The sequence below is a fragment of the Macrotis lagotis genome, chromosome 4 (assembly GCF_037893015.1).
Source record: "Macrotis lagotis isolate mMagLag1 chromosome 4, bilby.v1.9.chrom.fasta, whole genome shotgun sequence".
Taxonomy (NCBI): Eukaryota; Metazoa; Chordata; class Mammalia; order Peramelemorphia; family Peramelidae; genus Macrotis; species Macrotis lagotis.
This window is the reverse complement of record NC_133661.1, coordinates 271,930,749-272,219,106: the sequence shown is the minus strand read 5'-3', so window position 1 is coordinate 272,219,106 and position 288,358 is coordinate 271,930,749. Positions and strand designations below refer to the sequence as shown.

Sequence of the window (288,358 nt, the reverse complement as noted above, 5' to 3'; positions counted from 1 at the left end):
ACAATGCAGTTTTTGAACTCGAGAAGCTTACAATCTAATGGTTTATTACATTTAATGCTTATGTTTATTATCTTTTATTCCCCATTTCATAAATTCCTTAGCATCAGTGATCTCTTATCTTTCTTTTGATACACCCATGGTGTTGTCCACATAGAAGATAATCAGTGCTTTTCCATTGTTGGATTAGAGTTATTTGTCTTATATTTTTGGTTTTTTAGAAAAGGTCTTTTGTTCCACTTTTTCATTGGAAGATTTGAGAACTTTAGGTCTCTGGACCTGGTGGGTTGAGGGTGAAGAGGATGAAGATTATGAAACTGGAGAAAAATTGGGGCAAAGTAGGAGGAATTAAAGAGGGAAAAAAATCAAATTCCCATTGATTGAGTACTTTTCTTGCCTGAAGCTCAAACTCTTTTCTGCTGTTCTTTAAGAAAAACTCTGGAGATTTAGATAATGCAGTGATTGTGTTATGGCCAGATTTTTTGTTACTTTCTTAGCTTAAATCTTGAATTTTGATAGTTTTTGCTCTGTTTATTCTATTTTAGATTAAAGGTAATAGTCTTTTTTTCAAACTCCACAATTTTTTCTCTGGATACAGATGGTATTCTCCATAGCAGATAGCCCGAAATTGTCCCTGATTGTTGCACTGATAGAATGAGCAAGTCTATCAAGGTTGACCATCACCCCCATGTTGCTGTTAGGGTGTACAGTATTTTTCTGGTTCTGCTCATCTTGCTCAACATCAGTTCATGGAAAAGCCTTCTTTCAGAAAATGGGATTTTTATTTGCAACCTGAAGATAGTCTGTAAACAGAGATACGGAAAGCATTCCAGTCTTGGGAGATAGCTAGAGAAAATGCCCAGAGCCCAGGGGAATATCTGGTTTATGGAACATCAAAGAAGATAGTTTCAGTGTCTTTGGATGGAAGAATATGTGTTGAGGAACATCTCTTGGAGATCCATGGGTGTTATAAATGAATGAAAAGAAAAACCTGCTAGAGTGAGAGAAAATTGTACATGTTATTCACAAACCTTGCAAGATACAACTTGCAAGATATGGGTACTTTACTCCTAGGAGTGAGGCACATCTTAGTCTCAGGAGTCAGGTAATTTAGTCCTCAGTAACTCTTTCCCCTCCCTCTTGGATGTTCATAGGCTCTCAGAGTTTGAGTTACAATCTAAAAGGTCCACCCATTCCATGATATGTCCCTAATATGATCCCCCCCACATCATCCAATGTATGATAAGCTAAAGAACCCCAATCATCACGGGGGGGGGGGGGGGGGGGGCTGTGGGTTAATATTCAATTACCTAATTGCGAAAACTCAGTAGCATTAGGTCAAGATCTCTAGGTCACCCTTGACTGTAGGGGTTTAGTATCCCTGGAATGGGATTGGGAAGACTCTTCCAGTCTTGTGATTGGCTGGGCCATTCCCTCTTTGTAATGGATTCCCTAAGGGCTCCCCTCCATACCCTGTGAAGACCAAAGCTCTACATTTCTCACAATGGACAACAAGTAAGAGCTCTTGGACTAAATCAGTTGTTGTCCAACTTAAATGAAAAAGAGACCATTAAAATATATATGAGTATCCCATTATTACTGCTTATTGACTTAGAAAATCATATATCAATTTTATCTGTTTTATTATTTTTTAATCTGTTTTGTAAAATATTTCCCAATCATATTTCAATCTGGTTGCTTCAAGTCCACTTAGAATTTTACAGGATACAATGAGATCCACTGGTGTTTTGTATTTGATAACTCTGGACTAAATTGATCTCTGAGATCCCTTCCAGTTCTAAATCCTTTGATTTCAAGAGATTGACATTCAATAAAAGTTTTTAAGAGAAGTGAAGGAAAGATAGAAAAAAGAAAGGAGAGGGAAATCAAGAGACCTAGTAAGGTTTTCTTTTCAATCCCCAAATAGGTTTGGTTGAATGGCATTGTTCAAGTTTATACCTCAGTTTTCCTACATATGAAAAAGGTATACTGGGGCCAGCTCAAACCAGATTGGGTGATCCAGAAATTAAATTTTTAGCTTAAAAACTTCCACCTCAGAAATCAGCAAATACTACTGATGAGGGTTTCATTTATTGTTTTGCTGGTTGTTTTGCTAGACTTAAGAAAATATTAATAATGCAGATTAAACTTAAAAAGATATGGTACGGGGCAGCTAGGTGGCACAGTGGATAGAGCACCAGCCCTGGAGTCAGGAGTACCTGGGTTCAAATCTGGTCTCAAACACTTAATAATTACCTAGCTGTGTGGCCTTGGGCAAGCCACATAACCCCATTTGCCTTGCAAAAACCTAAAAAAAAAAAAAAAAGATACTGTGCATACATTACTCCCCTTCTCAGTACATTCCTGACTATGGGAAATAGGGTCTTGCCCTCTGCCTAGGAAACTTAAGGAAGGGAGAATATATTAAGTGTTCTGAACCCCCTCCCTAAATGGCAGATACTAGAGAAATGTGAGTTGGCATGTGACATGTTGACAATTTATTCACCATAATCCAAGGTTTAATTCTTGAGACTTCTCCTTTCCCACTGTAGTTTCTTCACTGCTTCACCCACCAAAGACTGAGCCAGAAAAGGAAAGAAAAGAGTCAACCACTATTGCTGCTTATTTATACATCCTGGCAAAAAGATCAGAGACTGAAATAAAAGTAAATGAGTTTCATGTTCTCTTCCTATATCCCAAAATTTAAGATGATAATGAAGTCCTTTTTTTGGATGAAACCTGTGGTTAACCTTGAAAATAAGGAATTTGGGGTGAGTTAAGCTTCTTTTTTACCAATGCAGGTAAACAACTTTTCTGCCATTGAATCAGCATTAATTGGCTGGAACACTAAGGGTAATGGAACCAGCAAAAGTCAGAAGGATTTGAACTCCTTTCTTCCTGATTCCAAATTCTCTCTCTTCTATTCTACCTGCCTTTCTCTTAATAACAAATGAAGGGGTAGCTAAGTGGCCCAGTGGATAGAGCACAGGCCCTGAAGTCAGGAGTACCTGAGTTCAAATTCGGCCTCAGACACTTAATAATTACCTAGCTGTGTGGCCTTAGGCAAGCCACTTAACCCCATTTGCCTTGCAAAACTCTAAAAAAATGAAAACAAGGTCTACATTCATGTAAAAAACTTTAAGATTTACAAAACACTTTTCTAACAATAACCTATGAGGTAATGAGATCAAGTATTATGTCCATTTCACAGATAAAGAAATTTTCTATGAGGTTAAGAAATTCACCCAAGATTATTTCCATAGACATGACCCCAGATACCCTGAATCTAAAACCAATGTTCTTTCTTTCACATTGGGATAGATGACTATTTTAAGAACTCAAGTCAAAAAATGTTTATTTCCTATTATATGCAGGAAAACAAAGACCAAGAGAAAAAGAACTCAAACAACTCACTAAAACAGTCCTTGCCTTTAAGCATTTATGTATTAATAGAATATTGTTTATAACTAAGCAAATTAAAAACATGGTTTTACTGGCTAGAGAATGACTGAGGAACATTCCTGTATTAATATACACCTGTAGTGTTCTCTGATTCATCCTAGTCTTAAGAGAGTTTCCTAGTAGCCAAAAAAAGTGAAAAGACTTTCCCATAGTCACATGACCATGTGTATATCAAAGACAAAACTTGAGACTGTTAAGAGTCTACTCTATCTCTTACTCCACATTGTCTCTTTACATACTGAACAATACAATATGTTTTCAAAAGGAATGGACAACCAATGACTCAGGATGGAAGGGTAAATCAGTATATTGTCTAGCGCAAAGGTTGCAAACTATGCCCAGTGGGTTAATTCCTGTCACCTGTTTTTGTATGACTCTTGAGCTAAGGATATTTTTTTTACATTTTTAAATACAATATTTTTTTAAATTGTAAAATAAAATTATTGGCACACAAGTACTAGATGAATTTGGCCTTCAGGCGTTTATTTAACCCCTGGTCTAGGAGAACTTTTCAGAAAAAGTGATTGATATTGTGTATATTTGGCCCTTTTTTTTTTTTTTGCAAGGCAAATGGGGTTAAGTGGCTTGCCCAAGGCCACACAGCTAGGTAATTATTAAGTGTATGAGACCGGATTTAAACCCAGGTCCTCCTGACTCCAACGCTGGTACTTTACCACTACGCCACCTAGCCACCCCTGGCCCTTCTTGATACTACATTTATTCTATAATGTGTAGGTGGAAAAGGACATCTAAATGTGAAAAGTAGTTTGAGATAATACTGATAACCTGAGAGAAAACTGCACCAGTGTATCAGCAGATGTACTGAAAGGACCAGTTTGAAAACTGCTCAGGAACTGACTGAAGATGTAAATGAATATAAGACACTGTTATCTCCTCGTTTACATATGATTTGTCTTCAGGGTTTTGAAGGATTTAGCTGAGAAACTATAAATCAGAGAACTGTTTGAGAACTATGGAAAAATTCTTGTCATTTCTCTATATTATCCCTGATTGAACTATGGACTTTGAGTTTTTTCCACCTGAAGTATAGGTTATACTGAGGAAACTCTGATTTAAAGTCTTAAGAGAAGAAACATGAAAAGACAGAAGAAGACATAGCAGCTGCCTAAAGAAAAGAAGTTAATGGCAGAGACTCTTTCTTGCTATTTGAAAGAAGTGAAAAGTGGAAGAAAGCAGCACCTGTCTTAGGAGAAGTCAAATGAAAGGGCCAACTAAAACTAAATAGACCCTGCAGGTTCTGGGAAATTGTTTTGGGTGGGAAACAGAATTTTTTTTTATATGAGGAGCTGGCTGAGCTCATTACCCTATAGCTCCAACTATACCCTAAGAAAGGGGTGACTTCATAGGTGTAAAGACACCTGTTTATTGAAGAAAAGAAATCTCATTTTGCTGAGAGCTAATAAGATAAAATTGAACCCTCTTCTATTTGAACAGCAGGATGAAAAAATGTTGTATATGCCCTATTACTATCTATAGCTTGAGAGAGGGGGAACCTTTCAGGTCTTGTGTGCTCTTTACTGAACACCATAACTTCAGGAGGGAAAACCCTTCACAGCATATATTGATCAGAGCTGATTAGCCTGGTAGGTTCCAGACTTGAGGGAATTACTAGAATATTGAAAAACATATGGGGGTAGCTAGGTGGCACAGTGGATAGAGCACCAGTCCTGGAGTCAGGAGGACCTGAGTTCAAATCCGATCTCAGACACTTAATAATTGCCTAGCTGTGTGATCTTGGGCAAGTCACTTAATCCCATTGCCTTAAATAAATAAAATTAAAAACAAAACAAAAAATAAAGAATGCTTAAATAAGAAAAAAGAAAAACATATGATGTGGTGGCTTTACTTAAACAGCTTAATACTACCTCAGTGACTTGAGATGCAAAGAATTGGCTTTGTCCAGCAAAGAGAATAGAAGAACTCTATATAATATTGCTGAAACAAACAACCAGGGGCAGCTAGTTGGCACAGTGGATAGAGCACTGGCCCTGGAGTCGGGAGGAACAGAGTTCAAATGTGACCTCAGTCACTTAATAATTCCCTAGCTGTGTGACCTTGGGCAAATCACTTAACCCCACTGTCCTAAATAAATAAAATAAAAAAAAATAATAACCCCAACCTCTAAGCTTACAGTCCCGAATCAGGAGTTAACCAAGGCACATGGATTTTCCTGCTCAACTGTCTCTCTGATTGGTTTCTGTGTGATCACTCTCCCCTTCTGATATTCTCTTCTATTGATGGGAGAGTGTGACCTAGATTTATGGGTGAACTCTTGCATTTTAATCATTTCTGCTTTGACCTTCTGTTGAATAAATGTAATGTTTTGGTTCTTATTGCATTTGCTTTCTTGCTTTACATGTTTCATATTTAAGGGTTTAAATATAATTATTCATTCTTTGTGTAAAAGGGAATCACACTGGTGGGTCCTTAGAACTGCACTGTCAAGTAATAAGAGTATATTCCCCTAATAAGAGTGTTACTAAAGAGTAAGTAAAGCATGGTCCCCAATTATGGCTAGCCCACTGTGGGAAAGCCCTCAGAGATCTGGCAGCATAAATGTAGTTTAGTCAAGCTCGAGATATAAAATAGGGTATAGGGGCTACTAAGGTTTAACTCTAGCATAATTCCTGACTCAGTAGATGCTTGATAAATGTTTATAGATTGATTGATTAAGCTCTCATGATTTAAATTCTTTGAGAGCAAGGATTATTTTCATTTTTGTTTTTCTATTTCTGGGGAAAATTTTGGTTATATAAAAGACAAGAAATACCAATTATTTTTTAGTGCGCAGGGGAGGCTAGGTGGTAGTGGATAAAGCACCGGCCCTGGAGTCAGGAGTACCTGGTTTCAAATCTGGTCTCAGACACTTAATAATTACCTAGCTGTGTGACCTTGGGCAAGCCACTTAACCCCATTTGCCTTGCAAAAACCTTAAAAAAAATTATTTTTTAAAAGTCTCAACACTTCTTGGTGCTTAATTTTTTTCATTAATTTAATTTAATGTTCAGTGCTAAGTGCTGGAGATGGGAAGAAAAGTAAAATATAATCTTTGCTCTCAAGGAGCTTATATGCTGATGGGGAACATAACAACATGTATTGCTCACGTAGGTGATGTGGTTAGAATTACACATTAGAAAAATCATTTTGGGAACTAGGGAGAAGAGTAAAGAGAAACTTGAGGCAGGGAAACCAATGAGAAAGGTATTCCAATATCCCAGAGCACTCATGATGAGGACTTGAACTGGAGTGGTATCTATGTGAGTAAAAAGAAGTACACATACATGAGAGATGCTGGATGATTGAGAAAATAAATGGCTGTGTTCTCAATAATAATGAAGTTGGGGGGGAGGGATTTAAAGGAGAGATGAGTTCTGTTTGGATATGCTGAGTTGGATATTCATTTAAAGATGTCAAAGAAAAACTCAAAATCTTACCAAAAATGATTGTTGAAAATTATCTTTGCATGTAGTTGGCAAAATAAGTAAATAAATAGTTTTTTAAAAGACCCTACATATAAAAAAATGTCAAAGAGGAAGCTGGAGATGTGTGACTATGGCTCAGCAAGGATGCAAGATTTGTATATATAGGTCTAGGCGTCATCTTCATAGAGACAGTAACTGAAGCCATGGAAGATGATGAGATCCTCAAGTGGAACAGTACAAAGAAAAGGGGGTTCAGGACAGAGCTTTGAGGGACACCCAGAGTTAATATGCATTACATGGATAAAGAAACATGAAAGGAGTTTGAGGAGAGATCAAACAAAGGAAGAATTAGGAGAAAGCAATGTCATAAAATTTGAAATGAACAGCTTGACTAGAAGGCAATTGATAGTATCAAATGCTGCAGAAAAGATCAAAGAGAATATGAACTCTGAGAAAAGGCTTTCAGACTCTTAAGTGAAATGATCAGTAAGAAAATTTCTAGAGGATACATTTTGTTAAATGATGAAGTCAGAAGCCAGATTGCTGAAAGTTTAGAAGTTAAGAGGAAGTATTACCTGTAAACTGATTTCTCAATTAGTTTTGTCACAAAGGGAAGAAGAGAAAAAGAGTGATAGCTAGGAGAAATGGCCAGATCCAGTTAAATGGTTTTGGTTAGGATTTTTTCCCACATGGATTGGATTTTCTCCACATGGAAATGTGGGCTTTTTTTTTCCATAATAGGGAAGGAGCCAGGAAATAGAGGGAAATTAAATATAAGAAAAAGAATGGGGATGATCATAGAGGTAATTTGCTGAAGAATTTAAGAAGGGATAGTTTCAAGGTTGCATGTTGAACAATTTGCCTTAGAAAGGAGAGCTGACTCTTCATCTAAGATCAGAATGAAAAAGGAGACAGTGAAGTTATATAATGGAGTGAAATGAGGAGGAAAGAACAAGCAGGATTTTATTTTTTTAATTTTACAATTTTTCCCCTAATCTCTCTTCCCTCCCTGCATTGTTTCCATGGTATACATTGATCTAAGTTGAATGTGATGAGAGAATCATATCCTCAAGGGAAGAAAAATAAAGTATAAGAGACAGCAAAATTACATAATAAGATAATGGTTTGTTTGGGGTTTTTTAAGATTAAAGGTAATAGTGTTTGGTCTTTGTTCAAATTCTACAATTCTTTTTCTGGATACAGATGGTATTCATCATCACAGATATCCCAAAATTGTGTCTGATTGTTTCACTGATGGAATGAGCAAGTCCATTAAGGTTGATCATCATGCCCATGTTGCTCTTAGGGTGTACAATGTTCTTCTGGTTCTGTTCATCTTGTTCAGCATCACTTCATGGAAATTCTTCCAGGCATAACAGAGAGTTTTTTTTTATTTTCCCATTTATTTATTTATTTGTTCATTTATTTTTTATTTGTTCTTATTTTGTACAAATAATTTTTTATATATTACTAAAATATTCTTGTTTAAGAGTAAACATAACCCCCCCAAAAAAATAGACCCACATGGGCGATAAAGTAAAAGGGAGAGAGAAAAAAATTAAAATTAAAAGAAAAGAAAAATAATAATAATTGTAGGTATGGCCAGGTTGCGCAGTAGGTGGAGCACTGGCCCTGAAGCCAGACGCACCCAAGCCCAAATCCGGCCTCAGACATAGAACAATCACCCAGCTGTGTAACCCCGTGCAAGCCATCCCAACCCCACTGCCGTGCAAAAACCAAAAAAAAAAAAAGACCCAAAATAAAATATAAAATAGTAGTAGTAATGATGATGATAATAATAATAATAATAATAATAATAATAATAATAATAATAATGGCGTCCGGATGGCAGACAGAGCACTGGCCCTTGGGCCAGGAGCACCTGGGTCCAAATCTGGCCTCAGACACCCAACAATCACCCAGCTGTGCAGCCCCAGGCCTCATTTGCCCTGCAATCCCCCCCCCCCCCAAGACTAATAATAATAAAATTGTGTTTCAGTCTGTATTCCAATACCACCAGCTCTGTCATGGGTGGATCACATTCTTTATGATAAATCCATCACAAAAGTTACTTCCATATTTTTCCACTGTTGCCACTGCTGATCGCAACTCCCTCCATTCGTATTTCTCCACTACCATGTACTATATTTTCTCTTTCTTTTCACTCTGACTCTGCTGTAGGGTATCTGAGTGGCGCAGCAGATAGATCCCTGGTCCTGGGGCCAAGAGGCCCAGAGCCCACATACCACCCCTTAGGCCCAGCATCCACCAGGCCCTATGGTCCCGAACAGGCCATCCAATCCCAGCCCCTTGCAAGAAGTAAAAAAGCAAATGTGTTATATCTGACCACTCTCCCCCCATGGTCTATCCTCTCCTCCATCACTCACATCCCCCACTTCCCCCTGTCCCCCTTCTCTCCTTCTTACTCCAGATGTCTACACCCCATTGAGTATATATGCTGTTTCCTCTCCTAGCCACCTCTGATGAAAGCGAAGATTCCCTCATTCCCCCTTGCCTTTCCCCCTTCCATATCATTGCAATAGCTCATTGTAATAAAGAAAAATCTTATTATATGAAATATCTTATCCTATTCCTCCTCTTCTTTTTCTTTCTCCCATTACATTTTCCTTTTATCTATTGACTCCATTTTTACACCACAATATATCTTCAAATTCAGCTTTCTCCTGTGCTTCATCTATAAAAACTCCTTCTACCTGCTCTATTAAATGAGAAGGTTCATATGAGTATTATCAGTATCATTTTTCTATACAGGAATAGATGTAGTTCATCATCATTGAGTCCCTCCTATTTTCCCCTTCTCCTCCACTCTCTATGCTTCACCTGAGTCCTGTATTTGAAGATCAAACCTTCTGTTCAGCTCTGGCCATTCCAACAGGAACATTTGCAATTCCCCTGGTTCATTGAAAGTCCATCTTTTTCCCTGGAAAAGGACATTCAGTTGTGCTGGGTAGTTTATTTCTCGGTTGCATTCTGAGCTCTTTTGCCTTCTGGAATATCATATTCCAAGCCCTAAGAGGTTTTTTTTAAATTTATTTTTATTAAAGATATTATTTGAGTTTTACAATTTTCCCCCCAATCTTGCTTCCCTCCCCCACCCCACCCCCCATGGAAAGCACTCTGTCAGTCTTTACTTTGTTTCCATGTTGTACCTTGATCCAAATTGGGTGTGATGAGAGAGAAATCATATCCTTAAAGAACAGAAGAGAAATCTAAGAGGTAACAAGATCAGACAATAAGATATCTGTTTTTTTCTAAATTAAAGGGAATAGTCCTTGCACTTTGTTCATATTCCACAGCTCCTTATCTGGATACAGATGGCATTCTCCTTTGCAGACAGCCAAAAATTGTTCCCGATTGTTGCACTGATGGAATGAGCAAGTCCTTCAAGGTTGAACATCACTCCCATGTTGCTGTTAGGGTGTACAGTGTCTTTTTGGCTCTGCTCATCGCACTCAGCATCAGTTCATGCAAATCCCTCCAGGCTTCCCTGAAATCCCATTCCTCCTGGTTTCTAATAGAACAATAGTGTTCCATGACATACATATACCACAGTTTGCTAAGCCATTCCCCAATTGAAGGACATTTACTGGATTTCCAATTCTTTGCCACCACAAACAGGGCTGCTATAAATATTTTTGTACAAGTAATGTTTTTACCCTTTTTCATCGTCTCTTCAGGGTATATACCCAGTAGTGGTATTCTGGGTCAAAGGGTATGCACATGTTTGTTGCCCTTTGGGCACGGTTCCAAATAGCTCTCCAGAAGGGTAGGATGAGTTCACAGCTCCACCAACAGGGTAATAGTGTCCCAGATTTCCCACAACCTTTCCAACAATGATCATTATCCTTCCTGGTCATATTGGCCAATCTGAGAGGTGTGAGGTAGTACCTCAGAGAAACTTTAATTTGCATTTGTCTAATAATTAATGATTTAGAGCATTTTTTCATATGGCTATGGATTGCTTTGATCTGTAAATTGCCTTTGCATATCCTTTGACCATTTGTCAATTGGGGAATGGCTTTTTGTTTTAAAAATATGACTCAGTTCTCTGTATATTTTAGAAATGAGTCCTTTGTCAGAATCATTAGTTGTAAAGATTGTTTCCCAGTTTTTTCTTTTGATCTTGGTTACATTGGTTTAATCTTTAAGCTTTTTAATTTAATGTAATCAAAATCATCTAATTGGTTTTTGGTGATGTTCCCCAACTCTTCCTCAGTCATAAACTGCTCCCCTTTCCATAGATCTGACAGGTAGACTAGTCCTTGATCTTCTAATTTGGTTATAGCATTGTTTTTTTTTTATATCTATGTCCTGTAACCATTTGGATCTTATCTTGGTAAAGGGTGTGAGGTGTTGGTCTAATCTAAATTTTTTCCATACTAACTTCCAATTATCCCAGCAATTTTTATCAAAGAGGGAGTTTTTATCCCAATGGCCAGACTCTTTGGGTTTATCAAACAGCAGATTACTATAATCATCTCCTACTTTTACACCTAGTCTATTCCACTGGCCCACCATTCTATTTCTTAGCCAATACCAAACAGTTTTGATGACTGATGCTTTATAATATAATTTTAGATCAGGTAGGGCTAAGCCACCTTCTTTTGTACTTTTTTTCATTAAGCTCCTGGCAATTCTTGACTTTTTATTTCTCCATATGAATTTACTTACAATTTTTTCTAACTCATTAAAGTAATTTTTTGGAATTTTGATTGGTAGGGCACTAAACAGATAGTTTAGTTTTGGTAGAATTGTCATTTTTATTATATTAGCTCTACCTATCCATGAGCAGTTGATATTTGCCCAGTTATTTAAATCTGATTTAATTTGTGTGAGAAGTGTTTTATAATTGTTTTCAAAAAGATTCTGAGTCTGTCTTGACAAATAGACTCCCAAATATTTTATATTGCCTGAGGTTACTTTGAATGGGATTTCTCTTTCTAGCTCTTCCTGCTGTTTCTTGCTAGACATATATAGAAAAGTTGAGGATTTATGAGGGTTTATTTTATAACCTGCAACTTTGCTAAAATTGCTAATTGTTTCCAGTAGTTTTTTGGATGATTTCTTGGGATTCTCTGGGTAGACCATCATATCATCTGCAAAGAGTAAGAGTTTTGTCTCTTCCTTCCCAATTCTAATTCCTTCAATTTCTTTTTCTTCTCTAATTGCTGCTGCTAACATTTCTAATACAATATTGAATAGTAGTGGTGATAATGGGCACCCTTGTTTCACCTGTGATCTTATTGGGAATGCCTCTAGCCTCTCCCCATTGAACATAATGCTTGTTGATGGTTTCAAATAAATACTGCTAATTATTTTTAAGGAACAGTCCATTTATTCCTACACTCTCTAGTGTTTTTAATAGGAATGGATGCTGTATTTTGTCAAAAGCTTTTTCAGCATCTATTGATATGATCATATAATTTCTGATAGGTTTGTTGTTGATATAATTGAGTATACTAACACTTTTCCTAATATTGAACCAACCCTGTATTCCTGGAATAAATCCTACTTGATCATAATGTATTATCCTAGTGATGACTTGTTGTAATCATTTTGCTAAGATTGTATTTAGGATTTTTGCATCTATATTCATCAGGGAGATAGGTCTATAATTTTCTTTCTCTGTTTTAGCTCTTCCTGGTTTAGGTAACAGTACCATATTGGTTTCATAGAAAGAGTTAGGCAGAGTTCCATCTTTCCCTATTTTTCCAAAGATTTTATATAGGATTGGAACCAATTGCTCCTTAAATGTTTGGTAGAATTCACTTGTGAATCCATCAGGCCTTGGAGATTTTTTTTAGGGAGTTCAGTAATGGCATGTTGAATTTCTTTTTCTGAGATAGGGTTGTTTAGGTATTTAATCTCTTCTTCATTTAACCTGGGCAACTTATATTTTTTGTAAATATTCATCCATTTCACTTAGATTATCAAATTTATTGGCATAGAGTTGGGCAAAATAATTTCAAATTATTACTTTAATTTCCTCCTCATTGGTGGTGAGTTTACCTTTTTCATTTATGATACTAGCAATTTGGTTTTCTTCTTCTTTTTAATCAAATTGACCAGAGGTTTATCAATTTTATTGGTTTTTTCATAATACCAACTTTTGGTTTTATTTATTAATTCAATGGTTTTTTTGCTTTCGATTTTATTAATTTCTCCTTTAATTTTTAGAATTTCTAATTTGGTACTTAATTGGGGATTTTTGATTTGTTCTTTCTCTAATTTTTTTAGTTGCATGTTTAGTTCCTTGATTTCTTCTTTCTCCAATTTATTCATATAAGCATTTAGAGCTATAATATATCCCCTGAGAGTTGCATTGAATGAATCCCACAGGTTTTGGTATGCTGTTTCATTATTATCATTATCTAGGATAAAATGGTTAATTCTTTCTATAATTTGTTTTTTGGTCCACTCATTTTTTTAAAATGAGGTTATTCAGTTTCCAATTTGTTCTGGGTCTATATCTCCTTGGCCCAGTATTGCATATGACTTTTATTGCATTGTGATCTGAGAAAGACATATTCACTATTTCTGCCTTTCTGCAGTTGATCATTAGGTTTTATGTCCTAGTACATGGCCAATTTTTGTGTAAGTTCCATGTAATACAGAGAAAAAGGTATATTCCTTTCTATCCCTATTCAATTTCCTCTATAAGTCTACCATATCTAATTTTTCTAACAATCTATTTACTTCCTTAACTTCTTCCTTGTTTTATGATTCGATTTATCTATATCTGAGAGTGGGAGGTTGAGGTCTCCCACTAGTAGAGTTTTGCTGTCTATGTCTTCCTGTAGTTCTTTCAGCTTCTCTTCTAAGGATTTGGGTGCTGTCCCACTGGGTGCATATATATTCAATATTGAAATGACTTTATTGTCTATGGTACCTTTTAGGAGGATAAAGTTTCCTTCCTTATCTCTTTTAATGCTATCTATTTTTGCTGCTGCTTTGTCTAAGATAAGGATTGCTACCCCTGTTTTTTTTACTTCAGCTGAAGCAAAATATATTTTGCTCCAACCTTTTACCTTTACTCCATATGTATCTCTCTGCTTCAAATGAGTTTCCTGTAAGCAGCATATTGTAGGATTCTGATTTTTAATCCACTCTGCTATTTGTTTACGTTTTAAGGGAGAGTTCATCCCATTCACATTCAAGGTCATGATTACTAATTCTTTATTGCCCTCCATGCTATCTTCCCTCTACTTGTATTTTCCCCCTTCCCCCCCCTTATCCATATTCCCCAGTATTTTGTTTCTGAATACCACCCCCTTCAGTGTGTTTGCCCTCCTATATCACACCCTCCCCTTTCTTTCCCCTTTCCCTTTTCCCCTTCCTTCCTTTTATTATTTTCCATTTTCCCCCCCCCCACTCCCCTTCCCTTTCTCTGTCCTGCCTCTCCCTTTTCCCCCTTTTTAATACTTGAAAGGTTAGATGTTTTATAAGTTAACTGAGTATGTGTAGGTTGACTTTAAGCCAAGTCTGATAAGAAGAAGATTCAGGTGTTTCTCTTCTGCTCCCTTCTCCCCCTCTATTACCATTGGTTTTTTTGTACCTCTTAGTGAAATGCCCTACGAGCTTTTAATGTAGTTGCTGCTAAGTTCTGTGTGATCCTGACTGCAGGTCCATGATATTTGAATTGTGCCCTTCTGGCTGCTTGTAATATTTTCTCTTTGACTTGGGAGTTCTGGAACTTGGCTATAATATTCCCATAACAGGGAGTTCTTAACCAAAAAAAAATTCTGTAAATCATGAAGTGAGGACCCTCATCTGGGAGAATACAGGAAAGAAGTGTCCAAATGCAGTCCAGTTTGCTCTCCACCTTTTATTCAATTCTGGGTCTAGGTCACTGTCTGAAATGTTTGTCTAAGGCAGGAAAGGGGAACATTTTTCTCCCAGGGACTATTTGGATATTTTTAATATCATTCATGGATCATACAAAATTATCAATTTAAAAATTAGCCTGCTGTGTTTCATTAAATAGTTAATTAATTCACTCCTAAAAAGCTCTTAGATGTATTGAATTTTGAGTCTTGCCTGCAGTTGTTTTGGCATTATCAGACCAAAGACATGCCTCTGGTTTAAGTTATATATACTAATATACCAAGTCATTGAACTGTCCCACCCACAGCATGTCATAATCTGCAGCCACTCATGGGTCAAACCCAAAATAAATTGGCATAGAAGCTTCAACCTATTCTGTTTTTCTGATCTCAGTTGATTTATCCCTCCCTAGGTAGCTGTGACTCTCCACTCCTTGGGGCTCGACATATGTGATAGAACTTAGAACAGATATCCCATAATCTCTAGCCCTATTGCATGAGGAACATCTTTATCCAGGTTTTTCCTATATGATTCAAGATTCTTTTGAATGGTCTCAAAAAGCACTGAAGAGATCCAATAGTAATAGATATTTGGATATAGTTGATACAAGGCTATATATAAGCATAAGTATGAGGCAAACTTCATTATCAACAGGAAATCTTTCTTCTGGACTCTGGTGCAGGACAGCTCTCCATAACAGTGAGGCAAACACCTTTGGCGAGCATATCTTCTTGCATTTTTCTCTTCTTGATAGTGATACTGAGGAAATTATGAAATAATATTATCTATGGGTTTGTATCTTTCAATGAGTCAGATGACAAATAATTGCATGGATGTTTCTACCTTGTGGGAGGAGGGACTTTAAGGCTACATTTTTGTCTGTCTAAATCAAATGCCTTTTTGCTGTTATTGAAAATAAGCAGAATGATCTTGTATTATTCATATTTCACAGTTAATTAAATGCCCTTGAAGATATGCTCCACTATAGAAAATTGTTTTGAAAGTCTGGCTGTTTCCTCTCTGCATATTTGTTAAATATACTCTTAATTTGTAAATAATCCCTTCTCATAAAAATGTCATAGAGATGAAAAACCAGGACTATGATTCAATATTTGCTGATGTTTTTCATGTTTTCTTTTTGTTTAATTTAGTAATGCTACCTATGCTCTTTTCCATTATTTTGAAATCTTTGACTCTTTGAAATCTCTTGCAAATGAATCCTAGGTGCCTTTAAAAGTGTCACCTAAACCTTGCTAATTTCTATTCTTTTTCATTCTATTTCAAGAATTGGGGAAGGGCTGAAGGAGGATATATTTGGAAATGAAGATGTAAAAAAGATATCAAAATACAATAAAATTGGCTTTATTAATTTCAAAAAATAAAAATTGTTATACCCACAGTATAGATTTCTTTTGTATAGAATTGGTCAGGTAGAGTCCAATCATCTTTGCCCCATTTCATCTTCTTTAGTGCTATTTTGAATATACATTGGGTACTGAGTTGGTAGAGTTCAAATGTGGTGTTTTCACTATCATTGATAGAAACCCTGGCAAATTTTGCTCCATTTCAGTTCTTTTCATTGTCCTTAAGTTTTATCCGTAAATGTTTTTAGAATGATCTGATCTAGTTAGATCCTTCTGCAAGCTTGCTCTCTTCTTCATTGCTTTTTCAAAATTTGTGAGATTCATAATCTTTAATCATAAAGATATAGTTATGTTAAATTTTATAAATGAACTTGTACTCTAAAATAGTGCTGCCTTTGGCTTCCAAGTGTCTCACTCTTCATCTTTTTTTTTTGTAAGGCAATGGGGTTAAGTGGCTTGCCCAAGGCCACACAGCTAGGTAATTATTAAGTGTCTGAGGTCAGATTTGAACTCCAAAATTCAAAACTCATAATTTTGAATTGTGCTTTATATCCCATCCAATCATCATTTCATCAGTACCTCTTTATTTTTCCCCAATTGAACTCAAAGCACCATGCCTTAGTTTTCCATGCCCTCTACTTCCTGGGAAAGCTAACCTATTCCATTTTGGAACTCCTGTTCTCAGGTTGTAACTGTATTGAGTTAAATTTGCTTGATTCACAATTTCTAGATGACTCCAGGTAAAACCAAACTGGACTTTCTATTCTATCCAATAATGGAAAGACTGATCTATGGATCAAGGTACCATCCTCTGACTCTTACACCAAACCTGCTCCCCTATTGCGGGTTGTAATTGGAATATACTCATTAAGATTACCAAATTTGAGAACTGGAATTGTGCTTCTTTAGGACACTTTTAGGCTTACTATTATCCTTCTTAAACCCAGGTTCCTAGAAATGAATACAGTACTCCAAATGAATTTGGCTGATGGCAGAATTATCAACTCCCTGTTCCTGGAAGTCATTGCCTTCTAACACAGTATAAGATTGCATTAGCTTTTTTGCCTGCTATGTCACACTGTTGACTCATATTCCAAGATTTAAATCCCAATATTAAAAAAAAAATTAACTGCTATCTCTCCATGCTTCCCCTTCTTATATTCGTGGAATCAAGTTTTTGATTACAAGTGCAAAGGCTTTACATTTATCCTTACTGAATTTCATCTTAAATTTTCTACCCAATGTTCTAACCTAAGATTCTTTTGGATCTTGACTCTCATCTAGTATATTAGCTATCTCTCACAGTTTTGGATGAACTGTTAATTTGATAATGTGCATGGGGTGGCTAGGTGGCATACTGGATAAAGCACCGGCCTTGGAGTCAGGAGTACCTGGGTTCAAATCCAGTCTCAGACACTTAATAATTATCTAGCTGTGTGGCCTTGGGCAAGCCATTTAACACCCTGTTTGCCTTACAAAAACCTGAAAAAAAAAGCCCCATTAGATAAGTATGTGTACCTATACATTTATTCAAGTCATTGATAAAATATCTTTTTATATGTTTTATATATATTTTTATATATTTTACTTGTTTTTCCAAATTTATTCAATGGTTTTTACCAATCTTTTTTTTTTTTTGTAAGGTTTTGAGTTTTACCGGTTTTCTCTCTCCTTTCTTTTTCACCTTTCCCCTGACAAGGACTGATAAACATATTTAACATCATAGAACCCAGTACAGATCAGTGGGGTGTTACACTAAAAGCCTCCTTCCACATTGACAGCTATCCAACTAGTTCTCAATATATGTATTATCTTCTCCACAAGAATAGTATAAGATATTTTGCTAAAAGAAAAAGTAAACTATATCAACAGCATTTCCATCACTTACTAGTTTAGTAATCCTGTCAAAAAAAAAAAAGGAAATGAAATTAGTCCGGCATTGCCTGTTTCTGATAAAACTAGACTGATTTTATGATCATTGCTTCCTTCTCTAAATATTTCCCAGCATTTCTTTAATGATTGTTTTGAGAATTTTCCCAGGAATCAAAGTTATGTTGACTGGCCTGTGGTTTGACTTCTCTATTCGCTTCCCTTTTTTGAAAAATTGAGACACTAGTCCTTCGTTAGTCTTATGTTATTTTTCCCATTTCCTATGATCTTTCACTGACAGTGGTTCTCTAATCCTATTTCTTTCAGGTCCCATATTTGTAGTTTGTCTATGCCAGGTAACTTGAATTCACAAGGGAATCTAAGTGCTCTCTTACTATCTCAATACTAATCTTGGGTATCAACTGTTCTGTCCTTTCAGGATTAAAGCTCATTTTCCTTTGCAGAGAAAACAGAAACAAAATAGGAAATGAATAGCTCTGCCTTCCCTATTATCAATAATGATCACCCCTCCTCCCCAAGCAAGGATCTTACTGGTTTTTGTTTGTTTGTTTTAGTTTTTTGCAAGGCAAACAGGGTTCCGTGGCTTGCCGAAGGCCACACAGGTAGGTAATTATTAAGTGTCTGAGGATGGATTTGAACTCTGGTACTCCTGACTCCACGGCAGGTGCCATATCCACTGCGCCACCTAGCCGCCCCACCTTACTTTTAGAATTAGTGTTTGAAAGTCTTAGCACAAAATCTAGCACATATAATAAATACTATATACTTGTATTTTTTAATTGATCCATCCATCCATCATCCATTCATTGATCTACTCATTCCTCCCAAGTTGACTATTATGGAAATGATTTCTGTTTTTAAATCTTGTCATTTCCTTTCTTTTAAAATATAATCAACAGGGACGGCTAGGTGGCACAGTGGATAGAGCACCGGCCCTGGAGTCAGGAATACCTGAGTTCAAATCCGACCTCAGACACTTAATAATTACCTAGCTGTGTGGCCTTGGGCAAGCCACTGAACCCCATTTTGCCTTGCAAAAACCATAAAAAAAATAAAAGAATAAAATATAATCAATAGCCATTATTCTCCAAGGTTAGCACTTTTCAACTATCTTCTTGCAGAAAATATACATTACCTAGAGAAATGTGCCTTCCCTATGGACTTCATCTTCTACAATAGATGTTGGTACAGGGACAGCTAGGTGGTGCAATGAATAGAGCACTGACCCTGCAGTTGAGAGGTTCTGAATTCAAATCCAGCCTCAGTCACTTACTAATTACCTTGCTATGTGACCTTGGGCAAGTCACTTAACCCCATTGCCTTACCAAAAAACCCCTAAAAAAATAGGTGCTGTTACATTAAGTTGTAATTTTTATCTTCATGTTCTTGTTCCCTACAAAGTAAAGTGAGATGACCAAATATTCCATGAAATGATGCTTTTTGTAGCCTTTCCTTACATAATAAAACTGATTGTCATCTTCTTACCATGCATCTTTGAGACAAACATGACTTTTCCTTTCATTTAGCCACAACATCTTTATGTTTTTTGGTCAGAATGAATATGGTTTAGTTCCTCTAGTTTTGAATCAAGTTACTGTCCTTCACTAATGCACTGTTAGTGGAGCTGTGAACTGATGCAACCATTCTGGAGAGCAATTTGGAACTACACCCAAAATGGAATAAAACTACATACCCTTTGATCTTGTAATAACACTACTAGGATTATATCCCAAGGAGATCTTTAAAATGGAGGAAAAATGAACATGTACAAAAATATTTTTAGCAGCTCTTTTTGAAGAGGCAAAGAATTGGAAATTGAGGGAATGCCCATTGTAGAATAAGTGAACAACATATGGTATACAAATATATATATGTGTGTGTGTGTACATATATGTGTATATATGTGTACATATGTGTGTGTGTGTATATATATAGATATATAGATATATATATAAAATACTATTGTTCTGTAAGAAATCATGTGTGGCTGGATTTTAGAAAAGCCTGGAAAGACCTGCAGGAACTGATGCTGAGTGAAGTGAACAGAACCAGGAGAACATTGTGTACACATTAATGGTGAAGTTGTGAAATGGATCAACAATGTTGGACATAGCTCCTCTCAACAATTTAGTGATCAAGAACAATCCAGGGAAACCTGTTATGGGAAATGACATCTGTATCTAGAAAAAAAAATAACAAAACTGAAGTCTGAATGCAGAGCAAAGCATACTATGTTCACTTTTTTAAATTTCTTTTGTTTTTTTCTTTCTTTCTCATGCTTTTTCCCCCCTTAGAGCTAATTCCTCTTTCACAATATGACTAATGTGAAAATATGTTAAACCCATTAAAGCAGACTGTTTGATGCCATGGGGGGAGAAGGGAGGGTGGTAGAAAATGTGGAACTACTAAACTTGCAAATGAATAAATTTTAAAAACTATTTCTGCAGATAATTTGAAATATGAAGATATATAAAATTTATTGATCCTAACTTTCCTTCAGTTTCTAATTCTTATTGATAGTACATCCACACCTCCTGAATTTTTCTGCTTCTCTCTTCACAGGTCCACAATTCTAGTTCAAGGTCCTATCTCTCCATTGGGTTCCTAAGTCCATTCTCTCTCCTCTATGATTCATTTTTCACACAACTATCAAAAAATCTTTCTAATGCACAGGTCTGGCCATGTACTTAATGGGAAGCCTACTGTGGCTTCCCATTACTTATAAAATATGATAAAAACTTCATAGTTTGACATTCAGAATCTTTTTTTTTTTTTAGATTTTTCAGGGCAATGGGGTTAAGTGGCTTGCCCAAGGCTGCACGGCTAGGTAATTATTAAGTGTCTGAGGCCAGATTTGAACTCAGGTACTCCTGACTCCAAGGCCAGTGCTCTTATCCACTGCGTCACCCAGCCACCCCTCTTTTACAATCTAGTTCTAATATATAGCTTATTTTTCTTATCTGTTAATGAAATCAGTAGCAGCAACAACAACAAATAGCATTTATATGGCATTTCTGTTTGCAAAGCATTATATGTATATATTTATATACATATGAATAAATATAAACATACATAAATATATAATATGCATATTATATATGCATATATAGATAATAACTCATTTGATTGTTGTAAGCAACAATTCTGTGAGGTAGGTGGCTGTTACTCTTCCTATGTTGCAGATGAGGAATGTAAGAATGAGAGCTTCCCAGAGTCACAGCTTGTTCATGTATAAGACTATTAAGTCTCTGAGGATCAAAATGAGTTTTTTCTGACTCTCAGTCTAATAGTATATCTATTTTGGGTGCCATATATGCTCTGACCTTGCCATGTAGAACTTTTGTGACCCATTATTTATCCCTGTTAACTGAGCTTTTGAAAAGGAGACAGAACTTCTGCTAGTTTTCTCTTCCTACCTGTCAATTGTGGTAGGATTTGAGAGTCCCAATTTCAGACATCCCTGGGGAGAGGGAGAGTAGAATACATCTCTTTTCCCCAACTCTGACAGATTTCCAATAAGTCTTTTAAGCAAATTTATAAATGGTTCATGTCCAAAGAGGGCTATGTTTAGGATCACCCAAATGGACCCTTTTAGAAAGGTACTGAGTGTACAAAATAGATTAAGTATAGGACAACTATTTATTTTCCCCAAGACTAAGGAAATGCTTAAAACACAAAACCCTTAATTGTTCATTAACATATGTTTGAAACACACAGTTTCCCTCACTCTTATTTTTCTGCATGGAGTGCTGGTAGCTAAACCATTAAAACACAACATACAACTCTTTGCCAGACTGTAAGGCATATAATCTAATGAGCTGACTGGCTTGAATTCTCCTGTCAGTAGTCATTTTCATCTGGAGGAGGATTTGATAGTTGAGGGTGTACCTTCTGAAGGTCTCCAGAACCGAATAAGGAATGTAGGAATTCAAGAATTCCTGATGTGGCCATCAGGTGCCAAAAGTACATCTCTCTAGATAAACCTGTGTTCAATAACAGAAGAGGCAGTAAGGACTTTAAGGTCCAGTCCTAAGGCCTTTCTAGATAAGCTATATGTTCTTCTCTACATCTTTGAGAAACCACCATAGCTGGAAGGAGATGAGGAAGATTTTCTTCAAAGGAAATTCTTTTTTTTTTTTTTAGGTTTTTGCAAGGTAAATGGGGTTAAGTGGCTTGCCCAAGGCCACAAGGCTAGATAATTATTAAGTGTCTGAGACGGGATTTGAACTCAGGTACTCCTGACTCCAGGGACAGTGATTTATCCACTACACCACCTAGCTACCCCCTCTCCAAAGGAAATTCAAGGAAAAGGCTGCAAGGATACCAATATACTCAACAATGGGAAGAGAAAGCCAGAGCAGAAGTTTGTCTCTCCTTTTAACATATTTTGTTGTTTCATTTTTAAGTTATGACCCCATTTGAGGTTTTCTTGGCAAAGACACTGAAGTAGTTTGCCATTTCTTTTCTTTTCTTTTCTTTTTTCATGTTTAAAAAGTTTTATTAGAAAACAACTAATGATTCTGACAAAGGACTCATTTCTAAAATATACAGAGAACTGAGTCATATTTTTAAAACAAAAAGCCATTCCCCAATTGACAAATGGTCAAAGGATATGCAAAGGCAATTTACAGATGAGGAGATCAAAGCAATCCATAGCCATATGAAAAAATGCTCTAAATCATTAATTATTAGACAAATGCAAATTAAAGCTTCCTTGAGGTACCACCTCACACCTCTCAGATTGGCCACTATGACCAGGAAGGATAATGATCATTGTTGGAAGGGATGTGGGAAATCTGGGACACTATTACACTGTTGGTGGAGCTGTGAACTCGTTCAACCCTTCTGGAAAGCTATTTGGAACTATGCCCAAAGGGCAACAAAAATGTGCATACCCTTTGACCCAGCAATACCACTACTGGGTCTGTACCCTGAAGAGATGAGGAAAAAGGGTAAAAACATTACTTGCATAAAAATATTTATAGCAGCCCTGTTTGTGGTGGCAAAGAATTGGAAATCCAGTAAATGTCCTTCAATTGGGGAATGGTTTGGCAAACTGTGGTATATGTATGTCATGGAATACTGTTGTTATATTAGAAACCAGGAGGGACGGGATTTCAGGGAAACCTGGAGGAATTTGCATGAACTGATGCTGAGTGAGATGAGCAGAACCAGAAAAAACACTGTACACCCTAACAGCAACATGGGAGTGATGTTCAACCTTGAAGGACTTGCTCATTCCATCAGCGCAACAATTGGGAACAATTTTTGGCTGTCTGCAAAGGAGAGTACCATCTGTATCCAGATAAGGAGCTGTGCAGTTTGAACAAAGTACAAGGACTATTCCCTTTAATTCGGAAAAAAAAAAAAACCCAGATGTCTTATGGTTTGATCTGGTTACCTCTGAGAATTCTGTTCTCTTTAAGAATATGATTTCTGTCTCATCACACCCAATTTGGATCAAGGTACAACATGGAAACAAAGTAAAGACTGACGGAGTGCTATCTGTGGGGTGGGGGTGGGGGGAGGGAAGCAAGATTGGGGGAAAACTGTAAAACTCAAATAATATCTTTAATAAAAATTTTTAAAAAAAAGTGAAAAGAGGGGCGGCTAGGTGGTGCAGTGGATAAAGCACCGGCCCTGGAGTCAGGAGTACCTGGGTTCAAATCTGGTCTCAGACACTTAATAATGACCTAGCTGTGTGGCCTTGGGCAAGCCACTTAACCCCGTTTGCCTTGCAAAAACCTAAAAAAAAAGTGAAAAGAACATTTAATAAGTCAATTCAAATCCCTCCCATGTCAAAGTAACAAAACCCCTACAACATGTACTACCCACCCCTTTACCCAAAACTTACACAAAATGCAGAAGTTCTAAGCAACTTCTCAAGTACCTGTAAGGATTTAATCCTTGCAATCTATCAGTTCAATAGCTTTCTTAAGAATTATAAAGGTCCCATGTCAGTTTCTATTATCAAACTGTTGCTGCTTTCAATAAGGAATGAAATCTGGAGGCTCTACAATCTTTGAAAAATCTTCATTATGAGGCTGCAGTCTTGTCAAGTTGAATAAGCTTATTCATTTTCAATTACATGAATTTTTAGCAGCTTTCATCAAATTGCCATTTCTTTTCAAGCTTGTTTTACAGATGAGGAAACTGTGCATTGATCACACAGTTAGTAAGTGTCTGAGGCCAGATTTGGACTGAAGAGGGTGACTCTTCTCAACTTTAGGTCCAGCAATCTGCTGTGTAACAAATGGTAGTTCTTTTAGATCAGGGCCCAATTCTTTTTAATATGTAAATCTCTCCTCCCATCTTCAGAAGGACTAAAAAATCAATTTACCAGGAATCATCTTAAGGTACAAATTCTTCCATGCTAAGCCAGGGCACAGCTATCACCAGAAAGAGCATGCTGAGTTTTATCCAGAGGCTTGATGTACAAGAAGGTAAGTGAAATCCTGCTATTATACATATATGCCTTATCTCCCCTATTGAATTATAAATTCCAGGGGTGGCTAGGTGGCACAGTGGATAGAGCACCGGCCCTGGAGTCAGGAGTACCTGAGTTCAAATCTGGCCTCAGATACTTAATAACTACCTAGCTGTGTGGCCTTGGGCAAGCTACTTAACCCCACTGCCTTGCAAAAACCTAAAAAAAAAAAAAGAATTATAAATTCCCTGAGGGTGGGTACTATACCATTTTGAAAATCTTTGCATCTCCAAATATTAGCACACAGTAGCACTTTCCAAATTTTGTTGTTGGATTGTACTACATCGCTCTGGGCTCTTGGAAGCCCATTCTTGTGTGTCAACAAGGATAGAGTATATAGGAGAACTGAGGTGACCTCTCCTTACTCTCATTGTCTCCATACCATACCTTGGTATAATCTGTGATGCTCCACTATGTAGGGGCTGGTGACCTCCTTAGGTATACCCAGGGGCTCAGAAGTGGTGAGATGCATTCCTGATCCCAATTACCAAACCTTAAAGATGTTTCAATCCAGTTCTTTTTTGCTGTTATGCTCAGGGCAACTATCCATTTATCCCGGGGCTGGCTACACTCATTTCACAGAGTTTCTCTGGGTTTCATCCTCTCTAGGATCCCACAGGTTCTGAATCTTATGTCACTTGGGAAAAGTTGAAACTAGCTTTCACCAGCCTGACTTCACTCACATTCATTCAAGTTAAACTCATCTGCCATCTGTTGTTGCCCAGGGCCCCAAGGAGTTTTAACTCCATCTGGAGTTTCTCACAGGCCTACATGCATATGGCCAGCCAAACCAGTTCAAATTATTAACAAACTTCATCAACTCATTTCCTCCTCCAGATCCTTACTAAATGTATTAGCCAACAGAAGACCGAAGATTGACCCCTGGGCCATCCATTGTTGTGGCTGTTGTTAGATACACAAGCATGGTGATGAGGATAATATGTGTTTATTTAATACCTTTCACCAGATATTTCAAAGAACTATATGGACATTACCTCACTGCTTTTCGAAGCAATCTCCCCAGCAGTTCTCAAAATCCTGAAGTATTATCTTTGTTTCTTTCTCTCCTTCAAAATTTTTCTTCATTTGAGAAGCCCTCCTTTTGTCCATCCTAGAACTCTAGTCCTGGTGAAAATATAAAAGATGTCTGATTATAATATCATGAAAATAATTACTAAAAGGTAACTTAATTCAAATTAAATACAATGACTAAACAATGATCAAACTAAGAATACTGTCCTCCTGCTAGAAAGGATCTCTAGTACCACAGATAGAGGATACAGTATAGCCCTGCAGACTATGTAATATCAATTATTATAATAATAACAACAATCAGAGGATTTATATAATAGTTTAAGGTTTGCAAAGTAACTTAACAAATATTACTATGCTGGTTTTTTTCTGATAATGGCCCTGAGAATTATTATGTCAGGAAGTGTTGCTTAATTGTTTTTGTTTTTTCTTTAAAAAAAAAAAGAGGGCTCTACATTGTGCAATTGTAATGATAGAGAAGACTAGTCCTAGAGAGGAGTTACAGAGGGGGATCATTTCATATCTTGTTAGCTGCATTTGATATGTTGATAGGCTTAGTGAATTAAAAAAATTCTTCAGTACAGGGGGTAGATAAGTGGATATGGGGGTGGAAAGGTGAAAAATCAGAATATATTAATAAAAACTTTTTTAAAGGAAAGCTTCTATGTGAAAAGAAGGCATCATCAATTTGGAATTATGCTTTACAAAAAGTGGCTAAAGAGGGGCAGAAGGGGCAGCTAGGTGGCACAAGGGATAGAGCACCAGCCCTGGAATTAGGAAGACCTAAGTTTAAATCTGACCTCAGACACTTAATAATTACCTAGCTGTATGACTTTGGGCAAGTCACTTAACCCCATAGCCTTGCAAAAAACAAAAACAAAATAAAACAAAAATAATCTTGGCAGAGCCAAGATGGCAGAGTGAAGGTAGGAATTCCCAGACCACTGCAAATGCCTTTAAATTATGACTCTAACCAAATTCTAGTATGGTGGAATCCACAGAAAGACTGAGTGAAACAATTTTCTGACCTAAGACAATTTAGAAGATCCACAGGGAAAGGTTGGCAGTATAATCCAGCCACACCACCACTGTAGGCACAAACTGACTCCAGCCATCCAGGAACAGCCCGTGGGGCACCTGGCGGGGGGTGTTTGTGGTTGGTGGCAGCAGGGGCAGTTCCAGAGCTCTCAGCCCAAGGATTGCTAAGGAAAACTTGGAAAGTCAGTGGGAAAACTCTGCCACACCAGAATGAACAAGGAACCTAGGCCAACCCCAGTCCAGGGAATCACAAGCAAGCCTGCAGAGCAACCCAGTAGCTGCTCGCAGGTCACTCAGCTCACCTATAATAAAGGGGTTGGGGGAGACTACAAAGATCTCTCCGCTATCCATGGGACAAGACTCTGTTGCTTTGCTCATACTCAGATCTAGGTCACAATATGGGACCCCAGACTGCAATAACAGAGCAGGGGACCCTCCTTATACTGCAGGGCAGAGGGGAGTGTTTGTGGTCATCCACAGACCAGAACACAGTACAGGAAAGCAGTCAGAGCTTCTCATAAGACCTTGAAAGAATTAAGGTCTTGGGGGGGAATGTCCCTGCAAAAACCCTCAAAAGCTTGTAAGTCCTCCACCCTGGAAGCAGAGCCCCACTTTAACAAAGAGTTAAAATCAAGCCATAGGCTGGGGAAATGAACAAACAAGAGAAGAAAAAGAACCTGACCATAGACAATGACTTTGGTCCCAAGGAGAATCAGAATACACACTTAGAAAATGACAAAGTCAGAGTTTCTATAATCAAAGCTTCAAAGAAAAATAGTAATTGGTTTCAGGCTATGGAAAAGCTCAAAAAAAATTCTGAAAATCAAGTAAAGGAGATAGAGGAAAAATTGGGAAGAGAAATGAGAGCAATGTGGGAAAATCATGAAAACCAAGTCAGCAGTTTGGTGAAGGGAATATAGAAAAAACAGCATCTTATTAATCAGTTTGGTTCAAATGGAAAAAAGCAATTCAAAAGGTCAGTGAGGAGAAGAAAGCCTTAAAAAGCAGAATTGGCAAGATTGAAAAGGAGATTAAAAAAAACTCTCTGAAGAAATAATTCCTTTAAATGTAGAATGGAACTAAGGGAAGTTGATGACTTTGTGAGAAGTTGGGAAACAATAAAACAAATCAAAAGAATGAGACTAGAAGAAAATGTGAAATATCCCATCAGAATAACAACTAACAGGGCGGCTAGGTGGCGCAGCGGATAAAGCACCGGCCCTGGAGTCAGGAGTACCTGGGTTCAAATCCGATCTCAGACACTTAATAGTTACCTAGCTATGTGGCCTTGGGCAAGCCACTTAACCCCATTTGCCTTGCAAAAAAAAAACCTAAAAAAAAAAAAAAAGAATAACAACTAACCTGGAAAACAGATCCAAAAAAGAACATTTAAAAATTACTGGGCTACCTGAAAATCATGACCAGGAAAAGAGTCTAGACTTCTTCTTTTTTTTTTTTTTTTTTAGTTTTTGCAAGGCAAATGGGGTTAAGTGGCTTGCCCAAGGCCACACAGCTAGGTAATTATTAAGTGTCTGAGACTGGATTTGAACCCAGGTACTCCTGACTCCAAGGCCGGTGCTTTATCCGCTGCGCCACCTAGCCACCCCTAGACTTCATTTTTCAAGAAATTCTTCTGGAAAATTTCCCTGATATTCTTGAAGCAGAGGGTAAAATAGAAATCAAGGGAATTCACTGATCACCTCCTGAAAGAGATCCCCCCCAAAAAAAACCCTTCCAGGAACATAGCCAAATTCCAGAACTCCCAAGTCAAAGAGACAATATTACAAGCAGCCAGAAAGAAACAATTCAAATATTATGGAGCTATAGTCAGGATTACAGAGGATTTAGCAGCATCTACATTAAGGGCTCACAAGGTTTAGAATATGATATTCCAGAATTGGAATTACAACTGATAATGTATTACAGCTGAGGATGGACATTCAATGAAATTGGGGAGTTTCAAACTTTTCTGTTGAAATGACCAGAGCTGAACAGAAGGTTTGATCTTAAAATGTAGGACTCAGATATAGCATAGAGAGAGTGGACAGGAGGGACAAATTATAAGGAATTTGATGAAGTTGAACAGTTTATATTCCTGCATGGGTAGTTGATACTGATAACTCATATGAACCTTCTCATTTATTAGGACAAATAGAAGGAGCATATATAGACAAGAAACATGGGGAAGCTGAATATGAAAGGTATAACATATTATAAATATGGAGTAAATAGGTGAGAAAGGACTGGGAGAAAGGGAAAGGAGAGGTAGAATGGTCTATGATATTTTACATAAAAAAGGCAAGAAAAAGCTTTTGCAATGGAATGGTGCAGGGGGGGAAGGTTAAGGGGAATAAATGAGTCTTCATTCTCATTGGAAATGACTCAGAGAAGAAATAACATACACACTCAATAGGGTATAGAAATCTATTTTACCAGGGGTAGCTGGATGCAGTGGTTAGAGCACCACCAGTCCTGGAGTCAGGAGGATCTGAATTCAAATCCAGACTCAGACACTTACTAATTGCCTAGCTATGTGACCTTAGACAAGTCACTTAACCCCATTGCCTTAAATAAATTAAATTTTTTTTAAAAAAGAAATCTGGGTGGCTAGGTGGCACAGCAGACAGAGCACCAGCCCTGAAGTCAGGAGTACCTGAGTTCAAATCCAGCCTCAGACACTAGCTATGTGGCCTTGGGCAAGCCACTTAACCCCACTGCCTTGCCAAAAAAAATCTATCTTATCCTAGCGGAAAAAAGGAGAGGAAAGGAAGGGGAAAGAGGGGACAGGGGGATTGGAGGGGCATATAAGTGATAGGAGAGTGAAGATCATGGAAAAGAGTAGTCAAATACAACACACATTTGAGGAAGGACAGCATGAGAGGAGAGAGAGAATAGAATAAATGGGGGTGGGGAGGATTAGGATAGAGAGAAATATAGCTAGCAATAGCAATTGTGAGAAAAAATATTGAAGCATCTTCTATTTCAAAGACAGAACTGATGGTATCTGAATACAGATAGAAGCACACTTTTTTTCTCTCACTTTATTTTCTTGAAATTTCTCTACTTTTGTGGGAAGAGGGGTATTACAACAAGACTATTGTAATGTGAATATATTTTTTTAAAAAGTGGCTAAAAAGAGTCATATCCTTTGATCCAACAACTCCAACTATTTAACAAAGAAGAGAGTAGGAATTAAAAGGCTCATGTATGCCTTTTCACCTAGAGAGTCCACTGCTAGGCAAATACCCTAAGAAAGTCATAGCTAGAAATAAAGGTTCCTTATATATCAGAGTATTTATAGTAACCCTTTCTGTAGTAGCAAATAATTGGAAATACAGTAAGTATATCAATTAAGGAATGACTAAACAAATGGTGATAGATCAATGAAATATCATTATACCTTCATGGCATATAAATAGAAAGAATTCAGAGAATATTGATCATAAGACCAAAACTTTAGAGATAGAAGGGATTTTAGCCTTCATCTTGTTCCACAAACAGTAGCCCAGAGAGGGTCATATGATATGCCCAAGGTAATATATGAAGTGGCAGAACATGAATTCAAACTCAGATTCTCTAAGTCCAGATCTGGTGCTTTTGACCTTTTACCACCATGCCTCATCTCCTTATTTGAGCTAATTCAGAGCAAAGTAAACAGAGCCATGAAAACCATTTACACAATGGCTACAACCATGGAGAAAAATGGAAAGAACAACAACAACAAAAATCCCTGAACAGAGAACTGTAATAATAACCAAGTTTGGTCTTGGGGAAGAAATGAAAAGAAAAATGCACCTCCCTTCCTCCTTTGCAGAGTTGAGATCAGATGGTGGGTGTGGATTGTTGTATATATATATACTCAGAATCGATGGGTTGACTAGTTTTGCTAAACTACTTTTTTTTCCTTCTTTCCTTTAGAATCTTTATTAAAGGAGATGGCATACTGGGAAAGAGGAGGAAGGAGGGATATAGTCTTAAATAAAGGTGATTTTAAAGTAAAAGATTTCAATAAAAGGGAAGGGATTTCAGTGATTACACTGTTTATATTATATTTATTAGATAATTAGATTTATATATTATTTGAAACTAAATGTAAAAGATGTTGATGATAAATTGAAATTAGACATGAAAAGAAAGGTGCTCCTCTGAGAAAGTTCACATGAAGATTTTTGCTCTGTAAGATGAAGAGGAATCATTTCACAATGATTCTTGTCTACCCACTCCTTTCTATACAGCCTTGGAAAAAAACACTTTCAATAGTCCATTTCCTCATCTACTACATAAGAACAGAATAAGACTTGCTGTCTGTCAATATTGTGAAGTGTCATTGCATCCCAAAGAGGGAAGAGACTATGTCAATAAATAGAATGCTACATTCAGTATACAGTATGACATGGCTATTGGGTTTTTTCTTTTGCAAGGCAATGGGGTTAAGTGACTTGCCCAAGGCCACACAGCTAGGTAATTATTAAGTGTCTAAGATCTGATTTGAACTCAAGTACTCCTGACTCCAGGGCCAGTCCTCTATTCACTGCGCCACCTAGCCACCCGACATGGCTATTGTTGATGAAAAAGGGGGCCAGAGGTCTCAGGCTGTTGTGAGAGAAGTCCAGAATTGCAGAATTTCAAAGTGAGAAAGGAACACAGAGGCCATTAAGTACCATTTCTATCTGAAAAAAAAAGAATTCCTTTTATAACACAGTTGGCAAATGATCAAACAACCTTTGTTTAAAGACCACAATCAAGGTAAATGACAGAATCCACTCTATCTCTAGGGAATTCTAATTGTTGGATATTCAAGATAAGTCTAAATTACTCCTTTACAAGTCTAATCCATTACTACTATTTCTGCTGCTGAGGAAAACTGATCAAGGTTAAATCCTTTTTCAAATGGTAACCCTTCAAAAATGCTTGAAGATCACTATCATATCTCCCTCCAAGATCTCCCATTTTTCAAAACCTGTCTTCACATGGCATGAACTTGATTTCCCTCATCATTTTGGTTGCTTTCCTTGAATACTCTCTAGCTTATCAGTGTCTTTCTAAAATAGGCTACCTACAACTGAACACAATACCTCAGATATAGGTTAGGGTAGAGTAGTGTAGGGTATAGGGTATAGAAAGATATTGTCTCCTTGTCCCTGGACACTGTGTCTCTCAAAGGCAGTTCTAAATTAAATTAAGTTTTTTTTAGCTTCCATCCTATACTATTGAACCATATTGATCTTAAAATATTCTTGGGTCTTTTTCAGATGATTTGTTGCCTTTTCCTTCTTGTACTTGTGAATTTGATTTTTTCATTCTAATACTTTACATTTATGTCTTTTAAATTTCATCTTACTAGATTTAACCCAAGTACAGGGTTAGAGGTCATTTAGTACTAACCATTTATTTAATAGATGAGGAAAATAATATAGTGGAAGGAGTGAGAAATAGGACCCAAGAGTGTAGGTCCATCCTTACTTGTAGCTTGAAGGGAGGTAGAATAGACATCTTTTGGCCTTTTCTCCCCCTACCCTTTTCTGTGAGACTTTCATTATGACCAGGAAACATGAGGTTGGAGCCAGAGGCCACTCTCCTCTCCTCAGAGAGAGGGGGCTCCCTTAAATATTATCTAGAGGTTATGATTGGGTTCTATCAATAGGTAGTGGGAAAGATGGTGTGGGGTGCAGGATTCTGTGACACTCCCCAGATGGGAACCTGGGTTACAGTTCTAGGATGAGGAGGAGCCCTAATACACTAGAGTTCTGCAGGGGATCTGGTCAAAATTCCAAAGCAGAAAATAGAGCATATGGTTGCTTACAAGCCAGAGTACCAGTCAGGGGAGCAGTGCTCAGACCTCTCCCTAGATCATACACCTTGGAAGAACTGAAAATTTGCAGACCATACCCCCCGCAGAACTATCTCTAAAAAAATACAGAACAAAAAACTTGAAACATCAGTAGTGCCCCCTACCTTGAGAGCAGAGCCCAGTTTTAATATAACATTAAAAGTAAAAAAATTAGACTGGAAAAAAAAGAATCTGATCATAAAAAATTACTATGGTGAAAGGGCAGAACAAAATATAAACTCAGAAGAGAACATCAATGTCAAAATGGCTATGTAAAAAAACCCAAAGAAAAATGTGAATTGGCCGCAAGCCCATAAAGTAGCTAGGTGGCACAGTGGAAAGAGCACTGGCCCTGGAATTAGGAAGGCCTGAGTTCAAATCCAGCCTCAGACACTTAATGATTACTTAGCTGTGTGACCTTGGCCAAGTCATATAACCCCAATTGCCTTGCAAAAAATTTTAAAAAAGGACTCATAGAAGCACTCAAAAAGGATTTTAAAAATCAAGTAAAAAAGAGGAAGAGGAAAAATTGGGAAAAGAAACAGGTGCTGCAAGAAAATTATGAAACAAGAATCATTCAGCTTGGGAAAGCAAGCACTCACACTCTGAACTGAAGAAAAATAATATCTTAAAAAAAACAAAATAAGTCTAAGTCACATGGTACAAGAGACCTAAAAGTACACCAAAAAGAAGAATTCTTTAAAAAGCAGCTAGAATGAGATGGGAAAAGAAATACACAATTTACAAAAATTCAAAGAAGAAAATAATTCCTTAAAAAAGTAGAATTGACCAAATTGAAAAAGAAGTACAAAAGCTCACCAAAGAAAATAATTTCTTAAAAATTAGATTAGAGGGGCAGCTAGGTGATGTGATGGGTAGAACATCAAATCTAAAGTCAAGAGGACCCAAGTTCAAATCTAACCTCAGACACTTGGCATTTACTAGCTGTGTGACCTTGGGCAAGTCACCCCAATTGCTTTACCACATCCAAAACTGGGAAAAAATTAGATTGAATTCCATCTAACTTTTAATAACTTTGTCATTTTGGGGGAAAGAGAAAACCCAAGCTTTATATCATCTCCAAAGCTTAACTCCTTTCCCACCTACTGCTAATTTCATAAGAAACACATAGAGAACATCAAAGAGGCTCCTTTGTTCAAAAAGTAGCATAATTAAAATCAGTGAAGGTATACATAAGACAACATATTCCAGAAAATACAGAGCAAAGGAGTTCTCCCATTGAAAGTGAAATAACTCAGTCACCCTAGAGAAAGTCTTGTATTTTGCAGGGGAAGCTTCCTGAATATTTAGAGTAGCAACTTAGAAATTAGGATAATGATAAAGACTACCTATTCTTTCCTTTCTTTTCAGAATCTTTTCCTTTAGTAAGCTGAAGTAGGATTGACTTCTTTCATCTTCTCTCTTAAAGAACCCTGGAGTACCTGAATGATGATTTACCAATTTACCAAGAACTAAAGCTCCCAAATGAGAAATTAAATAACTAATATCAGATTACATAAATAATGTGTATTTGACCCTGACTCTCTGACACAATTCAGATTCAGCTCTGTTGGGACTGCATGATGCTGTGGAATTCTTGCTCTCCACACTTGGGGATGGAGGAATGCTAATTTGGTAGATAGTGGACATGTTGTAGATATAATGATACAATGAATGGAAAGCTGGCCTTGGAGAGCTGGAAGACAATATTACAATAGCCATAATCCTTCCTAAATGACTTAGCTTCTCATGACCTCTCCAAAAAGTGATTCTGGATTGGTTGCTATAAGCATTATAATGGTAGGATAGAATTTGAAGAATGTGGACAAAATGGTCCCTGAGTCCCTATAAATAGAGATCAGGTTGTATCAAAGAGGATTTGTGATTGAGTCAGGCAAATTTCTAACATTATAGATTGAGAAGAGATGGTCATTCTACTTTGCTAAAGGGAGTTTCCTAACTATGACTTCCCCTATGGCAAGAAATCACAGGCTAAGTCTCCTCTCTCCTAACATTTATTAAATTAATTAAATTCTTTATGTAAGACATTGCCTGCCTTTGAGTAGTTCATATGCTACTTAGAAATCACTGACAAAAGTCAGTAAAATGGGAATAATTCAGGGCATCTCCCCTGATCTGCTGAACACTTCCCAAGGAAACAATTTTTTCACCCCTCTTTAAAGAATATATGTGACCATTAGCTCTTCATTGGTCCCTGTGACCAATCAGAGATGATTGGTGACTAAGCCAGGGAAAAGCCATCTTCTTCTTCTACCTTAGAGGCTATAAAGCTGTAGAAAAACTCTTTCTACTGTGTCACTTGGGACTCAGGCAGCTCTCTCTCCCCTTTGGAGTAAGAAAGGACCAGTGGCTATGGCAATTATGATCACTTGAAAACAAGAACATGAATTCACCTAGAAAAACCAGATACTATACCTCAAGTCTCTGGATGCCTCTTCAGCTTCGTATTTCTTTCCCTGAAGCTACCAAATAATGTTACTAAGAAATATATATTGCCAGCTATGGGTTCAAGAAATTGCAATAGCCTTAGTCAGTGCCAGTAGCCCTTCAGGAAGTGTTTCCTACACTTTCTTGGAAGAGAAGATGCACTATCACCATCACTAAGAGGAACCACTAGCAAATACTGAAAGAACTAAGACCTTAGCTTACCAGGATAACTAGATTTGTAAGCTTCTTAGACTTGTACAAATCTGAAGTGGATGAGAAATATATGTTGAGCAACCCTACAAAGTTGTCTTGATTTCCTGGGAGGTGATGTAAGAGGTGATGTGATAGGTCCCTGTTTTAAGTATTTATTAATACACATTTGTGAGTTTTTTGTTAAGCAGATATCTTACACATGAAGAATATATGTTTATATATGTATGTGTATGTGTATGTATGATTAGTGAATACTATTTTTTTTGTGGGGTATTGTCCAAGGTCACATAGCCAGTAAGTATCAAGTGTTTGAGGTTGGATTTGAACTCAGGTCCTCCTGTTTCTAGAGCTGGTGCTCTATCCACTGAACCACCTAGCTGAGTTGTGAATATTTCTTGTTTAAATATCTTTTTTTTTTTAAAAGCAATGGGGTTAAGTGGCTTGCCCAAGGCCACACAGCTAGGTAATTATTATGTGTCTGAGGCCAGATTTGAACTCAGGTACTCCTGACTCCAAGGCTAGTGCTCTATGCACTGTGTCACCTAGCCGCCCCGTCTTGTGAATATTTCTTGAAGACACTCTGTGCATCCATGAGCCATACCAAGATTTTGCTTGAGATTTTTCCTCTGAAAAATAACTTGTGATTGAATCAGGCAATTGAGGGGGGGGAACATAATAAGCCAAAAATTATGAGAATAAGCTTTATCCCTTCTCTTTGTGATCAGATTCCCACAGGAATGAACTCTTTCAGCATGATTCCAGAGTCTCTTCTATGGGAAGAACCCTAAACTTTCACTGTGGCTGACATAAGTCACTATGAAGTATATGCAAAGTAATGCAAGGTATTTCAAAAAGGGATTAAGAGCTTGAAAAATGGGGGGAATGAGGAAATTCCTTATATAGGAAGACCTGCCACTATTGAGAATATTTGTGAGAACATATTGAAGGCTCTGAAGAAGATTCCCAAAGAGACTTCTAGAAATACATAGAATAATGGTTTCATGTGATAACTACTTTAAATGGCCTGATGCTTCTTTAGATGGGTAAGTTCTGTTGTGCTTGTTGAAAAGGATATTCACCCTTATATAAATCCACATTTAAATTGAATTTGAGTCTCAAGTCTCTTCCCTAGATCCTGTCTAAAATGCCTAGAATGAGAGAAAATAATCAGTTTCCTTAAGTCAAGCAAATTATTTATTTTGGAGGAAAAAAGGGAATGGACACAAACTTATGGAGAAAGATAAAGGTCAGGGGAAATGGAGTCATCTGTTTCTCATAAAATAAAGCTCTTAATCCATTTTTATAATCCTTTCAGGAATGGTCAATGATTTTTCCTTGTTAGTCTTCTTTATCAAAGACTCTGCTTAAAAGAGATACTCTCCCCTCCCATCCCCTTGCCCCAGATCAGCACTGGGGCAAAATGGACACCTGGCTACCTGTTTAAAAAGGCTGGTTAAAAGAATGACCAATGTGGCCACACCCAAAGACTAAGTACAATTTTGGAGTAGTTGCTAAAGGTTTTTAAAAGGGCAAAGATTTCTCTTGGCTTCCTGAAATGTTTAGTTGAAAGCATTTGAAGCTGCCTCTAGTAGTCAAATAACAGGAAGGAGGGCTAGATGTGTCCTGTTTTGGTGAGAGTGGCAAAGTTTTATAAATGCTATCACTAGCTCAGGGAAAAGTAGATTCAATCCTAAGATATATATCAAGGACTTATTCTTTTTTTTTTTTCCACACAAAGAGCAACTAATTTCTTAATCTGTTCTCTGTACTATGAAAGTAACCATTGCCACTGAGAATTTTGCTTCAGTTCATATAGGTCTTTTCAGGTTTTTTCTGAAACCATCCTGCTCATCATTTCTTCTAACACAATAGTATCCCATTATACTCATATATTTGTTTAGCCATTACCCTATTGATAGGCATCACCTCAATTTCCAATTCTTTGTCATCACAAGAAGTACCGCTATAAATGTTTTTATATAAATAAGTCCTCTTCCTTAAAAAAAAAATCTCTTTGTGATGCAGACTCAGCAGTGGTATTTTTGCTGGATCAAAAGATATAGTTTTTAGTCCTTTAGGCTTAGTTCCAAGTTATTTGTCAGAATGGTTGGGTCAGTTCACAATTCCACCAACAGTACATTAATACTCTGGGTTTTTCTATGCTCCCCCCAGAAACATTTGTCATTTTCCTTTTCTGTCATGTTAATCAATTGGTTAGGTATGAGGTGGTACCTCAGCATTGTTTTAATTTGCATTCCTCTAATCAATAGAGATTTCAAGAATGTTTTCAAGTGACTATTGATAGTTTTGATTTCTTCTTCTAGAAATTGCTTGTTCACATCCTTTGACCAATTTAGGGAATTGTCAAATTTAACAATTTAGGGAATGGCTCTTATTTTCATAAATTTGACTAAGTTCCCTATATTGTTGAGAAATGAGGCTTGTATTGGAGAAACTTGCTATAACATTCTTTCCTGCTTTCTTTCCAATTTTAGATGCATTGGCTTGTGCAAAAACTGGTTAATTTCATGTAATCAAAATTATTCACACTTCTCATGAATCTCCCAGTCTCTTGTTTAAATCATAAACTCTTCCCATATTCATAGATTTAACAGGCAAAATGGAAACTAAGTTTTAATCCTGGCTCTATCATGGACAGTCTAACTTTGACTCTAATCCTGGCTATGGGACATTAGGCAAGGTCTGGAACAGACTTTAGGGGTCATAGGATCATAGTTCTAGAGTTACAAGGGTCTTAAGAGCCATGCAATCAATTCAGCTTCTTTATTTTTTCCTTTTTTAAACATTTTTATTTATTTATTTAAGGTAATAGGATTAAGTGACTTGCCCAGGTCACACAGCTAGGTAATTATTAAATGTCTGAGGCCTGATTTGAACTCAGATTCTACTGAGGAGGGTGTTCTATCCACTGACAGTTCCAGGGAGGGTTTTCTGTCCACTGTCAGCTAAAGGGGTCTGGAGTCAGGAGGACCTGAGTTCAGATCTGACCTTAGACACTTAATATTTACTTAGCTGTGTGGCCTTAGGCAAGACACTTAACCTCATTGCCTTGCAAAAACCTTAAAAAAAAAAGATATATATAAAAAAAGATATAATTCCTTATAGCTTCTGGATATCAGATCTTTTTTTTTTTAAGGTTTTTGCAAGGCAAATGGGGTTAAGTGGCTTGCCCAAGGCCACACAGCTAGGCAATTATTAAGTGTCTGAGACTGGATTTGAACCCAGGTACTCCTGACTCCAGGGCAGGTGCTTTATCCACTGCACCACCTAGCCACCCCTAGATATCAGGTCTTTATATGAATATGTCTACTGCAATCTTCCCCTATCCCTGCAAGTATCCTTTTGTCTTAGGGAAATTAATTTATATTATGCAAAATCCAGTTATTTTTATAAGTCAATATAAGGGATCTGTAAGAAGAATATTTTTCTTTCTTTTTTTTTAATAGAAGAATACTTTTCAAAGAAGGTTGTTGGTTTCCCTGTTGGGTAATATGCTTTCTTTCCAGTCTGGCTGCTTGCCTTCTGCCTGGAGAAATATTCCACTATCCCTGGCTTCCCTTCCATTTCAGCAATAAACTGGATCAGGTGATCTCTCTGGACTATTCTCATTTCTATGATTCCCAGATTTTGGATGAGTGGTACTTCCTGACTTCAAAGGGCCAGGCCCTTAGTCTACCATATTTTAATGGATTGGGATGCTTTCCTTTTCTCCCTAGAACAGGGAGGGGTTGAGGCAGATTGTCAGAGAACCTAGGGTTGCCACAGTTTGTTCAAAATAGCAAAGGACCTCAGATTACAAGAGCTAGGGATAGATCATTTCTCACCAGCCCCAAATTGTAACCCAGAATTCTGCATGAAAATAACTAAGTGTGGAGAGACATTGCTCATAATATTGCAGCTGAAGTAGAGGTGAGAGGCTGGTTTTTTCAAGGAACCACTGAAATTATTACTGCACCAAAGTAGTCCATGGGAAATCTTGCACATAAGTAAGATGACCATATGTTTCAGATTTTCCAAGCCTATTCCAGGTTCCAGAGGGAAAAGTATACTTTTTTTAAAGTACACTTTAAAAATATGTATCAAACACTTTCTTTTTTCCTGACTTCCTTCAAGTTTTAACCAATATTTCACCCTCTGTAAGAAACCTTTCTTAGTTCCCCTTAATACCTTTCTTCTGTTTATAATCTCCAATTTATTATATAAATATAGTTTGCATCTTGCCTCCCCTGTTAAATTAAGGACTTCTTCAAGTCAGGGACTAAAATTTTGCCTATTTTCTTATCTCCAGTGCTTAGTGCAGTATTTGACCAATTTGCAGATGCTTGGGGCAGCTAGGTGATGCACTAGATAGAGTGCAGGCCCTGGAGTCAGGAGGACCTGAGTTTTTTGCCTCAGACACTTAATAATTACCTAGCTGTCCGACCTTGGGCAAGTCGCTTAACCGAATTGCCTTGTAAAAAAAACCAAAACTTGGGGCGGTTAGGTGGCATAGTGGATAAAGCACCGGCCTTGGAGTCAGGAGTGCCTGGGTTCAAATCCAGTCTCAGATACTTAATAATTACCTAGCTGTGTGGCCTTGGGCAAGCCACTTAACCCCATTTGCCTTGCAAAAAAACCCCCAAAAAAGCTAAAACAAAATTGCAGATGCTTAATAAAAACCTCTTGGCTTTTGAAATATGTACTATCTCATTAAGAATACAAGTTTACATTTTCATTTTTAAATGTTATATACACACCTATATCTGTATTTATACCTATTTCTAGACACATTTATTTCCCAATATATCTTTCCCTTCTTTGCCTGTAAGGATTGTTTCATTCTTTACATTAATATCTCTACTGTAGGGTGGCTAGGTGGTGAAGTGGATAGAGCACCGGCCCCGGAGTCAGGAGTACCTGAGTTCAAATCTGATCTCAGACACTTAATAATTACCTAGCTGTGTGGACTTGGGCAAGCCATTTAACCCTGTTGCCTTGCAAAAACTAAAAATATATATATATTAGCACAATGCTTAGCAAATATTAGATGCTTAATAAAGACTTGATTGATTTCTTGTTATTTTTTCCCTCCAACAAACCTTTAAGATAGGAAGCACCTTTTAAGTTAGACCACCCCATTTGGGTGGTCTATATATATACATATATATGTATATAAAAGAGTCAGGATAGAATAGGATAAAAATCCTAGTCTTTTGATTCCAAATCAAGCTCTTTTTCTAAGACCAATTTGTCATGAAGGGATGGATGTCATACTTATCAAATCTATAAATGACATAAAGCTGGAAGAAATAAATTACACATTGGCAGAGTGAAATCAGGATTCAAAAATATCTGAAAAAGAGAATGCTAAACTGAAGTCAATAGTAATAACAACTATCATTTGTATAGCACTTAAAAATTTGTGAAGCATTTTACATATATTATCTTACATCTCAAGTGATTGTGAGGTGGCTACTATAGGAATCATTATTCCTATTTTATAAGGTACAGGAAATGGACATGTACCCCTAATCACACATCTAGTAAATTCCAGAGACAGGACTGAGCTTCAGGACTTCCTGTTCCCCTGATACATTAACCATTATACAGCAAGATGGCACAATGGGAAGAGTATAGAATCTGAAGTCAGGAAAACATAAGTTCTCAATCTTAACTCAGTCATTTAACTGTGAGATGATGAGGCTCTATTTCTCCTTTTGTAAAATGGGGTTAAAAGCACCCCATTTTATAGATGAGTAAAATATGGTTTAGCCACATATCATAGGTCTAATAAGTGACTTTTTTGAACCCCTAGGCTATTTAACATTTAACAAAAAGGAAATTTATTTAACAGAATCATGGAAAGGATATTCAGCAAGAATACAACATTGGTTCAGATAGACCCAGCCTCATGTATCTCCATACAGACACCCAATGAGGCAGAATTCATCCAACTGCAGCAAACCTTTCAATTAGGAGTGGTACCCTATCCTTAGGGAATAGATTTACTAGTCCTGGGCAAATAGGAAACTTTATCAATGGCTCATCAATGACTGAAGTCATATTTCCTGAATTAAGTTGGTTTTGAAAACGAGACTCAGAGAACTTGGGTCTTGCCTGTTTGTAGGATTCTACCCCGGATCATTTGTCTGGAACTCAGGGTTCCTTCAACTTGTTGCAAAAGGATGATGCAGGAATTATGAACACAGAGAAATAATACAATTATTAATTAATTATTGTAAATAAATTTTTGTAATCTTTTCTGCACTGTTAAAATGTTTCTTCTTGACCTTTTCTTTCACCCTAGCCATGGGATCACCTGTGGGTTAAGCTAGATTAAATCTCCCTTACACCAGGGAGATCCTCCTATAGCCACTCCCCCTACTGCAACCTCTCCAATACAAGACACCTACCACTCCCCAAAATGCTGTTTCTTCCATAGACCCTGGAGTCACATTTAAGTCTGCTGTATGTCTCTCTCTTTATGCCTTACCTCCGTTCCTGGTCAGTCTGTTACAAACCCAATGTGACCTTTAAAGAATTCTTAACTTCCTCTGGCTTTCTCTATTATGTGTTGTAAATGCCTTTTAATAAATCTGTGTTTTTCTTTTTACGCTGGCACTCTAGGATCAAAAGGTTGTGATGTTTTTCACTTAGACCGAACCAATCATGCATCATCAAGAATGCTTTAAAGAAAGGCCTAAGCTTCTTCCTTAAGGATATGAGTTCTCTCTCATCACATTCAACTTAGATAAATGCATACCATGGAAACAATGTAAAGGCTAAATAACTGCCTTCTATGGGGGGTGGGGGGAGGAAAGCAAGATTAAGGGGGAAATTGTAAAATTCAAAATAAATAAACTCTTAAAAAAAAAAAAAAGAAAGGAGTAAGCACCAGGAAGGTGCTAGAGAGAATGGGGCTGGACCTCAAAAATTCAAGTGCAAGATTGAGATAGGAATTGGATCGAGGTAGAAATTTCTGTCTGGGTTTTTTTTTTCTCCAGTAATAACCTCATAAATCACATATCATGCTTTAAAATTTTATAAACACCTTCCCTTTTTTCTTATTTCCATCTCATAGCATGCAGCTAAGTGGACCCAGCGGAGAGACCCTGAGTCTAGCTAGAGTCAAGAAGATTCACTTCATATCTGGCCTTACTGGATGTGTGGTCCTGGGCCACTTAAGACACATAACTTCTGTCTGTCTCAATTTCCTCAACTATAAAATGGGAATAATAAGAATTGTTGTGATGATCAAATAGAAGCTTACAGTGTAGCTCCAGACACATAGTAGGAGCTTAATAATTTATTTTCTTCCTTATTTGATCCCCACATTGACCCACTGAAAATGAGCTAAGTATTATTTTTTTAATTGGGCAGTTAGGAAACTAAGAATTTTTGAAATTTTGACATATTCAAAGCCACAAGTCACCTGTACCTAGCATTTAACTCTTTCTCCCATACCATATGAGCTTTATCTGACCCACCAAGGAGCACAGGTGATTGAGTTATATGTTTTTGTTTTTACTCTAGAGGAATAAGTCAGAACCAGAACTCATATGCACTGACTCCTTCCCTAGTTACCTAGAGTTGGCTCCTTCCTAGATTTTAAGTATAACAGATAGTTTGCCCTGATTCTAAGACCTTTACCCCTCCTTGGCTTCTAAAACAAAGAATAACACAGAAACTAGTAGGAGAAAAAAGAATCAACACTGCCCAGATACTTAATTAAGATGAATTAATTTGAACTCACCAGGACCAGACAATGGAAACATTAAGAGTTTTCCAAAGAAAGACAAACTAACCTCTCTGTGAGGCACAGAGGCACCACTTACCTGTATGGTCTCATTCATAAGCACAGGTATTGCCTATTTGCACACAATGAGGCTGATTTAATATTCTCAAGGATGAAGGAGCCTCTCTTAGCCCCAGGGAAAGGTGTGAGTTGGGAAGATTAGAGCCAAAAGTTGGTAGAAAGGATTTTCATGCCAACTCCAACAGGGACTAGCCTGGAATGTGTCACATGACAAATTTACTTTCCCACTCCACAAGAAGTTGGTATATAGGCTATCCCATTTTAAGGCAACCCCCAATGAGATGTTATTTTAAATTGTTCTACTTTTTTACAGCTGAACCTAGCTTTATCCTCTAAAAGGTTCTCTGAAACACAGTAAATCCATTTGTTTGAATAAATTACTTAGGAGTTATTTTGTTCAATTCAAACCAACATTTAGAGTTGAGCTGCTTAGAAAAAACAAAATGGATGAAAAATACCATTTATTTCAACTATGAGATTACCAGGTCTTAGATTTGGTCCATCAATGCATAAATTTAACTGTGGGAGATTACATGATGATTTTTAATAATTCCAAGATTCTCCCTTAAACAGCCTCTCTACCTTTTTTTTTTTTGTTTTTTTTGGATTTTTCAAGGCAATGGGGTTAAGTGGCTCGCCCGAGGCCACACGGCTAGGTAATTTATTAAGTGTCTGAGGTCAGATTTGAACCCAGGCACTCCTGACTCCAAGGCTGGTGTTCTATCCACTGCACCACCTAGCTGGCCCCAGCCCCTCTACCTTTAAAAGAACTTACATTCTTCTATTGCAAGTCGAGAACTACCAAAGGCTCCAAAGAAATCAAGTTGTAGGACACCCAAGGACCATGGAGAAGGGTTCAGTTGTTTGTGTGTAGGTTGTAATGTATTACCAATGAAGAACTGGTCAGAATTATACCAATAAAGGATATAGTCAGAGAAATATATGCCTGGAAAAGAAGGTGGGCTAGTCATATAAGAGTAACTACATACTCGTTTTTTGTGTCATGAAATATCAAGGTATCTAGAGAAAATCCTTCATTTGGTTTATGGGAGATTGAACAAGATTTACATAGAATGAAAAGAGGTGGTAGTAGGATCTGTAGCATTGGTGTATCCATAAGATTCTTAAATACGTAGAATTATGTGCAAGATTCTTATAAATTTCCTAGGCTACAGAGTAATGATAGTTAATAGAGCATAAATGTAATCCCTGCTTCTCAAGGTGTTTGCATCCCAATTTTTCTTAAGCATGTTGTGACAATGTCTTAGGTACTTTATGCATGGAGATGTGATCCTAGCCTTCAAAGTTACTTGTGAGCTAAACAAAATCTTTCTTATCTGGTAAGATATTGTGATAGAAAATTTATAGATTAAATTAGTCCTCTTCCACAAACACATCTATGAATTTTCTTGATAATAAAAAAACTAAGCTGAAAATGTTGAATATTGGAGTTGGAGCTGGCATTAGTCTGGCTTCTCCCTATTTAAAAGGTAAAGGGCTCAGGTAGTACAGTTGTGTCAAACTCAAGATAGAAAGGACCACTAAACTAATACAGAAAGGTTGTTGTGACCATATATTGTCTCAGATAAACACATGTTAACATTATCTGTTTTATTATATTTGTATTTTATTATATTTTTATTTATTTTGTTAAACATTTACCAAGTACATTTTAATATACATCAGGTCACATTTCAAAGTGTTAAAGCAATGTGTGTGACACCTCTGACCTAGTTCAATCTAGTCCATAGCTACTCTCACCCTGCTTCCATGTAGCAATGAGAGTGAGGATTGAAAAAATTCAGTTAAGGGAGTTTAACTGTGAGCATCTGGTTGCTTCTTCTGCTTTGTGTTTCTTTGCCTTATCTTAAGTGATCAAACATTAATCTTGAAATGACTGTATCCATGTGGAGGCAATCATGTGAGTCCAAATTATGGGTCCTCAGTCTTTACTTGAAGACTTCCAAGGAAAAGAAACTTAACACTTTCAAGACAGTCCATTCCACTTCTGTATAGCTGTAATTGTTATCAAGTTTTTCTTGACATAAAGTCTAAATTGGTTTCCTTGCAAGTTTTACTCTTGATTCCGGATTCTGTACTCTAGGACCAAATAGGAATTAATTCAATCTCTCCTTCACAGGACAGTCCATTGATTACTTGAAGATAGCTAGCAAAAGCTTTATTTTGTGATGGCTTTGTTTCAATCTCTTGGTAGAATTAATCATAGCTAGTCATAAGCCCCTCCCCCATCTGATTGGGGAAAAAGAAAAAGAAAGTCACAGTAAATTTTTGTAGTCAAGCAAAATAAAACTCTGGATTGACCAAAATCCACATATACATATATACACTCACCCGTGTGTTTCAGTTTGAACTCTTGAGTTCATCACCTCTTTAATCATGAATTGGGTAGCATGTTTCACATAATTCCTTTGAATTATTATTGGTCATTGTGTTATTCAGAGTTCTTAAGTATTTCAATGTTGTTTGTTTTTATAATATTATTGTATAAGTTGTGCTCTGCTCATTTTGTTCCATATCAGTTAATACAAGTCTTTGCAAGTTTCTCTGAAATCATTTCTTTATCCTTTCTTATAGCACAATAGTATTTTTTTTTTAGGTTTTTGCAAGGCAAACGGGGTTAAGTGGCTTGCCCAAGGCCGCACAGCTAGGTAATTATTAAGTGTCTGAGAGCAGATTTGAACCCAGGTACTCCTAACTCCAAGGCAGGTGCTTTATCCACTATGCCACCTAGCCGCCCCTTTCCAACAGTTCTTGAAAAATTGAATCTTTACCTTATAAACTAGAATCTTTGGGTTTATAAAATACTAGCCTATTGTGCTCATTTGTGTCTATATATTGTGTACCTGATCTGTATCACTAATTGGTCCCTCTATTTCTTAGCTGGTTTCAAACAGCATTGATGGTTATTGCTTTGTAGAATAGTTTGAGATCTGGTATTACTAGACCCACTGCCTTCAAACATTTATCCTCTCCCCCACTTTTGCTCTAGAGATTCTTGATTTTTTTGTTCCCTATATGAATTGTTTCTTATTTTTATCTAGCTTTGGTATAGTCTGGTTGCTATTGCTCTGATAAGTAAATTAATTTAAGTAGTGTTGTCATTTCAATTATATTGGGGGAGACAACAAGCAAATAAATAAATGTAAATGAACAAGTTCTCTCCCTATCTCTCTATCTAAAAGGGATTGGAAAATGTTTTTTTTCCACCATGGGATTTTAGTTGAGACTTCAATGGCAGTAAACAGAGATGAGGAGGGAGGGCATTTAGAAATGACCAATTAATGGGAATTCCTGAATCCCAAAATTCTAAAGTAATAAGAGGGAATAACTAGGCAGTACCAGCTCTAGGACTCCCCTCTGACAACTCAAAGTTTGGGAGTTCTGGAAAGGGAAATTTCTGGGCAGCATCATTCTCAGGTTTGCCTTTTTAACCACTCTAAATTATTGAACTTGGTCCCAGAATCGAGCTTTCTATGAAGGATACAGTTACTGGGAGTTGTTTATGTACTCTCTGCTTTTCCTCTGAAGTGGAATGAGGGCATTCCTATACCTGATAATGCACTAAAAAACAAAATATATTTTGAGATTTTTAGAGGGAACTCTGAGTGATAGCAAAACCAATCAGTCAAAAAGAATTTATTCCCCTACTGTACTATGTTACACTGGTGATACAAATATAAAAGTGTTACAGTCCTTCCTCCTAACAAGTTTATAATCTACTCATAAGGTGCAACAAATTCAAGTCATATCAAATCATTAAGTAACTATAATGTTCCAAAAACTGTCCTAAGGGTAGGGGACACAGAGAAAGGTGGAAAAATGGTCCCTGTTCTCAAAAAGCTCAAAGTCTAATGAAGCAGGCAATCTGCAAACAACTGTGTACAAATAAGATATACAGAGGACAAATTGAAGCATATCAGAGTTAAGGTACTGGCATTATGTTCACACATAAATAAATACAAAATAAATAAAAACAATTTTTGCTTGGGGTCAATAATCATTTATGGAAACACCTACTCTGTGTCAGGCACCTAACTCAGTATTGGGGATACAAAAAGAGGCAAAAGACACTCCCTGCCCTCAAGGTTCTCATAATCTAATAGAGTGTGTGTATTTAATTTAGTTTAATGGGTGGGTATATCACTAACACCTGGGAGAATCTGGAGAGACCTTTTGTGGGAGGTGATTAATGAGCTGAGCCTTAAAGGAAAAGTGAGATGAGAAGGAATAGCATTCAAGACAAGAGGAATGGCTTGGGCCAAGACAGGAGCTGGAATGTTGTATAAAGGGACCAGCATGTAGGCTGGGATGTGGGTGTGTGAGAAAGAGGTAATGTATTCTTAGCCTGGGCAGATAGGCTGAAACCATATTGTGAGGGATTGTAAATGTCAAAGGACCTAAAAGTAACGAGGAGTCCTTGAAGATTATTGGACAGAGAAGTGAGATGGTCAGATCTATATTTTAGGCATATTAGTTCAGTTCCTTTGAAGAGGAGGACAAATAGAAGAGATAGAATGGATTTGGTGGGACCAATTAGGATGCTGCAATAATCCAGGTGAGAAGAGATAAAAGTTTGGAGTAGGGTGGCTGGGGTATGTATGAGTGAGGAAATGTTGGGGAGATGGAGATAACAAGATTGAGCAACTGATTAGATAAGGGAATAAGGGCATGTAAAGAGTTAAGGTTGACTTCTAGTTGGAGAATGTGGGTGAATGGAAAGATTGTATTCATCCTTATCAGGAAAGTTATATGTTATATCAGGAAGGGTATATGTAGGTGGAAAGACAAAGAGTTCCGTGTTGGATATATTGAGTAGGCATCGAGGTGACATAGTGAATATGATGCTGGACCCAGAGTCACAAAAATCTGAATTCAAATTCACCCCAAGTAGCTTTGTGATCTTGGGCAAGTCATTTAACCTCTTTTTACCTCAGTTTTCTCATCTGTATAGAGGGAATAAATAATACCTACTTCATTGGATTGCATGAGAACTAAATGAAACAATAGTTGTAAAGCACTCTGTCAACCTTAATGTGTTATATAAATGCTAGCTATTATTATTGTTATATACTGAGTTTGAGATACCCCTGGGACATCTAGGGGGAGATTGTGAAACTGAAAGTTAGAAATGTGATTAGGACTAGAATCCAGATGTGAAATGAGAGTCAACATGTAGTATGGGGATTAGTCATCTGTATAGAAATGACAGTTGAATTTTGTGAGGAAAATGTGGGTGTTTGGGTTCCACAAAAATGTGGAGGGAGGATTGTTAGTTTACATTACAAAGACTAGGGTCAGTTTATATTGTTGCCTTACTGGCCCTTACTGAGCTAAAATAAAAGATTTAGCCTCCATTTAATCAAAAACTGCCCCACCTGTTCTGAACTTAATTTACTGTCTTGACCTTCTCCTTTGCACATGCTCAAGGAAATCTAGCTGTTCTTGCTCATTAGTTTAATGTGCAGGGTGGACCAAATGTATGGGAACCAATGAATCACCTAGATTGTGACCCCAGCCTATGGTTACCATGAGGGGACAGGAACAAAGCCTTTCAAAGTGCATAAAAACCTTTTATTTTGGAATTTCTCTGCTCCTTTCTCTCCTACCATGAGAGAGGTGTGCCATTTTGTTAAGATATCTTTTTTTTTTTTTTTTTTTTTTTTAGGTTTTTGAAAGGCAAACGGGGTTAAGTGGCTTGCCCAAGGCCACATAGCTAGGTAATTATTAAGTGTCTGACACCGGATTTGAACCCAGGTACTCCTGACTCCAGGGCCGGTGCTTTATCCACTGCGCCACCTAGCCGCCCCTACTTTAGGGATTTTAATTGCATAAATTTTCAAATGATGAAACTGAGGCCTACAAGACTTATTGTCAATTAGAAGTAGCCAGTGACTTCACAGCAGCATTTTTGTGCTTTATCCACTACACCACCTAGCTGCCCCCCTTGTTAAGATATCTTAATAAAAACCATTTTAATCACTTTGGACACTGAGCCATTTATAAAAAAAATTTACAGATGCTAATAAAGTGAGAGAAAGACAGAGAGAGAGAGGGAAAGAGAAGAGACCCAAAGCAATGGTAAATTCCTAACAAGCAAGCCTTTCTAAAAAGAAAACACTATAATTTAACTTGTAGTTGTGTTTCTGAACAGGAACTGAAATTTTGGATCCTAAAATCTAGAAGAAGGGAAAATGAAAGAACAGGAGACCTTCTATTTTCCCTTCTGAAATACTATGAAGGACTCAAGCTCAATAATATATAGCTAAGTACTGTTAGTTCTGGGAGAAAGATATAATCTAATAACATTCTTCCCTCTTTTCTTTCTCTCTGTACTCTCCACATTAAGAGTGGAATATGAATAATATAGCAGGATTTGAGTGTTGACTTCCCTGCTACTTCATCTGGAGTTCTAAGGTGATCTAGGAATATGTTTGGATAGTTCATTATGAATAATTAACATTTCTCTCTTCAGTGTAAAGAGAGTACCATGAGTATAACCATCTCTGTCTATCTTGTAAAAATTCTTTATCTACCAAGCTTAACCAAATATGTTGATTTATATAATTTATTAACAATATAATGAATAATAATAAGTCATAATTATTTACAATATTATATCTGAGAAAAACCACAAATATAGTTAATTTTGACTTCTCAGTTCTGGAACACACAATCCTATATTCAACTGACAAGATTACTGCCTCTCTAGATTTCTCTTATTTATTTTATTTACTGCAAAGGGTTAAACACTTCTCTCAGGGAATAAGTTTTTCCTGTTAGTCCTAGTAGTCTCTTTCCAACTCTGACAGTTTAACTCTCCAGAATGACAGTTAAAATTCTTTGGTCTCCTTAATAGATTCTTCAAGGAATTCTATTTGAAATGTTTCTTCACAAGATAAAAGTTAAAACAATTCTCAGAAAAAGTTTTTTCCAAACTTTTTCTCTGTCATCTGTTTCTCTCCAGATGCCACTGTGATCAAGTTCTCTAGAATGATCATTAAAGATGATTGTTGGGGCGGCTAGGTGGCATAGTGGATAAAGCACTGGCCCTGGAGTCAGAAGTACCTGGGTTCAAATCCGGTCTCAGACACTTAATAATTACCTAGCTGTGTGGCCTTGGGCAAGCCACTTAACCCCGTTTGCCTTGCAAAAACCTAAAAAAAAAAAAAAAAAAAAAAAAAAATGATTGTTGAAACTTTTAATTTCCTCACAATGTCCCTATGGGTAAAACTTAAAAAACTTAAAATACATATTCACCATTGACTTCTCAAGTAATGGTCATTAAAGTATCACTGTTTAAGACTTCAAAGTGAGTTGTTGATACACACTATCTGTTGTTTCTGTGGGAGAAGCTAATGAAGCAACTGTCACAATACTAATGCTCTCATTTATATTCAACTCTAAAAAGCTTAATCTACTGGGTTAGGAGAAGTATTTTAAAGCTAATAGTTCCTTGAGTAACAGAGCACTTTCCAGATTATGAGCAAGCACAAAGTTCTCTGTTGTTAAAGTAATCCAGATGTGGATTTCGGGGGCATGCACGGTCCAAGTTCAACTCACCAAATGGTGAGGAGGAACCTTTTTTCTTGGTTATGAAATTAGAAATGAGGTACCTGTACTAGGCCTGTCCCTTTATCTGATTTCTTCCCACCTGACTTCATTCTGGTGCTGACCTTACCTTTCCCATTTCAGGCTTACCTTTAACTCAAGAATAGGGACCTTGGCTTGTTTGTTTTCCCTTTTAAGATGAAGGATTCTTCTTGATACTCTCTTTTCTCTAGGTCTTTGGGACAACACTGTGTTCTGGTTTCCTGTTGTTTGTTTATTCTCAATGAAGACAATTGACATGATGGGGGTGAAACCTTGGTACATGAATTGGATTTAAGTGAGGCAGAGTTATACAAAGGAAAAAAAACAGGCATTTTGTCTGACTGTTACTCATGACTGAAATACTTTTCTTTCTCTTCTCTGTCTACTGACCTTCCTTGTTTCCTTTGAATTCCAGCTAAAAATCTCACGTTCTACAGGAAACTTTCCCCAACTCTACTTAATTCTAATGCCTTCTCTCTGTTAATTTTTTCCTATTTATCCTTCATACAGTTTGCTTTGTATATGTTTGTGTATTGTCTCCTCCATTAGACTATAGATTGCTCTAGGGCAGGGATTGTCTTTTGCCTTTTTTTCTTTTTGTATAACAGTGCTAGGCATATAGTAGGTACTTAATAAATATTTATTGATTGAAGGAGATTGGAAATCTCCTTAGTCCTCATGAGAAGATCAGGATAGCTTGTAGAAATGAACTGGGTGGAATCAATGCTAAGTAGAGTTCATAAATTGCATTAAGTTTGAGCACAGCTCATGGCCTCTAGCTTTGGAGTTCCCATCAGATTTGCTGCCTTTTAATCAATAAACCAATAAATCAATAAATGTGGATTAACTGAGAAGGTATGGGAAGAATAATTGTAAAAAAAAATCCCCCTTCCACTCCTAGCCAGAGAGTTTACTCGCTCTTTAAACAACATGGTCCTCAAGGAAAGTAAAACCTCAACTTGAAAAACAGAGGAAATAAGGCCAAGGCATGCCTCTCAACTCGGGAGTTCTTTTCTCCCTTCATGGAATCCCAAGAGGTTCTTCTTAGAAATAGTTTTCTGCTGGTCAACAAGTATCAGAGCAATTCTTGTGTCTATAGCCAGCACCTCTCCAGGGTGAGGAGTCATGCTCCTTGGAACTATTCACCATTCTCCATGATTGACTTCCCATATTTGTCTGCTACTGCCTCCAGTGGACTCTCTTCCAAGCACCTGTTGGAGGTGGAACCTTTACTTATTCTTCTGACCTTTGGTAGATTCCATCCTTGAAACTTTGTTCAAGAAACTAAGATCTGGGAAACAAGAAATAAGCAGAAGCTTCTTTGTGCTTGTGGACACAATGATAGTCACCCTTCCTCCCTCCTGGCAGCTGCAAATGGTTGCTTTACTCACTTCCAGAAAAGAAGAATTTATTCACTTCCAGAAAAGAAGAATTTGAGAGATTTGCTGGTTGTCTTTTTTGAATGGGAACTTAGTTCAAGTTCAGTGACTCCTGAGTTATCAATTCTTCCAAATACAATGCATTAATCATCATATTTTACCAATAATTCATGTTAAAAACTGACTAACCAAAGTTCCACTTATTGGATTAAAACTAGGCAGGGAATACCTACACATGTTCTGTAAAACCCACTTGGATGCATAAATCCAAGCTTATTCTAGAATTTATGTCATGGATCTCTTTGGCAGTTGGTGAAGTCTATGGGTTCCTGTTTAAATGCATATATAGGATATATGTATAAATTCTATTGTCCATGTGGATTTTAGGCATATCCATATGGATCTCTCTAGATGTGGCTCACAGGAAGGTATGAAAAAATACCTCTGCTCACCCTTCTTCAAGAGGGACTTTGCTACTGGGAGTGGAATAAAAATTTAGAAATATGAGATTGGCTCTTCTAGTCTCCTCAGAGAGGAGATATCAAATTAGAATTATATCTATTTCCCCACCCTCAATATTATTAGTTTAAGGGAAATAATTTTTAGGTTTAAACCACTCTCCTGTGTATTATCTCTTAGCAAGGAAGGAATGCTCCAAAGCTAGATCCAAAGATAACAGAAAGCAGTTAATCAAAGAGAAATGTGGATTACAAATAAATCCATTTTTCCAAGTCAATTGCAAATAGAAATCAGAAAAATTATACAGATTAAAATATTCCAGTTGATACATAGAATAAATAAGCTCTCCCTTAAAGTGAGAAATCTTATGAGAGAAATTGCAATCTTATCCAAGTAGAAATTTAGAAAAATCTCTAGTGTAGTAATGTGGGTCTCATTTTTGCAGTATTTTTTCCTTTTTCCATGGACATTTCCCTGAAAAGAATCTGGAAACACATTTAAGTTCATTCCAGAGGATGAGATTAAGAAACACTAGAATCTTTCCCTCTCTCAGGCTCTCATCCAATCTGTTTCTAATACAAAGCACTGAGTAGTTCTCTGCAATAAAGAGAATCCTATGAAAATGTGCTTGAGTTTTGGGTAACCCATAAAATAAAATACTTATAAAGAAAACTAATTATATTGAAATAGTTATGAATATATATTTTAAAAATAATTTACTAACCCTAAGTTAAGAACCCCTTGGAAGACTGGACCCTTGTACTGTCTTTCTTGAAATTCTTTCTTTACAAATATCCTGTGAGTTAGGTAATGTAAATATTATACTCTTTTTTTTTTTCTTTTGACAGGTAGAAAACTGAGGATGAAGGTAACTTAGATGATTGCCCAGGATCATGCAATTTATAAAGAGTCCATTTCTTTTTCCTTTGCCAGAAATGTTGCCTTTTCTCTTGACTAGTTTCTTATAAGCAAACATAACATTCTTTCTATTGATTTAGGGTAAGATTTTAAAATTCAGGTATATGTAAGTATATATGTATGTTTGTGGTCCATATAAGTCATGTGTATTAACATTAGTGTGGTAGAGCACTGGGTTTAAAATCAGGGAGGCTCATCTTCATGAGTTCAAATCCAGTCTCAGATATTTACTAGTTGTGTGAACCTGAATTAGTCACTTAACCCATCTGTCTCAATTCTCCATATGTAAAATGAGCTAGAAAAAGATATGACAACTCACCCCTGTATCTTTGCCAAAAAAAAGTCATATAGGGGTACAAAAAGTCAGAAATGACTAAAAAATGAAGCAATAACAGCAACAAATGAAACTCTAGGAAGCATTAAAATCTCTAGGGTCTTCTCTATCCACCATTCTCCAATAGAGATTTGTGGGAGTGGGAATTAGAGCCAGAGGCTAGTCAGAGGAAAAAAATACCAGATTAGAATTAAAGCACAATAATATTAATAGTCTAGGGAAAATAATTATATATCACTATCCCATCATAGAAAAGAAGTCACCCAAGCTATCCAAGGCTGGATATACTTGTCAACAAATGACAGTTCCACATTGAAGAAGACATGTTATAAATAGCAAACAAAACCATTTATCTAAGCTAATAGCAAATGGAAATCAAAGAAAATATACATATAAGAATAAATACCATATAATACAGAGAGTGAATGAACTCTAGCCATTGGGAGTGAAATATCATAGCTTAGCCAAAAGAAAGTTCTAGATTTCACTCAAGGGAAAATTTCCAAAAGTATAACTGCTACTATTCCTCCTACTCATATTACCTCTTCTAGTTGTTTGGTTCTTAAGGTCCTTTGTTATCGAAGACCAAAATGACATCACAATGTTTAAGACAAATCACAGTGTGTCCAACAGTGGGATCAGACCAATATAAGGACAGAATGCTCGGTCACGAACTGATCACAAATAGTCACTGATCGCAAATAGTCATTTGAACACCTGGGGTGCTTCCTTTAAACTTAAATGTGTCATGTTTCCTTTGAGCTGCTTCAATTCTGCCTTCCTCATGGAGTGTATTGATGAAGGCACACCAAGCTGGATGGTCCTGTGCTGGTGTCTCCCATGAGCTACAATCAATTTTAAAGTTCCAATGAGACTTTCAGGGTGTCTCATTGCTTCTTCTGACCCCCTTGTGAGTGCTTGCCCTGTGTGAGTTCTCCATAAAATAGGGGTTTTTTTTTTTGGCAAGTAAACTTCTAACAATGTGCCCAGGCCATCATAACCATATTCTCTATAGGAAAGTAGGAATGTTAACAGTTTAGCTTGAGAAAGGACCTCAGTGTCTGGTATCTTCTCCTGCCTGATCTTCAGGATCTTTCTAAGACAATTTAAATGGAAGCATTTCAATTTCCTGTATGACAATGATAGATGTCCAGATTTCACAGGCATATAGCAATGAAGTCAGCATAACAACTCTGTAGACCTTCAGTTTGGTAGTCAAATATCTCTTTTCTCCCACCTTTTCTTTCAGAGCCTCCCAAATACTGAGCTAGCTCTGGCAATGTGTCAACTTCACTGTCATTGTGAACTTCCTTGGAAAGAAGACTGCCAAGGTAAATGAATTTGTCCTCAGTAGTCTTCTCCATTGCAATAATCAATGGTTCCACATATGGATGGTGTGGTGCTGGCTGATGGAACACCCGTGTTTTCTAGAGATGTATTGTTAGGCCAAAATGAGCAAAAGCAGCAGAGAAGTGATCCATACTTTATTACATCTCAGCTTCAGAGGCTGCATTAAGTGTACAATCATCTGGAGACAGAAGATCATGCACCAGCACTCCCTCCACTTTGGTCTTGGTTTTTAGTCTTTTCAAGTTGAAGAATTTAGCATCAATGCAATAGCAGGCCCTGATGTTGTGCTCATCCTTAATGAAGTCATTCAATAACATGGCTAAAACACGGGAGCAAGGACACAGTCTTGTTTTATTCCATTGGTGAAAAGGAAAATCTTGAGAGCATTGTCCTCAATCCAGAATCTGGGAAAGCATGCTTCCATGAAACTAATATACAATACTGATGACTAAATTTTGTCATAATTTTCTATAAGCCCTCATGACAAATAGTATCAAAGGCCTTGGTCAGATCTACAAATGTTGTACATAGACTTCTGTTCCTGGCATTTTTCCTGGAGTTGTGGGGCAGCAATCCTTTCTAAAGCCACACTGGTTCTGAGGAAGGTGACCAACTTCCAGGTGAAGGATCAGAATATTGAGGACTCTGGCAAGAATCTTACCAGCAATGACTAAAAAAAGAAATACCCCAATGTCACAGGACAACCTATTCCCTTTACCTTTATAGAGATGGACAATAGAAGCATCCTTGAATTCTCTTCATAACCTATAACAGAAAATTTCATTCAACTTTTGGATGAACAGTGGATCCCTCCCCCACCTTGTAGATCTCAGCTGGAATAAAATGAGCATCAGGTGCTTTGCCACTTGAAAGATACCTAATGGTATTCAAAAACTTCTTTTTCAGTTGGAACTTCAGGTAGTAACAGATTGACTACAATTTGAGGTAAATGGTCAATGGCTTCTACATTAATTGATGATGGTCTGTTAAGAACACTGTGGAAGTGTTAAGCCCATTATCTAGGATCATGTCCCTATCATTAATCAATGTGGCTCCATCAGTACTGAGGAGTTGAGATACACCATAAGTCTTTGGTCCATGGACAACCTTCAGGGCATCATAAAAGCATTTTGGATTGTTACTACCTGCATGAAACTGAATTTTCATCTGCCTTTTTACTGAGCCAAGAGTCCTGTATCTCTCTAAGTTTTACTTGTACTTTACTTTTTATGCAATTAAATGCTGCCTTCTTAGAAATGGATGAAATAATCTGTTGGTAAACTCTGTGGTTCATTTAGAAACTTCTGTATTTCCCATCATTTTCATCAAACCAGTCTTTTTTCCCCCCCTACAAGTCAATGGCATTGTGACTTGCCCAAGGTCACACAGCTAGGTAATCATTAAATGTCTGAGGTCCAATTTGAATTTAGGTTCTCCTGACCCCAGGACGAGTGCTCTATCCACTAGGTCACCTAGCTGCCCCGTCTCAAACTAGTCTTGATGCTTGTGAGTATACTGACCCAGATGAGCAAATGCACTGCTGTACACCAGATCTCTGAAAGCTGCCCACTCCTTTTCTGATTCACTGAAATAGCTATGTGTTGGCTCAGTTTTCCCTCCAAGTTGGCAACAGTGTTCCTGCTCAAAAAGACACTCCAATCTTGTGATGTTAATTCTTCCAGTAGTTATTTTGCTTTTCGGCAGCTGCTTCAGTTGAATGTGAATATTTAGCTTAAAGAGGATGAGTCTGTGATCAGTCCAACACTCCACTTCATATTTTCCTTTCTCACTTTCACATCCTGTCTGTCTCTTTACAATCATTGTCTATTAGATGCCAGTGTATGCTGCAAGAGTGCATTCAAGAAGTTTTATTGCATTTAAGTAAAAGGAAGACAGAGTTTGTGATAAGATCAGGAGATAATACCAGTCTTTAGTAGGTGACCTCTCATAGATAAATTAATCAAACAAAAAATATACTATCTGATCTATGGGGAAAGGGATAAATTTATGACCAAACAAGAATTAGAGCACATTATAAACTGCAAAATGAATGATTTTGACTATATTAAATTAAAAAGTTTTTGCACTAATAAAATCAATGCTGTCAAAATTAGAAGAAAAGCAGAAAGCTGGGAAACAATCTTCACAACTAGGAGTTCTGATAAAGGTCTCTTTTCTAAACTATATAGAGAATTGCATCAAATTTATAAGATCACAAGTCATTCCCCAAATGACAAATGGTCAAAGGATATGAACAGACAGTTTTCAAATGAAGAAATTAAAGCAATATATAATCATAGGAAAAAAAATGCTCCAAATCACTTTTGATTGGAGAAATGCAAATTAAAACAATGAGGTATCATCGTTGGAGAGGTTGTGAGAGGATTGGGACATTGATTCATTGCTGGTGGAGTTGTGAGCAGATTCAACCTTTCTGGAGAACAATATGGAACTATGCCTAAAGAGCAATAAAACTGTTCATACCTTTTGACCCAGCAATTCCAATTCTAGGACCATATCCAGAAGAAACCGTAAAAAAATGTGAAAAGTCCTACATGTTCCAACATTTTCACAGCAGCTCTTTTTATAGTGGTAAAGAATTGGAAATTGAGGGGATGTTCATCAACTGGAGAAGAGCTGAACAAGTTATGGTATATGAATGTTATGGAGTACTATTGTTCTATAAGAAACCACGAATGGTTGGATTCTAGAAAATCTTGGAATGAATTACAGGAACTGAGGCTAAGCAAAAGGAAACAGAACCAAGAGAGCATTGTACACATTAACAACAACATTGTGAGCTGATCAGCCTTGATGGATGCAATTCCTCTCAGCAGTTCAGAGAGCTGGGATAACCCTAGGAGACCTGCTATGGACAATACTATCCATATTCCAAGGATGAAAAAACAAAACAAAACAAAATTCTGTAGAATCTGAATGAACACTACATTCATTTTTTAAAAATTTCTCTTATGTTTTTCTTTCCCATTTCATGGTTTTCTTTCTTTTCCCTTAATCCTAATTCCTCATACAGAAAATGATTAGTCTTAAACACAAATGTGTATGTACAATATTCACTAGATTCTTTGTCACTGGTGGGAGAGGGGGCGACAATGGAGAGTGAAAGGGAAATTATTTAACTTAAAATATACATATGCATGTGGATGAATGTTGAAAAACTTTCATAATGTGATTGGAAAAATAAAATAAAATATCAATTAAAAAAAGGGTTTGGCAGCCCTCACACCAGAGACTAGTCTTCCTTGTACAACACTTCAACCCATGTTACTGCTGCTACTACTACCACATCCACTACTGCCACCACCACCACCACCACCAACCACTACCAACCACTACTGGTATAGAAAGCTAGGGAAAGGATCATGATCAGATACTCAGTTCTCCACATGTTGACCTCTTCCCAAGGTTAATCTCTCCTGGAGAGAATATGAAACCACATTTGTGGTTTTCGCAAGCTGAAAATTAGAATATCAGTATCTTTTCTCTCCCAGGAGCTCATTAATTCTATTCCTCATATAGGTATTAAAGCACTGAGTAACCAATATCTACCAATGAGGAGAGTCCCATGTAAATAAATTGTGAGACATAGGTTACCCAAACATTTGCTGAGCATCTGCTATGTACAAGACAATGTGTTATACAGTAGGAATATATAGATAAAAAAATCACAATCCTCTTTCTTGATTAGTTTACAATCTAATTTGGGAGACATATAATGTTCACAAAAAACTACTATACAAGTAAACTTTAATAGGGATAAGAACTTTTCTAAAATTCCAGGGACTGTTTTCCCAGGTTTTTCCAGACAAAGTATTCTAAGAAAATTTGAAGAGAGACTGATTCTTTCAGCTTATGGGAAGTAGGAGTAAACATTGAGGGAAAATTTCATAGAGAAGGTGACAATTGAGATGGACCTTGAGAGAAGATGAGGAATGTGTTCAGAAATGAGGACTAGTTGTGCAAAAGTAGGAACAGATCAGATGAAATGGGAAAATTTACTTGGAACACAGTACATACAAGGGAGTAGAGTTATTTTGAACCATGACTAAGGTCAATCTAATGATTCAGACTGAGGATAGAAGAGTATTAAAATAAGTAAGGTAACTCAAGGACCATAAAATGTAATAAAAATAACTGATAACCAGGAATTTTAAAATTGCAATTACTAAAATTTAAAAGGATACTAAATCAGATAAAACTATTTCCCTCCTCATTCTTCTCTGCAATCACAACAGCAACTTGCCACACCAGATGGGGAAGATATTTCTCCTCTGGGCAGTAAACTAGTAAAACCTCCAACACCAACTTTCTACTGGCTGGGCTTTTTATGCTTCAGGTGTCATAGAAACCAAATAATTCCACAGTCCCTAAAAGGATTGGTTTAGTGAACTTGAAGTTGTGTGGATGAATGCCTACCCTCCTGTCCTCAGAGGTACACAAGCTAGGTATGGCAGCCTTGTTACTCCTCCTCACTGGTGATGTTTTAAGTGGAAGAAAAATGACTGGCACAGATATTGCTCTTCAAAAATAGTAAAACAGGGCTGATAAGAGAGTTTGGAACAAGATTACAGTGATCCATAGAAGTCAAGCATATCCAATGGGGCTATGTAATATTTTTGAGCAGAAATCTGTGTATTAGGAAGATGACTAGCAATATATGAAGAATAAATTAGGGAGAGTGAATACCAGAAACAGGATGAAATAAGAGGTTATTAGGATAGTCCAGGTGGAGGTAGCAAGGAGCAGTGGAAAGAGAATCAAATTAAGTCAGTGGTTGTTGTTTAGTGATTCTTCAGTCATGTCTTACTCTTTGTAACTCCATTTGAAGTTTTCTTGGAAGAGATACTAAAGTGGTTTGACATTTCCTTCTCCAACTTATTTTACAAATGAAGAAACAGAGGCAAACAGGGCTAAGGAACTTGCCTAAGATCACACACCTATTAAATGTCTGAGGCCAGATTTGAACTCAAGGAGATGAGTCTTCTAGACTCCAAGCTCACTGCAGCACCTAGCTGCCCATAGAGTCATTAGACCTGAATTAAAATACAGGCTGAAGTTCTTGTGAGGTATTCAGACTGGATATCTACTTTTGGGAATCATTTGCATGGGGATGATAGAAGACATAGGAGTAGATGGATTGTTAAATTTAGGAGAAATGAGAGCAGAGAGAAGAACCTTAGGACAACTATATTTGGAAGGTAATGAGCAATACTGTAAATACTACATTGAAGGAAGTCAATGAGTAGCCAGAAAAATAGGAAGGAGACAATATTCTGAAAGAGAAAGAGACAGAGAGACAGACAGAGACAGGGAGGGAGTAGGGAGAGAAAGAGAGGTCAGCAATATCAAATACTATAGAATGGCAAAGGAGAATGAGAATTAAGGAAAAAAAACATTGGATTGTATTAGACAATTGAGACAGATGGCAAAAGATGTGATAGTCAGTTTGGGAGGAACTATGGAAACAAAAAAGATACCAATTCATGGTTGGTGGAATTGTGAATGGGTTCAATGATTCTGGAAGATAATTTGGAATTATACTAAGAAAGTCACTAAAATATTTAGTCTCTTTGACTTAGAGATCTCATTTCTGGATATATACCCCAAGGAGGTCAAAGACAGGAAAAAAAAAGATACCATATACACTAAATTATTCATCATAACATTTTTTGATAGTTGCAATTAACTGGAAACAAAATGATTATCAAATTATTGGGGAATGGCTGAACAAATTGTGATGATTGATTGGAATGGAATGTTATTTGTCATAAAAAAAAATCTAAAAAGTTCAAAGAAGTATGTGAAACTGGAGCGACTAGGTGGCGTAGTGGATAAAGCACCAGCCTTGGAGTCAGGAGTACCTGGGTTCAAATCGGGTCTCAGACACTTAATAATTACCTAGCTGTGTGGCCTTGGGCAAGCCACTTAACCCCAATTTGCCTTGCAAAAAACCTAAAAAAAAAAAAAAAGAAGTATGTAAAACCTATATAACTAATACAGAGTAAAGTAAGCAAAACTAGAAAAATATATACTTTCATAGTAACAACACTGTTGATAGAAAGAACAAAAAAAATGAAATGAGATGTTGAATAAAACTAAATAATCAATCTTGGTCTCAAAAAAATAAAAAATTACATTTCCCTCCCTTCTTTGCAATACTGATTGAGATGGGGGAAGGAAGGAAGATAGACCCATAGATGAGGAATATTGCCTAAACTGTTAGATTTGGTAGTTTAATTTTGCTGGGGCTTTTTCCTCTTTCACCTTTCATTCTTCATGTGGTTTGCTGGATATGAGACAGAGGAGGTAGGTTTTCTGAAGTGAAAGTAAGGGGGAAAATCTAATCAGTTTAAAGTATATGAATTGGGGGCAGCTAAATGGTGCAAAGGATAGAGCACTAGCCCTGGAGTCAGGAGGACCTGAGTTCAAATATGACCTCAGACAGTTAATAATTCCCTAGCTGTGTGACTTTGGGCTAGTCGCTTAACCTTATTTAAAAAAATTTAAGAATGGGGCAGCTAGGTGGCACAGTGGATAGAGCCACCGGCCCTGGAGTCAGGAGTACCTGAGTTCAAATCTGGCCTCAGACACTTAATAATTACCTAGGTGTGTGGCCTTGGGCAAACCACTTAATCCCATTGCCCTGCAAAAAACTAAAAAAAAAAAAAAATTTAAGAATATATCAATTAAAGTTGTAATTTTTTCTAAAAAAGTTTTAGTGACTTTGTCAGAGAGAGAGGTTTACATCATTAAAGTGATGGGTTCATGGGCCGGGTTGCAAGAGGATGGGAAAATAGAAACAGCAAGTATAGGCTAGTTTTTTCTAGAAGTTGGCAGTGAAAGTAAGGGAAAGATAGAGGAAAATAATTGGAGATAATGAGATGAAAGAGTCAGTAAAAGCAGTAGGGTGAGGCAAGGTAGAGAGGGAAATATTAAACATTGAGCAGAATAGGAAAAGATAGATGGAACAATAGCACAAGATCCAAGGCACAGGTGGACTAATTTGCCTCATTAAGGAGAAGGAAGGCCACCATATTCTTTGAGAATAGTACAAAGGAACAGTAGGGACAAAGAAGTTTTTTTTTTTGTTTCTCTGTAGAAGCATCAAATTATCATGGATACAGTGCTATGGTTGCAGTCAGGAAATCTGGGTTCAAATTTTACCTCTGATACTAAAGAGCTTAGAGATTCTGGACAAGTCACTTAAACTCTGTGACCATTACCAAGACTAATCTACTTAGCCCATGTTGTTGTTAAGTCCTTATATCTGACTCTTCTTGACCTCATTTGGGCTTTTCTTGGCAAAGATACTGGAGTGGTTTGCCATTTCCTTCTCCAGTTCATTTTACATACTGGGAAATCGAGATAAATAGGGTTAAACGCCTTGTCTAGAGTCACAGAGATAGTATTTGAGGTCAGATTTGAACTCAGGAAGATGAATCTTCCTAATTCCAGACCTAAATTCACAAAGTACTTAACAAGTATTATCTCATTTGAGCACCCCAACAACCCTGGAAGACAGGTGCCTGGCCAGTGTCACAAAGCTAGTTAGTATCTGAGGTGGGATTTAAACTCAGGTCTTCTTGACTTAGGTCCAGTCTTCTATTCACTGTACCTGCTCCTTAAACTGCTTAAACTAGACTAGGAATCAAGAGAACTCTGGCTTTTAATCCTAGTTCTGCTATTGTCTGCAATTGAGATAACTTCAACGGTCTTTTGTTGGGGGTTTTTTTTATAACACACACTCTTGCCTGGGTTTTCTTTTTTTTTTTAGATTTTTTTTTTCAAGGCAATGGGGTTAAGTGCCTTGCCCAAGGCCACACGGCTAGGTAATTATTAAGTGTCTGAGGTCAGATTTGAACCCAGATACTCCTGACTCCAAGGCCAGTGCTCTATCCACTGTGCCACCTAGATGCCCCGTTGCCTGGGTTTTCTTGAGGAAATAGGCCAGGAATACTGAGTACTTGTGAAAGGGAGACATGACTCCTTATTGACTGAGACAATGCTGAGTTACAACTGTGCATACCCAATGAACAAGAATTTTTTCATGTGGTTAGGGAATTAATTCTGAGAGAGGCAAACCAGACTTTGAAATGATAGGATAGAGACCTCTCCAGAGCTATAGACATTTGGGAAAGACCCCACCATATCCCTAACTTCCTGCTCTTGTAACTGTAGACGCTGCTAAGAGGGTCTTCTCCCCTCTCCTACTCCCCATCCAGATCATTCTCTCCTTGTTTGAGCCACGATGTTTTAATCATGTTCTCAGGCCAAACAGCTCATTACTTTGATGTATTTTAATATCTACCCCCAATCTAACAACTTCTACAATTTCAGTTTATGGTGTACTTTGATAAAGAGGATTGCTAGCTATTTGTGATGACCATTTGTTTAACCAGCATTTGGTGGGAAAGAAATAAGTCAGTGATAATTTATGAAAGATTACTTTCTCCTTGAAAGTGATCAGGAAATGATAGTTAACTTAAGCTCTTAAACTCTCTTGAAGGAACAAGACCCAGCCATGGTCATCTTTTTGTTTCTCACATAGAGAATCATAATCTCTACTTGGAGACTGGGTTGTCCAAGCTGAGCCATATCTTTATGCTTTATGCTTATAACATTCATCCACATCTATACTTTCTAATTCTGGAAACATTTGAGAATCATAAGGTTACCAATATTTTATTTTTTCTACTCTTTCATTTCTGCTTTCTTTTTTCTTATTATTGATAAATATACATCAGCAATAAGTATTTTGTTATTCAAAGAGCAGAAAAAGAATTATACACACATAATAGGGGATGGTCAGTGGTCAATGAGAACCCAGTCCTTAAGAGAATGCACAAGTTATTCTGCCTTATGTAAACTTTGGAACATACATGGATATTCTGTGAATGTTTCCTTTCAATTTATTGTGAGGTGAAGAAAAGGACCTTTAAAATGTTTTTTAATATTTTATTTAAAGTTCCAAATTCTATCCATCTTTCCTTCCCTTCTCTGCCCCTCCCTAAGATGGTAAGCAATCACATATAGATTATACACGTGCAATTAAGTAAAACATTCCCATATTAGTCATTTTGTACAAGAAGACTTAAAAGAAAAAATTGGAAGTGAAACTATCATATTTCAATTAGTATTCAATCAATATCAGTTCTTTCACTGGAGGCATGTAGTATAATTTATCATCAATCCTTTGGTATTATCTTAGATCATTGTATGCATGAGAAAAGTCATTCACAGTTTTTCATCAAACACTATTGCTGTTACTGTGTACAACATTCTTTTGGTTCTGTTCACTTCATTATGCATCAGTTCTTGTAAGTCTTACTAGATTTCTCTGAAATCATACTCCTTGTCATTCTTAGAGCAAAATAACATTCCATTTGAATCATATATCACAGCTTGTTTAGACATTTCACAATTGATGAACATCCCTTCGATTTCTAGTTCTTAGCTATGACAAAAAGATGGCAAAAAATATTTTTGCACAAATAGGTCCTAGAAAAGGATCTTTGATTGGCTTTTAAGCCAGAACTGAACAGTCTTGCAAAAGACTTCCACTGAAGAAATTCAATCTCTCTTCCTTTCTTGACTGAGGTGAGGTCAGTTGGGTTAGTAGCAGTCGTGGCTGTCCTGCTGCCAGCTGTCTCTCTCTACTGAGACCCCCAAACATCTTTACCTCTTTGTAACTGTTCTTTCCTTATTGTAGTTGAATGAGTGGTAAGTTATAATTTTCTAAGATCTTAAAAAATCCAGGAACTAGAGTCCAGACCATAGTTTGCTGGCAGCCAATCACAGAATTGAACCTGGGAGGGCAAATGTTTTATAAGTAAGTTTGAACTCAATCTCCTCAGGAATAGAGATAGTAGAAGAACCATCTGTCTCCAGTTTGGGAAAAGTTTTATCCTTTTTTAGCTCTGTCTTCTCAGTAAATATCCTTTTTTAAGAGGTATTTGATATTAACTAGTTAAATGATATTAGGACACTAATCAATGGAATTAGTAATATTGAAGAGACTGACAGTTTTATCAATTGATTTATTGAAACACACTAGAACAAGGGCTCAGGATGATAGCATGAGAAAGAAACAACAGGGGCAAGAGCAATATGGCAGCATGAAGATAGCATTTCCCAGGAACTCCTTCCCCCCAAAACTCCAAAAACCAACAAATTATGACTCTAGCCAAAATTTAGAGGGGGGAAGAACCCACAGAAAGACTGAGTGATACATTTCCCCAGTCCAAGATAACTTAGAAGTTCCGTGGGAAAGGTGTGCTTCACTAGGACTGGAGGTTGGAAAAAGCCCTGGTCCAAGCACAGCCCTGGAACAGCTTGAAGGGTTGGGGAAAGAATTCTGCTACACCAGAATGAATGTGGAGTGAGGGAGCACTGGCTGCAGAACTTGCAGCGAGAAGCTGGAGAAAGCAGCCTGCACCCGCAGAGCATAGCCCACAGATGGTAAGGGGGTCAGGAAAGAATGCAGAAATTACTCTGCTCTCCCTCAGGGTCGAACTCTGCTGTTTGCTCATACTCAGATCCAGGTTGCAGTTTGGGCTTCCATACTAAGGTGAACAAGCAGGACTCCTCCTTACAGCTCCAGGGCAGAGTGTGGTGGTCATCTACATATCAAAGCACAGACAAGAGAGCTTAAGACCTTGGAGGAATAAAGGTCCCAGTGGGGTATCCCCCCCCCCAAAAAAAAACCCAAAGCCTTGGAAGTGCTGTAAATTAGTCTTAGACTGAGGAAATAAGTAAACAACAGAAAAAGAAGAATCTGACCATAGAGAATTACTTTAGTCCCATGGAAGATCAAAACACATACTCAGATTGACAACAAAATTGAAGCTTCTGTATCCAAAACCTCCAAGAGAAATAGAAAAATGGGCTTAGACTATGGATGAGTTCAAAAAAGAGGGAGGTGAAGGAAAAATTGGGAGGAGAAATGAGAGTGATGCAGAAAAATCTTGAAAACCAAACCAATGGCTTAGTGAAAGAAATACAAAATAATTCTGAAGAAAATAATATGTTAAAAACCAGTTTAGGCTTAATAGAAAAAGCAAAACAAAAGGCAAATGAGGGGAAGAATGCCTTAAAAAGCAGAATTGGCCAGCTGGAAAAGGAGATAAAAAAACTCTCGGAAGAAAATAGCTCCTTAAAATGCAGAATGGAACTAAAGGAAACTAATGACTTTGCAAGAAATCAGGAAGAAATAAAACTCTTCTAAAAAAGCCAAAAATTAGAAGAAAATGTGAAATATCTCATTGGAAAAACAACCAAGCGTGAAAACAGATCCAGAGAAATAATTTAAAAATTATTGGGCTATCTGAAAGCCATGAACAGGAAAAGAGCCTAGATTTCATTTTTTTCTTTTCTTTTTTTAAAAAATATTTTATTTATTTTGAGTTTTACAATTTTCCCCCAATCTTACTTCCCTCCCCCATCCCCCATAGAAGGCAATTTGTCAGTCTTTATATTGTTTCCATGGTATACATTGATCCAAATTGAATGTGAGAGAGAAATCATATCCTTAAGGAAGAAACATAAAGTATAAGAGATAGCAAGATCAGACAATAAGATATCAGTTTTTTTCTAAATTAAAGGTAATAATCCTTGGTCTTAGTTCAACTAGACTTCATTTTTTCAAGAAATAATACAGCAAAATTGCCCTGAGATCCTAGAAGATGAGGGTAAAAATAGAAATTGAGGGAATTCACTGGTCACCTCCTGAAAGAGATCCCCGAAGAAAAACTTCCAGGAATATTATAGCCAAATTCTAAAACTCCCAAATCAAAGAGAAAATTCTAAAAACAGGGGCATCCAGGTGGCATAGTGGATAAAGCACCAGTCCTGGAGTCAGGAGTACCTGGGTTCAAATCCAGTCTCAGACACTTAATAATTACCTAGCTGTGTTGTCTTGGGCAAGCCATTTAACCCCGTTTGCCTTGCAAAAACCTAAAACAAAAAAATTCTAAAAACTTCCAGAAACAAACAATTCAACTACCAAGCCTCTATAGTCAGGATTGCACAGGATCTGGCAGCATCTACATTAAGGGCTCATAGGGATTGGAATATGATATTCCGGAAGGCAAAAGATCTTGGCTTACAACTGAGAATCAACTACCTAGCAAAACTGAACATCTTCTTTCAGGGGAAAAGATGGATTTTCAGTGAAACAGGGGACCTTCAAACTTTCCTACTGAAACAACCAGAGCTGAACAGAAAATTTTATCTCCAAGTACAGGACTCTGGTGAACCATCAAGGGGTGGATGAGAAGGACTAACTATGAGGAACTTAATGATATTGAACTGTTTGTATTCCTGCATGGGAAGAAGACATTGATAACTCATATGAATTTTCTCATTTATAAGAACTGTTAGATGAAGCATATATAGACAGGACACAGGAAGAAGCAGAATATAATTTTATAATATAGCAAAAAGATGGAGTCAATGGGTGAAAAAGGAAAGTACTGGGAGGAAGGGAAAGGAGATGAAGAAGAAGCTAGGAAATTTCACATAAGAGTCAAGAAAAAGCTTTTTCAAGGAAGTGGAAAGGGGGAAGGCAAGGGGGGAATGAGTGAGCCTTCATTTTCATCAAAAATGGCTCAGAGGAAATAACATACACACTTAATAGGATAAGAAAATCTATCTTACCCTAGATAAAAACGAGAAGAAAGGGATGGGATAAGGGGGAATGGGGGGAGGGAAGGAGGGAATAGGTGATAGAAGAGAGGGAAGATTGAGGGAGAAGGTACTCAGATACAACACACTTTTGGACAGGGCCAGGAGGAAAGGAGGGAAAGAATAGAATAAATGAGAGTGGGGAGAAAGAGTGGAGGTGCAGCTAGTAATAGCAACTGTGGGAAACATATTGAAGCAATTTCTCTGGTGGACTTATGATAAAGAAAGCAACTCAGCTCAGAGACAGAGCCATTGGAATCTGAACACAGACTGAAGTACATTCTCTCTCTCTCTCTCTCTCTCTCTCTCTCTCCCTATTCTTGAGGTTTCTCAACTTCTTGGGGAGGGAAGGGGGGTTTATGTTTATTCTTATAAAAAAATTATTGTAATTATAGTAATAATAAATTTAAGTTCACTTGCAAAAAAGTCCAAAACCCACCTTTCTTGATTTCTCACACAGTTGGCATGACTCCTACAATTACCCTCTATATATTTTGCAATTATTTTGATGGTTACCTGTGCCTCCCCCACCACTTCAAGCAGAATGTAAACTACTGGAGGGCAGGGACTGTTTCATTTTGATCTCCCCAATGCTGACACCTTATATATAGGTGCTTAATTAATATTTTAATCAGGGAAAAAAAAGAAAGAAAGAACCAACAGCTCCTTGGGGATTATTTTTAGAACCCCTCTTGAGTATGTAGGAGAATGTAACTAGATTTGCTCTGGGGAACTGATTTGTCAATCTGTAAATTGAAATACACTCTTCCCCAAGTATATAAAGGCACTAGAGCTGACATTTTGAATCTCTATCATGTAAAACTTTTTTTTGTTTTTTTTTTTTGCAAGGCAAATGGGGTTAAGTGGCTTGCCCAAGGCCACACAGCTAGGTAATTATTAAGTGTCTGAGGTCAAATTTGAACTCAGGTACTCCTGACTCCAGGGCCAGCGCTCTATCCACTGCACTATCTAACCTCCCCTATCATGTAAAACTTGACTTTTGTAAGTTAAATTTAAATTGTTACAACACTAACTTGTTTGTCTATGTTCCTTTCTGAATTTCCTTGTGTTCCTTTTGGTGTATTTTAAAAATGTTTCATTAATTTATTTTTTCTTCTTTTTTTTTAGTATCACTAGCACTATTCTTCATAGCTCTTCCCTTTTTATTGCCCCCCAAAAGAATCCTCCCACATAACAAATAAGTATAGTTTAGCAAAACAAAGGCATATTGGCCATGTCTGAAAAATGTATGTGTCATTCTACACCCCTAGTCCAAGACCTCTCTGCCGAGAGGTAGGAAGCCTGATTCATCACTAGACTTCTGAGGTCTTGATTTGTCATCAAATTCATCAGAATCCAGTGGCTTTTCCATGCATACTACCCCCTTAGATATTGAATAATATTTTCTAGTTTTCAGATTTTCTCTCAAAACATGTTAAGTCTAAGCTGATCTTGTTCCATTATTAATGGATGAAAACAAAAGCTAATGGATCAAATAGGTGAAAACTGCTCAAGAACTATGTGTCCTTACAAGCATTTGAGGGATGCCCAGTGATGAGCAGGACAAGCCCTGTGCTGTTTTGACTTGATCATCTGCCTGCTGATGATTCATACCTCGCCCACCTTGATATGATTGGTAACATAAAGCTTTTAGTCAGGAGAAATTCCTCTCAATCTTACATCTACTGCCTACTTTATGGAGTTGTTGTAAAGAAGTTGTTTTACAAAAATCTTTTTTTTTTTTAGGTTTTTGCAAGGCAGTGGGGTTAAGTGGCTTGCCCAACGCCACACAGCTAGGTAATTATTAAGTGTCTGAGACCCGATTTGAACCCAGGTACTCCTGATTCCAAGGCTGGTGCTCTGTCCACTGTGCCACTTAGCTGCCCCTGTTTTGCAAAATCTTTAAGTGCTATATGGATTTGAGCTATTATTTATATATTGTAAAGCATAAAAAGCATGACATTAAAAGTTTTTGACTTAATATCAGATACTTAATCTAGAAAGTATCTGAAAAATAACTATAAATACATTATCTTATTCGAGTCTCATAACAACCTTACATAATAATACTATAGGTATTATCACCCCTATTTTACAGATGAGGAATCTGAAGTTCATTGTGTAATTAGAAAGCTGGAGATGGCATTTGAACCCAAAGCTTCCTTACTCCAAACTCAGTATTTTTAAAAAATCAAGAAACCTGAACTTTAATCCTGGGTCTGCCTCTAGCTTGATGTATGTACCTAGGCATATCATTCAATATCTGGATTTCATTCAATATCTGGATTTTAACATCAAAACTAAGGGTTATTAGGTTTTCAGAATAGAAAATTGGGAACTGACTCAATTGCTATCAGTATATAGACCCAGAGAGCTCTGGTGAGCTTTGTGATTACTTTCATCAGAAAAAAAATTCTTTAGCATCTATTATGTCCTGGGCATTTATGCTGAACCAGCCTTGTTACATCTGGGTTGTTCAAATAGCTATGCTAGGAATTGAGTGATATGTGAAATATATTTTCATTTATTTACTTATTTGTGTGTTTCATGTTTATTTATTCATGCATACTCTTTTATGGAAAAGTTATAATCAATCTCATTTTTTGTGACTTTATTTAGTGTTATCTATACCCAGCACTTATTGGTTCTTTTCTTTTTTGAAAAATTTAAATTATTCTTTTTTCTTTATTTAATATTTATTTATTCTCATTTTGTACAAATAATGTTTTTATACATTAATAAAATATTCTTGTTTAAGAGTAAACAAAATACCCCCTCCCCCAAAAAATATAGACTCGCTTGAGCGATAAAGTAAAGGGGAGAGAAAAAAATTAAAATTAAAATAAATAATTAAAATAAAAAAATAATAATAATTGTAGGTATGGCCAGGTGGCGCAGTGGACAGAGCACCAGCCCCGGAGCCAGGAGCACCCGAGCCCAAATCTGGCCCCATACACCCAACAATCACCCAGCTATATGACATGCAAGCTACCCCAACCCCACTGCCCTGCAAAAACCAAAAAAAAAAGAAAAGACACAAAATAAAATAGTAATAATAGTAGGGGCGGCTGGGTGGCAGACAGAGCATTGGCCCTTGAGCCAGGAGCACCCAGGTCCAAATCCGGCCCAGACACCCAACAATCACCCTGCTATGTGGCCCCAGGCAGGCCACCCAGCCCCATTTGCCCTGCACCCACCCCAAAATAATAATAATAATAAAAAATGTGCTTCAGTCTGTGTTCCAACACCACCAACTCTGTCTGGGGTGGATTACATTCTTTATGATAAGCCCATCACAAAAGTTACTTCCATACTTTTCCACCATTGCCATTGCTGATAGCAATTCCCTCCTTTCGTATTTCTCCACTACCACTTACTATATTTTTTCTCTCTCCTTTCACTCTGACTCTGTTGTAGGGTAGCTGAGTGGCCCAGCAGACAGATCCCTGGCCCTGGGGCCAGCATTTTTTTGGATTTCCTTGACTAAGCTACTGACTTCATTTTCATGTTTTTCCTGCATCTCTCTCATTTCTTTTCCCAGGTTTTTCTTCTATCTCCCTCATTTGATTTTGGAAGTCTTTTTTGAGCTCTGTCATAGCCTGAGCCCCATTTCTAGTTGGTTTTTTTTTTGGAGTCTTTAGATGCAGGAGCTTGTACCTCCTCATTTTCAGACTGAGTGTTTTGATCCTTCTTGGGCTCACAGGCAAAATATTTCTAAATGGCGTTCCTCTTTTTTTCTCTGCTTACTCATTTTCCCAGCCTGAGTCTGGTTTTGGGGTGCTTTCTGAGCTTTTGGGATACTCCCACAAGGATCTCAGTGTGTGAGGCTGTCCTCCCTCCTGGTCTGTGAATGACCATAAGTGCCCCCCTCTGCCACAGGGCTGAGGTGGGGGGGGCCCTGCTGTTCTATGGGGGGCCTAGACTGCAATCAAGATATGAATGTGGTCAGAACCCCAGAGTCCTGTTCCAGAGGCAGAGGACAGAGCTCTGCAGTCTCTCTCTGCTCCCTCCCTAAGCTCTGCACTCATGCCCTGGGGGCTCCTGCTTACCGCTTCTGCTTCCTGTTCCTGGCTCTGGGCTGCAGTGGCCATGCTGCTTGCCCTGTGCCCTGAGGGATGGGCTTCATGTGCTCGCTCTGGCAGAGGTCCCCCCCATTTCCCCAAGTTCTGTCCGGTGCCCCCCGGGGCATAGGTCAGGAAACTACCCACCCCCCCACCCGCACCCCCACCCCCACTGTGAGCCCGGCTCCCAGTGCCCTGGGGCTGCCTCTGGGAGGCTGAAGTTCTTTCGCTCTGCCAGGCCACCCCTCTGGTGGGCCACCCCTCCAACCCTGTGGAGCCGAGCCTTTCTGCTTTTTTCCAGGTTACCTTGAGTAGGAGAACTGCCTCACTGGGTCCCTCTGTGGGTTCTGTCTCTCAAAAATTTAGTTAGAGTCCTTAGTTTATAAGTTTTATGAGATAGTGCCTAAGAGAAGATCCTCTTTTGTTGCCATCTTGGCTCTGCCCCCCCTTAAATTATTCTTGATTCTGAATTCTTTCCTTTCCCTACCCATTGAGAAGGTAAAAAATTCAATAACCATTGGAATAGGAAGTTTAGATAAGAAAATTCCTGTCATCATAGATCTTAGAGTTTAGGACAGGGATAAGAAATACTGAAAATTTGAATGCCCAAGTATTATTTTATAATAAGTATATATTTTTCTAACCAAACTTGTGCTGTTGTTGGTATATAAGACTTCTAATGGGAAAATTCCTTTTACCAGTGAAAATCAGTACATGCTCTGCAACTTAGCATTTTGGGGAGATTTTTAGAGCACTGGAACATTAAACAATTTACTCAAGATCATAAGTCAGTTGGTGTCAGGTTTCCCTTACTCCAAGGTTCTATCCACTATTATCATACTACCTCTCCACAAGCATATTAAGAGGTATAAAACAAAATGATGGAGGCCATTTCTGACTGGAAATGGAGATTTTCTGTAGGTGAATTTGAGTTTATCATTAAAGAGGAAATGCAGATAAGGTCTGAATCCAGTTTCATTGATATAAGGGAACTCCTTAGAAAATGGTCTTTATCAATGGGAGTCAGCACTTGCTCTTCAACTATAGTTAAAAAGACAATGATTAGGGAAGGATTCCAGTATAGGGAACAGTATGTATAAAGAAGTGGGAGATACAAGAATATGTTTAGGTGACAAAGAGTAGTATAGTTTGAAGAGTCTGGTATGTAGAGAAGAATGGTTTGAGGCAAACCTGGACATGTAAACATGTGACAGATCATGAAGGTTCTGCAATGAAAGATCTTCAAATTTCAGGGAGATACTGAATATTTGAGTATCAGGGTAACTGACCAAATGCTTATGAAAGATGATTCTGACAGCAGTTACAAAGAGATAGATAAATAGATAGATAGATAGATAGATAGACCAATTGACAATAAATTTATAAATAACCAAGGAAAAAATAAATGAATAAAATAGAATAGAGTAGAAAGAAAACTGAGGCAGAAAAACCTGTTAGAGTTTACTGGAATTCTGTTATAATCCAGCATGAGTATTTGTAATGAGGTAATAATGTCTGTCCTTCATTTTTGAAGAAGATCACAACATCAGGGAGGTGATGCCGTGACAGCACATAAACTGGATTTGAGTGAGGAGGGGCTGTGCTAAGTCACCAACCTTACATTCTCCTCCAAAGCCAACTAGGTCCAGTGGCCAGATATGAATCAGGAAGACTGGAGATGGCTCTGGATGTGAGCCAATCAGGATTAAGTGACTTGCCAAGGTCACACAACTACTAAGAGTCAAGTATCTGAAGTCAAATTTGAACTCTAGTCCTCCTGATGCCAAGGCCAGTGCTCTATCCACTGAACTACCTAGCTACTCCTGTAATGAGGTAGAAAGAGGATGAATAAATAGAAAAGGGATGAATGTGAGAAATATTATAGTTAGATTCAGTAGAGTTGATAATTAGTTAGAAATATGAAACAAGAAAGAGATGAGGCAAAGTAAGTCCCAGGTTTCAAAATGGTACTTTTTTTTTTAGTTTTTTGCAAGGCAATGGGGTTAAGTCACTTGCCCAAGGCCACACAGCTAGGTAATTATTAAGTGTCTGAGGCTGGATTTAAACTCAGGTACTCCTGACTCCAGGGCTAGTGGTCTATCCACAGCACCACCTAGCCACCCCCAAAATGGTACTTTAAGAGCCATCCCTTTTATTACTAATATGAAGGCTTCAATCCTATATTTTTTTAAAAAAATTTCATTTATTTAAGGTGATGGGGCTAAATGACTTGCCCAAGGTTGCACAGCTAGGCCATTATTAATGTCTGAGGCTGGATTTGAACTCAGGTCCTCATGACTCTAGGGTCAGTGCTCTATCCATTGCACCACCTAGCTGTCCCCATTCCTATGGTTTTTAAGGCACTTGCCAATCTCTCATTCATCCCCACTATTGAGGGTCTTGGCTTAGGTTATCTTCTGGAATCTCCTTTTGAAAGCTCTGATCTTGCAATGCTGGGGAGGGAGAAGGAAAAACATTGTGTTCTCTATTAACTTTCTTTATGTCAGATGTTGGAGGGCAGGAGGGTGACTCACTGACCATAGTGTTCATGTTGGAATTTACACAAGATCTTTTTAACCAGGCCAATATTCCAGAAAGACTTATAAAAACAAAACAAAACAAAACAAAAAGAAGGCACAATTAAATCACTCAGTACTTTACCTCCTGTCATCCAAACACCCACAAATTGTTAAGCCAAGGCTTTAACTGAAATAAGACCTTCGAAGCAAAGAAAATGCCTCATACCCTTTTATGGACAAGTGCTCATGCTAAATCAAATTCACTGTCACTGTTCTCTGTCTCTGAGTGATTTTTAATTTTATCTTTGAGAGCAATAAGGAACTACCTTCTTTCAAGGTCAGCTTTTCCCAACACTTCTATGGGATCAGCATCTGTTAGTCCTAGTTCATTGCCAGGGAAATGATTAAGATCAGCATTGCTAACAGATCCTCAATATGAAGAATCCTGGATGACCCCTTTTATCCTTATAGTTGCAGGTTAGAGAGTTCCAAATAACAAAAAGATCATTACAAAAAACTAGGGATTCCAATACCAGCTCTGTCACTAAACTAGGGGATGAATTTAAGTAAATTGTTTCACTACAATTAGGGGCTCAAAAATACTGATTTTTAGCTTATAATTTTTTTTAATATTTTTTCAAGGCAATGGGGTTAAGTGACTTGCCCAAGGCCACACAGCTAGGTAATTATTAAGTGTCTGAGGTCAGATTTGAACCCAGGTACTCCTGACTCCAAGTTCGGTGCTCTATTCACTGTGCCACCTAGTGGCCCCTAATTTTTGGTTTTACATCACCTTCATTTACAAATTTATCCTTTCCCCTTCCATGATAAGGAAGCTATTCTTTGAAGCAAAGAATAAAATAGAAAGAGAAAATAGGTAATTCAGAAAAGCTAGCCAACAGTATATTCAATGTTTCGTCCAATCTTTTCAAAGAAGGAAAGGAGGTGCATTTTCTTCATGCTTCTTCAGGACCAAGTTAGTCATAATTACATAGCATTCAGTTCTATTATTGTTGTTACATTATTGTGGCTATTGGATACATTCTTTTTCTAGTTTTGCTTATTTTGCTTTGCATCCATTTTTATTTCTTGTTACTCCTTTTGAGGCAGGATAGATGAACAAAAGGTGGATTTTCACCATGGATGATCATCTATCCCTTCTCCCTCAGAGATCCTTTTAAATCACTTTGTTAGAGAATATCTGTTCCAACCCCTACGGAGATGTAGGCCATAAGATTTGGAGCTTTAAAAGGACCTTTGAGGTCATGGAGTCAAAGAAAAGACTTGCCATATTCCAGGGAACAGCTGGTGATGATCAAGTCAAGGAGAATCATAGTGAAAGCCCAGAATGATAAACAGAAAACCAGGACCTTATGAAAGCATAATGGGTGAATGGATGAAAACACTTTCCTCACTGTTTGATGGAAGAGGAGAATCATGAGCAGTGGGGGTAACTGGGAGGGGGAGTAGAGGTGGGGCAACAGTTTAAGAAAATCTATAGAATGGGATTAATAGCCCTGGACAAATATTCAAGGTCAGTGCCTTCCACCAAGGAGACATAAAAGGCCCCTTCTAAATTCTGCACTTCCTCTCCACCCCCATCCAAGTACACCATAAACCTTGTGCAAAGCCAAGTCCACATCCCTCAGATGCTTTGATAAAATCTTGGGGCCTAGACATCAAAAGAAGTTTCTTTTTCCAGTAGACAGATTGTCATCTGAGAACAAGCTGATATAAAACTCTTCTCCATTTGTGGGCCAGAATTCTGTCCACTAATTTTTCCTAGAAATGGTGGTGGTGAGAAGAATAAGTTTTTAGTACTGTCTGGCATAGTATGGGAGACAGAGGAAAGGAGGGAGGCACATTAAGTTCTTAAAATTCAAGATTTTACTTGAGAGTCAGAAGTAATTTTAGAGACTGTCTGGTTCAACTACCTTATTTTATGGAAGAGAAAGCAAATTACTAGAAATTAAATGACTTGTCCAAAGTTGCAGAGTTAGATCTAGAATGCAGTTCACCAGACTTTCAGTTCAATGTTTTTTCCACTCCCTGGAGCTGTTCCTTTTCCTGAATCTATATGGATAAATAGAATTTAATGATTTCCTGGATAAGACTAGCTACTTAGCATCAATCACAGAGGGCTTCTTGTAGGTTAAGCCCTAAGATAACTTGTGACATGGGCAAATTTTGTGATATTACATCCAGGATTGTTGTTGTATTGTTTTAACATACATTTTCTTAAAATTAGATTTAAAGTTGGAAGAGACATATTTAGAATTAGAAGGGACATTAGAGGTCATCATGTTCAAACCCTTCAATTTTCCAATGACTTGCCCAGGGTCACACAAATTGGTCTCTGAGGCAGGATTTGAACATAGGTTTTCCTGATTCCAAATCCAATAGGCTATTTATTACACAAAACTGTCTCTTCATTGAGTTTGTAGATGAGAAAACTGAGCTAAAATGAGTGAAATGAATAAATAAGCTGGGATTTAGAACTAGGTCCTCTGACCCCAGATCTAGACCTCTGGCCACTATGTCATGCTGGTCTTTCCAGGGCTATGACTTGGTTTGTTCTTTTGTATGTTTCCTAAAGATAGCTACTTGGGAACTGATGAGACTCCCTTTCCTCATCCTAATCTAAAATTTTGGTCTGGCAAATATCAAGAACTCTTCAAGTTCCTCTTGCCAAACCGAAAGTGACGTCAAAAGACTGAGCTTTTAGTCTCCTGAGTCAACCAAATCTTAAGAAATATTTCGATACCTTTTAAGGAAAAACTAGCCTAACTTTCATGGGAGGAAGGGATAAGATGTTAAAATATTGTTCTTATCACAGGGAAGGAGAACCAGGAGAGATCAGTGTCATGATAACCCAGAGAGGAAAGCATATCCAGAAGAAGAAGAAGGTGATCAATAATACAAAGTATGGCAGGGAGATCAAGAAGGATGAGGTTTGAAAAAAGGTGGTTAAGAACTCATCAGTAACTTTGGAGAGCAGTTTCAATTCAACAATGAGGATGGAAACCACATTGCTGAGGGTTTGAAAGAGAGTGAAAGGAGAGGGTGTATATAAAGAGTGTAGATCACTTTCTCAAGGAATTGGAAGAGAAAAAGAAATATAGGATTATAACTAGTGAAAATTATTGGATAAAATAAAGATAGTAGAGAAATAGGCTTATTTATAGGCAGCAATAGATAGGAAGAATTGGGCACAATCTGTTGAAAAAGATGGAAAAATATGGAAAGAAGTGTACAGGTAGGGTGGTTGGCCTTGCCCAGGAGAGGGATCATTTTTTCCATCCCGAAGTCAAATAAAGAAGGATAGAATGAAGGGAGATGTCTAAGAGATATGAGATCAAGAGGAGGGGGAAAAAGAGGAACTCTTAGAGTAGCCACAATTTGTTTAATGTTTTTTGAAACCAAGTCCTCAACAGAGAAGTCTAGGGTACAAAGAGCTATTGGAAAATTGAAGAGAAATGAGAAGGTTGGGAATGGCTTCAGTGAAGAGAGGAGTAGTGAATCAATTAAAGCAGAGTATAATAATAATAACCTTGCTGAAATGAAATCCCAAATGAAATCAGACAGCAGAATTTTAAGTGGACACAGTCAGCATGGTTTTGTTACTTCCCCCTGCTCTATTCAGCAGCATGTAAATAAGAGGGAAGGGGAAAAAATAAATTTAGATATCAATATAAATGTAGACACAAATATAGATAAAATGAACATTTATTTAATACTTATTACATTCCTGGTATTGTGGTTATTGCTGAATATACAAGTGAAAACGAAAACATAGTCCCCATCCTTAAGACACATATTCTAAAGTAAAAAGAGATCACATAAAGAATTGGAAAGAGTGATTGAGCTGTCTAGAAAGTGAGGAATAAAGAAAGTGAGGCATAAACTTGGCTTGGGAATTTCAAGGTCTAGACCAGAGAAGATCACAAAAGAGAGGATCAAGGGTAAAAGCATCTCTAGGGAGAAGGTTGGTGGTACAGAGATGAAAAAGTCCAAAGAGTGGCCAAAAGGGGAAGAAGAGACAGAAAGACATAGAAAGAGAGACATAGAGAGATAGAGATAGACAGACAGACAGACAGAAAATAGGAGTGAGAAAGCATTAGAAATGGTCCAGGGTTGGGTGATAGACTCTGATGCAATTTTTCTTTTTTTTAATATGCATCTCTATTTTTCCAGATGATGGAAATCATACTGGGCTGGGGTTTGTCAAGGTATGACTGGCCATAGGACAGGAATTCAAAAGTAGAGAATAATTTGAAGCTGAGTTAGTTCACCAGGGTTTGAAAGAGGGTGGAAATGAGAATATAACTGGTGTGACAGTTAATGTCCTGGAAAATAACTAAAGGGTAGAGAGAATGGTGTTAGTGATAAGAGCAAAGAACTGGACTATGGACAGTAAGTCATAGGGAAAGATGATAAAAGATTATGATCAGATAAAAGAATTTCAGAGTTTGTAATGTAGAAGTGGAACCTTGTGGGTGATGGCAAAATCAAGGGCATGATTCAGTTCAGCTGAGATAGAATGGAGGCATTTAGTTGTGAGATTCAAGTAGATTGAGGGACTGTCATATTATGGTATCTGAGGAAGCATCTACCTATATCTATAACTAGCTAGTTAACTAGCTAGCTATGTGTTGAGGTACCCTACTATTAAAACAGAAATTATGCAGGAGAGAAATATTATGAGCTAAGCATTGAACTCATTGAGGAAGCAAAGAAAATCTTTTAACTACCACCAGGATCTGGATTGAGTGATAGATAGTATGAAACTTAAAGAAAGAGAATGATGGTGGTAGAAGAACTGGAAAGTAGCTATGGGAACAAGGATTATTGTAACTCTAGAACCTTTCTTCCTGACCAAATTTGTTTTTTGTCTAGTGAATTCCTGGGTGACTCAGTATATGGAGTGTAGGGCCTGGAGTCAGGAGAAACTGAAGTTAAATAAGGCTTTAGATACTTCTAGCTGTGTGATCCTGGGCAAGACACCTCTAACCCTGTTTACCTCAGTTTCTCTTCCATAAAATGAGTTGCAGAAGGAAATGGCAAACCACTCCAGGATCTTTGCCAAGAAAGCCCCAAATGGACCATGGAGTGACAGACATGACTGAAATGACTAAACAACAAATCCCTTCTGGTAAGCATTTTTTCTCTCTGTTATACCTTTCCCATAAATACTTGAATGGCCCTATTTTCTCCAACTGATCTATGAGCTTTATTTGTACTTTTCTAAGGCATAGAGCAAGGACAGAGGTGGACAGGCCCTCCTAGAAACCCCACCTCAAGGTCTTTTAACTTTGTGAAACATTTGTCCTACCTATTTTTTTTTTTAGTTTTTTGCAAGTCAAATATGGTTAAGTGGCTTGCCCAAGGCCACACAGCTAGGTAATTATTAAGTGTTTGATACCAGATTTGAACCCAGGTACTCCTGACTCCAGGGTCAGTCGGTACTTTATCTACTATACCACCTAGCTGCCCCCCCCCTGCCTATTTCTCATATGTAAAATAACTATTTCTATATCACCAATGGCCTGTTTTGAACTTTTCTTCTATATTTGATTATTTCATATTGCCTCTAACTTTAATTATGATTTCTTTAAGAGCTGACTAGGTAGGGGATAGATTAGGATGGACCTGGTCCCAGGAGGGAAAAATGAAATCTAGCTCTAATGTTTCTGATGCTATGGGATTTACAGGCTTCTATCTCTGGGGAAGATTTCCTTAGAAACAGAATATCATATCTCCAAGGCAGCCTTGCCCTGAGCAAATGAAACCTAGATAACCAAGAAGAATCTCTACAGGCCCAGATTCTAACCTGCAATGTATGGGTCAAATGTGGCCCACCTGAGAGTCTTAGCAGAAAGAGTTGAGTTTTTTGGTTTGTTTTTTAAACCTAATTAGACTATTTGTTTAACAATGAGAACTACTGTTAGGTCCAGGGGGAATGGAATACTTGTTCTCTCTTACTCCACCAAAGGTGACTCTGAACTCAGGAATGTGTGGACCATCTATCACAGCAGAAGTGGGAACGTGGGCCCAGGAAAATAAGGCCAGTCTTACATACCTCAAAGGATTGAGAATCCTGCGAGGAGAAAGGACTAATTTGTCATCTTTGTTCTAATGGTAGGAAGAGAGAGGCTGTATGCAGGAGACTAGAGTTCAGCAGGGTTTTCTGCAGTTTCCTGGGACTTGTTAGGTTCTCAAATGAGGATGGAACCAGCTTCCAGGTGAGAATCATGTAAATAGAAAAAGAGACCAATTAAGGCCTACTGTAGACCACAAAACTATTGAAATAGAAGCCAAAGTCTGAGGCAAGGGAGGAGGGATTATTAAATACTTAAATAAAAATATTCGATCCAGCATCCACACTGAGGTTTGTCCTTCATTCTTTTTTTTTTTTTTTGCAAGCAGTGGGGTTAAGTGGCTTGCCCAGCCACAGCTAGGTAATTATTAAGTGTCTGAGGCCGGATTTGAACTCAGGTACTCCTGACTCCAGGGCTGGTAGTCTATTCACTGCACCACCTAGCTGCCCTCTGTCCTTCATTCTTGAAGAAGACCATGACATCAGGCAGGTGATGCCATGACAAGCACAAGAATTAGATTTTTGTGAGGGAGAGCTGTGCTAAGTCACCAGCTCACTTTTTCCTCCAGAGCTATCTGGGTCCTGTAGTCAGACATGAATCAGAGCCAAATGGAGATGGCTCTGGATACAATATAATCAGGGTTAAGTGACTTGCCCAAGGTCACACAACTAGGTAAGTGTCAAATGGCTGAGACCAGATTTGAATTCCTGTACTCCATTTTCTTCTTCCTAGTTCTGAGGCTTAGCTCATTGGTAAGTAAATAATCAGTGCCATATTCTAGCCAACTGGGGATATAATTATTATTATTACTATTATTGTTATTATTATTTCATTTTATCTTTCACAATAAGTCTGAGCAGCTGATATACATATGCTTTAATCCATTTCATAAAAGAGCAAATTGAGATTCAGAAATATTAATTAATTTGCCTAAGATTGCTTAGCTGGGAAATGATAAAACCAGAAATGAGATCCAATATCCTTTTGACTTCAATTCTGGTTTTCTTCTTCCTACATAATCTTGCCCCAACTATTCCAGGTTGATCCCTAGGACTCTGCCCATCCTCTCCATGAATAACATAGTGATTAATAGTATAAAATATTTAATCAGAAATATTACCCTCCCCCCCCACAAAATTCTCAAACTTCATTTCTTCCTATGGTTCTTCAAATATTCCAAGACCTCTACTTCCTTCCAAGAGTTCTTATATAAGATAATTTGGAATCCCTTTACTATGCTAGCTAACATGCCTTTTTTTGGATGTTTTCTCACGTGTGGCAATGATCCAAAACAATTCCAAAGACTCATGATGAAAAATGCTATCCACCTCCAAAGATAGAACTGATGGAGTCTGCCTACTGAAGCATGCATTTTTCACTTTTTTTTTTTTGTCGAGTTTGAGTTTTTTTGGTCCATATTTTCTTTCACAATATGACTAATGTGGGAATGTTTTGCATGATTGCACATGTATAATATATATCAAATTGCTTACCATCTTGGGGAAGGGGAAGGGAAAGGGGAAGAAAGAGAATTTGGAACTTAAAATTTCATTTAAAGAATGAATGTTAAAAATTGTTTCTGCATGTAATTGGGGGAAAGTACAATATTATTCAAGGGAAAAAAATGTGGTGGTGTCTCAATTACCCTCCACAATAATGATCTTTCTCTGTGATCCTCCCCCTACCACACACAACATACTTCCAGAAACCTTTGCCAGGACTAGTCAGAATCTTATATTATTAACATAGCCTTAACACTCTTTTTGTCATGAACCCCTCTAGTACTCGGATGAAGCAAGTGGACTCCTCAGAATTACAGTTTAAAGGATTACAAAGGAACAATTATGTTCAAAGAAAGGTATATTCCCCATTCCCCTTACCCAAAAATCTATCCACAGAACCCCAAGGGGTCCATGGACTACACATAAAGAATCCCTGGCCCACAAAAATCTAGGGTTACCTCTTTGTCAATGAAGTATCATAGTGTAAGTTCCTTGAATGTCAACATGAATTATTTTTACTTTTTTCTTTGTTTCACAACAAGTTGTGCTTACTCTGCACTAAGCCTATACTAAGTACTAGGGGTTCAAATACAAGCAAAAGGAAAGACAATGTCTGCTCTCACTCAAGGAGATGGGTGAAAACCCCTTCCATTAGAGGAGGAAGGAAGAGCTAGAGAAAGGGATGACTGATCTGGACTATTCACCAAAATAGAGGTTCTTGGAAGAAGTCACCAATGGAAAAAGAACTCATAGAGTCAGGAGATAGTTGAGACCTGGTGTGTGTGTGTGTGTGTGTGTGTGTGTGTGTGTGTGTGTGTGTGTGTGTGTGTGTGTAAATGTATATATGTATATATACATATAAAATGCCAGCTCTATTAATAGATGTTTATTGACTAGCCTAAGATTGAATTTTTAAAAGTCAGCTTCATTGCATCATTATTTCATATTAATTTTGTGATTTCTACCAGTTTTATTAGGTTTTTTTTTTGGATGTTTTCCCTAACTTTCACAGTCAGCCATTTCTAACCTCATTTTCCTTGGTTGCTTTTAAATTAAATTCTCAGAAAATAAAGTAGTGATATTAAAATCAGGGCAGGGCTGCTAGGAATGAGAATTCCTCCATCACAAAGGAACTTCAAATCCTTACATTGTCCAGGGCTAAATTTAGTCTGTTTTCTTACCCCACCCCCAACTCATAGCATCCCCTAGCTAAATTCAGAAGGGAGTTTCTTGTTGCAGTAAAAAGAAGGTTGCTCATCTTGGGACAAAGGTTGGCATTTATAAGTGCATAATGCCAAATTTCTTCTCTGTCCCTCTTCATTCTTGTGTAAGGGAACAGTCCTCCATTACAGACAGGGTTGATGGGCAGCTTAGTTGTACTTTTTTTTAATTACATGGAAGTATTCTCCTTAGCTAAAAAAATTGCTGTATTGACAACCGGCTGACACAGACAATGAACCACAAACAAGGTTAAAGTAGGTGAATTTCTATATAGAACAAGAAGCATGGAGAGGAAGTGCCAAAGGGGAAACAACTCCCATCATCTTCCTTCAAGTGGGTGAGAGGGTTAAGGAGAGGGGACAATGTGCGAAGCACTTCTGCCTATTTAAAGTTCCCTTTGTGGGGGAAGATGGTGGTTGAGGGAAGAAAAATGGAGATTTAAGCATTTTATGTTTTTTAATTTTTATTAAAGATATTATTTGAGTTTTACAATTTTCCCCCAATCTTGCTTCCCTCCCCCAACCCTCCCCCACAGAAAGCACTCCGTCAGTCTTTACTTTGTTTCCATGTTGTACCTTGATCCAAATTGGGTGTGATGAGAGAGAAATCATATCCTTAAAGAGAACAGAATTCTCAGAGGTAACCAGATCAAACAATAAGGCATCTGGGTTTTTTTTCCCCCCCTAATTAAAGGGAATAGTCCTTGTACTTTGTTCAAACTGCACAGCTCCTTATCTGGATACAGATGGTACTCTCCTTTGCAGACAGCCTAAAATTGTTCCCAATTGTTGCGCTGATGGAATGAGCAAGTCCTTCAAGATTGAACATCACTCCCATGTTGCTGTTAGGGTGTACAGTGTCTTTTTGGCTCTGCTCATCGCACTCAGCATCAGTTCATGCAAATCCCTCCAGGTTTCCCTGAAATCCCATCCCTCCTGGTTTCTAATAGAACAATAGTGTTCCATGACATACATATACCACAGTTTGCTAAACCATTCCCCAATTGAAGGACATTTACTGGATTTCCAATTCTTTGCCACCACAAACAGGGCTGCTATAAATATTTTTGTACAAGTAATGTTAAGCATTTTCTTAACTCTATTAAGGATTGTTCTTTCTTAACATCCCAGTTCTTTTCTCTTTTTGGGGGGTGGGCTTTTGATTTTTGCAAGGCAATGTTTGGGTTAAGTGACTTGCCCAAGGTCACACAGGTAATTACTAAGTGTCTGAGGCTGGTGCTCTGACCACTGTGCCACCTAACTGCTCCTATAGTTTTCAATATTCTGTATCATTTTTTTTCTATATATTTTTGTGAGAGATAGCATGATATAGGAGATAGAAAGTTGATCTTGGAGTCAGGAGGACTTAGGTTCAAGTCCTACCATTGATCTACATTGTCTGGATAATTCCTTTACAAATTGTAAACCTCATAGTTGCAGAAAAGGTGCTGACCTAAACAGAAACCTCTTTACCTACAGATGAAATCACAGGTCTGGTTTGGGGGGGGGGAAGTAATCCTGGGCTTCTCTGCTTATTATCCTAACAGCAATACTCTGGAACCATCTGAGAATAATTTTGGCCCTAGAGTTCACCTGTCTTATGGTGTCTTTGAACTTAATTTGAAGGTTTCTGGAAATAAGAAACTGGAAAATCATCCAACTGGAGCCATGTGGGAAGAAGAGCAATAGGAAAGGTTAAATGGTGCATTTATCATGAGTGCCTATTGCTCCCCACCCTCTCCCCTAAGATTTTGGTGTTTTGTTGTTGCAAGACACAGAGCTGAGTTGTAGGGTACAAGAGAAAATACAGGGACCTGAGAGTGTCACCTGGTGAAAAAAAGCATAACAGCCTGTACAACTTCCTTTCTTTTCCCTCTCAATTTTTGTATGAGGGAGAAGCCCTTCATTAATTTGCCCAACTCATTTCAATTGTCTGTCCTCCCTTCTTAAAAGTGAAGTACAGCTGATCCTGCCTCTAAAGCTAGCAGCATGAACTGGCTACTGGCTTCTTTCCAGTCTTCTCCCATCATAAGCAGCCCTTTCAGTCCCCTTGATAAAATGAAAATTTGGCAGTCAATAAACTTTGTCTGGTGTAATTCACTCTGGCAAGAAGAAAAGGTTTTGATTCTCTCTAAATAGAAAAAAAAGATATTCTTGCTTTAGGGCAAACTGAGGTAGTTGTGGAAGAGTAGACACTGATTCCACATGGAAGTCCCACAAGTAAAAGAGCCAGTATATCATACCTCTAGGTAAGTTTTAGATTTTCATACACAAGAGAGGATAATAGGATGTAGGGAAGTACATTTAGCAATAGTAACTGTGGGAAAAAATATTGAAACAAGTTTCTCTGATAAAGATAGTCAAATTTATAAAAAAAAAATAAGAGCCATTCTCTAATTGATAAATGATGAAAAGATTTCAGATTGCATTTCAGATGCAATTTATTTAAATGATTTTTAAAAAATATCTTAACTCACTATTGATAGGAGAAATATGGGTTGGAGCAATTCTGAGGTACTACTTATACCTATTGGACTGGCTAATAGGATAGAAGGAGAAAATGACAAATATTGGAAGGAATGTGAGGAAATTGAGACATTGATGCACTGTAGAGGAGTTGTGAAATGATTCAACAAATCTGTAGAGCAATTTGGATCTATGCCCAAAGGACTATAAAACAATACCTATCCTTTTGGTTTAGCAGGTCATTGCCAGATCTATATTCCAGAAAAGATGAAATATGAGAAGAAAAGAACCTATGTGAATAAGGATATTTATAGTATATATTTTCTGGTGTCAGAAAGCTGGAGATTGAAGGGATGCCCATCTGTTAGAAAATGGCTGAACAAATTGTGGTATGTGATTGAGATGAAATGATGAACAGGATGGGAAATGATGAACAGGATGTTCTCAGTAAAAACTTGCTTGAGCAAATGCAATGGGAAATGTACTGTATATAACGCAACAGCAATATTGCAGGAAGATTAACTGTGAATGACCTCTTTTTTTCAGCAATGCTGTGACCGGAGAAAACTCTTAAGGACTTATGATAAAAAATAGTATTCATCCCAGAGACATAGCTGATGATGTCTGAAGACAGACTGAAGCATAAAAAAAAAAACCCAAGAGAGGATATAGGCATACATATAAACCTACAAACTTTTGCCTAAATTCTGCTCCTAGGTCTCTGCTTGGTCAGCTTTCTGAGTTTCTGCCTGGTCAGCTCCTGGAGATTCTGCCAGGTCAGCTCTCAGACCATGAAACAGCGGGGGGCTTCTCCGAGGACCTGCATCCAATAAGAACACGCTGCACCATCTCAAGACAATCAGCCAGTAGATGCTTGGAAATTCCCCACTGAACCATATATAAGGTCTCTCCTCACTTTACTCGGGGTTCCAGGATCCTAGCCCTGACCTAGGACGGAACCCTAGCTCGAGCTAGTTTAATAAACCCTTGCTATTGCATCTCCATCGTGTTGAGTGCCTCTGTTCTGTAATTGGGGACTTTTCTCGAACCTTAACAATATACATATATATGTCTACAAATACACATCCATACACATACACATATACATATACATACATACATACATACACATTTTCCCAGATCTAACATAGACAAACCTTCACAGTAAATTAAAGCCTAGTTATAAAGACCAGTCTCTAGTAAAATATTTATACTCCATGGGAAAAATTTGTTACCCCTATAACATTTTAATTAGACACATACTCCATGAGGACAATATCTATTACAGGTGGACCTATTCTCATTTGCTGTATGTTACATATAATTAATTTTTGAAAGGTAAAGTGTAAAGGATAAACACCTTCATATTCTATAATGAAAGTGAATTCCTAATCAGAGATATAGATAAGCATAATAGCATCCACGAAAGCAGTTAAAGCAAGAATGTGAATTAACACAGAGGACTGATACAGAACCCTAAATTGTACCTTCATGTAATAGATCTTAGGTCAGCACTATTGCCACCATAGTTAAGGAACATGTGGAAAAGAAGGGTTTGTGATCAACTGCAATTTGTCCAGGAAAATTTGGTATAAGCCATGGAAGCAAAGGAAGGAAGCCACACTACAGCTCATATATATGAAAAAGCATATACCAAGGACTCACTATGTGAAAAGTACTGTGCAAATGCCTGCCTTCAGGGAGTTTATGTTTTAATGGGGGATGACCACACATTCAGGAGAGCTAGAGTTGGAAAGTGTGGAAGAAAGTAACTGTTGAGGGGGTTCACATGATTTTATGGTTTGAAAATAGATGGGAAATGGCATAGTGTTTCTCAGTCCAAGAAACATTAACAGTTCACCTATAAGAGTCTAGAGTTACAAGGGCAGATTCTGAATTCTGGGGGGGAAGGGGAAGAAGGTCCTTAGTACAAGTGGCATTTTTTTTTTGGTATTTGTTGCCCAACAATTCCAGGAAAATTGCCAGGAGCAGAACAGAGGTCTGTACACATTTGTAGATCTGACCAAGGCCTTTGATGCCATCAGTCATAAGGATTTATGGAAAAATTATATCAAAATTTGGCCTCGAGAAGTTCATAGTATCATACATCAGTTTCATGATGGCATGCTTGCCCAGATACTGGATAATGAATAATATTCTCATGATGTCCAGTCACCAATGGAGTGAAACAAGACTGTATCCTTACTCCCATGCTTTTCAGCATAATGTTTTCAGGTGTGTTGTCAGATGCTTTCAATGAGGATGAAAAGAGCATCAAGGTCAGCTAACTTTCAACATTAAAGGTAAATTCTTCAACTTAAAAAGGCTACAAGCCAAGACCAAAGTGAGGGAATGTTGGTGCTTGATCTTGTGTTAGCAGATGATCGTGTCCTCAGTGCACCCTCTGGGGCTGAGAGGTATCAAAGTATGGATCAATTCTCTGCTGCTTGTGCTAATTTTGATCTAACAATTAATACCAAGAAAACACAGGTGCTCTACACTATTATATGTGGAATCATTGGTTACAGTAAACGAAGTTTTGAATATTGTGGATAAATTCACTTATCTTGGCAGTATAACTATCAGCATTGTGCACACTGATAATGAGGTTGATGCACACAATGCCAGAGTTAGCTCAGTATTTAGGAAGCTCAGAGGGAAAGTATGGGAGAGAAGAAGGATTAGATTTACTACCAAACTGAAGGTCTACAGACTTGTTGTGTTGACCTCATTGCTATATGCCCGTGAAACCGAAAGAAAAAAACCAGCACTGTACCAGGAAACTGAATTGTTTCCATTTTAATTGTCTTAAGAAGATTCTAAAGATTACCTGGTAGGAGAAGCTATCAGTCACTGAGGTTCTTTCTCCAAGAGATTTACTACCAAACTGAAGGTCTACAGACTTGTTGTGCTGACCTCATTGCTATATGCCTGTGAAACCTAAAGAAAAAAACCAGCACTGTACCAGGAAACTGAATTGTTTCCATTTTAATTGTCTTAAGAAGATTCTAAAGATTACCTGGTAGGAGAAGCTATCAGTCACTGAGGTTCTGTCTCCAACTAAACTGATTACCTGGTAAGAGAAGCTATCAGTCACTGAGGTTCTTTCTCCAACTAAACTGCCACGCATTCAAACTCTATTTTTTTGTTTTAGGTTTTTTTTGCAAGGCAAATGGGGTTAAGTGGCTTGCCCAAGGCCAAACAGTTAGGTAATCATTAAGTGTCTGAGGTCGGATTTGAACCCAGGTACTCCTGACTCCAGGGCCAGTGCTTTAGCCACTGCGCCACCTAGCCGCCCCACATTCAAACTCTTTTACAGAGAGTGCAATTCTCATGGACTGGTCATATTGTTCAAGTGCTAAACACAGCCTTGCCTATGTTTGTTTGTTTTTTATGGAGAATTCACACAGGAGAAGTGCTCATAATGGTGGTCAGAAAAAAGTGATACAAGGACTATCTCAAGGTCTCTCTTAAGAATTTTGGATACACTGTTGGTGGAGCTGTGAACTCATCCAACCTTTCTGGAGAGCTATTTGGAACTACGCCCAAAGGGCAACAAAAATGTGCATACCCTTTGACCCAACAATACCACTACTGGGTCTATATCCTGAAGAGATGAAGAAAAAGGGTAAAAACATTACTTGTACAAAAATATTTATAGCAGCCCTGTTTGTGGTGGAAAAGAATTGGAAATCAAGTAAATGTCCTTCAATTGGGGAATGGCTTAGTAAACTGTGGTATATGTATGTCATGGAATACTATTGTTCAATATATTAGAAACCAGGAGGGACAGGATTTCATGGAAGCCTGGAGGGATTTGCATGAGCTGATGCTGAGTGAGATGAGCAGAACCAGAAAAACACTGTACACCCTAACAGCAACATGGGAGTGATGATCAACCTTGAAGGACTTGCTCATTCCATCAGTGCAACAATCGGGAGCCATTTTGGGCTGTCTTCAAAGGAGAGTGCCATCTGTATCCAGTTAAGGAGCTGTGGAGTTTGAACAAAGTTCAAGGACTATTCTCTTTAATTTAGAAAAAAACAGATATCTTATTGTCTGATCTTGTTACCTCTTAGAATTCTTGTCTCTTCTCTAAGGATATGATTTCTCTCTCATCACACCCAATTTGGATCAAGGTACAACATGGAAACAAAGTAAAGACTGACAGATTGCTTTCTGGGGGGGGGGAAGTAAGATGGGGGGGAAATTGTAAAACTCAAATAATATCTTTAATAAAAATTAATTAAAAAAAGAATTTTGGAATTGATTGTGCAACATGAGACATTTGCATAGGATCACCCAACATGGCATGACCTTATCAGAGAAGGTACTATAGCAAAATGAATTGAAGTAGCTCAAATGAAATATGAGATGCACAAGTTTGGAGAATCTATCCTAGGTGTTCACTTGGACTACTTGTGAGAAGACATTCTGAGCTCATATTGGTCTGACCATTCATAGTTGGACATACTGTAGGACCCTTAACATAGTGATGTCATTTTGATCCTCTTCAAGAATGAAGGTCAACAATCAAGGCATTTTTTGGAATTAACTGGGAAGTGATGTGATAGAATGGATTCTGGCAAGATAAGGTCATACATCAGTACCTAAGGTCTCAAGAATGGGATCTAAGTTTTGAAAGGAAGAAATAAAGGAAAATGAAGAGAAAAACTTGAAAAAGATTGAGTTCAAGATGGAGCAATGGACAAAGGCATTTTTCTTGGAAAACTAAACAGAGAAACAGAGGCCATGATGGTCTGCTACACGAATATCATTAGGAGATAATTACAGAAGCAGTCACATCTGTTACAATATGTTGCTTCTACAGAGGCTTCAGGGTAAGAAGGGAAATGCCTGATAGGAAAGAAGGGAATACCCTGGCAGCTAGACATCCTAGACCCTACCATTCCAGATTACTCCCACCCAGAATTCTCTTTGGACTCCTATAATTCCAAATCCATCAGTTGCCTCACCTGTGCCTGCAAGTTAAGGAAGACAACATACTATTCCCTAACTTCCTGAGTTAGCCATCCTATCCCATTCCTTTCTGGAGCCCTCTGTGGACTCCTAGAATTAGGAATGCCTTACCTGAGTCTGCTTCCACATATATAATCCTGCTTTTCACCTTCTTGATTTCCAGTTAAAATCTGACTCCTAGGGATGTTGATGATGATGATAAAGATAATGATGGGATATTTGTCCTTCATTCTCAAGAAAACCTCAGGGAACAGATACCATGACAAGTACATGAATTGGATTCAATTGGGTGGGTGGGGGTGCTGTGCTAAGTCACCAACCTTAGTTTCACCTTCAGAGCCATCTGGATCCAGGGACCAGATATGAATCAAAATGACTGGAAATGGCCCTGAATGCAAGGCAATCAGGTCAAAGCTAGTAAGTGTCAATGGCCAAGTATCTGATGTCAGATTCGAACTCCTATCCTCCTGACTCCAAGGCCAGTGCTCTATTCACTGCACTACTTAACTGCCTCCAAAAGTGTAGTTTTTTAGAAACCTTAATAATGGAAAACCTGAATATAATTGTTTTATATTTATATTAATATTCTTTTTGCCTCAAGGAGTTAGGATTGGATTTGAACTCAGAACAATCATCCTGGTTCCAAAACTATGCTCTATCTGATAACCTACCTGAATATGTCCTGTTCAATGAAGAAGGAGAAAATCATTGTAACTGTTCTGACAGATTCTACTATAAATTTACATTTTGTAATCTCAACTGAGTCTCTACTTGCTAGAAAATTCTCCTATACCTTTCTAATTAATTCACTATTACTCTTATCACAGCAGATCTTCCAAATTTTTTCATTCATTCACCAGCTTTCCAACTGAGAACTTTCTTTATATTTTACAGGAAAAATTGAGACCATTCTCTGAGAAATCCCTTTGTTTCCTTCTCATTTCATATCACTCAAATGCCTCCTACCACTATCTCCTCCTTCACACCATCTCACATGAAAAAGTAGCCCTTCTCCTTACTAAGACTTAATTCCTATACTTGCTCAAGTGATCTCATTCTCTCCAGCAGATTGACCTCTATCATCCCTGTTATTTCTCTAATTTTCAGTCTCTTCCTGCCTACTGGCTACTTTCCTACTGTCTCCAAACATGCCATGTCTCCAATATCCTCAAAAAACTTTCACTTGATCTGAGCATCCCTGAAAGCTATTGACCTATATTTCTCCTCCCTTTTGTAAGTCAATTCCTTGAGGAGGTTGTTTATAATAGTACCTCTATTTCCTTTCCTCCTACTTTCTTCATGATTCTCTGCAATTCTGGCTTCTGACTTCATCCTTCAACTAAATCTAAATCCTCTCCAAAGTTACTTACAAATATCTTAATCCTCAGATCTAATGGCTTTTCTCAGTAATCATGCTTCTTGACCTCTCTGAACCTTTGACACTGTTGATCATCCTCCTCTTGATACTCATGACATTGCTCTTTTCTGCTTCTCTCTCCAGATTCCTATCCAAACATTCTTCAAATCTTTATCTTCTCAGTCTCCGGCTAGATTTTCATCCAGATCATACTCACTAATGGTGGATATCCCTCAAGGCTTTGTCCTGGGTCCTCTTATCTCTATCTACTATTTCATTTGACCTTATTAGTATATATGAATTCAATTATCATCTCTATGCTGATGAATCTCAAATCTACTTATCTAGTACTAACCTCTCAGTTTATTTCCAGTCTCACATCCCCAAATCAAATCTCAAATTGCAAGTAACATAGGTATCTTAAACTCAATTTATACAAAATTGAACCCATTGTCTCTCCTCTATTAATTATTCTAACCCATCCCAACTTTCCTATGACTATTCAGGGAAACACCATTATCTCAGGCACCCAGATTCAAACCCTGGGTATCATCCTTGACTCCTCATTTTTTTTCTTATATTCCATAGCTAATCTACAGCTATGTCCTATTTACTTTGTCAGCATTTCCCAGATATTCTATTAAAAACATTTGAGAAATTTTTAGTCTATGAAAGGACTTGAACTTGGGTGACTTGAGTGATAAACCCATATCAGAATGGGCTTGAAGTTTTCCTAGGAAATGGACAGCATCATCAGGAAGGTGGGGACATCATTGCTCTGGTATGTCCTGACTCATCAACTGTCTCTGAAATGTCAGTACTAATGGAGATGGATTCCAGCTTACTCCAAACATAGCAGTGGTCTGCATTGGCAAGATTAGATCAGAATAAGCCCAATTAAGTGGGGAATGAATGACAAATGGGAAAAGGTGAGCCTTGAGTGATCAGAGACTGGTACAGAGGGCAACAGTGGTTCTGCTGGTACTCCCAGGGTGCTATGATACAACCCCCATTGCTCCAAGGGAATTAGAGAATAAACTGTCTTGGCATTCATCTACTAGAGACAAAGGTAAATATACCCTGAAGATACAAAATGTTTTATAGTTTATTGAATTTGTATATCTTTTGTTGGGGGGAGGAGTTTGATTTCCAGGTCCACTAGCTGTGGAAAATATTGGTCCTCACTAAAGATTAGAATTTTGGAATTGTCTAAGAACTGTTCTTAATGTATTGCCTAGGACTTCCTGTATAGCACTTGGGTCAACTTTGGGAACTGTGTTAAATGGAGCTTTGTTGGGATCTTCTGCTTCAAGGCACTGGGGAAGAACTTGAAAGAATAATGCTTGATCTTCTACAGGGCCCCAGAGACATTTCTGGTATTAGGGCAGTGAAAATATGCCAAATATGTCCTATTCGATTTGCTGAGTGGATGAAGTAACAGTTTAAAGCTTTAGCTCTTGCTACAGAACTTTAAATCTCGTTCTTTCTCTCTGAGACTCCTATCATGGGAGTAAGTGAAGGTCAGTGGCCCTAGTGGTCCCATCCCATGTTAACAAAAGTTGAAGGCTGCTCCCATATGATGGATAGAGCATTTGTACTGACTCAGGTGAGTCTTGGCCCCCATCTTCTGCTCTGTATTGCTCTCCCTGAGCAAAGGTAAACAAAGTGATTCTGAGATGAACATTTTGATTCTGAAAGTTCAGTCAGAGTGGGGACAGAGCAGTGTTGGTAGCAGTATTCTGACTCCAGAACAGACCATTGGTAGCAAGGTCAGCCCTCAGGCCCTACCACAGAGGTAGATCTCAGGTCCTGGCACATGAGACAGTACTGGCTTAGGGGCTCAATGGGCAGAATTAGCACTTCCAGAACTCAGTACAATGGGTGACATTATAGACTCTAGTGGTGGCAGTGACCCAGAAGTATTCATTTTTCTTTTCCTCTCTTAGTACTGCCAAGTTTCTCTCATCCCCAGTATTGTCCTGTGATAGCCCTAAGCAAACAATAAAGCAATAAATGTTTACTAAGTGTCTCCTATGTGCATGACAAAATACAAAATTCTGGGGATACAAAAAGAGGCAAAACATAGACCTTGCCCACGGGGAATTTACAATCTAACAAAGAAAAGTAAACAAATACAAACAAAGCAAGCTACCTATAAGAAATAAGTAAGAAATCATTAAAATAGGGAAAATACTGGAATTAAAAAGGATTAAGGAAAGCTTCCTATAGAAGGTGAGATTTTAGTTGAGGAAGCCAGGGAAGTCAGTAGTCAGAAAGGAGTAGGGAGAACCTGCCAGGAATTGGGGACAGTCAAAGAAAACACCTGGAATGGAGACATGGAATTTCTTGTTTAGGTTACAGTCAGTTCAGTGGTTCAAATAATACATGAAGAAGAAGGGTTAGGTTATGAAGAGTTTTGAATCTTAAATAAAGCATTTTTATATTTGATCCTGGAGGCAATAGGGAACCACTGGAGTTAATTGAGTGGAGAGAGTATTTATGTGTGTGTGTTTGTGTGTGTGTGTGTGTGTGTGTGTGTGTGTGTGTGTGTGTGACTGGACCTACACTTTAGAAAAATCACCTTGGGGTGGCTAGGTGGCGCAGTGAATAGAGCACCGGCCTTGGAGTCAGGAGTACCTAGGTTCAAATACGACCTCAGACACTTGATAATTACCTAGCCAAGTGGCCTTGGGCAAGCCATTTAACCCCATTGCCTTGCAAAATCTAAAAAAAAAAAAATCACCTTAATGGCTGAATGGAGGATGGGTAAGAATGGGGAGATACTTGAGTCAGATAGACCCACCAACAGGTAATTACAATTGTCCAGGCATAGGGTGAAGAGGACCTACCCTAGAGTACTGGTAGTATCAGAAGAGAGAAGGCAGCATTTGTGAGATATGTGATAGGTGAAATCCACAGGTCTTGGTAACAGCTCAAATATAGAAGATAAGAGAGAGTGAAGACTCCAGGATGACTCCTAGGTTTTGGGCCTGAGGGTCTGAGAGGATGGTGTTATCTTCTACAAGTAAAGAGAAGGTTGGGGGTGAGAAGTGGGGAAGGTTTAGGTGGGAAAAAATAAATTCTGTTTTGGATATGTTAAATTTAAGATGGTACTGGACATCTACTTTGAGATATCTGAAAGGCAGTTGGAGATATGAAATTGAAGATAAGCAGTTTGGAACAGGAGAGGTAGAATTGAGAATCTTCGGTAATTAAATCCAGGGGAACTGATGAGGTCACCAAGTGAAGTAGAATAGAAGGAAAAGAGAAGAAGGCCCAGATAGAACAATGATGACATCTTTAGTTTAGAGGGCATGATCCGGAGGACAATCCAGAGATAGCTAAAGAGATAGAGGAATAGGGGTGGCTAGGTGGCATAGTGGATAGAACAGTGGCCCTAGAGTCAGGAGTACCTGAGTTCAAATTTGGCCTCAGACATAATTATCTAGCTTTGTAGCCTTGGGCAAACCACTTAACCCCATTGCCTTGCAAAAAAACTAATAAAAAGAAAAAAGGAAAAGAAAAAAAGAAATAGAGGAATGATCAGAAAGGCCTTTTAAAGCCATTTAAGTAGTAAAAGTCCTTCAGAAGACCTTTAGGATTGTAATTGCTAGTATTGCAAAGTCTGTGACTCTCTTTCCAAATCCCCATTCACAATGGCAGATTGGACCCTCAGAAGGCAGCTGGCAATAGCACTAGAAACCCTCTCCCTATCCCAGGTCTTTTTGACTAACCCTGAGACACTGGGATAGGGAGAGGGTTTCTAGTGCTATTGCTAAAAGGCCTCCAAAGCATGGTCCCCCAAAGATTTATTGATCATTCAACATATCCCCAATATCAAGTAATCAATTCACAGCAGTTATTATACAAAGGAATATTTTATGACCTTGTATAATGACTGAAGTACCAAAAAAAAAAATCCTTCTTCCCTCTCTCTCCTCCCTCCCCAACTGGGAGCACACTCTCCCCTCCTCACACCCAGTCTCTTGGGAGAATGGACCCAAAGCTGAAAGTGATTACCACAAAACTTTTGGGGGTGAGAGCAGTGTAAAGGTATAAACAACAATGGATAGTGCCTAGTAAATTCACTTCTGGGTATGGCATAACCATTAGACTAGTCTCTCTCTCTCTTTCAGAACTTGGTTTCTTATCTGCTGAATTGAATCAAGTAGGTTGCTCTTTGGCCTGCTGAGCTTCATAAGAACTTGAAATGTGAGAAAAAAAACTTAAATCTTTCCTCATCTGAAATGACAAAAGAAAAACACAAAGGCACAAAAGAAACAACAGTGTCATGAATGAATGATAAGTGAATTAAGCATAATAAGTCTTGTCTTTGTGAGTTCAAATCTGACCTCAGATACTACTGTATGACCCTTACCAGGTTATCTCTGGCAAGAAAACTCCAAATGGGTCATGAAGAGTCAAATATAACAAGAAAATGAATGAACAACCAAAAAAGATGCACAAAGCACCATGATAAGTATTGGAGATGAAATAAAAAGTAACAATTCCTACTCTACAGTTGTTTAGAGGAGAGAAAACATACAATCCCCACTCCAGGATGATCGGGGGGGAAAGAACATCTTACATGCTACAAGACAACAAAGAGTCTATTCTTCTGAACCTTTTATGATGGAACCTTACTTTCAGCTCAGTTGCAAATTATATAAGCTTATAGCATCTACTCCAAATCAGGGAAGAAGGGGTCCTTCCTTCATAAATTTCCCAAGTTTCCACATGGATATTACACATGCACTAAGGATTGGGCCTTCATTGACCAGTCCCTGTATTATACCACCAAGGGGTAGAATATTTTAGGGAAAACATTTATTAAATTCCCTCCCATTTTGGTTCAACTAGTTTTTCCTCTAAAAAAGTTTGTGAAACTATCCCTGAAACTTGGTCTTGAAGACTGAGTAGCCCAAGTTTAAAAGCCAGTGTAAGAGGATTCACAGTTTCTTCCCTCAAGGTTGGCATATCCTTTTGATTAGTATCCCAAGATGAATAGCACAGAGGTAGTGAAGCTTCATCCAATTAAATCATGAATATCCTTTCCATGATATGACTAAGTCAACTTCTTATTAAAACTGTTAGCATCTTATTTCATTTCTTATTTCAAACCACAAAATTGTCCTGAGTCTGACCTGGTATTCAAAAATTGGGAGATTTTGAGCAATAATCTGGGATGCAGTACCTATACATTCTGAGCATATAACTAGACTATGCAGAAACCTATGCAGGGTACACCTTAACAGAGCTGACTCTTCACACAGAAGTAGATTGTAAAATATTTGAGTTGTGAACTCTCCAAGACTAGAAGAATTAGGTGAATCACTTAATTCAGAAAACCACAAGGGGAAAAAAGGCATATTCTTATTACATAAGTGGAATATGTAATGTGCCTGAGAAGCAAGCTCATTATCCAACTCATTGATTCCTAACCATTCCAGGAAAATTCCTTTATCTGTGTTGGAAGATCTCAGAAAGCATCTGAAAGAATTGCTGATCAGCAGCATCATCTCTGGGTACAGCTGCTTATATATCATCACTTATAGTATATATGTCAAGGATTCAAGATACCTTGGACTGACTGCTAGACAGACAGTAGTTCTTGGTCTTAAGGCAAATAAAAGAATCATTAAGAAAGTAGTTAGAGATGTGAATCATCTTAAAATGTTGGTATACCTAAAGGAGATGACTAGATAGTACAGGGGATAAAGCCTTGACCTGGAGTTAGGGAAAACTAAATTCAAATCCTGTTTTATATATTTATTAGCTATGTGACCCTAGACAAATCACTTAACCTCCATGCCTTCATTTCCTCATTTGTAAAATGGGGATAAAGCAGCACCTACCTCCCAGGGTTATAGTGATAATAAATATTTGTAGCAGGTTTATAAACCTTGAAGTGCTATCTATCTAAGTGGGATTATTATTATATTATACCTCATTATCTTTGGAAAGACTGTGAGAACATTAATGAAAGTGTTGAATTAGCTAAAGAAGCTGGTCTGAAGTTGTCAATTGATAAGTCTCAGTTTTGCAGAGACTATGTTAAATATGTGGATATCATAGTTATCTCAACAAAGTATAAGCATCAACCTAGTAGAGGGAGAACTGCTCTTTGATACCTAAATAATCTTTAAGATCTAAGCATTTTTCTAGGATACATTGTCCATTATAAATTTGTTAAGAACTGCAGCTGTTGCTAAAACAAAGGATGATTTCACTCATGAATATATGACTGTAGAGTCCCAGAAGCAAAATAGTAAAAAAAAAAAAAAGTCAAATTGCCTTAAAATCCACAGTCATTGGAGATCAGTAAAAGACTAATGAGAACAATCTTCAAAGACTTGGTCAACTGCTTCACACATGCAACCAACAATAATGTACTCTGTTAATCCAAACCAACCTTCTGTCCTGGACACAGATGACAGTTTAGGAGCTGTTCTGTTCTGAGAAAAATGATGGTCTTCAGCCTGCATTTGCCACAGAAGATTGACTGATAGTGTGGTCTGTTACCACATTCATAAACAGGAGCTTTAGACTTTGAAGTGGGTTGACACTGAAATTCAAAGATTATGTCTATAATACCAACTTCAGTCTCACAACAGTGTGCTAACATATTTTGACCCCTGATAAGTTAAATACTGCATCTCAGGGATGGATGAATTCATCTTTTTCTCTTAGCCAAAGAAGACTAATGTAAATGGGCAGGTTTCTCAATCTCTCAACATTTTGGTATTGGGTTAGCATTCTTTTGCTCTGAAAACCCCAGTATATTTGAACACTAAGTTTTCTGAGCAGAATTTGGTCTTGACAATGGATTCATAAGTTTCTCCTAAAATTCTTTTAAGTTAAAATTATGACCAGTTTATAGGCTTCTTTCAATTTCTTTCTCATTTAAAAGATGTGCTGGATTAGCATTTACTTTGTCTCTGAGATGCTGGATCCACACGTTTGTTATTTTAAAGTATTATTGTTTCTTTTGGTGCTTGTGCCATATAATTAGATTCTGAAAATATCTCAGCTGATTTTTTTCAAGGGACTATAAAATTTCAATCCCTGGGGAGACATGTCACATAGGCTATGTCTGATGAACTTTACTAGATAGATCAGACCCTGGATATAAAACGTCTTCTCCAGAGTTCACTAGTTTGGTGAGGTCTCTTTGAATTTGATTTTAGTTACTTCTGGGAAGTAAAAGCTGGAAAATCATCCATCTTTGGCCATGTGGGAGGAAGAATAGTAGTAAACAGGGTTGAGTGATGAATGTGTTACAGAAACTTGCTGCTCTGCCCCTCTATGTGAGATCCTTTGGTGTACTATCCTTGAAGGATAGAGAAATCAGAATTGTGAGACACTGGAGAAAGCAGAGTGCTATCAATTGGCAAGATAGTATATGCATAGATACAATTGTCTAACCCTAACTCTAGAAACCTCCCTTTCCTGGGGGCTTCATTTTGAGTGAAGGAGTAGCAGTCTATTAACTATATGACACATCTGAAATCTGACTCCTCCTGTCAGGGATTTGGATTCAAGAGGACCAAGTCTGGTCTCATACACTTGCCACTTACTAGCTGTGTGATGTTGGGCAATCACTTAACCTTGATTATCTCACATCCAAGGCCATCTCCAGTTGTCTTGATTCATATCTGACCACTGGAGCCAGATTGCTCTGGAGGAGAAAGTGAGACTGGTGACTTGGCACAGCACCCCCTCATTCAAATCCAATTTATGTGCTTGTCAAGACATCACCTCCCTGATGTCATGGTCTTCTTTGAAAATGAAGGACAAATATTAGTGAGTGGGAAGAGCTAAAGTAAGGAGACTAGAACCTAAATCTGTTTCTAGCAAGTAGCATGAGTCACTGATTTCCTATATCCAGATAAACTACACTTTCAAAACTTTTCCCTATGTACAAACAAGTTTCTCACTGTTCTCTCATTAACATTATTTCATTCCATTTGATAGAATGAAAATGTGGCAACTGATAATGCTTGTCTCATTAGCTCATGATGACAAAGGTTGAAGCTTGAAAAGAGATTTTGTTACCTTTAACAAGAGAGATAGTATCCTTACCTCAGCATTGAGGAAGGGATAAAGTAGACAACTATCCTGTTTGAAAAATCTGTGATCAGAGAGACTAACAATATCATCCCAAAGTGAATCCTAATTTTTCATAAAAAAACCTATAATCATGGGTGGCTAGGTGGTGTAGTGGATAAAGCACCGGCCTTGGAGTCAGGAGTACCTGGGTTCAAATCTGGTCTCAGACACTTAATAATTACCTAGCTGCGTGGCCTTGGGCAAGCCACTTAATGCCATTTGCCTTGCAAAAACCTAAAAAAAAACACTAAAAAAAACCCTATAATCAGAGAGCCATGGGATAGGTAGGACCCCCCATGCCAGGTAGGATCAGCCTCCAATGAGTAGATTATATTCACAAGATAATAATTCTAATACCAGTACATATTGGACCACCTCTCTAACAATATGCCCTCCATGGTGACATTGTAAAAATTGGATTTCTATCCATGTGGCTCCTCCCCTAAACATGCTCTATGTTTTTTCTTTCTTTGTTCACACTGTTCTTAGAATAACTGCCCTCATTCTTTGCCTACCAACTTTCAAGGCTCAAATGATACCTCCTTCTTGAAACCTTCTATGTAGTCCTTAAATGGAAATGATCTTTTCCTTCTACACTATTCTATTCATAGAATATTATTTATACCATTCTTGTGCACTTGTTAATTTTGATTCTAAACTATACACATTTGTACATATTGTCTTCCCTATGGTAATGAGACATGATAGAAAGAGTAATGAACTTTAAGTCAAAAGACTAGTCGCCTCATTTCACCTCTCAGAATCTCAGTTTTCTAAGCAGTAAAATGAAGATAAAAATATTTATCTGATCCTCTCTACCAAGATATTATGAGGAAATTGCTTGGTAAACTACAAAATTTGAAAATTTGATTGCAGTAGTTTCTGAAAAGAGTAAACTAGAAAATCACCCATCTTGGGCAATGTGGGAGGGGAAAAAAAGAAGTCAAGATTGAGGAATGAATTTATTACAAATACCTGCTGCTCCACCATCTGAGACTTTGATGAAGGACAAAACAGAGTTGTGAGCACCAGAGCTACTTCTGGGAGCAGAGAGTGGGAGTAATCATGTTTGTAAGCTCCTATTTCTCTTTTCTTTGTAACCCAAGCTATAGGGAAAATGCTGCCCCCATGGGTTTCTTCTAAGGGGAAAAACTCACAGACCATCTGACTGGGGGTATGAGTCTTATATCTGAAGTCACAAGTTACTACAAAGTTCACATGTTATTACAGAAAGTTAACAAGTTACTAATATAAAGTTCACAGGTGACCTCAAATGATTCACTGATGACTTCATATGGTTGACAGGTGAGGCAGCAAGACAACTAGCTACTTAAAGGACAGGCTCAATAAGGCAAGTTAAGGCTAAAGTGCTTGAGGGGAAAAAAAAAAGAAAAGAAGGGAAGCAACCACAGATGTGATGGGGCTTAGACCTACATGGATCCAACATGGAACTGGTGCCATATTGGTAGTTACAAGCTGGGAAAGACATAGTCAAATTAAAAAGGGGGAAAGAGAAGAAAAGCTGGAGAGAGAGAAGAGAGAGAGATTAGATCAATGTAGATCCAACTATATGGAGCTAGGCCATATTACTGAAGAGAGAGAGAGAGAATTAGAGAGAGACAGAGAGACAGAAAGTCAGACAACTTGCATCTAGCAGAGGGAAAGTAAAGAAGGAAAAATAGGAAGGAGCTCAGCGGATGTCCCCTCAAACATCTTTCCAGTGGGTAGGACAAGTGTAGTACTTGAGAAGTGGTTTAGCATCTGACTCCAGGTAATCCCCAATGTGTATGCCACAGGAGCTGTCCCCAAGAAGTGGCTAAGACATTCATTGTACATGGATGACCTTTTAAGTACCTTCTACATACTTTTTGCTATGTGCTAAGCCTTTCCAGCCCCAAAGGGAGTGACCCTAAAGAGTGACCTTGGAGTCCAATGTGGCTTAGGAAATATAGAGAATGGACAGTATTTTCCCTGTGCCCTGCTTCACAAATACCTAGGACTATGCCTTGTTTATTAATAAATACTTTTGAATGAATAATAAGTTACAATTAGGAGGAATTCCATAAAACTTTTTATAAAATTCCCATGAAGGAAAAAGTGCTTGATCAATCAAATGACTGAGAAAATCTTTCCTGGATGGAAATTTTTAAGTTTTTGAGGTGACTTTTTAAGAGTACCAGGTATTTATTCATTCCATTTGTGGTCCTCCAAATGTATCAATTATCTTTTTAAGTGGTAGTATTTTCCTCCTAAAAAATACTTCACTTGGGGTAGCTAGGTGGCGCAGTGGATAAAGCACCGGCCCTGGAGTCAGGAGTACTTGGGTTCAAATCCGGTCTCAGACACTTACTAATTACCTAGCTGTGTGGCCTTGGGCAAGCCACTGAACCCCATTTGCCTTGCAAAAACCTGAAAAAAAATAGTTCATTTGCCCAGAACACTTGTGTTCTTCCTAATACTCAAGATCAGGGGTGTCCAACCTTTTAGCTCTTCTGGGCCACACAGCCCAACAAAACTTGTCAAGAGCTGCATGATACCAGAAGAGCTAAAGATTTGGACACCCATATATCTCATATTTTTAAAATTCTAAATTAGGTAACCATTAGTATGATCAAATAAAGAACAACAAGAAGATTGCACATAAACCCACAAGTTACAAATCATTCACAATTCATTAAAATAAAGTATGTGGTATGCTATATATAACAGATGTTGACTATATAAAGAAACTTACTTTAAATCCTACAAGGAGCTGTGATTTTTCTGATATGGGCACTCCCTACTTTGTCAGAATTTGAAATTCTTTACTCTTACCCAATTACATAATAGTTTGTCTTTGAGAGTTCTGTGGTTACAAAAATTCACTCACCTGTACAGGCCTTCCACATTTAGCTAGGTTGGTCTTTTAATGAACAGATATGTAATTTATTTTCAGACCAATGCTGTCAAACTTTTCTGGTTAGGGAGAATCTATTAGAAAAATACTATGATGGATCAAAGGCTTAATCTTTTTTTTTTTTTTTTTTTTTAGTTTTTGTAAGGCAGATGGGGTTCAGTGGCTTGCCCAAGGCCACACAGCTAAGCGGTCATTATTAAGTGTCTGAGACTGGATTTGAACCCAGGTACTCCTGACTCCAAGGCCGGTGCTTTATCCACTACACCACTACACCACCTAGCTGCCTCTTAACCTTAGTGTCTCAGATATTTTAAAGCATAAATTACTGGGTGAGTTGCTATTTTGCAATTGTGAAAGTCATTTCCACACCCAGACTACTCAATACATGACATTACAGATCCAGACAAAAAATAATTATTAATCCTTTCACCCCCAAGAGACTTTGGACTCACATAGATCAGGTAGATCCAAAGGGGTCATTATCACTCTTTGATCCATTGCCATCACCTGGAGTTAATTGATAATCATCCCTTAAATAAAACTTAGATATGGGTTGTAGCTATAGTTTCTTAAAAAGTGGTCAATATAAGGGGCAGCTAGGTGGCGCAGTGGATAGAGCACTGGCCCTGGAGTCAGGAGTACCTGAATTCAAATCGGACCTCAGACACTTAATCATTACCTAGCTGTGTGGCCTTGGGCAAGCCATTTAAGACAACTAGCTACATTGCCTTGCAAAAAAAAAAAAGAAAAACAAACCTAAAAAAAAAGTGGTCAATATGGTTCCCAGTTCTTGCATAGGTGTATAATATAGGTATTCAGTATGGGGAATCTTTATATCACTAACCATAGAAAATGCTTGATGCAAAGCAGCCCATGAATGAATTCAGAAGCATAAAGCTCTCAGAGTTCACACTATGAGAAATGATTTTATTGAACACCTAATCTATTTCCAACCAATATTAATTAAATATTTTACATCCATCATATAGGGATAATTAGATGATAGATTCTTATAGTAGACCTTTATGAAGGGCCTCAATCCTTATTTTACTATTTGTTTACCAGTTATGAAGCTTATTTGTGCAATCACAAGAATGTCAACACAGACTCCATCCTATTTTACTCAAACTCCATGTCCAAATCCAGCATGAGTGGAATGCCTTGATTCTTTAGACAGTCCCTCTTATTTTTGTACCTCTGAACCACTCTCTAGTCCATCATGAGCAGGTGACCATCTTATGATTGGTGCTTCATCCAACCTGAGACCTCCCCACCTCATGACATACCATTTTTTGCCCTCAAGAACAAGGTCTACCAACCAGGGAGATTCTGTTCTTAACATATCTCTTCCATATTGGAGTATTGGAATCCTATAAAAACAAGACCTGGGGAATCATGGACCTTTAATAAAATACTATCAACTCAGGACTCTGTTTTAGTGGTTTTTTCTGCAGATTGGACAATTTAAAAACCCCATTACACTGCAAGATAAAATACATTTGGGGGAGGGGTTACCAAACAAAATTCCCCTACAGCTTGGATTGGTACTGTCTGAACAATTTAAGCAAAAGCAGAGTTAGCAAAATTCTGAACTCTTGGTTCGCCACGGCAAGGCTTCAAACTTTTAGCAGCAGAGCTATGTTATATTGGTTTTCAAGATGCTGAGGGTATCTTCTTCTTCAAGGGGGCTAATATTCATTTTTAGAACTCTTTTTTTCTTCAAAACTCCAGAATCTAGGAATCCTAGTATTCAGAATTACAAGACTGAGAGGGTTCATTTTCAGGCTCAGCTAGGGCAAGGATAGGCTGCTAGTCACATGTATATTTTGTAAATTGACTTTTTTCAATTCCTGTTTTCATGGTGGGAGGTAGAAAGTCTCTCACTGCCCTTGTTTCACTCCAGTCCAAGTTTAAGATAGAAAAAATGCACAAAAAGAAAAATGCATAGCTTACTTTTAGAGGCCACAGGACAAAAACAGCTCTTTTGACAAGGGTGCATCCCACTTCCTCCTTATTCTTGGTTGCCAGTCATCTTGAAGACAGCCCTATTAACAGATGTAACATATGAGCTCTGAACCCACTCTCCCAGGGTCAGACTAGCCACAGTTTCCTTAAAGGTTTTAGGGCACCTGGATAGGATTTTGTTTGTTTGTTTGTTTGGTTTTTGGTTTTTCAAGGCAAAGAGGTTAAGTGACTTGCCCCAGGGTCACATACTAGTAAGTATCAAATGTTTGAGGTTATATTTGAACTCAGATCTTCCAAACTCCAGATCCAGTGCTCTATCCTCTGTGTCACCTAACTGCCCACCTGGATAAGTTTTTAGGGTATCTCTGTTTTTTACTACTATAGGCTCAAGCTAGGGGCCCACAACTAGTTCCCCAATTCTATTTAACATTGAATAACTTTTACAAAGAATAGATATCACTAGAACAATAGAACAGACATTTGCTTCCCTATCTCCTGAGGAATCCTCTTGTTCTATTACTTCTGTCTCTGGGGGGAATAGGTTCAAAACTCAGCCCAGTTCCTATTTAGCATTGATTTCACCAAGTTTAAATACAGAGGCTTTACTGCTGGATGAGTCTTTGTTTTTCCTAACATGGGTCTAGAAGATTACTCTGAAGATCACTAGTCCTTGTTCTTTGGGGGCTTTAATGATATTTTGGTTGTAATACTAATCCCAGATTCCAACTTCCTGATTCCTGTGGCCTCTCTTGTGCTTGGAGAAAATACTTCCCTCTACCTACAATGGGAAAGAATAAATTAAAAAGGCCAAGGAGTCCCTGATTCTTGGGCACCATAGAGAAGGGAATGGAAAGAAGGCCCTAAAGGTTTTTCCCTTAAGGCCATGCAATAAAGAGTCAACAACCTAACCCAGATGCAATAAAGCAAAAAGTCAGCCAAAGTTGACTCAGGTCCTTTTGAAGATTCCAACAGTTCCAGCCAGAAAAGTCAATTAAAAAAAGCTCCTCCCAACCATGGGATTAGTCAGACAGAATCAGTTACAGAATACTCATACTCCAGAGAGATCTTGATTTTTCTGAAAGCCTTCTTCCTAAATCCTTCTTCTGAAGAGACTGCAGACTGTATCAACTAAGTGACTGATGGGGACTGTGCATCTGATCAATTCCTATTACATTAAGGAGCTTTCCAGACTTCTGGGGCAGAGCCAAGATGGTGGCATGAAACTCCTGGAGTTTTCCCCTACCCAATGTTAAATGAAGTCTCTACATAAATATTAAAGCTAACAGATCCCACCAAAAAAAAAGAGAGTAAAACAAAATCTTAACTCTAGACATCATAGAGGATCTTCAGTGAAGGTCTGTCTCTTCAGGGAGGAAAAAAAAGGGAAATAAAGCTCAACTACTAGGAGAGTGGGAAAGAAAAGAACAGGCTTTTATCCACAGCACAGCTCAGGTTCTGGCAACTAGATAGCAAGCCAGCCAGCAAAGGCTGAGCCCTGGGAATCCTGAAGCAACAGACAGAACTGAGTAGGAAAGAAACCACTCCATAGACAAAGCCTGGCCATAAAGGTGCAAACAAACTTCTGCATAGACAACATCTGGACTGTATAGGCAACACCTTGGCAAACAATAAGCAACAATAAGACTTTAGCCCCAGAACAAAAATCTTGGGACTAAACTCCCTATATCCCAGGAGCAGAGCTCAATTATCAAAATAAGCAAAAAAATAAAAAGAGTCCTATGGTTACATAGAAAGCTACTTATTCAGATAGAGATGATAAAAATGCCATCTCAGAAAAAGAAAATGGTGACAAATTACCTACATGGAAAGTCTCAAAGGAGTTTATGAATTGAACTCTAATCCAAAACTTCATGGAAGAGTTTTAAAAAAGATTTTAAAAACCAAAGAAGAGATAAAGAAAAAATGGAAAAAAGAAACGAAAGCCATGCAAGAAAATTAAGAAAAATTGAATGAAGAAATCAGCTCCTTTAAGAATAAAAATGAGGGGTAGCTAGGTGGTAAAGTGGATAGAGCACTGGCCCTGGAGTCAGGAGGACCTGAGTTCAAAGCCAGCTTCAGACACTTAATAATTGCCCAGCTGTGTGATCTTGGACAAATCACTTAACCCACTGCCTTAAATAAAAATATTTTTAAAAAAGAGTAAAAATGACCAGATGGAAAAAGAATGAAAGTCCTCAAAAATTAAAATTAATCAACTGGAAAAGGAAACACAAAAACAAACTGAAGAAAATAAAATCCTAAAAATTACAATTGGATAAATAGAAACTAATGACTCTAAAAGACACCAAGGTTTCCTCAAACAAAATCAAAAGACTGAAAAAAAATTAAGAAAAAGAACCTTTTAGGAAAAACAAACAACCTGGAAAATAGATCCAGAAGACATAATTTATGAATTATTTGTCTACTTGAAAGCCTAGATCAAAAAAAGAGTCTGGAAAATATCTTTCAGGAAATTATGATGGAAAATTGTCCTAATATACCAGATCAAGAAGACAAATTATCCTTGAAAGAATTCACAGAATCACCTACAGAAAGAGATCCCAGAATAAAAACTCCAAGAAATATCATAACCAAATTCTAGAATTCTCAAATAAAGGAGAAAATACTGCAAGTAGCTGAGAAGAAGCAATTTAAGTATAAAGGAAGCACAATGAGAATTAACCTTTGATTACAATCAAGAATTTACTATCTTGGGGCGGCTAGGTGGCGCAGTCAGGAGTACCTGGGTTCAAATCCGATCTCAAACACTTAATAATTACCTAGCTGTGTGGCCTTGGGCAAGCCGCTTAACCCCATTTGCCTTGCAAAAAAAAAAAAAAAAAGAAGAATTTACTATCTTGCAAAATTCAGCATATTCTGTCAGGAGAAAAGATTGATTTTTCTTTTTTTTATTTAAATTTGTTTTTGATGGAGTTTTTTTGCAAGGGAATGGGGTTAGGTGACTTGCCCAAGGTCACACAGCCAGGTAATTATTAAGTGTCTGAGGCTAGATTTGAGCCCAGGTTCTCCTGGCTCCATTGCTCTATCCACTGAACTACCTGATTGCCCCATAAGATTGGTTTTCAATGAAATAGAGACCTTCCAAAATTTTCTGATAAAAAGGCCAGAACAGATTAATAAAGAACAGAAAATTCAATCTTTTTTGTTGTTATTTTTGCAAGGCAATGGGGTTAAATGACTTGTTCAAGGTCACACAGCTAGGTAATTATTAAGTATCTGAGGTTACATTTGAACTCAGGTCCTCCTGACTCCAGGGCTGGTGTTCTATCAACTGTTCCACCTAGCTGCCTCAAAATTCAGTCTTCAAATACAAGACTTAAGATGCTTAAAAGGGTAAATGGAAAGTGTGGGGGAGGAACACACTAGTCAAGAACACTAAACTTATAAATACCAACAAGGGAGGATAATGCTTGTTATTTTAGAGAATGTTAGTTAAATTGTTTTGGGGTTTTTTAGATTTTTTTTCAAGGCAATGGGGTTAAGTGGCTTGCCCAAGGCCACACAGCTAGGTAATTATTAAGTGTCTGAGGTGGGATTTGAACTCAGGTACTCCTGACTCCAAGGCCGGTGCTCTCTCCACTGCGCCACCTAGCCACCCCAATATTGGTTAAATTGTTAAAGGACTTTTTTATACTTGAAGGGATTGTACTTAAAGGTTATGGGTAAAAATGAGACATGAAGCAATATTGATTATGAGGTGCATTTCCTCTAGAAGTAGAGAAAGGGGGAGCACTTAGAGACTATACAAAATTAAATCATGAAGTGACCTTACTTAACTACACAACTAATCCTTTAGCTAAATAGGGTTATAGTACAATTGGTTTAGAGAATGGGAACATATTTAGAAGGGTTGGTTAAGTGGCTTCATCAGTTCGAGAATTTCCAGGAAGTGAACAGTGAAGAGCAGAAAGGGAAAAAGTTAGAAGAGCAGTTGTATGAGATGCAGATTGATTCTGAAGGGATAAAAGACAACCAACTGTGTATGTACACCAGAACCGAGAGGCTCTGAGAACATGTGTTGTAATAAATCATGTCCTTCCCTGCTAGGTTTCTGTGTCTGTCCACTTTCCCCATGAGTAGTGAATATTGATAGTAGAATGTGACTCAGGATTATATATGAACTACAGTTATTGATTATTCTTATATTTGCCTTTACTGAGTAATTATATTATTGTTTTATCATTAAATAAATGTTTTATGCTTGATTTAATGTTATCATCACTTTGATTCATTTTGTGTAAATGGAAAACACTGCTGGGAGTAGTTCAGGAACTAGAGTGGCAAATACAACCCCCGCTATAACATAGCTAGATGGCAGAATGGATAGCCTGCTAGGCTTGGACCTAGGAAGACACATTTTCCTGAGTTCAAACTCCAGCCTCAGACACTAACTGGTGACCTTGGGTAAGATTCTTAACCCTCTTTGTCTTCAGTTCCTCATCTATAAAATGAGCTGGAGAAGGAAATGGCAAACCACTCCATTATCTTTGCTATGAAAATTCCAAATGGGCTCTCAAACATTCCTACACAACTGAAACAAATGAACAAAAGCAACCTGAGAAAATCTGAATTATACTTGCATGATGGTAGTCCTCTGAGAAACTAGAGTCAAAGTGAGGGCAGATTGAAAGTGAGCCCAGAGAGAAAGAATGGGTGGACATACTCCATGTGATGGGCTGTAGTGTAGATGTTTACCTTTACAATATTTAAAAAAAATGTAATTTATATTGCCTCTCTGAAGCTTCTACCCATTATTCTTGGTTCTTCCCTCTAGGGCCAAACAATTCAAGGCTAATTGCCCTTTCATATGACACACTCTACTTTTTTGAGTTCCACATCCCTAATTTCTTTATTCAGCTCTTCTGTGGAAAGGACTCAAGTTCTTGTTCATCCTGATGTGCTATCCAGAGTTGAACACAATACTCAATGTGTTCTGACCAGGGGCAGGACTTTGGATGTTTAGTTGTTCTGTCATTGTTTGTGACCCTTTTGATCATAATATGCCAATACTGACCATGGGGATTTTTTGGCAAAGATACTAAAGTATTTAGCCATTTCCTTTTCCATCTCATTTTACAGTTGAAGAAAGTAAGGCAAAGTAATTTTTCCAGGGTCACACAGCTAGGAAGTGTCTGAGGTTGCTTCTCAACTCAGGTCTTCTTGACTCCAGATATCCACTGAACCACCTCCAAGGAGGACTGTTATATTTTTATTCCTGGAAAGTATCTAAAAACTAATTCAGTCTTGAGCTACATTAAAAAAATTGTTTATCTTATTGTTATGAAGTTGATTTTTTAACCCAATTTAAGACTTCAGGTTTATCTCTATTAAATTTCCAATTAACCTTGGGATGGGTTCTGTTTTTCAAGCTTTTTTTGGATCCATACTCTTTGAGTTATCTGCAAACAAAATGAAAAAATCCAAACCTTGAAGCACTAGGTTTTTAACACTAATTCAGTTTTTTTCAAGTAGTAGACATTTCTCACTTCTACTCCCCCCACCAATTGAACCTTTCCTGTCATGAGTAAGTCAACCAAAACAAAGAATATATCAGTAAAGACTGAAAATATTTGCCTAATTTTATATATTTATCAAGAGGCAGTTTTTTGACATCAAGACAGCCTTTGATTGATCATGTTCTAATGTGTTTCAGTGTTACTTTCCTTTATCTTATTGTGGTGATTATATTTATTGTTCTCCTGATTATGAATACTCCATTCCATATCATATTTATGACTGCCTAAGTTTTTTGTATCTTCAAGTCATAATTTTTATGACAATAATAGTCCATTAATTTCAACAGTATGATTTGTTTAGCCATCTCCAGTCATCCTGATCCATATCAGGCCACTGAACTCTGATGGCCCTGGAAGAGAAAGTGATGCTGGCTACTTAGCACAGCACCCCCAATCCAGTTCCTGTGCTTATCATTGCATTACCTCTTCAATGTCATAGTCTTCAAGAATGAAGCACAAAATAACCAACCAAAAAGTGCTGCTGGGGTAGCTAGGCCATGCAGTGGATTGAACACTGACCTTGGAGTCAGGAAGACTGAGTTCAAATCCAAATTCAAATCTGGTCTCAGATACTTGATACTTAATAGCTGTGTGACCTTGGGCAAATCACTTAACTCTACTGCCTCACACACAAAACCAATAAAAAAGTGCTTACTATTAAAAATGTTGGCTTGTAATCGGGATTAATCAGGAGAGTCCATAATCAATTTGATGGGTCCTTCAATAAACATGATGTGATTACATGGTGTGGACTTGTAAGGGCACAGGGAACTCATTAGAACTCATCAAATCAATCAAGAACTGTCCTGATCAGCCTCAATTGCATGTAAAGTACATTATTTTCTCAAAAAATGTCCCACTGAAAATATAAGCATGATAAAAACGAAACAGTGAATTAGAATGAATTTCTAATGAATACATTAGAAAAAGAGCCTGATATCCAGAATTTACAACAGATGGCTGTAAACCTATAAAGGCAATATTCCATTTCTAATGTATTAACAGTCAAAGGAAATAAAATAATTCACAAAAGAGCAAACACAAGTTAAAATAACTTTAAAGGGGTTTAACTTTATTAAAAATTGAATAGTGCAAATTAACAACTATTTCATATCCATAAATTTGGCAAAAATAAGTTAAAATGATAAAACCCAAAGTTGCTAAACTGTAAGAAATGTGCCCAGAGCTGGCTGACATATTGGTGTAATTTTTTTCCCTTTTGGAAAGCAATAAGCATAACCTTTGACTCAGTTCATCTATCTACTGGGGATATATACCTTAAGAAAATAGTTAAAAAGAAAAAAAGATCTATTTGCAAAATGTCTACAGCTATTTAAAAATATAATGATAAATAGGTATATGTCCCAAAGAGATCACTGACAAAGAGAAACTCCATATACAACAAAATATTTATAGCAGCACTTTGAGAGGTAGCAAAGCACTAGATACAAAGTAGCTGCTGACCAAATTCTGGTGCATGAATGTAATGGAGTATGCTTATATGAACATGTTGAAAACAGAGAAGTATGAATTACATAAACTGATGCAAAGTGAAGCAGAGTGAGAAAAACAATTTACACAATCACCACACTGTGTGTGTGTGTAAATAACAATAAGCATAACATGATAAAAATTGAATTTTCAAAATTACAATTTACTCAAAGAGATAGAGAAGATATCGCTGTTTCTCTGCAGATATTGGAGTCCTTCTGTGTTGAACATTGTGTATAATATCAGATTTTTTTCCAACTCTTTGATCAGTTTTATTGATTTCTCCCCTTTTTCCCCCTCATTTTTGCTTCAAAAAAAATCTTAAAATTGACTACTCTCTGGAAGGGGAAAAGGAAATAATATGAGGGAAATCTGAGCAATGATATAAAAACAAAAATATATAAAGTTGATTTTTAAAAATAATCATCATATATGTATATATGAAACATATATAATAGCAAAATATGTCCTAATGCTCCATCCTAAGTGATGGAACTATTTTATTCAGTGCCTAATGAATGACATTGGAAAGAACAGAGGTGAAAAATCTAGAGACATGGAAAACTTTATTAAATAATGCAAAAGGTAGAAAGAAGGGTATTTTGTACACAATGAGCACAGCTACATGAAGAAATTTTATCTTTTTTGACTATATACTCAAGAACTGGTAGGGAGTTATACAGCAAGTTATTAGTTTTCATTGTTGCCTTTAAGTTTAAATGGGGGTGTTGTAAAATTTATTTTAAAAAAATGAGAGAAAATATCAAATATCTTCCTCTTCTTTTTAGAGTATTTACACAAAATATTTTGCTATTGATTACTTGATACTTACTGGAAGCTCATTGAAAGTAGGCAGTTGTTCCTTTTGAATCATTCAACAAATAGCTAACATTTATATAGTACTTCCTAAGTGCTAAGCACTGTGCTAAGCAATTTGTAATTATCTCATTTGATCCTCACAATAATCCTGGGAGGTAGGTGGTATTGTTATTCTCATTTTATAGATGAGGAAGCTGAGGTAAAGAGAGTATATTTTAAAATTTAAAAATTAAATTTAAAAAGAATTATTTAAATCAATAAAATATAATTTTTAAATTTAAATTTTACATTTTAAAACTTTAAAATTTAAAAGAGGTCACACAGCTAGGAAGTATCTATGGCCACATTTGAACTCGGGTTTTCCTGACTTCAGACCCAATACTCTATCCATTGGGCCACCTAGCAGAAAATATGGGAAAGGCAATTTAAACAAGAACACAATGGCCGTTCCTCAAGATAAAGGATGGGGGACTCTGGGTGGAATCCCCAGGTAAATCATCACCCAGCAATATAAAGAATTATCACCAGAGGTCAGGATTCAAGTACTCTTGGGAGGACAGGGAGAAGTTGCTAGGCCAAGAAGATAGAGCATGATGGTGAAGGGGAGGTTGGAAGGGAAAGTCAACACAGCTATGGAAAAAAGAAAATTGGGTGTTGTGAGACATTCCTCCTCCCCACTTTCCTCAGACATCTGTCTGACACTTAGTTTGGTGGTAAAAAAAATAGAAAACTAGAGTTATAAAGGACCTTGGAGATCACATAATATAGTTCCATTATTTTTCAGGTAAAGAATTGAGGCTGAGAAAAATTCAGGCATTTATTGTGTTTCAGTTTATTAGAGGTAGAACTGGGACTAAGCTTGAGATCTTCAAGAAATCTGGCAGCTCTGATAAACTGATAGACAGCTCTTCTCAGAAATAAAGTGATTTAAGAGAATTCCAAGACTCATACAAAATGCTAACCACCTCCAGAGGAAAAAACTACAAGTCTGAATGCAGGTTGAAGCATACTATTTTCACTTTTGTTTTTCCCTTCTTGTGGTTTTTCCCTTTTGTTCTGATTCTTCTTTCACAACATGACTAAGGTGGAAATATGTTTAACATGATTGTACATGTATAAACTATTTCAGACTTCTTGATCTCTTGGGGAGGGCAAAATTAAGGGAGGGAGAAAAACTTGGAACTCAAAATCTTACAAAAATAAATATTAAAATTTTTTTACATTGAATTGGACAAGAAATACTATTAAGAAAAAAAACGTCAGCTCCTTGGACAGTGATTATAGGTCTAGTCCTTGAAAGGATCTGGGGGTCCAAGGCATCAAAGTGAGCCCCAGGGTACAAATTGAGAACATCACTGCAGACACAAAATGTTTATTAAATCTAACTTGGGGAATTCAGGACTTCAACTCTCCAACAGGATGATCCCTTTTTAGCCCTAGTGAAAGGACATCAAGACGCAGATAATGGAAGCCCAAAGTTAGGTTGAGCCTAAAGGCTGAGCCATAGGTTAAGCTTAAAGATTGTCTGGTCCAATGCCATTGGATTCTGTAGTTCACCTTGTTACATACACAGAACCTCCTCTTCTCACATGCATTTATCTTGTTTTCTGGAGGAGACAGAATTTTAGCAGAGCCAAAGAAGAATAAGTGAGCAAAGTAAACTGAGAAAATTAGCAGTGCAGATCATCTTCAGATGGCACTCCAACTACCCATGACTGGTGACTGTCATGACACAGAGATGGATTCAGGTCATGGCAGGAAGGCTAAATAGGACAATACAGGATAGCAGAGGTAGAGTTCCTCATCGGAACAAGTACAGGGATAAATCAAATGATAGGAAAATTAGGGAATGAATCAGTGGAGGGCCCATGCCAGTATCTGGGATTTAACTGAACCAGATTTTAAATGGACATTTCAATGAGCCCAAATTTCAGAGGTAGGGAATCTGGTCCTTGAGGACAATGAAAAACCATTAAGCATGTAAGAAATGGGGAAATAAAATGCCTTGCAAAGTCAAATGCTCTGGAGAATATCAGAACCAATTAATTTTCCTTAAGTATTGCAAACTTTTATCTCAATTTCTGTATCTAAACAAACTGAGGTAAGAGAATTCTTAGTTCATACCCAGTTTAACCATTATGCTTGTTGATCCAATTTAAAAAATACTATTTAAATCATCAGATTGAATAAATTGAATCTGACATAGGTATTGAGCCTAACCAGTGTAAATGCAGCATTAGCTTCCTTAATTCTGATGTTTCAAAAATTCCAGTACATTTTAAGATACTATGTCCTTTTCAAAGAAAATGCTTGGAAAGACGATTTTAATAGAATTATGCCTCTAATCCATTCCCCCTCTTTTGTCCTCTCTCCCTTTTCCTCCAGTACATTGACATTATAATTATCCTAGCCAGCCATTTCCTTCCTTTTTGGGTAGAATCCAACAGATCTGCAATTTCCGGAACTCTTCATTGTCTTGATTGTCTTGGATATTAGCCCAACTCCCATTAGGAGTAGGACAAGAAGGGGAAAAACTGTTAAACAAACAACTGAGAGGTATAAAGGACCAATATACCATGGTATTTTAAAAAGGTGTAAATACAAAAGTGAGCATAAAAATCCTAGGTCACAAGAATGTTTGCCTGGCTGTACTGGTGTAAACACTTTCAGTTCGTTTTTATCTCAGAGCATAATACAATATTCATTGTCTTGATACTTCTCTTAGTATTGCAACCACAATTCTTCTTCTTACCCACCTCCATGTTCAATTCTAAAATAGGCCCCTGAGAGCTATCATGCAACAGCTATTCAAATAGTTATCTAACATAGAATATGTAAGACTACTGGGGGCTCAAAAGACTCCTACTGGAAAGGGAGGCAAATACAATACCCACTTTGGCTGACCCTTCCAGATTGTCTAAAGAGCACTAAAAGCACACTGGATCCCAAACCTCCATCTTCCTCCACAGTCATCAACTCAATATTCACCCAGGCTGGTGGATCTATGCTGGCATATATTTCATTGTTAAGAGAACAGTCATAAATGCAAAATTCACATTTACCCTTTAGATAAGCAACTGGGATACAATCACTCCAAGTGCATATAAAAACAGTTGATCAAAGAAGGTATGGAGAATCCCATGACTTGAGTCTCCTTCACTTTTATGAACTCTGACACTAATTCTGGACCAAGGCTTTAAGTTACTTCCCTTTTGTGGACCACTTCTTTGGTTGCCTTGGGATACTCACCTTTTATCAGTATTTATTCTTTGTCCCTCTGTTTAGATCCTTTGACTGAAGGTCAGGGCCATGGGTTTTAGTTTTTCTATCCATTTCCCACCAGTGATGGATGATACTTTAGGACTTTGGAAATCTCCATCATGTCCCCCTGGACATCTTCTGCCTTCTCCCATACCCTCTCTCTCTAGCTTTTCAAGGCTTCCTTTTGTGCTTCTTCCCCATTAGATTGTTAGCATCTTTTTTTTAAAGTTTTTGCAAGGCAATGGGATTAAGTGGCTTGCCCAAGGCCACACAGCTAGGTAATTATTAAGTGTCTGAGGCTGGATTTGAACTCAGGTACTCCTGACTCCAAGGCCAATGCTCTATCCACTGTACCAGATTGTTAGCATCTTGAAGGCAACTGATTTTTGTTTTTATTTGTATCCTCAGTGCTTAGCTCAGGCACATAGTAAGCACTGAATAAACATTTACTGACTATTGATTAACCATCATGGGTTATAGCATGAGGAGTAAAATGATCTAATAAACAGGTCACTTTATTCACAAGGGAGTTATACCATAATTAGGATTTAAACCTACTTTTGTGCAGAATATTTATAGTAGAAATAAAGAGAAAAGAATATGGCCTACTTGTCATACAACCTATTTATCTCCTTATCACCATAATTTATTGGAGAAAAGGAACCATTTTACACCATTACATTGAGAAGATAGTTTGTTTTCAAGAAGAAATAGCATTCTCCAGACTGAAATCTGACAAAGTCCATCTAAAATCTAAACATTCCCCTCCTTCTTATATTCTTTTATATATAGGGTCTTTTTGAAATAAATACCAAACCAGTAGATGAGGGGAATACTGTAGATATACTTTTCCCATATTTAAGCAACATTTTTTTATTATTTCATATTATTCTTTTGAAAAAGATGGAGTTGAGGCAGCTGGGTGGCACAGTGGATAGAGCACCAACCCTGGAGTCAGGAGTACCTGAGTTCAAATCCGACCTCAGACACTTAATAATTACCTAGCTGTGTGGCCTTGGGCAAGCCACTTAGCCCCATTGCCTTGCAAAAAAACCTAAAAAAAAAAAAGATGGAGTAATACAATCAGATTCAGAACTGGTTGGTGGGCCACTTAAAAAAGTAGTCATTAATATTTGATGGCAATATGGCAGATTTCCAGCAGATTATCCCAGGGATATGAATTTTACCTAGGCTATTTAACAATTTTATCAATGACTTGAAAAAGATCTAAGTAGTATGTTCATCATATCTGCAGATGACAAAAAGGCTGTGAAGGATAGCTATTATAATGAATGATAGAATTCAAAAAAATATTTAGAGGATAGAGCACTAGGCTGAATCGATGATGAAAATCAATATATATAAATAAAAAATATTGTATTTATATTAAATAAATTCAACTTTGCAAATATATGATGGGGGGAGGCATGTATAGATAAGTAGTTCTGAAAAAAAAAACATCCTAAGGTTTTAGTGAACTGTAGCTAAAGGATTTAACAGTGATGTGACAATCACAAATGTTAATGCAATTTTGGACTGCATTAAAAGGGAGTTTTCAGGTATGAGGTGACAATCACACTACTCTGCCCATCAGATTTTATTTAGGGTATTATGCTCAGTTCTGAAAGTTTCCAAATGAGACCATGACATAGGAGGATTAGATGAAGGAATTCAGCTCAGTTAATCTAGAGAAATGAGGACTCAAGTGGGACCCAATAGTTGCCTTCAAGCATTTGACAAGTGATTATGTGGAGATCATATTTGTTCTATTTGGACCCAAAGCACAGAAATGGTGTTAGGGATGAAAATCATAAAAAGGAAAGTTTAGGCTTGATGTCAGGAAAACCTTCAACAATCAGAGCTGTCAAAAAGTGGAATGAGGGCTAGCTAGGTGGCACAGTGGACAGAGCACTGGCCCTAGTCAGGAGGACCTGAGTTCAAATCCGCCCTCAAGACACTTAGTAACCACCTAGCTGTGTGACTTCAGGCAAGTTACTTAATCCCATTGCCTTGCAACCCCCCTCCAAGAAAAAGTGGAATGAACATTCTCAAGAAGTGATGGATTTCCCTTCCTTGGAAATCTTCAAGCAGAGGGCACATGATCACTTGTCCAGGATGCACAATAGGATTTTTCTGGTGAATGGCTTTGATTAGATGACCACAGAGATCCCTTATAACTCTTAATTTTGTAATTCTATTGCTAGAAACCCAGAACTTCATCTACAATATTTCCTTTTCTCTTATCTCCCCCACCCCCTAAATACCAGGGTACATTTATTACTCTTCTATGAACTCCACCCAAGCAAGACTTAGCTCTTCAAGGACCTGAAACTGCAGGACTACATTCAACAGTTCTATATAACTACAGAGAGGCATGTAGGACCATGCCATTAGCTCATGCTACTAGTGATTTTTCCTCTCCTCAACTTTCAAAATTCTTGATTTTGGCTTAAGTATTTTATTTGAAAAATCTACCTCTCTCACCAATACAATTCCACTAATTGGTTTCCTTCACATTAATATTTAAAACCTTCCTCTATTTGTTAATTCACTATTCCACCCACTCTCTACTGGTATCTTGAATATGCTTTGTTTTCTTTTATTGATTAGTAGTGATAGGGCCCATCCCTTCCAAGATATTATTCCTATACAAATCACAACCTGTTATCACCTATCATTGTTTATTTAACCACATCTTGAACTAAACTTGGGTTTAAAAAATAGACAGAAAAACTCTCGTTTACTTGAAACCATTCTATACAGAACATTTCTGGGCAAATGTTCTGTTCAAATCAAGACATGGAGAGAATTGCAATAGCCTGTCATTTCTTTTGGGTTCACTAGGTTTACTGCCATATCAAATAATTCAGGTACCAAGAGATGAAAAGAATTTTGCTGCTCCCAGCTCCCAAAGTCTGGTTTATTGCCAACACAATCATAGTGACTATAGTGTTTAAAAAAATCAATACAAACCACTTGGCACGATCATCCTTTTAACTTGATGTCACAGTGGTTTCTTCCTGTGTAAGCTAGGTGATGATCTCAAAGAAAAAAGATAATGGTTGGGGCCAATTTTGGTTGGGATACTAAAAACTAATATGGTTGAAGATAGGTTCATATTTTCTAATTATTTGGATTGTCTCTCTTTGCTGCCCTCACCAACCTTATATGGCACTTTGTACATTCTAGGAACTCTAGGCAGTTCTTTTATTCTCAAGGTCAGGTACCGGTTTGATATTCAAGAAGGAAAATAACAGTAACATTAAAGGAATGGAAAGTAGGAACTGAATGAATCATAAAATTTTAAAGATAGCATTCCCTCATTTCACAATAAATAAGGACCAGAAAGGTGAAAATAACCTTTGGTGAAAGGTCTTGGACAAAAGCCTATGCTTTCTATTACTATTGAAGTTCTCTTTCTACTACACATCATCTTTGGGAAGAAAAAAAAAAAGTTTAAAGATCTCTGTATCCGAGAGTTTAAGGCTTGGAGCTACCACAAATTGAAGAGAAAAATCACTTATAACAAAAAGTGGGAGCCTGAAATTTAGTCACATACCAAAATGGTTGGTAAAAATAAATTACACATATAAACATATAAGAATAAAAGGTCAAATAACTTACCCTCTGATAGCAATGATTCAATTGCTATGAATCATACCTACCCCTCCTACCCACCTAAGACCTCTTCATAGCTCTGAGGTAATACTGGGTTCTCAAAAGTCATCCCTTCTAGAGAGCAATATAAAGGAAAGAAAGCAAAGTTCAGTCAGGTCCATCTCCTCATGACCCCATTAATCATACAGTCCATGCTTTCTTGGCAAAAATGCAAGTGTTGGGGTGGCTAGGTGGCACAGTGGATAAAGCACTGGCCCTGGAGTCAGGAGTACCTGGGTTCAAATCCGGTCTCAGACACTTAATAATTACCTATCCATGTGGCCTTGGCCAAGCCACTTAACCCCATTGCCTTGCAAAAAAAAAAAAAAATGCAACAGTGGTTGTCATTTCCTTCTCTGGTAGATTAAAGGCAAACAAATTAAGTGACTTGTCCAGGATATCTGGACACTATACTTGAGTTGTCTTCCTGACCCCCAAGTCCAGTCCTCTATCCGCTGAATAATCTAACTGCTTCTATATAATTACTAGAATAAGACAAATCTAATGCAAACTAAAGGGCCCTCACCCCTAAGTCAATGTTGGTACATACTGCTAAAGTTATTTATTTTTTAGAGTTTTCAAGGCAATGGGGTTAAGTGGCTTGCCCAAGGCCACACGGCTAGGTAATTATTAAGTGTCTGAGGTCAGATTTGAACTCAGGTGCTCTTGACTCCAAAGTCTGTGCTCTATCCACTGCGCCACCTAGCCCCTAGCTGCCCCCAAAGTTATTTTTGAATTCCTTTATTCTTGAAGGAGCAATCCATTGTTTTGAGGGATTGTATTGTATGAAGATTGGACTGGGTACTTCTTGGGGGCCTTTTTATTGTATCAAATTACAATGTGACATTTTTTAAACAAAGAATATCTTCTAATAAATTGAATTCTGGAGTTGAAAAGCTAGGGTACTTAATGCTATTGGAATATAATTGTTGGCAACTTCTATCAAGCTGGAAAGGCTTTGGGTACAGAATCATTGGATTGTAGGTGTGCTGTTTTGAGGATGTTGTCACAACCAGGTTGACTTCAGGACTTCACTGTGGAAAAAGTACAACACACCAGTGAAATTAAAGGTTCTTGAAGTATCACACAGCAATCTGCAATAGGTATATTTTGAGCAGATTCACTTCATATGTATTCCTTACAGCATAGAATTGATGCATTCTTGCAAAGTTATCTGGATAGTACATTTTTGTAAAGTTCTCCTTTCCTTTCTTTCCACTATAAAAAAATGTTTCATTGGTGGGATGGCAGTGAAAGGAGGTACCAGACTTGAGAAGAAAAAAAAAAAAGATTAAAGATCTCTATCCAAGAGATGAGATATTTTCAGGCAGAAATATACATTACTTAATTGTATGGGCATAACTACATAGTTAAGTGTCTGAGGCCTTTAGTCTTCTTTAATCATAACACAGTACCTCATTTTTCCATTATTATTATTTTCCTTCTATTACTGTAGTCTTGCAGATAGTCAATGCTAAAGCACTTATATTTGTTCCCCCCCATCTATTTTAACTTTAAAGGGGCTAAGAAAATTCATGTCTGCTCTTTACATATCCCTGAGTGCTTTCATTTCTCACTTTTCTCTCTTATGCAGGTTCTTACTAAGATTTTTAAATATTAGTAATTTCAAATTAACATTCAAAATGTCAAAAGTAAAATTTTGATTCATTTAATATCTTCCTAGGGTGAGCAAGCATGAGCTAACACAACTGGCTTAAAATTTAACCTGAATTCAGGCCTTCTGACTTTAAATTTAGCATTTTTTTCTGATGAAATATTGCTGCCTATCTCTTGGTTTAAGTGACATATGGAAATCAAGTTGAAATATATTCCTCCCCTCATTTTTTCTTTTTGATGATTTTTCATCCAAGGATAGAAATTAGAATAATTGGAATAACTGGAATAAATGTGGTGTATAAGGATCTTATTTCCTTCTGGTATTTGGCCATTAATTGCCAATCAAGTCTGCTATTAAGTTGGACAGTTTCACCTTGCTGGAACTACTTCCTCTCTTATCTCTGTTCTTTTAGAGTTAAAATAGGAACAAAGTGTTAGGGCAACTCAGTTTCCAGGAGGAGGAATACATGAACAGTTACTAGGGGATAGATAATATTTATTTTTGTAATTACATGAAGATTTAATACTGGGTGATAAGAAACAGGGCTTTACCATTCACCCCAATCTAGTATTTTGTTTACCTACTATACTAGAGGAATTGGACACAAAACCAAGAGAAAATAATTGTGGTTTAAAAAGTTTTCAGTGACATTTGTGATAGTCACTTCAATGTACAAGATACAGTTTGTAAAAGGTTTGGGAGAAAATAAAGCTTATAAATCTATTCATTAACAATTCTTAAATCTCATTTTATGCTTTCTGCTTAACCCTCTAAATATCTATTATTGCTAAGCTGTTCTGGAAATACATCTGGTCATAACATCTTTACTAGAGTGGTCTTTACCAGACTGGTCCCAAATCTGTACTTGGGAAAGGATTTCTGGAAAGAATCTCTTAATTTTTAGGATTGACTGAGGCATCAAATCTCTGAGAATCAAATAAAAATATCTGAGGTAGGGGTGGCTAGGTGGTTCAGTGGATAGAGCACTGGCCTTGGAGTCAGGAGTACTGGAGTTCAAATCCGGCCTAAGACACTTAATATTTACCTAGCTGTGTGGCGTTGGGCAAGCCACTTAACCCCATTGCCTTGCAAAAACTTAAAAAAAAAATCTGAGGTGAAGGATCTCTTTTAGAATGCTCTTAACTTTACATCATTTGCTATAAGGAAGAGTCAAAAGAACATTATGGAATGACTACAACAATGTAAATCTCAAGACGATGAAAGGCAACTCAAGTCCAATATAACAATGTTGGAACTATACTGTAAAAGTTAATGAGCACTACCTTCTATTTGAAAGATCAAAAAAAATGATTTTTTAAGGAATGTACTTTGTAAGGGGTAACAGAGTTGTTTGGGTATATTTGCTGAAAAGATTTGTTGTATCAAATAAAATGTCTAATTTTAAGAATGTCATTTTAGAAACTGAAATCTGGGATGCTGAGAGAGCTAGAGTTACGAGTTAGAGGGTCATGTCACTAAAGTTCATTCCCATCAAAATTCATCTCTGTTGATTGAATACTAAAAAATTAATAACAAGGCTGAACTTCCCTTTCTCCTTTTAGAGACTTGGATAAGGTGATTAGAGCAAGACTGAAAGACCCTTAAAGTGAAAGACAAAAGTTTTGGACTTTTAAGAACTGGAACTAACAAACTAACTATTTTTAAGGGAACACAAACTTATTTCTCCAGGATCATTGACTTCCTTGGACAATCATTTTTGCTAGTTTGATACAGAAAAAAAACCAAAGAGGGATAACCTGAGAGGTAGCAGAGAAACACACACTGAATGATTATTTTTCATATATGAAGGATTAAAAAAAATTTCAATTTAATAAACTTTGCAAAAGCAAAATTCTTAAAATTACTTGGGCTTATAAAACCAGAATTTACAATGATCTGTGTTGAATCAAAGGAGACAAATCATAAAGCCATCTTGATTACAAATCTAAAAAAATTCTAATGATTGTTACAGAACTTTTCTTCCCTCCTTCCAATAAATAAGGTAACAGTTGCCCTTCTCAAAGCTATTCACATTGTTGATAGAAAATATTTCCTTCTCTCTCACTCATCCAAAGGTGTTTTCATAACTAAGTTGCATCATATCATGCCAGGTGTATCTTTAACTTTACAGAAACCCTGGCAAGATGACATTCCCTTTTGGTTTACCATCTTTTCTGTAGTTCCTCCAATCCCTAAAAAGTAGGCAAATTTTGTTTTTCTACAACTTTGGACCTCTTTTCTCCATCACACTCTCATCCTTCTCCCTCGACAAATCTACACATTAGTTGAATCTTGATCTCCCAAAGCCTCCTTCAAAAAGGAAAATGTTTTGCATACTAAAAGACATCTGATTTTAAAATCAAATCCTAATTTGCAGATCTATTTTCCAGCAACTGTAAACTAACAAACTGTATTGCTTTTCTTCCTTTATTCTTTTGTTCACTCTAGATTTCCTTGCCTTAAAACATGGATCACTGAGTAGACAATCCAGCTGACTAGCTCCATAGACTTATATTGGGGTTATAAAAATCACCTTTTATGTATTAATGAATACCAAATATTCGCTGTGCTCAGGTGATTCTAACCAATACACAGCAGTATCTTTTGCTCTTCCCTACTCCGTTCATAAACTTCAAAGCGGTTTAGCTTTATTTATAAGGGACATTAGTTTGTGACCAACTCTATTCTTTGAATATATATTTCAGGATGCACACTACAATGCAGGAGCTAGATCATGGCCTTTATCATGAGCAATTCTGAGGGAGTTTCAAATCAAACCAGGTCTGGCCAATGAGGGTTTGTGACAAATTAGTGGCATATAATACCACTCTTCTCTTTCAATTAGACATTCCACTCCACTTGAATGGCTCTTGGTTGCTCATCGAAGAGAATTCATTTTAGTAGTAAAAAGTGCAAAGTTCCCAAAAGCTGTTATTCTTCCTCTATAGACCTAGCCCTCAATATAAGGGGCCAAGGAAGCACCTGCTGGTTTTTGTTCAAGTGGGATCTAAGAACTAGCACCAAATTGGTTACAGTGCATGACCCACATATAATTCGAACTTAATGTATTTATAAAGTTTGTGTTGCAGCATTACCATACTTGAAAACAATGAAGTTTATTAGGGACACATACTCTCCCTGAACCTGAAAAAGGTCATTCTTTCCTGTAACCTCTCATTAGCATGAGAAGAATGCTTTAATGAAATACATCCACATTAAGTGCTTTATGAAAAAAGTGCTACATATAGAAAACATGGAAGGCTTTACAATTTTCAAGAAAGCAACCATGCTCTTCTCATCAGCACAGTCAATGGGCTGAAGGATTATTTCCATTAGCTCTCTAGACTGCCCACCCAAGAGCCACATCATTATAATTCCTGCTTGAAACAGGATCAAATGTAGCAGTTACCCCTCATTAAGACCAGAATACCTATGACATGTAAACAGAGTGAGGTGGCAAAAAAATATACATCTATATAGTCTTTCAAGTGGAGAACTAAAAGAAAATTCTTACTCCACAGCTAGGTATAGAGGCTGAATGCAGGCATATATACCCATCCACATATACACATACTCTCACTGTCTCTCTCTCTCTCTCACACACACATACACACACATACACACACACACACACACACACACACACACACACACACACACACACACACACAAGAACAAGTCAAAAATCTCAACAAGGATTTACTTTAACAGAACCTCGCACAGGTACACTATGCTCAAGTCTCACTAATAAAGGAGTCACTTGAATTTTTTTTCTTTATACAGCACAAGCCATTGGCCAAACACTTAGACCCATCGCCAAATGGAATGGAGCAGCATCATAGACACAATATTTTAGACCCTGGCTCTATGTGCCTTTAATACTTTTTCCTTTTCCTCTGTATTTACTAAACAGGATTTTCTCTTGTTTTTGCTTTTTTTTTTAATAGGGTTCTCTCCTGCAGACTCTTTTTTTCCCTCCTGTATTTATCATGTTTTTAATTTCTTCTCTGAGCAGGAATTTTCTGAATCCGTGTCTTCCAATTCCCCCCGGTGCCTTTTGAGTCCACTTCGTCCATGGGTGCCCCTGTTGTCTGGCAAGTAAGGTTCAGTTGGGTCCTCTTTCGTACCAGTGCTGTGGTCCTCACAGTCCATTTCAGATAGATGGCAGTCTTTGTGCAAGAGTGCCCCAGTCAGGAACACGTTGTCACTGTCAGTATCTGAGTGTCCTGGGGAAGAGTGGGTGATTGCCTCCGTCTCCCCAAAGTTCTGTCCATTATTGTGTAAGTGAAGGGGTCGAGGATGGAAGTGTCCATTGTTGTGGTTGGGGCAGACAGTTTCAAGGTTCCTCTCCTCACTGTCATCTGACTGGGTTCTAGGGCAGCTAGCGGATCCGCTACTAAGGGTCAGGCAGGACCCTTTGGGTGCTGTGGACAAAGGTTGTTCCTCAGACCTATCACTCAAGGCTTTGCAGATGGCTTTTCCATTGAGCTTCTTGGTCTCAAAAGTGTGTTCAATAGAGCTACTAGTATTGGTGCTCTGGGATGTGCCTTCTTGTTCCTCTGAACATGGGTGGTTGTCATGAGCACAGCCTTGACCATTACTAGAATTTGTGGTAGGACTGCCTTCTTTCAAAGCTTCCCTGCCCTGGCCTTCAGAGGGGAGATCCTGCATGCCTTGGGGAATCATTACACTCAAACCACTTTTACTGGAAGAAGGGACGGGGTTGCTCTTCTCACTTGTCCCAGGTTTTCCCTCATCTGTCTCCCCAGCCCCTAAGGAAGTCTCTTCATCTTTACCAGTTGAATATGAGATGTAGGAATAGTGAAGCCATTTGTAAGCTTTATAGATTTTCCGCTCCACTGACTCCATATCAGAAGATGGGGATGCCCGTCCTGGATGAATCTCCATGTTAGAGGCACTGTGCTCTGGTGAGGAAGCTGGTGAGGAAGAGAGATCATCCACTTTGATCTGTGGGTAGTCATAGTTATCTTCTCCAATATAGGTACCAGCATGCTTTGCTGGGGCACTGGACCGATCCTCTCGGGGAGGCTTCTGCCGCCGCCTCATGGCATTCCTTTGACGGGTAGAAGTGCGCCGCTCATTCAACTCCTCCTCGTCCTCGGTGCTGCTGCTGCTGCTGGAACTACTAGACTCATTCTCTTCAGGGCTAGGAGATCTGGGACGGGGGAAAAGGTCAGTATCCAGTTCAGCTTCACAAACATTCTCATCTGAATCCGACTCATTGGAGAGGGCCAACAAGCGCTTGTCTTGGTACCTCCTCAAAGCAGACAGACGCTGCTGTCGGGAGGTCACATCTTCACAGGATGAGGGCGGGGGGGATGCAACTGCTGTAGCTCGAAGGGATCCCAGATGGTAGGCAGTATCAGCTGTCTCGTCTGCCATGGGTGGTGGAGAATGATGCAGGGAGGCTGAGGACTCAGAGTCACTATAGCCCGAACGCTCACTCACACCAGCATGCAGCTGTAGGATGGTACTCTCACTGAGGTCACTATCTGAATCTGAGCTCCAACCCTCAATCTCTCGGCGCACAAGGGAGTCAAAGAAAGCCATCATCCGTGGGTCTTCTTGGACCGACTGGTTGGCATAGTCATGGGACAAACCACTCCCACTGTTCAAAACGAGGCTGATATATTCTTCATGGGTATAGAGACAGCGGGAATCATCTTCAATTCGACCATCAAGGTCTCCAGTACAACCTGGCTGCTTGTAAGGACTCCATATCTAGAAAGAAAAGGAAAGAGATTTGAAAATATCTAAAAGTAAACGATAGGACACAGGTATTGGGGCTTTTTCCCCTTCTTACTTTTATTTCACTTCCTCTTATTAAAAAAGCCATTTTGCTGTTGCCTTTATTCTTTTTCACATCATGCCATTTCAGGGTTATAACCTACTCTGCCACTTACTGTGGGATTTTGGGGAAGTCACTTAACTTGTTTGGACTTCAGTTTTCTCATTTACCAAAAAAGAAAAAGAAAAAAGAAAAAAGAGAGGATTAACCTAGGCAATATCTATGGCTCCCTTTCAGTTCTAAATCTAAAACCATTATCACTACCATTTCTATGTCATTTGGCAAATCATGTGACCTCTCTATGCCTGTTCCCCCCTTCACTTTGCAAAAGAAAGCAAGATGGATGGCATTTTTCTCTCTTTTACCTCCCTGACCCTATACCTCACCCCTCCCCCACAAAAAAAACCTTCAGAGAAGGGCATAAAAGAAACAATAAGGTATACTAGAAAGAGGAGTGAATTTGGGGTCAGAAAACTAGGGTTTGAATTCTAGTTAGCTGAGCAAATTACTTATTTTTCCATGTTTTAGTGTTTGCCACTGAAAAATGAAGGAACTGAACTAAATGATTTCTTAATTCCTTTCCAAAGTAGAAGCATCATGTATCCAGCATTGTGCTGGAGAAATAGAGGCAGACAAAGACTAGAATTACCCTCAAGAAGCTCCCAGTCTAAAGGAGACAAATATAAAATAAAGATGGACCTGAGAAGGGCATGAATGCTGATGGCTCCTGCAACCAGGAGGATGAGGCTTTTTTAAATTGTATAAATATTTTATTTGTTTTCTAATTATTACAAAAGAAATTTCTACCTATCGCTTTTTGTTAAGGTTTTGAATTTTATACATTTCCCCCATTTTCTCCATTCCCCCAAAGAAGGCAGTTTGATAACCTTTACAATGTCTCCATACTATATACATTGATCAATATTGAATATTCTCTCAAGAAAAAATAAAATAGGGGCGGAGCCAAGATGGCGACATGAAGGGATCGAGTCTTAGAAGCTCTCTGATAAAAACTCATAAACTAAGGACTCTAACTAAACTTTCCAGAGACAGAACCCACAAAGGGACCCAGTGAGGCAGTTCTCCTACTCAAGGTAACCTGGAAAAAAGCAGAAAGGCTCTGCTCCTCGGGGTCGGAGGGGCGGCCTGCCAGAGGGGTGGCCTGCCAGAGCCAAAGAACTTCAGCCTCCCAGAGGCAGCCCCAGGGCGCTGGGAGCCTCAGCTCACAGCAGCGGGGGAGTCTCCTGAGCTGCACCCTGGGGAGCACCGGCACAAAGTGGGGGGAACAGCGGGGGACCTCTGCCAGAGTGAGCACTTGGAGCCCAGTCCTCAGGGCACACAGCCAGCAACCTGGTGAAGCCGGTAAGCAGGAGCCCCCAGGGCATGAACCCATTGAGCTGAGGGAGGGGAGTGAAGAGAGACTGCCAAGCTCTGTCCTCTGCCCCTGGAACAGGACTCTGGGGCTCTGACCACATTCAGATCCTGATCAACGTCTAGGCCCCCCCATAGAACAGCAGCCCCCCCCCTCAGCCCCGTGGCAGAGGGGGGCGCTTATGTTCATTCACAGACCAGGAGGGAGAACAGAGCCTCACACACTGAGACCCTTGTGGGAGTGTCCCAAAAGCTCAGGAAGCACCCCCCAAAAATAGGCTTAGGCTGGGAAAATGAACAAAGAAACAAGAGGAAGACCATTGAGAAATATTTTGCAAATGAGCCCAAGAAGGATCAAAATACTCAGTCTGAAGATGAGGAAGCACAAGCTCCTGCATCTAAAGACTCCAAGAAAAACAGAAATTGGGCTCAGGCTATGATAGAGCTCAAAAGACTTTAAAAATCAAATGAGGGAGTTGGAAGAAAAACTGGGAAAAGAAAGGAGAGAGATGTAGGAAAAACATGAAAATGAAGTCAGCAGCTTAGTCAAGGAAATCCAAAAAAATGCTGAAGAAAATAGCATGTTAAAAACCAGCTTAGGTCAAATGGATAAAACAGTTCAAAAAGTTATTGAGGAGAAGAATGCTTTAAAAAGCAAAATTCGCCAGATGGAAAAAGAGATAAGAAAACTCTCTGAGGAGAACAAATCCTTCAGACAAAGAATAGAATTCAGGGAGATTGATGAATTTACCAGAAATCAGGAATCAATACTTCAAAACCAAAAACATGAAAAATTAGAAGAAAATGTGAAATATCTCATTGAAAAAACAACTGATATGGAAAACAGACTTAGGAAAGATAATTTGAAAATTATTGGAATACCTGAAAGTCATGATCAGGAAAAGAGCCTTGACATCATTTTCAAAGAATTACTACAGGAAAATTGCCCTGATATTCTAGAAGCAGAGGGCAAAATAGAAATGGAGAGAATCCACCGATCCCCCAGAGAAAGAGATCCCAAAAAACCAACCCCCAGGAATATTATAGCCAAGTTCCAGAACTCCCAAGTCAAAGAGAAAATATTACAAGCAGCCAGAAGGACACAGTTCAAATATTGTGGAGCTGCAGTCAGGATCACACAGGACTTAGCAGCAGCTACATTGGAAGCTCATAGGGCTTGGAATACAATATATCGGAAGGCAAAAGAGCTTAGAATGCAGCCAAGAATGAATTACCCAGCAAGGCTGAATGTCCTCTTCCAGGGAAAAAGATGGACTTTCAATGAACCAGGGGAATTTCAAAGGTTCCTTTTGGAATGGCCAGAGCTGAACAGAAGGTTTGATCTTCAGATACAGGACTCAGGTGAAACATGGAGATTGGAGGAGAGGGGGGAAATATGAGGGACTTAATGAGGATGAACTGCATGTATACAAAAATGATACTGATAATATTCCTATGAACCATCTCAGTTAATAGAGCAGGTAGAGGGAGCTTTTATAGTTGAAGCACAGGAGAAAGCTGAATTCGAAGATAAAATATGGTGTAAAAATGGAGTCAATAAGAAAAAAAGGGAAATGGAATGGGAGAAAGAAAAAGGAGAGGGGGAATAGTCCAAGCTATTTCACATAATAAGATTTTTTTTTTTATTACAATGAGCTATCGCAATGATATGGAAGGGGAGGCAAGGGGGAATGAGGGAACCTTTGCTCTCATCAGGGATGGCTAGGAGAGGAAACACATGTATACTCAATGGGGTATAGGCATCTGGAGTAAGAAGGAGGGGGGGCAGGGGGCAGGGGTGGGGATGTGAATAAAGGAGGAGAGGATGGACCATGGGGGGACAGTGGTCAGATATAACACATTTTCTTTTTTTACTTCTTGCAAGGGGCTTGGATTGGATGGCCTGCCCAGGACCATAGGGCCAGGTGGATTCTGGGCCTAAGGGGTGGTATGGGGGCTCAGGGCTCTGTCTGCTGCACCACTCAGCAACCCTACAGCAGAGTCAGAGTGAAAGGAGAGAGAAAATAGAGTACATGGTAGTGAAGAAATAAGAAAGGAGGGAGTTGTGATCAGCAACGGCAACGTTGGAAAAATATGGAAGTAACTTTGTGATGGACTTATCATAATGTGATCCACTCACGACAGAGTTGATGGTGTTGGAACAAAGACTGAAACACATTTTTTGTTATTATTATTTGGGGGAGGGTGCAGGGCAAGTGGGGCTGGGTGGCCTGCCTGGGGCCACACAGCAGGGTGATCGTTGGGTGTCTGGGGCCAGATTGGGACCCAGGTGCTCCTGGCTCAAGGGCCAATGCTCTGTCTGCCACCCAAACACCCCTACTATTATTACTATTTTATTTTGGGTCTTTTTTTTTCTTCTTTTTGGTTTTTGCAGGGCAGTGGGGATCGGGTGGCTTGCATGTCACACGGCTGAGTGATTATTGAGTTTACGAGGCTGAATATGGACTCGGGTGCTCGTGGCTCCAGGCTGGTGCTTCGTCCATTGCACCACCTGGCCATACCTACAATTATTACTATTATTTTTTTAACTTTAATTTTTTTTCTCCCCCTTTACTTTTTTACCCAAGCAAGTCTATCTATATTCATGGGGGGAGGGGTATTTTGTTTACTTGTAAACAAGTATATTTTATTAATGTAAAGAAAAACATTTGTACAAAATGAGAATAAAAATAAATTTTAAAAATAAATAAAAATAAAATAAAATATTAGAGATAGCAATTATGCAGTACAGGGTTTGAGTCTTGAAGGAAACCAAGGGCACCAAGCCAGAGGAGGCCAAGACAATGAAAAGGTACAGATAAAGGAGGTAATGTCTGTGAGGACCAGTAAGCAGGTCAGTGTAGTTGGATCATCAAGAGAGTAAAGGACAGTAGCATTGAAAGAATGGAAAGGTAAGGAGGAGAGACAAGTTATGAAAAGTTTAAAATGTCAAGCAGAAGATATTGTTTGATCTTAAGGTTTATTCAGGGGGGATGGCAGGGATGGAGGGGAGGGGGAGACATCATTACATTTGTACTTTAGGGAAATCACTTTGGCAGATGAATAGAGGATGGAATAGAGTGGGCAGAACTTTGAGGTTGAGAGACCAATTGCCCAGTGAAGAGGTGATAATGGGTGGTGGAGAAAAGACAACATATAGGAGAAATGTGTTGCTTCTATCCTTATGTCAACAAAATTTGGTAATGATGTGAATGAGAGTAAAGGGTGAAGGTGCTGTTGAGATGAATCTGGGTGCCCTTGAAAGTAATAGAGAAGTTGGGAAGAGGGGATATTTTGAGAAGATGAGTTCTGTTTTGACATGATGAATTTGAGATGTTCATGAGGTCAATTGGTTTGAAATGCCTTCAAAATAGAAGGTGATGTGTGACTAGAATTCAGGAGAAAGACTAGGGGCTAGACTTAAAAGTTGTGGGGATTATCTGCTTTGATATGGTAAATGAACCAATGGAAACTGATATTATCATTATCATTCAGAAAGTGTAGAGGAAAAGAAGAGAAGAGGAGCCAGGGCAGGCCCTTAGAAGACACCCATGGGCATGGCAGGATCTAGAATATGAGAATGAGCAATGAACATATAAAGGGAGAACCAGGAAAGAGCAGTGTCACAAACGTCTAGAGAGGACAGAGTACCCAGGAGAATGGGATTAACAGTGTCACATGTTACACAAGGTCAAGAATGATGACTGAGATAAGGAAATTAATTTTCCAATTAAGAAATCACTTGACACTTGAATTATGAGGTAGGAAACCAGGTTGCAGAGAGTAAGGTAAATCAGCACCCTAGTACTTACTAAGAGAAGCCAGGTAAGAAGAGAGGAAGAGGAGAGGAAATGAAGGAATCTTTCTCAAGGAGTTTGGTTGAGAAGGGAAGTAAAGGTGTAGAATGATAGAAGGGACAGTAGAACCATGAGGGGGTTTATTAAAGGATGAAAGAGAGGTAAGTTTAGTTAAGCATAAGGAAGAAAACCAAGAGATAGGGACAGAATTAGAGATTAGTGAAAATATTGGAATAACAGTAGAGGTAATTTGTTGGAGAAGATATGAGCAGGTTGGCATCAAGAGACAGGATCTTACAAGAGAAGCTCTCTTCAGAACTATAAATAGCCCTCCCACCACAGCTCCCGGAGAGAGTTAATATTTTAGTCTGTTCAGCTATATTCCCCAATTGCAGCATTGCTATTTTTAACTAATAGGTATTGCTTACACTTGCTTTAGTAAGAATAGTCAACAGCCTACATTGCAGCTTTATCTCTGAGAAGGCAAGCATCGTTACCCAGGAAACTGGCTTGAGAACCAAGGAGAAGTTCTCCACCATTCTGTTTAGCTGCTAGGTTAAGGTCAGTTAACAACCCTCAGGGAAAAAAGAAACCATTTCAGCCCCATCAATAGCAGTGGGGGACTTTTAAAAAAAATTATTTATTTAAGGCAATGGGTTTAAGTGACTTGCCCAAGGTCACACAGCTTAGGAAATTATCAAGTGTCTTGAGGTCAAATTTGAACTCAGGTCCTCCTGACTCCAGGGCTGGTGCTCCATCTACTATGCCACTTAGCTGCCCCAGCAGTGGGGACTTTCTTCAGTTTTCTCCTCATTCCCTACTGGGGGATGATCATACAATTTCCTTGAAAAAAAGGAAAGTAACAATCTGGTTCAGTTTTTATACAACATTGGATTTGTTGGGATTAGGAAGAAAACTGCTAACAATGTGGGGGTTTTTACAAATGTGATCATTCAGTCAGAAACAGCAAGTTTATGAGTTTTCAAGGTAATATTATAAATCATCAAAATGTTTCTGACCTTTTTCCTGCCACTTAAAAAACAAACAAACCAGACATTATTCAAAACAGCCTAATAGTGCAGGGAATGTACTAACTGGGGGGAAAACAGAAAGGTGGGGGAGCCATAGAACACTATGAATGAATTCATCCAATCATCACTGACCAAGTACTGGAAGAAACCTCAAAGATCATCTACTCCAATCCAACATCCTCATCATTTCACAGACAAACTGAAGTTCAAGGTGCTAAGTGACTTAACTTTGGAAATGGTAAGTTAAAACCAGATTCTCTGAATCCAAGGTCTGTGCTATCTACTATCAGAATAAAAAAAAACTACTTGAAGAACTAAGGTTTCTGATACCCAGATCAGGACTCTATTCATCTCAGTCACACTCTATATTTAAAGTCAGAGCAATCCAGGTGTTTAAAACAGTCAGCTTCTTCACAGGAGCATGGTAGAATTAGGGAGGAGGCATAGAAAATATGCACATAGCAGATGTTATGCAAAAAACCCCCAAGTTATCAGTAATTAAGCTGTCACCACAAATGAGAATTATTAGATCCACCTGACTCTGGTAGGCTAGTCCACAAAGTGGCCCAGATAAGCTCACACACATTAGCATGTAGCCATGGCAATGGTGGTTCTTGCTTGACAGGGCGACTATCTTTAGATGATTTCTCATACAAGTCTCCTGAATCTTCCCAACTTTCAGCAACGTCAGGAGCACTGCTTCCCTAAAATCAAAAAGTTACAAGTTCCTTTCCTCCTTGTGAAAACTCCACAGAAGCTTGCTTCAGCTTCCTCTTGGTCCCTTACTTCATTTAGCAACTGCCGGTGAAAGCTTCAAAACCCAGAAGAAATCACACAATTCTGGATTTGTGAAAATAGCTTACTGAAGTAACAGCTTCATCCACCCAATTCAACTCTTCAAGCTTCAAGTTTTTAATTTGCTTACTTTTCCTTCTTTTGCTTCATAGGTTCATCTCAAAGGGATGTGGAAGATATAATACTACCATGAAATTGGCTGCACAAGAGAATTTTCCCCTAAAATGCTTTTGTGAAATCCCACTTTGGTTAAGCAAAGACAATAATTTCCAAACTAGCTTTTTATAATTTTTCACCTATTTCTAGTTTATAGATATTAAAAGACAATGTCTAACTGTCCTTGAAAAGAGGTTCAAGTTGCAATTTCAAAGTATTAACTAATTTTTCATCATCCTAGAGTATTTTGGTAGTTAAAAAAGAAAAAATTCTCTGGAAACAGTTTCCTTGGCACTGTAAAAAGTTCTACTTTCTATACCTAGCTCCCCAACCCAGGGCATGAAAGTGAATTCTTTCCCAGGTCCATTTTACAAATGGCTAAATGAAAGCTCATGACACTTTTATTTGGGGTAAGAAAATATCAGAGGAAAGACAGCATGTAAAGAAATGAATTTACCCTTTTTAACAAACCTAGCCCAACTTGCTGAAGGCCTTCCTTACTTTCTTCTGATAACACAATGGTTACCAGAGTAATACTCAAGACAACCATCTGTTATTTTTAGTCCTAGACATATGACCAAAGAGTTTCCTCTCCTAATCATACATTTCTTGATGATATCTTTTATTTTTATTATTCTTTAAAATTCCTCGCTGGAGATATGCTGAAGACTGATCATACTCACCATGTGCCCTCTGTATAATATTAATTTTTAAGTTTTTAGAAATCGTCATATTTCATGTTTTGCTATTTGGTAACACAGCAGTAGAATGTTGCTATTAAAAATACAAGCTTTAACTTTCACAGAAAATTAAGGGTCATTAGAAGGAATTTTGCATACCCACTCTTCTTCTGTTAAGCCCTATACCCTCAATTTGGTGGTCATATGCATTGTCCCAGATATACATATTAATGGAAAAACTTTTTTTTTTTGCATCATGGATACCTTTGACAGGCTGGTGAAGTATATGAACCCCTTTTCAGAAATATATCTTTAAATGCATAAAATACATAGGATTACCATACCAAGAAACCTAATTATATTGAAATAAATTATTTTTAAAATTACTGAAAGGTGGAATGTTACTTTACTGAATCAATTTTTAAAAATCAACAATACAGTTCCATCTTATGTTCTTTATCTTTTTCAATGAACTGTGAACTAGTAAAGCTACTGTCTATTGTTAAATGTTGCTTTCTAATATAAATATTTTATTTGTTTTCCAATTATATACAATACTAGTTTCCACCCATCATTTTTTGCAAGGTTTTGAATTTTACAATTCCCTCCCCTCCCTCCCCCTTCCTCCCCCTCCCCTAACAGAAGGAAGATAGTCTTTACATTTGTTTCCATGATATGAATAGTTCAAAATTGAATGTGTTGAGAGAAAAAAACATATCCTTAAGTAAGAAAGAAAACTAAATATTGCTTAAAAAGCCTTCTTGTTCCAAACTAATAATACTCTCATCAAGAAAGTTCTTGAATTTTGTAAAAATGATTCTCTGAAGATTCTGCATAAATGGGAAAGTAGGTGTATAGATTGATTGAAAGTTAATAATGTTTTCTTGGTCACTTTTTTTGAGGTACTAATGTCTGAGACTTTTCTCCATTAATTCCCTCTTTTGCCTTTATTATCTCACTTATATACTGATCCCTCAATGCCCTAACATTTATAAACCTAGTCTAATCTGGCTATTTTCTTCACCTTTGCTCTCTTTAGTAAATTTCTGTCTATTCAAACAAATACAAACATGATTGTGATATTAGAATTCTGGTATAGGGATTTATTTTTCTTCAGTTTTCTTTTTTCCCATTTCATAACAAATGCCCTTGGGATGATTTTATTAGATATCTTGTCTTTTTTTTTTCTTAAAAATATATTTACAGAGGCGGCTAGGTGGCACAGTGGATAAAGCACTGGCCCTAGAGTCAGGAGTACCTGGGTTCAAATCCAGTCTCAGACACTTAATAATTACCTAGCTGTGTGGCCTTGGGCAAGCCACTTAACCCCATTTGCCTTGCAAAAAACCTAAAAAACAAAGCAAAAAAAAATATTTACACTTTACTGCTGTTTTATGCGATGACCCTACTTTGTAATTGTCCATCATCCGTCATAAGATTTTATGACTAGGTTTATATTCTAATCCAGGGTTGCTCTGGTAGCCATCGCTGTTGGTTGGCAAATAAGTCAAAAAGTCAGCTGATAAAGGTGTTTTCTTATTCTCATTGTGGCAAATAATTTACAATGACTAAAATTCTTTATAAAACTACTTTAAAATTGACTGTCATAATTTATGTCCATTTTCCATTTTAAATTTTCAAGTATTTACATACATAGTTTAGAATTAAGTTGTTTCAGTTATACACTATTATCTTCTTCTTACCATTATTCTTTCTTCTTGAAATTTGTTCTTCTTTTTTACTTGCACTGTATTAAATATCACCTCTACTTACTTTATTCTCTGAAGAGATGCAGTTTACAGTTGGACTACCACAAAAGCAGACTTACTACTGCCTTACTACTGTACCTCTAGGCAGACGTACTACAGTTTCTTAAAAATTCAGACTGAATTCTGATTCAGATTCACCCTACCTTGGTGTGGAGATCCTAATGTCTTTGGCAACTAACACCCAAACCCTAAATGCCCCATTTGGAGCTCTGATCTTCTCAGCTCAGTGTGGTTGGTCTCATGCAGAAAATATTTTCTTCTTTTCCTTTTCTGAGACCTTGGCTGGCTTCCCAATAGTGATCTTAAGTTTTAGGACTTCAGTTAAGTCAACAGTAGTCTGTGGGATTTAGCACATAAACAAGGCCAAACAGGAGGCTCTATTCTATAGGAACTGCCCAAGTAGAGCTTCCCTGGAGTAAAAGAATTATGTCAACTATGCCTGAAACAGAGCATGTCCCTGTGCCAACATTTTAGTCAATCAAAAGAAGGTTCAAAAAATTCAGGAGTCTGAGCAAAATCAAGTAAATTGCTAAGAATTTTGAGGGGGAGGAATCTACATTCACTAAATCCAAAAGAGGTATTGGAATGCCTGAATTCAAATTTTTTCAAAAGTCCAAAAAACAGGTTTTAACACAAAGGGAATCCTAATTAACACAGAGATGTCACCCAGATAAATCATAAGACAAAAAAACTGATCCAAAATTCACTTAGCAAGGAAAATTCCACAGCCATAAATGAAGTCAAAAGTCTGGGCATATAGATATGTCAGTGAGGTTTGGACCAGAGATTTAGAAAACCAGGACATATTGGAAAAAATTCCTCAGGGTAAGATGTAAAGTTGTACAAATCAGCAATGGTTCTCAGGCATAAGGCAGCAATAGGCTGAGCTTGAAAGAAGGTAGGCTATGGACAAATGAGCTAAGATTTCTACTTCATGCATTGTACCTTTGTGAGATATTGTGTGCCATCAGATTCAAGATGATGATATAGATTTAAAAAAAATTCTGCCTAGCAAATGTTCATTTTCTTTTAGAAATCTTTCTGGTTGGTAATATGCTTTTAGAACATTATGAATAAGAAGGTTTTGGAGGCACTGAAGAAAATTACTATACCAGTTTATATCCCTCTTTTAAAATACAACACAAACATACACAGGCACAAATTGATTATTGATTTGTAAAGTCAGAGAGGATTTTCTCAGTTGCTAAATGATCATATGAAGAGTGAGTTCAAGATGGAAAGCTGGCAATCACAAAGACCAAAAGGATAGTTGTCAAGGTTCCTAGCAGCTGGGATGGGAGTGAAGATGGACCATCTTAACATGGATATATGCCATATTTGGCTGTCTCACAGACTATAATTTGGCAGAGAATAATTTAATTCTGTCAAACAATTGATTAAAGTTATTTCAATTTTACCAAATCCCCTCAAACACAATTACATGTAACATTTTTGTTTGCTTTTCAGTGTATTTTGACCAATGGTTCTCAGAGTCCTTTGGTGAGAGACAACAAATTATAGCAGCAATCAATGGGAAATGGAAAACTGAGTCTTAGACAACATATCTCCTTAACCTCTACATGAAGTTTGGCAGGCAAAATTAGTCAGACTTATGGACAATTGGAAATATGGTAGCAATGTGAGGCAGAATCTGGAAGACATTTAACTGATGACCAAAATAGGATTTTTTTTGTTTGTTTCATGTCTTTATTATAAATTTAAATACCAAATAAAAGTGTTTTAATAATGTAGGGCATAAAAAAGATGATCATGCATGAAAATATAACTATGTACAGACTGCTTTTCCCATTTTAAATATTATGAAAACACATATTACCCCCAAATCACTTATCTGTTCTCTAACATCATTCCTATCTGAGGTCTTGTCAGATTCTATTTAACTCAAAGACATGATACATGGCTATTTTTCTCTAAAATGGCAAGAAAAAGATAGAGTTTTTACCTTGATAATCTTTTCCACACCAGAGGAGCAGATCATGTAGGTGTGGGGATTAAATCGGACTTGGTTGACAATAGACCTGTGGCCTTTCAACACCATAAAGGCCCCATTGACTACTCTGCCAATGCCACCTAGGAAGAAAGAAGAAAAATTTAACAAGGAGACAGATGGATGGGAATATATTCCAGGTAATATAAAACAACCAGCTTTGGACTCGAGATATAATATGTTAAATACAACACTAGTAAAATATTTTATCTTGCAGATAAAGTTGCTATGGCAAGAATGAAGAAACACCTCTCAGCATATGTGCTCTTACCCAGTACCTTTATTTAGTCTTTAAACACTACCCACGCCTACCCACTGCAATTCCATTGTCAAGTGAAGACCATTTAAGAACTTTTTTTAAGCTTCTGATTTCTGTACTTGGCTTAGAAATGTACTGAAAACAAATGAAATTGACCAGTATGGCAACAGGAAGAAAATGAGTTAACTGTGGGCTTGAATTAAGAGGCAGATGGAAATAACAGAAAAAGGTGTACCTGGGAAGGGTATTACTAAATATATGAGGTCAAAAACTGGTAGGAGAAAATGGAATAAAAAAATGATGTCATTTCAGGTCCAGTATACCAGCTTGCCTCTTTCTTGGTATTTAGAATCTTATAATATATTTTTCAAATTGGTTTCGTTGATAATTTTTTGTTTTTACTTTTCTCTATATTGCTTGCCCCTTCCCTCACCCAGAGATCTAACACATTGGTTGATTTAACAAAAAACACTTTAAACAATTTCATGCATGTAGAGCAAATTTATAATCAGCATTCTCATAAGAATCATTTTTGAGAATATTATATTCAAACAGAGCATTTATATATAAACACATAGTAATTTCTCCTTTATATCCAAATATGATAGTACTAACCCACTACCATCAATATACTCTAGGAAAAGGTGAGAGCATCTCACTAATATCCAGTTCATGTGCTTGTCACATCACCCCCTGACGTCATGGTCTTTTTTGAAATGAAAGACAAAACATCAGCTCAAAACATCACATTCTATACAAAGTCTTTCATGATGTTCCTAGTTGCTAGTGCTCTCCCTCTCAACTACTTTGTGTTGATTCACTTCATATTAATATGCAAACTTAGTACCTCAACTAAATGTAAGATCTTAGAATAGGGAATATTTATTTGTACCTGAATTCCCAACGTCTAACACAGAAGCAAATGTACATAAATACAGTCAGACTTACACACACATATACTTAATAAAGCTTGTTGATTGAATGATAACAATTTTTTTTTGGGGGGGAATAGAATAATCAGATTAGACTGAGTACTAACATCTTACTTCTGTCTACTACCCCTTTAAGGGTCACAGTGGAGAGAATAGATAAGAATATGTTCTCCTCTAGGCTAGAGAACAGAACCATAACCTTCTTAAGAGCTTCTTACCAAGTTTCCAAATTTTGCTTGTGGATGGCAAAAACACTTGGAAACCCTGAATATTAAAAAGTAATGTTAACTGGTTTCTCTCCCTTAGTTCTAATACTTCTTTCACAACATGATTAATTCGGAAATATGCTAAACACAACTGTACATGTACAACCTATGTCAAACTGTTCATGCCTTGGGGAGCGGGGAGGGAAAGGAAGGTGGTAGAAAAATGTGAAACTCAAAAGTTTGCAAAATCGGACTTGGTTGACAATAGACCTGTGGCCTTTCAACACCATAAAGGCCCCATTGAAAACTATCTTTGCATGTAACTGGAAAAAATAAAATAAATTTTTAAAAAATAACAATAAGCTCAAAAAAGTAATATTGTCCAATAATATTTGAAACTAAGCTCTAGATATCTCTATAGCAACTATCACCATAGCATCAGAGGGCTCTGAGAAGATCATTTTGTATAATACCACCTCAAAAAAGCAACAAGTAGAAAATTTCTAACTTCCAAAAATTCTGGCTACCACAGGACATTGTTCTCATATTTGTTGCTAATATAATGGTAACAAATTTTCTATCTCAAGAATAGATGGTATCAATATCTAGAAATTCAGAAAACAGGCAGGGGAAGAGTGGATTGGGGAGGTTACCTCTTCTTACTGTTCTCTGATCTATTAATAGGACAATGAGGTGACACAGTGGATAGTCAGAGAGCATTGATCTTGAATCAGAGAGACTTGACTCAATCAGACTTTTACTATATGTGTGATCCTGGGCAAGTTACTGAGACTGTTTGCCTCAGTTTTTCCATCTATAAAATGGGGAAAATATAGCAGTTACTTCCCAGGGTTATTGTAAGGATCAAATAAGACAATAATTGTAAAAGAACTTAGCACAGTGCCTGGCACATGGTAAGTTCCTGGTAAATTATTATTACTTCATTTGGTTCTTCTTTTGTATTCTGTATGCACAATTTTGTCATACCATTTCTTCCCCCCCTTCAATTACAAGCAAACATGGTTTTCAACCTTCATTTGCAAGCTTCCAAGTTCCACTTTTCTATCACTCTGCCTTCCCTCCCCTCTCTCCATGGTAGCCAACAAGCTGACAGAGGCTGTTTAACATATTTCCATATTAGTCATGTTGTGAAAGAGCAATTAAAACTAAGGGGGGAAACATAACAAAGAAAACACAGAAAAGTTTTAAAAAGTGAACATACTATGCTTTGCTTTGCATTCAGATTCCATAATTTTTTCCTCTAGATATGGTTGGTACTGTCCACAGCAGGTCTCTCAGGACTGTCCCTGATTCTGGAACTGCTGGGAGGAGCTGTCATAGCAATTCCTCCCAAAATCAATCAACAACTCCTTATGAAGTCATTAAGTGCTTACCGAACTAATAACTGAGGGAATAGTAGAGCATAGTAAAAGGAACATTATTTTCTTTTCTTTTCTTTTTTAGGTTCTTGCAAGGCAAATGGGGTTAAGTGGCTTGCCCAAGGCCACACAGCTACGTAATTATTAAGTGTCTGAGACAGAATTTGAACCCAGGTACTCCTGACTCCAGGGCCGGTGCTTTATCCACTGCGCCACCTAGCCGCCCCAGGAACATCATTTTCAAAGACAGAAAGACCTGGGTTCAGATCATGGCTGTTTGCCAACCACCTGTATGATCTCAGACAAATCATTTTTAATCTTCCATTCAGTTTCCTCATTTGTAAAATAAGTATATAGGACTAAAGTTTAAGATAACTTTCAGTTCTAAAATCCTATGATCCAGAAAGTTACAGAGAGAAATGTTAAAATTGAGATATAGAATGAGGGGTTTTCAAATTCAAAGAGGGCATTTTATATTTGCTCCTGAAAGCAACAGGGAACCAACTACTGGAGTTTATTTTGAGAGAGAGATATCAGATCTGTATTTTAGAAAAATATAGTTGAATGGAGAAAAGGCTATAAGTTGAATGTAGAAAAAAGCTATAGCAAAGAGATCTGAGGCAGTCAAATCCACCAGCAGTCTGAAAGGAAAAGGCTCCATCAGCTGAGGGGGATTTGTAAGGATCCCTCACAGAAGATAGAATTTGAACTGAGTTTTGAAGAAAATTAAGAGGTGGACATAAAGAAGCAGAACATTCCAGGGATGGGGAATAGTCAGTGGAAGTCAAAGAATTGGAGTGACATGTAGGCCAGTGTGGGTGGATCACAGAACACTGAGGGGAGGATGAAGCCAAGGTTATGAAAATTTTCAAATGATAATCAGAGGACTTTATATTTGATCCTGCTAATAGATAATAGTTAAATAAACAGTGGGTAAATCTACTTCACAGGAAAATCAGTATGACAGTTCTGTAGAGGACAGATTGGAGTAGGAAGGGAGTTGAATGAAGGTCAGGCTTCTTATCAACCTGACTCACCTCTGAAGTTGAAAAAGGAGGGTGGGACACACATCAAGAGTTTGGTGTATAAATCCATTAAACCCAACACAAAAACTAGCCTAAGGGGAGAGATAAGAAGTTTTAAGGAGAGGAAACTTTTACAAGCAAAACAAACATCAAATTCAGACAGTTTATTATAAATGGGAAATTAAATAGAGAAAATATACTATGATGAGCACCTGAGCTTAGTGAAGAGAAAAATGGGGGAGAGAATAGATCACTTCAAAGTCAGATTACTTTTATTTCCCTACTTTCTCCTTTTTCTGCAAAGAAGGGAAAAAAATAATTAGCAATCAAGCCATGAATGGAAAGAGTATAAATTCACTCACATAATGAAGCCAGATGTATTTAAAATGGATATCCAAAAATAACTTCTTGTTACAAGAAATACACTGAGATATGAAAATCTAGAGTTAAAATAAAGACTTAGGATATGATATTATCTTCAGGGAAAATTATAAAAGCAAGAGTAGAAACTGTGATAAAGAAATGCTAACAATATATAGAGTTAAAAGAGATAAAATTAGGGAAAATAAATTATGCACGAGGGCAAAATAAATAATAAAATTAATATTCTATACATATATGTATGAATCAAATGGTATAGCATTCTAAAGTAAAATTTAATCAAAAATACAAGGATAAACAGGTATCAAAATTATAATAGTTCAGGACAACAATGTATCCCCTTCAGAACTAGACAAATCCAACAAAACCAAGAAAAGTTAAGGATCTGAATAGAATTTTATAAAGTTGAATATACTAGACCTCTGGTGAATACTAAATGGAAGACAAGTGAATGAATATATTTCTCAGCTATGCATGACATTTAAAAAAATTAACTGCATATTAAATGACATGAAACTTCAAAAATAAACAGAAATGTTTAATGCATTATTTATTGATTACAATGTATAACAAATTGTAATCAAAGATTATTGAAAGGGGTGGCTAGGTGGCGTAGTGGGTAAAGCACCGGCCTTGGAGTCAGGAGTACTTGGGTTCAACTCCGATCTCAGACACTTAATAATTACCTAGCTGTGTGGCCTTGGGCAAGCCACTTAACCCCATTTGCCTTGCAAAAACCTAAAAAACAAAAAAACAAAACAAAACAAAGATTATTGAAAAGGATTCAATCTTTAAGAACAAATAAGGAATTAATAGGTCAAAAAAGAAATAAAAAAAGATAATTACATCAAGGAAAATGACAACAAGACAAACTATACACAGTTTTAGGATGTAATCAAAGAAGTTATTGGGGAAAACATAATGCTAAAGATCTCCATCAACAAACAAGAAAAAGAATGAATTAATGCATGAAATGGGCAACTCAAAATATTCCAACTAAACACAAAAACGGAAATTCTGAAAAACAAAAAAGAAAAACAATTCTTGGAAATGATAAAGAGTTGGTTTTTTGGAAAAAAACTAATAAAATACATACTATTCACTAATCTGAAAAATAAAATTAACAAAATTAAAAAGGAAATGATTAGAAATTATATTGCTCAATTACATGATAAAAATCTAGTAACTGAAATGAAATGGATGAATAGTTATACAACATATAATAATCATAAAAAGATAAAATACACAGACTAACAAAAGAAAGATAATTTAAATAACTCAATGTTAGAAAAAAGATATTGAACAAGCCAAAGACCAAAAAATAGGGAAAGAAACCATCCTACCAATTCCTTCTTTAAAACAAATATGATAGTCCTGATAGACAAAGCAAGGAAAAGAAAAAACAGAGAAAGAAAATACTAACTCTCTAATAAACAAATGCTGATGCAAAAATATTGAATAAAAGATTAACAAAGAGGCTATAATAAGATATTTGAACAATTTTACACAATGACAAAGGGTAAACTACCTTGAACAGGTAATCTACAACCAAGACCTCCCCTTTATCTCTTAATTTTCTTAAATGTCTGCAGCATGGCTTCTTATTTTAACATTCAAATGAAACTGCTCTCCCAAAAGTTAACCAGAGATCTCTTAAATCACCAAGTCTTCATCTTCCTGAAAATCTCTCATCAACAATGCTGATCATTCTTCTCATGATATTCTTTAATTCTCCACAGATCTGTCTGATTGCTTGCTCTCAGTCTCCTTTGCTGGATTTTCATCTGCAGCACATTGTATATCCCCCAGGGTTATGTCTAGGATACCTTTTCTTCCTCTTAAGTCAGAGGAGTCAAACATACCCTATGGGCTGCAGGTACCCTGCAATACTCCCAAGTATAATCCAAACCAGATTAAAATGTAAATGAGAAATTGTTTAATTTTTATTTTTTAGATTTTTTTCAAGGCAATGGGGTTAAGTGACTTGCCCAAGGCCACATAGCTAGGTAATATTAAGTGTATGAATCCAGATTTGAACCCAGGTATTCCTGACTACAAGACTGGTACTCTATCCACTGTGCCACCTAGCTGCCCTGAGAAATAGTTTTAAAAATAAATAAAACACAGTTGACAATTCTGATTTACAGACTAGTGGCCCCTGTTGCTGAGTTTGACATCACTATTCTATACCACTTCACTAGATCGTCTAGCCCCCATGGATTCAATGATCATCTCTCTGCAGATGAATCTTAGATCTATTGGTTCAGCCCCCACCTCTCTCCTGACTTCTAGTCTCACATCTCCATTTATCTATTAGACAGAATCTTGAATTGGATGATTCATAGGTTATCTCAAACTCAACTCTACCCCAGACCATCCCCACTTTCCGATTAATGTTAAAGATAGCACCATTCTGCTACTCACCAAACTTATAAACTGGCTATCATCCTTGATACCTCACTCTCATCCTCTTATCCAATCTGCTGACAAGACCTGTTGATTCTACCCTCATTAATCTCTTACATATGCCTCCTCCTCTCCGCTGACAATGGTATCACTCTGGCGCAGATCTTCATTATCCCACATCTGGACCTTTGCAATAGTCTCCCTGCCACCTCAAATCTCTCTTCACCCCCAGTTCATCTTCCTGACAACTATCAAAGTAATCTTCATAAAATGCAACTCTGATTATGTTAAATCTCTACTCTATATAAACTCCAGTGGTTTCCTATTACACCTAGATTAAATTAAATTTTTTTTACTTGGTTTTTAAAGCACTTCATAATCTGGCTACTACCTATTTTTTTTATTGTTTTCATATTTTTCTTTTAGGTTTTTGCAAGGCAAATGGGGTTAAGTGGCTTGCCCAAGGCCACACAGCTAGGTAAAGTGTCTGAGACCGGATTTGAACCCAGGTACTCCTGACTCCAAGGCCAGTACTTAATCCACTAAGCCATCTAGCTGCCCCTCATATTTTTCTTAATATTGAACCAGCCCTCCATTCTTGGTATAAAGTTAAGTCAATAAGTCAAATCAAGTATACATGCATTTATTAAATATAAATGGCTGGAGGTGCTTAAAGAAGGGCTTAACAAAAACCCCAATACCTGTTCTCAAGAAGATATAGTCTAATGGGGGAGATAACATGCAGACAACTGGGTACAGACAAGATATAAAGGAGACAACTTAAGAGGAAAGTTCCTATTATTATTTTTTTTAGATTTTTTTTTCAAGGCAATGGGGCTAAAGTGGCTTGTCCAAGGCCACATGGCTAGGTAATTATTAAGTGTCTGAGGCCAGATTTGAACTCAGGTACTCCTGACTCCAAGGCTGGTGCTCTATCCACTGCACCACCTAGCCGCCCCAGTCCCTATTATTATTAAGGGAGATCAAGAAAGGCTTTTTGCAGAAGATGGAATTTCAGCCAATCCCTGAAGGAAGTTAAGAGAATCTAGGACACAGAGAGGAGAAGAGAGAATTTGAGACTAGGAGGGCAGCCAGTGAAAATCCCTGGCACCTGGAGATACAGTGAAGTGTTCAAAGAATAGTATGAAAGCCATTGTCACTGGATTTGCAAAATACATGTAGTGGAGAGTAGGTAACCTGGAAAACTTTTGTTCTGCTTAACTATATTTATTTGTCATAAAGATTGTGCTTTTCTTTTTTCTTTTTTTTTGCTATGGGAGAAAATTTAAGGGGTAGCAGGTAGTATGATCAGAAAGAAAACAAAAGAGTCATCAAAGAATTATTTTTAAATGCACAGAAGAAAAGAGAAGTCCAAAAGAAAAAGAAAGGCAAACTTTGAAAATAACATTAAATATTTTAGACATATTTTTAAAAGGAAGATGTATGCAATATGTATTTATGGGTTACTTCTTATTTGTTCTACTTAGCATATAAAAATGTTCTCTTTTTTAATGTTAAATGCCTCTTGAAATCATGTTTCTTCAAACTTTGCTTGGGATAATTTACATGAAGCTTTCTATATAACTTGGATATGAAAAAGTGTTTTTTTCCATCACTAAAATGCAACAATTTTGTCCTTGTTAGGATGATTTATAAATAGAAGCACAATAGCACAGGATGGCACTCAAGAAAAATTATTTCCTAGGTGATAAGCTTATAAAACATTAATTTAAAAATAGGAAAAGGGTTCCTTACATGGGAATTTCAGAAAAATTTGGGAAGTTTTGCATGAACTAAAGCACAGTGAAGTAAGGAGAATCAGAATAATTTATACAAAACAATACTATAAAGAAAAACAATTGCTCAAGTACTTGATCAGTGCAATGAGCCAGTCATGTCTTTAGAGGTCTGAGGACACATGCTATCTACTTCCTGACAAAGGAAGGATGGACTTGGGATACAGAGCTAGACATATATTTCTAGACATAGAAAAATGTACAGAGGGGGTGGAGCCAAGATGGTGGAGAAAAGGCAGGAAATCCCAAAAGCTCTCCCCAGTACCACTCCAAATGACTCTTTAAACTCTAAATAATGACGCTAACCAAATTCTAGAGTGGCAGAACCCACAGAAAGACCAAGTAAAACATTTTCCAGTCAAGACATATTGGAAGATCTGTGCCAAAGCAAATCAACTCCAGTCATCTACAACAGCCCACAGGACTCCTGGGTCTCTGAAGGCACCTGGGTCCGTGACAGCAGAGGGAGTTTCCAGACTTCTCAGTTCAGGGATTGTTAAGGACAGCTTGGAAAGTCAGCAGGAAAACTGCCGCACTACAGTGAGCATGGAACCCACTAGTCCCAGAAACTGGAAGCAGGCCTGTGGAGCCACCTGGCAGGTGCTTTCAGAGCACTCAGTTCACAGACGGTAAGGGGGTCAGGAGAGACTGCAGAGGTCTCTCTGCTATCTATCTCTTAAGGCAGGACTCTGTGGCTTTGCCCATCCTCAGATCCCTGTCTCAGGAAGAGGAGCTTTGCAGCCCAGGGCAGAGGGGAGGGCTTGTGGTCATCTACAGACCAGAGCACAGGCAGGAGAGCAAGCAGAACCTCTCATAAAATCCCACAAGTGGGGAGAATGGGGTAGAGGAAACAACTGAAAAAACCCTGAAAAGCTTAGGAGAGTGTCTTCCTCCACCCTGGAAGCAGAGTCCCACCTTAACGAAGAATTAAATCAAGTCACAGACTGGGGAAATGAGCAAACAACAGAAGAAAAAGAATCTCTTTGGCTCCATGGAGGATCAAAATATACACTCAGAAGGTAGCAAAGTCAAAGCTTCTGTATCTAAAACTTCCAAGAGAAAGAGGAAATGGTTTCAGATTATGGAAGAGCCCAAAGAGACTGTGAAAATCAAGTAAGGGAGGTAGAGGAAAATGTGGGAAGAAAAATAAATGCAATGCAGGAAAATCATGAAAACCAAGTAAGCAGCTTGGTGAAGGAGATACCAAAAAAAAAAAAATACTGAAGAAAATAACATCTTAAAAACTAGTTTCGGTCAAATGGAAAAAGCAGTCCTAAAGGTCCATGAGGAGAAGAATAATTAAAAAGCAGAAATGGACAGATGGAAAAGTTGACGCAAAAGAAAAAAATAATTCCTTCAATTGCAGAATGGAGCTAAGGGAAGCCGATGACTGGGAGAAATCAAGAAATAATAAAACAAAACCAAAAGAATGAAAAACTAGAAGTAAATATGAAATGTCTCACTGGAAAAACAACTGAAAAAAAAAAAAAAAGAAAAACAACTGACCTGGAAAATAGATCCAGGAGAGACAATTTAAAAATTACTGGACTTGGGGCAGCTAGGCGGCACAGTGGATAGAGCACCTGAGTTCAAATCCGGCCTTAGATACTTAATAATTACCTAGCTGTGTGGCCTTGGGCAAGCCACTTAACCCCATTGCCTTGCAAAAAAAAGAATCCTAAAAAAAAAAAACTACTGGACTTCCTGCAAGTCATGACCAGGAAAAGAACCTAGACTTCGTTTTTCAAGAAATTCTCCAGGAAAATTGCCCTTAATATCCTAGGAGCAGAGGGTAAAATAGAAATTGAGGGAATCTACAAATCACCTTCTGAAAGAGATCCCAAAATGCCAGGAACATCATAACCAAATTCCACAACTCTCAAGTCAAGGAGAAAATATTACAAGCAACCAGAAAGAAACAATTCAAATATCATGGAGCTACAGTTATAACAACACAAGATTTGGCAGCTTCTACATTAAAGGCTCATAGGGCTTGGGATATGATATCCTGGAAGGCAAAAGAGCTTGGATTACAACCGAGAATCAACTACCTAGTAAAACTGAATATTCTCTTTCAGGGGAAAAGATGGAACATCCAATGAAATAGGGGACTTTCAAACTTTCCAGTTGAAATGACCAGAGCTTAACAGCAAGTTTGACCTTTAAGTACAGAACTCAGGTGAAGCATAGGGAGGTGGATGGGAAGGAATAATTTTGAGAGATTTAATGATGCTGAACTGTGTGCATTCCTGCATGGGAAGAAGATACTGATAATTCATATGAACCTTCTCATTTATAGGAGCAGTTTAGAAGAACCATATACAGATAAGGCATGGAAAGGAGCTGAATATAATGGTCTAATATATTATTAAAGATGGAGTTAATGTGGGAGAAAGGAATGTACAGGGAGAAAGGGAAAGGAGAGGTAGACTTGGCCAAATTATTTCAAGAAAAAGCTTTTGCAATGCAGTGGAAGGTGGAAGGCGAATGAGTGAGTCTTCATTCTCATCAGAGGTGACTCAGAATGGAAATCAACAGGATATAGAAATCTATCTTACCCTAGAGGAAAGGGATGGGAGAAAGGGGACAGGGAGAGGGAGAGAGTGTAGGTGATAGAAGAGAGGGAAAATCACAGGAGAGGGCAGTCAGATAAAACACACTTTTGAGGAAGTATAGGGTAAAAGGAGAAAGAGAACAGACTAAATGGGAGTGGAGAGGAATAGGATGGATGGAAACACACCTAGTAAAAGCAAATGTAGGAAAAAAATTTAAGCAATTTTTCTGATGGACTTATGATAAAGAATGTGATCCATCCCAAAGATGGAGCTGATGGTATCTGAATAGTGACTGAACCACACTTTTTTTTTCTCATTCAATTTTTCTTGAGGTTTCTCTATCTTTGGAGGGGGTGGCATTATGTTTACCTTTGGGGGGGGGGTTTAGGTTGGTTTTTTTTTTTTTGCAAGGCAAATGGGGTTAAGTGGCTTGCCCAAGGCCACACAGCTAGGTAATTGTTAAGTGTCTGAGACTGGATTTGAACCCAAGTACTCCTGACTCCAAGGCCGGTGCTTTATCCACTACACCACCTAGCTGCCCCTATGTTTACCTTTAAAACAAGACTATTGCAGTAAGGAGAAAAAAATAATAAAAAGGACTTTAAAGAAAAAACCTGTATTATTCCCAAAAAGAATAAAGGAGGTACACTAAAAGTATTTTCAAAACTGCATAGAAAAGAACAGAAAGCTCTGAAAGTAATATTATGAATTTATTATGATTTTTAAAAAGCTGAATATAATAACTACATTGCATATAATTCTTTTTTTTATTTCTACCTAATATTTGAAAATATGTGATTTTTTTAGTATAAAAAGTTTTAGTCCCTTATAAAATGATATAAAAAACCCCCAAAAAACCCACTATCCTCTCAGAGCATTATTAATGCAAATCTGGTCTGTGGATGGACCACAAGCCCTCCCCTCTGCCCTGGACTGCACTATGGCAGCAAAGCTCCTCTTCCTGAGACAGGGATCTGAGGATAGGCAAAGCAACAGAGTCCTGTCTTAGAGACAGATAGCAGAGAGACCTCTGCAGTCTCTCCTGACCCCCTTATCATCTGTGAACTGAGCACTCTGAAATAATAATAGCCCAGCCTGGGGCTATTCAGACTTGTTTAGAATACAGAGGAAAAGAGGCATCCCTAACTTATTTGGGATATGGAATAACTGTTGGTTTGAAATCTATAAAGCCTCTAGTCTTGGACTTATACCTATGCAAAGACCAGGATGTGGAAGTATGTGAAAGGTAGTTCTTACTAGATCACTAACTCATAGATAATTTAGATTTAAGAGTTGCCTCGGGGCAGAGAAGTGACTTGTCTATGGTCATACAGCTATATGACAGACTGGGATAGGTATTGGAACTGCAATTTCTTTGGTAGTTAGAACTCAAGGATGCATAAAGTCCTTCTACCCAATGCCAATTGGCACTTTGTCTTGCAAAGAATTAACTAGAACACTGAGAAGTTAAATGACTTGTCCAGGATCACACTGCTGTACATATTAATTACAGTCTTCCTTATTCCAAAGCTGCTGCCTTTATATTGCTCTTGGACCCAGCAGAAAATAGGGTCTTTGGATGTTCCAAGGTTACATCATAAGGGCCCTCCTAAATTGCTTCTCAGAAAAAGGATCATTAACTGGAGTAAAGCACTAACTCAAGTGTTCTAAGGTTAGCTGGATAAAAGGAGGGGTAGGAGGATATGAAATTTTAGTTCTGAGAAAACTATTAAAGAAGTTAAATATCCTAAAAGACAATCAGGTTGTTGTGACTCCAAATTCATAATCTTTATTCCATTTAAGATTCAACCTTCTCGTTTAGATCACTTTCCTGTTCTTAAGTGTTAGAATCTGTACAAGAATGAGCAATTCGGGGTGGGGGGGAAGGTCCCCTTCTTTCGATGGGGTCTTAAAGAATAAGAAAGATTCAAGTTCTGGTGTCTGATACACACTGGGTTTTCAACTCCATACAAATCTTACTTCTCAATGTCTTGGTCCACCGTTTCATTGGTAAATGGAATGAAAGGTCTGGTATAGATAGATAGATAGATAGATAGATATAGAGATAAACAGAAAGACAGATAAATAGATAAATAGGTAGACATAGACAGGTAGATAGATTGATAGATAATCTCAGCCTAAAGGTAATTAAAAGCTTTTTGGAACTAGAAAAAATATACATTTCAGAAAATAGATTATTTCCAATCTTGGGACTAAATAGTAAGGGGAAAAAGTTTGTTTTAAAATTCCAGTCAACCACTTTTCAGAGTGCCGGGCAGTATTATCAAATATGGTCACACTTCAAAGTTAACTGCTTCACTTGTATCTTAAGTTCCTGAATAATGATAAAAAAGAGGGATGTGTGGTATATGTGAAATTTGTAGAAGTCCTTTTGTAATTTGTTTAGTAATTAAACCACAGCAACTGCATGGCTGCCCTTAAACTTGGTCCTAAAAGAGTTTTGAAAACCATTTTGTAATATTAACATTTGGCAATTATCTTTTCAATTCATTAACGGGCAGTTCCATCCCTTCTAAACCAACCACCACTTGATAAAACTTTATGGTGATAAGCTTGGCTCTCCCCCTGTTGTCCCAGAACTGTAATTTCAAGACTCTGACAATGGAAGAGTGATCAGAACTTTTCATGGTCCCAATACTAACCAGGATCTGCCACAGACTGAGGCCAAAAGCTTACCTGCTTCAGGATCTGGAGGAATTCTCCACATGTAGAGGTTGAAGTCATCAGAACCTGAAAGGATGTACTGTTGGAACAAAACAAAATGGCATAAGCTTTAAAAAAGTTTTTAGATGAATGCACATTTATCAAACATAATACAAAACAGGAATTCTTCAAAATTATTGACTTATAAGAAAATAGTAATGTGTGGAAAAGGTCTGGGAGGATAGCACTGTGAAGTACCTGCCTGATACTTCCTTAAGCCTTTTACCAGGCTCCCTTCTATGTATGGCCTACCAATGAGACCACTTAGTTGTCAGATCAGACATGGAATAGCAAGCATGCCAGGACTGGAGCTGATTAAATCCAAGTTTTGTTTGTTTCATTTGTGTACAAATAAAATGCAATGGAGTGTAAAGCAACTAAAATCCGAATCAGAAATACTAGTTTAAAAGGGGATCATATTGGAAGATATCAGAAGGTTTTATGGGGAGAGTTAACTTAAGGATAAATGCTCGCAGAATTTCATATCTGGGTACTGAACATGAGCAGACACCACTATTAGAAAATACAACTGTCTACTTACTGTCAAAAATTAGAAAACAATATAAACCAATGCATTATAATGTATTATTGTAACAGAATCACCACATGCTTTTTGCTTTATTCACTTTTACCTATCTATCCTTTAAAAGAAGGATGCATTCTAGACTTAAGGCAAAGATCCAATAGAATGTAATCTCCTTGAGGTCAGGGTCCACAGCTTTTTTCTTTTTGTCTCTCTATTCCCAGTGCCTCTCATAGTTCCTGGAACATAATATCTAAATGAACTGAGCCTTATTATATTGCACTTATTCAAGTGCATGGTGTTGAGAAATATATTTATTATATTATGGTATTTAATGGTATAATATTTATTATAATTGTGGTATTTTAACTAGATAACAAATATATAGTATTTTTATATGAAGTTTATTTAACTTCAAGTTTATGCACTTCACATTCAAATGCATCAATAGCAAAATTTGGTATTGTGATCAGTACTAAGCACACTTCTCTCTGCAGAATACATGTTCACTGAATTGAAACGAACACCCTGTCAGTGTGGAATAAGCTGTGGCTGTTAACCTGGCAATATGAATATATAGATAAATATTATTATATTATTCAAAAGTACAGATACAGTTTAATTTGTGACAACTTCAACATTTACCTTTGGTCATTCTCAAATATTCTGTCACAATAACTGTCTGCCACAGGTAAAAGGCTATTTCAGAGGCACTGACCAATGCCATAAATATGTCATTAAGTACCTTCTATTCTCAAAATACTTTTCAGTGTCAACGAACAAGCAATTCAGGATAAGGTACATATTTTAAAAATAGGAATCTTTGCTTTAAATTGAAATTACCGGTATTTTCCACTCCAATTCATTTAGCTCCATTTATTTCCCCAGGAAATTTCAAAATCCAAAATTTTCTAAGGATATTTCTGTTGAAAAACATCACTAGGTAATATTTATTGCTATTTTTAAAATTGTTTATTTCTTAGAAGACCCTAGGGAAACAGGGAAAGATTTTTTTTTGTGTTTTGCAAAGCAATGGGGTTAAATGACTTGTCCAAGGTCAAATAGCTAGGTAATAATATATCAAGTGTCTGAGGCTGGATTTTAACTCAGTCCTCCTGACTCCAGGGCCAGTGCTCTATCTACTACATCACCTAGCTGGCCCTAGGATACAGTTTTGTTTCTCAAGGCAATGGGGTTAAGCGGCTTGCCCAAGGCCACACAGCTAGGTAATTATCAGGTGTCTGAGGCTGGATTTCAACTCAGGTACTCCTGATTCCAGGGCTGGTGCTCTATCCACTGCACCACCTAGCCATCCCCTCTAGGATACATTTTTAAAGTTGAAAATAACCACCCAAAGATACTTAGTAATTTGGTCTAAAGTGGAATTTCACCAAAGTGAAATTATACCTACCTTTACTCCAAAGAAGTATGAAGCAATGATCAGAATTGGGTATAAAATAACACTAACAAAACAAATTCACGCTAACAATGACTAGAACTGCAGTAATTATTTAATACAATGTGCTTCAAATGAGGTCACATTTGAAGTACAGTCTATGTGTATGATCTGTCATCATTATCAGCAGAATATACTGATGACACAAGAATGATATTGTACTAATTGATGCATTTAAACATTTAGTGCTTAAACCTGAAGTTGAATAAACCTTATATGGAAGTACCAAAATATCTATTATGTAGTTAAACGTATCATATATAATTATCATAACACAATGTTAGTTCCCCTCTTACCCAAACTGGAACTTTTGAACAAGTGAAATAACTCAAGAATGGTTATAAATAATCATTCCAAATTTTCATAGTATCATAGATTTAACAGCTGAAACAAACATTGGAACTCATCTGGTTTAACACCCTCATTTTCAATAACTAAATTTAAGTTTTTCTCATTTGATTTTCTCAAAATTTTCAATGTAAAATAATTTCCCATTAACAGAAATAAATGTAGAATTGGCTTGAGGAGAAAACCTGCTGGAGTAACTAAAACAAAGAGAAAAAAGACAGTAATGAAAATAAAGAAACATGGAGTAAAAAACTCAAATCCAGACAATCTGAATTGAGATTCATGAATATTGTTATTTATGGAGAGGGAAAACTACTGTACTCTCTTTGTATAGAAGCTGTAGCAGCAGATATAGCATGAATTTTAAGACACTGAGATCTCCACTGAAATCTCAAGAATGTATTATCTGGAATAAGTGGGTAAGAAAAAAGAATTTTTGCAAAGAAAATAAGATTCTTTTAATAAGCAAAAATGAATTTCCAAAAATAATGACTGAAACATCAAAAGGATTAAGGACTTGAAAAATGAAAAAAACAAAAAAAGGATTATTCAGTAAGATGCCACCTGAAGCTACTATTGATAAGAGTTGATCAGTAATACAGTGGGCAGGTGCATGGTCCATATGCCTTTAGACCTTTGCAATCAATTAACTGAAAAACTAAGACCTTCCTATTTTGCATTGCAAATGGATGAAGTAACAAATGTAAAGATATTTATTTTGGTTACACCTACAAAAAAGTTGTTGAAACTGTTGTTAGGAAAGATGTCACTTAAGCAAACAGAATGATGACAATGTCATATCAGGAAATTCTTAATACAATAGATTTTATTTTTAAATGAAAATAGGGTATATGGAAGAACTATAATGAACTCTAAATTAATGGAGATGAAAGATCAGTCCATAAATATCAGTGAAAAGTGAGGATCCGTGGGGAATTTGGATGTAGTTCATGTTTCAGATTAAGATCAGAAACTAGAAGGGTGAGTCACATAAAGATCCACAAAAAATCAAGTTTCTATCATTAAAAAGTGAGGTCTTCTCATTGAGAATGGACAAAACAATATTTTGATCTATTTCTAATTTGGACTTGGCCTGAAACCTGTGTTGCTAATCAATCATCAAGCATTATTTCAACTATATCCATAGTAGCTGAAGGTAGCACCAACATTTATCTTACTGATAGTAACAATTCTTATTTAAAAAATCTAGGCATTTCTAAATACAGTCTAAATATATTCTGTATATTATTATTCTATACATTATTCATACATCTCATACACTCCAAATTTATTTCTAAATATTTGTCATGATTCTTTCAATTCGATAGTAGCTTCAGGTGGAACCAACATATATCTTATTGAAAATGTTTAGTTTTTTTTTTCATTTTGCAAGTCTTACATGGATTTTGATTAATGGTTAAATGTTTAAGGAGCCTATCTGCCATGGACAAGAAGATAAGTTTGGCTTTATTTTATTCCAATAGAAACAGTTTGTAGGCTGTGAATGTGGAACTCTAAGTTTTGGTTATAGGTTTGATTTATAAAATAGTGCAATGCATATTTTAGTATTGCTTATAACACTTTATTTTTGTGAAAATGTTTTCTACTACACCTATTTTAAAATTGCAAGGACTTTAAAATTTTATCTGAATAAAAATATTTCAAATGACTAATAATTGGAAATGCACATTAAAGCAACCCTGAGGTTGCTTATGCCATTTTGTCAAAAATGACAAAAACAGAAAATGACGAATGTTGAAGGAGTTGCCTGGGGGGAGGGGTAAAAAATCACATGAATGTACTGTTGGCAGAGTTGTAAACTGGTCCGATATTTCTTAAAAGCAATTGAGAACTATTTCTGAAAAGTAAGTAAACAGTATTTCCTTTGATACCTCAGAGATCAAAGACAGATGAATCTCTAAATAGAATCTCTTTTTTTGTAATGACAAAGGCCTAAAAACTAAGGGGATGCTCAACAACTGAGGAATGGCTTAACAAATTATGTTAAATTAATGTAACGGAATATTATTGTATCATAAGAAATGACAAAAGGTATCATTTCAGAGAAATCTGGGAAGCCTTATATGAATTATTAAGAACTAAGGCAAGCTCAATTTGGAGATAAATGTATATAATAATACATATTAATTATATAATAATAATAATTATATAAAAACTAATTCTTGATAGACTTCAAAACTCTGACCAATGCAAGAACCAATTATTATATAGGTAATGAATTAGGTTATCAACTTTCAGCTAGAAAAGTGATAGATTCAAGACACAGAATGAGGCCTGAATTTGTTTTGCTTAGCTAAACATATTTACTACAGTAGGTTTGTTTTTCTCTTATTATTTGGGAGTGCTGAGGAAAAAATAAAGATTGCTAATTGAAAAATTAAAAAAATTAAAGATTTACAAAAATGAGAGAGCTGTGAAAACATGGGAACACTAAATATAACAATAATAGGGCAGGGACTTATTCCAGTCATTCTAGAAAGTAATTTGGAACTAGGCTTAGAAAGTAGCTTTAAGGTCCATACCATCTGTCCTAGAGAGTTTCCACAGGTAGGCTCCTGCAGAGGTCAAGGGTAAAAGCAAAAGCTTAATATATACCAAAATATTAGTAACAATTCTGTAGAATTGGAAACAAAGTGGATGGCCATCAACTGGGAAGCAGAAAAACAAGTTGTTAATACACAAATGTAAGATAATAAATATTACTGTGCTGTAAAAATGGTGATTATTATGAATAAAGAGAAACAAGAAAAGGTACATGAGCTAATACAAAGGAAATTGAGGAGAACCAGGAAAATAAAATAAACTGACTACAATAACCTAAAACAACCAAAACCAGATGCTGGGAAATTATAGTTGAAGTTGCTTGACAAAGAAGAGATATGAGAATACAGCCCCCACACTTTGTGAAGATGGGGTACTAATGGTGTAGAACATTGTCAGACTTCTTTGATTTGTTGGTCAATTGTGCTGAACTCTTTTTCTTCTTTTATTATAAGGGATGGTTCTCTGAGAGGGAGAGGGACAATAGTTACATTGGGAAAAGCAAATGATTTTTGAAAACAAAAGACACATCAATAATTTTTTTAATTAAAAAGAAAGTCATTACACATAAGGTTTGAATCCACAAAATTCAGTTTCCTCATCTTTTTATAGAGTAGTTTTTTCCAATTTCATGTAAAAACAATTTTTGACCTTTTAAAAAAATTTTGAATTTCTTTTGCGGGGGGTGGGGGGAGGGAAGCAAGATTAGGGGAAAATTGTAAAATTCAAAATAAATGAAATCTTTCTTAAAAAAAATTTGAATTCCAAATTCTCTCCCTCCTTCTCCTCCCCCTCCCTCAGACGGTAACCAATTTAATATAGGTTATACATGTGCAATTATGCAAAACATTTTTCCGTATGTCATATTATGAAAGAAAACAGACAAAAACCATACAAAAAATAAAGTGAATGTTTTGATCTGTAGTCACACTCCATCCGTTCTTTTTCTGGGAGTGAATAGTATTTTTCATGAGTCCTGTGAAATTATCTTGGATCATTGTAATTCAAGTCATTCATAGTTGATAATCATACAGTATTGCTGTTACTGTATACAGAACCAGGTTCTGTTCATTTCACTTTATAATAGTTCATAAGTCAGTCTTTTCAGGTTTTTCTGCAATACTCCCCTCATTTCTTATAGCACAAAAGTATTCCATTGATAAGAAATCCCACTCAAGTTTCCAATTCTTTGCCACACAAAATTTTTTTTTGTATACTATAAATAATTTTCCTTTCCTTCTTTGCTCTCTTTGGGATACAGACGTAGATAGCCCTCTGGGTATAGTTCCAAATTGCTCTACAGAATGGCTGAATCAGTTAACAACTCTGTATGTGAGAAATTCTCTGTATGTGAGAAATGAGACCTTTACTTTCACTTGCTAAAAAAATAAATCCCCCCCCCCTTTCTGTTTTCCTTCTAATATTGTTCATATTGGTTTTGTTTGGGCAAAACTTTTTTAATTTAATATAATCAAAATTATCCATTCTATCGCTTGTAATATTCCCTATCTATTGTTTTGTCCTGAATTCTTTCCTTATCCATAAATCTGACAGGTAAACTCTTCCATTTTCCACTAATTTGTCTCTGGTTTCATACTTTATGTCTAAATCATATACCTATTTTGACCTTAAATTAGAATGTTGTAAACTGTTGGTCTATATAGTTTCTGCCACAGTTTTCTCATCTTTAAAAGAAGAGAGGTGGACACTATATAGTTTCTGCTGCAGTTTTCTCATCTTTAAAAGAAGAGAGGTGGACAAGATATCTCTAAGGTTCTTTCAAGCAATACATTTCTATAGTTTATCCCACAAAGCCGTGGACCATGCTAAATATATTTAATTATAGAAGCAAGCTAAGTAGTAAGGGTTCAGAAAGTCTGACATTGAGTCTTGACTTCCCTGATTTTGGAACCCATCTAATAATTTCAGCCAGTTTAAAGAAGCTCATGGACTTTTACTCTTCTCTACACAAGAAGGGACAGAAATTGAGGGAAAGGAATGCTTCACTCCTAAAGGGACCTATTTGGAATTCATACAGTGAAACATTTCTGCACAATGTGGAAAAATAAGGAGCAAAGAAAGCTGACAGACCCTAAACCACAAAGAATTATAAAGGAGGTGGATGAAGTGTGAGGGGGTAAATTAAGGGAGTAGAGAAAGAGTCATAAATGATAAGCTATAATACCAAAGAAAATTATCACTACAACAAGAACACCATGCATATAAGAAAAACCTAAGGTCCCATAAATACAAAAATCTTGATTTAATAACCAAAGACACAGTGCCTTCAATGACATGTGATCTCATTTGTGCAATATGTGAAAATCTGAGGACTGACTTCAAACTCTTACCATCCCCTTCCTCTCCTCAATATCTACATTGCTACATTGAAGGGAAAAATACTAACAAACTCTGAAATGACAAGCAGCTGAAGTTTCATAACGAGTTTTGATCTTTTGGAGGAAAATAATCAGAACCTCCTTTTGTGGTCTGCTGTTCACAAGAACCAATCCAGAAGTTGGCATGGGCTGTGGCATAGTGGAACAAGGCATGCAGTTTTTACATCACTGATTCAGAAGCTTGCCTTTGAAGGAAGAAATTCCTGAACGCAGTTAATGCCCTCTCTCACAAATTTTAATCACATAGCTCCTAAAATACGTGGAAAATGCTTAGAATGGGTAGGTCTCCTTCTCAGAACGACTTCCTCACTCATGATAAGGGAACAGTCTGCAGACAGGATGAATCCTCCAAGAAGGGGGTTTTGACCTACTGCTGGTATAGTCAAACAAAGTATAGTTCTCACACTGTGGAATAAAACTACCCAGGGGAATTACTTTATGTTGCTCATGGTTGACTAGCTGCTGGATGCCTTCCAGCAACAAAAGCAGGATGCTTTTGAATACTGCTGACTGTGAGAAACTGAAAAATAAATAAGTTCTAGGATTGTTCATCTATAAGGAGACCACTCCCAACCCAGAAAGTTTAGTTGTTTTCAAAAAGTTTCACTGCATTACAAATAGACTTGCACTAAAAATGTAGAGTAAGGATTTACTTAAAATTATCAACGAAATTTGAGTTCATTTGTTCCTAATGCTGTTTAAAAAGGATATCCATCTCACAGAAAGCAACCAACAGAGTAGCCTGGGTAGGTCAGTAAAGCTGATGTCATGAATTTAACCTGGGCATGGACTAAACCAAACCCTGACCTGCTGTATGTAGGTCACAAGGAAGAATGGATCAGACAATGTGGATGGATTGAACCAACTTTTCTAATACATGCTTTCATTGGGGTGGAACATCACTGGGAATATTCAAACTCAGACACAATCTGATTCACATATATAAATTATCTGGATGACAGAGGACCCCTCTCCAAACAACTTCTGGCAAATTATCCAGATAATTATTGATCACAAGTGGACAAGTTATATTATGACTTCTGTCACAAATACAACCTCAATCCATATATGTGCTGATACAGTTTAAATAAATTTCTATAGCTGACCCAGGGTTCAGAAGTCTCTCCAAGATAATGGAAAAACTTAAGTTAGAAGATAGTCCCCATTAAGTGAGGAAAGAAGTCACTACCCCAATACTTCTTGGGAAAGTGTCAGGAAAAAAGATGGCATTTGTATAAATTTCTGTTATTAAAGATTTACAACTTAAATTAGCTAATTTGGAGAAGGCTATTTTACTATTTTTTGCTTTTGTTTTTCTATTGGGAGAAAACTAGGAAAGCTGCCACATCACATCTACAGCCAAGTGGACATAGGAATATTAAGAATTTCAGACTTTATGTTCTTAGGTATGGCCTAATATTGAATAATGGGAAGTAAACTACCAATTGACACCTAGTGAAGACTGATACATTTTGCCTATAAGGACCAGGTCAGGATTATAATAGGAATGGAAAAAAATGTTTTAGACTCTAGATCAGCTTTGCCAATAAATTGAACATCTATTCAAATCAAATATTAATCACAATGCTATTTGCAATGGACAGTGAAGGAAGCATTTCTTTTCAAAAATTCTTTTTATCATAAGTTTAAAATCAACAAATATTTAAGCAGAAAAGGATTGTATATGAAACAATTTCTATTACATAAGTTTTTCAAAGTACACATTAAATTTAACATAATGGTAACCAAAACCTCTGCTTTTTTTTGTGTCCATTTCTAGACTGTTTTCTTTCTTTTTTTAGGTTTTTGCAAGGCAATGGGGTTAAATGGCTTGCTCCCAAGGCCACACATCTAGGTCAAGTGTCTGTGGCCAGATTTGAACTCAGGTACTGCTGACTCCAGGGCCAGTGCTCTATCCACTGCACCACCTAGCTGCCCTCTCTAGACTGCTTTCTAAGGAAGGATTTCTTTACCTCATCTCATACACTTAGAATCAAGCGCCACATGCAGTTTTCAAAGAGCCTGGAACATAATGTGATTTGACTTTGTAGATAACAGAATAAGATGTCCAAAAAAAAGAGTTCAGATGCACATCTGTGTACATGCATCACTCTACTTTCATTAGCAATGAGATAGCAAAAGTGGAGCATATTTTGAATTTGGCACATTCCATCTCAGAATTCAAATTCAATAATCATTCTATAATTAGACTATTTTATTGACATGATACAGAAAGCAGGAAACCCAATCACTCAGTTGATAAAGAGACTTATCCTCTTATCTAATGTAGCTAGCCATATAGAGACACCATATAGAGACTAATTAGTCCAAATACTGGAACAGAAAACTGATGTCCTTCAATCTCCTAACCTGGCCATATATAACAACTGGGAGAACAGGGGCAAACTTCAAAAGGGGAGTCAACAAAGAATGATTACCTCATCATTCCTCAACATTTTTCTCCTTTATCCAAACTGCTTTCAATTCATTAAACTTTCGTGTAAGAAGTCACTCCATTTACATTTATATCTTCACCCTCCTACTTTACAGTTTTTTCCAATAAGCCACACACCCCACTCTAAATTGCTCCTTAGTCTTATAATTGTTCATGCAAGGCTGAGGCTCTCCTTGTTACTGGTGTTGGTGTTGTGGCATTTGTTACTGGTGTTGGGTGTTGTGGCATTTGTTACTGGTGTGGCTTGTGTGACACCATAGCATATACTGCCCTAGAACTGCCCTAGTTTTGGGGTGCTTTTTTTTCAAGGCAATGGGGGTTAAGTGACTTGCCCAAGGCCACACAGATAGGTAATTATTAAATGTCTGAGGCTGGATTTGAACTCAGGTACTCCTGACTCCAGGGCCAGTGCTCTACCCACTGCGCCACCTAGCTGCCCCCCCACCCTAGAACTTTAAGTGAAGCTAAAGGACATGAACTGTCACTAACCAATGTCACTGGAATACAAATAACTATGAGATATAATTCAAGTGGACTGAGAATATAGATTCATCAGCATTCCCATACAATTCAACTATTTTTCCCTCCCTTATATCTATTTTTCTATAAATCTTAAATATCCACATGTAACAAGTCTTGAATAAGGAAGGAATAATTATTAAAATTGTCCAATATGCTCTTCTACTCAATCCTCATCCTTTCTGATATCTCTAAAGCAAGTGAGACTGTTATCCATCTTATCATCCTAGATGCTCTTGCCTTCATTTTGAACTAGCTATCCTATAGACATCTCTCTTCTTCCATTTCCTTCCAAAAGCCTTTCTTCTTCCAAACTTCCCTAGTACTATTTTTTTAAAGATTTTAAAAAAATTTGTTTTTTTCAAGGCAACAGGGGTCAAGTGCCTTGCCCAAGGTCACACAGGTAGATAATCACTAAGTGTCTGAAACCAGATTTGAACTCAGATCCTCCTGACTCCAGACCGGTGCTCTATTCACTGCACCACTTAGCTATCTTTTCCCTGTTACTGTTAAGGCCAACATCATCTTCCCAGTTCCCTAGGTTTGTACTTCTCAACCCCTCACCAGCACATTGAATCAATTGACAAATCTTGACATTTTACCTTCAGCATATTGAATCAATTGACAAATCTTGACATTTTACCTTTATAACATGCCTTGTATAGGTCTTTTTTCCCCTCTATACAAATCAATCCAGTTTGAATCCTCATCACTTCTTGCCTAGACCACAACAGCAGTCTATGATGTCCATGCCTCAGGTCTCTTAACTGCTGGGATGCCAAAATGGTTTTCCCAAAACATAGGACTAAGCATGTTACCCTCTGCCCAAGGAGCTCCACTAGTATGTTCATTAGTCTCAAGATCACATAAATAGACTTCTGTTTGGCATTTAAAGTTCTTTCTAAACTGACTCCTTACCCTTCCAAGCCTTCATATATTTTATGATGTAGTTTTTATACTGGCAGTTTCATGTACATGAAACTCCCCACCTCTTGACTTTGCCCTGGTTGTCCTACTCTGCCCTCTCTTCCAATCTCGTGGCTACCCTGACCTAACTTCTTTAAGACAACACAAGCCTCATCTTCTGCACAGATGCTTGCACCTTCCATCTACTCTGTATAAATCTCGTGCCTTTGTTACTATTTGAATGTTATTTTCCCCCTCCTCCAAAAAAGAATGAGTACTCCTTGAAGGCAGGGGATGCTTTTTACTTTCTTTGTTATCACCATCACTTAACATGGTGCCTGGCAAAGAGTAAATATTTATTAATTAGTTATGGATGCAAGTGAAAAGTAGCAAGATGGTTTGAATCAAAAGACAACATTCGGGACAGAATAGGTTTTCTTTTGTGTCTGAAAAAGAATCTTGCCAAATAGTAAAGAATACTATGAATCTATGGGCAATAGATAAGTTACCTTAAAGTCTTTCCCTAAATATATCACTGTGGATGGGAATTCTTGTCCACTTCCCTTTGCATAAATGTTTATACAGTGGTTCAACAGTAGCTGACTGAAGGAAGTCTATTAGTTACTGTTCATTGCCAAACAACTCTCCAAAGGCCCTTTCTATAATAACTAATTAATTATCTTCCAGTGACATGCCTAATTAATTGTTTAGACTTGAAAACCCTGATAGCTCTTAAACAGACACACCAGGCACAGCAAAGTCTATGCCATAAAAATCAAATCAGATTTCTCTTATTCCTTACCACGCTGCCACTCCTGTTCCTCTCTGACCTTTTCTCAAAAGAAAAAGAAAATAAATTACAACTGTGAAAATTTGTGATGTGCTATCTGGAAGGTCACTTGCATATAATGAAGGCTTGCTAAATGTCACGTAAATTACACTCAATTTGCAATGATAAACTGATATTGTCAGAAACCTAAGAAAAAATGAGGAAGCATCTTCAAGTAACATAAAACAGAGGCAACAGAAATGGCTGAAGCAGTATTTTTTGTTATTATTATGAGAAAATCAAAATTCTATTGCTTTTCAAAAAAGTTTGTAAAGATTTGTGGGCTCATGGTCACACTTATACACATAGAGTATTATTTCTATGCACTTTCACCATGTTAAGGCTCCTTCAACCTAAATATCACCTTATCTTAATCAGGCTTCTGGAATTCTTTTATTTATTAGTTCAAATAATTTAGATTACCTCCCCAAGGTGCCTTCCAGATCCAAATCTACGATACTATTCTAATCTGAGGTTTTCCTGGTTTTATAAAATTTGTAGTTCAAAAGTACAAGTATTATATTGTTGGTGGGGCCGTGAACTCATCCAGTATTTCTGGAGAACAATTTGGAATCATGCTTAAAGGGCAATAAAAATGTGCATACCCTTTGATCCAGCAATACCACTACTGGGTCTATACCCTAAAGAGATGATGAAAAAGGGTAAAAGCATCACTTATACAAAATATTCATAGCAGCTCTATTTGTGGTGGTAAAGAATTGGAAAACAAGTGAATGTCTATCAATTGGAGAATGGCTGAACACATGGTGGTATACATATGTTATGGAACACTACAGTTTTATTAGAAACCAGGAGGGATGGGAATTCAGAGAAGACTAGAAGCACTTGCATGAATTGTTACTGAATTAAATGAGCAGAACCTGAAGAATATTGTACACCCTAACAGCAAAATGGGATGATGATCAACCTTAATGGACTTGTTCACTCTATCAGTGCCAATAATCAGGGACAATTTTAGAGCACCTGTGACAGACAATACCATGTGTACCCAGAGAAAGAATTGTGGAGTTTAAACAAAGACCTTTAATCTTTTTTAAAAAAGTGTCTTATGTACTACATAATTTTGCTATCTCAATTATTTTATTTTCTCCTCAAGAATATGATTTCTCTCTCAACATTTAATCTCGATCAATGTATAGCATGGAAACAATGTAAAAATTATCAGACTGTCTTCTGTGTGTGTACGTGGGAAGTAAAATTCAAAACCTTACAAAAATGATAGGTAGAAACTACTATTGTATATAATTAGAAAACAAAAAATTAATAAAAAATTTAAAAAGTACAAATATTCCCTCAATACCCTGAAAACAATCTGGAGTGTGGAAAACTTTGATCTGGAAGTGAGAACTGAGGGGAAGGGTCCAAAGTTCTTCCCAGACTTTAAGTTAAGTTTGAAAGCAGCAGTAACCAGATGAAAGGAGAATGGGAGCAGCTGAAGGGGACTATCAGGGTTCTGCAAGGATCTTGGAACAGAGAGGACTAGAACCAAAGCTAATAGATGTACTCCCTTTAAGGACTGAAGGAAAGCTCCAAAAGGTCTACTCTTTTCTCAGTTTTCCTTCCTTGTTCCTGTCTAATAACAGACACTGACATTACACTCCATTCACTTCTTTTACCTATTTCATGATTTTACCCCCAAATGAAAAAGTCTAGGGTTGGCTGAAAGTAAAAATAAAATTTAATTGGGTCAAAGAAACTTTGTCAAAAGGTAGGAATTTTCCTAACTAGGGGCCCTGAGCAGAAAGCTATGTGTTAAAAACTTTCTGTCTGATATAAACTTCATAAAATAATAGAAAACCCCCCCCACAAGATCCTGAGGTCCATTATAATGTGCCAGGTTAAAACTGATCTTTGTAACAGGATATGATTGATTTAGCCACCTCCCTCTACCTTCCTCCACTGGGAGTACAGAGGCAGCAGAGGTCTGGGAGGAATTCAGCCCTGCTCCTTCTAGAAAAGAGGAAAGGGTTGAAAGCAGCACCACCCATCACTGTCACACTGTGATCCTATGATTTCTGAGTGTATGAAGTAGGAAAAGTTCTACTGCCAATAAAAGAAAACTCCAAAAAGGACATGCCAGTAGTCTTAAGTGGCAGAAAATATGGGAGGAAAGGCACAAGAACATTTTCATATCCTAATAGCTGCTGGGGACAAGGGGGCCTTCAAGAGGAATCTGTACTTGGCAAAATTCCATTCAGTAACTGGGGAAGATAAAGGAGCTGCAACTTTATCCCATCATGTCTCTAAAATTACAGAGAAGGAGGTATTCTTGTCTCTTTCAATGTTAAGAAAAAGTGCTGGTAATGTAACCACATAAGGAGGCTCCCATCTTTCATCAGTAGACACTAAAGGTTTGAAATCACCTGAGATCACAATAGGGCAGACAGTTTTCAGAAAGCTGAAATCTCAGCAAGGAGTGAAGATGTACTAATTCACTCAGAATACCAGAAAAGAAAAATGGCATTATGGAAGTAGCAAGGTGTAGGAGGAATGGTGTTTACAGCAACTATCAAAGTGAAGACTTCAGATTTCTGCTGATTATGGCAGACACAGTGGACAGAATACTGGACCTGGTGTCAGAAAGACCTGACTTCAAAACTCTGATAGAAGAGAAGTCTCTGATAATTACTAATTATGTAACTGAATATATGATGAGGTTTGTTTTCAAAATGAATTCTGCCTGTGCTATTTAACTGCTGGTCAATTCCACTTGCTTCCAGAAAACAATAGAAATTTCAAACAATTATACTCCAGCCTATAGTATTTTGAGGAAATGAGTTTATATGTGACAAAAGGTGTTTCATTTTCTTCTTACAAAACTCAAGACCCTAAAATACATTAGTTGTTGAATTATTTGTGTAGAAAGGGAGATTCCTGATAATCTCACATATCTCATAGAATATCACAATCATTTTTAGCAATCAATACTCAGCAGAGAGACCAAAACCACCAAGACAAAGTTAGCAGGTAGCAGTATATCTGGAAGATATGCAAGTCACATATCTTGTCAAAAAGGGAAAATAATTGTCCTACTCAATATTAGAATCAAATGAGATAGTAAAGTAACAAAAGTCTACATAAGATGCTAATCGATGGCAGTCCTTAATATGAAACTGGTTCTGTTGACAAATCTACCTTTAGCTCTGATAGTGCATGTGTGTGGCAAAGGGGATGGGAATGGGGGGAGGGTTGTGGAATTTGAAATACCAGGCCCACAAACTGAGCAAATTCCCAACCAGCACCAAGTTACATGGTAAAGTAATAAACAAAAGAAAGGCAATTTTATTAGGAAGTTTCAACAGCCTTAAGAGCCTTAAGAGCAGTGGGTGGTGAATTCCAAAACCCCTGGCTGTACCCGTGTAATATCAACAGAAAAAGGTTGGGTGGTGATGTAATGTCTCAGACTGTGCCATATTTTCAAGGTCTTTTTTATTTGACTCACAGAATACAAAGTTAACCCTTTGTTTAATAAGTTAAACCCAGCAGATGTGGCCACCCCGAACCCTTGGTATCCAAATACTAAGTTTAAAAAAAAAAAACAACACTGTGCACTTCAAACAAGTCTGACACACACCAATGATCAATCTTTTCCACAGGAAGCTTCAATCAACAAGTATGTATTAAGCACCTACTATATTCTAGGTTGTGTAAGATTCTTGTAAGCATCTCACTGCAAAAAAATACAAGATAATCTTTTATTGAAGGAGTTAATAATTATTGGGGGTCGGTGAGGGGAAGCATGGACTTTCAGAAGAATCTACAGAATAAATATAAGGTAGTGAGATTAGAAGATGAAGCAAAGGGGAGTAGATCAAGAAAGGCTTTCTGTGGAAGGTGGTGCTTGAGGCTTGTCAGAGAAGGACTGAATGAGGAGGTGAGAAGAGTATTTTTCCTTTGGGGATAATTGGTTATGGTGTGTTCTGACTGTGGCTGATCAGATCAATATGAGCTAGGAATGTTCCATCACAGGTCAAGCATCAATAGGTCATGTGACCAATTGGGGTGAATTCTCTAAATTTGCACATTATCATGTTTCTTTTGAGCTACTACAATTCTGTTTGATGAGGGCATACCAGGCTGGGCTGTCCTGTAGCAGTGCCTCCCATGTCACACCAACAATTCCAAAGTTCTTAAAAGAGACCTTGAGAGTGTCCTTGTATCACTTTTTTTTTAGGTTTTTGCAAGGCAAATGGGGTTAAATGGCTTGCCCAAGGCCACACAGCTAGGTAATTATTAAATGTCTGAGACTGGATTTGCACCCAGGTACTCCTGACTCCAAGGCCAGTGCTTTATCCACTACGCCACCTAGCTGCCCCCTTGTATCACTTTTTCTAACCACCATATGAGCACTTGCCCTGTGTAAGTTCTCCATAAAAGTCTTTTAGGCAAGCCTATGTTTGGCATTCAAAAAAACTCTGTAGTAAAAAAAACTCTGAATGATTGGCAATTTAGTTTGAGAAAGGACATCAGTGTCAGATATCCAATCTTCCTAAGGCAATTCAAATGGAAGCGATTCAGTTTCTTGGCATGTAGGTGGTATACTGTCCAGGTTTCACAGGCATACAGCACAGGCTCTGTAGACCTTCAGTTTGGCAGTCAGTATCTTAATATCTCTTCTCCCCAACAGTTTCCTTAGGAGCTTCCCAAATATGGAACCAGCTCTGGCAATTCATGTGTCAGCCTTGTGATCAATATGCACATCTCATTATGTGTACCATGAACCCTTGGTATCCAAATACTGACTAAATTTTAAAAAAAAGAGCATTGTGTTTACTTCAAACACGTCTGACACACACCAGTGATCAATTAGTAAATTGAGTTTAGCCAAAGCATTCATTTGTTGTAATCAGTTAGACCAAATTTGTTGTAATTGTTAGACCAAAATGAGCACAAGCAGCAGAGAATTTATCCATACTTTGTTGAATCTCAGCTTCAGAGGCTGTATTGAGTGCACAAGCATCTACAAACAGAAGATCATGCACCAACACTCCCTCCACTCTGGTCTTGGCATGTAGCTTTTTCAAGTTGAAGAATTTGCCATCAGTGCAGTAGTTGACCTTGAGGGCATGATCATCCACAATGGAGGTATCCTTGAACTCCTGGAGGGATAATCTCTTGTCATATAACTTAGAAAATTTCAGTCAGCATTTGGATGAGCACTGGGAAACCTCTCCCCTTCCCTTGTAGATCTCAGCTGGAACATTACCAGTACCAGGTGCCTTGTCACATGAAATATCTAATGGCATTCAAAACCTCTTCTTCAGTTGGAATTTTAGTTAGGGATGGATAGACTTCAATGAGGTAATTGGTCAATGGTCTGTTAAGAACACTATGGAAGTGTTCAGGCCATCTCTCCGGGATCATATCCTTATCACTAATCAATGTGGCTTCATCAGCACTTAGAAACTAAGATGCAGGGGGCGGCTAGGTAAGCACCGGCCCTGGAGTCAGGAGTACCTGGGTTCAGATCCAGTTTCAGATACTTAATAATTACCTAGCTGTGTGGCCTTGGGCAAGCCACCTTAACGCCATTTGCCTTGCAAAAACCTTAAAAAAAAAAAAAAAAGAAACTAAGATGCACCATAGGTGCAAAGGCTCATAAAGAGCTTCCAAGGCTTTATAAAATGCATTGGAGTATTACTATCAGCATAAAATTTAATTTTACCTGCCTTCTTACTAAGCCAAGAATTCTATAATTTTCTAAGCTTACTTAAGCTTTGCTTTCCCCCCCTACAGGACAATAGTGTTAAGTGACTTGCCCAAGGTCAAACATTAGTAAGTGTCTGAGGCAGGATTTTAACTCAGGTCCTCCTGACTCTAGGGTGGGTGCTCCACTTAGCTGCCTAGCACTTTACCTCTGAAAAAATTAAACACAGCCTTCTTAGAAATGGATGAGCTACTCTGCTGGTAAACCCTGTGGAGTTCTTATTTTTCATTTAGCAGCTTCTGTATTTCCCCATCATTTTCATCAAACCAGTCTTGATATTTTCAAGTGTTCTGACGCAGATGAGCAAATTCAGTGCTATACAGCAATATCTGAAAGCTGCCCTCTCCTTTTCTATTTCATTGTTGCCAACTGTATGTTGGATCAACTTTCCCTTTAACTTAGCAACAAACTCTTCTTTGCTCAGAGAAATGCTCTAATCTGCTGACATAGCCTTTTGGCTGCTGTCTTGTCTTAGGTCTGTTTTTGTTAAATGTGAATATTTTGCTCGGAGAGGATGAGTCTATGATCAGTCCAGCACTCTGTACCACCCATTACCTTCATCACTTTCACATCCTGTTTCTTCTCCTTACAATCACATCGTTTATGAGATGCCACTATTTGTGATGAGTGTGTATCCACAAAGTCTTACTGCATTTAGGTAAATGGAAGATAGTGTTTATGATGAGAAGATCACGAGATGCATAAGTCTTCAGTGGTAGACTGCTGTTGCCTACTCCATTACTCCCAAAGACTATCATGTCTGATAGTCTGAGCCTACTCTAACATTAAAATCACTCAATTATAAGTTTGCCCTCTTTTGGCACAATGATGATGAGGGCCTCCAGATCTTCATAAAATTTTTATTATACCTTGTCAGGGCTTATAATGGTGGGAGCATAGGCACTGATGATGGCATTTTCTTTAAATGGCAGTTTCATTGTCATGAGTCTGTCATTCATAGTTTTTGTTAGGCATTTAAGCTTGTTGACTAGATTAGTTTTGATTGCAAAATCTAACCCTCCCCTTCACTGCAGCCACTCTAGAAAAACATCATCCAGGTCCAAAATTAGAAGACTGGCTTCCATGTGCCAGCTTTGTTTTACTCAAGGCTTATTATCTGGTTGTGATACCTGCTAAATTCTCTTTTAACAAGAGTTGTTCATCTTTCAGGTCTATTGGATCGTATGTTGTTTATGAGTGTGCATACATTCTGATGGTAAGTGGAATCTCCTTTGAAGTTTTACTACTTTTTTTTTTGTATTTTGACCTCAAAGTCAAGGTAATCACAAAGTAGCCACCAGCTACAGTAATCAGTCCAGAATGGTATAAGCAGACAATCTTTAGGGTACACCTTTTCGATTCCCTTCATCACACCAGGAGTAGTGCGATCCTTCAAAGTCTGCTCAGACACCCAGGGGGTTGCCAAATCCCAGAGTCACTTCTTATGGCCAGGGCTGCCTATTTACAGGGTTGTTACTATAGTTTCCAGCGTATCCAAAATTGCTGCGTCTTTACTTTTCTGTTGTCACAGAGCTATGAGATAGGTAAAAATGGTTCAAAGAATGGGTAATGTCTTTTGAATCATGCATAAACTGGATTTAAGTGGGGCACAGTTGCACTAAGTAATTGGCCTCATTCTCTCTTTTAGAATCATGACAGTCCAGTGGCAAGACAGAGTCATGGCTCAAGTGGATGACTTTGGCATCTTTGATTGCTAACCAAATTCTAAGCACTCCATAGTGCCTGCTTCTACTGTTTTCTACTTCAATCTACCCATTCCACCAGATGAAGTTTTCACATGCTTGGGATAAAAATCCCTTGATTACCCTCAATCTGATTTGAGGGTGATCAAGCTGATTTTGCCTTTTTGTCAAAAATGGTTTACCAAGGTGTGGCTAATGTATATACTATAGCTTCTTGACATCACAGTTAAGAATTAGGTGGTTCCGGTGGTCACCAAAGGTGGAAAGCAGTCCTCACACCTTAGGTACTAGTCTTCCCTGAACACATTCTACCTACCCCCTTGAGTGTATATCCAGGGTGTATAACCTTGGGTGTATAACCAATATAAAGACACAGAGACAAGATATGAGACTATAATAAGAATAATAAAGTATATTAAGATTGGAAAGACAAGATATGAGCAGAATGTGAAAAAGCAAATATTTATATTTTTTTCTTGAGACAACAGGAAGACAGAAGTTTACTGAGTCAAATCTGATTACTTTCATCAAGATGTGGGAACTATTAGACCAATACATGAGAGTAAAAGTAAAAGCAAAAGGAGCTGTTAGAGCTGTGGATTTTCTCTCATCAATATCAAATTTCCTTTTATACCCATTGATAAAATGCTATCTCCCAAAAGCAGAAGAGTCCATCTGCTGGTTTTTCACAACCAATAAGGCAAATGTTTTGCTAGAATGTGCTAGAACAGGAAGCGAACTTAAAGACAATCTATCTAATAGCACCTAACTCTTTCATTTACAGACAAACTGAGCACCTGAGACGCCAAAGGACTTACCCCAAGGTCACAACATGATTAGTGGCAGTGAGATCTCCTGACTTCGAATAAAGGGAAAAATTCTGGAACACACTGAAATACCTGTACCAGAAAAATCAAGTAGCCACATTCTTTCTCAGTGCTCTAAATAAGCTGCAGTTATTTGTTCAAGGAGACTAATAGAGGCAACACAGATTAAACCTCCGGAAGTTTAGGAAGAGGAAACTTGTTATGATTTGGGGAACATTAAGAATGACAGACATGTTAAAAAGAAAGAATAAACAGACCCCTGAGGATAAAAACCTCAGGAGTCAAGAGATATCAATTCATAATGAGCTTTCCTTTCTATCACTGCTTCCTAAGCAGATAGGCAAAGCAGTGGATAAAGTTCTAGGCTTGGAATCAGGAACTTATCTTCATGAGTTCAAATCTAGCCTCTAGATACTTACTAGCTGGGTGACCCTGGGCAAATCACTTAACCGTTTGCCTCAGTTTCTCACATGTAAAATGAGCTGGAGAAGGAAAAGGCAAATCACTCCAGTATCTTTGCCAATTAAAACCCCCAAAATAAGGTCTGCTTGGTTCAGCAACAAAAACAACAGTCTGTGCTACTGCTCTATAGAAAGGCAACTGATTTTTGTGAGTTTGTTTTGCACTGAAAGTTAAGTCAGCCAGCAAGCATTGATTAAGCTCTTACTAGGTGCTAGGCTAAATATGCTAAATGATGATGATGATGATACAAAGAAAGAAAAAAAAAACAGTTCTTTTCCAAGATCATGTATTTATTCTATTGAGATAGATAACTCGTAAATAAGTAGGCATACAAAGTAGTAATGTGAAAGAGGAAAGACAGCATCTGGAAGAGTAGGGAAAGGTCTTTCCCAGAAGGAATGATTTAAGTTGCATCTTGAAGGAAGTCAGGAAACCAAGAGGTGAAGGTGAGGGACAGCCAGTGCAAAAGAAAGAACAGGGCAGATGGAGTACCATATTCAAGAGAACTGCAAGAAAGCCAAATAATGATTAAACGTATATATATCCTATATCAAATTACCTGCCTTCTCAAAGGGGTGGGACTGGGGGAGGAAAGAAGGGAGAGAATTTATAACTCAAAGTTTTAAAAAATAAATGCCAAAAATTGTTTCACATGTATCTGAGAAAAATAAAAATACTAAATGGAAAACACTAAGAAAGAGAAAAAAAAAAGTAGCTGGATCACAGAATGGGTGGAGGGCAATAAAGGGTCAAAAGAATGGAAAGGTTAAGAAGTGGCTAGCTAAACTATGTTTTAAATGTTAAACAGGATTCTTTATTTGGTTCTGTAGATTAATAAGGAGATTGTTGAGCAGCAGGTGACATAGTCCAACTTAGAAAAATTACTGGTAGCCAAGTAGAGGAAGTTATATTTATTGTCTCAAGTAGTTCGTAGCTGATTCCATAGAATTTTCTAAGTAAAAAGGGATAGTTTTATCTTTTTCTTTGATTATCTTTATGTCTTTAAATTCCTTCTCATCTTATTGCCATGTAAGTAGCAATTTTATCAATGATTAATAATAATAATGATGATGATGACGATCAGCAAATGGAAGCAGAAAAAGCTCGTTTCATTCCTCGAAAACTGGGAAATGTCTATTGTACCTCTCTGAATTTAATTTTCACTTTTTTATTTTAGAATTTTCTATCACATTAAATAGATTCTTCTACGACTATACTTGGAAGATTTTTTAAAACTAGTATAAATAAATGTTGCATTCTGTCAAAGTATTATTCCACATCTAATGATGTTTTTGTTTTTAATATCAGTAATAATGTTAAATGTTTTCTTAATGTAGAACAATCCTTGCATTCCTAGTATACATCCAACTTCATGAAAGTGAATCATTTTGGGGACAAACTTCTGTCATCTTTTTGCCAAGATTTCATTCAACATTTTTTTTAATCAAAGATTTCATTTATTTTGAGTTTACAATTTTCCGCCTAATCTTACTTCCCTCCCCCACACCCCCAACAAAAGGCAATTTGTCAGTCTTTACATTGTTTCCATGGTATGCACTGATGCAAATTGAGTGTGATGAGAGAGAAATCATATCCATAAGGAAGAAACAAAGTAGAAAAGATAGCAAGGTTAGACAATAAGATATAAGGTTTTTTTTCCCCCTAAATTTAACAGTTTTGAATTAATAGCTATTAATGATGTTGGTCAATAATTTTCTTTCATTGCTTCCCCAGGATAAATATTAGGGTTATAATTGTCTCTCTGTCCCTCTCTCTTTTTTAGGTTTTTTGCAAGGCACACAAGGTCACACAGCTAGGTAATTATTAAGTGACTGAGGTCACATTTGAACTCAGGTACTACTGATTCCAGGACCTGTGCTCTATCCACTGTGCCACCTAGCCGCCCCATAATTGTCTCTTAAAAAATAATTTGGCCAATTTAAAGGATTTAGTTTTTCTGTTTATTTCCATGAATGCATCAATACAATTAAATAATTCTTTAAAAAAAAAAAAAGAACTTAAATTAACCGGAGAACTATCAGCTCTTGTGGCTGGATAGAGTTATTATAATAAAAATGAAAAATATTAAAGTTACTTTTATGATTTAGTCCTATAACAATAAAACTATCAAAGAGATGCAACAAAGAGATGCTTTAAAAGAGTTAGAAATAACAATAAAATTAGAGGTAGAAAAGATCTAAATTTAAGATGTAGAAGAGAACCAACAAATAGCATAGTAGATTCAGCTCTGGCCCTGGAATCAGGAAGATTTAAGTTTAATTCCAGTCTCAAGACGGTTACTTAGCTATGACGCTATGAGGCAAGGCATTTAAGTTCTGTCTTCCTCAGTTTCCTCAACTCTAAAATGAGAATAATAGTAGCACTTAGCCCTCAGGATCAAATGAATTATTAATTTGTAAAAAAATGTTTCACACAGTACCTAGTACACAGGTGCTATGTAACTGGCTCATTCTCTTCCCTTTTCCCAGGGCAGGGGGAAATAATACTTTCAGATTTCAAACCATATCATAAGCAGTAATTATCTGTACCATTTAGTACTGATTAAAAATGGAAAAGTGGATCAGTAGAACAAACTATACATAGAAGAATCAGAAACTACTCAATAACTTCATCTAATAAACTCCAAAACAAAAATTTCTTAGCAAAGAACTCTATTTTGGGGAAGAATTGCTTGGCATGGTAAAAATTAATCTTAGATCAGTATCTTATATCATATAAGAAATAAATAAAAATTTATGCATTAATCCCAATATTAAAGATAATACCATGAAGAAATTTTAAAAAGTCATTTTATTTTGCAGCTATAGGTAGGGGACAAATTGCTAATTAACAAATAATAGATGATTATGAAAAATAAAAGATAATTTGGATTTCAAGAAATTAAAAAGTTTCGGCATAAATGAAATTAATAACTAAGTTAAGAAAGGACATGATCAACTGAGTAAAAAAAATATATGTATTTAAAGTCTGAGGGAGACTAGAAGGATAGTGATGCTCTTAACAGTAAGAAAGAAGCTAGCAAGTTTTAGGGGGAAGATAATAAATTTTGTGTTGGATATATTGAGTTTAATGTCTACTGGACATCCAAGTGAGATGCCTAAAAGGAGAAATGAAACTGGAGGTTAGGGCAAATTGGGTAGCTCTGAGAATCATCAGTTTAGCAATGGTAATTAAATGCATGGAAGTTGATGAAGTGAAATAGTACAGAGGGAGAAGAAAAGAGAGCCCAGGATAGAACATCTGTAGGACATCTATGGTGTAGTGGGCATGATATGGAGAATTCAGCAAAGGAGATAGAGAAGGATTGATTAGAGATGTAGCAAAGCCAGGAGACAGTGGTGTTCTTAAATCTAAAGAAGAAGGGATCAACAGTGTCAAAAACTGCGGAGAGATTAAGGAGAGTGAAGACTGAAAAAAAAAAGGCTTGACTTTGTATTTAAGCAATCATTGGTAATTTTGGAAAGAACAATTTCAGTGGAATGATGAGGGTTTTAAACAGATTTTTAAGGGGTAAAGAAGAAAGTGGAAGCACTTATTACAGACAGCTTTTTCAGGGAGATTACAGACAGCTTTTTCAGGAAGTTTGGTTATCAAGGGGATGGAAGGATCAAGTGAGGGTTTTTTTTTTCCTAGATGGGAGATATGGAAATGTTTATAGGCAGTAAAGAAGCAGCCAGGAGAGAGGGAAAGAGTGAAAATAAGTGCTAGAATGGGAATGAAAAATGTTGGAAGAGATAGGATCACATAAACAAATAGAGGGGTTAACCTTGGTAAAGAGGAAACTTCATCTTCATGTGGGAGAGGAATGAAGGAGGAGATAGTGATAGATGGGACAGGAAATAAGGAAGAGATGAGAAGGGGAAGCTCCTGGTGAATGCTCTCAATTTTTTTTTTTTAATAAAATATGAAGCAAGATTCTCAGCTGAGATGGTGGTGAAGTTTGGAAGAGCCACTGTGGGGAGTGCTAAATGTGCACTGATTTTTTTCATCTTCTCAGAAATGTCTTAAAAACCTAGCAGGGCTCTTGCCCACTCATACCAATATGTGTTTAGCTCATTAATCTATGGTGGTGTAGGGTAAGAAGGTTCAAATAGTAGTACCTACCCATCCCTGATGCACACTTTTTCTCTTCCCTCAAAAGTGGTCTAACCAGAACGAGACAGGACACTAAAAAGGCCAAAAATCAATGCATAAACAGGGGAACATGAAGGAATTAGGAGTGATGAAGAAGAATGCATTTTCTTTACCTGGTCACGGTCTCCTGCAAAACAGCAGCTTTTCATGGTGCATGAGTTGAAGTAGCCCTGGTTGTCGAACTGGAACACGGGTAGTCGGGAATGGATATCATACAGAACAGGAGGCAGGCGGCGCCGAAGAGCTAGCAACTGGGTCCCATTGCTGTTGAACCGGACACTCATGGCACTTTGAAGGGACAGGTTACCACCATAGCGTAAGAGGGAGCTGAAACACAGAAAACAAAACAAGAAAAGCTTTAGACTTTGTTGACAAGGAGTTTAAAAGAAACTGCTATAGTCATTTTTGTACAGCAAATGCTTAGGAATTTTCTATGCAAGACTTCAGAGGAAATTCAGCAAACAGTTATTCCTTTAGATTGGACAAGGAAAAGATGTGGTGAAGCCAAAAATATCTTCTGGATGGCCCTAAGCAAATCTGGGTGGGTCCTGTGTATAGAATGAGTACTTGATTTAGGATCAGAAAACCTGGTTTCAAATCCTAGCCATGATCCCATGCAAAATATTTGACTTCTCTGGGGTCAGATGCCTCCTCTATAACTAATGGGATTGGACTAGATGACCTGAAAGGTTTCTGAATTTATTTCCTATCTGACTGCTCTGTGCCTTGCTTCTTAACCTCACTTAATATTTGGGAGAGAAATAATAGAAAAAAGGCATCTAGCACCCAAGGAAAACAGACATCTTTTTTTAATCTGGTTCATCAATTTACCAAAACTTACTAAAAGAACATGCTTATAAAAAGACATCAATTTCCAATTTAAACTAGTTAACAAAAATGGATATATTTACCCTCCCTCCCATTAGAAATTCAATAACCATCATTAAAAAAAACACACAGTAGTTCTTTATTAAACAAAAACAACATCTTAATTTTGGAAGAAAAACAGAAAAACAAGTATGGTCTAGAAAGCTAATCTCCCCCTTGCTTATACTGTTGTGGGGGAAGTTGGACATTTAAACCACTAGTCTAGATGATCTCCGGCAGCTACAAGTTATAAATGAGTTGCCAATCTTTATCAGTAAAAGTAGTTTCTACACTGAGTTCCCCACGCTGATGACACCATAGGCCTGGGTCAAAAAATCCAGTCCAATCCAGGATAACTAATCAATCAATAATCATTTATTAAGAGTCATGTACTGGGGACCAAGACAAAGAAGGAAACAATACATACACAAGAGAAGTTTATATTCCAATCAAATGACAACAAGAATGCACATTAAGTATTTATAAAATACATAGGAAGCAAGGCTTTAAAAGCTAAACAGAAATTATCTTTGATCCTAGAGGCAAAAGGAAGCTATTGGAGTTCTTTGGGTAGAGGAATAATATAGTTAAACTGGTGTTTAAAGATCATTTTGGCAGCAGTGCAGAAGATGGACTGGAGCAGTGAGAGATTTGGGTTGGGAAATCAATTAGGAGACATCTATAATAATGCATGTGAATTTGAGCTAAGGTGATAGCTGTGTGTAAGTGGATATACAAAAGAGTCATAAGTCAGAGCTTATTCAAGAAACATTCATTCACAAGGTGGGGGAAAAAAAATCACAATTTGGAGGAAAAATAAGAGACAAATAGAGGAAAAAAATAAACAAGCTCTCTTAAGTTTAAAAAAGAATGTATTCAATAATCTGACAAAAAGAAAAATGAGTGACAGATTGGATACAAAAACAAAAATCCCACCATCTGTTGCTTACAAGAAACATTTAAATAACAAAGAATTAAATACAATTAAAATGAGTGACTGGAAAAAATTTACTATCATTAAAGAGATCTAAAACAATCAATGGCTAAATGCTATCAGACAAAGCAAAAACAAACATTCAAAATACAAAAAGAGATTAACAAGGTAAGTACATTATACTGAAAGTATAATGAAAGTATATTGAAAGTAAACACAACAAAGAAATATCAATATTGAACTTGCATGCCTTGATACAGCTGTTGATAAAGGAATATTAACTAAAGTATAGTGTTAGGAGATTTTAATGTCTCTCTTTCAGTTTGGTATATGTAAGAGACTGCTGAGGGTCACAGAGAGGTCATTGCATGCCTGGGAATGGCCTAACCATCTTCTTGCCCAGGTTCACCCTTGGCCTTATCTTCAGGGTCCCTGGCTCTCTGGATCTGCCTATCTATTCCTCCGGTTTGGCACTTCCTGGAGCATTGCTTTTAACCCTAACCTGGTGACAGCATCATGGTGTGAGAAGTACTAGCCTGAGGAAGTCAACTTTACCATCTGCCTTCTACTAGCTGGGAAGCATTTGTTTGTTTAATTGGAGAACTCCATTGGGGGACTAAGAGGATATTTAAATATTTAAACTTTGGCATTTTGTAAAATAAAGGAAAAGTTGTCATCTTTGTCTCTGCTTCTTCAAGTTCTTCTGGGACAAGTATTAATTATGAGGAAAGTCAGCCCACAAGGTATGCAACAGGTATAACTAACAGAAATATAAACTAATGGGAAAATGAAAAATTAAATTGCTAGAAAAACCACAGCTAAAAGACTACACAACATCCAATTGGTACTGTACTATGTATTAGATACATGCATATGTTATATATAATGAATGAATGAATGTTATATACATGTATATAAAAAATGTGTAAAATTTACAAGCCATGCATTAAGGTACAGAGATACTGCAAACAAAAACAAGAAAGACAGAAATAGTAAATACATCCTTTACAGATGCAAAAATAGTATTAAAAATAGACTTGGATGAAGATTCAGAAAAGAAGACTGAAAAGGACTGCTCTAATAAGGTAGGAGAACCAGGAAAGAGTAGTATAACTGGTTCAGGAACCATAAAATGAAGACTTAGTCTGAAACAGAGATAAGTAATAAATGCCAGTGACTATTACCTCCAAAATCAAATATAAAATGCTTTGCTTGTGTTTGAAAGGCCTTTGGAATCTGGTACCTCTATACCTTTCCAGTCTTTTTACACATTACTGTCATCTACAATCTTATTACAAACTTAAAATCATCTGCAATTCAGCCATACTCGTCTTCTTACAGTTCTCGGACATTTCATTCTCAGATTCCATGCAATGGATATCCCTGACGTTATCCTTTGATTCCTGGTTTCTCAGAGACTCAGTTCAACTTTCCACTCCTGCAGGAAGCCTTTCCCAATCATCTAATCCTATCCTGTCTCTTCCCCCAACCTCAGTTTTGCCTTTGAAGCTAGTAAATGGTAAGAACTTTAAAAATGGATTGCAAAAAAACACCAGTTTGGTGGCTGAAAAGTGAAGAGAACCTTCATTTAATAAAACACAAAATCTATATGAATAGACAGTTTCAGAGACATAAAATGTTAACAGGTTTGAGAAACATCTGTATCAGCTGGGCATTGTGGTCCTTCAGCTCATCTTTATTCAACTATTTATAAGTTTTAGACTAAACTAATAAAATGATAAGTAACTATTCAAAGACTATGGGGGTGATTAAATAAGAACTAATGGAAAGGGGAATTCATGGAATTTATGTTTTTGTCCTTCATTCTTGAAGAAGACTATAACATCAGGGAGGTGATGTCATGACAAGCATATGAACTGGATTTGAGTGAGGGGGTGCTGTTGTTCACTTTTTCCTTTAGAGCCATCTGGGTCCAGTGGCCAGATCTGAATCAGGATGCCTCTGGATGTGAGATGATCATTTTGAGGAATGTATGTGAATCTGTGAAGACTGGAGTGGTCAAAAAGAGAAAGAAGTGGACAATGCAGACTGTGGGGAAAACCATCAGGAAAGAGCCAGCAAACAAGAAGGCTTAGCTACCAGCTCAGGCCTGTCCCCCATAGGGAGAAAGTCCCTTGGGGGTCATCTCTAGGGTGAAATATTAAAACCCTCAATGCTGCCTGTTTTTACTCTCTGCTGCCCTTTCTGTAATGAGAGGGAAATGGAAAAAAGGCGGGGGGGGGGGGGGGGAATAAAAGGCTCTGCAGCTAATTTGTTATTGAATTTCCTGGATGACCACTGATTGGAGGATGTAAAATCTGGTGAGTGAAAGAACTGGCCTGGCTTATTTGCACTGTCCAGAAAGCAGTCTGATGACCTTGGCAGTTCTTTGTTTCAAAGGGAACCACTAGCAGAGATAAAAGGATAATACTTTCTCGACTTTTAAAGGATAATTGTTAGTTAACAGTCTGTCACTGAATTTGAGAAATGGATCTGCCCAGTAGTAAAGTGGTGCTGACCAGTTAACAGAAGAGGTTTTCATGTGATGCAAATGTTCCTGAATGTATCAGCAATATTATAAGCTTCATGGCCCTAAGAAAATCTCTATCTCATTTATAAAAGTGTCTCCACTCTTCTCACTCAATGCACACACTGAAGGGGGGAGGATATGGCTAAGGTATATGTGGCAATTGTGATATATTATTTCTACCTTAACTACTATGAATACTTGATAACTTCATTGGAGTCTAGCTTTGTTTTGAATACAGTGGGGGGCTGAGTGGAGATGGCGTATTTCCTTCCAACATCATTATTTCTTCTAGTTTCCTAGGAGAATCCAAGTGTAACGAGATCAGAAGGCAGTGTGCACTGGATTACCTATAGTTCTCTACTAGCAGATGAATAAAATTCAAACTCCTTTTGCAGCATTCCAGCATCCTGTCACCTCTACAAAGATGACTCATAGATCAATATATCCAAACCTGATCTCTGCTTTGAGCTTTAGTCTCACATCATCAACTTTTGACCATTTCAAAGTGAATGTTCCTGAAACAGCTCAAACTCATTATGTCCAAAACTGAGCTTTTCATCTACACCACAAAACTACCCTAACACACATGCATACCACATTAAACACTTATTGATGATCCACTGAAGAATCTAGTCCTTTAACCCCTACCACTCCTTTCCACCTTAGAAAACTTACTACCTCCATAAAAGAATCATTTTTTAGTGCTTTCATCACTTTGCTCATGTAATTTCATACATCTATAGGGCATGATTTAGATGAAGACCTGGAAACTGAAAAGGAATGCTCAAATAAGGCAGGAGAATCAGGAAAGAGTAGTGTCCAACTCTTAACAAGAGAAAACAGAAAGTGTTATTCACAGTGTTAAAAGGCTGCAGAGAGAGAGGTTAAGGAGAATTATAAAAAATCCACTAAATATGATGATTAAAAGATCATTAGTAACTTTGAAGAGATTAGTTTCAGCTGAATGAAGAGATCACAAGCAAGACTGAAGAGAAGAAGAGAGCTAGAGGAACAAGACAGAAATTTAGCCACAAACAGAAGGAAAGATATATCACACTAAAGTTAGCAAGGATGAAAGGTTCAAATGTGGTTTTGGAGGATGGAAAAGACATGGGAGTGTTTGGAGGTATCAGAGAAAGCAGGCTATAGGGAGAACTTAAGGAAAAATGAAAGTAGGGATGTTGGAAGAGGGTAATCTGGAGAAGACATAATAGAATGGGATCAGCCTTGGTAAGGAGAGGAGCCACCTCTTCATATGAGATAGGTGAAGGAGGAGATAATGGTAGAATGTAAATGAGGGAGAAGGGAGAGAGGGGTGCCCTCAGAGAATGGTCTCAATTTTTTTCAAGAAAACATAAGATAAAGTTCTGATTTGAAAAGCTGGAAGAGAGAGAGCAATGGGAGGCTTAAGAAGAAGAAAAATTTGGAAGAGCTGCTATGGAGAGTGGGATTGTGAGTTAATTAGAGAGGTGTAGGAGGATTGCTTAGCAGCACTTAGGACCCAGTTGAGGTTATATAACAGATTTGTAGTGGACTCCATCAGAACAGTTGCAAGATTTTCTCCACCTCCAAGCAAAGGCAATGGTTAAAAAAAAAAGACGTTATCAAAGAATTATATTCCAATGATGAAGACAACAGGTACAGTTCTCCTAGATGGTCTGAGGAATGAGGGTCCAGGACACCAGAAAAGAAGTATTATGAGGTCAAAATTATTTTTGTAATAATAATATTATAGCATTTTTTGCTTATTAAAATAGTTCTTCTTTTTCCAGCTACACATCTATGTGAGGCTGAACTTTCTATATACATTTCAAAAACAACATATAGCAATAGATTGAATGCAGAAGTTGATATGATAAATTCAGCTGTCTTCTATGAAGATACACATTAATGCAATTTGCAAAACCTTAAAACAATACCACTCTTCTCACCAATTATTTTTGTTTTAGAAAGTAGTTACTTTTCATAAAAATGTTATTTATGCTAATATATAATGGGTCAATCAACTAAGAAATACTTTTAAGTTATCATTTTTAATTCAAAATATGGCAAATATCAATAGGTAGATAGATACAACCAACTTGAACAAAAGCTCTTTGGATTCATCATTATTTTTAAGAGTATAAAGGGCTTAATATGAACAGAAAGGACTTTGATCAATGTTGGAAGGGATGTGGGAAATCTGGGACACTAATACACTGTTGGTGGAGTTGTGAGCTCGTCCAACCTTTCTGGAAAGTAATTTGGAATTATGCCCAAAGGGCAACAAAAATGTGCATACCCTTTGATCCAGCAATACCACCACTCAGTCTATACCTTGAAGAGATGAAGAAAAAGGGTAAAAACATCACTTGTACAAAAATATTTGTAGCAGCCCTGTTTGTGGGGGCAAAGAATTGGAAATCCAGTAAATGTCCTTCAATTGGGGAATGGCTTAGCAAACTGTGGTATATGTATGTCATGGAACACTTTTGTTTTATTAGAAACCAGGAGGGATGGGAATTCAGGGAAGTCTGGAGGGATTTGCATGAACTGATGCTGATTGAGATGAGCAGAACCAGAAAAACACTGTACACGCTAATAGCAACATGGGGGTGATGTTCAACCTTGATGGACTTGCTCATTCCATCAGTGCAACAATCAGGGACAATTTGGGACTGTCTGCAATGGAGAATACCATCTGTATCCAGAGAAAGAACTGTGGAGTTTGAATAAAGACCAAGGACTATTCCCTTTAATTTAGGGGAAAAAAGTCTGATATCTTATTATGTAATCTTGATATCTCTTTTATTTTATTTTTCATCCTTAGGGATATGATTTCTCTCTCATCACATTCAATTTGGATCAATGTATACCATGGAAACAGTGTAAAGACTGGAAAATTGGTCAACAAGATTAGGGGAAAAATTGTAAAACTCAAAATAAAGAAAATCTTTAAAAGAAAAAAAGAGCTTTGAATAACAAATAGAAAAAAGTATAAAGGGCTCTTGATAAAGCAGAACTCTGGGCAGAGAGAAATAACTTATCTTTTTTTCCCTTTTTTTGCATTAGAGTCAAATGCTGTAATATAGACAAATATTACAATCCTTTTCTTTTCTATACTGTTAAAATCCTTTTTAGTATTGACCTTGGTATTGACAAGGCAACCCCCCTAATACTACCTAAGAAGGCCCACTTCTCAATAAAAGAAACCCTATAAACAGGCACTCTGTTATAACAATTAACCTTTAAAACCATTTGTTCTTATTCATTCTACTTTGTGCCAAAAAAGACTCTGATTCTCACCTAAGCTGGAGTCTCCAAATGAGGGACTATGAGGCTACAATGGCTTGGGCCAACAAAGTCTCTGAAACTGGTGCCCATTATAAAATTCCTTAAGGCCCCTTTTTCCAACTAACCCTGAACTAAAGTCACTTTCTCCAGACATGCAAAGACATTATCTTATGTCATGAGTTAAGCCACTCCCTGGTCCCTCCCTGGTACTGCCTTTAACTTCTCAACCTATCCCAACACAGAACATGCTTAAAAAGGCTTCCTTAAGGATTTGCATGAACTGATGCTGAGCAAGATGAGCAGAACCAGAAAAACACTGTACATCCTAACAGCAACATGGGGATGAGGATCAACCTTGATGGACTTGCTCATTCCATCAGTGCAACAACCAGGGACAATTTTGGGCTATCTGCAGTGGAGAATACCATCTGTATCCAGAGAAAGAATTATGGCCTTTGAACAAAGACCAAAGACTATTACCTTCAAATAACAGGGAAAAAACCATTATCTTATTATGTAATTTTACTATCTCATACTTTATTTTTCTTCCTTAAGGATATGATTTCTCTGTCATCACATTCAACTAAGATCAATGTATAACATGGAACCAATGTAAAGACTAACAGAATGCTTTCTGTTAGGGGTGGGGGGAGGGAAATAAGAATGGGGGGAAAATTTGTAAAACTCAAAATAAATAAAATCTTTCTTAAAAAAAGCTTCCTTAAAAAAAAGCTCTGCCCTATCTCTGCAAGGAGGCTATTCTCAGCCTAGCTTCCAGCCTCTGGCAGTTTGTCTTACCTTCTCTTCTCCTCCACCCCCCTTCTTAACTTTACTATCTCTATTAAAAACTCACTTTCTTTACCTTGCTACCTCCTTAAAGAATTCTGTGAATTTAGAAAATTACCTTGATATCCTAAAAGCAGAAGGCAAAATAGAAATTGAGAGAATCCACAAATCTCCCTTGGTTAAGAGATCCAAAAAAAAAAAAACCAACCCCCAGGAATATTATAGCCAAGTTCCAGAGTCAAAGAGAAAATATTACAAGCAGCCAGAAGGACACAATTCAAATATTGTGGAGCTGTCAGGATCACACATGACTTAGCAGCAACTACATTAAGGACTCCCAGGGTTTGGAATGTAATATTCCAGAAGGCAAAAGAGCAAAACTAAACATCCTCTTCCAGGGGGAAAGATGGACTTTCAATGAAACAGGGGAATTTCAATGTTCCTGTTGAAATGACCAGAGCTGAACAGAGGGTTTGACCTTCAAGTACAGGACTCAGGTGAAGCATAGAGAGTGGACAAGAAGGGTAAATTATGAGGGACTTAATGATGATGAACTGCATGTATTCTGCATGGAAAGATAATACTGATAATACTCATATGAACCTTCTCATTTAATAAAGCAGGTAGAAGGAGCTTTTATAGATGAGGCACAGGAGGAGCTGAATTTGAAGATATAATATGTTGTAAAAATGGAGTCAATGGGTGAAAGGGAAATGTACTGGGAGTAAGAGAAAAGAGAGGTGGAATAGGCTAAGATATTTCACGTAGATTTTACAATGGTATGGAAGGGGGCAAGGCGAGGGGGGGAATGAGGGAACCTTCATTCTCATCGGAAATGGCTCAGAGAGGAAATAGCATACACACTCAAGGTATAGAAATCTAGAAGAAAAAGGAGAGAAGGGGGCCAGGGAGGGAGGGGGGGAATGTAGGTGATAGAGGAGAGAAAGGGTAGATCATTGAAGAGGATAGTCAGATATAACACATTTTCTTTTTTACTTTTTGCAAGGTGCTGGGGATTAGGTGGTCTGTCTGGGCATGGGCCCAGGTGGTTGCTGGGTTGGTGGGGGGGAGGGAATGTAGATTTAGGGGCCTCCTGACCGCTGCACCACTCGGCTGCTCCACAGCACATTTTTGAAGAGGGACAGAGTGAAAAGAAAGAGAAAATATAATAGATGGTAGTGGGGAGGAATGGATTGGAGGGAATTAAATCAGCAACATCAACTGTGGAAAAATATGAGAGTAACTACTATGATGGACTTATGAGCACATTTTTTTCTCTTTCTTTTACTTTATTTCTCATGAGGTTTTATATTTTTGTGGGGGAGGGGTATTATGCTTACTCTTAAACAAGAACATTTTAGTAATGTGTAAATAAAAGAAAAATTAAAAAATTAAAAAAATTCTGTGAATTTACTTCTAACTCTGCAATAACCTGTGAATTAAAATTTTTGACCTTTCTTACACTCCTGGATCAGAGAGATGAGTGAAAGAACAAGATATATAAAGAGTATATATTAGGCACAAAGAAAATACATAAAGGGTAGATGGAAGGTAGCAGCCTGAGTGATTGGGAAAAGATTCCTATGGAAGGTTGCATTTAAGTTCTTGAAGGAAGCCAGAGCATCCAAGAGGCATAGGAGATGTAAGACATAAGTATGGAGACTGGAGATGAAATGATCATGTGCCAGAAATGGTCTGTAGACTAATACAAGAAAGGAAGCAAAAAATAAGAACACTGAAAATGTGTTTAGATTGTGAAGATCTTTACAAGTCAAACAAAGGAGTTTATATCCATCCTGGAGGTTAAGTAAGTACAGTGGGAAGGGGTGGGTCAAAGATCAGAACAAAGAGAAGAACAAAGTTAAGAAAATCACTTTGGCAGCTGAGTGAAAGATAGGTTCTTTGTAAGATGGAAAAATCCCTGGTTTTTCGCACCTAGTCTTTCTCTAGTTATACTCCTTTCTCCATCTAGGAGCCTCTCTTTAATACCCTGAACCTTCTGTGATATAACTTTTTCCCTTATCTTTTATCTTTGAATCTAGATCAGGAGCTAGCTGATAGGTTAGTTACTAGTCTTCACCCCCAACAGTGACTTTAGGGGTGAAAGACAATGATTGTTTTCTTTTAGGACTTGTCTGAATAGGACAAATTCCTTGACTATAAAGCAAATGAGTTACACATGATCCTCTGAACTACCCTAAAATAAAGACCTAGGAGTCCCAAAAGAGAGCTTAATGTTGCTAAGTTCCAGGTCCCAGATTCAATCTTGACTAAATTACTGTAGGCTCCTTCTTGCCTTGGTCTGAATACTATCTTGTACAAGCCTCATGGTAACATGGCCAGTTGTATTTTTTCCCATTTTGGAAGTGTTTGCTCCCAGTCCAATGGGAAGTCCAGTGAACTAAAGTTCATCTAAATCTTCTGCAAAAGCCCTTTAAGTCCCTACAGGTTCCTAGTGAAAGAAATGCTATTTTAGGGAAAAATGAAATAAAAACTCCTGTGATTGTCTTTTAAAGCCTTTTGCAAGTCGTCCCAACCTATCTTTCCAGATTCATTATACATTACTGTTCTTCCCATTCTCTAAGGTAGAGACATAATAAGTCTTCTGTAACTCAAAGATAGCAGTCCATTCCTGTGTCCATACCTATCCCTGAAATGCTTCTCCTCTTTGCCTTTACCTTACAGAATCTCTCTTTTCCTTTAAGATGTGGCTCACATAGAGAACACCTAAAGACAAAAAATAATTTTAGTAGATAGTTTCAGAAAAACTTGCAAAGACTTGTATAAACTGATGCAAAGTGAACAGAAGAATAATTTTGTAATGACAAACAACTTTCAAAAAAGGAAAAGACCAAGCACAAGACCAGAAGAAGCAAGCCTCCTGGCAAAGGCTTAAAGTCAGAATGAGACAAGGCCAAAATGGGAATTTGTTTTGCTTGATTATGCAAATACTATAAGGATTTTCTTTTTATTTTTTCCAGTGGAATAAGGAATAGAAAATAAATGGCTGTTGAATGAAGGGGAAAACAAGATGAGTTCAAGTGTACCTTCTATTACACTAATGTAGTCTTTAATGTTTGTCCTTTTTTTTAGATTTTTGAAGGCAATGGGGTTAAGTGGCTTGCCCAAGGCCACACAGCTAGGTAATTATTAAGTGTCTGAGGTCGGATTTGAACCCAGGTACTCCTGACTCCAGGGCTGGTGCTTTATCCACTGTACCACCTAGCTGCCCCCGTCCTTCATTTTTTGAACATCACAACATCAGGGAAATGATGCCATGACAAGTACACGAATTGGATTTTAGTTAAGGGGTGCTGTACTAAGTCACCCAGTCTTACTTTCTTCTCCAGAGCCACCTGGGTCCAGTGACCGGATATGAATCAAGATGACTGGAGATGGTCCTGGATACAAGGCACTCAGGATTAAGTGACTTGCCCAAGGTCACACAGCTAGTTAAGAGTCAAGTGTCTGAGGCTTTCCCCTGACTCCAAGGTCAATGCTCTATCCACTGCACCACCTAGCTGCTCTAATACAGCCTTTGATGATCCTGAGGATGAATACACACACACACACACACACACACACACACACACACACACACACATATATCCCTTTCCCAATATATTATAAGCCTCTTGGGTGAAGAGATTATCATATTTTTCTATTTTTATCTCCAACACACATAGGAGACACTTAATAAAAACTTGTTGATTGCTCAGTTAATTGATAGGGTATCTTAAGCCTTGAAGTTCAGCCTTGAGATTTACTTAAAAGTTCTTTAAATTACTATTAAGAAATTGAAACGTTCATGGTACACCTGAAGGGAATAATACTGAATAATGACAGTAACCTGGTAGGGAATCAGGGTAAATCAAAACATATTGTGAGTATTTAATCAGTTTGTGAAACAATGAATATTTAAAAATGGCCTACTGTATACTACTCAGAGTAGTAGGCAAGAGAAAACAAGTTGGAAACTGATCTTGTACCTCTTCTGACTTCACCATTTCCTTTCCATTCTTACCAGCCTCCTGCTTTTCATGTGTGGTCTTGTCCTCTCTCTCTCTCTTTACAAGTCTCCCTCATAAAACTTCATCAACATGGCTGTGTAAATCTTAAAAACAGTGACCAAAAAACACACTAGTGCCCATCCTAAATCTCTGCCACACCTACCCAAAGTTTATCTTTAGAATTCTTATGTTATGTACTTTCCCCCTTCCAATCTTAGAAAGTGGTAAAACTCCCTCATATATAAACTAAGCAAATCTCTTACTCCTACCACTCTTCTAAACCTCCTTTTCAGTATTCTCTCCAATCATCTAATTGGCAAAAGCTAAAAAAAAGAAAATTTCTATAATGATAAAAATGTCTGATACAAATTAGTGTGAAGAAAGAATTTTACTGGGATTAGATTCTGAACTCATACCACAAAAAAGGACTTACCTCAAAGCTATCCCTAAGCCCTTTGACCTAAGGGTCAGTGCCACCCTTTTAATTCCCAAGTCAGCCTCTATTCTAGGTCTCTCTCATTTAAACATGCCTCAGCTGGCAGAAGATGGAGTACACTAATTTCTACCTAGCTCTAGAAACAAGGCTCAGAGACACTGAGACACAGTCATTCCTTTTCCTGTCTAAACTTGATTTTACTCTTCATATGTGACTGAAAAGAAAAGCACCAAGAAGGGAAATAGACTCTGCCAGTGGATCCAGTCCATAGTCTAGACTGTGACCAAACTCAGTCTAGTCACATGCAGGGAATCAAGCACAGGGCTGTTAGAGAACCCTAATTTTCTTAGCTAAGTATTCTAATAGTAAAGAAGCACATGGTATTATTCAAATGTAGGACCAGCCAGAATCTCAACTCAAGTCTTTAGAAATAAGATCAGTCATATACAAATTAGCCATCTTCCGGTCAGTGTAGGAAGGGGTAGCAGTAACAGAAAAAAAAAAAAAACAAACAAATTTAGCTTTAGAAACAGCATAAGTAAACTCAGTTGCCAACCTTCCAGGAAAGAAAAGGTCACTGACATACATTCATTTGTTAATAAGCACTTCTACTCCTAATTCCAAGCAAGCTAAAGAGGAATCAAGATTTGTCCAGGAGAATCACATGATTACAGAATACACACACACACACACACACACACACTGGTCTCTTTATTTTTAGAACATCCATGGTCACCTGGCAGAAGTCTATAGGTTTCAAAGATGTTTCTGGATTTTTCTTATTTTCTAATGACACAAATAGAATTCATTCTACCTCCTAAGCAATCTTATTTTCTTGGAAAGTCTAAGGGGGCACTCTCTTAAAACGACTGGCCAATCCCCACCACCTGAATTCAACAATTTCCTATTTGAATTTAAGAATTCTATTCCTTTCAGAGAAAAGCAGTTGGTACCAGAGGAAAATACCCTCTCTGTCTTTACCTGTGTTTGCAGGTGGTCTGCAGTTGACCATTTCTACAATTCGTCAAAGAAGGCACCTAATAAATTCAATTCAATAAATATTTATTAAGTACCTGCAATGCAATGTACCAAGATCATTAAGAAGCACTAAACAATGTACCAATGGGTTTCTCACAGTCATGAAGGTTGTCTTGTGCAAAGATCAGGTGAGATTACTGACATGGTTGACATTGTGCTTTTTTGTATCATTCCATCTTGAAATGTTTTCTTTGCTTTTTAGCTGATAAACTGAAGATGATTAATGGGTTGTCGATGGAAGGCTTAGAGAAGACTAAAGAAAATCTCAAGTAAATGATAATGATACATTCAGCCCCCTGAGCCTCAGTTTCCTCATGAGTAAAATGAGCACACTGTCATTCTGGGGTTCCTCCCAGCTCTAGGTTGTTGATTTCAAATTTGTATTTGTTAGCTAACGAACTATAGCTCCTTTTAAAGGTCATATTCAGATTCCAGAAACAATGCCTGAAATTATTATTTCTCTTCTTTCTTAACATTCCCTTAAGGAGAAAAGAAAATCCTTGGTTTCCTCTTAGATAAGGATACTATTATTCAGCAGCACTACCCCAGTATGAGCTCAGTTGCTTTCATTCATTTGGGGAAAAGGGGAAAACAAAAACTACCAATCCACTTGGCAGTGTTGATAGCTTTACTCATACAGAATAAAACTGGTACAGAGGCCCACAAGTATCAGTGACTGGTCAAAATTAATTCAAATTAGGTTATTTCTACAAAGCATAAAAACAATCAATCCATTATTTCTCCCTCTCCACAACATATGGTTGGGAAATCATTTTCTTAATATTCCACATTAAGAGCATTTAGAAAACCACTTGGTGTAACAATTCTCCAGAGGAATAATTCTTTCTTCCCTTTTATAGGTATGTAATAAAGACTGAATTTAAGGAAGCTGAGGAGTATGAATTTGTCTACTACAATGCAGAGAATCAGAGCCAGGATTAGACTCATGAGTTCAGAATCTCATATCCATGACAAAGACTAAGTAACCCAGGTGATGCTCCCCAAGAGTGCCAAATGGATTAACCAAAGCCCAGTAATACAGATTTTCTCAAACTTTCTGGATTAAAAGGTTTGAGAAATGCTTAAAGTCAATGCACTTTTTCACATGTTATAAAGGAGAGGAAAGGAACAGTAGAAAAAAAAATAGCACATTCTAACTCAATAGAACAATCAAATGTGAAATTTCATGAATGTCAAAAAATTAGAGAGGGTAAAGGAAGTAATCTTTTGCTGTCAAAACTTTAAAACTTTTGCCTTGTTGGGGGCAGCCAGTGTAGGGGATAGAACACCCACCCTGGAGTCAGAAGTATTTGAGTTCAAATCCAGCCACAGACAATAATTACCTAGCTGTGTGGCATTGGGCAAGCCACTTAACCCTGTTACCTTGCAAAAAAACAAAAACCTTCTGCCTTGTCAAATTCTTTCTAGGAAAGAGTGAGAGAAGAACCAAATAGGGAGTTTAGGGACATTGCAAATCTTGGTGTTATATAAGGGTTTTATTATTATTCTGGAGAACAAAAAATTTAAGAAGTTTTTACTATTAGATACCAGTCCTCAATGGGGAAAAGAAATTAGGTCAAAGGTGAATGAATCCCCAACTAAAAGGGAAAATGATCAGTGTAGGAAAGGATGTGGGAAGATTGGGACATCCAAACTTTCTGGAGAACAATATGGAACTACACCAAAAGAGCAATAAAAGTGATCATACTCTTTGACTCAGTTTTACCAATACTAGTTCTATATTCAAAAGAAATCATAAAAAAATGGGAAAAGTTCCACATGTTCAAAAATATTTATAGCAGTTCTTTTTGCAATGGCAAAGAATTGGAAATTGAGGGGATGCCCATCATTTGAGGAATGATTGAGCCAGGTTATGATAAATGAATGTTATTAAAAAACCATGGATGGACAGACTTTAGAGAAGCAAGGAAAGAATTACACGAACTGATACTAAATGAAGGGAGCACAACCAAGAGAACATTGTACACATTAACAATAACATTGCGTTGATCAACTACAATGGACATAGCTCCTCTCTCAGCAGTTCAGAGAGTGAGGACAACTCTGGGAGACCTGTTGTGGACAATAACATCCACATCCTGAGGAAAACAAAACCAAAGCCATCTGAATGGATACTATGTTCACTTTTTAAAAATTGCTCATGTTTTTCCTTCCTATCCCATGGTTTTCTTTCTTTTCCCTTAGTCCTAATTCCTCATACATAACCACTGTTTTCCCATGACTGCTTGGTCTAAACTGGGCTAGACAAAGAGCAGGAGTCTGGGGAATCCAGATTATCTATCTATCTTTCTATCTTTCTATCTTTCTTTCTTTCTTTTTTAGTTTTTCCAAGGCAGTGGGGTTAAGTGGCTTGCCCAAGACCACACAGCTAGGTAATTATTAAGTGTCCAGGTCAGATTTGAATTCAGGTACTCTTGACTCCAGGGCCAGTGCTCTATCCACTGCACCACCTAGCTGCCCCTCAGATGATCTCTTAAGACATTTAGAACAGAAATTTTTTTCTAGAAGTACATACTCCATATTTCATGCCTGAAATGGAAACTTGGAAATAAGTCATTTAGTGACTGATGACACTGAATGAATCCTGTTGTGGCGTCTTTTCTCTAGGACATGATTCACTGCTAAGACTTTCTAACTATAATTAGTCATAGACTGTGATAAACTCCTTTCCATTCCAGATAACAAAAACTCTATAGTCCTTATTGTTTAAGCCTGACTGGGTCCAGCTATAGGGTTTGATTGAAATTCAAAATCAAAATATCTTCAAGAGGGGGCAGCTAAATGGTACAGTGGAAAGAGTTCAAATCCAACCTCAGACACTCAAGACACACCCCACTGCTTTATAAAAAACAAATTTTTAAAAAATCTTCAAGTAATGTGACTCAGTCCCCAGCACTGTCACACAAGATTGATTCCAAGATACCATTACCATTAATATACTGTATTACTCTTTGCACTCTCACCCATCAGAGCAAAGCTGAGGCATATATAGATAGGACACATCATAGGATTGTTGTGAAATCTTAGAAAGCTATCTAAATATTGACTATCAGCATGACTGTTATTTTAATTTCTTTTATTTTTAATTTACCCCAGAGTCTTTTCCTTGACCCAGAGATTCCATTGTTGCAGAAACTTGTCTCAACCTGAGCACTGTATTGGCTTCCACAGGACTGAAGAGTAGTCCATGGGGTTAGCCTACCTGAGCAGACACAAACATTTGGGGTGCTCAAGCTTTCACTTTTTCTGAAATTATTATCCATTCATTTTCTCTTTTGCTAGGTCTTCATCCATGTTACTCTCTCCAACTGAGGGGAACCCCCCAGGCGGTCTTGAGCCCCTTTCTCTTTTTATTTTATATGAAGTAAATATTCTCCTCTGCTCCCATGGATTCAATAATCATTTCTATGTAGATGATTCCAGATCTAAATAACCAGCCCTGATCTTTCTGCTGTTAGACACACATCTCCATCGGCTTCCTGAACACCTCAAATTAGTTGTTCCATTGATATTTCAAACTCACTATGTCCAAAAGAGAATTCATTATCCTTTCCCCCAAATCCATCCCTTTTCTGAATTTTGCTGTTCCTATTAGCTACTACCATCCTTTCAGGTACCCACACCCCAAAGTGCTGTCGCTTTACATATTTAATCATAACCAAATTGTCTTTAGGACTCTCTCAGTATTTTGGATGCATTCCCTTTTCCCACTCACACAGCCACAACTACAGTTGAGGCTCTCATTCCCTCTAGTCTGAACTACAGTAATAGTTTCATTTTAGTCCCCTGTCTTATGTTTCTTTTTACTCCAATCTATTCTCTACTCAACTGTCAAGGTGATTTATCTATAGCATAAATCTGACCATGCTCACAAACTCCTGCACCAAATAAAAGTAATCTGTTTGGAATTTAAACCTCTTCTTAATCTCTTTTCTACCTGTCTAATTTTTTTTTTATATACCTTACTCCTATTCATGTATTCTATAATTCAGCAACCCTGGCTTACTTTAGTATATTCCATCTCCTCTCTTAGTGTCTTTGTACTATCCTGGAAAATTTCTGTGTACCTTTATTAAAATTCTCTGGATTCCTTCAAGACCCAACTTGATCAGATTCCCCCAGATATTAATTCCTTCTTTCATATTACCATCATCTACTCTATATGTATCTAGTTACTTATAAGCAGTCTCTCTCATTAGAATTAGAATATAAGCTCCTTGAGGGCAGAGGACCTGATTTCTTTTTCTTTTTTGTCTTTATCTCCCTAGTAGTACACAGCTATAATAAGTGCTTAATAGCTCCCCGCAGCTCTGCCAGCAACAGGATCATCAGGGTCAAGGACCACGCGTCCATCCAGATGAACGTGGCCGAGGTTGACAAGGTCACTGGCAGATTCAATGGCCAGTTTAAAACATATGCAATTTGTGAAGCAATTTGTAGAATGGGAGAATCTGATGACTCTATTCTCTGCCTGGCAAAAAATGATGGTATTTTTTCAAAGAACTTCTAATTGAAGAAATCTTGTGGAATGTTTTTAATAAATCAGAAAAGCAAAAAATAATAAGTGCTTAATAAATATTTGTTGATTGTCATCAGGTGAGGTGAGGACAAAACAAAACTTAAGCAAATTTTGAAAGGAAAAAAAAAACCCAGAGAAGAAATGCCAGATAAAAGGCTGGTAATATAGCAAGTACTAAAAATAAAATAGGAATTTTAATTAAAAGGTTTGAACAGGCAAAACAATCAAGAAAAATGGAAACATTTCTTACAGATCAGTTCAACAAGAATGTATCACAAAGAGAAGACATCTTTAGGGAATAATAACATAAATAAATTATGGCACTTAAGTAAAGGTAACCATTTTAAACTGAGGTCAACACTGCTGTTGACATTTATCTGATTGTTTCAGAGGAATCTAATAACCAAGAGACAAAAGCTTAAAATAAACAAAAATTTATCTAACTAGTAATTAAATGACAATCTGATGAGAATAGATTCAATAGATTATATATGCTGACTAAACAACCTAAACTTGATTTCTAAGTATACTTTTTTATTCAGGACAGGTTTCCAACTTAAGTATACTTGTAGTGAATGTGTTTGTTTTGTTTTGTTTTAGTTTTTGCAAGGCAGTGGGGTTAAGTGGCTTGCCCAAGGCCACACAGCTAGGTAATTATTAAGTGTCTGAGACAGAATTTGAACCCAGGTACTCCTGACTCCAGAGCCAGGTGCTCTATTCACTGCACCACCTAGCTGCCCCACTCGTAGTGAATGTGTAAAGTTTTTTCTTTAAGTGGCAACCAGCAATCTTTGATATATGTGGTAAGCATCTGTTTTCAGACAGGGTGTGATAATAAATCCATGACTATTTTTCACAAGCATTCTGACAAGCAAATATATCAGAACACTTATCAACCTAAAATGGGATTTATGTTCTCTGATTGAAAATACTCTGAAAATTTTTTTTTACTCTAAAATCATTAATGTTTCCTTTCCTCCCTCCCTTTATAATTTTTAGAGACAACTGGTGGTGCAGTAACTAGAGCACTGAACCTACAAGTCAAAAAGATCAAAGTTCAAATCCAGACTCAGATACTTACTATATGACCTTGTTTTATTCTATAGCCTCTTATATAATAGGTAACATGTGTTTTTGCCTATTTATAGGTAACATGGTAATGAATTCTTAAGGCCTAGAACAGTATTTGTTGTTTTTACTAATTTTTTTTGGCCATATCAAAAATCTTTCTGATTTCATTTGGGATCTTCTTGGCAAAGGATACTATAGTCATTTGCCAGGTAGGTATGTCTCCATTTACAGATGAAAAACTGAGACCTGCCCAGAGTCACACAGCTGAAAAATGTCTGAGTCTGGATTTGAATTCAGATCTTCCTGACCCCAGGTCAGTCGTCTATCCACTACACCAACTAGCAGTGGTGTAAATTTATAATGCTGCTTTGTTGTTCAGTTGTGTTCAATTTTTTGTGGTCTCATATGGGGTTTTCTTGGTACATTTGTATCAGAGGGGTCTGACACTTTCTTGACCAGGGTCACACAGTGAGTGAGAATCTGAGGCCACATTTAAACTCAGGGCTTCCTGACTCCAGGCTTGGCAGTTGCCCTGTACATGAAAGACTTATATTCTAATAGCATATCAGAAAGAATTTAGCTAACATACTGAACAGTGGGATGACATGGATAAGAGTCATAGGATTGACAGGAATTGGAAGGGTTATGATCTGCACCATGGGTGGGAATATCCAAATGATGGGATTATTCAAAGAAACCTGATTAGACTTGTATTACCCTGAACCAGCATGAGCAAAATCAAGAGAACAATTATACAATGACTATGAAATTGCAAGAACTCTGATTATGCACTGAGGTTTCTCATGACTCCAGAAGATTAGTGTAACAAAATAAGAAATGTATTTCCAGATATGTCCAATATGTGAATCTTTGTTAAAAGGAAAGATTTTTATTTTAATTTTGGAATAGAGAGGGAGTGGGGAAGAGTGAAGCAGAAGTAGAGAGTGATGTAAAAAAAAGTGAAGAATGAAAAGACCTACCATGAAACATTTTAAAAATACTCAAAACGAAAACAGAAAAGAAGTTCAGAAAGGGACACAAACAAGCAGGGCAGTGTTGGCATCACTGTATACTAACTTTAATAAACACTCCTTTAAAAAACTTTGTTTAAAAGAATTAATGGTTCCCTATAAAAACTCCCTTCTCTAGTCTATGTAAATGTCCCTATTAAACAATGAAAAATTTAAAAACATATAAGAAAGGGCAGCTATTTTAAAAGAATTAATGGTTCCCTATAAAAACTCCCTTCTCTAGTCTATGTAAATGTCCCTATTAAACAATGAAAAATTTAAAAACATATAAGAAAGGGCAGCTAGGTGGCGCAGTGGATAAAGCAACAGCCCTGGAGTCAGGAGTACCTGGGTTCAAATCGGGTCTCAGACACTTGATAATTAGCTGTGTGGCCTTGGGCAAGCCACTTAACCCCATTTGCCTTGCAAAAACAAAAAAAAAAAAAACATACAAGAAGCTTATAAAGAGAACAAGAAATGGCAATCTCAACAATAATGTTTTCCTCTTTTTCTGATAATGCTACCATATTTCATATTTTATAAATCACTTTCATATCTACATTTCCTTTGTTTCTTTTTTTTTAGATTTTTTTCAAGGCAATGGGGTTAAGTGGCTTGCTTGGCCAAGGTCACACAGCTAGGTAATTATTAAGTGTCTGAGGCCGGATTTGAACCCAGGTACTCCTGACTCCAGGGCAGATGCTCTATCCACTGTGCCACCTAGCAGCCCATTTCCTTTGTTTCTTTTAACAATCCTAAGAGATAAGTAGGGCAAGTATTGCCATTTTAGACATAAGAAACAGATAAGGCTCAGAACTAAAGAGGATTTTTCTTAAGGAAAGCAGGTCATAAACCCGAACTTGGGGCTTTCTGTTTATGCCTTACTATATAACTTGCACCCAAAGTGGATGCTACAGTCCTAAATGTACTGGACAAGACAAGCCTTCTCATTAACCTTCTGTGGACTCTGGGCTTTTAATTTATATGTTGGAACAAATTCCACCAGGACACCTGGGAGCTTGTGCTCAAAATTGGTTCTGCAGCTCCGCCTTGTGGCAAGCTTATTTCTAATTTTTATGAAGGCACTTGTAAGTCTTCTCCTTATACTTGACACCTATAACAAGTGCTCAGACAACTTACATACACTCCAATCTATCACTAGGGACAGAGAAGGCAATCTGAGAAGTGGGAGGATGGTCTCTGGCTTCCATGACATTTTTTTGACACTGCTGACCAATCCCCAAATCATTCTGTTCCCTTAGCTTCTAAAACCTCAAATCTTTCAAACTGCTCCCTCCAAGCTTTCTTTTTTTTAAAGTTTTATTGATTTTTTTAAAAACACACTACTTCTATTCATCATTCAAGCTTTAAGCAAAACAACTGATGTTCCTTAAAGTTATGTCCTTGCCTACTTCCCTTTGTCTATATACTCTTCTTCCTTTCATTCACAGGCATTTGAGCCTCATCTTTGATGTATATCCTTCATTCTCAAAGACCACAACATCAAGGAGATGATGCCATGACAAGCACATGAACTGGATTTAAGTGAGGGGTGCTGGGCTAAGTCACCAGCCTCACTTTCTCCTCCAGAGTCATCTGGGTCCAGTGGCCAGATATGAATTAGGATGACTGGAGAAGGTCCTGAATGTGAGGCAATCAGGGTTAAGTGACTTGCCCAAGGTCACACAGCTAGTAAGAGTTAAGTATCTGAGGCAAATTTGAACTCCAGTCCTCCTGAATCCAAAGCTAGTTCTCTATCCACTGTGCCACCTAGCTGCCCTAGTGTCATCTCTATACAAGTGATGTCTAAATCTCTGTCTTTGGCCCTGACCTGTCTTGGAACTTTCAAAAGTCCATTTCTAACTTCCTGTCGGACACCTAGTTCCTACCTCCCAACACCTACTTTCAGCACTTCAAATTCAAGCATTGAAGGTACTTTTGGGTTTTTTTTGCAAGACAGTGGAGTTAGCCCAAGGTCACACACATCATTTCAAATTCAACAGGTCAAGAACAGCTTCTCCCACTCCCTCACCTCTTTTATCCATGGTGTCATTTCTTTTGGTCACCTCTACTTCAAACCTGCTGTTACTTTAATTCTTCCTTCACCTCTCACCCATCCACATAGTACTTCTGATTCAAAGATATCTCACACATTTGTGCCCTCCCTTTCAATTAAAATTAGACATTTTTGTTTTTGCAAGGCAATGGGATTAAGTGATTTGCCCAAGAACATACAGGTAGGTAATTAAGTTTCTGAGGCTGCATTTGAACTCAGGTCCTCCTAACTCCAGGACAGAAGCTCTGTCCACTGAGCCACCTAGCTGCCCCTCAATTAGAAATTATAAGTTTTCACTCAGATTAGACCTTCTCATTAATGTGAGTGAACCAGGCCATAGTCTCCAACTAACTTCCTTACCTTTGGGCTCCACTATTAGATTAATTTTATGCACAGATCTAATAATATTGTTCATCTGTCCCAAACTGAATGAATTCAGTAGAATAAGATTTTAATCTTGTTCCACATACCAATTTTAAGCTTTCTCATAACTATATAGTTCCCTAGATGCAATCCATTCACTATTCCTTTATGAAGCTTTACTTTCCTGCCTCAGCCTTTAGTCTTACTCTTCACCCCAATCTCTTTCTATTGAAAACCTCTACCACTTCATCAACCAAATTTAATGCCAGCTTCTTCACAAAGCTACCCCTAATCTAACCCTTTAGAATGTACCTTACTTCCTGTGGCCTTGCCTAGAATTTTGCATCTTTCTTGTATACTTATATTCTATTTTGTACTGTCTACATCCTGTTGTCATATTTAGAAAGCAAAGTTTCATGAAGGCTGGGACTATAATTTATTTTTGTCTCTACCAGCACATGCTCAAAAAGACAAGTGCTAAATAAGTGTTTATTGAATGGCTTGTGAACTTTGGGGTCAGGTTCATATATCCATAAGATATTACTCTACACTTTTTAAGTTAGTTTTCAAAGAATTAATGAGACAGGCAGTCATTATTTCAACAGACCTAAGATCTCACTCTTTTCTATATTGGTATAGATTGTAACCTATATGTACTTTATGATTGCATATTTTCAAAATTTTAAAATAAAAGATCTATCCAGTATACTCAAGACCTTTCTCTAGTTCTCTTAATATTTTTTGGCTATATATTTAACACTTAATCTGTCCATATGTTAACATTCACTTTTGATAAATAATTTCCATACCTTGTCTGTTCATATATGTTCTTGATAATGGCTTTACCTGATTTCAAGAACAAATCATTATTGGAAAAACACTTCCATCTATGTATATTTATCAAATAGCTTTTAATTTCCCTTTAGCTCATCTATAAATTTAATTCAACTGAACCAATTCAACTGAATGGTGTTCTATCAATCACAGTCAAAGCATTTCTAGAACACTGATATTTCAAAGGTAGGACTTGAGACAAGTAGTAGTTTGGGATCACTGAAGGTACAATATAATTTTCCAAATGTGATCCAGCCTGAGTTTTCCTCCTATTCAATTATGGATCCAGTTCACTATTTACCCCTTAACTCCTGCTCAAGATAATTGCACTGAGAGACTGACTCCATGAGCTCTAGTATTTTTGTTTTGTTTTGTTTTTTCATTAAGACCTGTGAATCTTTCAGCATAAGGACCTCCTGAACAGGGCCTCTACCAATGCACTTGTACCAAAACTTGCATTCTTTAGAAAAATTTTGGGGCACTGAAGGTTAAGTGACTTTCCCATATTTTTGGGAAATGCCTGTCCCAGTTCTCAAATCTACTCTCCCTAACTTTTAGACTCATCCTCAGCAAACAGTCAATCTCTAGGCCGATCCTGGGAGCCTAGTTTCTAATTCAAAAGAACCTGCTAGAGATTATATTCTAACACTGTCCTTAAGAACCCAGGCTCACCTTTAATAAAAGAAAAAAACATCACAAGACACTCAGAAGTTCAGAAGAAACAAAAATTCCAAACAGAAGCAAAAACCTATGATTGCAAATGGGATCAACTAGAGGTCTTAAATACAAGAAGGTCACATTACAGATTTGGTGTGATAAAACATGACTGGAGCATGACTCTTTAGAATCCTGGATATATCTTTACTTAAAAAGAAGACAAGCTAGGCAAGGGAGGACAGTATTGTACATTAAGAAGGTATCTTCAAACAAAATCAAAGGAAGTTGAACTTAAACACAATGCCTACTCTGAGTCTCTGGAGATCGAATCAAACAGATTTTTCTCCTCTAAGTCAAGAAGGGGATAACAGGTACAGAAAATTGCTTAGGGGGTCAGTTATGTTTCCTGTGTTGATGTTGCTTAATATTTTCACAAGACAGGGTTCTATTGGCAGGTGATAATAGGTATTAAAAAAATAAGTGAAATTTAAAAGTATCAAGGTCATGGGTCAAGCAAGAGGCTGTCAGACCACTTATCAGAGTTATAGAAGCAACCCTTTTTCAAGCATGAGTTTCAAGAATTAGTGGATGATCCCTAAGAGTATAGGCTTAATCAATCTAAGGTAATATAACATTGCATGACATCTTTCTTATTGAGCAAGTTCTTCAATTGCAGAATGCTGTTCCCTAAGAGATGTACTTATGAGAAATAGTTAAATAAAAAATTATATTCATGTAAGGAAATCAAGGAAACAGGAAGGGAGAATCATGAGGAAGAACATAAGGATGATGATGAACAAAGAGAAAAATAAAAGTAATTTTGTCACTATATTTCTGCCTACCTAGTGGAAAGAAAGAGGAAATAGATGAGGAAAATTCAGGAAACAGGACATAAGTCTGGCACAGGAGAGTAATACAGTATTAACAAGGAATTCTAATTATCCATAGAAGTCCTAGAATTACCTATCAAAAGTAGTTCCCCAATAACGTTACTGACCCATCTTAATAATAGCATTCTCCTCCACTACTAGGTGGTATAGTGATAAGTGTGTGGGTCACTGAGTTCAAGTGCAGCTTCAGAACTACCTCACTGTGTGACCTCAACAAATCACTTTAACCTCTATTAGTCTAAATTTCCTCAAGTATAAAATGGAGAAAATAAAAGCACCTACCTTGCAAGAGTGTGCAAGGGAGTATGAAATGAGATATATGTAAATCACCTAGCATACTAGGTGGCATACAGGAGGCACTTAAAAATGCTTAATCCTTTCCTTCCTTTTTATACCAAAAGGTGGAAAAAAAACATGAAAAGGAAATTCTATTTTGGATACAATGCTCAATAACAAAGGAACTGGCTGCTTAGGTGGAAAATTATGAGGACTTTGGTAAGAGAAGTACAAAAGTATTTAGAAAAGGACAGGATGGATCCCACAGACTAAAAGTCAGCACCAGAGGGATGGAAAACATAAAAACAAAATTCTGAAGATGTTTATGGAAATGATTCCAAGTAGGAAAAAAATGAGTGATCTGAAGTCATCCGAAGTTATCTGATCAATGTTAATTTCACATAAGAAACTGAACAACTACCTGAAATTTTAAAAAAAGATATGCAACTAGAGAATGAAGCTAGGTTAGTGGGTATGGTAGAGAGAGCTCTAGACCTGGAGTCAGGAAGACACAAGTTCCCACTTTAGACACTTCCAAACTATGTGATCCTGGACAAGTCACTTAAACCTCGGTTTCCTCAACTAGAAATTAAGGATAATACTAGTCCAACTCTGCAGGGTTGTTGTGAGGATCAAATGAAATCATATTTACAAAAAGCACTTAGAACACAGAGAGTGAGCACTTTATAAATGTGAGTTATGATAATGATGATGATGGAAAATTAATGACAAGAACCTGACTATAAACTATAAAGTTTGTATAAAATATAATATATAATATAAAAAGTTTATAAACAGTTTTAAAATAATGTGGTCAGATAGCTAGAAAAACCACCAACAATAGGTGTGGGTCAGAATTCAAATGCTTAGAGTGGATAGTGATAAATTCAACATTGTAGGATTCTTATTTTGAATCTGTTTTCTCTGCAAGAGAATGACCTTTGGATGGGAAAGGACAGAGTCAACATGGATAATGTTGGGGAGCTGGTATCCAGGATATAAAAGTAGGAGAGCATCTAGCTGGCCTGGTGAATTCAATCTATCTCAGATGAACTACATATTCAAGAATTGAAAAATTGGTAGAAGTGATTACTAAACCAAGAAAGAACATAAATAACAGCAAAGAAAGCACATGAGTGGAAAAGTCCTAGTGTCTTGATATCCAAAGAAAAGGAAGAGAATCGTCTATAAGCTACAGTCCAATGAGCCTAACTTCAATTCGTGGAAATATTCTGAAAGGATCTGAAGAGAACATTAATGAATATCTAGAAATGGAAGAGGAGATCACAGGAACTAGCACTGTGTCCTCAAGTACAAGTCACAAGAATCCTGGCCCCAGTCAGTCATGTAAGAGATGTGTGAGGTCTATTTTCTAAAAGATGTCTACACTGGATTCAAGAAAGGATCAGCACGTACCACAAGCTTCTTATAAACGAATATTAGAAATAAATGAAAAGATTTAAGCTTAAGCTTTGTTTGATATAAAATACAAGTGGCAAGTAGTGAAGAAGTAAATATAGCTTCTCAATGTTTTTGGGATTCTGACAATTATACTTTTTTATGATTGAGTTTCTTCTGAGCTGTGGTTGCATTGCATTGGGTTATTCTTCTATCTTAACTCTCTGAAGAACAGGAACAAGGAACTGACTATGAAGATGCATTTTTTTTCCTTGTATTCTAGTCTAGATCTGTAATTCAACAAAAGAAACATTTATACATATATCTTGTTAAAATAAAGATTAGTTGACACTTTGACAAGTGGAGGTAGAGGGCCTTTTATTTCTAATCTTTGGAGTTTCATTTGTGCTGCTAGAATTTTTATTTTCTATATTCTTTCAATTGACCCAAGTTTTATACAAAACATACTTAGTTCTCCCAAAGATGACATTTTACTAGCTAATTAAAAAAGGGAAAGATTGAGTTGTATAAATCCATTAATTATAATATGTTCCTAGGAACAAGTCCTGGGCATATAATGTCCCTAGTAAATATTGTCAATGGTGACATTTTTCAGCTAGACTTGCAAAGGGAAAGCGATATGGTATAAAGAAAAAAAGCACCCGAGGACAATTAGGTTCTGATCCTTGTTTTGTTACTAACTAGCAAACACTAACAAAGTCACTGGATTTCTCTAGCCCTAAATTTAGATTTGCATCTTAGTTGAATCTTAGGCATAAATTTTTTAACATTTTAATTCTGAACTAAACAAATGCCAAGTAAAAGGAACATTTTGAGAGAGAGTAGGAGAGGAAAAAAAGGGTTCTTATCTGATTCCTTTTTGAAAAATGTATTTTGCAGTTTTTTTTAATTCTTTAGTTTCTTTATTTCATCTTTCACTTGGGCATTTTGCTTTTCTAATCAAAAGTCTTTATTGAGCTTCTTTCAGTTTGTTATACTGCATTTGTTGAGTAATATGATCATAATAAACTATTAAATAGAAAGCAAAATTAAAAAATAGATATATCAAACTAACCTTATTTGCTTTTTTTTTCCACAGCAGTACTGAGGTGATCAAAGGAATGGCTAGAGAGTTTTCCTAGATTTAAATTAATGATATTGTTATTATCTAATTTTTTTGATTCTACTTACTCCATGCTATTATTTCATATAATTCTTCCCCATAGTTACATTTTAGGGGATAGTCACGGCTGGCCGTGCTAAGATTTGGAGAGGAAAGGAGGGAAATGATTAAGTCTTTATATGTGCTTTGTACAAATATCTTATTTTGATTCTCACAATCCTATGCAGTAGCTGCTGTTATCATCTCCATTTTACTTGCCAGGATCAACACAGCTATGAAGCAGTATTTGTTAGGTCTTCCTGACTCCTGGTCCAGATTGTATCCATCAGCTACAAAAATAGAAAGATAGTTCTTGCCTTCAAGGAACTTACAGATAACACATAAAAGAAAGCTGAAAGGGGGAAGGGGGAGAAAGTTGGGGGCAGGGGGAGAGATGGCAGAGAAAGCTCAGAAGCAAGAGAGGGACCTGGAGAGAAATGAAGATGGCTGGTCTGGGAGCTTTCCTTAAAAATGAAAATTCTGGGAGAAGTCCACCAATCAGAAGAAGGGGTGCAGGGGAGAAGGTATACATCTAAAGAGGGAAGTCCAGGGAGAGAATGAATTTCCAGGGTGAGGAGGCTTCTTTGTGGCATGGTAGAGAATTTTCTGAGTCAAGACGAGTATGGAGAGGAATAGGAACTACAGGATATTCCTGGAAGAGAAAACTCGGCTTCCTGCATAGACTGGTACTGTGATGATGGCCTAGAGCACTAAAAGGTTAAATGGCATTCCCAGAGTTATGGTATGGAGCCTTCTGATCCTGAAGCCAGTTTGCTCGTTGTCCATTAAAACATGCTTCTATTTCCTTCCTTGTTCCTCTGATTTACTTATGTTGAGGTTGTGATCTACTTATATGTAAATCATGAATCCATTTTGAATTTATCTTGGAATATGGTATGAGTCGCTGATCAAAAGTATTTTCAACCAAACTACTTTCCAGGTCTCCTAGTAAGTTTTGTCAAAGTTAGCCCTCAATGGGGCAGCTTGGTGGAGCTGGATAGAGCACCGGCCCTAGAGTCAGGAGTACCTGAGTTCAAATCCAGTCTCAGACACATAATAATTACATAGCTGTGTGGCCTTGGGCAAGCCACTTAAACCCCACTGCCTTGCAAAAACTAAAAAAGTTAGCCCTCATGTAAGATTGAGATTTTTAGATTTATTGAATATTATGCTATGATCATTTGCTTGTGTACGTTAATCTCCTAATATCTCCTACTGGTTGACTTTTTAAGAATCATTATCAAATAGTTGTTTTAGTTGTTCTTTTTCAAGACAGTGAGGTTAAGTGACTCACCCAAGGTCAATTAAGTGTCAGAGGCCACATTTGAACTCAGGTCCTCCTGATTCCAAGGGCTGGTATTCAATTCACTGAGGCACCTAGCTGGCTCCTATCAAATAACTTTTAATGAAAGGTATCACAAGCAAAATCTGATATTGCTAGCCCCACCTCTTCTTTCCAGGTTTTTCCCTTGAGAATTTTGACCAGATCCATTTTAGCATTTTTTTAACTGAATAAAAGTAATCTTTTGGTAGTTTGGTATAGACTGAAGAAGTAAATTATTTTAGGTAGAGGTGGCATTATCTAACCACAAGTAATTTATATTTCTCTAATTGTTTAAGTCAGTATTTCTTTTATTTTGTTTTTTTTAAGGCAATGGGGTTAAATGACTGGCCCAAGGTCACACAGCTAGGTTAATTATTAAGTGTCTGAGGCCAGATTTTAACTCAGGTCCTTCTGACTTCAAGGCTGGTGCTCCTTCCACTGCACCACCTAGCTGCCTCTTAAGTCAGTATTTCTAAAGAATATTTTGTAGTTGTAATTCACCTAGTTTTTTTTTTTTTTAATGTGTCTTTGGCAAGTAGACTCCCAAATATTCTCTAAGTATTCTATACTTAATTTGAATAGACTTTCTCTATCTCTTCCTGATCAGTTTTGTTGGTAATATACAGAAAAGTTGATTAGTAAATTTATTTTATATTCTTCAAATTTAGTGAAATTAATTTCAATTAATTTTTAGTTCAATCTTTAAGGGTTTTCTAAGTATAATACTGTATCAGCAAAAGTAATAATTTTGTTTCCTCTTTGACTACAATTATTTCCTCAATTTACTTTTTTTGTCTTATTTTTATAGCAAGCATTTATAGCACTATATCAAATAGTAATGCTGATTATAGACATCCTTCCTTTATGGCTGTTTTTAATTGAAGCCATTTCTTCATTTCATATAATGCTACTCCTGAGTTTTAGATCTATATTACTACTTATCAAGCAAAGGTTCATTTATTTCTATGGTTATTAGTAAGATTAGGTTATTTACAAGTTGAATAATCTGATCCTGTTTTGGGATTTGCAGGAGAATGCTTCAAAAACCCTTCTTATTGAGTAATTTTTCATTGGAGATTAGGCTCATATTTGCAAGGCACAACATTTGGGGAATACATCTTAAAATTCTTTACTTCTCAAAATATATTTTTTCTATTCCTCTCTGTGGGTTCCTGCTGGGTACTGAATAGAAATGTGCTAATCAAATTATTCTTTGTTTTTTTTTTAAATCAATTGCTTGCAGAATTAATTTTAGTTGACAGAATAGACAAATTTAATTACGATATATCTTGCAATTTTAAGTATAGGTTTTGCGATGTTTTTAGAGAGGTGATCCATATATCCTTTTGAATAGTACTCTATTTTTTCTACGGCTAAGTTTGGGACATTTTTCTTCTATTATTTCTTGCATTTTGGGGTCCAAATTTTTGGACCTGCCACATTCTTATGGGAGATATATGATCCTTAAATTAATTCTTCATAGGTATTTTGCTTATAAAGAGATAATGGTGTCCTTTTACTTCTTACAGACTTCCATATCAGTATATATTCATATTCTCAATCTATTTTCCTCTTTTGCTTCTTTGGAGAGTTATCACTATGAACTCAAGTTTTTTTTATTCTAAGAATTATTTCTGTTGTTTTTTAAAACAAAAATTCTGCCACTTGTTCCTTTTAAACTTCTGGTTTAAATTTTAACTTAAGATTCTGATTTCTCTCAAACCATCTTATTAGGTGTTGGTTAAATTTTCTTTGTCTTGCAACAATCATATAGAAACATTTTCTGTCTTTTAGATAGTTTGGCAGTCACTTTCCTTTCTGATTTTAGTATCTTTATTGACTTGTTTGTGCTCTAAGTATTTATCTTTGTTTTCTCCCTCCTAAATATTTGGTAGTTTTAGTCTCCCCCCCTTATCATAAATGATATTTATAGAATACCCACTGGTCCTTAGTAAAAGTTATATACCATGAATTTAAATATATACATATGTGCTATTTTCACTGTTATTATTATTCTCTCTTCCTGTCTGATTGTAAGTCCAGAAGTGGGGCTCAAAAGTTGCCTCATACTCATTCCACATTGAAGAATTCACTTTTTGTCCCAAATGATTTCTGGGGAGATTGGGCTGGCCCTGGATGGATGTCAATTCTCTTTCCTTTAATCCCTATATATATAGTCCCACACCTGGCACCCTGCCCCAGGTCCAACCATTGTTTGGCCCTGCCTGAGACAGAGGGCAATCCCCTCCTCCTCCACAAGTGGCTGAGCAGGCTGAGGCCTGAGGCTGCTTGCCATAGATTGGTGGCAGGGCAGAGCATGCCAGTGGAAACTGTAGCAGAAGGAATACTGCGGAGTGGAGCTCAGAGCACAAGTTTATGGGCCAGCCTGTCTGCCCAGAAGAAGCCGGGGGGGGGGGGGGGCTAGAAGGAGGAAGAAAGGGGTAGAGAGGGGAGGAGAGGTAACAGAGTATACAATACTGTGAAAATGGATTAGTGATTTGTATTTTTCATTATTAATTCACAGGACTATTGTTAGGCCTTTATGTTTCTTGGTTTATGGAAAGAGGTATATTTGCTTTATCTATGGCATCTAATTCTTTTTTTTTGGGGGGGAGAAGTATTCATTTGAAAATCACTGAGAATGATGAAACTGTCTAGCATACCATCTTCTTGGTCATATGATTCCCTATTAGGGATTTTAATATATATGGGTGTTATATTTTGTTAAAAACTTTTGACATCTATTGGTACAATAGCGTTTTTCTTTATCTTCAGTTCTAATATTCATAAAATGACATCAGATTAGATGGACAGGAACATTTTCTTTCTAAATTCTTCAGTTCATATAATATCAGAATTTGAACTGAAGTTAGGTTCAGGTTAATGTACACTTTGCTTCTTCCCTGTGAAGAAGGCCTATAAAGCAATGTGATATATACAAATGTACAAGATAAATTTAAGAAGCTAAAAGTTTGGTGAAAACAAATAAACAGTGACATAAACTAATGCAGTTGAGACAGGAAGTGAGAGAGGTCTGAAATGGGCATAAAAATTATAACAAGTATTACAAAATAATAATCCATAGAACTTCATCAAAGAATGGAAGCAAAGCAGGAACCTCATATTTTGGAAGCAGCTGAACAGCTTGCGATATGTGAAGGTAAAGGAATGTGTGAGGAAACTCTCATTCAGGTATATTCAAGGGCAAGGCAGAGAGACATTTCCAAGACAACTAAAAATTTCAAGTCTAGGTAACCTGAAGAATGGTTGCTATTTAACATTAAGAGTGAAATTAGAAAAGGAAATTCAGTTAGTGGATGAAGAATTTTATTATAGACCTGCTGAATTATTTATTAAACCCCAATTGTGTGAGCTGTACTAAGCATTAAGGGAGGAGAAAATAATAAAAATTGGTAAAGACCCATATTTATATATTAATCCCTATTTTACAGAAGATGATCTGAAGCTTGAATAAGTTCCAAAATATACTCATCTGGGGTAGCTTAGCTTAGCACAGTGGATAGAGCATGGGCTCTGGAGTCAGGAGGACCTGAGTTCAAATGTGAACTCAGACACATAATAACTGCCTAGCTGTGTGACCTTGGGCAAGTCACTTAACCCCATTGCCTTGACAAAAAATAAATACTCATCTTGTGAACATATAGCTCATTAGAGTTGAAACTAGAACCCAGCTCTCTTGGCCCCACTCCAGAAACTTTGACTTTAGCAGGGAAGTTTATATGTAAGTGTGCTGGCCAGTTAACTCTTCTGTCCTTTCTTGTCTTAATAAAATGCAAACTGTCTTCTACTGCTATCATTTTTTTCCTTTGAAATTGTGTATTTCCCCCAAATTTCCTACATTGATTTTCAAATCAGGTCATTAAAAAATTGAAACTGATACTTCAATTGGGAAGTTTTCCGTGGCACCTGGTTCTACAGAGATCTTAGGTTTTATAAAACTCAGTGTGAAGTACAAAAACAACTAACATTAAGTTTTCTATGTTTCAGACTTGCTACAGTTCTGCTAAACTCTTATGTAGGTTTCTTCCAATTCACCTTTGAAGGAATAGATAAGACTTCCCAGTGGACCTCTCAAGTTATACTGAGCATCTTCTACAACCAAGCACAGGTTTTTGTTCCACTTTGGAAGCTTTTGTTCTATTGCCTCATGAGGGGTTCAGAAACTTCAGGACTCCTTGCTGTAAAACTTTATGTGAGGAACAACCAATGGTCATTTCTGGATCAATGTTCTATTTCCATGACTCCTAAGCCTACCTTTTTTTAACTCCCTCATCTTTGTGCACTTTTCCGTGGCTTCTGTACTTCAGAATCTTAAGTTACCACAATCATATCACAAGCTTTGCCAAAGGAGGGAGCTCTACTTCTCTTTTGTATGAAGCAGTCCTCAAGCTGACAGGTTCACTTTCCATAGTGTGAATGAAAAAAGAAACCTCAAGAAGCTACAGGTTTTGGCTATTTCTTCTACATAAGATTTAGGATGGAACTTATAGCAAGGAACAGGAAAAAACTACTACTTATTCCATCTTTGTTATACCTGCTTGTATATGCATTTTATCTATGCTACTATGTAACAGCTTTCTTGAAGGAGGTGCCATGTTTTTATTTATTTTCCTATCTGCTTCAGTATCCAGCAAAATATCTTACAAATAATTTTTTAACTATAAAAATGATGGTGCCAACTATCTTCCAGAAAGTGGAAAAAATAAGAAGGCAGCTAGCCTTCTGGTTAGTATACCTCTTTAGCAGAGAAATCATCATCAGAAATACTTGGCTGATTGAAAAATGAATGGTGTCACATAATAGGTCCCATAAAATTATCCAAGAAAACCTCAAGCTAGGTGATAATACTACTACTCATCATCTAAGAAGGATTTTGTTTCTCAAACTGCTCCTTTCTCAGGTCAGCAGTCCTCTTTTTATAAATTTAATATTTATTTATTCTCATTTTGTACAAATAATATTTTATACATTAATAAAATATTCTTGTTTAAGAATAAACAAAATACCCCTCTCTCCCAAAAAAATACAGACTTGCTTGAGCGATAAAGGGGAGAGAAAAAAATTAAAATTTAAATTTAAAAAAATAATAGTAATGATTGTAGGTATGGCTAAGTGGCGCAGTGGCCGGAGCACCAGCCCTGGAGCCAGGAGCACCTGAGCCCAAATCCGGCCCTGTACACCCAACAATCACCCAGCCGTGTGACATGCAAGCCACCCCAACCCCACTGCCCTGCAAAAACCAAGAAAAGAAAAAAAAAGACCGAAAATAAAATAAAATAGTAATAACAGTAGGGGCGCTTGGGTGGCAGACAGAGCACTGGCCCTTGAGCCCAGAGTACCTGAGTCCAAATCCAACCTCAGACACCCAATGGTCACCCTGCTATGTGGCCCCAGGCAGGCCACCCAGCCCCATTTGCCCTGCACCCCCCCCCCAAATAATAATAATAATAAATGTGCTTCAGTCTGTGTTCCAACACCATCAACTCTGTTGCGGGTGGATTCCATTCTTTATGATAAGTCCATCACAAAAGTTACTTCCATATTTTTCCACCATTGCCATTGATGATCACAACTCCCTCCCCTTTGATATTTCTCCACCACCATGTACTATATTTTCTCTCTCCTTTCACTCTGACTCTGCTGTAGGGTCACTGAGTGGTGCAGTAGACAGATCCCTGGCCCTGAGGCAATGAGGCCCCAAGCCCCCCTACCACCCCTTAGGCCCAGCATCCACCTGGTCCTATGGTCTCGGACAGGCCATCCAATCCCAGCCCCTTGCAAGAAGTAATAAAGAAAATGTGTTATATCTGACCACTCTCCCTCCATGGTGCATCCTCTCCTCCATCACTCACATCCCTCCCTTCCCCTTGTCCCCCTTCTCTCCTTCTTACTCCAAATGTCTATACCCCATTGAGTATATATGCTGTTTCCTCTCCTAGCCACCTCTGATGAAAGCGAAGCTTCCCTCATTCCCCTTGCCTTCCCCCCTTCCATATCATTGCAATAGCTCATTGTAATAAAGAAAAATCTTATTATATAAAATATCTTAACCTATTCCTCCTCTCCTTTTTCTTTCACCCATTACATTTCCCTTTTATCTATTGACTCCATTTTTACACCACAATATATCTTCAAATTCAGTTTTCTCCTGTGCTTCATCTATAAAAGCTCCTTCTACCTGCTCTGTTAATTAAGAAGGTTCATATGAGTATTATCAGTGTCATTTTTCTATGCAGGAATACATGCAGTTCATCATCAAGTCCCTCATATTTTCCCCTTCTCCTCCAATCTCTATGCTTCACCTGAGTCCTGTATTTGAAGATCAAACCTTCTGTTCAGCTCTGGCCATTCCAAAAGGAACATCTGAAATTCCCCTGGTTCACTGAAAGTCCATCTTTTTCCCTGGAAGAGGACATTCAGTTTGGCTGGGTAGTTGATTCTCGGTTGCATTCTAAGCTCTTTTGCTTCTGGTATATTATATTCCAAGCCCTACGAGCTTTTAATGTAGTTGCTGCTAAGTCCTGTGAGATCCTGATTGCAGCTCCATAGTATGTGAATTGTGTCCTTCTGGCTACTTGTAATATTTTCTCTTTGACTTGGGAGTTCTAGAACTTGGCTATAATATTCCTGGGGGTTGCTTTTTTGGGATCTCTTTCTCAGGGGGATCGGTGGATTCTCTCCATTTATATTTTGCCCTCTTCTTCTAGGATAGCAGGGCAACTTTTCTGTAGTAATTCTTTGAATATGATGTCAAGGCTCTTTTCCTGATCATGAATTTCAGGTATTCCAATAATTTTTAGATTATCTTTCCTAAATCTGTTTTCCATATCAGTTGTTTTTTCAATGAGATGTTTCACATTTTCTTCTATTTTTCATTCTTTTGGTTTTGAAGTATTGAGTCCTGATTTCTTGTAAATTCAGCAATCTCCCTGAGTTCTCTTCTTTGTCTGAAGGATTTGTTTTCCTCAGAGAGCTGTCTTATCTCTTTTTCCATCTGGCCAATTCTGCTTTTTAAAGCATTCTTCTCCTCAATAACTTTTTGAACTGTTTTATCCATTTGACCTAAGCTGGTTTTTAGCATGCTATTTTCTTCAGCATTTTTTTGGATTTCCTTGACTAAGCTGCTGACTTCATTTTCATGTTTTTCCTGCATCTCTCTCATTTCTTTTCCCATTTTTCCTCTATCTCTCACATTTGATTTTCAAAGTCCTTTTTGAGCTCTGTCATAGCCTGAGCCCAATTTCTGTTTTTCTTGGAGTTTTTAGATGCAGGAGCTTGTGCTTTCTCATCTTCAGACTGAATGTTTTGATCCTTCTTGGGCTCACAGGCAAAATATTTCTCAATGGTGTTCCTCTTGTTTCTCTGCTTGCTCATTTTCCCAGCCTGGGCCTGGTTTGGGGTGTTTCCTGAGCTTTTGGGACACTCCCACAAGGGTCTCAGTGTGTGAGGCTCTGTCCTCCCTCCTGGTCTGTGAATGACCATATGCGCCCCCCTCTGCCACGGGGCTGAGGGGGGGGGGGGGGCCCTGTTGTTCTATGGGGGGCCTAGACTGCGATCAGGATCTGAATGTGGTCAGAACCCCAGCATCCTGTTCCAGGGACAGAGGACAGAGCTCTGCAGTCTCTCTCTTCACTCCCCTCCCTAGGTTCAATGGGCTCATGCCCTGGGGGCTCCTGCTTACAGGCTCCACCTTGCTTCTGTTTCGTGGATCTGGGCTGCCACAAGATCATGCTGCTCTCTGTGTGCCCTGAAGGCTGGGCTCCATGTGCTTGCTCTGGCAGAGGTCCCCTGCTGTTCCCCCAATTTGTGCCCAGTGCTCCCCGGGGCATAGGTCAGGAAACTCCCCTGCTGCTGTGAGCCTTGGCTCCCAGAGCACTGGGTCACCTGCCTCCGGGAGACTGAAGTTCTTTTGCTCTGGCGGACCACCCCTATGGCTGGCCGCCCCTCCTACCCCGGGAAGCAGAGCCTTTCTACTCTTTTCCAGGTTACCTTGAGTAGGAGAACTGCCTCACTGGGTCCCTCTGTGGGTTTGTCTCTCAAAAATTTAGTTAGAGTCCTTAGTTTATAAGTTTTATGAGAGAGCACCTAAGATATGATCAGTTCTTGTTGCCATCTTGGCTCCGCCCCCAGCAGTCCTCTTAAATGTCCTTAATCATCATATCAAATCCAGATGAGGTAAAAACCTACTTATATGGTCTAAATTATGAACAAGAACAAACAGACTGGGACTCAAAAGAGACCTAGAGGTCTTGAAGGAGATATAAAAAAAAGTTCCCTTTAGAGATTGGAGAAATTCTAGGGCCTAGAAGATAATATACTTTCAATTCCTTTTCTCCATTCATGTTCTTTATTCCCTTGCATGTCTAGACTTCTAACTGACAGTCCATAAAGTTGAGGTGGAAAGTCTTGTGTATCATTTTATTGTACTTTCAGTTTTTGAGATTAAGATGCTAACCAAAAAATCTACACAATTCATAAGAGGCCAAAATTTCATGTTATTGGGAATATTATTTTTTTTCCAGCTCTCAAATATCCCAAAGACAATTTCATACATTCAATGTAAAGACTTTTTCAGTTAGTTCTCCTAATAGTGATCAAGGAATATTCTTATTTGTAATGGAAACAGCAGTTTAAATCTAAAGTCTGTCAGGTGATTTTATAATAGGATTGGGAAGGGAGAGAATGACCACACCCTATTTCAAATGAAGATAGCTCAAGTCAGGGATAGAAGGGAGTATGTCCAGTTCTAAGAAGGTGAAAGGTCAGAAAATCAAAATTTTTGTTTTCATTCAATAGTCCCAGGGGGGAATTTCCTTGTTAACAACACTGGTCTGTGAAGTCATTCCTAACTGGAATAATTCTATTTCTTTTTAATAGAGATTTCTCATTAGATAACAGCATGGTACAACATGCCCTCGGAGCTGCTACTCTTGGAGTTGGAACATGACATATGGGCCTGAGCTAAGATATAACACAATCAGGAAATGAAGACTGAATACTCTCAAATTTGGCTAAGGCAGCAACAGTGTTGAAGGGCCTTTAAAGGGAAAGAACAAAAAAATCTCTAAAAAGGGGAGAGGAGGGGATAGAGGGGAGAAGTAGATAAGCATAAAATGAATCAATCAATCAATCAACATTTACCACCTGGTACAAGATAGGCACTTAATGTGCTCAGTATACCAAAAAGACAAAAGATAGTCCTTGTCCTCAAGAAGCTTAAAGAAGATAATAGGCCAACAAACACAAAGCAAATTTTATATGGGGTAAATAGAAAATAATTAACAGAATTAAGATACTTCAATTAAGATGGTTTAGGCAGAAAAAAGGGGATGTTAGTTGGGATTTAAAAGAATCCAGAGGGATTCTAGGTACTTTGGACATTTTGCCCCACAAAAATAAAAACAAAAAAGAATCCAGGGAGGTTAGACATCTGAGCAGAGGAAAGAGTACATTCTAGACATGAGGGATAGCCAAGGAATGCCTAGAGCTGAGAAATGGAGTGTCTTGTTCATGGAACAACAAGGAGGCCAGTGTCACTGGATTGAAGAATACAGGTTGGGGAGTAAGATATAAGAAGACTAGAAAGGTAGAAGGGGGCTAGGTTATGAAGGGCTTTGAAGGCAGGGAGGACAATGACATGATTGGATCTCTACGTTAAGAAAATCACTTCTGTGGCAGAATGTTTGTCCTTCATTTTTTTTTTTAGGTTTTTGCAAGGCAAATGGGGTTAAGTGGCTTGCCCAAGGCCACACAGCTAGGTAATTATTAAGCCTCTGAGACCGGATTTGAACCCAGGTACTCCTGACTCCAAGGCCGGTGCTTTATCCACTACGCCACCTAGCTGCCCCTGTCCTTCATTTTCAAAGAAGATCACATCATCAGGGAAATGAGCACATGAACTGGATTTGAGTTGAAAGAAGTGCTGTGCTAAGTTACTAGTTTCACTTTCTTCCTCCTCTGGGTCCAGTGGTCAGATATGAAATGGGACAACTGGAGATGGCTCTGGATTCAAAGCAATCAGGGTTAAGGAGTGGCAGAATAGAAAATGGATGGAGTGGGAAGAGACTTGAGCAACCAGACTCAGCAGTGGGCTATTACAATTAAGGAAGGCATGAGGGGATAGAAGGTCTGTACCAGAGTGGTAGTAATGCCAGATGAGAAGAGGGAAGCATGTAGGAAAGATGATGCCAAAATAAAATCAACAGGCTTTGGAAACAGCTTCAATATGGCAGGTGAAAGACAGTAAGGAGTTCAGAATGACTCCTGTTTCAAAGAACTGAGAAGAGGATGATGCCTTCCACAGTAATGGAAAAAGTGGAAAGGTTTAAGGGTAAAGTTCTGTTTTGGATATAACTGAGTTTAAAAATATCTGCTGGACATCCCATCTGAGATGCAAGACTAAAAGTCAGGAGAGAGATTTGAAAAAGAAAGGCAGATTTCAGAATCATTAGCACAGACGGTAATTTAAACCCATGGGAACTGATGAGAATACCAAGTGAAGGAGTACAAAGGGAGAAAAGAAGAGGATCCAGGACAGAACACTGAAGGGCACATCTTTGGTTAGAAGACATGATGTGAAGGAGAGTCTCTGAAGAGAGTTGATGAGAACATGATATCAAGTCATCAATCCAAGATGAATTAGCTCTCATGGTCATGAAAGTACTGGTAATTATGATGGTTTTTTTCCCTCAGTCTTTATTCTACCTGATTTATCTGAAGTGCCTGACCCTAACTGATCTTCCCTCCCTTTCTATTTACTCTCTTCTACAATGGATTATGGCCAGGTTACATCTGGTTCTCCACTTGTTAAACCCCCTATATAAAAATGTCAATCCAAGTTATTCTCCTCATTCATCCAAATACATGTGCTTGACTGTTATCTTTATGTTAATGACTTTTCCTTCTCATCTCTAGCCTCTCTGAATTATCTTCTTTTAAGAGTCAGCACAGATGACATTTCTCATGTAAAGCATTTTTTGATTCCTGCAACTGTGAAATTTTTTATTTCCTCCAAGAAAAAAGTTAAGTTCCTCGAGGGCAGGGACCATTGTTTTTGTATTCTATCAGTTAGTACCTTTATTAAACAAGTGAAGTATAAGTAAAGGAAAAAAGCTAGACAATTTCATAGGTATAAAGAGTTTCCAGTAGATCTGCTACTAGTATCTCCTTGTACCTTCTTTACAATCTATAATAGTTTTAGAGAGTTGTGTAGAACACTGTATTAAGTGACTTATCCAGGGTCATACCAGCGGTAGATCATTTCTCTCTGGCTCCAAGACCAACTCTCTAATCTCTACAATGTGTTGTCTCTCTTTAAGCACTTAATAAATATCTGTTGTTGAATGTGATTTATGAGCATGGCGAACTCTGAGAAGCTAAAGTAAATAGGAGAGGTAGGTATATCAAGACTGATAAGGAGTAAATATTCCAATTCTCAAAAACAAGGTGGGGGAAAAGTTAAAGCCTATAGGCCAATGAGCTGTTCATTTTGTTTTTTGAAAAAATTCTAGAACACATTGAAAGTTTGTGAGTATATAGAAAGGAAAAGCAATCCCTTGGAGTCAACACTGCTTACATGAGCATAGGTTATGGCAGATTAACCTTATTTTTCTTTTTCATAGAGTAGTAAGACCAACACTCTGATCAGGGAAATACTATAGATTTAGAACACCTAAATTTCATCAAAACATTGAACAAGATTTCTCATACCATTTTACAAATGAGGAGATAAAACTCAGATTGGCTAAGTGATTTAACCAAGAAGTTTAAACCTCAGTTTATTCTAAGTCCAACACTCTACCACTATACTGTGCTGTTCTTGGTCACAGTAATGTTTCCTAAAATAAACTCACATGCCCAGAGGTCAAATGAGTTATCTGGAAGAGCATCTAAGATAATTCGTACTTAACCTCTGAATCCACTTGAATATAGCTTTCAACTACTGAAGAATTCAGGACTGTAATGACTTTGGCTGCCAGATCAGGCCATCTCAGCTGCCCTGAGAAAGTGACTGGTATTAGCTTCAGGTTTAAAAAGCATAACAAAATAGCCTGGATCTGTTTTGTGACTATTATTATTTACAAGGGAGGGATTTTCGGGGGTGGGGGGGTGGAAAGTGGGTTAAGAGGGTGCTACTTCCCCCCAAAATATATTTTTTAAAAAGTAGCAAAGAAAGAAAAGAACTGAAGAATCATTATATTTTAAAAGAGTAAGAAAGAACAGAAGTTCAGAAATGGACACAATGACAGTTTTGAAACTACCATGTTAAATATGAAATATTTAAAAAATTTACAACAAGCTCTATGTAGAAGATTAAGTCTTATATTGCAGTTCCTCTTCTGTTATCTAAATGAAAGTATGTTTATTGATATCTGTTGTCAAGTTCATAACAATAAAAAGAAAAAAATTAAGGAAATTGCAGTAAACTTTGCAAGAAAAAGCAGCATAATAAATGACTTACTTGATCACACCAATGAACTGTTACAATCAGAAAATGTATACAAGTTTAACTTCATGTACCCAAGAAGTAGGGAAGCAGGAAGCAACTCATAGACTTCATTGGATTCCTTGTATTTCACCTAGAAAAACGTATTAGGGGTAGCTAGGTGGGCAGTGGATAGAGCATTGGCCCTGAAGTCAGGAAGACCTGAGTTTAAATCCAGACTCAGACACTTAATAATTATCTAGCTATGTGACCATGAATCACTTAACCTCATTGCCTTGCAAAAACAAAAAACAACCTAGTAGAATCTCATAGAAGCTACCCTAATTCCCTCTTCCCTTAAGAAGTAGCCTAGTCTCCTAATAGTACATTTTCTCTTTTATTCCAAACAAAAGTTCAAGTTTCCCAACAAAATTTTTACATACATTATTATTAAGTTCTTTGGACCTAACACAATGGATTACCAAAAACAAGAAGCAATATGTAAATGAGGAACTAATAAAAGGATGAGTCAAAAAAACATAATATACTGTAAGAAACCAGTTGAGAAGGATGAAAGAACTACAATTTTCTCTTCTTTTTAAAAGGCTGTGATAAGCTATTCAAGCTTTCCACTGAGATTTAGTAATTTATTATAGCTGCCAGTTGCTCATTTCATCCTTCTGATGCCAAGAGCTATGCATACATTTATAGGAGTTAAGGAGAGATTTGGGCAAGGGGAATAATGGGAGGAAGAACACATAACAAATAAAATTAACTTTTTACACATTTGCTCATGAAAGCATTAAATACAAGACAAAGATTGAAATCAAGTAAGGGGATCTCACTTTGATGAAATATAAAAAATACACTAAGAAGGAGGTAAGGAGTCTTCCTGGTAAAACTATATTAAAATGAGGTCATATGTAGTATGAGTTATATAAATGCTTATTTGCATTCCCCTTTTATCTTCAAAGAACATCCAAATGATTAAAAATATGATTTAAAACTGGAAAGGACCTAGAGATCATTTCATCCAGACAGAAAAGCTCAGGGATCTGCCCAGGAACACTGACACCATCAGCAAAGAAGACAGGAATCTAGTCTCCATGCCAAATCCATTGCTTTTTCCAATACACTATGTTAATTCCAACCAAGAATAACCAATTTGTTAGTACTGCCATTTTTATTTTAGATTCACAGAACTCAAACCAATCATACTAATTTTTACCATGCTAATCAAGTTTCCTAACTTACCAGATCACAAAAGTATGGATGAATGTTTATAAAATATTGAAGCAGCCAAAGAAATCATGGTTTCCAGAACTGCATTTTTAAAATTTCACCATTTAACTGAAGATATTATTTTATTTGGAAATAACTCATTCTAGCCACTTCTCTTAGTAAAAGCAGAAAATATCCTCAACAACCTCAAGTTCTGGGCAAGCATTCTCTACATGGCAGAACAGCTACATAGGTCCTCAAAGGGGTCCTATCTAACACTAAGTGCTTATTTTAATAGTCCAATGATTATCATGATAGCAAGAATTGATGTATCTTAAGAATTCATCAAGGAAAATAGTGCCTTTGTACTCATAATACTTTTGTTCAAACGCAGCTAAGCAGTTTTTTGTTGTTTTGTTTTTTGTAATCTTCTCTGAAAAGCAATCTAGAAAACCCACAAACAGAGACCACAACTTTTGACAAAGACACAGGTGAAGTATAAGACAAATACCAGGCCAACTTTAGCATAGTATGAAATACAAGTCATTTACATAAGAGTTGAGGACCACCAAAAAATATCTCCTCCAATACAGCCTTAATTTTATTCTACTTGGTAATTATTAAGTATTTCTTTTAAAAATATAAATACTTTGGAATACTGTTTCCTCCTCCACAAGTAGGGACTTGAAATTTCCTGTTTTCTATCTTTTCCCAAAATACCAGAACTTCACAGGCTTCAATGACAAAGATTTTGCTTTAAGACACAGAGAGATCACAGAGAAGTTTTCATAAAAATACTTTCTGATTGAAGTTGATCATTTCATCCAAGAAAATAAGCAGTCAGAGAGTTATCACGCCTGGTGAAGGAAGACAACTTACCTCTGAGGTTTCCGAATATCCCAGAGTCCTACTCCTTCCTTTGAATTGGCTGTAGCTAATAACCTGGGTTCCACAGGGTTGAACATGACACTATGGAAAGCTGATGGGTAGTTTGCCAGGCAGAAGGGCTCTGGAGAAGAAAAAGAATTTTGTTCAATAGGTTTACATGCATCTTTGGGTTATAGGTGGGTAAATAAGAGGTGAGTGGAGCAACATATTACAAAGCAAATTCTATTAAGTGAAAATTCCAGCATGGCAAATACTCTCAAAAGGGGCACTTTGGAGTTTTGCAAAACACCCGTGTACACTTTTAAATGTTAATTTAAATTGATAAATTATGTTTATGTAATATGTATAATTACAGAATAATTTTTAAAATTTAGAACAATTACATTACATAATTGCATGTAGTGGATCTTCCCCTTCAGATACTGGGAAAAGAAAAGAAAAAGAAAAACTGCTAAAGGCAAGGAAAACTTTGTAATATGGCTAGGAAAATTAAAGTCCTATATCAGCTGGGGAGGGTAGACAGGTTAGGAGAAATGAGCAAATCATTAACAGAAAGATCTAGTTATTGCAGAAAGAATACTGAATTTAAAGCCAGAAGATCAGGTCTAGAACTCTGATAGTCCTGCTATTTTACTATTCATATTTTACTACTTAAGTTAAACCACTTAACTTTGTGGGATCCCTCTACAAAAGAGGGATTGAAGCAGAAGATCTCTAAAGTATATTTTAATCCTTGAATCCTATGACCCCAAGTTATTAAAATTTTAAAACCAAAAATTTTAAACTGAATAACTTTTCAAAACCCAAGTTTTCCTTCTTGTTTAACTTATTTTTGCCAATCTAAAAGCAATCTAGTGAGGAGAAGACAAGGAAAAAATGCATTTGACAATCTTGTATTAAACCAATTTCAAACTGGCATTATTTAGATTAAATTTTTCACTTTGTAGCTCTCAAAGTAGGAGAGAAAAGAGTATAGTCATCATCATGTAACCCCATTAGATTAGTGGTTCAGTCATTTCAGTCATGTTCAACTCTTCATGATCTCATTTAGGGTTCTCTTGTTCTCTTGGCAGATACTGGACTGGTTTGCCATTTCTTTCTCCAGCTCATTTTACAGATGAGGAAACTGAGGTTAAGCAACTTACACAATGTCTGAGGCTGGATTTGAATTCAGAAAAATGAACTCCAAGCCTGGTGCCCTATCCAATGTGTTACATTGAATAAAAGCTACTTCAACTGGCCAGGGCTCCAGACAGGTACAGAGTAGACAATTTACCTTCCATACTGTGTCTGTCCAAGTCTGAAAATGTGTTAAATTGGATATCAGTCAGGTAATGAATACTTTTAGAGTCCATTGGCATTAAGAACATAGATCAAAATGCATACCATGTAAAGACTAACAGATTGCCTTCTGTGAGGGGTGGGAGAAGAGAAACAAGATTAGGGGATATTTGTAAAATTCAAAATAAATAAAGTCTTTGTTAAAGAACATAGATCAATACACAATCCTGAGGCCATACGATTTTAAAGCAGCAAGGAACCTTAGAGGATGATCTAGTTCAATCCCTTCAGTTATCACAGAAGAAAATAAAGCTCTGTTAATAACCAGCTTATAATAGAGAGATTAAAACATTAGGATATTTCATCTGACAAGCACAATAATTGCAAAACAAGAGTAAGGAAGAGAGAATGTTTGGTCAGAGATTATGAAGAAATGTTGAAAAATAAGGAGATTAAGTAAAACAGGAAATGTAGAGTTTGTTTCAATCAAAAAAAAAAGATACACTATTGCAAGAAGAATGAGTTTTGCACACAGACCTGTAAAATTTGAGGCTACTCTGTATGAGACTTAAAATTTAAAGAAATGATTTTCAAATACTGAGAAGACAAGAGATTAGAGACTGGAGACATGAATTCTTCAAAGTGACAATATTTCTACCACAGACACCTAGCTGACACCAATGGAGAATGGGGTCTCAGAGGTCATTTAATTCTATTTCTTCATTTTTACACAGAAGGAAACTGAAGCCCAGAGAATTCCCCAGGATCACATAGATCAAAAGTACATGGAATAAACAAGACTGGATCCAGATTCTCATAATCTCCAATCTATCCTGTCTATATCTTATTTGTGCCAGCATGTTCTCTCCCCATCAAATTGTGAAGCTCCTTCAGGAGCTCATGCAGGTTGCTATATTTAGTAGGAACCAGAACACTACTCTAAACTCCCCACCATCTTGTAGTACAACCCCCTCCCCCCCCCCCCCCCCCCCCCCCCCCCCCCCCCCCCCCCCCCCCCCCCCACACTTTGGGAAATATAATCAAATCAGGACTGCTACTGTTTCTGGAATCTCAAGTCCCCAAACTCCCCATGGCTTCAACTCATCATCCCTGTGACTTCTCATATGTGAACACATTAGAGAACACATTCCCCTATTAGAATAAAAGTTCTTGAAGGGCCCATTCCTTGGCAGAGAGCTTGGCAGTTGATGAGCATTTATTTCTTCACTTCAGAACATACTATTTGTTTGTTTTCCTCTCCATGGGGAAATTTTTTGTCTTTCTGCCCTTGTCAGTGTCTCTCTCTCTCTCTTTTTCTTTATTTTTGAGGGTTTTTTGCAAGGCAATAGAGTTAAATGACTTGCCCAAGCCTACACAGACAGGTAATTATTAAGTGTCTGAGGAGGGATTTGCACTCAGGTCATCCTGACGGCCAGGGCCAATGCTCTATCCACTGAGTCACCTAGGTGCCCCCTGCCCTTGTCAGTCTCTGAGGTCTACAACTGACAAAATTAGTGCTGAACTAAAGAGTGTTTACTTACCTCCATGGGGAGACTCTCGTATGTCCCAGATGAGAACCCTTCCATCATCTGAGGAGCTGGCAAAAACGTTATCATTCACAGGACTCACAGAAAGACCATAAACTGCATCTTCATGGGCAAATACATCCAAGGTCTCGCTGCTGAGAGACAGAGCAGAAGAGAGAGACACACACATACGCAGACTTCTACCCTTCTGGCATACATATTTTGTTTGTGGGGGAAGTTACCAAAATCTAACAATTATATGATAATTGATTGTTGTGGCTTTTTCCTCTTTGGACTGGATCTATTATTTCATTAGTGAGCAAATTCCCCAAAACGAAATTCTCTTTATCAATCCAAATTTGAAACAGTTTATGGTCTCAGTAGGCTGACTAAGATACTGAGGGATGAAGAACTGACCATATAGGCAGTATAAGTCTCCTTTTTCCTAAGAGGCATGTGTTATTATGACATGAAAAATGACAAGATTCACTTGGGAAGAAGTGAATGAACTAATGAAGAGTAAACTAAGTTCAACTGGGAAAGCAGTATACACAACTACCATTAAGAATGCCAAGAACACCATCCAAAGACTTCAGAATGCTGATCAAGGATGCAACCAATGGTAAGCATGCTGGGCCCCTCCCAAAGAGGTAGTGGACAAAAGGTGGAAAATGAGGCATTTTCAGTCCTAGATAATGTATGATTTGTTATGTTTGAATGTACTTATTTGTTCAGCAGAGAAAAAGTATAGAATCACTGCAAAGTAACAGTGATATTCCTCTGGAAAAATATCCTTTATTTTAAAACTTTATTAATGTATAATAATATTATTTGTTTGCAGTTCCTATTAATTGACCAGTACTTTTGATTTCTTACAAGGAAAAAGGGAAGGTTTTGAAATTTGTCAAATGTGATTGTGAATGAGGGTTTGTTTTTTAAAAAAAAAATGCTAGAAATTGATTTTACTTGGGCTTTCTCCTTTGCCCACTTAAGTTTTCTCCTAAAAATAATTTTATGGTGACTGTTAATTCTTTTCTTGTCAAAACAATATAAAGTCATAAAACTATACCAAGTTCCTTCCTTAGAAGAATTTTGAAACTTTAAATTTTTTTAAGAGAGCATTATTTTGGCCAAGAAGAAATCTCCCTCAGTATTATAGAAGCAATCAATCACCTTCACACACAAACAACCTATTTACCTTTCAACATCATGGAGGATAACTTGTTCATCATTTCCTATAAGGAAGAAAAACAAATGGCTAATAACAAAAATTTTCTCCATGTACATTTTAAGTTAGCACTTAATAAAAATTTCTTGTAAAAATTATCTATTTTGATCTTAAATAGAAGAGTCAACTGGAAAAGATTTTAAAAATAAATTTGGAGGAGGGATAGGAACGCTATAGTATATTGTAAAAGATCAACAGTAAATAAGGATGACAAAATAATATTCTCAAAATAACCTGATGGAACAATTTTAATAAGAAAAAGAAAGTTTCATTTGTAAAATGGACTGGTTGGACTGTATGACTTAATTAGGGTCCCTTATAGCTAGCTCTCACATTTTATGATTCCAAATATGTGGGAATATTAGATCCAAGTTTTTCCATTTGCAAATCCCATTTCTTCCTTCAATCAAATGATATGTGAGTATTTAACTAAAATAAAAATATTTAGTGAATCCTTTTTGTGTATAATCCTACTTTTGAAGAGTTAACTTGGATGTGAAAAGACACATAAAATAAATAATTTCCCATTCTGTAATGAAAGTGTGAGTAACAACTGCCCAAAGAGGCAGAAGTCTTTGCAAGCATATAGCTCAAAAGTCATCCTATTCTCAAAGTGTAGTCACAGCCTCCAGCACTGGTAGTAATTAAGGCACAAGGCTAAATCTGATTCAATTCAACAAATAATGAGAAAGTCAGATCAGTTTGGAAGTGATTTCTATTTGCCTCTTTTGGTATACATAAATTCCCAACATAGCAGTTTAACCTTTATCCAGGAGGAATACTTTAAGCAGCCAATAACTTCCTAACATGGTAACAGGAAGTTAAAAAGATCTTCACCGAGCTGTCCCCCTTCAGGACCCTGGCCACAGTGGCTTTCACTTCCTCTTACCTCCAGAAAACACTTTAGTGTTTCCACTGTTGAAAGCCAGGCAGAAGATGTTAGAATGATGCTCTCCTTTCAACTGGACAGGTTTGACCCTGGAGTGGATGGCTTGTTCCATGTGCCATAGCAAAACCCTGCGGTCATCGCCTCCTTGGGGAAGAAGGCAGGGGTCTAGGGTTATGGCAAGAACATACATTATGCAAGATGAATAGGACAAACAAAACTACACTAAATGAGTCGGCTTGGAGATTCCTAGAGAACATACATTTGTATGCCTAGGACCTCTTGGTGAAAAACAGGGAGAGCAGAGGTAGGAAGTCAAAGCAGCTTCCTTATGTTTACTTTCTCTAACCTTCCCAATTCAACACTTAACTATAAATGACTCTTATGTTACCCATACCAAGAAAAATGCATGTAGCCTCTAGTTTCTTCATTGGCTTCTCACTGTTAAATTCAACTAATTTGATACAGAAAATTAACCTTGATCTTTCCTTTTTCCTTATTTGCATTTTAGCCTATTTCAATCCTGAGAAGATCTAATGAAGATTTAAGGCTTTTTTTTATTTTTCTCACTTATATCTTCCCCCCAAAATAAAATTATATACTTATGTGAATGGAACAGAGTCTAAAACATGATTCCCTACCCTGCAAAATTGCTAAATCACACAGAACATAAATCTAGAGAAAAGGGGGATGATATTAACAACCTTAATGATTCACATTTATTTGGTACTTTCCTCATAATAATCCTGTAGAATAGGCATTCTAAATACTAGCCTTATTTTACAGGTGAGGAATGAAGTTCAAAGAGGCTTAAATGATTTGCCCAGTTCCACTACTGTCACCCCTAGGTCTCTTCCCCTAAGTCTTCAGGCAGAGTTTGCTCTTCCCACTGCACTGGCTACCTACAAGACAACAACGTTAAGATTTTCAAGACCCAGGTCCTTGGAGTTCAAACAGCCTGGCTCCACATCTTTCTTTAGGCATTCACCAGTCTCTTAATTCCTCAGCTGTAAACCAAGGATGATAACAGAACCTTCTTTTTTGGGAGTATTGTAAGGAATAAAGCACATACAAATGTAAAAAGTTACATTAAGGTTAGCTACCATTATGTTTTTTGTTTGTTTTTTTTTAGGTTTTTTTGCAAGGCAAATGGGGTTAAGTGGCTTGCCCAAGGCCACACAGCTAGATAATTATTAAGTGTCTGAGACCGGATTTGAACCCAGGTACTTCTGACTCCACTGCGCCACCTAGCCGCCACTATTATGTTTTGCCAAAACTGCTTCACTCTACAATACCAAGCTGAAAATAAAAGCCAATTTAAAAAAAAAAGGTAAAGGAGGAAAACAGGGGAACTGATAAAGGAAAAGCCTTAAGAAAAGGCATTGAGATTCTGTAAAAGAGGCCACACTCCTTGAGATGAAAAGCCATAAAAACTGAGAGGGTCACTCACATGCACATTCTTGAAGTTTTGCAAAAGTCTATAATTTAGCACAAAGGAAAATAGCTCCTAACCCAAACTCTACTGCAGTAGCCTTGCCTGGTCCCCCACCAATCATCTTTGATGTTGAATTCCAGACATTTCACAAGGTGATTTGATTTTTCCAATTGAGGCTCTCATAAAGTGTCCTAGGATCATGTGACATCAAACTCATAAATACCCAGCTGAGAGGCAAAAGGAAATCTTCCGGAAGGGCCCATTTAAATGTTCAACGAATGCCTGTTAACCAAGTGACTGACGGTAATATACTCTTTCACCCAGCCATTAGGCCTATACCCCAAAGAGACAAACAAAACAGAGAAAACACTCAATGTTCAACAATATTTATAGGAGCTCTTTTTTTGGTGGCAAAGAACTTGAACATTTTGTAAGAAATGATGAAAGGTATAATTTTAGTGAAACCTAGGAAGAGTTGAATGAACTCATGTGCAGTAAGCAGATTCAATTTTTTTCCACATTCCCTTAGAGAAGCACTATTCAATATGAACAATTTTCAGTAGGATGAAATGAATATAATACATGCTCTGAAAAAACAGCATAACTGTCTGAAACTTGCTTATAAAAATTTTGTCAGACCCTTTAAAAGTCCTATCATTCTCCTAAGAAGTAATAAGTTGTTCTCTATGTTGTATTGCTTCAAATGAAGCAGGAGGAGCAGAATGATTCTGCCCAAAAGTATGAACAAAGGAAGAAGGTCAGGCATTTAAATTTCTATTGTTCCCTGCAATTCAGCTAATACATAAATTTTTCATATGATTGTTCAAGTGGGCAGCTAGGTGGGTATAGTGGATAGAGCACTGGGCTTGGAGCAAAAAGATCTGGGTTCAGGGGCAGCTAGGTGGCACAGTGGATAGAGGACTAGCCCTGGAGTCAGGAGTTACCTGAGTTCAAATCCAGGCTCAGACACTTAATAATTACCTAGCTGTGTGGCCTTGGGCAAGCCACTTAACCCCATTTGCCTTGCAAAAACTTTTTTAAAAAAAAGACCTGGGTTCAAATTCAGCCTCAATCATTTACTAGTTGTGTGACCCTGGGCAAGATACTTAATGCTATTTGCCTCAGTTTTCTCATCTATAAAATAACTCAAAAATGGCAAACACCACCAATATTTTGCCAGGAAAAACTCAAATGGGGTTATGAAGTCAAACATGATAGAAACAAATGAATAAGGACAACAAAAAAATGGTTTTTAAGTATAGCTGCATAAGGATAAATTGCTTTTTCCACAGCATTCAATTCCAGTAAACACTGTAATCAAGCAGATAGCCTAATTTGGAAAGCTCTTTAGTCTGCTGTAGAATATATATACCATATTTCCAAAGTACCAGAGATTAAGACACAACCTCATCCAAGTCCAGGAGAAGATCAGTGCAAAAGCCCAGAGACTAGTGAAGAATAGAAAAAAGGTTAGTTTGACTGAATAGCCAGTTCAGGAAGAGAAGTATCAGGAAGCTAGAATGATAGGTTGAGCCAATTGTGTAAGATCTTAAAAGATGGATAAAGGAGTTTATATTTTATATTTTATCCTAGAGAAAGCCACGGAAGTAGTCCAAGTAAGAAAGGCAGATTTGCACTTAAGGTAGGCCAGAGGGAATAGAGATTAGGTGGCAGGGAGACAAGTCTGTACAATAATCTAGGTGAAAAATAATGAGCCTAAATGTGGTATCCGTATTAGTTTTAGAAGTGTTAGTTATTCAGGGAGCAGTATTAGGCAATCACTAAGAAATACTTAACTCCTTTCTGATCCCATTCATTAATCACCAGAAATATGTCCTCAATCAGCATTTATTAAGAGCCTATGCTATGTGTCAAGCACTGTGCTTGGTACTGGGAATACTGTTATAGTTGCCCCTCAGGTCCCCTGCCCCTGAAACCTGCCTCCCCAGCCCAGCAACAAAGGGCCTGCCAGTTCTTTGCCATGACAAAAAGAGCTGCTGTGGATATTTTGGAACATGTGGGACCTTTTCTCCATTTTTTAAATGATTTCTTCTGGACATAGGACTAGTACTGAAAATGCTGGGTCAAAAGGTATGATCAGTTTTATTGCTCTTTGGGCATAATTCCATATTGCTCTCCAGAAAGGTTGGATCTGTTCACAACTCTACCAGCAATGCATCAATGTCCCAATCCACCCACAACATTTCCAATATTTATCATTTTCCCTTTTTGTCATATTAGTCAATCTGATAGGTGTTAGGTGATACCTCATAGTTGTTTTAATTTGCATTTCTCTAATCAGTAATGATTTGGAGCATTTTTTCATATGATTATATATAGCTTTAATTTTTTTATTTGAAAACTGTCCATATCCTTTGACCATTTACCAATTGAGGAATGACTTGTACTTCTATAAATTTGTTGCAATCCTCTATACATTTTAGAAATGAGACCTTTAGCAGAATTCCTAGTTGTTTAAATTGTTTCCCAGTTTTCTGCTTTCCTTCTAATTTTGGCAGGATTGGTTTTATTAGTGCAAAAAAACCTTTTTAATTTAATATGGTCAAGGGGTGGCTAAGTGGAGCAGTGGATAGAGCACCAGCCCTGGAGTCAGGAGTACCTGAGTTCAAATCTAGCCTCAGACACTTAATAATCACCTACCTGTGTAGCCCTGGACAAGCCACTTAACTCTATTTGCCTTGCAAAAATCTAAAAAAAAAAAATTTAACATGGTCAAAATCACCCATTCTGCAATTTTATAATGTATTCCATTTCTAACTGGTCATAAATTTCTCCTCTTTACACAGATCTGACAGAGTATTTCTTGGTCTATTAATTGACCCAAGGTGTCATACTTTATGTCTAAATCTTAGACCCATTTTGACTTTATTGTAGTATAGGGTGTGAGATGTGGGTCTATGCCTAGTTTTTTCATAGTATTTTCCAGTTTTTCCTACAATTTTTGTCATATTGTGAGTTCTTTCCCAGAAGCCGATTTCTTTGGGTTTGTCAAACAATAGATTATTCTTTTGAACCTATCCTAAATCATTGATCAATTTCTCTCTCTCTCTCTCTCTCTCTCTCTCTCTCTCTCTCTCTCTCTCTCTCGTCTGAGGCCACATTTGAACTCAGGTACTCCTGCCTCCAGGGTCAGTGCTCTATCTACTACACCTAGTCACCCACCATTACTCTATTTTTTAACTAGCACCAGGCAATTTTGATATCTAGTTTTAGATCTGGTAGAGCTAGGCCACCTTTCTTTACATTTTTTCATCAATTCCCTGGATATTCTTGACCTTTTGTTGCTTCATATAAATTTTGTTACTATTTTTTTCTAGCTTGGTAAAGTAATTATTTGGTAGTTTTGGTTTGGCAGTTTGATTGGTATAGCAACTGAATAAGTGATTTGGGGAGAACTGTCATTTTTATCATTTTAACCCTACCTAACCATGAACAATTGACATTTTTTCCAATTGTTTAGATCTGACTTTGTATGAGAAGTACTTTGTAATTGTGTTCATACAGTTTCTGGGTTTGCCTTGGGAGATAGCTTTCCAAGTATTCACTGTCTGCAGTTACTTTAAATGGAATTTCTCTTTCTATCTCTTGCTCTTGGGCTTTGTTGTTCATATATAGAAATGCTGGTGATTTATGTGGGTTTACTTTATATCCTGCTACTTAGCTGAATTTGTTAATTGTTTCAAGGAATTTTTTAGATGATTTTCTCCAGTTCTCTAAGTATACCATCATATTATTTGCACAGAGTGAAACCTTTGCTTCCTTGTTGCAAATTCTGATTCCTTCAATTTCTTTTTCTTCTCTTATTGCTAAAGCTAACATTTCTAATACTCTATGGAATAGTAATGGTGATAATAGGTATCCTTGTTTCAACCCTGTTCTTAATGGAAATGATCCTAATTTATCCCCATTACATGTATTTGTTGTTGATTTGTTGATTACTTTAAGGAAAGCTCCATTTATTCCTTTACTTTCTAGTGGTTTTAATGGGAATGGATGTTGGATTTTACCAAAGGCTTTTCCAGCATCTAATGAAATAATCATTTCTGTTGGTTTTGTTATTGATATGCTCAATTATGTTGAATGTTTTCCTAATATTCATCCCTGCCTAGCTGGGATAAATCTGACCTGATCATGGTGTATTATCCTAGTAATAAACCTTCTGTAATCTCTTAGCTAAAATTTTATTTAAGATTTTTACATCAATGTTCATTAAGGATATTGGTCTATAATTTTTCTTTTTCTGTTTTGGTTCTTCCTGGTTTAGGTATCAGTACCATATTGGTGTCAAAGGAATTTGGCAGAACTTTTATTTTTTAAAAAATAGCTTATGTACAGCAACATTGGGGATGATGATCAACCTTGATGGACTTGCTCATTCCATCAGTCCAACAATCAGGGACAATTTTGGATTACTGCAATGGAGAATACCATCTGTATCCAGAGAAAGGATTGTGGAGTTTGAACAAAAACCAAAGACTATTACCTTCAAATTAGGGAAAAAAAAGAACCGTTATCTTATTATGTAATTTTGCTATCTCCTGCTTTCTTTTCCTTCCTTAAGGATATGACTTCTCTCTTATCACATTCAACTGAGATCAATATATATCATGGAAACAATGTAAAGATTAACAAAATGCCTTCTGTAGGGGGTGGGGGGAGGGAAGCCAGAATGGGAGGAAATTATAAAACTCAAAGTAAGTAAAATCTTCCTATAAATAAATAAATAGATAGTTTATGTAGAATAAGAATTAATTGTTCCTTAAATGTTTGGTAGAATCTGGACTTGAAGACTTCTTCTTAGGGTGTTTATTGATGGTTTCTTCAATTTCTTGTTCTGAAATGGGATTATTTAAGTATCTTATTTCCTCTTCTGTTAATCTGGGCAGTCGGCATTTTTGTAAATATTCATCCATTCTACTCAGGTTATCAAATTAACTGGCATATAGTTCGGGAAAGTAGCTCCAAATTATCTTCTTAATTTCCTCCTCATTGGTTGGTTAGTTTATCCTTTTCATTTTTGATACTGGTAATTTGGTTATCTTTTTTTTTTAAACAGATTAACCAAAGATTTATAGATTTTATTTTTTTTCATAAAACCAACTCTTAGTTTTATTTATTAGATCAATGGTTTTCTTGCTTTCAATTTTATTAAACTCTTCCTTGACTTTCAACATTCCTAATTTGGTATTTAATTGGGGATCCTTAATTTGTTCTTTTTCTAGCTTTTTTATAGTTGCATACTCAATTCAGTGATCTCCCTCTTTTCCTATTTTATTTATATAAATATTTAGAGATATAAAAGTTCCCCTCAAAACTGCTTTGGCTTCATCCCATAAATTTTGGTATGATATCTCATTGTTATCATTTTGTTGGATTATAATCACTTTTTAGTTCTATGATTTGCTGTTTGATCCACTCATTTAAAATTAAGTTACTAAGTTTCCAATTAATTTTTGGTTTATCTTTTTTCCATGACCCTATATTACATGTAATTTTTATTGCATCATAATCTGAAAATTATGCATTTATTATTTCTGCCTTTATATAATTTTGATTTTTATGCCCTAGTACATGGTATCATGTACTACAGAGAAAAAGGCATATTCTTTTCTATCCCCATTAAATTTTCTCCAGGACTATAATATCTAAGTTTTCTAAGATTTTATTCACCTTCTTGTTTATTTTATGGTTAGATTTATCTAGTTTTGAGAGCAGGAGGATGAGGCCCCCCATTATTAACATTTTGTTCCCTATGTTTCCTTGTAAACCATTCAGCTTTTCCTCTAGGAATCTGGATGCTATGCCAATAGGTGCATACATGTTTAGTAATGATATAGCTTCATTACCAATGGTGTCTTTTAAGAAGATGTAATTTCCATCTTTATCCCTTTGAATCAGATCAGTTTTTGCTTTTGCTTTATCTGAGATTAGGATTGCTACCTGATTTTTTTTTACTTCAGCTGAAGTATATTTTGCTCCATTCTTTTACCTTTACCCTGTGCGTATCTCTATGCTTCAAATGTGTTTCTTGTAAACAACATATTGTCGGATTCTAGTTTTTCATCCATTTCTGCTGTCTGCTATCTGGGGAGTTCATCCCATTTATATTTACAGATAAGATTACTAATTCTGTATTTCTCTCCATGCTATCTTTCCCATTTATATTTTTCTCTTTCCTTTCCTCTTTTTCCTCCCTAAACAAAGTTTTACTCCCTTTTCCCTTTAACTTTTCTTTTAAAATTTTAACTGTTTATTTTCACTTATACTTTCACCTTCCCTTTTCTCAGTCCCTTCTCTTCCCTTTTCTTTTCTTCCCCTCCCTCCCCACTAACCAGCAGAGTAGGACAGATTTATAAACCCAAGTGGGAATGTACCTTATTCCTTCTCTGTGCCAAATCTTATTGAATAAAATTTATTTGATGCTCACACTCTCCCTTCTTTCCCTCTAGTATAATAGATCTTTGTGTCTCTTCACCTGGTGTTATTTATGGATAGAAGCACTATCAATCAAGTACCCAATCAAAGCTTGATTGATTGCTTGATAAGCTCAGAATACTATCAAAGCACAATCACAGACTGATTGCTTGTTTGATAAGCAGCATTGCCTCATTTGTCACTAAGTTCCCTCTCCTATTCTGCTTCCTAAGAGTCATGAATTACATCAAATTATAATCATTTTATACCTTACCCCCTTTCAAGTACCCTCCAAGGGCACACAATCCTCATGAGCCAAAGTATCATCTAAAGCCAAATCACTTCATGAACCATTTGTACCTCCCCACAAACATACTCTTTTCCACACTCCCCCCTCCTTTAGCTCCCCAAACAAAATGTTAATCCTTCATTTTTGAAGAAAACCATGACAACCTCACTTTCTCCTGCAGAGTCATCTAGGTCAAGTGGCCAGATATGAATCAGGATGACTGGAGATGCCCAGTTGGGAGGCAGTCAGAGTTAGGTGACTTTCCCTAAGTCACTAAGTCACACAGCTAGTAAATGGCAAGTGTCTGAGACCAGATTCAAATCCCATCCTCCTGAATCCAGTGCTCTATCCATTGTGCCACCTTGCCGAAGACCAACATATTTAAACCCTAATTGTTAACTGAAGTATGTATTGAGCACAACCTTCCAAGCAGGTTCTCACCCTCTGCTCCTAAAGTCACTTCTGATTTAATTGACTCTAGAGTCTCTAAGTGCTCCAAGGACTGGAATACTGAAGGTCTCTCTTAAGAACTTTACACTTGATTAGAAGGTAAAGGAACCTCTGGAATAGGATGCTCTCAACAGAGAAAGTATTCAGTTTTGTGAGCAAAGCAGAATTAAAGTAGGTCAAAGGAAGCTGAAACACATAAGTTTAAACAACCCTGCTTTTCATCTGGGCTTTTTGTCTCAAACATAGCGATGCCATCCTGGTCCTCTTCAATGAAAAGACAAGAACCAACCATACCCATATCCTCTAAAGCCAATCTCTTCAATTATATTCAATCCTTTAATTATCCTAAGAGAAATACAATTCTCAAGAATTACATGTGTTATATCTTCCCATATAGAGTTGTATACAATTTGATGTTCTTGACTAACATTTGTTCTGTTTGTTTACCTTTTTGTGGACTTCACTTGAGTCTTGTATTTGAAGACTGAATTCTCTATTCAGTTCTTGTCTTTTCATCAGGAAATTTTGGAAGTCCTTTATTTCATTGAATATCCATCTGTTCCCTTGACAAAATATGCTGAATTTTGCATAGTAATAAATTCGTGGCTGTAAACCAAGACCCTGTGCTCCAGGCCCTCCAGGTCCACCTGTCCTTCAGTGTTGAAGCTGATAAATCCTGTGTAAGTCTGATTGTGTTTCCTTTGTATTTAAATTCCTTCTTTTTTTTACTTGCAAGTATTTCCTCCTTTATTTGAAAATTCTGGAATTTAGCTATGAAAAGTCCTAGGAGTTTTTATCCTGGGGTCTCTTTCTGGAGGAGTTTTGTTGCATTCTTTCAATGGCTATTTTGTCTTCATGCTCTAGCAGATTTGGGCAAGTTTTCCTTGATAATTTCCTCCAAGATATATACCAAGATCGTTTTTTTTTTGGATTTAGGCTTTCAAGAAGTCCAATTAATTTATAATTTATCTCTCCTGGATCTATTTTTCCAGGTCATTTGCTTTTCTTCAATTTTTTCTGCCTTTTTACTTTGTTTGATGTAATCTTCTAGTCTCATAGATTCATTGGTTTCTATCTGTCCAATTCTAATTTTTAGGGTTTTATTTTCTTCAGTTAGTTTTTGTGTTTCCTTTTCAAGTTGGTTGATATTATTTTTTTGAGGAGTTATAATCTTTTCCTAGTCGGTTATTTTTACTTTTAAAGGAGTCAATTTCTTTGGTCAATTTTTCAAATTTTCCTGCATGAATCTCATTTTCTTTTTTTCCATTTTCCTTCCTCCTTTCTTCTTTGATTTTTAACTTCTTCTTTAAGCTTTTGGATTTGAGTGCACTTGATAGATTCTTGAGACTTCCCTTGGGTAATTTTTCAATGTTTTTTTCTTCCAAGGTGGCAATGTCATCTCTATCTGCATAGTAGTTTCTATAGCATGAGCTCTTTTAGCTTTTTTGCTCATCTTGAAATGTCTGAGCTAGAATCCTGGGGTATAGAGAGTATAGACCCAAGCTTTTAATGCTGGGGCTAGGGTCTGATTCCCCAGCTTGTAGCTAACCAACATGTTGCCTGTGCAGTTCAAGAAATTTGTTTCCTCCTTTATGTAAAGATTCTACCTATGCCATGTTTTGTTCCTACCCTAGTCGTGCCTTTTGCCCTTGTGTTCCCAAGGTTCAGAATTTGTTTGGGGTTGGGATCCTCCCTGCTAAGTTGCTATAAAGGTGCCAGGATCTATGCTGTGGGCAATATGTCAGGACCTGGATTATACTGTGGCTAAAAACCTCCCACTGGTTTCCATACCCTCTCACCTAGCTGGGTTTCACTGAAAATCCTTCATGATGCCTACCACTGAAAACTACTTTGTATTTTTCTTTTGGTGGGATCTGCAGCATTAATGTCTGTGCAGAGGCTTCATTTAGCTTTGTGTAGGGAAAAGCTCTGGAAGCGTGCTACTTCATGCCACCATCATGTCTCCACCCCCACAGCTCCCCATTTTATTGAAAAGGAACATTAAGGCACAAAGACTGAAAGGCTTTGCTCTTCAATGTGCACATAAAACTGCCCTAGCAAAACCTAAACTCTTTAGCTATTAAACTCCACTGGGTGTGGCAGGGCTGGGGGGAGGGGTATCTCTCAAATAAGAACATCTATCCTTTCACTCATTCAAATTGCCCCTTTCTCCAATTCTATTATTTTCTACACATTTGTTTTCTTCCTAGATGTATACTATTTCATACAGAAGTAAAAAAAAAAGTTTTATATTTCCAATACCATTCCTAACAATAATGAACACTGTGACTGCCTCTCTGGCCCAGTTACACTTTGGGCTGATAACTTAGACAACAGTCTATGATGACTATCAAACCATGTTTCTAGGCCAGAAATAGCATCCCAAAATGCAGAATCTTTAAGAATTACCTTGAACTTGTTAGCTATTTATTTATTTATTTATTTATTTATTTATTTATTACCTTTAGCTACACTAACAATAACTAGTTACTTCTGCAGCTTTCCTCCCATAAGGTTTGGCGTATTTCACCAACCCAGAAAAGTTTAGTTAATGGTTAAATTTACTAAGATTTCTCTTTATTCCACTTCTTAAAGTTCATTTATTAAAATGTTTTTTAAAAAGATCAGGTCTTAAAAACTGATGTCTCTATTAATCATCTGCTAATTAATCTAAGTCAAAATAACCAGGAATATCAGACATGGAGAAGTAGAAGTAGGTTAGTTAAAGAGGGAAAACTGCTGCTTAGTGCTCTAAACAGGAAATTCAGCATATGGTTAACTCCTATAAAATACTAAAGTAACTTTGGACTCTTCCTTTCTTGAGTTTATTTGTACTTTTCCCACATGAGCTTATCTTCAAAATGTCAAAAGGAAGATTGTGAAGGAAGTTCAAAGACCCAAAGAAAAATTTTATCCTTGTTTGATGATTCAAAGATATATCATTTCATTTCTGTGAGTTCTTCCTTACTAAGAAAAAAGCTCTCCTCTGAGGTAGCAGGTTGGTTTTGAGAACTGGTATAGGCAACAATTCATTATCTTCAGCAAACCTGGTGATAAGCCCTCCCCCCAAAGCTTATTGTTGGCTAAGCTGGTCCTTGGACTGCAGGTTGGTAAGCTCTTGCTAAACCATTTTATAGAGGTGGAAATTGAAGCACTGGGAGATTAAAAGATTTGCCCCAATGTTGTAGCACAGATAAGAGTCCTGGCATGCTGACTCTGGGCTAGTGTTGTTTTCACTATATTACAAGTATTAAAAGTAGCAATAGCAGCTCCAACAGCTGAGAAACTGAAATAAAGAAATTTAAAGTAGCTCACCCCAGAGTCAGATATAAAGGTTGAAAATACTGTGCGGGGGGGGGGGGGGGGGGGGGTCTTATGTCACTACAGAATATCCTAACCCCTAAGCTATGTTAGAAGAACTAAAAAGAACAACTTTAACTACACAAAGTTCTAAACTGCAGCAGGGGACCAACAGCTGCCTGGTGTAGTCAGTCAGTGCCTATCAAATACTTAGGAACATCCTAACTATGTATCTATTTAATTTCATCCTTAACACTTGACCATTTCCTTTGAAAAAATCCACACAATTTGTAAAGTTGGCTTTCACAACACTTCTTAGACAAATCCTTCTTACCTTCCATCAATCTTTACAATGTCCCTAGGGTTATTTGGAAATTTAATTCTTCTGAGATTTCAGTGATCCATAACTTATAATAACATTAGTAGGCATAAACCAATGTTAAAAAAGATGTTTCAAAGTAATAATTCAGAATTATTTTGCCCAATTATATGCCAATAAATTTGATAATCTAAGTGAAATGGATGAATATTTACAAAAATGAAAGTTGTCTGGTTAAATGAAGAGGAAATTAAATACTTAAATAACCCAGAAAAAGAAACTCAACAAGCCATCACTGAACTCCCTAAGAAAAAAAAATCTCAGGGCCAGAGGATTCACAAGTGAATTCTATCAAACATTTAAGGAACAATTGGTTCTAATTCCATATAAACTCTTTGGAAAAACAGATGAAGACCAAACTCTGCCTAATGCCTTCTATGACACCAATATGGTGCTGATACCTAAAGTAGATAGTGTCAAAACAGAGAAAGAAAATTATAGCCCTATTTCATTAATGACTATGGATGCAAAAATCTTTAAAATCTTAGCCAAGCAATTACAGCAAGATATCACTAGGTTAATATACTTATACCAAGCAGGATTTATCTCAGGAATACAGGATTGGTTCAATATTAGGAAAACTGTTAGTATATTGATTATATCAAGAACAAACCCAACAGAAATCATGATTATCTCAATAGATGCTGAAAAATCCTTTGACAAAATACAGCACCCATTCCTACTAAAAACACTAGAGAGTATGGGAATAAAGGGATTGTTCTTTAGAATGATAAGCAGTATCTATCTGAAAACATCAACAAGCATTATATGCAATGAGGATAAGCTAGAAGCATGCCCAATAAGATCAGGGGTAAAACAAGGATGCCCATTATCACCACTACTATTTAATATTTTATTAGAAATGTTAGTTTCAGCAATAAGAAAAGAAAAAGAAATCGAAGGAATTAAAATTGGGAAGGAAGAAACAAAACTCACTCTTTGCAGATGATATGAGAATTCTAAAAAAAAATCTAAAAAATACTAGAAACAATTACAATTAATAACTTTAGCAAAATTCAGGATATAAAATAAACCCACATAAATCCTCAGCATTTCTATATATTAGCAAGATATGGCTGGCAAGAGCTAGAAAGAGAAATCCCATTTAAAGTAACTTCAGATAATAAAATATACTTGGGAGTCTATCTGCCAAGACAGATCCAGAAACTATGAAAACAACTGTAAAACACTTTTCACACAAAGTCATATTTAAATAACTGGGCAAATATCTTGATAGGCTGAGCTAATATAATAAAAATGACAACTGCACCAAAATTAAACTACTTATTTAGTGCCCTACCAATCAAAATTCCAAAAAATTACTCTGGGTTAGAAAAAAATTGTAAGTAAATTCATATGGAGAAATAAAAAGTCGAGAATTTCCAAGGATTTAATGAACAAAGTGCAAAAGAAGGTAGCTTAGCCCTACCAGATCTAAATTTATATTATAAAGCATCAGTCATCAAAACTGTCTGGTAATGGCTAAGAAATAGAGTGGTGGATCAGTGGAATAGATTAGATGCAATAGCAGGAAATGATTATAGTAATCTGCTGTCTGATTAACCCAAAGAATCCAGCCATTGGGATAAAAACTCTCTCTTCGATAAAAACTGTTGGGAAAATTGGAAGTTAGTATGGAAGAAACTTGGATTAGACCAGTATCTCACACCCTACACCAAGATAAGATCAAAATGGGTACAGGATTTAGACATAAAAGACAATATATGGTAAGTAAACTAGGAGAGATCAAGGAATAGTTTACCTGTCAGATCTCTGGAAAGGGAAGCAGTTTATTACCAAGGAAAAGATGGAGAACATCATTAAAACCAAACTTAGAGGGGTAGCTAGGTGGCATAGTGGATAGAGCATGGTCCTGGAGTCAGGAGGACCTGAGTTCAAATATGACCTCAGACACTTGGTAATTACTTAGCTGTGTGACCTTGGGCAAGTCACTACCCCATTGCCTTGGGGGGGGAGTTAAAAAAAAAACCTAGATAATTTTGATTACATTAAGTTAAAAAGCTTTTGCACAAACAAAACCACTGTAACCAAGATCAAAAGAAATGTAGTTGGGGCAGCTAGGTGGCGTAATGGATAAAGCACCGGCCTTGGAGTCAGGAGTACCTGGGTACAAATCTGGTCTCAGACACTTAATAATTACCTAGCTGTGTGGCCTTGGGCAAACCACTTAACCCCATCTGCCTTGCAAAACAACAACAACGACAACAACGACAACAACAACAACCTAAAAAAAGAAATGTAGTAAATTGGAAAACATTTTTTACAACTACTATTTCTGACAAAGTACTCATTTCCAAGATATATAAGAGAATTGAGTCAAATTTATAAAAAAAAGTCATTCCCCAATTAACAAATGGTCAAAGGATATGCAAAGACAAATTACAGATGAAGAAATCAAAGCTATCCATAAGTCAAATGAAAAATTGCTCTAAATCATTACTGTTTAGAGAAATGCAGATTAAAGCATCTCTGAGGTACCACCTCACACCTCTCAGATTGGCCAATATGACCAGAAAGGACAATGATCAATGTTGGAAGGGATGTAGGAAATCTGGGGTGCTATTATATTGTTGATGGAGTTGTGAATTGATCCAACCTTTCTGGAAAGTAATTTGGAATTACTCCCAAAGGAATACCCTTTGATACCCTTTGATCTAGCAATACCTTTACTGAGTCTATACCCTGAAGAGATCAAGAAAAAAGGGTAAAAACATCATCATTTTGTACAAAAATATTCGTAACAGCTCTGTTTGTAGTGGCAAAGAATTAGAAATCAAGGGGATATCCATCAATTGGGGAATGGCTGAACAAATTATGGTATATGTTAAGTTATGAAACACTATTGTTCTATTAGAAACCAAGAGGGATGGGAATTCAGAGAAGCCTGGAAAGACGTTTATGAATTGATGTTAAGTGAAATGAGCAATACCAGAAGAACATTCTACACCATAACAGCAACATGGAGGTGATGATCAACCTTAATGGTCCTGCTCATTCCATCAGTGCAATAATCAGGGACAATTTTAGGGTATCTGCGACAGAGAACACTATCTGTATCCAGAGAAAGAAATGGAGTTTAAACAAAGACCAAAAGACTAAAGACTGTTAACCTTCAATTTTTTTTAAAAAAAGTTCTTATGTACTACATAATTTTGCTATCTCTAATATTTTATTTTTTCCTCAAGGATATGATTTCTCTCAATTCATTCAATTATGATCAATGTATATCAAAGAAACAATGTAAAAATTATCAGATTGCCTTTTGTGGGGGGAACTGTAAAATTCAAAACATTACAGAAATGATAGGTAGAAACTACTATTGTATACAATTGAAAAACAAATAAAATATTTATATTAAAAAAAGATATGGTTCTTGTTGAATTGAATGATTTGGAATCACTGAAGCCTGTGTAGTTTTCTAAATGAAATCCCAATGGATTTTCTCCTACTATTTCCATTCTCAGTGCGACTCATTATCTAGAGTGTTCATATAAAATAAATGGATTGAAGTTGGGAAGACATGGGTGAACTGAAATAAGGATGAAGTGAGCAGAATCAGGACATTTTATACAAAAAACCCATCATAAAAAGAACCAACTTAGAAAAACCTAAGGACTATAATTTCACATGATTCTAATCAATTCCTGTCAAGAGTGTTGGACTCAGGGTGCAGAATGAGACACATTTTTTGAACATCGTCAATACAAGAATTTGTTTTACTTGGCGATGAATTTGTTATGATGTTTATTTTTTTTCTTTTTCCAATGGAGATGGGGTTTGTAGAAGGGACAGAAGATGAATTTTCATTCATTGAAAAACAATTTACATTTAAAAATGAATAGACTCCTGGATGATATGATGTACTTGCCCATCTAAAAGCAGGTCAATCTAAGTTGCATTTTTCATCCACTTTATTTTTCAAGATGACTGATTAAATCAATCTTTTTCACATTACTGATTTTATCCATGATACTGTTAAAGTCTTGTTGGTTGTGACTATGAAGATTTAAAGAATCTTGCCATTCAAGGCAATCTTTTGTTTGCTTGTAGTTTAAATAGGATATCTCCTATGACATAGCAGGCATCTACTACAGATCTATGCTACTGTATCAGTGAAACAGTCCTTACCAAAAAATTCACATTTTATTAAACTCAACCAATAAATATAAAACTATATATATTGCAAAACAATTTCAAAATGGGAGGACAGTAATAATATCTAAAATGAATCAGAAAAAACCTTGTACTGGCAACAGAATATCTGATTTGAACCAAGAAAGGAGTCAGGGATTTCAGAATGAAATTTTGCTTTTGTTGGCAAACAGGCTTTAGAAGTTCATGAAGGTGAGAAATGTGAAATCGGAACAGATGTGAACCAGATTGTTGTGGCTCAGTCATTTTTCAGTTTTGTCTGACTGTTCAAGACCCTATTTGGGGTTTTCTTGGCAAAGAAACTACTTTACTTAACTGAAAAAAAGCAGGGGTACCAATCCTTATCTCAGACAAAGCAGCTGCAAAAATAGGGTTAAAAGAGCTAAGAAAGGAAACTACATTCTCTTAACAATGCACCCAATGGGATAGCATCCCAATTCTTACAGGAGATGTTGAAAGAACTACAAGACATAGACCGCAAAACTAGTGGGAGACCTCAACCTCCCACTCTCAGATCTAGATAAATCAAATCATAAAATAAACAAGAAAGAAGTTAAGGAGGTAAATAGATTGTTAGAAAAACTACATATGGTAGACTTATGGAGGAAACTGAATGGGGATAGAAAGGAATATACCTTTTTCTCTGCAGTACATGGAACTTATACAAAAATTGACCATGTACTAGGACATAAAAATCTAATGATCAACTGCAGAAAGGCAGAAATAATGCATAATCTTTCTCACATCACAATGCAATAAAAGTCATATGCATGTTGGGCCAAGGAGATATAGACCCAGAACCAATTGGAAACTGAATAACCTCGTTTTAAAGAATGTGGACCAAACAACAAATTATAGAAAGAATTAACCATTTTATCCTAGATGACAATAATGAAACAATACACTAAAACGTATGGGATACATTCAAAGTGGCTCTCAGGGGATATACTATATCTTTATATGCTTACATGAATAAATTAGAGAAAGAGGAAATCAATGCACTAAACATGCAACTAAAAAATTCGAGAAAGAACAAATTAAAGACCCCCAATTAAATACCAAATCAGCAATTCTAAAAATTGAAGGAGAAATTAATAAAATCAAAAACAAAAAAACTACTGAATTAATAAATAAAACCAAAAGTTGGTTTTATGGAAAAAACTAATAAAATTGATAAACCTTCTGTCAATGTGATTAAAAAAAAGAAGAAAACCAAAATGCTAGTATCACAAATGAAAAAGGTGAAGTCACCACCAATGAGGAGGAAATTAAAGTAATGATTCAAAATTATTTTGCCCAACTCTATGCCAATAAATTTGATAATCTAAGTGAAATGGATGGATATTTACAAAAATATAAGTTGCCCAGGTTAAATGAAGAAGAGATGAAATACCTTAAACAACCCTATCTCAGAAAAAGAGATTCAACAAGCCATCATTGAACTTCCTAAGAAAAAAGCTCCAGGGCCTGATGGATTCACAAGCGAATTCTACTAAACATTTAAGGAACAACTGGTTCCAATTCTATATAAACTCTTTGGAAAAATAGGGAAAGATGGAACTCTGCCTAACTCTTTCTATGAAACCAATGTGGTGATGATGCCTAAATCAGGAGGAGTTAAAACAGAGAAAGAAAATTATACACCTATCACCCTAATGAATATAGATGCAAAAATCTTAAATAAAATCTTAGCAAACTGATTACAACAAGTTATCATTGGGATAATACATTAGGATCAAGTAGGATTTATCCTAGGAATGCAGGGTTGGTTCAATATTAGGAAAACTGTTAGTATAATAAATTATATCAACAACAAACTTATCAGAAATTATATGATCATATCAATAGATGCTGAAAAAGCTTTTGACAAAATACAGCATCCATTCCTACTAAAAGCACTAGAAGAGTGTAGGAATAAATGGACTGTTCCTTAGAATAATTAGCAGTATCTATCTGAAACCATCAACAAGCATTATATTCAATGGGGAGAGGCTAGAGGCATTCCCAATAAGATCAGGAGTGAAACAAGAATGCCCACTTATCACCACTACTATTCAATATAGTATTAGACATCTTAGCTTCAGCAATTAGATAAGAAAAAGAAATTGAAGGAATTAGGATTGGGAAGGAAGAGACAAAACTCTCACTCTTCGCAGATGACATGATGGTCTACCTAGAGAATCCCAAGAAATCATCTAAAAAACTACTGGAAACAATTAGCAATTCTAGCAAAGTTGCAGGTTATAAAATAAACCCTCATGAATCTTCAATTTTTCTATATATGTCTAGCAAGAAACAGCAAGAAGAGCTAGAAAGAGAAATCCCATTCAAAGTAACCTCAGACAGTGTAAAATATTTGGGAGTCTATTTGCCAAGACAGACTCAGAATCTTTTTGAAAACAATTATAAAACACTTCTCACACAAATTAAATCAGATTTAAATAACTGAGCACATATCAACTGTTCATGGACAGCTAGAGCTAATATAATAAAAATGACAATTCTACCAAAACTAAACTATCTGTTTAGTGCCCTACCAATCAAAATTCCAAAAAGTTACTTTAATGAGTTAGAAAAAGTTTTAAGTAAATTCATATGGAGAAATAAAGTCAAGAATTTCCAGGAATTTAATGAAAAAAAGTACAAAAGAAGGGGGCTTAGCCCTACCTGATCTAAAATTATATTATAAAGCATCAGTTATCAAAACTGTTTGGTACTGGCTAAGAAATAGAGTGGTGGACCAGTGGAATTGACTACATGCAAAAGCAGGAGATGATTATAGTAATCTGCTGTTTGATAAACCCAAAGAGTCCAGCTATTGGGATAAAAACTCCCTCTTTGATAAAAACTGATGGGAAAATTGGAAGTTAGTATGGAAGAAACTTACATTAGATCAACACCTAAACACCATTTACCAAGATAAGATCCAAACGGTTACAGGATTTAGACATAAAAAATGAAACTACAAGCAAATTAGAAGATCAAGGAGTAGTTTACCTGTCAGATCTATGGAAAGGGGTGCAGTTTATGACTAAGGAAGAGATGGAGAACATCACCAAAAACAATCTAGATGATTTCGATTGCATTAAACTTAAAAGCTTTTGCAGATAAAACCACTGTAACCAAGATCAAAAGAAATGTAGTAAATTGGGAAACAATCTTTACAAGTAATGATTCTGAGAAAGGACTCATTTCTAAAATATACAGAGAACTGAGTCATATTTTAAAAAAAAAGCCATTCCCCAATTGACAAATGGTCAAAGGATATGCGAAGGCAATTTACAGATGAGATCAAAGCAATCCATAGCCATATGAAAAACTGCTCTAAATCATTAATAGAGAAATGCAAATCTAATCTTCTCTGAGGTACCATCTCATACCTCTCAGACTAGGCAATATGACCAGAAAGAATAATGATCATTCTTGGAAGGGTTGTCAGAAATCTGGGACACTATTACACTGTTGGTGGAGCTGTGAACTCATCCAACTGTTCTGGAGAGGAATTTGGAACTATGCCCAAAGGGCAAAAAAAATGAGCATACTCTTTGATCCAGCAATACCACCACTGGGTCTATACCCTGAAGAAATGATGAAGAGTAAAAATATCACTTATACAAAAATATTCATAGCAGCCCTGTTTGTGGTGGCAAAGAATTGGAAATCAAGTAAATTTCCTTCAATTGGGGAATGGCTTAGCAAACTGTGGTATATGTCATGGAACACTCCAGGAGGGACGGGATTTCAGGGAAGCCTGGAGAGATTTGCATGAACTGATGCTGAGTGAGATGAGCAGAACCAGAAAAACACTGTATACCCTAACAGCAACATGAGGGTCATGATCAACCTTGATGGACTCACTCATTCCATCAGTGCAACAATCGGGAATAATTTGGGGCTGTCTGCAATGGAGAATACCATCTGTATCCAGATAAAGAGTCATGGGAGTTTGAACAAATTTCAAGGACTATTCCCTTTAATTCAGGAAAAAAAACATCTTATTGTCTAATTTTGTTATCTTTTAAACTTTTTGTTTCTTCCTTAAGGATGTGATTTCTCTCTAATCACATTCAATTTGGATCAATGTACAACATGGAAACAAAAGAAAGACTGACATGATTGCTTTCCGTGGGGGGGGGGTAAGATTGGGAGAAAAATTGTAAAACTCAAAACTCAAACAAAAGCCTTAAAAAATAAACAAACGAACAAATAAATAAGACCTGATAGTCCTGAATATTATCATTTTTGACTGGCCAAGAGCTATCATTTCACTGGTATAGAGAACTGTGATGTGGAATCCCCCTCCACCAATAAAGATAGACTTAGTCTTAAGAGTTTTAGAACTTCCTAAGGCACTCAAGAATCAAATATAAAGTAACAGATGTAGGACTTCAGGTATTTTATGATTCTAAGGCTAGCCCTCCAACAACTATGCCAGATTGCCTCCCCCACAAGGAATTTGGAACGTGATGAGGGTGGGGGAAAATTACAAATGTTTTGAAAACACTCAATGTCTTCTTCTAGTCCATGTCAAATAAATTAACACAAAGAGCTTTCCAAACTTTAAGGGCTATAAAAATGCTAGCTATTATTATTATTATTATTATTATTATTATATGGTTCAGGATCATCCATTAATGGCTTAAAAGTCTAAAAGGCAAAATAGACTATCTTACTATGTGCATTAAAGTTTTCAACTATCTGTCTCAATAGGAAAAGTGACTAGTTTGGGGTTGTTTTTTTGTTGTGTTTTTTTTTTACACAGAATGGGAATCTGGCTCTTCAGAGAATTTTCTACATTGCCTCTCTTAGCAGATAGCCATTTGTGCTAATGAAAAACTAGCCCCTTTAAGGGGGTATTATAGAAGTCCTATAAAATAGAATCCTCTAAATGAAAGCTAGCAGTTTACATGACAAATGGAATTCCTGAATGTAGGACATCCTGGGACTAGGAGAGTTCATATATATTAAATGATGAATAGCAGCTAGAGAGGATAAGCAGGATACTAGGAAGGAATTTCTAGATCCTCCAAAGTAGAAAGACTAAAAAAGGATCATGGTGAAGAGATCACATCATTGGTGGAAATCTTAATCCTCAATCCTACATCCTATATGGCAAAGAAATTAGCTTTTGATAACAGAAAATATAATTTTGACTGTAAATTTTTCCCTGGTAGGATCTGATCTACATTACAGAGGCAAACCTCCCTAACTTTTACAAAATTCCATAAAATAACTGCTATCAGTATAACACATCTCTCTACTTCCTGATGTGAAACAATATAAAGCTGTCTTCCCTAGTGGAAAGGTTATATTGGTTTAATGTAGTCATGATTGGTCATACCAGGCCATTTAGTATCTCTGCAAAAGTAGACATATTGCAGAGAAGTCAACTCTGGAGTTGAAGCTGACTGCAAATCATCAGGATTTCTGCCACTTTTCAATAGTATATCTACAGTAAAACTTATGCTCCAGATATTCTGGATTTAGTGATTAGAGATACCTGGATTCAGTGGAACTGAGAGAAACATAACAATCCCTGAGGCTTGAGGCAATCACTTGGCTTTAAGTAGTAGAGGACATAAGCTATGACTGGAACTTGGGTCTCCAGTATCTGGACCTATAAATAATTCTTCTCCTGGAAAATATTCTTGACAGGATAAGCAAATTTTTCACTCCCTATTCCCTAGATATGTTCACAATAGGTTCAACATCTTTCTTGACATCTAGCCCAGAGATCCTGTCCAGGATTCCTACTTGGGCCCCTAGGAACCTAGATGATGACTGCCACACTTGGCTATTTCAGGAAGGCTCCAGCCAAGCTTCAAGTACTTCATCCATTCCCTATTCCCCAGTCAATACATTCATAGTCAGGTGAACCAACTTATCACAGCCTATCCCACCCCTATCACCTCTGCCTCCCCTTCCCCAATTCTGGAAACAACAATCAAATAAACTTTTCCACTGTTCTTGTTAAGAGTATATCAATTGGGGCAGCTAGGTGGCGCAGTGGATAAAGCACAGGCCCTGGATTCAGGAGTACCTATGTTCAAATACGGTCTCAGACACTTAATAATTACCTAGTTGTGTGGCCTTGGGTAAGCCGCTTAACCCCATTTGCCTTGCAAAAACCTAAAAACAAAACAAGAGTATATCAATCTATTCCCCAGTGACTACAACTTTATTTTTTTTTTTTAGGTCTTTTCCCAAGGCAAATGGGGTTAAGCAGCTTGCCCAAGGCCACACAGCTAGGTAATTATTAAGTGTATGAGACCAGATTTGAACCCAGCTACTCCTGACTCCAGGCCTGGTGCTTTATCCACTGCGCCACCTAGCGGCCCCTCCCCAGTTACTATAGACGGTTCAGTGCTCCTTGTTTGCCACTACTCTTCTATGTACTGAAGTCTCCTCTCCTATCAGACTATTAGTCCCTTGGGGAAAGAGATACATTTTGCTTCTCTAGTTATATCCCCAACATTTAAAAATAGTGCTTGGCAAACAGTAAGTGCTTAATAGATTTTTTTTCACTCAATCATTTTTCAAGATAATGGGCTAAAGCTGGATTCCACAGGCTAAAGAAATCATTATTGGGCCTTAGAATAAACATTGTATTCTCAGCTTTGCTCATGAATCTGTTTCCTTATCTATCAAATAAAAAAGCTGGACTAAAACAATCCCTTCTAAACATGAACGTTCCATGATTATAACACAAATTCTCAACACCTCAAGACTTCACCTAAGTTTATCTCAAACTTAATTTTCTAACCTTCTCTGGGTTATACTCCTCTTACACATTGTGCCTCTAGCTATCATGGCTTTGCTCGTCTGACTCTTACCTCATTATACCTGGAACCTTCTCCTCCTTCTTTGGTTGAAATCTTACCAGTCATTTAAAAACCTCATTAAATACTATCCTTTGTAAAGCCTTCCCTTGAATCACCCCAGCAAGAAACCACATCTACTCTTATAGCACTGCTTATATATCAGTCTTAATAAGCTTATTACATTATATTTTGTTATTATTAAACACATGGCCTACTTCCTCTATCAGAATGTAAAGCTCCTTAAGAGTAAGAACCAACATATTTAACATTTTACTTCAGCACCTAACTGATGCTTTTGTTTTTGTATTAATTTCCAAATATATTCCCTTCTCCCCTATTCCTTGAATTTTTCCTTTGTAACAAAAATTCAAAAGGAAAAAATAAAAGAAAAAAACATTTTATCAACACTAACAAGATACACAATATTCCATATTCACAATCCTACAAGCCTATGGTACAAAGAGAAAAGTACATTTTTCTCAACTTTTTCCAAGATTTTTCAGTTTCATTTTTCCTTACACTTTTACTGTAGTCATTGTATATATATCTATTTCCTGGTTCTGCTTACTTTATTCAATAATAGTTTATATAAGTCTTTCCATTTTTCCTATCTTTCTTATCTCCAATTGATGACCACCCACTTTCTTTCTAGATCTCTAGTATAATATTTTATGCCTAATATAGGATATATTTTTCAGGAATGTCAAATCTAAAACTAGACAATGGCGGATCTAGGAATCTTGCCTGGGTACTTAAATCAAGCAATCATGCTATCCCACCATTCTACAGAAAGAAATTATAGATCTAATCTCATTTTATACATGAGAAATCAGGGGCAATTAGGTGGAACACAGTGAATAGAGCACTGATCTTGGAGTCAGAAGGATATGGGAGTTCAAATCCAGCCTCAGACACTTGACCCTTACTAGCTGTGTGACCTTGGGTAAGTCTCTCTTAACCCTGATTCCCTCACATTTAGGGTCATCTCCAGTCTCCAGTCAGGTTGGACCATTGGACCCAGATGGTTCTGGAGGAGAAAGTGAGGCTCTCAGCATCAAATCCAATTCATGCACATATTCTGATTATCTCCCTAATGTCGTGGGTCTTCCTTGAAAACGAAAAACACTACATTCACCAGAACTTAGCATTGTGCCTTTTACCCAGTTGGCACTTAATACTGTTGTTTAATTATGTGATGATCATAGGCTTGGCTCAGCTTCAATGATTAAGGACGATTCTCTTTTTTGTTGTTGTTGTTGAGGTTTTTTTTTTTGGTTTGATTTGGGGGGTTTTGGGCAAGATAATGGGGCTAAATGACTTGCCCAAGATCACACAGCTAGGTAATTAAGTGTCTGAGGTCACATTTGAACTAGGTCCTCCTGACTCTAGGGTCAGTGCTCTTCTATCCACTACACCACCTAGCTGCCCCTTTAAGGGCATTCTAAGAGACTTGTGATGGAAAATACCATCCACAATCAGAGAACAAATTATGGGGTCTGAATGCAGACCAAAGCATACTATTTTTACTTTTTAAAACTGTTTGTGCTTTTTTTCCCTTTAGTTCTGATTCTTCTTTCACAACATGAAAATATGTTAAACAAGAATATACATGTAGCTATATTAGGTTACTTGCTGTCATGGGGAGGACGACTGAAGGAGGGGAGGCAGAAGAATGTGGAACTTAAAAGCTTATAAACTATCTTGAAAACTATCTTTGAACGTAACTGGAAAAATAAAATAACATCAAAAATATACTAATACTGTTCCTTCATTGAACTTTCTTATTCTGGACACATTCTGGTCTCGGTCTCTCTCTCTCTCTCTCTCTCTTTCTCTCTCTCTCTCTCTCTCTCTCTCTCTCTCTCTCTCTCAGGGTTTTTGCAAGGCAATGGGGTTAAGTGGCTTGCCCAAGGCCACACAGCTAGGTAATTATTAAGCATCTGAGGCCAGATTTGAACTCAGGTACTCCTGACTCCAGGGCCAATGCTCTGTCCACTGCGCCACCTAGCTGCCCCTCTAGACACATTCTGAGTGACACATGGCTATGTATTGATTAAATACTAATTCTGTGCCAGGCTCTGTGAAGATACATTACTTTAGAAGTTATCTGCATTTAATACCAACTCATGAGGTGATTGCTTATTTGGGGGGTTTGGGGGTGGAAATAAGAGGGACACAACAAAGTAAAACAAATATACATCAGGATAAACCCTCAAAAATGCATATAATAAAAAGAAAAGATCCTTGGTCTCTAGAGGCAGTCTCTGCTCCTTGATTAAATCTTGGGGGTTCTTTTTCTTGTCTCTTCATGGAAGCAAATAAACCAATCTGTCACTCAATCTATGGGCCTTAAATAGAAAGCAAGAAGATTCAAATCAGAGTGAATACTTTTAGCATCAAAAATATGAAACTTCAGTATCACAGCAGGGAAATAAATGAATGAAAAAGGGACTCAGTTTTCATTTTTACCCTGAATACCTAGCAACCTAATCAGGTCTTCATGAGGTTGATAAGCTGCAAACAGAAGTGAGCCCCAAGAGATGCCAATAGTCCCTTATCTTGGCTCCACTTTAACTACAGAACTAATCACTGTGGCAGCATGTGAAAGACAGAGTCTTGGAGGCTTCTTTCCAGTCACTACTTGCAGTTTAAAGCCCAAATCAGTTAGGCTAAGCCATAGTTTGGGACCTGATTGGTTCAGAATGAACATAAAATATTCCAGCTTCAATTCTTTTTGAAGTGGTCATTATTGGCTCTTTTCTTCTTCTCTCTGAATCCTAACCTTAATCACTGGACCAGCTTTGTTTCAGTCACACTAATCTGGGAAACACCTAGTTTTAAAAGGCAAAAAAGGTCTCCCATTATCTCAGGACCAATAGTCCTGGATTCATATCCGGGGACCCCAGATGGTTCTGGATGAGAAAGTAAGGTTGGTGATTTTGCATAGTAGCATCATCCCCCACTTAAATCCAACTCACTTGAATGTCATGGGGTCACGTCCCTGACATCATGGTCTTCTTCGAGAAGGAAGGTCAAACATCATCAATCAATAAGCCATACTAAAATTCAAGCTCTACCTTATTTTCCCAAAAATAAGTCTTAAATTTTTTCTTTCAGGGTGACTGCACTATAAGCCCTATTCTAAAAATAAGTCCCAGTTAAGACTGTCAGCTAAACAGAGGCATTTAGTACACTATTGCAGCACACATTAGATGTATTGAATTATGAATTAATGTTTGAATTATAAAATAATATTAATATACATAAATAATATTATTGACATTAATATTTAAATAATATAAATGATAATTAAGTATTTGTAAATACCCAAGCAAGTGCCTTTGGACTAGAGGTAAGTACTTATGTAAACAGATGAACACAAAATTACCAATAAAGGGTGGACACAATGCTTCATCTAAATGGAAAAAAGTCCCACCTTTAATCATCATTAAGGGCAAGATAGATAAGACTGAACTTTTTTCAAGCATGGATGTTCTTGAAACCCACAAAGCCTGGTGCAATTATAAAGGAATGAGTTGATTTAATGCTGCCACTTGTTTTGCAAGGTAGTCAGAGGCTAGTATGGGATTCAGTCATTAGTCACTGAAATAAAGACTTCCTTGCAGAGAGAATAGATCAAATGATCATTCCTTCAAATTCTTGATATTACAGTAAACAAGCCATTCAAGAACAATTTGCACATGGAAATCAATGACTACACTGAAAATAGAATGGAGAGAAATCAGAGTAAAAACTTTGTGAAGCCTAGCATGCAAGAGGTTGTGACTTGGGTGAAGAATTCATGGATAAAATCACTGACAGCTGTGTTGCCAATGCATTAAGAGCAGGCTACATGGACAAGAAGTGCTCATTTAAGGAGAGAGCTCTATTGTTGGACATGAGAGATTGGGGCCTATAGATTCTATGGGAAATGCAGTTGCATGAAATTCAAACCAGAATTGGAGAGTTAAGATGTTGTTCCAGAAGATAACATGATTGTATTTGAATAAACAAATTTTTGTACATGAATAAATGTACATTGTTGTACATGGGGGAGAAAAATACATCATCTGAAAATAAGCCCTAATGCATCTTTTGGAGCAAAAATTAACATAAGACCCAGTCTTTATTTTCAGGGAAATATAGTTTCAGACCCTGGCTTTGCCTTCCTAGGCTATTTTATCCTTAGCTACCATGCAATTCCAATCCTCTGGAATACATCACTTTTAAGCAATGAGAAAATAGGAGTCAACTTAAAGGATTTTCTTTATGATCAATTTGGCTGCAATGTACATATTCTGTATATCTACACCCTGGCATACTTTTAGCCCAGGTGGAGATTCTGGAAAAGGTTCGAAAAGGATAGCATAATATAACTGGAGAGAAATCTTAACAGTAAAGACTTTTATTTGATCTAATAAAGCAGTCCTTAACTTGCAAGTACTCAAATTTATAAACAATCTAGAGAAAAACAAAAAAAAAACAGAATGACATCTGAGTCCAGCCAGGATTCCATAGGGGCAAATATCTTTAATTTGGAAATTCTGAATTTCTAGGAAATTCAATAACACTGTTATGTGTAGATTTTAAAAAGGGTAAGAGGTTTAGTTTGTATTGCCCAGAATCATCTACCTCAACTTGTCTGAATATAGCCTAAACCTTAAAAATGAAATGCTACTGAAAGTGAAATAATATTCATGTATATGATGAAAAGTAATCTAGGTTCACCTTACACATCACAATGAGGCACCAGAGTACACAGCTTTGGAAGATACTTCCACTACTGTGGCATTAAAAGACTTTGGAAGGTTTTGTCTATAAACCTAAAATTGTCTATGGTAAAGTGTTCTCAGAATTTCAAAGTAAAATAACTTTAAAACTTTTGGAACACAACCTAATTATGGGGACTGTATTTATACTTTCTTCCAAAAAGCTCAAGGCATTTCATTGCTGAAATTTTAATTATCTACACTGAAGCACGGCATAATAGTCACTTCTCAAACACTGAGTAAAGAAACCTGATTTTATAGTTTTAACTCAAAACAAATTTGCTCAATCAACATCCTCTAAAGAAGTAAGACTGTATTTACACTTTCCATCAAGATGGCTGCCTTGAATAGGAAGCAAACCATCAGCTCCTAAAAACCTCCAGAAAAACTTCAAAACCTCCCATCAGATTGAAGAATGGTCAAGAAATCCACTGAGAAGTATGGTAAGAGACTTCTATACCAGAACTGCACATATGTTCAGCCAGAAATCTGAGGCTACAGAAAAGAGGGTCCCTTTCAGTGAGGCAGGGCTGGGGAATCTTTTTTTCTGCTACAGACCATTTGGTTATTTATAACATTATTCCCAGGTTATGTGTGTCAAATAATTAATTCAGCCCTGAAAAGCTCCTAAATTTATTGAATTTCAAATCCTGGCTGTGGTTGCCTTGGCAACATCAGACCAATAAGGCCCAAAGCTGGAGGCTCCCTGCCTCTGCCTGAGTAAAGTATTAAACAACTGAAGAGAGGAATTAAGACTAGAGGGGAATAAAACAAAGGCAAAGACTGGTATAAAAAAATTCCTGGAGATGCAGCAATATCAAAACAAAGAGAATAACTTCATAACAATCCCAAATACTGATTCAAAGAAAAACAAATGTACTTTACCCAAAAACCACATGAATTTTCCTAGAAGAAAAAAATATAAAATCTCAGAAAGAAAAAAAATGAAAGTATAATAAACAGCTTGGAAGAGAAAGTTTTAAACTTTATCCAAGAAATGGATACTCTGAAAAAAACTAGAATAGGCCAAACAGAATTCGGTAACTCCCTAAAAAAAATATTTAAACAAAACCAAAAGACTATAATACAATGTAATCTGATTTAAAAAACAAACAACCTAAGAACCAGTAAGAAAAATTAATCTCCCCAAAAATTATTTTTACAAAGCCCACACATTTTATTTTCAAGAAATTATAAATGAAAACTACCTAAATCTGTTAGAAGCAGAAGGCAATGTAAAGATAAAAAGAAAAAGCCAATCACTTCCTGAAAGGAACCCCCAAAGGAAAAAGCTGAAGAATGTCATAGTAAAAATCAAGAGCTTCCCAAATAAGGGGGGGGGAGTAACCAGAATTATACAATTAGGAGGAACAGGTATGGAAGAAATGGCTATCAGATTAAACCTCACTCTTATATGAAATAAAGGGTTGAATGCACAGTTTGGAAAAAAATCAACAGGAAGACACATGAGGATGGAGGAGGGATTTAAGAGGGACACTAAAACTAAGAAGGGAATATTACAAGTAAAAAACTTCTTGACTTTGAAGAAGAATTAAAAAGGAGGGAAGAAGTTCTTATAGAACTGGGAGATAGATGAACAAATTATAGTATGTGGATATAATTATATTATTCTGCATAAAAATTTTGAAAGATTTCGGAGAATGCTAGGTAATATGAACTGATACAGAGTAAAGCAAACAGAACCAAAAGGATAATTATAAAAAGACAGCAACACAATGAAGAAAAATAACTTTAAAAGACTTAAAGAATTCTATTCTTTAAGATTAATCATGTCTCAGAGGACCTATCTTGAAGCACATTACCCTACCTCCTGAAAGAGAGGCAAAGGACAAAAGAAAACAGGTATATTTCGACATGGTTAATGCTTATTTGTTACGATTTTTTTCTTTTCTCTCTGGCAGAGGCAGGGGGAATTAGGAAGAAGGCAGGGAGAGGTTAGCAACAGTAAAGGCAAAAAGAGGGCTGCTTTAACATTTTTTTTTAATGCAAAGGAAATAATGGAACTCAAAAGATACAAACAGCAGTTTTGAAAGTAACATTTTGTTATGTATAAATAAGCATATATTTTAAAGCAAGCAGTATGAAATGCCTATGCCATACTCAATTTGTTGCCAAGACCTGTTTAGTACACCTTTGCACTATCTCATGAATAATTCCCTCTTCTCTCCTCTGACACTGCCACCCCTCTAAAGTAGGCCATTATCACTTCACACATGAATTATTGCAATAGCCTGACTCAAATCTCTTCCTACTCCTATCTATCTTCCATTCAGGCACTGAGGTGATTTTCCTAAAGTCCAGGTCTGCTGATCACATCACACCTCTAATTCAATAAACTTCTATTGCCTTCAGGATCAAATAAAAAGCTTTGAAGGGCATTCAAAGCCCTTTCCTAGCCTAATCTCCTCTCCTAAGCTTTACAATCTAAAGTACCTTACTCCTAACCCCCTCCCTAATAGGTAGGCACTCATTTCAATCAAATTTGTTTTGTTGTTGCTATTCAGTCATATCCAACTTTTCATGACCCAACCTAGGGGTTTTCTGTTTTTTTTAAGGCAGTGAGGTTAAGTGACTTGCCCAAGGTCACACAGCTAGGCAATTATTAAGTATCAAAGTCCATATTTAAACTCAGGTCCTCAAGACTCCCAAGACTCTCCACTACTCTACCACCTGGGGTTTTCTTGGCAAAGTTACTGAACTGGATTGCCATTTCTGTCTCCAGATTATTTTACAGATGAGGAAACTGAGGCAAACAGGATTAAGTGAATTGCCCAGGGTCACACAGCTCCTCTGAGGCCACATTTGAATTCAGGTTTTCCTGACTTCAGGTCAGGTGCTCTATCCACTGAACTATCTAGTTGTTCAATCAAATTAGTACTTTTCATTTATTCAACAGTCAAAGATATTCAAGACTCTTATAATATGAAATAGAAAATAAAAAAAGCATCTAATGAAACCAATTTCTCTCTCTGGGACAATCTCAGAGGACTAATTTAACAAACATTGCAGACTGTACTGTTACTCTTTATTTTAAGCAGAAATAATGAATTCTGATTTTTTTCCCTTTGCTATCATGCTCAATAAATTTCCTGTATCATATATAGGTCATTTAGAAAGGAACTTAACATAAAAGACAGGTAAAACTAGGGGATTTCTTATAGATTTAATACTCTAATTTTATCCATTTATACAGACATTCACATACGAATTTAAACACCTCCACTTCTGCTGTTCAAATTTTCAGTGTGGCCAGTAGGGGAAATCCTACCTAAGTAATCCTCCACCTCTTGACTGTCTACCAAGCTGACTGATCTGAGTTTCCCCTAATAATGCTATTCAACAAACAAGGGGCAGCCAGGTGGTACACTGGCCTTGGAATCAGGAGGACAGGAGTTCAAATCCAGCCTCAGACACTTGACACTTACTAGCTGTGGGACTTTGGGCAAATCACTTAACCTGCCTGCCCCACAGCCCCCCCCCCCCAAATGAAAAAAAAAAAAAACCTGTGCAACTATATATAGATATACATATATATATGAACAAGAACTATTCCCCAAAAGATAATCAAAGGACATAAATAGTAATTTCTCAAAAGAAAAAAGGTGAGATATTAACAACAAATATTTGGGGTAAATTCTCCATATTACTAATAATAATTAAAATCAACTCTGAGGTACTCTATGTCATACCTATTGGTGGGAAAAGATAAAGAAAATCACAATTGACAGATGGACTATAGAATGACAAGGTACACAAATACACTGTTAATAAGAACTGAGAATCTGTTGGGTCATTCCAGAGATTTGGAACTACAACTAAAAAAAATCCACTAAGCTGAATACCCTTCTGAATAAGCACTATTTCTACTAGTCCTATCCTCTAAAGAGATTAAAGATTGAGGGAAAGGACTCCTACATACTAGAAATAAAGTAGACATCCATCAATCAGGGAACAAGTGAAAAATGTAAATGTAATAATATTATTTTACAGTAAGAAAGAATATATTCAGGAAAACCTAAGGAAGATTTATGATGAAAAATAAAGTGAGCAAGACAGGAGAATTAAAGAATGACCACAATATTCATAAATGAACACAACTCTGAAAGACAATACTCTGATCAATACAACAGGTAATCACAACTTCAGCAGACTATGAAAAGGTGAGAGACTATAGGAATGGAATAAGATGTACAATTTCAAACAGGAACAATACAAGACCAAATCTTACAAGGGAGGGTTTTTATTTGGAGGGGATGATGAGAAACAATGACAATGAGGTTAAAAAAAAATCAAGAAAAGAATGTCACCAGACATTTAAAATTACATTTAAGAACAGAAGGAAGTTCAGGAGACAAGCAAGACATTAATAGTTCTGCCATGATGAAAGAAGTTTTTTTATCCTCTTTTTTTTACTGTCTGTTGATGACATTCTTTTTCATAATATATTATTACTTGATTGTATCTTGATGAGCTGAATCCTCACAATGTAAAAATCATCATTTAAACTTGCTTCATAAAACGAAGCTGAAATAAGAATTTTATTGAACTAAATACTGACAAAAACCTGGACAATCAATTGACCTAGAAAAACAGGATGTACCTAAATACCTCCCCTCTAAGCCAGATTCTTATCACAATTTGTGGTCCCTCCCCCCCTTTCATATCCCCTCTCTCTATTCATCTAAAGAAGTCAATAAACTGTACTTTAGTCCTGAGAATATTTAGAAAGCATGGTTTTTTCCCACAAAGGTAGGAACTATCATGAAGAAATTTTTCTGGTAGAGATAGAGTTGGAACCTTAAAAAAACAAAGCACAAAATTGCCCTGATTGTGTCTACTACAAAACCATGTTACCTAATCTCAACTAGGCCCTCAAGATGGCAAATATGCTAATCATCCCTAATGGATTTGCTCTATTACACTCCCCCACTTTTACTATTCAAAATATTCTCTAGTCAAACCTCCCATAGCAACCCCTTTCCCATCTTCTCAGTCTTGCACCACCCTTTCCCCAAAATTAAATTCATTAGCTATGAGTTTCCCTTCCTTGTATCACTCCCATCTATTTCCCCACTATCTTCTACCTCACTCCAATTTAGAGTGATCCTTTCTCCTCACTGAAGTCAGTCCCTCTACCTACAATCTAGATTGCCCTATTATCACCATCTTCAAATTCTCCCTATCTACTGGGATGCTTCCCTTCTCTCCTGAAAAATTCTTTTTTTTTTAGTATTTATAAGGCAGTGAGGTTAAGTGACTTGTGAAAGGTCACACAACTTAGATAATTATTAAGTGTCTGAGGTTGGATTTGAACTCGGGTCCTTCTGACTCTGGGGTCAGTGTGCCACCTAGCTGCCCCTTTCCTGAAAATTCTTAAGAAACTGTCACATTGTCCTACCATCCCTACTGGTTCCCATCTACATCTCTGCCCCACTCTCATCCCCCATTTTTATGGCTAAATTGTCTGAGAAAGACATCTGTATGAAGTGTTTCCACTTCCCTCCTCTCACTCTTCTTTTTTTTTTTTTGCAAGGAAAATGGGATTAAGTAGCTTGCCCAAGGGCACACAGCTAGGTAATTATTAAGTGTCTGAGGTCACATTTGAACTCAGGTACTCCTGACTCCAGGGCTGGTGCTCTATCCACTGCACCACCTAGCCACCCCCTCCTCTCACTCTTCTAACCCATTACAAACTGGCTTCCTAAACACTGTCTATCAACTGAAATTACCCTCAAAGTTGCTAATGCCCTTTCTCAAGCCTCATACTTCTTGATTTCAACATAACAGCTTTTCTTTCTGAATATTCTCTTAAATGTTGACATTGCCCTTCTCCTGGGTCTCTTTTCACGTGATGTCCTCCCATGTCTCCTTTGCTAGACCTTTATCAATGTCATGCCCATACCATAACTATAGAATCCCCTGAAACTGTCCTGGGACCTTTTTTCTCCTTTATACGACTTCAATATATAGATGATTCCTAGATCTTAGAATCCCCTGAAACTGTCCTGGGACCTTTTTTCTCCTTTATACAACTTCAATATATAGATGATTCCTAGATCTATTTATCTAAACCTACTCCCCAGCTACAGTCCATAATTACCAAAAATGCCCTTTGGACATTTCAAATTAGATTATCTCAAATTCATCATTTCCCAAGCAAAATTTATCTTTCCTCCCCTCCAAATCCTCTACTTCCCAGTTTCAAGTACACCATCCTCCCATCCTTGACTCAGCTGCCAAATTAATTGTTTTAAAATAAATATGTGGCCCATCACTCATTTCCTAGCTCACAGTTCCAGTGGATCACCAGTATAACTTCTTTGGTTTGGCATTTAAAGGCTGATTCTTTTTCTTCTTAAGACCTATGCATCTTATCCACAACTGCTGGCCCACTTGGAATTGATCCAACAGGAGGCTCCATCATGTCCCCCCATTGATGGAATGCTGTTCCCTTCCCTTCTAACTTTGTCTTCCTGACTTATTCCAAAATTCAATACCAAATCCACCACATTCTGCAGACCACCTTTCCCTGTCCCCTCAATTCCCAATGCTTAATGCTTTCCGTGTACCTTCCATCCATACACTGTATGTAGCTAACTCAGTAATATGTTGATTCCTATTAGAATGGAAGCTCTCTGAAGGCAGACACTGTCTTTTTACCTTTCTTTGTACTCCTAGATTAGCAGAGGGTACAGCACATAAGTACTTAATAAATGCCTATTGTCTTAAGTTCTCCAAGTTCCAATTTTCTCATCAATAATAATTAAGTTCTCCATTTCTCATCAATAATATTTATCTTCCCTACATACATCAAGTAAGGAAGTTGCTTTTTGAATTTCAAAGAACTTATAGTTATGATCTCCCCAAATTAATAAAGAAAAGGTACTCAAGTAGAAAAACAATTAAGACATGGCTCTATCACATATAGAATGTGATAAATTCATAAAGAAATGTATACATCATCTGCCATGACAATTCACAGTAAGAAATGTATACATCAGCTACTATGACAGTTCATGGAAAGAAGAGATCTGATCCAGGATCTATTCTAGGTGAGATTCAGGGAAGGTTTCACAGATAACATGGCATCTGAACCAAGTTTTAAAGGACAGGTGGGATTTCAACTGGCAAAGGAAAACAAGTATAATGAGCAACACATGAGCTGAGACAGAACAGTAAAGACAAGGAGGAGGCTAGAGAGTGCCATGTAGACTAGCCCAGAGTATGGGTGAAAAGCTATGAGAGGAGAAAGCTTTTGGGGGAAAACAGACATTGGAGGTATTAAGGGTTCAAGTCAGAATCGCAACATACTAAAGTTTAAAGACGTCACTTTAATTGTAATAAGGAACAAAAGTGATATAATAATGATACCAGACTGAATTTTTAAAATCAAATTAATAATTTATGATTACAGAAAAGTAAACTCAACTACAATTTATCACTTTCTCAGGTCCAATAACTTTTTGTTGTCCTTAAGAAGAGTCAAACAAAACCTTGACTACATTTTTTCAAAACAGTAGGGCTATAATTAAAAAATGGTCAAAGGATATAACAGGCAGTTTTCAAATGAAGAAATTAAAGATTAATACATAGATATATAGCTATACACACATTATATTTATAAGCACATATATTTGTGTATATATATATACACATATGAAAAACTGCTCCAAATCATTATTAGAGAAATATAAATTAAAATAACTATGAGATTATCATCTCACACCTATCAGATTGGCTAAAATGACTAAAAGGGAAAATGATCAATATTGGAGAGTGTGTGCGAAGATTGGGACACTGAAGCACTGTTGATGGAGTTGTGAACTAATCCAACCATTCTGGAGAGCACTATGGAACTATGAACAAAGAGCAATAAAGCTGATCTTACCCTTTGACCCAGCAATACCTTACTAGGCCTATATCCAAAAAAACTTAAAAAATGGGAAAAGTCCCACATGTTCCAAACTATTTAAAGCAGCTCTTTTTCCAGTGGCAAAGAACTAGAAATTGGGGGGAATGCCCATTCATTAGGGAATGGTTGAACAAGTTGTGGTAGATTAATGTTATGGAGTACTGTTGATCTGTAAGAAACCATGAATGGAAAGACTTTAAAGGACTTAAAGAGAAGCATGGAAAACATCACACAAACTGATGCTGAGTGAAGGGAATAGAACCAAGAGAACATTGTACACATTAACAATAACATTACGAGGTAACCAACTGATGGATGCAGCTCTTCTCAACAGTTCATGGGTTTAGAAGATCTGTTATGGGCAATGCCAAACTCATCCAGAGGAAAATACTCACAGAATCTGAATAAATACTATATTCCCTTTGTAAAATACTTCTGTTTTTCCTTCCTAGCCCATGGTTTTCTTTCTTTTCCCTTAGTTCTAATTTCTCAAAACAAAATGATTAATATGTAAATATGTTAAACATAAATGTACATGTACAACAATCACTAAACTGTTTGCCAATGGAGAGGGGGGAAGGGAGGGCAGTAGAAGAATGTGTAACATAAATTTCTAAGTGGATAAATGTTGAAAAAGTTTCTTAATATGTAACTGGAAAAATAAAATTTAAAAAATAAAATAAAATAGTAGGGCTAACGTTGATTTTGCTGATCTTGAATGATTCCCTGGATAAGCTGTGGGGAAATGGATCAGGTAGGTTTAATAGCTTCCTTAGGCTAATGGCTCTTTAAATTCAACATAAAAATGCTCTCAGGATCATCATTGCCAGACCTGTCCCAACTCTCCCAAATTCCCACAAAACAATGACAAAGGCAAGTTGCCCCTTAAGTCTAGAACAATGTGTGAGTTTTGGTTGCTCGCATAAAATGGAGTTCGATTAGATGTCCTCAAAGATTAGCTCTAAATATGACTGTATTATAAAAAAAATTCCACTGTAAAACATGAGAAGAGGGAAAAACCATGAGGATATTATCCCTTAATGAAAATTATGAAAGAGAAAATAAATAGTAAGCCATATTTCCCCAAAACCCAGAAGGGAATCCAGAAAACCAACTTCCAGGGCACTCTTCTTCACTAAAAATTTGTATACCATCAATTCACAATTAAAGGTTTTAGGTGTTCTATAGTCCACCATTACCTATATTTCTTATTAGCAAACTAATAGATGGAGAGAGTGGTATTAAGACAAAAGAGATTTGGAGGTTTTACTGAACTTTTCCAGCGTAAGTTTTTAATTGACTTATAGGCATAAATCAAGTATTTTATCAAATATAGGCATAAAACAAATATCTTACCAAAGAAAATTTAACTGTAATAGAAAACAGAGCTGAAAATACTCATTGTAGTTAAAAGTACCTATTCTATAACATTGCAGATACCTAGCTAGGTGGTAGCAGGCCTGGCGTTTCAAAGTTCCTAAAAGTACAAATCTGGCCAAAAACTAGCTGTTTGACCCTGGACAAATTACTAACCCTGTTTGCCTCAATTCCTCATCTCTAATGAGCTAGAGAAGGAAATGGCAAACTACTGCTGGATCTTTTTTTTTTTTTTTAAAGATTTTTGCAAGACAATGGTCTTAAGTGGCTTGGACAAGGCCACAGAGCCAAGTAATTATTAAGTGTCTGAGGCTGCATTTGAACTCCTAACCCCAGGGCCGGTGGTCTATCTATTGCACCACCTAGCTGCCCCTGCAGGATCTTTTCCAAGAAATCACAAACAGGGTTCACAATGAGTCAGATACGATTTAAAAAGTGACTGAGTGGGGGGCCGCTAGGTGGCTAAGTGGATAAAGCACCAGCCCTGGAGTCAGGAGTACTTGGGTTCAAATCCGGTCTCAGACACTTGATAATTACCTAGCTGTGTGGCCTCGGGCAAGCCACTTAACCCCACTTGCCTTGCAAAAAAAAAAGTGATTGGGTGGTGGCAAGAAACTTAATTAACAAGTTCAGAGTCTAGCAAACATATAAGGATACTGAATACTAGAATCAGATTCACAGTATACAAATTTTCCTGTTAATTTTGTTAAAAGTGCTAAGTAAAATATAGTATATGTCACATGTATTGAGATAGCTACATATTTAAAGAGCCTTATCCTTTAACTTAAAAGCATCTTTCTAGTCATGGTTCTTCCATCAACTAGTTATATCACCATGAGAAAATTATTTTTTCTCTTTGAGCCCCTCAGTTTTCTCCTTTGAAAGATGAAGGTGATACTTGTGCTGCCTACTTTCACAGGAAAGTGCTTTGCAAAACTTAAGCCAATATTAAACTAAAAACTATATAAATATGAGCTAGTTCATTTTAAAACAATTATATTTGCATTCAGGAAATTGCCGAGCTCCTTTAATTAACTGCAAATTTCTCTAAGTAACAGAGGTCCTCTTTTATAATACCTATGTTGCAGTAGGATTACAAGATTTGAAATTCTTCAGGAGAGTTAAAAATGGAAAAGAGTGACATAGATATAAATATAAACATATAAGACTGTTACAACATATAACAAAAAAACTTTAAAGAAATGGAACAAAAGACAATATCACAAAAAATACAATCACTTTTTTAAAATAGGCTTGATAGCAATTCAAGTGATCTACTGGTAGCAGAGATGTCAAGAATTGAAAATAATTACATAGGATGGTCAGTCATGTCAAGGTTTACATTAGTAGAAGGAATATCCTTCTCAATGAGATCACAGATCCAACTCAACATATTATTATCATGTCAATATTTCAAAGATAATGTTACCAAGAAATGCAAAGTTAAAAAAAACTTTGTTATAACACAGAACATACTTTCCAAATATCTAATAACTGTAATTCAATATAACTGGTTTCCACTGAAAACTTATGTATTTTATTTCATGCATTTTAAAAACGATTTTAAAAAGTAGTCCCCACAGATTTCACCAAATTGCCAAAGGGCTCCATGACAAAAAAAAAAAAAGGTTGAGAAATGTTTTCCTCTAAGAGATGGCTCTCTGGAAGGAAAGACAAGGAAGACTACAAATAAATATTCAGGTGATACAGAAACAAAAGATATCTATATATCTATATATTTAATCTGAAAAATATCTTATGCTAAAGTAGTTTAACCTACTTTACTATCTTATGCCTCAAAACAACCACCTCAACTTTGTTGCTATCATCAACTTTTTCACTTTCTACTGCTGAACAGTGATTATAGTAAGATATGTGCCATTAAATTCATACTCTCAATTGTCACTTAAAGAGTCACAGCACGGTATCATGAAAACAGCACTTAGATTTGTAGTTAGGAATTAGGGTCTGAATTCTGTTTCTGATCCTTAGAAGTTCTATGTAACCCTCTCTAATCATCAGGTTCCTCTTCTTCAAAAGGTAGAAATATCTAGCCCACAGTGTTACTGTGAGATGTGTTTTTTACTTTTAAAAGTAAATTTTTAAAAAACATGGAATTGTGGATAAAGTGCTAGATTAGGAATGAAGACTTGATTCAAATTCCAGCTCCCATATTTACTGTACAATCACAGGTAAGTAGTTTTAACCTCTTTATACCTATTTCCTCCTTTGCAAAAGAGATACAAGTATAGTTATCATGAGGTGAAAATGAAATCTAATAAAGTCCTCTGAACCCCTTAAAACACTGTGTATGTATAGTGTCTGTGTATGCATGCTCATGTATCTTATGTATACACACACAGTCCATGTATATGTATAAGGAGCATAGGGTCAAGATCCCTGGGATAGACCACCGAAGTCCCCCTACCTTCTTGACCTTGAACACTAACTACTCTGAATAACCAACCAGTTTTGAAACCATCTATCCCATTACTGTTTTATCCTTATTCCTTTCTTTTCCACAAGAATCCTATTAAATACTTCATCAAAAGTTTTACTGAAATCTATCCACATTTCCTCCATCTATTAGTTTAATAATCCTATCAAAAAAATGATATGGGGTCTGGCTTGATGAAGCCATGCTGACTCTTTGTAATCACCACTTCCAGTTCAACAACCATCTCTTAATGATTCATTTTAGAATTTCTCTAGGAGTCAAATCAAAGCTTTGTAGCCTATAATTTGCAGATTCTACTCTCTCCTGAGTTTTTTTTTAAATCAGGACATTTGCATTTCTCTAATTTTTTGATACCTCCTTTCCTATTTTCCATGCACTTTTGCCAGTTCGTTGAGGATTCAAGGATATAGTTCTCTTGGAGCCAAGTAACTTCATCCCAGGCAGCTCAAAGTTCTACTGAAATCTCTTGAATAGCTTTGCCTTTTTTCTTGGCAGATCTCATCCCTTAGAAAGGAAAAGGTCCTATTCCTTCTTTAATTTTCCTTTTTCTCCCCATAATAAAGCAAACTTTTTATACTGTTCTTAGCTTTCCTTGCCTGCCTCAATTCATTCTGAGCTCACTTCTGCCATATTCTGATCTTCATTCTCTTAAGTTTCCATTTTCCATACATTTCTTTTTAAAATCTGATTGGGCTGATGAATTCCTTGTATATTCAACCACATTGGTTCCTTTAAACCAAATCCCACATTTCCTCCTGGCAGGCTTCTCTGATCTGCCTTCCCAGAAGCATTTTACTATCTTTCCTATGAACCTTTTGAAATTTTTCCCAAAACCTAAGATATATCTCAAATGATGTCTGGATTTTATCTTCTTCTCTATCCCTAAACTATTCAGATCAGGTTGCGATTTCCCCCTAAGGTTCTCATTTCAACTCCAGCATTCAGCTGCAGAATTTCCCCTTCTTAATTACTCCACCTTTAGAAGGATGAAATTATTACTAAGACAAATCCATAAGCTTTAGCTGCTCACTTTTGGCAGAGAGAGCAATGCCAATTAATATCTGAATTAATGAAACCCCATAACTACTATATCATGACTCAGGGTCAGATTTGTGATGTTTCCCCAACTCATCTCTATTTCTTCTTTCTTCCCAGGTGATCTTTAGTACACTCTAATAATGAAAAAAAAAAAAACTGGGTTTTTCATCCTCTGACCGTCAATCAAATGCTTTCCATTATGCTTCCCCCAGCTCTAGGGCCTAGGATAATATACAAAGCTGTCCAACTTACCTTTCTTACCCCCACCCCTTCTACTTTCTCACTCAGATGAAAGACCAGATACTTTACTTTGCCCTAACTTCTACATTACTTAGCACAGTACCTATGCCAAAGGAAATCAATACATTACATATTTCCTTAAAATCCCCCAAATAAATTGTGTCTGAAACAAACTTGAGTCATGCATTAAAGATAATTCATTTTGGCAATCAACTAGGGTCAAGCATCGAAGATGAAAAATTAACATCCTAATCCCTAGCAATCAGAAGGATTTCACAGAAAACAATACCAAAAGCAAGATAGATTTCCACACCACCACCCCACCACCCCCGGGCTAATCTCTCTACCACTCTAAACCTGGAATCTAATTTCTTTACTATTTATAAAGTGGTAAAATTGAAGATACAAGTGGTATCTCCCCCAAAAATACTTTTAGAAAAGAACCCCAACATGAGATAGTTACCCATTTTTGTGTAAGAAAAAAAATCAACTGAAGAGTCCTCTAAAGATTAAAATGGTCTTTCACATGGTAATGAATATTCAAGATTCCTTAGCAGAAGCAATGGAGTCCCAAGCTCAGAAGAAAGGCACTCCATAATAAACTGGGCAAAGCTGTGAAAACCTAATTAGGCTTTTTAGTGACACAACAAATACAAAGAAAAAGATGAGTGCAAGGATGAAAAAATTCAGATTTTGCACAAACAAAATCAACGCAGTTAAAATTAGGAGTGGCTGAGTTGAAGAAAGAACCGGCTAGCAAAGACTTAAGCAAGGGGAGGAGTTGATAGAAAACAGGAAGAACACAGTAGAGGAGGAAAAGAAAACCCAGGAAGTAATGATGGAGAATTCCTTTCCCAATCATGGAAGTGTGAAGGAGAAAATCCAGTCAGAGATTTTCCTATGGGTATAACCCAGAAGACATACTAGCTGAATTGTTGAGGCAGGTGGCTGGGAAAAGCAGCTGTTGAAACCAGAAGCCAAAAAGGGATGAACCTGGGGCCCCAGGAAGCCGACAGACTGAAAAGGGGAGTGACAACATGGAAGATCAGGAAAATACAGTGCAAAGTTTTAAATCTAAATTAGGCTGATTAACATAAGGCTATCTATGTAAGACTTCCCCCACAAGTATGGCTCATACCCCTAAAATTCTCTCACTTAAGTCAGAGGTTTCTTGTGCTTTTGAGCAGTGAGAGTCAGACGGCAGAGGCCGGAGTGAAGAAAAGAATTCAAAAAACATTTATTAGGTCTCCTTCGATTTGCAAGACCACGGTTTGAAAACGTCATACACTTGGGTGAAAGGTCACAAATTGGGTCTTTGAAAGAGTAGTCTCAACCCCTGAATGTCGGGTGATGAAATGAAGCAGCTCCAGCATCTGAGGAAGCCTTCGGCTTTAACACCAAACATTTCACAAGGAACAAGAGTAACAACAGTTCCACCTTGATGAAGGTTTCAAAACGGCTCAAGTCAAAAGTTTGCTTTTTTTTAAAAAGTCTACTCCCTCAAAAACACTCTCTGTGGCGCTCTCAACGCCCCCGTCCCGGAGCCAGACCCCGTTCTGACACTGGGCTGGGGGAGTGTCCAGACGTGACCCCGCAGAGGCTTCTGCAAATTTAGACCTGTCACTGGGCATCGTGCACGGAATGTCATGGCAGGCTGCTCTCCTGCCAGGAGCTGGGCACAATTTTTTTTAAAAGGCCTTAAACTGCGACTCGGGCAGCAGACAGAAGGGCGGGAGGCTGGGTCCGGGACCCGCGGGGCCCGCCCGCATCCCCCGCCCCAGTTACCCTCCCCCCCCACGCCGCCTCCCGGCTGACACAAGAAAAGAGATGGAGGAAGGAATGGGGCAAGAATGGCAGATTCCGATCCCCTGAACTTCATTTCCTCCGTGTGCCCCCCCTCACCTGCCCCCCTACTTTGGCCTCTTTGGCCCCGGGGGAGGGGGGGACGGAGGTGGAGGCGGCAGAGCCCGCCCCTCCCCCCACACGGACCCAAACGCCTCGCTTTCCGCCCCCTCCACCCCCACCTCGGGGCCGATCCAGGGCCGGGCGGGCGGGCGTCCAGCGCGAGCCAGGCCGGGGCCTCCCTGGTGCAATAGGCTATCGATTCAGCCGCCTGTCGCTAGGAGCCCCAGGAGAGCGAGGCCTACACCTCCCGGGCCTCGATTTCACCCCTTCCCCCCAAACTCGAGGGGAAGCCCCGGGGCGAGGGGGGTGTGGTGGGAGGGGGCCGGGGCGCGAGCAGGGCTGGGGGAGGAGGGGCCGGGAGCGGGGCGGGCCGGCCTGGCAGAGGGGCCGCCCGCACGGGGAGCCCCCGGCCCCAGCGAGCCGGAGCAGGCCGAGGGGGCGTGCGGCGGGGCCCGGCACGGGCGGGGGCGGGGATGCGAGCGGAGGCCCGAGGCCGGCGCGGCGCGGCCCGGCCCGGCCCCGGGCCCGCGAGTGCACCTGGGGAAGCGGCGAGAGGAAGAGTTTCCCGTCAAACTTTGTCAGGGACGGGGCGGCTCCGCGGCGCCCAAGGGGGCCGAGCTCCGGAGCTGTCAACCATTTTAGCTCTCTTTAGACCAGGCTTCGCCTCCCCGCCCCCCCCCCCCCCCCCCCGGCCCGGCCACGGCTTTGGCGGGACTCCCTCCCCTCCCCGCGCAGGGGCTGGAGGAGGAGGAGGAGGAGGAGGAGGAGGAGGAAGAGGCAGCCCGAGGAAGGGGGAGGGAAGCGGGGAGGTCGGATCTTACCTGAAACCAGCCACTGGCCTCCATTGTTGGAGAACTCGATGGCATTGACACAGCCGAAGTGGCCGAGCAGGTCCTTCTTGTAGAGGTTCCTGCAGCCCCGCAGGCGTCTCCTCTGGAAGTCCTGAGTGAGCAGCGGGTCTCCTTGCAAGCCCCGCTGGGACAGGAAGCCCACCACGGACCGCATGCTGCCGTCCCCCGGGCCAGCTCTCTTCTTCATGCTGCGGCCCCGCTGCCCCTGCCCGCGGCGGCGGCTCCTGCGGCTGCTGCGGCTCCTGCGGCTGCTGCGGCTCCTGCGGCGGCTCCGGCGGCTCCTGCGGCTCCTGCGGCGGCTGCTGCTGCTCCTCCCGCCGCCGCCGCCGCCGCTCCCGCCGCAGCCGCCCCGGCCCGGCCTCGCTGCCTTCTCTGTCTCCTCCTCCTCTCCTCTCGGTTATGATTATGATGGGGCTTTTTTTAACCAGCCATGGCAGACAGAGCGAGAGGTGGGGGTCTGGACACAGCGAAGCATTCGCTGCTTCCTGATCTTGTCTCCCGCGGCCCTCCTCCTTCCCCTTCCCCCGGCCCGGACTCCTCCCTCCTCGGGTCCCCGCCTCCTTCAGCAGCTGATCCTCAGCTGCAGCCGGGCTTCCTGAATACACCGCTTTTCCTGGTGGCTTTCTCAGTGACGGCAACACCTTCCTTCCCGCCCGCCCCTCCTCCTCCTCCTCTTCCTCTCCCCTTTCTTCCCCTCTCTTCTTCTCCTCCTCGGGCCACCCTCTTGCCCGCCCTTTCCTTCCTCTACCAAACTGCCCTCTTCGGGGGCAGGAGCTGTGATTTCATCAGGCTAAAGAACCCCCCGGATGAGGAAGCGCCCCCTCCCCATGCGGGTCTGCCCCTTTCTCGGCCACTTACTATCCCTGCGATGAGAGTTGTCTAGAGCGCGAGGCCGGTCCAAGTGACTTGGCCAGGGCCATCCAACGGGGACTTGAACCCAGGGCCTCGGGCTCGCGGTCCACGCCCCCCGCTCAGCCCTTCCTGGGCAGTGAGTGACTTTCCTTTCTGCAAGGCTGGGCGCCCCCCGCCCCCGGCTGCAAGAGGAGGGGTTCTTGCTGAACGGGTGCGTGTGCCCGGGCCAAGTGTTAGAGCGCCCGGGTCCTTGCGGGATGCGGCTCCAGGAAAGGCTTCAAGCCCCCTCCTCCTCCCCCAGCCCCCACTCGAAGGGGCGCCCGGCGGACGGCGCCCCCGGCCTGGCTGCCCGGGGCCGCGCCCGGCTCCGCCACACTTTGTGAAGTTGGACCTACGTAACAATAAATGGGCCCCCGGGCCTGGCCCGGAGAGCCCGACAGAGCATTGACTCGCAAAGCCTTACGGACTCGGGGCCAAACACCAGGGGTGACAGGCTCGATTCTTCTGCAAGAATGGGAACTCAGGGGGTCCCCTCCCCGACCCCACTTCCTCTTAGAAGGAAGGAGCAGTTGGGGGGGGGGTGTCTCTGGCAGGTCAATAAAAATTATAAAGTTGCTGCATTCTTGATTCTGGACCCCAGCATGGGACGCCCTGGTCTCCTTCTCTCACCAGCCTTCCCAAATATACATCCTCAGCCCACTCTCGCCCCCTCTCCATTTGTCCAAGCAATAATGAACCTTTGCATCTCGTGATCCCAGAGGTTTATACAAAGAATGATGAGCACAAGTGACCCTTGAGGAGACCTTCACAATACGTTCAGATTGCAAAAGCAGAGGCCATGAACGCTTCTGGGAAACAGACAGCACTCCTTGGAATTAATAACTGATTTTTTGCAGGACACAAGACCTACCCTTTCGAAACACCCTTAGTTCCATGCTCTAAGTTCCTATTAAGGTTCTGAGTCAGTGGAAGCCTGTTGCTGTACAGCAGTTAGCCATCAGCCTACTTCCAGAAGGCATGGATACAGCTTGGTTGACGGTGGCTATAACTGACGCCATTGTATTATAGTAAAAGATTTTTTTTAATGGAATTTGATCCTTCTAGAGGATATCCTGTTTGACAAAGTCATTTGTCTGGGTCAGTTTTCTGGTAGTTTCTTCCTTTTTTTTGATCAATTAACATCTATATATTAAGCTCATTGGTCCAAGCACTAATATCTACTACTTTCTGTGTGCAATTATAGCAAATTTAAAGATTATTACTAAGCAAAATAATAGAGGAGAAAGGTTGCTGAACTACTAAACTTTAGAGAAATCCACCAAATCCCAGATGCCATACTTTTAGTGGAACTTGGTCCTTTTAAATAAAGATGGCAATAAAACTAAGAAAAAAACAACTTTTTTCCTCCCCATTTCTTTTTTAATGTTTATAAAGGAGAAATTTTTCCTAGGCAGCAGAAGGAGTAGAATTCTATTTAGAAAAGATGAGGATGTTTGTCCTTTACTTTTTTTTTTTTAGTTTTTGCAAGGCAAATGGGGTTAAGTGGCTTGCCCAAGGCCACACAGCTAGGTAATTATTAAGTGTCTGAGACCGGATTTGAGCCCAGGTACTCCTGACTCCAGGGCCGGTGCTTTATCCACTATGCCACCCAGCCACTCCTTCACTCTTGAAGAGCACCAGGGTATCAGGAAGAAGTAATGCCATGATAAATTTATGAATTGGATTGGGGGGGAGGGGCTGTGGTAAGTCCACCAGACTCACTTTCTGGGTCCAGTGGCCAGATAGGAACTGTAGATGACCCTGGATACAAGGCAATCAGGATTAAGTGACTCACCCAAGGTCTATTAAGTGTCAAATGTCTGAAACCAGATTTGAACTCCATTCTCCTGACTCCAAGGCCAGTACTCTATCCACTGTGCCACCTTGCTGCCCATTATTCAGAAATGAGACAAAATCAATAAAAACAAGAATTTAAAAAATATATCAACAATCCATGAAAAAAGAAACATCTGTAAAATAAATGTGCAAGGCTCTCCTAAAATGACCTTATTTTGCACTCTAGTTACAATCTACTCAACAAACATTAAGCAACTAGGCACTGGGGACAAACAAAAAAGAAAGGGTTTCTTTCTTCAAGAAACTTAGAAGAGGGGGTGGCTAGGTGTCATAGTGGATAAAGCACCAGCCCTGGAGTCAGGAGTACCTGGGTTCAAATTGGGTCTCAGACACTTAATAATTACCTAGCTGTGTGGCCTTGGGCAAGTCACTTAACCCTGTTTGCTTTGCAAAAATCTAAAAAACAAACAAAAGAAAACAAACTTAGAAGAACACAACCTGTACACAAGAGAATATATATATATATATATATACATATATATACATACATATATATGAACTAAGGGGAAAATCAGCAAAAAAAATCAATATAGAAATTGTACTTTCTTAGTAGTCAAATAACTATTTCCTTTCAATATAGGCAAAAACTTAAAAGTTTATAATTTCTTGTAGAATATTATAGCACATGGCCAGCTGTATTAAAAGAGAAATATGATTCATAATGAATTTACAAATAATTTAATTTCTTTTTTCTTTTATTTATTTCTTTAATTTCTTTTATATTATTACAATAATTTTGTTGGGATGTTGCCTTCTTTATCATGAGTCCACCAAAGAAGTTACTTCACTATTTTTCCCACCGTTATTAGCTGTATTTCCCTCCATTCTACTCCCTCATTTATTCTATTCTCTCTCTCCTTTTATCCTGTCCCTGCTCAGAAGTGTGTTCTGAGTACCCTCTCCCACAATCTTCCCTCTCGTCTATCACCTACTTCCCCTTCCCTCACCCCATTCCCCCCCTATCCCATCCATTTCCTCTCATTTCTCTCTAGGGTAAGATAGATTTCTGTATCCTATTAAGTGTGTATGTTATTTCCTCTATTAACCATTTCTGATGAGAATGAAGGCTCACTCATTCTGCCTTGCCTTCCCCCATTCCACTCCATTGTAAAAACTTCCTCTTGACTCCTATGTGAAATATCTTAGCCCCTTCTTTCTTTCCTTTCTCTTCCTCCCAGTACCTTCCTTTATCACCCATTCACTTATCTTTTTATTATATTAACCATCATATTAAGCTCTTTCCTCTGTCTTATCTATATATGCTCCTTCTAACTGCTCTTATGAATAAGAAAGTTCACATAAGTTATAGTATCTTCTTCCCATGCAGGAATACATTATTCAATATCATTAAATCCCTCACAGTTAGTCCTTCTTATCCATTCTGCATTTGAAGGAGTTATTTTCTTCAGAGATCTTTTTTGTCTCCTTTTCCTATTGGCCAATTCTGCTTTTTAAGGAATTCTTTTCCTCATTTGCCATTTGCTTTGCTTTTCCCATTTGGCCTAAACTGTTTTTTTAATTTATTTTTATTAAAGATATTTGAGTTTTACAATTTTCCCCCCAATCTTAGTTCCCTCCCCCCACCCCCACCCCCACGGAAAGCAATCTGTCAGTCTTTACTTTGTTTCCATGTTGTACCTTGATTCAAATTGAGTGTGATGAGAGAGAAATCATATGCTTAAAGAAGAGACAAGAAGTCTAAGAGGTAACAAGATCAGACAATAAGATATGTTTTTTTCTAAATTAAAGGAAATAGTCACTGAAGTTTGTTCAAACTCCACATTTCCTTATCTGGATAAACAGCTGGCACTCTCCTTTACAGACAGTCCCAAATTTTTCCCGATTGTTGCACTGATGGAATCAGTGAGTCTTTCAAGGTTGATCATCACTCCCATGTTGCTGTTAGGGTATACAGTGTTTTTCTGGTTCTGCTCCTCTCACTCAGCATCAGTTCCTGCAAATCCCTCCAGGCTTCCCTGAAATCTCGTCCCTCCTAGTTTCTGATAGAACAATAGTGTTCCATGACATACATATACCACAGTTTGCTAAGCCATTCCCCAATTGAAGGACATTTACTTGATTTCCAATTCTTTGCCACCACGAACAGGGCTGCTATGAATATTTTTGTACAAGTGATGTTTTTACCCTTTTTCATCATCTCTTCAGGGTATAGTCCCAGTAGTGGTATTCCTGGGTAAAGGGTATGCACATTTTTGTTGCCCTTTGGGTGTATTTCCAAATAGCTCTCCAGAAAGATTGGATGAGTTAACAGCTCCACCAACAGTGTAATAGTGTCCCAGATTTCCCACAACCCTTCCAACAATGATCATTATCCTTTCTGGTCATATTGGCCAATCTGAGAGGTGTGAGGTGGTACCTCAGAGAAGCTTTAATTTGCATTTCTCTAATAATGATTTAGAACAATTTTTCACATGGCTATGGATTGCTTTGATTTTCTCATCTGTAAATTCCCTTTGCATATCATTTGACCATTTGTCAATTGGGGAATGGCTTTTGGTTTTAAAAATATGACTCACGGGGCGGCTAGGTGGCACAGTTAATAGAGCATTGGCCTTGGAGTCAGGAGCACCTGGGTTCAAATCTGACCTCAGACACTTAGTAATTACCTAGCCATGTGGCCTTGGGCAAGCCACTTAATCCTATTGGCTTGAAAAAAAAATCTAAAAAATATGACTCAGTTCTCTGTATATTTTAAAAATGAGTCCTTTGTCGGAATCATTAGTTGTAAAGATTGTTTCCCAATTTACTAAAGTTCTTTTGATCTTGGTTACAGTGGTTTTATCTATGCAAAAGCGTTTTAATTTAATGTAATCAAAATCATCTAATTGGTTTTTGGTGATGTTCTCCAACTCTTCCTTAGTCATAAACTGCTTCTCTTTCCATAGATCTGACAGGTAGACTAGTCCTTGATCTCCTAATTTGCTTATAGTATTGTTTTTTAGTTTAAGTCCTGTAACCATTTGGATCTTATCTTGGTAAAGAGTGTGAGGTGTTGGTCTAATCTAAGTTTCTTCCATACAAACTTCCAATTATCCCAGCAGTTTTTATCACAGAGGGAATTTTTATCCCAATAGCTGGACTCTTTGGGTTTATCAAACAGCAGATTACTATAATCATCTCCTGCTTCTACACCTAGTCTATTCCACTGGTTCACCACTCTATTTCTTAGCCAGTACCAAACAGTTTTGATACCTGATGCTTTATAATATAATTTTAGATCAGGTAGGGCTAAGCCCCCTTCTTTTGCACTTTTTTTCATTAAGCTCCTGGAAATTCTTGACTTTTTATTTCTCCATATGAATTTACTTACAACTTTTTCTAACTCATTTAAGTAATTTTTTGGAATTTTAATTGGTAGGGCACTAAACAGATAGTATAGTTTTGGTAGAATTGTCATTTTTATTATATCAACTCTAACTATCCATGAGCAGTTGATATTTGCCCAGTTATTTAAATCTGATTTAATTTGTGTGAGGAGTGTTTTATAATTGTTTTCAAAAAAGTTTCTGAGTATGTCTTGGCCAATAGACTCCCAAGTATTTTATATTGTCTGAGGTTAATTTGAATGGAATTTCTCCTTCTAGCTCTTCTTGCTGTATCTTGCTAGACATATATAGAAAAGTTGAGGATTTATGAGGGTTTACTTTATAACCTGCAACTTTACTAAAATTGCAAATTATTTCCAGTAGTTTTTTGGATGATTTCTTGGGATTCTCTAGGTAGACCATCATGTCATCTGCAAAGAGTGAGAGTTTTGTCTCTTCCTTCCCAATTCTAATTCCTTCAATTTCTTTTTCTTATCTAATTGCTGAAGCTAAGATTTCTAATATGATACTGAATAGTAGTGGTGATAGTGGGCATTCTTGTTTCACCCCGATCTTATTGGGAATGCCTCTAGCCTCTCCCCATTGAATATAATGCTTGTTGATGGTTTCAGATAGATACTGCTAATTATTCTAAGGAACAGTCCATTTATTCCTACACTCTCTAGTGTTTTTAGTAGGAATGGATGCTGTATTTTGTCAAAAAGCTTTTTCAGCATCTATTGATATGATCATATAATTTCTGATAGGTTTGTTGTTGATACAATTGAGTATACTAACAGTTTTCCTAATACTGAACCAACCCTGCATTCCTGGAATAAATCCTACTTGATCATAATATATTATCCTAGTGACAACTTGTTGTAATTGTAAAAGATTTTATTTAATATTTTTGCATCTATATTCATCAGGGAGATAGGTCTATAATTTTCTTTCTCTACTTTAACTCTTCCTGGTTTAGGTAACAGCACCATATTGGTTTCATAGAAAGAGTTAGGCAGAGTTGCATCTTTACCTATTTTTCCAAAGAGTTTATATAGAATTGGAAACAATTGTTCCTTAAATGTTTGGTAGAATTCACTTGTGAATCCATCAGGCCCTGGAGATTTTTTTTAGGGAGTTCAGTAATGGCTTGTTGAATTTCTTTTTCTGAGATAGGGTTGTTTAGGTATTTAATCTCTTCTTCATTTAACCTGGGCAACTTATATTTTTGTAAATATCCATCCATTTCACTTAGATTATCAAATTTATTGGCATAGAGTTGGGCAAAATAATTTCGAATTATTACTTTAATTTCCTCCTCATTGGTGGTGAGTTCACCATTTTCATTTATGATACTAGCAATTTGGTTTTCTTCTTTCTTTTTTTTTAATCAAATTGACCAGAGATTTATCAATTTTATTGTTTTTTTCATAATACCAACTTTTGTTTTTATTTATTAATTCAATAGTTTTTTGCTTTCGATTTTATTAATATCTCCCTTAATTTTTAGAATTTCTAATTTGGTATTTAATTGGGGATTTTTGATTTGTTCTTTCTCTAATTATTTTAGTTGCATGTTTAGTTCATTGATTTCCTCTTTCTCCAATTTATTCATGCAAGCATTTAAAGCTATAATATATCCCCTGAGAGTCTCTTTGTATGAATCAAATAGGTTTTGGTATGTTGTTTCATTCTTATCATTATCTAGAATAAAATGGTTAATTCTTTGTATAATTTGTTTTTTAGTTCACTCATTTTTTAAAACAAGGTTATTCAGTTTCCAATTTGTTCTGGGTCTATATCTCCTTGGCCCAATATTGCATATGACTTTTATTGCATTGTGATCTGAGAAAGATGTATTCACTATTTCTGCCTTTCTGCAGTTGATCATTAGGTTTTTATGTCCTAGTACATGGTCAATTTTTGTATAAGTTCCATGTACTGCAGAGAAAAAGGTATATTCCTTTCTATCCCCATTCAGTTTCCTCCATAAGTCTACCATAGTTTTTCTAACAATCTATTTACCTCCTTAACTTCTTTCTTGTTTGTTTTATGGTTCGATTTATCTATATCTGAGAGTGGGAGGTTGAGGTCTCCCACTAGTAGAGTTTTGCTGTCTGTATCTTCCTGTAGTCCTTTCAGCTTCTCCTTTAAGAATTTGGATGCTATCCCACTGGGTGCATATATTTTCAGTATTGAAATAACTTTATTGTCTATGGTACCTTTTAGGAGGATAAAGTTTCCTTCCTTATCTCTTTTAACACTATCTATTTTTGCTGCTGCTTTGTCTGAAATAAGGATTGCTACCCCTGCTTTTTTTACTTCAGCTGAAGCAAAATACATTTTGCTCCAACCTTTTACCTTTACTCTGTATGTATCTCTCGGCTTCAAATGAATTTCTTGTAAGCAGCATATTGTAGGATTCTGGTTTTTAATCCACTCTGCTATTTGTTTATGTTTTAAGGGAGAGTTCATCCCATTCACATTCAAAGTTATGATTACTAATTCTTTATTGCCCTCTGTGCTATCTTCCCTTTGTTTGTATTTTTCCCCCTTCCTTTTTCCATATTCCCCAGTACCTAAACTGGTTTTTAACATGTTATTTTTCTACAGTATTTTTTTGAATTTCTTTCACCAAGCTGCTAATTTGGTTTTCATGATTTATCTTCATTGCTCTCATTTCTCCTCCCAATTTTTCCTCCACCTCCCTTAATTACTTTTCAAAGTCTTTTTTGAGCTCATCCATAGTCTGAGATCATTTTCCATTTCTCTTGGAGGTTTTGGATAGAGAAGCTTCAATTTTGTCATCATGTGTATATGTATTTTGGTACTCCCTAGTACCAAAGTAATTTTCTATCGTCAGATTCTTCTTTTTCTGTTTACTCATTTCCTCAGCCTATGACTGATTTACTATACTTCCAAGGCTTTGGAGGGTTTTGGGGACACCCCATAGGGACCTTAATTTCTCCAAGGTTTTATGAAAGGCTCTGACTGCTCTCTTGCCTGTGTTCAGACCCTCCCCTCTGCCTTGGAGCTGTGAGGATGGTCCCTGCTGAGCTATGGTGGTAGTCTGGGGGCCCTGAGTCCTGCCCCAGGGAAAGCAGAGAGACCTCTGCAATCTCCTCCAACCCCCTTACCATCTTGCTGTGCTCTGGAGGTGCAGGCTGGCTCCCCTCATTCCTGCTGCATGTTCTCAATGCACAGTTGCTCTGAGGCTGGTGTTCACTCTGGTGTGGCAGAATTCTCTCATCTCCCCTTCTGGTTGTCCCCATGATCTCTGAGGTAGGAGTTCTGGAAACCGCCCCCCTCTACTGCAGACACAGGCACCCCCAGGGATCTATGCACTGGCCCAGCTGCACTGAATTATGACTGTGCTCCCTTCAGCTTTTTCCAACCCCTGCTCCTGGTGGAATAGATCTTTCCTGCAGAACTTCTAAGTTGTCTTGGACTGGGAAATTGTATCACTCAATCTTTGTGTGGGTTCTGCCCTGCTAAATTTTAGCTAGAGTCATACTTTGACAGCTTTTGGAGTTTTTTGGAGAACGCTTTCTGGGAATTCCTGACTTCATGCCGCCATCTTGGCTCTGCCACTAGAAATTGTACTTTGAAAGAAGCCAGGGATTCTTTAAGATAGAGGTGAAGAGAAAATAAAAATATATTTCAGATGTGGGCAGCATTTGTTCCAAGATATGGAGGTTGTAAATGAAATCTTATGCACTGGGAACAACTGGCAGACAGAACAATTTGTAATGGAAAAATTGTAAGACACTGATATTCAGATTGTCAAGGACTGTAAGAGCTAGACTGAGAATTTTGTATTTTATTCTAGAGGCAATAAGGAACCCTTGAAAAAGATTTTTAAGTAAGAGGCTGTTGCAGGTCAGATTTTAAGGTGTGTGTCTATATAAATACACACACACACACACACACACACACACACACACACACACACACATATATATATATGCATTTATTTACATAGATATTTGTATAAGATCTATATTATAAGGGTATACATATGCACATATATAGATATATAAGACACACTTTAATTTGGTGGCCCAAAATTTGAAAAAAAAGTATTACATAAAGTTATTGAACTCAAGTTTTATTCACCATGAAATTCAATGACCTTCTGCTCATAGCTTTCAGGCATCTTTTGGACCAGTCTGGTGTATGGATACATGCTCAGTCCATTTTGTTTCATGAACCTGAAGCACCAGTTGTGTCCTCCTTTAAAATCAGTCTCTTCTTATTCATCACAATTCTTCTGGCCTCCTGCTGACCCACCTTTTTGGACACAGGAATTCCACCTGCCCTTTGCTCTTCCATCCAGCTCTTCACTTCCTTCTCTAACTCAGCCATTTGGCTGCCTTGCTTCTCATGGCCTTCTTCTGCTGGGGTGTTTTCAGGAGGGTTTCTTCTTCTATAGCCGTCTTGGATTGTTTTCTCAGTTGGTGGAAGAACACGGTGATCCAGTTTCCAAAAGTGAATGGAAATCATGCAGCATGATTTCCATTCACTTTTGGAAACTGGATCACTTTGAACTTGAATTCAGCTCTGTATGAAAATCTTTTCTGAGACATTTCTGGGCAGAACTTGGCAAAATGTAACCTAATATACTGGTAACAAATGTGAAACAATGAGTGCAAAGACAACCAACTCAAAAAAAAAGCTGAAACCGCAAGTAAAAAAATCTATAACCACTGTATAAGACACTCCCAGTTTTTAGAACCCAAATTTTTTGGAAAAGGGTATGTCTTATACATGGGGAAGTACAGTATACTCCTAACCCATACTCATTGGCTAAGGGAGACAGGGAGTAAGAATACCCCTTACTCCTCATTGCCACTTTTAAGCTCTCATTCTTTCATTATCACCACTAAACTCTCTTCCTTTGAGGTTAATTCAATACATATTTAAGATCCAATAAAATTCTGGTAGTTGATTTCAAGATACCTCCAGGACTGATCTCTAAGACACTAACCTTTCTTCCTTGATGCGTTCCCAAATCCTGGTCTCATACTAGGGAATTTCAATATGTTCTGATATTCTCTCAAATAACATAATCTCCCAGTTCCTCAATTTACTCATTTCCCAACACTAGTTGCTCTTTTCACTCCACTTTAGCTGCCCATAAAAATGTTCATACTCTAGATCTTGACATCTCCCACATGTATTCCACATACACATTTATGAGCTCTGAAATTCACAGTCTGATTATATCTGATGTTGTTCTAAATCTCCTACTGCCTTGGGATTCCAAGCCCTGTTCTTCATCCTTATGGTGACCTCCAATCATTCCACACCTCATTTCTTTCCCAGACCATTACCCCTGCATTGGCTACATTCACTTCCCTTTCCCCATCTTGATTCCCCTTGCTTAAGCAGATCAGTTCTACGATGGTCCATTTCTCTTACTCAACCCTTAAACCCATTGAAGATCTTGCCCTTCCAAACCCAGCCTTGGATTATATCTACAAACCTTTGCTTTTACTCCTATTTACATTCTACTGACTGAAAAAAAGAAGAAAATCAAGAAACTGTACTGACTTGGGCCACTCTAAGTAAATGTTTCAAAATCTCAACTGGGTCCTCATTTTTCTTCATCATTGCAGCTTTTCTAAATCCTCTTCTAAATTCCTCCTCAACTGTCCCACAGTTTTCTACCTTCTTATCTAAGAATCTTGCCTTATATTTCACTGAAAAAACAATTGAAACTATTTGCCAAGGGTTCCCTCTTCTCTACTCTTCATCTTACATCATTCAGACCCTTATGCCACTATCTCCTTCATTTCTATTTTACATAAAGAAATAATTGGAGGCAGCTAGGTGGCAGAGTGAATAGAACACTAGCCCTGGAATCAGGAGGACCTAAGTTCAAATACAACCTCAGACATGTAATAATCGCCTAAATGTGTGACCTTGAGCAAGTCACTTAACCCTATTGCCTTAAATAAATAAAATTTTAAAAAAGAAATGGTTGTTTTCTTTGTCAAGGCTAATTCCTCCATGTGCACAAATGATCGTATTCCATCTCATCTTCTCCAGCACATTGTCAGTTCTATCCTCTTTACTCTTTCCTTTCATTTATCTTTTTTTTTTTTTTTAGGTTTTTGCAAGGCAAATGGGGTTAAGTGGCTTGCCCAAGGCCACACAGCTAGGTAATTATTAAGTGTCTGAGACCAGATTTGAACCCAGGTACTCCTGACTCCAGGGACAGTGCTTTATCCACTATGCCACCAGGCTGCCCCGACACTCTGCTTCTTAACTGCCCTCATATTAGTACATAAACTGACAGTATTTAAATATTGATCTTTTACAAATACTTACCATTTGCATTGCAATGAGATGAACAAATGTCCCATGAAGAAATATTTCTTATTACTTGTAGATGAGTGATAAGGTCAACTGTGAAAGTTCCTTTTTTTTTTTAACCTCCAGAAGGATATAAATAAATTCTTTATTCACTAAAGAAAAATTGTAAGTCATTTTAAAAATTTTTTTGTAACTTTTTTATGTTATAATGTCATTTAAAAAAGAATGGATATAATTTATTTATTACAGTGGGATTTCCACTTGGTCATTGGGCAAGAGTCTCATATTCAGAGGACCAATAATTAAATAAAAATTTATATATGGTACAAAACTTGAGATTTTTTACAATCTCTGCTTTCTTTTCTATCTAGTATAAAGTAATTAAATATTGTAATTCAAATTTGCTGAAGATATATTAATTAATTAATTAAGATATTAAGATATATTAAATTCAAATTTACTTTCTTTTTTGGTCATAGTTCAATTAAGAAGTATATGGAAGAAGTACTCATTTCTAAAATATATAGAGAATTGAATCAAATTTATAAGAATACAAGTAATTCCCTAATTGATAAATGGTCAAAGGATATGAACAGGCAATTTTCAGATGAAGAAATTAAACCTATCTATAGTCACATGAAAAAATGCTCTAAATCATTATTGATTAGAGAAATGCAAATCGAAACAACTCTGAGGTACCACCTCATACCTATCAGATTGGCCAATATGACAAAAAAAAAAAAGGAAAATGATCAGTGTTGGAGAGGATATGGGAAAAGTAGGATACTAATGCATTGTTCATGGAATTGTGAATTGATCCATCCATTACAGAGAGTAATTTGGAATTATGCCCAAAGACAATAAAACTGTGATCCTTTGATCCAGTGATACCACTTCTAGGTCTGACTCCCAAAGATATCATTAAAAGGGGGAGAAGATCCACAAGTACAAAAGTATTTATAACAGCTCTTTTTGTAGTGACAAAGAATTGCAAATTAAGGGTGTTCCCATCAAATGTGGAATGGCTGAACAAATTGTAATATGTGACTGTGATGGAGTTCTATTGTTCTGTAAGAAATCATGAGAGGCAGACTTCAGAAAAGCCTGAAAAGACATGAACTGATGCTGAAGTGAGCAGAATCAAAAGAACATGGTACATATTAACAGCAACATCGTGAGATAATCAACTTTGATAGATTTGACTCTTCTCCAAAGTACCAAGATCAAAGACAATTCTAAAGGACTGGTAATGGAAAATACCAGCAGACCAAAGCATACTCTTTTCAATTTAAAAAATTTGTTTTATGCTTTATGGTTTTATTTCTCTTTCATTTTTTTCTTTTGTTCTGATTCTTCTTTTACAACATGACTAATATGGAAACATGTTTAACATGTACATGTACAATCTATATCAGATTATTCATTGTGGAAGGAAGGAGGGAGGAAAGGGAGGGAGAAAAATATGGGACTCAAAACCTCACAAGAAAAGAATGTTGAAAACTATCTTTGCATGTAGTTGGGAAGATAATTTAAAAAAAAGTACATGGGAGAATCTGGGTTCAAATCCCATTTTTGAGTTTTACTACCAATGTGACTTTGGACAAGTCACCTACTATCTCTGGGTAATAGTTTCCTTATCTGTCAAATGAGAATATTGAACTTGTTGATCTCCTAAATATCTTCCAGTTCTAATTCTGTATGATCTTACTGATCAGAGACTTTAAGTGTGAAGATGAATTGGAACTTAGGTCTTCCTGACTCCAGGCCTAAGACTCTATGGCCTATCCATTATGCTACCTTACACTGAATAAAAAAAGGAATATTGTTTGAAATAATTTCTGAGTTATATAGCACAGGAAGGACATATTTGATATCTAGAATTGTATTACTAGTTGATAATTTACTCATTGTTATACTTTTATATCCTTTCTACAAAGTCACATTCAGGGATGTGTGTGTTTGTGTGTGTGTCTGTGTGTGTGTGTGTGTGTGTGTGTGTGTGTGTATGTATGTGTGTATGCTTTCTTGCCAGAAGTCACTTATGTCAGCTGCTTTTATTAATTATAATTTATTTAGTTAAAATTTTAACTAAACCCTTATGGAGACATCAAGAGGAATTATTGGAGAGATCCATTGTTCTAAGAAGTTTTACGATCATGATACCAAAGTTTCTTTGTTGGAAATTCTGTTGATAGTGTAGTCCTCTCTCCAGACTACCTGTGAATTGGATGCCCCAATGGCAAGACTACTTCAACTTTAAGGTATGCTGTGTGTCGGCACTCCTAAAAATATAATTCAGGAGTTCCCACTGCCACATTCTTTTTACTAGTCTATCAGTTGACAATATTAGCTCAAAACCAAGGCATTTATTAAAATGTCATAGCATGAACAAAAGTAAAATATTTCCCTCATAAACCTGGGGTGCACTCTATCACAAATACACAGAATCAAAGGGTCTTGGTATCCTCCATTCCTCTGGTCTCCATGCTATTTCCTCTGGTTGCAGTATTTCTGTTGGACAGACCACACTCATCTGGGCTCCCTGGGCCTGCTACTTTCTACATTTCAACTATCAACATCTAGAACTAAGACTCTCTCAGCTGCATCATTGGGCTCCCAGAGCCTGCTCTCTAATAGGTGAGGAATCTCCTACAGGTAAAGGTGTTCTTCTGCTGTTATTGATCCTGGTTGGCTGGGGAGGAAGGAGAAAGAAATTTCATTTCCCTCAATTCATCAGCTACACTTTGGAATAGGCACAGGAAAAAAAAAACAGAATCCAATTCCCTTTCAGGAACTGGGCTCTTCCCCTAAAGTTGATTCTCCTCTTCCTGTCATGACCTCCTTAGAGTGCATCTCCAAGGTCTGACTTGTCTTTTACAGGTTACCAGACCTGTAGGTGATCCTTTAGACAACACATGGCTTGATATTCTATAATTGCATCAAATAGGTGGAGAAAGAAAAAATTTTCAAACCTCCTAAAAGAGAAAATACCTTTTTATACTTCCTTTTAAAGCTATGAATGGATCATTCTAAGTTTGGCACCTTTTATAGCCAGCTAATAAACTAATCAGGGTGTGAGCCACTCAAAGTCTCACATTCTTTACAGGGAACAAATTCAATTACTCTTCCTCTGAAAAGGACAAAACCTTAACACAATGTCTAAATTCTATTTTGTCAAGTGGGTTGGGGAACTCAGGTGATTGCTATCAACCTGATGGAGATAATTAACAATATTAAGCATCAGCTGAATGAGAGGCATTATTAAATGCTGAATTAGGCACTGCCTCTACCCCGAAAGTTTATCAGTGAAATCCTATGGAAAAATTAGATTAAAGGGAAGGAAGATGAATTCCTGCTCCACAGGTAGGATTATTGTGCTATTAATAACTTTATTTAAATTGTCTTCAGAGATCTTATAATTAGCTAGTGTAATTCCTGAAAAATACCACATAATGAACTACAACATATATATATATATATATATATGTATGTATGTGTATGCATATATGTGTATGTCTATGTATATAGTTAGATCTTCCTGAGTGCAAATCCCAGACATTTACTTGCTTGGTGAGCCTGGATAAATTAATTAATCTTGTTTGCCTCAGTTTCCTCATCTGTAAAATGAACTAGACAAGGAAATGAAAACCATGTCAATATCTTTGCAAAGAAAACTCCAAATGGGGTCTTGAAAAGTTGAACATGACTAAAAAACAACTAAACCATAACACATAATACACCATATACATACATAAATACACACATATTTTTGCATATGTGAACTAGTTTTCCTTTTGCTTTATTAAGCATTATGAATTACAGACTTCAAATATCTATGATTTTATCAACACAAATTCTACCTCCATGGTCCTATATTGTAAAATTTCTATGACATAGTAAATGGCCTTTAGGAGTTGCTGTGGTAAAAAAAAAAAAAATCTTCACCCTATAGCCAGATTGGTGAACTTAATGAAAGTGGTCTTAGATGGTAGATTTTAAATTTATACAGTCTGGGGGTGGCTAGGTGGCGCAATGGATAGAGCACTGGCCCTGGAGTCAGGAGTACCTGGATTCAAATCCGGTTTCAGACACTTAATAATTACTCAGCTGTGTGGCCTTGGGCAAGCCACTTAACCCCATTTGCCTTGCAAAAAGCCCCCCCCCAAATTTGTACAGTCTGTGCAAGAAAAATCTCTGGTTTTGGGGGGGGGGGAGCTACTGTTTCTTGATCTCTGATGGAAATATGCCACTTCCTGCCTTGCTCTTTGCTGGAAACATCTATGCTTAAGCACTTTTTGTCCTATGACATCAGAACCAATCAAATGTGCCTGAGGGAGACCTCCCCTTTACTTCACTCCCATCTTGCCTGATGGTTTAGGAATGCTTTGTCCCTAGGCCAATGTGTGGGTTGTCTAGTGTCTGAAGTTATACCATATCCAATCTGTTGCCAAGGTCAGTTCAATTCTCTTTTGCAATATCTCTTGAATATTCCCCCCTTCTCTCCTTTAATGCTGCAGTCCCTCATCATCTCACATTGATTTTTGCAATTTTTTGCCAGTGGGTCTGCCTGTCTCATGTTCTCCCCAATCCAATTTACTCTCCATTTAGCCACTAAAGTGATTTCCCAAAAGTACAGGATGGAACCATGTCACTCTCTTACTCAATAAACTCTCTATTGCCTCCAGGATCAAATACAAAATTCTTTGCTTGGCAATCAAAGCCCTTCATAAACCAGTCCCTAGTTTTCCAATGTTCTTACACCTCATTCTCCAGCACATATTCTTTGATCGAGTGACACTGACTTCCTGGCTGTTTCAAGGACAAGAAGTTCCATCTCTAAGAAAAGATCATTTTTTTTCTAGTTGTCTTCCATGGCTGAAATATTCTCTCTCCTCAACTCTACTTATTAACTTCCCTTTAAGTCTCAACTAAAATCTTTCTCTTTATTTATTTTTTATTAGTAATTTCTCCAAGCTCCACATAGAAACAATTTTTAAAACTTTGAGTTCCAATTCTTTCTCTCTCCTCATTTTGAAAGCAAACAATTTGATATAGGTTTTAAATATGTTTTCATGCAAAACATTTTCATAATAGTTATAATAGTTATGTAGTGAATTAGACCCCTCCCCTCAAAAAAACTCAAGAAAAATAAAGTTATAAAAAAGTATATTACAATCTGTATTCAGACACCATCAGCTCTTTCTCTGGGAATGGATAGCCTTGTTCATCATAAGTCCTTCTGAGTTGTCTTTGATCACTGTATTGCTGAGAAAGGCTAAGCCATACACAAGTACTCATCCTACAATTTTACTGTTATTTTGTAGTATACATTTTACTTTGCATCAGCTCATTTAAGTCTTTCCAGTTTTCTGAGAGCACCCTGCTCATCATTTCTTATTGCAAAATCACATTCCATCATAATCACATACCATAGTTTGTTCAGTCATTCCCAAACTGACGTGCATCCCCCCAATTTCCAATTCCTTGCCACCAAAAAAGAGCTACTATAAATATTCTTTACAAATAGGTCCTTTTCATCTCTATTGGGATACAGACCTAGTAGTGGCATTGATAGGTCAAAGGGTATGCATGGTTTATAGCCCTTTGGACATAGTTCCAAATCACTCCACCAGAACAGGTTGGCATTCTGTCATCACAACTCCACCAACAATGTATTTTACCTACGTCCCCTCCAACATTTGTCATTTTCCTTTTATATCCTATTAGCTAATATAATAAGTATATTGTAATACCTAAGAATTATCTTAATTTGCATTTCTCCTATTGAGTTAGAACATTTTTAAAAAATATGGATATATGAGAATGACTAATCTGTAAATATGTTTCACACAATTTGTAAGTACAATATTCACCTGTTTGCTGATGAGGGGAAGGGGATGGGAAGGGAAAGTGGAAGGAAATTATATAACTTAAAAATATACATGTGCATATGCATGAATGTTGAAAAACTTTCATAACATGTATTTGGTAAAAAAAAAATCAATTAAAAATATGGGTATACCCTAACAGCAACATGGGAGTGATGATCAACCTTGAT

The 288,358-nt window shown here is 37.3% G+C and overlaps 1 protein-coding gene across 1 annotated transcript; it reads right to left on the bottom strand.

Moving 5' to 3' along the window:
- Nucleotides 1–119,339: 119,339 nt before the first annotated feature.
- Nucleotides 119,340–270,173, bottom strand: DCAF5 (DDB1 and CUL4 associated factor 5). Its single transcript, XM_074236045.1, has 9 exons — nt 269,879–270,173; nt 226,059–226,202; nt 225,140–225,176; nt 223,957–224,096; nt 221,126–221,255; nt 177,239–177,452; nt 152,227–152,293; nt 138,546–138,673; nt 119,340–126,916 (listed from the first exon to the last, which is right to left on the bottom strand). Exons 1-9 carry the CDS (start codon nt 270,093–270,095, stop codon nt 125,162–125,164), a joined length of 2,832 nt encoding a protein of 943 aa, XP_074092146.1. The 5' UTR covers nt 270,096–270,173; the 3' UTR covers nt 119,340–125,161.
- Between the last annotated feature and the right edge of the window lie 18,185 nt (nt 270,174–288,358).

Coding starts and splice junctions, on each gene's coding strand:
- DCAF5 (XM_074236045.1), bottom strand. CDS start 270,095: ATGAAGAAGAGAGCTGGCCCGGGGGACGGCAGCATGCGGTCCGTGGTG. Junction 152,294..177,238: donor TTGCAGGAGACCGTGACCAG/GTAAAGAAAATG, acceptor TTGTTCCAACAG/TACATCCTTTCAGGTTCTGA. Junction 126,917..138,545: donor GTGTGGAAAAGATTATCAAG/GTAAAAACTCTA, acceptor TTTTCTTTCTAG/ATATGGAGTCCTTACAAGCA.